The sequence below is a fragment of the Sebastes fasciatus genome, chromosome 7, assembly GCF_043250625.1.
Source record: "Sebastes fasciatus isolate fSebFas1 chromosome 7, fSebFas1.pri, whole genome shotgun sequence".
In the NCBI taxonomy this organism is placed as follows: Eukaryota; Metazoa; Chordata; class Actinopteri; order Perciformes; family Sebastidae; genus Sebastes; species Sebastes fasciatus.
In genome coordinates, this window is record NC_133801.1 from 24,700,765 (window position 1) to 24,966,977 (window position 266,213).

A 266,213-nucleotide genomic window follows, 5' to 3' on the forward strand; every position below is an offset into this window, starting at 1 on the left:
GTGAGGAAGAGAAAGGCGAAACCAATCGACTGAAGAGGTCAGTGGACACTGAACGGGACAGAAGGAGAGGACCATACTGATACGGTATAGTTCTATGGGTTAAAGTGCAATGTCTAAAATAAAATAAAATAACATAAAATAATTATATATATATAAAACAAAAATGAACAAATTAATGATAATAAAACATAAAATTGGAAAAATCTAAATAAACTAAAATATTGTGCAGCCAAATGTATACACATATATGTGCATACATGTTCAATAAAATAACAAATAAGATTGACAAAAATAAATAGATATGAAATTGAAATAAAACAGAGGAAAGGGAATTTGTTGCACAAATAATTTAGTGAGGCTTATTATAAAAGTGTATTAAAAATTAATACATATTAAATTAATTAATAATATTAAATTATAAAAACAAAATATATAATGATGAAATGGAATTACAGTATAGCCTAATTTGGCAGTCGTGTTATTAGTTCAATAAATAATGTAATAATATCTCATTGTTATTTTCAGTGTGTGTGTATGTGTGTGTGTGTGTGTGTGTGTGTGTGTGTGTGTGTGTGTGTGTGTGAGAGAGAGAGAGAGAGAGAGAGAGAGAGAGAGAGAAGAGAGAGAGAGAGAGAGAGAGAGAGAGAGAGAGAGAGAGAGAGAGAGAGAGAGAGAGAGAGTTTACCTAATGCAGTCTATTATCTATAAGATATTGATTTGGGTGGAGGCTATTTGATCAGCAAAAAAAGAGCAGTGGCTTTTATTGCAGCTGTCTCCATCTACAGAATGAGAAGCATCATCACATGAAATATCCCCTGAATATGTTGTCTGCTGGTTAATACATTGTTGTTCCATTTAGGGTTATTGGTCCTGTTATATGTTATATCATATATTTCCTATGAAGAAGACCTCTGGTGTCAGGGAGCAGTGAGTGTGTGTCACGCTGTGCGCAGACAGAGACAGAGGACAGAGGACAGAGTCAGTGAGAGGGATGGAGATGGAGCAGAGCAGGATGCTGCCCGGTGGAGGAGCTGAGAGGAGCTACAACACACTTTCTCCCTCCTTGAGCGCATCAGCGAGCTCTGATCCATAGAGGTGGAAAGCGGAGAGAGATCTTCACAGACAGACAAACATCACAGGAATGTAACAATTGCGAGTGGAGAAGAGAGGAGAGGAGAGCTGACAAAAAAAAAGGAGAGAGGGGGATTTTAAGGAAAAACCGGAGGCATCAAAGTCTACATTATTAAGGAGGATTTGAGGAGTCTGCGTTTTATAGCCTATAATCCAACATCAGAGGCGGAATGTGAATCCAAATAACTTATGTTAATTAGAGATTTTAACGAATGTGATGCGATTTTGAGCGGCTCTGAAGCACAAGGAGAGAGGAATTTCAACATTGGCCACTTGAATTTAAACATCTGGGTTTTTTTCTTGCCCCTCAGAACTGATGTGCAGCATCTCTACGGTCATTTGCGTCTGAAAAAAGGAGTTGGCTATCAGAGGTTGTATCGGTGCGTTTCAGCTTGAACCACACACACACACACACACTGGAGGAGTTACCGTTTTATTCCGGACCGAGAGGTGGATGGTTTTTGCGCGTCTGTTCCGCAATGATTGTCGCCTAATTTCCCAGGTCCGACTTTGTGGAAACGGAGATTATATTGTTTAATCTCAATGTTTATCATCACATATACCACGGCTGTCTGCGGTGCAACTGGATCGCAAGAAGAAAATCCCGAGGAGTGACAACTGACATTCGAGAGCTCCGGATCAACTTCGAAACTCGAAAAGCGCACAAGTTCGAAGTCTGGAATATAAGAATAGATGATTCTCAGAGGACACAGGACGAAATACACCTAGGCCTACAAAATGTTCCAAAGGGGTGAGTAAATACTCAACTTTTCTTGCTATTACGCATCCTTTTGAGGCTGAATTAGGCTGTGCGTAATGTGATATATAGTGCCTTTACTGTTATGAAACAGATGTTTAAATATGACACATTCCGGATGCAGACGATGCGCCACTCGAAGCGCAGCTTTAATTTGCAACAACGCGCACTGAAAGATTGCTGGGCAATGAAATATTAATTTTTTTTCTAGGGGAAACATGCAGGAGGACTATATGCGCTATTAATACAGCCGATGCCGCACTGCAGTTTATGAGTTGTACCAGGGTCACAAGGCTATCTCTCTCTCTGCTGAAGGCATTATTATTCCACTGTGTGTGTCAGTACATCTGGATGTGATGGATCAAACCGCAGTTCATGGGGTTATTCTCCTCCTGGCTTCACACTATATGAACACTGGAGACCTTTAGCACCTCATATAATAAAAGGGAAGGGCTCCTCCAACTTTTAATATCAAAGATCCCACAGATGGATATAAACAACAGACTCCTATTTGATGTCCCAAGGAGCAGTTTCTTTCTGTCTAGGCTTTAATTCATTGGCCATACAGCTGCATAACTGTCAATGCCTGGCATAGAGTAAAAAAATCTCTTTTGAGAATAGATTACAGTAATACATGCTCCCATTGTGCTATTATCCAGGGAGTGAAATAAGGGTGAAATTAAACTGTTCCTGGTTTTTGCTGGAGCCCTTGGAGCTCCCCGAGGGACCCCCAGAGGTCCCTAGACCCCACTTACAGAACCACTGCGTTGGACCGAGCCTTGCCTTTCACTTTTTCATGAGTGAGAACAAGCCTGCTCTTCTGTTGGGTTCATTTTATGGAGTTTATATGGAGCAAAAGTAGCTTAACAGCTACTCAAAACCCTCACACGGAGACATGCGTGGCGACAACAATTGCCGCTTGTGTTTATGTTTGTATTTATTCAGTCTGTCTTGTGAAAAAAACATCTGTTTAGTTTGTGTGTGTGTGTGTGTGTGTGTGTGTGTGTGTGTGTGTGTGTGTTTCTGCTGTGTGCCTCAGGGGCAAGAGGAAAAACAACATGTTTTTCTTGCTGCCATCAGATCGATTATTGCTGTTCCAACAGTGGAGATGAAACACGCCATGGTTGATGAGTACTTATGGCTATAACAGCTTTGAGGGAAGGCCTATTGTCTAAATCTGCATCCTGACAGCTTCTCATAACTGATCTTTTTATCATTTATAAGAACGTCTGGATTTTTAAGGGGTGAGTCACGGTTGCGTTCCAGAAAGAGGCTCTTTACTGTTTAATGTATGAGCAAACATGTCTCGGTCTGTTTTGTGTCAAACTAATGGACGTGCTGGTAAATGCTATTACTGTTGATAATGTATCATTATCATCAACAGATCCTCAAGGAGATGATTTCCCACAGCACACATTCATTTTCCATTTATGTTGATGGTTACAAACCAGACGTTGGTGGTGAGGATTTTGTACTCCAACCATGCTCCGTGGTCCCTGCTCCCTCCGAGGGTTTCTGCATGTGAATCAACCGTCTTACCGCCCGCTCAGTGACGGACGGAAAATCACTTAATTCAAGACAAACAACTTCAAAGATTAGATTAGATTAGATATTAGAGATTTCACCACCAGTCTGCCAAAAGTGCTCAGTATGCCAGCATGTCTGAGTCTACAATAGTGAGGCAGAGAGATGCGTCAGCGTTGGCAGGAACAGCGCAGAGGTTCTCTGGTGAATTTGAATTTTTTTGCACCTAAAATAACACATTCCAGGGAGCCTGGCTGATGCATTTACTGTGACAGATCCACCATTCACAAATGCATAGGAAAGTTTCTTAGCTGACACATCACACTGGCAGCACCTCCCAGATTGACTTCACATTGTGGCCTGCTGTGCCTAATTACCATGTTAATGGAGTGGCCTTGTAGATGTTATGATGGCCTTTTGGTTCTCGCTTTTGTCTGGCAGTCTTCCGGCTGCTGATCTCTTCATCTGTGGGCCGTGAGATTGTACAGGTTGATCAATGCTGCGACAAGGTGCGATCATGTCCACAAATATGTCTAGACATGTGCGTTAGTTTCAGTGTGTGTTCAACCGCAGGTGTGACAACACGGTCCTCATATCTTTGTTTGAACAGTCAGAACGGTGTTTGTGATTCTGATTGTGTGTCTTTTCAGTGGCTTATGGAACAACGACACGTGTGAGAGCGAGTGTGTCTCTGGGTACATGTGTACATTGATGTATCCATGCAAGCATACATGTCATTCCATCTCCGTATTGGCTTTTCCGTCTATCTCACTCTCTCGCTTCCACAATCTCTCTTTTCCTCAAAACCAGCCAGCCATAGAGTGGGCACAAGGGATGATCTGTCAGAACAGCTCTGAGATGGAAAGGACGAGATGTCCACTGAATATACCATGCTCCGTGTGACGTGCTGTAATTCCCGCTACGTGTTATTCAGGATTATTGGAGGAGGCTCAGCCGAGGCTTTTTTTCTGCTTTGTGCCACCTTTTGGATTGTAGTGTTAGGTGCATGACACATGATCCATGCAGACAAGCATAGGCAGGTATGGAAGTCACATATCCTTGCTGGAAAAGAACACTTCTGTCAATGTGCAACCCCCTCAAACACAAAGACGAATACACATCCTTGTACTTCTGTCATCATGAGGATGCTATGCTACAAATGTGTTGCTGACCTGGATGTCATAGAATCTCTCAATCCCATGGGCAGCCACTGTTTTGTATTCATTGCAGAAGAGCATGGAAATCAATTTGAAACATGCTTGAGAATATCAAACACAACATTAATTCACCCATATGTTTTAATCCTTTACATCATTGTTGCATGGCGATGCTATTGCAGGCTAGAGACTATTTTGAAAACCCTTTTTTTGGTGCTTTTAAGTACATGTCAAAGTGCACAAGATTTCAGACCTTTCAAAGCAACCTTTTAAATGCAAAACAAAACTGTCCCTCATTGCATCTACGTTCACCATACAGAGACAACCTATAACAAACATGTAGCCAATTGCATGTAAATTTTTATGGATTCCTTTTCTCAAGCAGTCGGTAAGTGAAAAGGTCTGAAATGTGAAGCCAATGCAGAAGTGCCTTAAACTTGCATTCTTTCTAACAGCCAGCAGGGGGCAACTTCTCTGGTTGAAAAAAGAAGTCTGATTGTATAGAAGTCTATGAGAAAATGACCCTACTTCTCACTTGATTAATTACCTCAGTAAACATTGTAAACATGAGTTTATGGTCTCAATCGCTAGTTTCAAGTCTTCTTCAATACAGCATGATGTTCATTTAGTAAATTATGGTCCCCATTTAGAGTCAAATAGACCATAAAGCAGGGGATGTTTTAGGCTACCTTGTGATTGACAGGTCGCTACCACGGCATTGTCCGGTCTGGGAGTTGTCCGCATTTTTCTTTCAACTTTAACCTTTTCACAGTGTGTTTTTAATTCATGAAAGTTAATTGTAAAATTTTAGTCGTCTAAAATGTCTTATTCAGCGTTTGGTTGTACTTATCTCCACCCTCTCGTGTCACTTCTGGATGCAAAGAACCAAGATGGCGACGGACAAAATGCCAAACTCGAGGCTTCAACACGGCAGCCCTCAAACCAATGGGTGACGTTACGCTGACTCCACTTCTTATACAGTCTATGGCAGGCCTATTCAATTGGCGGCCCGTGGGCTGAATCCGGCCCTTCTAAAAAAGTAATTGATTAGGCCTGGTCTATGGTCTCAAGTTAGTTTAGAGTCTCTAAGTAGAGCGTCATACTGTAGTTGCATGAACTAAAACAGACCTGGCAGCAATAGGAAATCACTCACTACCTATGTCATACTCTGTAAAACTGGTATGCTCTGGCTGTAATGTAATACATACATAATTTGTACTTAAATCATGCAAAACCACCGATAAGCAGCTTTAAGTGTCAGCACTACAGGCCTTACCTCAACCCTTATACCCTTATACTTTAAGCTAATCCATCAGCATCCACAAATGCAAGTTCTTAACCTAAAGCAGGACTCTGAAGGGCTCACAAAAGCAGAGGAGTGTATGTGCACGCTTGCACACACACACACACACACACACACACACACACACATGCGTACACAATTATGGTAAGGTTTGCATTTTGGAAGTGTCAGACTTGCAAGATAAGACTAATTGGGAAATGCATTTGCATTGACTTCATTTAACGTGATGAGCATTTTTTAATGGAATTTGGCTCAGAGAGAACAAAGGCGGCTGTAAGAACAAGCTTTATGTTTTGTGCACGCTGGCGAACACACCAGCAATCGTATGAATGCTAATTAATTGAAATTTTCAACATTCTGTCATAAACATGTCATCTAAAACAAAAAGAAAAAGCACCACAGTCGTCTCCTTAATCTCCCATCTCCAGTGATTGACAATATGCGGAGATAATTACTTGTAGCGATAATGAAATCTTGTAACATTTAGTAATCATATTTTGTAAATCAACCGCAATTACGAGCGCTGACGTTAACGTAGCGCGTTGCTCGTGTTGTTTTCAGTTCGCAGACAGGGTTGGGGGATTTGCCATTAATGAGCTCAGCACAATGAATGCAGCACAAGGGAAACACCTGTGTGGCCTTTGCTCTTCAGCTCTCCAGTTCTGCTCACTTGTTTCTCACGGTGGCGTCAGAGCAGCTCTTCAGCCAACACAGCTCCGATTCTGAATCCCACAAAGGGGTCAAGGGGCCTCCTCTCTTCTGTCAGGGAGATGATTCCAACCAAAGGATGATATGACTCATAGACATCAAGTGCTATGTTGATGATTATAAAGCAAAAATATTGAAGTCATAAAAGAAAATGGACTCTCTTTGTTACCAAAGCACAAACAGAGGCTTTTCCGCAGCGCCCCTGAAGCTAACCCCATGCATGTTATTTGATATGATTGAGCAATAAATGCCCATCTGGCACTGGAATATGTTGCAAACTTTGAGCCGTCGTCGAGGCCCAGAGAGAGTTCTATTTAAAGAGAGTAGATTCCCCGCTCATATAATCATCATCCTAATCCTCTCACAGTGTCAGCCCTCTGCTATCGCTCCTTGTCAACTCCGCATTGTTGTACTTTTCAGCCAAGGCTTGTGTTTCCGAAAGTGCGGCTGAGAGGCAGCGTGGACTGATGACTGGGGGTTTAAGGGGAGAGGAGGTTTGAAGGGAAGTGGAGAGGATAATGTAGAGAGGAGCGAAAATATAAACCTCAAACTGATCCCCCTAAATCTATCTAAGCCGCCCTGAAAAATAGAAAGCAAATCTGAGAGGAGGACAACACTTCTGCTCCTGTCTGCTTAAGAAGAGACCCTTCTTCTGTGTTTAAAATGCTAGAATCAAGACATCACATAGACATAGGAATATGAGAGTATAAACTCTGATGTAGTAGGATAAGGCAACCAAAAACTTGAACAAATTGACCCGCTGGTAAGTCTGTAGATCCAGCCCAGAAAACGCAGCGTCAAGAGGAACATTACCAATTATTGGAAAGCTGAGTCACATTTATTAAACCGCCACACAGTGCACCTCTGGCTCTGTCAGTGCTTTCCAAACATCTTATTTAGCCAAAGGAGGTTGTTCGAATCCAAAAGCCATTTATTTAGTGGCCAATACTCAGGAGTCTCCATAGAAGCCTCCGGCACAGCTTCCCCACGTGACACCGAACAGAAGATGACAAATAATTAACAAATGTGTGTGTGTTGGGAGAAGAAGACAGCACTGACTGGTGTGCATGTCACTTTTGTTTTTGCCATGAACTGTTTTTTTTTCTTTTTCCGGGAGCCATTTTCACACTTCCCTGTCAACCATTTCACACTGAATTACGGCGCGAGGGCTCTGAGTTCACAAGTTTATGCAGTCCTCCTATATGCAGCTGAGGACTCTCTTTATTTATGCAGTCTGAAGAGACATCTGAGTGATTAAATCCACGGGACACTTGGAAGGAGGGGACTCGTGGAGTGGAATTTACCGCACGTGCATGGGAAAAAAAAATCTGTCCATCTGCGTTTGCCCTTTACAAAAAAAAAATCACCTGATTCTTGTGCAAACGCCATCTCCCCATGCCTTTGTTGTGGAAATGAGATGCAAGGATGGTCATTAGCGGATGATAATGAGGTGAAAGAGACAAACAACCTAAGCCCCGTTGGTTTTTCTAATATTAATAATTAATTTCTGATTAAGTGGCTAATTGGAGTTTAAAGGTCAATGTCAATGAGAAAGCCATAGATCTTAGGAGACGGGGGGTGGGGGAGGTGGAGGAGGGAGACAGTGGAGGAGACTGTTGACAGTAATCCCAGGTGCTCTCCTGTTACTTTGACAGCTCTTCCCCTATTCCTGAGCCATCCTCCCCAGGGCGACACCGCCTTTGTGTGCTGAGGACAGCAATTCAGCTACGCCAGCACCTGGGCATCTGCCCTTTTGGCATTGAACGTTAGCAAGTCCTCAAGATGGAGTGGCATATCGTCGCAAGATAGAGCAGAGGTTACGGAAAAAAGGGTGAAGGGAGCGTCTGTCATGTGCATTTACTGTATGTTCCTTATTATCAAGTAAAGAAAGGGACGGATTTGTAGTTTGGTTTGTGTTACCCTTTTTCTACCAAAATTAGCCTACATGTGGGGTTTTTTAAACACAGGAAAACCTGCTAAAAATAGGCAATAGACTTCATTCCCATTATAAGTATGCTGGTGCCATTGCACTGGCCTTTCTGCTTTTTTTTTCTTTTTCTGGTGTGTTACACTCAATGTCACACAACAGCAGCGTAACATAATTGTGATTGGCCCTGGTGCAAATTTTTTTCTTGGGCTCTCGCCCCAAACACAAGCACATGCTTGTGCGCACACACACACATGACCACTCCAGACAATTGCAAAACAGACGATTGCTATGCCACCATGGAGAGGCTCACCAAACAGCAACTCCCAGAGTGCAAACCAGCCTTATATCAGCACCACGGACAGCAGCCGGAGCGCCAAATTTATCAACGCTAATTTAACAGCCTGCTCTGGACTCAGCAGCCAAACGTTATCACAGACACAGTTTTCAGGAGTTGCGCATTTTCCAACATATGAGACGTAACAATTCCAGTGCTATAGATTTAAATCCCTGATCCCACTCTATAATAACAAAAAGAAAGCTTAAGAACCATGTCCTTTTTTATTGGAATGTCCTGACCTGACGACGCAGCACAACGTGGCACGCCGTTTTGACACCCAGCTGTTTCTATTTATTCCTGTCGCTCGCCTTGAAATCGCCTCACTGGACCAGGAGCGGCTGATTGGTGAAGTTGAAATGAGGAGTTATCGATACAATACCTTCTCATTTCACTACAAAAATCGTAATAAGGTGGCAGTTGACTGTAGGGAGATCGCCAGAGAGCTGAACGTTTCCTACTGCTGTTGTCTATATTGTATTTCATTTCCAGTAAATATCACAATATTAAACGTGCATTCTCTGTTTAGAAAGAACAAACAAAGGAAGTTAAGTGGTTACGTCTCCAGTCTGATCTCGAGCTCACAGCTGATAGGTAGCCTACGTGGTTTGTTTACATGACGTAACCGAAGTGCATATAACAGATTCAGTGTGGACACGGTGTAGGAAGGTGATATTTGGGCCCCTGACAGCTTCTGAACCACGCTGCGCCGCACCAGTTTCACAGTCAATATTTAAACCACTGTTCAACGCGCGTCACATAGCATCGCACCGGAGAAGGGGTGAAAATTAGTGTGTCTACCCGGATGTCATGTTTCCATCACTGCCAATCGGAGTTGGAGCCGATAAATACCCGTCACTACTGTGTCATTTGTCCCGGGAATGAATGCCGATTGTAACCTTTCCCACCAAAGACAAAAGCCAGATGTTATTGGGTGTTAGTGGGTTATTTGTCCAGTGGGAATGGGGCTTATGTGAGCTCAAAAGCACGGACATGACTTGGGGTATGTACACACACTGCCAGACTCCTGTGTGACATTAAGTCTGAACTGATCTGACTCCTGGCATTGATTCATCTTGTTTATTATGCCTCAGATTAATCTCACACTCCATCCATGTCACAGTCAGAACTCATTTATTTCAAGATGTTTGACGTGAAAACAATGGCTAATTCAGTCTCTGGGAGTACGCAGGGTTTTAAAGATGCTTCCAAATTAGAGTTTCTGCTTTGGCTGCTGAGTGAAATTAAAACACTCACAGCAGGGAATGTGATGAGGAAAAAGGAGGAACAATCTGTCTTTCAATTCCATTTTTTTCCGAGGCTTTCCTGTCTTCGCTCCACTCACCTTCTGCTCCACAGCTCCGCCAGAGCCGGCCACCTCGTCCGAGGCTTTAATGAGACAGGCTAGTGTCACAGTCACATCTGAGCTCATTGCTTGTAATATCTGCCGCGTCTGTGTTCTGGCAAATGTTTTCTGTGCTCACACGTCTGTCACGGCGCTCAGACTGACTTTTAGGAACAGTCAGGGCTCAGGTAATTGCTGCAGCCTGTTAGGATTAATTTTGTCCTGTGATGGTAATGCACGCCGTGGCCTGTGATACCGCAAATGCAGAGCCACTTAAAAAACTCAGTCCCGCTCACTGCAGGGTGATTAGACTAATTGTGGGGTGCCATTGCAATCTCGTTGGGGTCTGCCGAAACAAAGTGTGAGCTTTCCTTGCTTTTATCTAACTTTTAGAAGCTGTACACTCAACTATTCCTTGAAAGCAGCATGATTTAATTGTATTAAATATTCCAAGAGCGAATCGATACAGACTGGCACCAGATGTTGTCTCGTATAATGGCTGGAGGAGGACAAGAGGATTTGCTCCGGAATCCAAAAGATAGGATGGATGAATGTTATTTAAAAGGCAGGGCTGAGACACAGATGGAGTCGTAGTAATTACAAGAATATAGGCCAAGGTCTTTTCCACAATCACACATCTTTTTTTTTACACGCAAATCCCTTACAATTGTCTTATGGTCTTAAATTCAGTCATTTACAGAAGCAGAACCATATTTTGACCTTATTAAGGCGCATACAATGGGGATAAGCAAGGATTGGAGTTAGCGGTTTCAATTTACTCTCTGTTTTTTCAAAATTTCAAATTCTGTGTTCGCAAGCTTACCTTCATCAAATCGAAATGTATTTCTGGTGCAGAGAGGACCTCTCTCACACTCTCTCTCCTTGGGTATTTCATGCTGTGAATGAGAGTGAAGTCCTTGACATTTGTCTGTTTAACAAGCGTTGCTCTTCAGCGCTGGCCCTCACTCACAGAAACCATTCAAGCCATTAAGACCTTGCATCATAAACACTGGGCATCAGACACACAATAGAGGTGCAAGGTGCTGTTTTGTGTGCCAGAGATAAGCCAATTATTCCAGTAGTTGGTAAGAGAGTACGGAGTACCGTGCTGGACGCGATTGACACGCTGAGGTGGATTGTGACACATGATGCGTATGTTAAAATCATATGTTGGTATTGTGCTGCATTTCATCCTTGGCCTTCTTAAAGGGATAGTTCAGGTGTTTTGAAGTGGGATTGTATGAGGTAATTATCCATAGTCAGTGTATTATCTACAGTTATCTACAGTAGATGACGGCCCCCAGTTTGGAGAAGCAGACAGAACCAAAGGAATGTACTGCTGTGGACGGGGCCGGCAGCAAAACATATTTTTAGCCACCTAAAAAAATCAATATCAGTGTACGCTATATTTAGAATATTTTCGCCAGTTTACCTTGCCGTGAGACAGCTATACAGTATGATTCCAACTGAGAACTGGAGTTATCAACTATGCTCTCGCCAAAGCAACCAGACTCCATTGAAAAAAAACATTTATTTTACATCGCAGAACATGATAGTTGCTGGTCTACCGCTGTCTCGATTGGTTGGTTTGTTTGTGTTATTGTGTGACTTAAGTTTGTTCAGATTCATCAAAGTCACAAACAAACTAACCGATCGAGGCAGCGGTAGAAGAGCAACTCTGCGAGGTAAAATTACTTTTTTTTTTCAATGGAGTTTGGTTGCTTTGGCGAGAGTTCCCCGTCAGAAAGGGCTGTCTGATGGCAAGGTAAACCTGCGAAAATATTCTAAATATAGCATACAATTTAATTGATATTGATTTCTTTAGTTGAGCCTTTCTTTTAGGTGGATAAGATACATTTTGCTGCCGGCCCCGTCCACAGCAGTACATCGCTTTGCTTCCGTGTGGTAACTCCTGTCTGTTTCTCCAAACTCGGGGCGTGCCAACCGTCATCTACTGTAGGTAATAGACTGACTATGGATAAGTACCTCATACAACACCACTTCAAAACACCTGAACTATCCCTTTAACTGTTGCGATGCTTTTTTTCTTTTCTTTTTTTCTTTTGGAAAGAGGTGTGGCTGGGGAGACCCTGCTTTAGGACGGAGGTGTAGAGACAGTAGTGAGGAGTCGTGAAGCCGGTAGCTGGTCATTTTACATTCCAATCACCTCGATCTTGCAGTGTGCATCCTAATGAAGCCCTTTTCCTCTGCACATTGCTCAGGCTAAAATCCAGGTGGCTTTCGGTTTAAGATGAAACCGCTTGGAAAGCAAACTACTCTCGGAGCGTTTTGTCATCTTGTTCCTGCTTTCATTTTGGAACAACAAAGGGACAGATGTCACGACGGTGCGGTCTAAAGGCGGAATAAGTAAGGTTTTGTATGAAAAAACCAGCAGATATGGATTTTTTTCCCTTGGCAGCGCAGGGATAGTTGTTTTTTTGTTGTCGTTGGTATTTTAATGGTGAGCAAAAAAGGGGAAAGCTCAGAGCTGTTTTTATTCCGAAGAGAGGTTTCCACCCATCTGCTGTGGTTGGCGAGGGACCTTGAAGAGAAAGCTGCATCCTGCTCGCCTGCAGTAAAAAAAAAAGAAAAGAATCAAGAAAAAAAAACCTGCCAGGCTAATAGATAGTCACTACCATGTATGCTGTGTCTCGTAGCTGCTGCGCCCAGTCAAGGCCTCAATCACACACTGCTCAATTCCCACGGGAGGCACACAGAGATGTCCCAGTCTGACAGTGAACACGGCCACGGCTCTGCCCCAACAACCCCAGTATAAGATCACTGTCTGAGCCATGTGTGCACCCCTGACAGCTCCAAATCTCGCAAACACTACAAGTCTCTTTATTCCCCAGATGGCCGGGGACAGCCTACAGTTTGCCCTCAGCAATCGCGCTAATATGTCCCCGGCCCCGACGCAGAGACCTGCCTGACGTTAAAGCGCTGTTTGGAAAATGGAAACGTAATCTAGAGGGTAAATATAGCAGATGTCATCCACCGCCAGCTCTCCAGCAAAAACAATAAACACAACACGCTGGTGGAATAGACTTGTTATATCGCTGAGCTGGGGTTACATAAGATTTATGAACTGCCATGGCGGTAACAATTCTAGGTAGGGGGTGGGGATTGATAGCGTTTGGTACTAAAACTCCTCTGGCTGGGACATTAACTCAGCAGATTTGTCCCTGTCTTCACAAGCACGGCCTTGTCAATTATTTAAAAGAGCAAAACAACAGCCCAGAAAAAGACAGCACTCGGTGTGGTGGAGCTCATTTACACATCTCTATTCCCAGAAGTGTGCTCATGCGTTTAGGCCATAATAAGAGCTGGTCTTTCATCCCCGTGTGCTAATTCACACCATTGCCAACGTGAGTCCCCCTCATCCCTCAAAGACGAGGGCATCAAGGGAAAACAAAAAGGCACTGAGGGAGAAGGTAACAAAAAAAAAGTATTATTAAAGACTTGTTTAGTTGCTCACTTCATAGGAGCAGAGGGGGGCAGAAGATTTCATTATTGTAACAGAGAGATGCAGGGCCGAAGAGAGAGGGAGAGAGAGGCATTAGGCTCTGTCAGGCCTCTAATGGAAGAAGCAGGTTTTTTGTGTCACGGCTGCTCTCCCCTTTGATGGATGGGGAGGTTAACAGTCGCTGGGAGTTAGGTAGCCGAGTGCACAACATCCTCCGGAGCCCCTTTTCAAACCGAGCCCTCCTGTAGCTGCTGATCAGTCAGTCAACCAATCTGAGTCTAACTTTTAACCCAGCTATTGTGATAACAAAAAAAAACCTGGGCATGTTGTCCCAATAGTATGTTTTATATGTGGCTATATTTGGCAGACTGCATTGTTGTTTACTCTGCTTACATCCCATCCACATATTTGTTCGGCACTCTCTGGGGAATGTGAGGCATTCTCTTTGAGAGACCACAATGTATGAGAAAGAGGCATAAGGAAGATGTCTGCATGCATGCCAAACTGGATCTGTATTGAAACAGATTGCGTTGCGGAGGGAGAGCCTGCGTGACGTGCTGGTCAAAGGGAAGTTAATAGATTCAATGACATTGTCAACAATGAAAAAAAATCAAAAAGCAAGTACAAAGAGTTGTTGAAATGGAAAGGGGGGGATTAAAGGAGAGCGTGAAACAGGAGGAGGGATGATGGGAAAGGGAGATAAAGTGTGCTGTAATGATGTCTGAGGGATATATATGTGTGTGCCTGAGATGGTGTCATCAACATGAAAGTCCCATTGACCCCTAAGACTGATGCCCATTTCCATGGACCAGTGCAGATGAGGCTTTTTCAAGGAACAAGAACAGTTATTATGAGCATGTATGTATGTACAAGCTCACTCTCACACACACGTTAAACATGCAAATATGCCTGTTAGCCGTGGCACAGAGATAAAGGTGTGTGACAACATGGTGAGACGGAGGATTGATGGAAACACAGCTGCAGGAAAAAGCTTTTCCAGTCTGACATTTTCTCTTGAAGTGACCTTTTTTTTGTAGCTATATTATAAGTTATGTTCTCCAACTTAGAACTGACGGATAGTTTGAGAGTAAAATAATAGCGTGTTAACTGCCTCAGGAGACCCCATCTAATCTTTGTCTGTCTTACAAGCACTGCACACGCAGCAGCCACAGTACAGCCTTAACATCTAGACTGAGAATCTTAAAGAGGACCTATTATGCTTTTGTGCTTTTCCCCTTTCCTTTAGTGTGTTATATAGTTTTTTGTGCATGTAAAATGTCTGCAAAGTTACCCAAAGTCCAGGCCAAAGAGAGTTACTCTACCCCACAGAAACACTGCTCCTGAACTCCCTGAAACACCTTGCTTGAAGTCCCGTCTTTCTTTTTCACAACGTTGTGATGTCACCAAGTAACACATTTTGCTTAGCAGCTAGTTTGGCACACCCTCAAAAAACGCTAGTTAGAACAGAGCTGCAGTGGAGTCCGAAGAGTTTGGTTCAGTTGACCAATCGCAACAGAGTGGGCCAGCTGACCAATCAGAGCAGACTGGGCTGTTTGAGAGGGGGGGGCCAGGAGCTGAAACAGAGCGTTTCAGACAGAGGGTGAAAAAGAGGTGCTGCAGCTCAGCCGTTATGACAAAAATAAAGCATTTTTGAACATTAAAGCATTAAAACATGTTTTAGTAGAGGCCCAAAATACAAATGTGAACCTGAAAATGAGCACAATAGGTCCTCTTTAAAACGGTTAACTGTAACGTCTGAGAAAACAAATGCTAACCAAGCCATTTAATAGTTTCATCTAGTGGCTGAAAGGATGATTATGTTTACAATTTCCAACATGATTTCTTTGCAAACAATATAATGTGGTGCTTGAAGCACTTGTGTTGCAGCAAGATTGTTTTACAAGTATGAGAAGAAATATCTGTTTTTTTTTTGGTGGGTAAAAGATAATGATTCCTCCGGGAAAAAAAGGAAAAAGTTTGGAAGAAAGAGAGAAAAAATGCAGAAGGAAATACAAAAATGATCAGTTAATATGGAAGAGCTGAAATGAAACCAGTGCCCCCCTCCCCTTGCTTAGATTTCAGAGAGCTGTGTTTATTTCCAAATTTCACACCTTGTTTATGATGTAAACATCGTCCTCGTCTCAAAGTCCCTCCACGCAGTACAAGCTACATGATGTGGCAGTGAGAAGAAGGCGCGCCCACAGCCCAATCTGTCAGTGCCCCTCGCAGCAGGCCCCCGCCGCGCACACACTGCTCTGGTTTGCAACTGTCTGTTAGAATGCATACATTTAGTCAGTTTCATCTCTGCACGGAGCACCTCGGCTTATGAAACCATGCGATGATGGCGCTATTATCCTGCTGATCGGAATAGCTCATGGCGCTGTGTGGGAGCAGCTGGGGCGATCTGGCTGCAGGTGTACACACGCACGTACGCACGCACGCACGCACGCACTCACACGCACACACTCACACACACACACACACACACACAGTCTCTCTCTCTCTGTTGGAGATTCACACCATTGTTGTTACATCGCTGTATGTATGAGTCCTCTTCAGCTCTGCCTCCCACCTAGCAGGTGCAAGCACTTCTATAGAACTAAAAGGTTTCAGCTTTCTCTCTCTCCATACACTACTCATCTACTCACCATGGCCCACATAGTCCTCCCGAAGAATGTGTTATTGTGATCACGTATGTGTGAAACAAAACAGTTTGTACTATAAAGTTCTGCTCTGTTTCTGCTGACACCAAACTGTTGTGTTAAGTAAAGAACAACTTTTTTCATGTGTTGACTCACATTTTCTACTGTGGTTTGCTGGTTGTTGTTGAGCTGCACTTTAAAGAGGCATTGTGTAAGATCTGGCCAGAGTTTATGATCTAAATTGCTAGTTCCAAGTCTTCTTCAATACAGTATGATGTTTGGGTCCCATTTAGAGTCAAATAGACCACATATAGCAGGGTATGCTTTAGGGCGTGGCTACCTTATGATTGACAGGTCGCTACCACGGCGTTGTCCGGTCTGGGAGTTGTTTTTGTTTTCATCTTAGAACTTTAACCCTTTCACACTGTGTTTCCAGTTCATGAAAGTTAATATTAACATTTTGGTTGTCTGTAAATGTCTTATTCAGCGTTCAGTTGTACTTAGCTCCACCCTCTCATGTCACGTCTGGTTGCAAAAAAACAAGATGGCAATGGCCAAAATGCTGAACTTGAGGCTTCAAAACGGCAGTCCACAAACCAATGGGTGACGTCACGGTGTAGACGTCCACTTCTTATATACGGCCTATGGTATGGACCCATTAGTAGAGGTGAAATGCTTCCCCCTATTTCTTTGGAGCATGTGGTCAGATCTTACACATTGCGCCTTTAACATGTTCAGAGTTTTGATCTGCAATGTTTGTTGCACATCTTGACAACACAACACAGAGGTCAACTTTTATGTGGAAAATGTGCTGACTGAGGTAAGATGGCGAGTCGTATTAAGACGTTCCCTTCAGCGTCTTGCCGTGTCACTGCAGTTTGTGTCAAACCAGACAATATGCATGTTTGCAGAAAACCTCTGTCAGAATGGATCCCTGATTGTCGTGTGATCTAGCCTGGGAGGTGTAGCGGCGTTCGGTACCTCTGTCTTCACAAATACTTCAGTGACAAAATAAAACAAGTTGAAGTCGACACGGCAGAAAAATGAGAGACACGGCAGATGTCAAAATATATAAATAGGCCTTTATGAAAGACAGCTTCGGAAACCAAACAAAACTAGCAAAGTAGGTCTGTGTGTTAGTGATTATGTAGAGTAAGAGTTACAGTATATAGAGCTGGAGTTTAAGTCTTGAATTTATGAATATTGTAGTAGACGGCATTTTTATTTAATTTAAAACAAGGATTTTTTTTTTTTTTTTCACTCCGTCTCTGATGTAAATGCTTACAAATTTTAAAAAGATGTAAGACCAAGTCTTGCTGATTAGAAATATAACCACACACGTCTTAATTTGTCAGATGTCAAAGCTCACATCCCAGAACATCTCGTTCAACAATGAATCTTATATATATCTTATATTAATGAATCTTTTCTCTTGATTATAACAATGTATGCAGCTTTTGGTATTACTTACTGATGGACTTCTTCCATCCCTATTTGTGCAAATTAGTCTCCTGTCTGGAGAAGCAACAAGTATGCAACATCTGCCTGGGTTGGTGCTGATTCACAGCCAGGTCTGCTGCTCCCACGGTCTACAGTCAAGCTGATTAATGAATCTTTTCTCTTGATTATAACAATGTATGCAGCTTTTGGTATTACTTACTGATGGACTTCTTCCATCCCTATTTGTGCAAATTAGTCTCCTGTCTGGAGAAGCAACAAGTATGCAACATCTGCCTGGGTTGGTGCTGATTCACAGCCAGGTCTGCTGCTCCCACGGTCTACAGTCAAGCTGAGCCCTGTTCTCTCCATCTTCTTTGGCTAGTGATTAATAAGACACATCTTAAGAAGTGTGTGTGTGTGTTACAACACTTGTGTTTGGACTTACACTGGGCAAAAGAAAGCAGCATCCCCTGAAGAGTATGTCTGAACATAAAGGCCGTGACCTCTCAGCACCAGTCCTGTGACCCCTCAGCTCAGCATGCTCAACCCCCTGCAGCCCAGTAAACACTCACAGAGCTCCAGCTTATCTCCAGTCACAACAATAAATAAGACATTGTTGAAAAGAGATGGAAGTATGGACAAAATATGTGCCACGGTGGTTTTTTTTTTTAGTTGGCAGGGACGATACATGTAAGCATTGTTACATTTAGATAAAATGAAACCGATGCACTGCATATAAGACTTCTAGCCGTAGATAATTTGCAGTCCTTGTCCCTGGTTAGGCTAAAACACATAATATACTCTAAAGGCTAAAACTAGGGCTGTTAATTGATTCAAATATTGAATCACAATTAATTGCAAATTAATCAGACATTATTTATCTGTTCAAAATGTAAAGTATTTAATACTCTTATCAACACAGGAGTGAGAAAATATGCTTGCTTTATGCAAATGTATGTATATATTTATTATTGGAAATCAATTAACAACACAAAACAATGACAAATACTGTTTAGAAACCCTCACAGGTACTGCATTTAGCATAAAATCAATCAAGCCCAACAGGCAACAAAGGATGCAGTAAGTGGGCATGTCTGTAAAGGGGAGACTCGTGGGTACCCATAGAACCCATTTTTTAATTCACATATCTTGAGGTCAGAGGTCAAGGGACCCCTTTGAAAATGGCCATGTCAGTTTTTCCACGCCAAAATTTAGTGCAAGTTTGGAGTGTTATTTAGCCTCCTTTGTGACAAGCTAGTATGACATGGTTGAATGGATTGGTAGTTTTCTAGTTTCATATGATGCCAGTATCTTCACCCTAGCTTTGAAACGGAGCCCGCTACATGAAAAAAATCGCAAGTTGCGTTAATGCGTTAGAGATATTAGTGACATTAATAAGCGTTTTTATCACACTCAAACTTTGACAGCCGCATTTTATTTCTGATGGCAGGGAGTTCCAAATCTCTGGGCCTTTAACTGGAAAAGAGTTTTTTCCGGTTTACAGTCTCCACTTAATTCTGCCCTCATAGTGGCTCCTTTGCTGTTATATTTTGAAATAATTTTGCACACTAGTTCTGGGGCAAGGCCATTTACACACAAAAAAACAATTTTATCAGTGAGGAATTTAGAAAGTTTAGTAGGTTATACTTTTTTTTAGAATTTTACAATGATGCCCTTTCATTGGCTTTTAATCCAATATTTTCAAAGCTTGTTTGTGTAATGACATTATCGGTTTCACAGCTGATTGGGTGGTCTGTCTTACAGAGACTGCAGGATAACTGGCACCGTTTCATTTTGAATGCAGATACATAAGGACAGAATAAACAGAGGTCACAGAAAAATCAGATCCCAAGCAGCACATTCAGCAGACAGACGGGGCATTTCTACACACCTCCAACCTTTTCTGAAGATATCATGGTCCCTTTTGATGCAGGACTATACACCATAGATTTCAACATGACGCATATAGAACATTATCCACACATAAAATAATCCGACACAAGAAAAACAGGATGACAGACATGCAAAGTGGTGCTATTTGAAACACAACAGCGTCAACACAAGCGATTAGATCTCACCGCAGCACTTCCTCTCTTTCAAAGCCCTTTTGGCAGGGACAACTGTGTGTGCGGCCTCAAAATGAATAATTAATGTAAATTGGAATTGTTAGCAAGAGTGGCAAAATCACAAGGGCTCAGACTAATTGGCAAATGTTTTGTGTTTTTTTTCTCTCTCTCTCGCTACCTTGTTGCCAGTGGTAAGAAATTAAGAACAGTGGAACATAATGAGATGTGGTTCGGGCCAGGGTCTGGAGAAGTAAAACAAGCAAATGAACTGAGTCATTTGAGACCAAATAAATTGGAAATTTAACGCCACCACGGTAAAAGTAAAGTATTGTCGAAGAAACCGAACAGGTGCTTCGTCAAATTGAAAAATCGAACCACGGTAATTGTGCATTTCGTTTGGTACTTGAAATGTGTCCTCAGGTACAGGCAGAGCGTACTCTGCCACCCACATTCAGATTACATGTTTACAACGTGAAATTGATAGTCAATTTGCGAGAATTTATGATTTCCCTCATTCTTAAGCATAGCTGCACACACAACAAAGACATCATGGTGAGGTAGACTGTTGCTAGAGAATGGAGTGAGCCAAGGTCATAAATAACAAGTAGCACAGCGATTCTCCATGCTAAAAGAACTCTCTATAGACTGTCGTATAGTGTAACCCTATAGCATGTCATTCAGACCTGTCTCCACACTGGGAGATTTTGCACGGAGAGTGTTGTTGGAGCCTTTTCCTCCCTGTCATTTCCTTGGCTTCCTTGCTTGCTGCAGAGTTTTTTTTTCTCCTCTATTCATCCTGAATTATTAAAAAGTGTTGTGATTCCCAGTATGATTGTGAATCTGGGGCTGCAGCTCTCAACTGCGCAGTCACATTTGCTTGTTTTTCTCGCTCCTCTACAGCGCTCTCCCTGTCTTTTCTCATGCTTTCTTGCTCGGTTCACAAGTCGGAGCATGATGCTGCAGTCCTCACGCCCAAAATCTCACCTTGAAGAGGGGGGTGGGGGGAGTTTTTAGATGATGAATACTCAAAAAAGTCGTGTCTGCCCTCGTCTACAGAGCCAGTATTATTCGTCTGAATCTGTATTCAGGTCAGGGTGCTTTTCACAGGGGAGGGAAAGAGGGAGGGAGGGATATTTTTCTTTCCCATCATGCACCAGCAGCAGGACCCAAATTGGCACAGAGGGTTGGGCAGTTTCTCCAGGGATAAGCATCCTGTCTCTTGCCTGACTCCCTCTAAGGGAAACCTGCCAGGGACATCCATTCACCGCAGCACACACGCCCGTTGTCTTCTTGAACAAAACCAAAGACCCCAGAGGCCGAAGCATTCGTCCCCCCGCAGCTGACCTGCCACCCGGGCCAACGACCCCACCTCCTCTGTTTTTTCGCGCTCCTTCAGATTCCCATGGCTGCCAAGCCTGACGTGCCAATGACTCTCTGGCACTGCAGAAACCACAGTGGCTGCTGCCCTGAGAAAAGGTTACAAAAACAGCTGCTGGCAGATGAAAAATTCATGCAGTGTTACCATATATTTGAGATTCCCCCCCGCCTCATCCTTTCCCTCTCACTCTCTTTCCTTCTCTCTTTCTGGATGATGCACAGATGACAGACCAGTCAGTACAGCACACATGGGTCTGGGGGATCTTTTGTCTCTGATCTGTGGGAGAATATTAATGTGGTGTGTGCTGTCTGAGATGAATCAGTAAAAAGAGGGATCTTTATCTGAGTCCACAAGCACTGGGTTGTAGGGGTTTTAATGTGGCACTGGCTGGATGTACACTCTAATAGGCCAGTGCAGAAAACATGAGAGGGATCCTCAGAGAGCACGATGGAGCAAGATATGGAGTGAGGGAGGGAGAGGAGAGCTACGGATGGCTAAAGAAGCTCTTTCTATAGCTGAGCTACTGTGGTTGCCTCACTTGCTGAGTTACTTCCAGTGCACGTCTTCACAAATCTGTAGTGCCTCCAAACTATTTTTTCTTTTTTTTTCTTTACAGGCCCATAGCAGACTTGCAGTGTACTGGATGTTCAATACTTAAAGATAGGGTCGACGATGTTGGAAATCCAGCATAATTTGAAAGTAGCACACCTCAAGAGCTCCGTCTAAACCCACCCCCCTATATTCTCCAGTAAACTTGCGGCGGCGACGCGCTTTGAGTTCAGGCTGGTGCACGACAAGGGTAGAGTACAGCAGGGAGGCATCTGATTGGTTCTTTCCAAGCGGACTGCGAGGCAGTGATTGGTAGACGTTTTTACAGGATTACAGCAGCTACAGATGACGGCTCTTTCCCGGTCCTTTTTCAGAGCTCATAAGTAATGGATCGCTGTCGGAGTGTAAAGACCATTTCAAACAATATAACAAATAGTGTATACTGGATAATATCGTCAACCCTACCTTTAATGTGCTAAAAAACTACCTGGGCAGAACTTTGAGTGGAAACACATGAGCTAAAAAAAGCACTGTAATACATTGTGATTAGAGCTTTCAAAGTTAACGCGATACCGTGTTAACGCAAATTTGTTTTAAAGCCATTAATTTCTTAAACACATTAACGCAACTTTCAATTTTTAGGTTGTAGCGGGCTAAGTTTTAGAGCTAGAGTGAAGATACTATCATATGAAACTAGAAAACCTAAGGAATCTATTGGTACCAACCATGTCATACTAGCTTGTCGGGAAGAGGCTAAATACCTCTGCAAACTTAGGCTAAATTTTGGTGAGGAAAAACTTGCATGGATATTTCCAAAGGGGTCTCTTGACCTCTGACCTCAAGATATGTGAATGAAAATGGGTTCTGTGGGTACCCACGAGTCTCCCCTTTACAGACATGCCGTCTTTATGATAATCCATGCAGTTTGGGGCAAGTCATAGTCAAGTCAGCACACTGACACACTGACAGCTGTTGTTGCCTGTTGGGCTTGAGTTTGCCTTGTTGTGATTTGAGCAAATTTGTATTGCTAAATGCAATACCGTTGATGGTTTCTGGACAATATTTGTCATTGATTGTGTTGATAATTGATTTCCAATAATAACTATATACATATGTTTGCATAAAGCAAGCATATATGCCCACTCCCATGTTGATAAGACAAATCTCCCTTTGAACATGGAAAATCATGCGATTAATCGCGATTCAATATTTTAAGCGATTGACAGCCCTTAGTTGTGATACAACCATAAAAAAAATATCAAAGTAATATGTTTTTGTATGAGTACTAGATTGCAAAGTTTCGTTACACACCAAAATGATACCTTAAGTATGAAATGTGTTCAGACAGATGCTTGAACTTCAATCATACAGGGCTTTAAACATGAGCCTTGTTGCTCTGTCCTTGGAAATATATTTCTTTTAAAGTACAGAAAGTTCAGCGTGACAACTTGATTCCCTGAATATATTTTATTTTGCCAAGGTGCTTTGGAGAACCGTCTCTTTCCCCAAGGCACACAAGGCACAGAATGAACCAGACTCAATGCTTATGTATACTGTGGCCAGGTGACCTCAATCGGACCTGTGGTTTCACCTGTGTGTGTGTGGAGGCGGTGCATAGAGATAGATATGATATATCTATCTATCTATATATAGATAGTTGTATGCATGACACCGAACAATGAAAATGTCCTTCTTTTTTCTGTTCATATTCATATTCAATACGCACCCACTCATCTAAATAGTCAAAGCAAAGATCAAGGACAAAGCTATATAATACTGTCTCAAAGAGATCAACATGTCTTGCAAAAATGCTACCCTAAGGGCAATGAGTCTGTTTGAGTTTCACGTTGCAGTATTTAATATGCTTCTAGCTTTGTGTTCCTTGAAGAAGGAGACAGGTCCCCTAAATTGTGCATTGGCACAATGAAATGTACTGATAGAATCACATTGCCATCCTGAACTTTAATTAGTTGCAATGAAATCTGTTAGAAGATAGACATTAGGTAGCAAACAAGCACAATAACTTGAAAAAGAAGAAGGAGCACTTAAAGGTGCTAAATGCGAGATTGGAAGCATTTCTATTGCCTCCTCACGACTCTCAACACGGCAACAGCGGTTAGCAGCGTTATCAGTGAAAATAATGGTAACAGTGCTAACAGAGCTAACAGTGTTTACCTGAGGGGGAACCGGACGGTGGGTGCTATGCTTCAACGACGACGCCATTGGTTTGGACGGTGTTATCAGCGGTAACCGCCATATGAGAGTTAGCCAGTGGGGCACGCTCACATGCATGTACATGCACTAAAAGCACATGCGGCTATGGCAACCAAGCACGGAGAAGCTCTGATTATAACACACACAGAGGGAGAGCGACTTCATTCTCTGCTCAGGTAGACATTACTCCTCTATATCTTTACATAGCAAACAGTTGTTTGCTGCTATATTTATGCTCTGGATATCTTATTCAATGAGCTGACGTTTTGGCAGCAACATGCATTCCATAGCTTCAGAGTGTTTTAGCTTCCGGGTGCCCTACATATGCCATAAATACACAGCTTACATCTAAAGAAATGGTGCCATTTTATTCGCCACTAGCAATCTGAAATCACATTTGCTTTAAGTATTAACTTAAGTGTTCGGCAATGGGAGGTATTTTACAAAAAACACAAAGGGGATAAATTTAGCATTAAAGGCCACAGGGATTATTAATAGTAGTTTAATGAGGCAGGATGTGAGTGGGACCATGCAGCCCAGAGCAACTCAGAGCGGAGTCCTTTATTCCGATCAATGTATGGTAATAAGGGAGCAGCAAAGGTTGTTCAAGAGAAGGAGTGGAAAATGAATACAGGGTTACAGGTTGTTAGAGCAACTACAGTAAGCTTTTGAATGGGCATTGAACGACTCCGGCTCCTGCTCCTTGCAGTAAATATATCCACCTGTCCTATTACTCATGATGCAGTAGTAAGGGCTTGGCAACAGGATACAATAAAGGACAGCGTTTTGAGCTGTGTCCTGTCGTTAAACACTTCCATCTTGCTCTGGGGATAGCCTGTGGCTTCCCTACTCTGAATGATAATCAACAGGCATCTAAGACACGGCCGTGCATTTATTGTAGTCTTTCAAAGCAATGTTAGATAGCATCTATTCATGCTGGCTGCCAACAGCATGTTAATGTGAGTACAAGCTGTCTGCGTGCACCTAATCACGCCACGACAGGAGCGGAGAATACAGAGCTAGATCATCAGAGGGACCGGCTAAATCAGAGCTCTGCAATGATATCCAGAGGCCTCTCCTCCCCAGGGCATGCCTCCAGGGCTGGATGCGCCCACAGTGAGGCACTGGTAGTCTGTGATCAGCCGCAGTTCAGAGAAGACTGCTGTACAGAGCCTATCATGTGGAAGTTAGAGTAGAGGTCATTTTAGATGGGTGTGATATTGGTTTGGTTATCATTCAAGCTCCTCTTTACCTCATAGATCATCACTGTGGGGGTCCCTCTTCTCCACTTATCCCCTCCTCTCCCTTCCTCCCTCCTTGTTTGTCTCCCACGCCATCACCTACACTCCGCTTTGCCGAGTGGAGACAACACTTGTTTTGACAGCTATGATAACTGACTAAATGTCACATGTCTGGAAGAAAGGGATCTGCAGTGTAGCATTGGAATTCATTGCACTCGCTTTCTTTCTCCTCTCTGCTGTTGTGTGCGTGTTAGTGAATCAAACTAGGTGTTGATCCTTCACAGTGGGACGTGATGGCTATAGCTGAACGTGTGTTTGCCCGTGTCTGTTTCTCAGTCAGAGCGAATGTATGAGCAATCATGTGCGTGTTTGCAGTCGTGTGTGTACACGGAGCTCAACTACAAATGGCGTCTTGTTCAGAAAGATAAATGAGGTCTCAGAGCTTTGACGTCCGCCTGTGCCGTCACTTGTTTTCACTGTTTACTCACATGCAAATGTGAGCCTCCCTGTGAAAATAATGAAATAACGCGACAAAAAAGCACTCCATTGTGAGTGTCATAAACCCGGTCTTAATGTGAGGATAATAGCCATTTAAAATTCACACACTTTGATGTCTCATGAGAGACAAGTTTAATAGGAAAGGCCGACCGTAGAATACATTATTTCACCTATGTAGAGTTCCCGGCATATAAACATGTCCATCCTGTTATTAAAACCACCGTCGGAGCTGTCAGTCATCAGATATTCAGGAAGCAGCAAGAACATATCTGCTGGCGCTAATGTAGAGCACATATGCGGCATGTATGTGGGAAATTGCCTCTGCCTTTTCAAGTATTGAATCAATGTGCTCCGATATTCATCATGTACCTAAATATGTTGTAATAGAAGGCATCTTGGAATCAAAAGAGCCTCGGGCCTTTGATGTCTCTTTTTGTGCTGGCTCTCCAGGCATGTGAGAGAGATGTACTATTAACTGGCATTTAAAATACCTCCCTAATGTACAGTATACTTAATGGCATTTTGGTGGTCAGAGATGCAGGAAATAATCATTCAGTACAGCACTAATTGCAGCGCCAAGTTTTGTTTTGATTCACTGACAATGTGCTGATACTATTTGGTTATATTTTATGGCTATTAATCCAAGACCGCGTAATGATCTTGCATCAAGGGATGTTGTTGGAAATGAAAAACAAGTGGTCCTTGAAGAGTCTACCCCACTCAAACACACACACATATGCACTTGCTTTTGGTATTTGTGAGGATATTGTATTCATATTCATTACCTAGATTATTTTCGTTCATTACCTAGAGGCTTACTCATAAATTAAACATGAACAACTACATACCTAACCCTTAGAGGCCTCAGTATGCTTCAAACAAACTGTGGTACGACATATTGTCCAATACTGATACTAATGGACAATACTGATACTATAGTTTCTAACATCTATGCAGATGGTCAATTGCTGTGTGAAGTGGCCATGATTGTTTGATTGTCCAGCCCGGTCGCATGAAAAGGCGTAAGAATGTCATGTAATACGCAAGGCATTTAGCATGCAATAACAACGGTGTTCTTGCTTTTGATGTCTCATTTGTACGCCATGTAGTCTGTAGCCTACTGAGTCGAATGTAAACGCATCCAAAGAGCGTATATTGCCAACAAGTGAAAGTCAATTGTTCGTTCCATTGCAACATTAGCGCCCAGCAGCAAAGCTATGCTTCCAACATTTTGAACTGAAAGCGACGTACAAAAGTAAAACTAAATTATTTCTATTCTATTGTAATTTTCTAACGAAATAGCCTATGTTGAAGAATTAAATATTATAAGCGTTTTCAGTCCAAAATGGTGGCAGCGTTTTGTCTCTTTGCTTCTATATTATTTGATGCATCTGCATAAATAAGCCACGCTCAGAGCTAGCGACGAAGAATAAAACATGGCGGGTAGGAGGAGAGGTGGATGGGTCCAAAAAACACAGGACTTGCAACCAGGCAACCGGTGTTCAAGACCGGTGTTTTGTTTTTAAAGTTATGTTAGTGACGTTTTTAACATGTTTTCTGTACTTATGTTACATTTTTTCCGTACATATTTTACTTAGTTTACGTACTTATTTTAAGGCCAACCATGACGTTTTTCCTAAACCTAACTATGTAGTTTTGTTGGCTAAACCTAACTGCAGACATTATCGTTGATTTGTTGCGTGGCGTACAAATGACAAGCAAAAAGCCTATAATGAATCCTCATCACATGCAGAATGTCCTTGTAATGCCTTTATACTTATTCTGAATGGCTACATACGAAAGTAAGAGGACGAATAGCCTGTTGTCATCACTTCCTCCCTCTTATCTCTCTCAAAGAATTCTGTGTCTTTTTGCGTCTTTGTAGTCTTGACACGATGATTCATAGAAATGGGGAATACCTGCAAGGGAATGGTGTTGTTCTCAGTTGTACTTTCATAAAAGGGATGATAGTATTCATGTGATGAACGTAAAAAGAGCATCAGAGAGAAATTCACACCCTGCCTACTTTTAAACATCTGCATACCTGGCCACTCGTTGCATGAAGTTTAAAGGTTGTTGGATTCTGCTGTCGGAAAAGGTTTTTCATTTTGAAGCATGTAAGCATAATTCTCACGAGTATGAACCCTAAAATAAATGGTTAACCATGTGGGACCAGTTTTTTCCCCCAAATGGGACGTTAAAGGGACTATTTGTAACTTTTTAAGCGTATAAATGTAGCGGGTCGCCACACATGCGCGCTCGCATATGCGCGTTCGCGTGTGGCCGCTGCCTCTCCTCCTATACCTGCCTGCCTGCAGAAGAGTTAGTTTAGCTCTGAGAATATCTAGTGAATGTACAGTGGACGTTTGTGCAGAAATAAATGCTGCAGCTCCTCCAGACCAACAGGTTTCCCGTGTCTTGTGAAGTGACGGAGCTCCTCAGCTAGTAACGTTATCGTCTCGTTACCGACCGGGTGCCGGTGTCTCCTCTGCTCTCTCCGGCTGCGGGCGGAGAGAGCAGGGAGACACGCTGCAGAGCCCCGCTGCATCAGCCTGCGCTGAGGCAGGAAAAGCCAACACTAGGATCAGATCTAAATCATGTTCATGGAGAGACCTTCGTCTGGTCAGCTAACATTACTGCCAAGCAGCTGAAATATAGAGTGATATTGTGGTTTTAGCTGACATGTGTCGCCTCACTGTTTTGAGCGACGCTCGTTCAGGTATATTTAGAGCGAGCAAACGCGAGCCCGACGATGACTTTCGTTGATTTCACGGCCACAGGTGTCGCTGTTAAGAAGCATTTCTGAAAGTTACAAATAGTCCCTTTAACACACGTGAACACACAAAATGGAGGTGAGTCCCTTCAACGTGAGGGGCCTACCAGCTACGAATCTCCATAATGGCACACAGACAAACACACACACACACACACACACACACACACACACACACATCAGTTCAAATTGACAACTTTAAATGGTCTGACCCCTGAGGAGAGATTTTGAACCTACCTTTTCCCTAGTTAACACATTTTAACAGGTGTTGGGAAGTGCAAAAACACTTCTATTTTTGAATCTGGCAACGCCTTCTATTTTTGAAACGTGCCTTTTCACCAAACAGATAAAACGAGAGGTGTTGCAAAACAAGATGATGTGGAGAGTTTCTCTGGAGAGGGAAACCAAGCATAACCATCATCTTCATTGCAGCGCTGGGTAGGATATTAAAAACATTCAGCTCTGTCAAGATGAGTCGGGACTTTATCTCAGCTGCACTACACAGCTCTCTTCCACAGGGAGCAAACTTTCTGCTCTTTTCATGACTCACTGGGGGATCAAAGTTGAATCCGCTTTCCCGTGTCATCCGCTGACAAAAGTGGTTGATTACAGCTCTTTATTTTCCGCCTGAACTCAGAGTTTGACCCAGCTAGTCATGATGCCAATGCCAAAAGACCTTGTGACATGATTACTCAGCTGCTATCTCCATGTCTGACATGGCTGCAAAATGGAGAAGGCAGAAAATATGTGCTGCCAAAAACTGTGGATGGCCTTGCAGGATGCGAGAGACACTAATAACAAGTGGCCCCTTGTTGCAGCCTCCCCAGATGGACTGGTCAGTTGTCTCTGTCGTGGAATATGTGAGATCAAGTGCCCCTTCACAGCCAAAGATATGACACTGGTGGGCTACACACGAACCAAACGAAGCTGCTTGATGAATGAAGGACTGGCGCTGGCCTGTTACCATGACAACTACCATCAAGTGCAGTGGCATGTCTGCAAAGTGGAATAGTGACTTCATAGTTCAGTTTCTTCAAGATGTTGCCATTGACAGCATCGAGGACAGAAAGTTTTTGTTATTGACAGAGCAATAGATTGTTTCCAGACTGGGTTCAGGTCTTGCCAGTCGCCATAGCAGCAACCACCTGAAAATGTGACTGTAGATCACTGTCATGTAAAAATGTTTTTTGATTTACCTGAAATGATAGAGCAAAACATATAGTTTTCTTTATTTTGCCTTTATTTACTGGGTTATTCACAAGTACAGTTTTCATAGCGGTCTTCAAAGAGAAGGTGAGACCAGGGATAGTTGTAACTGTGTCAGTTTGACCAATCAGATAAGAGCTGATATTGTACACTCCCATTAGCTTTTTGAGGTCCCAGAAGAAGTGGCATGTCTCTGTGAGCATTATAGATTTTACGACCAAAAAACTAATTTTCAGGTAAGAGTGTCAAAAACTGTATCAACATAATTTTTTTGCCTAGCGTCCATTGTAATGTAGATACAATAGTTTGGCTTACATGACCTAAAGTAGCAGTTTCTCTAGTTAAATTTAATACTTTGCATTCATGCTAACTTCAAACCCACATGCTAAAACGGGTACAGTAGCTATTTAATGGTTGCTTGGGATGGGAAAGTTGTAACAGTTCATTAAAAAGTCAGCGTGGATCTTATTTCAACAAATTACCTCCCATTGTTACATCTATTCCGAGCAAGTGTTACAACTCACCCATTAGTGGGGTAGGTTTTAACAGCGGGACTCTTTGCATTTGGCATTAACTCACATAATGTGTGATTGTGTAGTAGACGTCCAAGTGAGTTTTATTTGTAATAGACACATATGGGTACTGTGTATCAAAGTTTGAGAGATCTAGCACGAACAACCACTGAGTTACTGAGGCTGAACAACAGCTGTTACTGTTATCCCTGGTCTCCCCTACTCATGCAAGTTATACTCATGTGTAACACATGTTATTCATGACAAACATTACAAATAAGTTTACTCAAATGGAACAACAGACTCAGAGAGGTTGCTCACTTGGGATATTTGATCTCTCTAGCACTGTCCCTGGAAACGTACCCTGCAAGATTGAATTCTCTCCCCTCAAAAGCCCAGTCACGCTTCCCACAAATTCAAAGATTTGTAAGGTCTTTGGTGTCCTCCGCATCTTTGGCAGACATTTCCCTCTTGTGAAGGGCAATACCTCAAGAGATTCTTGTAAAAGGCCGAGTGTGTCAACACCATCAAACCTCCTGTCTGCTAGGACAATGTCCCCTGATTGCATTTTTTCAGTAAATCCAGCAATATATTTGTCAACAACCCTTCCTCCATCTGCTTTAGTTATGAAGAAAACAATTCCTTGAGAAGTTTCACAGATCAACAACTTAACAGTGTTGAAGTGCTTGTAATCCCACCAGGTCATAGCCTGTGAAAAGCAAACTACATTGTCTGTTGATAAATACTTTAACAGCCACTCTAAATTCATAGCTTGTCCTGAAGCACAAGAGCATTGTCTCTCTTAATGCTGACTCTACAACAAGGAAGCTTAAAGGTTCTCTATAGGATATCCAGAGCATTAATATAGCAGCAAACAACTATTCGCTATGTAAAGATATAGTGGAGTAATGTCCATCTAAGCAGAGAATGAGGTCGCTCTCCCTCTGTTTGTGTTGTAATCCCAGTTTCTCCCTGCTTTGTTGACTTAGTTCATGTGAGCGTGCCCCACTGGGTAGCTCACAGCCGCTGCTCTGCACTGCTCTCACACTTCGGTTACAGCTAAAAACAATTGTGGAAGTGTAGCACCCACCCTCCAGTTCCCCCTCAGGTTAACACTGTTAGCTCGGTCAGCAGTGTTGCCGTTGTTTTCACTGTTAGCTCAGAGCATTTCTATTACCCTGAGGCAATAGAAATGCTCCCAATCTTGCATTTAAGATGTCAATTTACATGCCAAATATTCACACCATAGACTGTCTATAAGAAGTGGACTTAGTCACCGAGACGTCACCCGTTGGTTTGTGGACTGTCGTTTTGAAGCCTCGAGTTTGGCATTTTGGCCGACGCCATGTTTGTTTTTTTTGCAACTGGAAGTGAGAAGAAAGGGTGGAGCTAAGCACAACCGAACGCTGAATAAGACATTTTCAGGCAACCAAAAAGGCTATAATTAATTTTCATGAACTGAAAACACACTGTGAAAGGGTTAAAGTTGTAAGACGAAAACACGGACAACTCCCAGACCGGACAACACCGTGGTAGCGACCTGTCAATCACAAGGTAGCCCCAAGCATACCCTGCTTTATGGTCTATTTGAATGGGACCATAATTTACTAAATGAGCATCATGCTGTATTGAAGAAGACTTGAAACTAGCGATTGAGACCATAAACTCATGTTCACTGAGGTAATAAATCAAGGGAGAAGTAGGCTCATTTTCTCATAGACTTCTATACAATCAGACTTCTTTTTGCAACCAGAGGAGTCGCCCCCTGCTGGCTATTAGAAAGAATGCAAGTTTAAGGCACTTCAGCATTGGCTTCTCTTCTCAGACCCAGAGGTAGCCCACCGATTCACTCATATAATTCTTATATATTGACTATTGCAAGTCACAAATAAACAGTTACATTGTTGTATACTTTTTCCTGATAATATTATATTAATCAAGGGTGCTAAGAGAGATTTTGACTCACTCTTGGGATTGTTCAGGTGCCCCCATCCCACTGTGATCAAAATGCTTTCTCACCAGCTGACATTGCATTTCTCACTACACTGGACTAACTGGTTGACCCTGACGAGGCACTCACTCTGTAGGACGCAAGGGACCAGATGGCATATGTGGTGGCCAACTCCATGTCTGGCTATAATGGCACAGTAGGAGAACCAAGGAGGATACCAGGAAGGAGAAAAGAGTAGTTTCCAAAATGTAAGAATGTTCAGATGACCCTCAAGGAGAAGGGCGGTGGATATGAAACATCACAGATGTCTTAACAGACAGATAGGGATTTAAAAAAAAGTGAGTGAGAGCCAGCTGGGACTGAACAAACAACAAAAAATGTATCCTTGTTTCTGTCATTTCTCTCCTAATCTCAGGGTCATCGTAACGAGAGGATAAAAATAGATGCAATATAAGGTTACACAGGACATGGCTATGTATAACACAGCTAGAAAACCCAATTGGGAGGCGTATATTGATTTTAACTTAAAATCTATATAGTGGAAAGACTGCTTGAACAGCTTACTACTAATAACTACTGTTATCGTTACTTCTAATATTACTCAAGAAGAAGTACATTGAGTTGTGCTCAAAATAACTCACATAAGAGAGCAAAAGTAGCTCTTTTAAAGAAGTCTGTGAGTAAAATTAATTTAATTACATATAGTCATAATTAAGTATTCTTACCTTAGGCAACCGCGGAAAGCAGGTGGGATGGGAAATAGTGGGGGCAGAGTTTGTATGCATAAAGTTTAGGAGTTAGCATGGCTAGCAGGCTAACAGCAGCTTTCCACAAGTTGCACACTTTTGGTTTCTTATAAAAACTAGGGCTGTCAATCAATTAAAAGATTTATCACAATTAATCGCATGATTTTCCATGATTACTAGCAATTCACTGCAAATTAATTTTGTCAAGTATTTAATACTACATGGGAGTGTGCAAATATGCTTGCTTTATTCAAATGTATGTATATATGTATTAATGGGAATCAATTAACAACACAAAACAATGACAAATATTGTCCAGAATCCCTCACAGGTACTGCATTTAGCATTAAAAATACGCTCAAATCATAACATGACAAACTGCAGCCCAACAGGCAACAACAGCTGTCAGTGTGTCAGTGTGCTGACTTGACTATGACTTGCCCAAAACTGCATGTGATTATCATAAAGTGGGCATGTCTGTAAAGGGGAGACTCGTGGGTACCCATAGAACCCATTTTCATTCACATATCTTGAGGTCAGAGGTCAAGGGACCTCTTTGAAAATGGCCATTACAGTTTTTCCTCGCCAAAATTTTGCGTAAGTTTGTAGCGTTATTTAACCTGCTTCATAACAAACTATGCCATGGTTGGTACCGATGGATGCCTTAGGTTTTCTAGTTTCATATGCCAGTATCTTCAATCTGGCTTTAAAACTGAGCCAGGTACAGCCTGCAGAAGATTGATTGCGTTAATGTGTTAAAAAGATTAGTAGCGTTAAAAGGAATTTGCGTTATTATCGCGTTAACTTTGACAGCCCTAATAAAAACACTTTATCGTCATTATCTTCTATCATTGACCTTACGCCTACTGCAGCCAAGCAGCATCCCTCCTCCTCTGCAGCGTGTATTATTTTGCAGTGATGTTATCTATAGGATATAGACAATCAATATTTCTGGAATTAGAAGTCAGTCTATCCACTTAAAACAGGCACTGAAGAGCCGCTCAATTTTGCAGGTCAAAGTTCACCCCATCTTCACTGAAATAAATGTGAAACTAATTACAAAGTCTGACCATATCTTGATAGTGCTGTAACAGGATACCTGTAGACACTCTACGCTTCTTGCCTTCCTAAAGGTGGTTTTATTTTGGGAGTCAATAAATATTTATAATTAGTTGCTTGCTACCCCTGCATTGCGGACTGTGTGGCAGCACAATTTGTTATTGATACTGAATGAGAAAGTAATGAGGAGGAGCTGAAACACAAAGTCACAAAGTGCTGTCGTTCTCTTGTCTAATCAGGCATGCTTGTGCTCTAATACACATCAAACACTGCCTCTCACCTTTCCTTTTCATTCCATGTATCCTCTCCTCCCATCTCGACTCGCCCTTTCCTTTGCAACTTGACAGCACAAAAACAAAGCGAGAGAGAGAGAGACGACTTAGCAAGACCTGAACTTGTTTACCTCTCTGTCCTCTTGGACTCTCTACAGAGGCCATAAAGTTTCTGCTGATGTATGGTTACATCCAGGCCATTCAGTCTAGAAATATTGCCACTGCACATGAAAGAAGTGTGGGCGATAAGAGACCCACAACAGCTTGTGTGAAAAGGCCATGCCAGCGGGTGTGATACATTACCGCTCCATATCCTTTCCCCTCCTGGAGCTTGTGTGTGTGTGTGTCTGCGAATATGTGTTAGTCTGTGCATATAGGTGGTGTGGCGATGTGAGTTGTAGAGTTGAGGCAGAGGACTGGACAATGCTGTACAGAAGTGAAATAAACCTGTGATAGCAGATTCAGTCTACTGTGGGGAAAGCATGGCCTCTTGTGACTCTGGGCTGACTAATAGGGTTTGAAGTATAAACAGGGTGAGGTTGTGAGCCGTTATGAGTGGTGGGATGTCAGGGCACAGATTGTCGAGAGGAAAGAAAAGCAATCATGACTGACATTAATAAGAAACGGCAGCAGTGCAGCAACAACAAAATAAACCTCGACCTGCAGCAAACATGTAAGTGTATGATATCAGCAGGAGTATGGGGAAAAATAAATCCAAAATAGACTAGAAAAGTGCACTCAGTAGAGTGCAGATCTCCGCCTGGTGTGTCTGCAAAGACAACTGCTTTAATATTTGATTGAATGAATACAAAACACAATTGCAACAAATATTAGACTGATGGGTCCAGAAGTATGCGAGATTAGCCGTGGACAGACACAGAGATGCACACACACTACCAAATACATAATCTCCTGGCGGAGATAAAAATTGTTTGTCAAACCAAACTATAGTAAGAAATCACATGACTCCTGAAGTAAATGGTTTGCAGATGTAACAAAAGCATGGAAGCACTAGCAGTAAAACGAGCTGAAGCTGTTTTTATATTTATGTATTTCTAAAGATTAATTTTATTTATTACCACCAGCAGAATGTAATTTGCGTCCATTACATAAAGTGTTCCTTATAGCATACTCGTTGCTTTATCTAAACTCTTTTCTGACCTCTCCACACGCTCTGTTCAAGTGACTCAGCAACCACGCATTCTAACATATAATTCACAAGCCATTTCAGAATCAGACGAGATGACACATGGGCTCGGACTGCTGAAAGGGTTTGTGATGGCATGACCTTTGCACAGTTATTTCCCTGCAATCACAGGTAATCAGCAAGGTGGAGTACACAGAAAAGCTTACTGCCATTGCTGTACTTGACCTAGAGCACAGCATGACATCTTTAAATATACTCTCTTTTTTCTCCATCCTTTAGAAATGTTACAGCCTGAAAAACTCTCTGTACTGTGCTGACCCCCGTGTTCATCTGAACAAAGCCCCTTAACAGCATATAGTCAAAAGGAATGCTTCAATTATTTTATCATCTCAGATTATTGCTATATGTTTCCAAAGCATCCTTGCATGCACCACCAAAGCAAGTTTCAAAATGGCCCCTGCTCATTACTGGGGCCACATAACAATCAGTATCTGCCAAAAAAATATAAAATGTATGACTAATTTCCAATGGAAACTAATGGAACTAACATGAGGAAAGGAAAGAAATCAGTCTTTGCTTTGGAAAATATAATGTGAAGTATACATGTTTGTGGTTAAAGGTACAGTATGTAGGATTTGGTGGCATCAAGTGGTGCGGTTGCAGATTGCAACCAACTGAGTACCCCTCCGCTCACTCCCACCTTTCCAATACTGTGGTAACATTGTTTGCCTCACTCAGAGGCCATCTTTAACATAAAAACAGTACTTTAGGAGCAACGTCAGAGGGTGGCTGTCGGTACCACGGTTTTGCACTCTGCGGCAGTGTTCATTTTGACAGCTATTTTAGTCTTAAACAAAAATGGTTATTAGTTTTAGTCATATTTACAAATTTTTATCCTTCATAGTTTTAGTATAGTTTTAGTCAATGACAACTCAAAATGTTTTAGTCCAGTTTTAGTCACCGAAAAGTCATTCCATTTTAGTCAAAATGTTTTCTCTCTTAATGTTGACGATGGTGCCATCTTGTCATCGTCTTGTCTTAGTCATGGGAAAAAAAGGTTGTTGACGAACATATTTCGTCATAGTTTTCGTTAAGGAAATAAACACTGCTCTGCAGCTTACGTTACTGCAGTTTCACAAGCATGTCGTAGAACTACGGTGGCCTTCCGGTAACGTAAAAATGTGAAAGGCTCTCTCTAGAGCCAGTGCCTTTTTTCCGTTCTGGGCTACTTCAGAAACATGGCGAAGGAACATGGTGGATTCCGTGAAGAGGACTCGCTGCCAATCTAGATATGAAGGGGTCATACTAAGCTAACCAAAACACGATTCTTATTTTCAGGTGAATACAAACTAATGAAAACATGGTTGTGAATATGATATTACATTTCTGATTATAGATCCCCCGAAATGTTACACACTGTTCCTTTAATTGACCCCAAAAAAAATAATTACCACTCTTATTATCCTACGTCCCTTTTTTCAGTGGTGATCTGGTAAAAGTGTCGTTTATCTGTATAAAAGCCACAATTAATACACAATAAAGTGTTATGACAGTAACAGACGTGATGTGACAGTCACACTCCAAACAGAACAAAAGGCAACAGATGGAGGTAAATACTGCAGCAGTTGTGTAAGTCATTAATAACACTTGATTAATGACATGAGAGTTTAAATTGTTGTAGTGCAGCCAGTGGTTTGGCTAAGACATACAAGCTACCGGCTACACACAGATGCACACGCACGCACAAATCAACACAAACTTTCTGTGTATTGCAATCCCAGACTTTGAATGAGTTTACAGGATCATTTTCCTTCTATCTCATCATGATAGATATGGCATTCAGTAACGCCTCAAGCTCTGCAATACTTTGATTACAATCTCAGATAGATAGCCTTTTATCCCCCGGTTGCTCCTATTTTTCAGTGATACACCCTTTTTCCGTATTTGTCATTGTTCTCTTCCAGCCACGTATCCCTCGCGACACTAAGTGGAAGAAAAATGAACCCCTTTCTTTGCCCCTCGCACTCGCGCTCCTCGGCAGCCACTTATTTGCGTTTTCTTTTTGGGAGGGGGGAAATGGAAAAGGAAACCAATTAATTTCAGGGCGAGAAATACAGGCTCTCCCAGTTCTTGATCTGTGTCCAAGTGATTGAGTGAGTCTGCTCCTCAGCTGAGCTGACCTCAAGACACAGTCTCTCCCGTCTGTTGCTTCATAACCATGCTCTTTACTCTCCAAATGGCTTCTCCATTGTAGGCAAACGCTAGCTTGGGATAAGAGAACTGTGTCTGTCTTTGTGAGATAAAGGCCTAATGAAGTAAACATTCCCCACACTAGAAGCAGAAGCACAAAAGTGTAAAAAAAAAAAAAAAAAAAAGCATATATGCGTCGGTGCCAGTTAGTTCTTAGTTTAGAATATTAAGCCTGTTTTCCTCTTGAAGGGGTTATAATGTAGGGATGCTTCAAAATTATTCTCTCTTAATGTTCTTTGTGAGTATTATATAACTGAAAAACAGACAAATCCAAGCTTGTAGCTTGAATTTTAAGCAAAAGAAATGTTGCCGTCAGTGAATCACGATGTCCAGAGGGAATGCCTGGATTTTAAACCCCATTGTGCACGTTGTTAAACCCACACAGGTTCGTTAAAATAGGAGTGCTATGGTACAGACTGCCTTTAGGGGTTGAGAGTGTGGGATGGGGCTCAGCTCTTTGTAATAGTGAGATCTGTGGTGTGTGTAGACTGTGGATGGCTGCCTGCCCTGCAACAGGCATCCCTGTCTGTTCCTTAAACATGGAGTCATGGGTTGCACACTTTTTCTTTTCTTTTTTCTCTCTTTCTCTGTCTCTTCCCCCCTTCTCCTTACATTGCCATGCTATTAATAGAGAACTCAGCCCCCGAGAGGATGCAAACTGGGGAGCGGCGGATAGGAAGAGCGACAGCATGTAAGGGTGGAATTGATGGAGATGGAGGGACCAGAGCAAAGAGAGAAATGAGGGAGGGGGTTGATGAAGTGAGGATGGAGAAAGAGGGCAGAGAGCTGGAACGAGGAGGCATGTAGGAATAGCTGAGCGGCACAGAAGACATGGAGCTGAAAAAACAATGTTGTAAAGAGGACGTAGATAAAGTGAAGTTAAGCAGTGACATGAAAAAACAGCAGCAAGGGAAGAAGAGTGAGAGAGAAGACTATTTTCTGAGGCGTGCTGGCAGGCAAGAAGGCAAACACATTGAATTCAGGTGGGAGCTGAGGTATGTCAAGACAGACTAGCTAGAGTCTCCATGTCATCCTGAAACTCCAGCCAAGCTAAAAGACAAGTTATGTTTCCATTATAAACTGTGTCAAAAGGAAATCGGTGAACATTTTGCTAAATAATAAGTGAATTAGCGCATCCCTGTGAACTACCCCATGAGCAAATATATCCAATAGGATGTGACAAGATTACATAATTAATCCCGACAACTGCTCTCTTTTTTATTTTCTTAAGCAGGTAACAAAAAGTGGCAACCTGACAACTAGACAAAGCAGAAATAGGTAGAGAAACATCAAGGTGTATTTGAGAAATCGGTTTCTATCAGCCTGAAAGGGATAGTTTGGGTGTTTTGAAGTAGTGTTGTATGAGGTAATTATCCACAGTAGGTGTATTACTTGCAGTAGATGACAGTTGGCATGCCCTTAGCTTGGAGAAACAGACAGGAGTTACCGACACCGAAGCAAAGCAATCACCGGCACCAGCATTAGAACAAAGCAATACAGTGCTGTGGACAGAGATGGCAGAAAAACATACTTTAGCCACCTAAAAGAAAGTCGCACCTAAAAAAATGTATATCTGTTTAAATGCACGTTATATTAGAATATCCATTCTGATGGGGAACTGAACTGAAAGTGAAACTTATCTATGCTCTCTCCAAAGCCAGAATCCTCAGATGACAAAAACGGCACAAATATGTTTCACTTCAGTTCAGTTCGCTGTCAGAAAATATTCTAAGTATAGCATACTTTTGAACTTATATACATGTTTTAGGTTAGCCTTTCTTTTAGGTGGCTAAAATAAGTTTTGCCGCCGGCCCCGTCCACAGCATTGCATTGCTTTACTCCGGTGCCGGTGCTCTTGTCTGTTTCTCGATGCTGGGGGCGTGCCGACCGTCATCGTCTGTATAGGTAATACACTGACTATGGATAAGTACCTCATAGAACCCCACTTCAAAACACCTGAACTATCCCTTTAACTGCATCTTCTGTTTATCAATATGCTAACTTTTCCACCACAGTCAGTTTTACGCAATTTCTTTTAGTGTATTTCTGGCATTTTTTTAATGCTAGGTTTGAACATGTGCAAAACAATTGTTGCTGTCATTATTGTCTTGTCAAGCTTTTCCATTTTCAGTTGTGATTATACAGCTATCAGTGCTGGAGGTCCAATTTTCCAAAGGAACAGATTCAAGCACATCAGCAGGCTCATTTCTAAACTCCTCTATTGCTCAATTTCATGGCATTCGAACACTTGGGTCTGCAGGTAATTGAAAATAGCCTGTTGTTTGACAAGCTATAAAACCATTCACAGTCATTACCCAGCCAATGAAAAGCATGTTTTCCCAATTAGGCTGCTGATAATAAAGTCACCTGGCTGGAAGCTCAGATTCCACTGCGGCGAGGAGGAAGGCAGGCAGGCCACATGCGAAGGCAGTGATTGTAGTGTGACCTTAGAGACCTCGCCTCCCTCCGGGGCCACGGCTCCCACTGAGCCTTAATTACAACCACACGCGGCCCTCAAACGCACAGCCATATCTGATTTGAGATTAAACCACTTTGACACACTTAATTGAAATGAGAATTTTCGGTGAAAATGAGCCTGGCTTAGGCCCGACTCCTAGGAAATGTAAACGGTGAGAAAATCACAATGGATGTGTGGATTTGAAGGATGATTGTAGCCCTGATAGGTTGCTTACTCTGGCTGCCGCAGTAGCTTAACCAATTACCTGCTAAATGCAGGATGGATCATAGCAGGATAACCTGCAGAGCCACAGATAGAGCCTGTAGGTATACACGAGAGGGAGGTTGCTGTCCCATTTTCTCTGTTAGAAAACGCCGGCTACGTGTGGGCGCATCTGAGGCCAGTTAGCACTGTTGTTGTTCTCATCAGACTGGGTCACCACGGGGACAGCGCTCGACTTATTGCACCTCCCTGAGCCTTTTTTCCACCTTGTTGAGCCTTTTTCTCTCGCAGTTGTCCCCCATGCAAGCCTTTCCGATGGATGGCTTCCTCCATCTTATCCCTCAACAGTGAGACGTGACTCCGCTGTGTCACCGGCGGATCAGCTGAAGAGATCCCGCGCTGAATAAAACAAGACAGAGAACATCAGCATGTGACAGGGTACAAATTACTTTACTGCCGGAGATCTTTGCTCCGCTACAGGTTGCAGTGTTAGAAACATGCATTGCACCTTGAGGTTATTGCGAGCTGTAATTCACCCCGGCACTTGATTTCCCTTGATAATAGCTGCAGCTCATGTCGGGTGGTTGGAATTTGTTATTTGCCCTTAAATAGAGATATAGAAGAGATAATATATTCCTGCTCTACAAAGTGTTTCTCTCATCTGCTGTCATGCTTTCACTCCTTGTCTTTTAAATGACCTTGAAGGGCTTTGGCCCCTTTGGATCCACATGGAAGCCCTTCTGGAGAGGGCTTATTTCACATGTCAAACATTAAATATGAAACGTTCTGTATTTAGAGACTGTAAAGGCCATTTCTCACAATAAAGAAATCAAGGCACTCTCACAAACCCAAGGCCACTGCAGCACCTGGGGAGATAGTTACATACTATGTTTAAGCCATGTATAAGACATCCCATAATTCAGCATTATTTGAAGCAACTCGGCGATGCCCTGCTGGCCGTGCCTACATGACGAATCAGATTAGGAACAATAGCTTCAACGTGGGGTCTCAAAGACCTCTCCTGGCCTCCGACAACCTGTGTTCTCTCAGTCTTTGTGTCTTTAGCTTGGTTGTCCTTCAGACTGAAAACACAAAGCTACATTGTTTTAAATTTTTTGAATTATGAAGTTTTCATATTTTGCTATTTGAAAAACCTTTCTTTTAAATGGAGATTTTTAATGTGATTTCAAAAGAATATTTTTGTATCGTAAAAATATACGTTTTCATAAAAGTCAAGTCCGTTCTTTAAAGTACGACGATGAGAAAAAAACATTGGGCAACTCCGGGGTCTGAAAATTGAAGCCAATGTGGAAGTGCCTTAAACTTGCATTCTTTCTAATAGCCAGCAGGGGGCGACTCCTCTGGTTGCAAAAAAAAATTTGATTGTATAGAAGTCTATGAGAAAATGTCCCTACTTCTCACTTGATTTATTACCTCAGTAAAAATTAGTGGACAGGCGATTGAGACCATAAACTCATGTTTATGGTCTCAATCGCTAGTTTCAAGTCTTCTTCAATACAGCATGATGTTCATTTGGTAAATTATGGTCCCATTTAGAGTCAAATAGACGCTGAAGCGGGGTATGTTTTAGGGCGTGGCTACCTTGTGATTGACAGGTTGGTTCGGTCTGGGTGTTGTCTGTGTTTCCATCTGAACTTTAACCCTTTCACAGTGTGTTTTCAGTTTGTGAAAGGTAATTGTAACTTTTTCTTTTCAACTAAAAACGTCTTATTCAACAAGATGGCAACAGTAAAATGCAGAACTCGAGGCCTCAAAACGGCAGTCCACAAACCAATGGGTGATGTCACAGTGACTACGCCCACTTCGTCTATGGCAAAAACCAAACCCCAAAAAAAAACTTAAACAGGGAAAAGAAACCTCAGGAAGAGCAACAGAGGAGGGATCTGTCTCCCATGACAGACAGAAGTGCAATAGATTGCGTGTGTACAGAGCAACAACATAATTACATTACAATTTAGACACTCCATATGACAAACTGATACATCAGATTGTAAACATATATGAAAAGATGATCCAGGAGGATGTCAAGTAGCTTCCTGATGTCGCCAATCAGATAGCGCCTGAACAACACAATCTCCTATACACTGTAACCTAGAGGGCGGACAGGATACGCAAACACACTAGAAGCAATCTCAAGCACGTCATTCACACAAAAAGGAGACAAACAAACATACAAAGAGAGACAATGTTGTCCTTGTTATATTCATGCCGATGAAGCATATTGATACGTCCAGGGTCACTGCTTGTCAATGGTTTGTTGTTCCCACATCTCACCACATTTCTTTTCAAATCTGGTCCCCAAAGGATATTTCCCTGCATGTTTTCTAGACCCTCTCTTATATGGAAAATGAAACTGATTACACATTTTACCCAAGTAGAAATGCAATTTCAATGTGATCCCAGACCTCTGACATTTGAAGCAGTATTAAAAATCTTGACTGGACTTTATTTGAGAGCAGCAGGAACCTGCTAATTTTGTAGGAGGTCTCCTCTTACAAAACTCTGTGGCGCGACCTTCAACCCCCAATCCCCTTTCTCGTTGCGTTATGGCAGTGGTTCTCAAACTGTGGGGCGTGACCCCCAAGGTGGGTGCAGAGTCATGACAGGTGGGGCGTGTGTGACCGCAGTAAAATGTGATGCGCAGTGAATGTTTTGATGTACATCCATGGTAGCAATGGTGTTCATTCAGACAGACAGTCTGTAGGTTTACTAAATTGACAGATATTTGACAGGGACAAAATTAAAAGCAGACGATGCTTCGGAGACAAACAACACAACGTGCTCAAAACGTGTAATCAAAAGAAAATATGATGAAGTAGGGCTGGGTCGAGTGGTTCGAAGCTTCATTCATAACGTTGACATTCAAATTATTATTAAAATTACAGAAATATGAATTTAGCCTACTTTCCACCTTCTCTTCCCTCCTGGCAATCTGTCAGTCTCTGTAATTGCCTCAGTCCTCAGTCCAAAAGTCAAAATTTATTGAAAAAACAAAGATCATGTTACTTCCAAAATTCAATTCATGTTGAATTTTGCATGTGAAAATATTTCTTCCTCCAAAGCGGGGAATGACAGAAACAGTTTGAGAACCACAGTAATGGTGCCCTAACTATCTGTTAGGATTAAGAATGGAGGAGATTAAAGACATTCAAACCACTGACTACTTTTAGCCTTGCAGGCTAAACTGTTTTTCATTGCTGATTTCTCAGTTGTTTCACTGTCTTCCAATGATCACTGATTCAAAATGCAGAGTGAGTTAGGAGGAGGATGAACTTCCAGAACTTTCAAAAAAATTAGAATATGTGCTGGCAAGTGAGTTTCGAAAGGACTGTCTGCACCTGGCAAATTAATCCTCGACTCTGTGAAATTGATCGCTGACCTCACCTTAGATACATTATGGTTACTTTGTGCTGCTGTGCAGGTAAATACTGAATAAAAGCGGAGCAAATTGTGACAGGAAACATTTCCTAGTAAGGCAGAGTCTACGGTAGAAGAAGAATGGGTTTACAATTCAGAGACTGCATCAGTGGGTGCGTTTTGGCTCGAGCTTCCAATCCGTCTTCTCTGTGTATCTGAAAAAGGAATGAAATACTAAAATAAAATGGCCTTTCTAATTTGAAAAAAAATATGATGCAGTGGATGCTGATTCAAGAAGTGAGGGAGCACAGATAGAGCAAGAGAGCAAGAGATGATCCCTATTGAAGCTAGATTTTCAATTCATGAAACACAAACACGACAAAAAAAAAAGCCAGCAAAGCGAATGAAATAGTCGCTGCTCAAGCTAACGCACGCACAGTAATTAATCTCCTTTTGGGATACAAATGGTTGGCCTGCTCCTGCGTTAACCTTCGTCAGGTTTGACACTGTGCTAATCTCTTCTCCTCTTTGACATTCACGCTGCCGCCGCCGCTGAATATGAGACACCCGGCTCGGAGTCTCGGGCAGAGATTGAAGAGGAGGACCCATCCTTGGCCCTGTACTCCTTCACCCCAGTACCATCGCCTCTTTACTGACAGAGTAATTGAACGGCTGAGACGGTCTCATCTGTAGGGGGAAAGCAGGTAGAGAGGAGTTGTTGGCAGACCTCAGCGCGTTGACCTAAATGCTAGGTAGCAGCATATTAAGCAGTCCGGGAGCTGAGAGCTGTGCATGTTTGAAAGGTTTGTTCGGTAACACTTTCTATGGTGCCCATGTCTATAATGCATCATACACATACTTATCATCTGTTTATAGCACTGTGTAATTATAGTTATAAGCATTATAAGCTTTGTAACAATAATCATAACACATTATAAAGCATTTTATAATGACTTATACGATCAAGTATCATAAGACTTCATAATTGCTGGTCACTCACTGACTCTTTTGGTTGCAAGGATCATAGTGTATTGTAATTGGTAATACATTATAATCTTTCTTCTGTATGATTATAAGTTACTCTAAGTGGTCATTGTTTGCTTTAAGTAAAGTATAAATGAACTTGACAGAGTTTTGTGTGTTGTTCTTGCATAGATTTAATGATTTTTCCCCCCTTTACTTAAAGCAAACAATGACTACTTAGAGTAACTTATACTCACAGTATAATGCATTATAGCAGTGATTATAATGCATTATAAAAATATTATAATATATTACAACTATGGGAATTATAATACATTTTGATCCTCGCAACAATAACAGAAAATGTCTTATAATCACATTATAATGCATTATAACAGTGATAATAAAAAAAATATATAATAATATATTATTATTAATATATTATTATATATAATATATAAAACATTATAATGTATTACAACTTTGATAGTTATAATACATATGATCCTTGCTACAAAATCATGTCACTGAGTGACCAGCAATTATGAAATATTATGATACTTGACCTTATAAGTCATTATAAAATGCTTTAATGTGTTATGATTATTGTTATAAAGCATTGTGAATATGTATGCATGCTAATAACTATGATTTTACAGTGCTATAAGCAGATTATAATGTGTTTTAAGTATGTTTATAATGCATTATAGACATGGGCATCATAGAGAGTGTAACCATTTGTTCCGACAGAGAGCAAATTTTCACCTCCTGCAAATCACAAAATCGGACTGCTGCCCTGTCTGTGTTCATTCACCCCAAACAGCCAACATACTGACTGTGCAGACATTAGCTGGCTGTCTCTGTAGTGATAGCTCAAAATGTACCAGCTTCTCCAGTTATTTTCCTCAAGGAAATTTAATTCACACCTCACAGTATTAATTTGCATATTTATTAATTTGCTTTTTTAGATGGAATTGCACCACCTCTAAAATATGCTTCACATTCAGTCTGAAAACATCTAACCAAAAAGAACCGACATACACAACTAGATGTAAATTGTTTTTACCATTCAGGAACCCTTCGAGTGTTGAGATCAACACCAAAAGGCATGTCTTACAGAATTTTATATACTGTATCTATTTTTTCATCTTTAGCTTGGTAGCCTTTACCTTGCCTTTGCACGTAGGGAAAGGAAATAGTAAACATCCCCTTGGAAAGTAGTGTTCAGCAGATGTCAGGATGCTTGTGGAGTGTAGGGCGCTGGATTGAGAGCGAAAAGATTAACTGTGTGTGTGTGTGTGTGTGTGTGTGAGGGGGGGTATCTTCTCTTTATACCTGCTCTTAGGAAAGATCTATCCAATCGCCACCCCCGTGGGACATTCAACACGGCAAAAGTGCTTCTGGACTCACTTCCGCAAAATCCATTTCCCTTTAAAGAAGAGAGTGGTATGGCCTATGCATGTCAATAGGACAGTGTGTGTTTGGATAGAGGAGGGAAAGGGGGAGAGAGCTATAGGCACGTCATTGGATTACGGAGGGAGGCAAAGGTAGAGAGAGAGGGGTAACGGGGGGTGAGAGAAAAACCCTTTCATCTCTTTCTGACGTCTTCAAAGACAATGAACCTCACCCAGTGCACTCTGCGTTGACATTAAACACGCCGCACGCGCACGCACGCTAAGCCAAACATCTAAGAGCACACGCATGGCGCAGACACACATGTATCTCCTCTCACATGTGGAGGATGAATGTCAACGAGGACACTATTGATAACCTAAAAAGAATTCGCTCCTCATCCCCCATGGTGCATACGGTCGTGCACGCGTGCAGTGAAGTGTATTCAGAAGCACCGGATTTCAAACGTACGTGTCGGAGTCTCTCTTCCTGTCTCCGTCACTCCGTTGCCGACTTCACTGACGGGAGAGTACACATCAAAAAGAGGAAATGTGTTGAAGCAAACGCAGGATGTGGGCGGGAGGCAACTCAGAATCACGCTTGAGGATGATTTGACAGACAGAAAAGAGAATTCTATCATTGTTATAGTGTCATTTTCATTGTTTTCATTTGCTCTGAAACAACACCATATTAGGTCCTTGGCTTTTGTTGACACAGACAGTTGTTGAAGCTCATGCAGTCTTGGAGCACACTAATTAGACATAGCCTCGCATCTCAAAGTCACTCCCAGTCTGCTAGACGAACTGTGGTGGGTTTTGGCAAAACAATGACTTAGTAAACTGAGTTTAAAGCAGCAATTACTGATTTATTGATAAGTGCAGCTTTTTTTCGCCGATCCAACACCTTGCGAAGGCGTCAGGGGCGATGATTAAAACATGGATCAAAAAGCCTGTAGGTATAGTTTTGACAGCGCCAGATTTCCCAGCGATCCACAGCCACAGTTTCAGCTAATTGTCATGTGTTCTCATCATGAAGTGACAGAAACTCCGTCTGGCTCTGTGAGACAAAATCTGCAGCAAACAGACCAATTAGAGCCTGATGGACCCCAACATATGGAAAGAAATACATCACCATAAACGTATATCACAGATCTAATGTGGTGCTGCTACATCTGTTTAGTCATCTGCATTAGAGCAGCAATGGGTAGAGTTAGAGCAAATATGATTACAAAAAGTTATTTTAATAAAACTGTCACTTTATCCTGACAATAGTGCATGAGACAGACGGGAGGAAAACAACCAATCAGAGCCGAGCTGGAGCCTTGCCGTCTCTGAGCAGCTGTCAATCACTCGCAAACTCTGATCAAACGGTCAAACTAGGCAGCGCTGATCAAATATGAATCAATATTCTGTTACTAATGTTTTCTGAAACATCTTGTAATGTACCGTTTAGCTGTGAAATGAGAAAGTTTGTGACCCAGCAGCCATATTGAGATCAGTTGAGGAAATACCAAGCACCGCCCACCAGCCGGAGCACACTTTCTCATTTTACAGCTAAACAGTACACTACAAGATTTTTATGAAAACATTTTATGCGAGAAATAGGCATTACAGTAACAAAATATTAATTCATATTTGATCAGTGCTGCCTTGTTTGACCGTTTGATCGAAGTTTGCGAGTGATTGACAGCTGACTCCGTTAAATGAACAGCCAATAGGAACGCTCTTTCTCTGAAATTACCTATGATTGGCCAAAGTTTCCTTTTTTAAAGCCTGAAACCAGAGCCATGAGGAGGTGCAGGAGTCTAGTTTTCTCTCAGAACACTTGAATTACAATGTGCTGAAAGGTTATTATGTAATTTTTGCTCAATGATGCCAATAATATTCTGCGTACTGCAGGTTTAATAATGCATATTTATCAGTGTGTCGTGAATGTTAGAGCTCACTGGGTTTCTCAACATTCAAGTGGACTTGTTCACAGACTCGTTCCAGTGGCTGCATATGTGTATGTAACATTCTATTCTATAGTTTATCTGTGCTGGAGGCTCCTTGCTTGTTATTGTGAGCAAAACGTAGCTATGTATTTCTCTCTCTCTCTTTTTCTTTGTCTCTCTCTCTCCACTGCTGTGAGTCTGCAGATTAAAATGCTGCAGGGCGCAGGGTGTCCATATGTTTGACTGTGTGTATATATCTTCTGAGGGCGGCATTTTACTGCATTTGACAGACAGAGAGGACGCGGCGGTGTGATGGACAGGGAGAAGGTGAGCGGGTGACAGAACAGTTTGGATCATACTGTAAAAAGAGCAAACGCAGCATTTGTCGAAGTAAAACCACAATTTGCTTGCAAGGTGTTTTTTTTTTTTCTGCAGTAATGATAAAGCAGATAATTACGCTGCAGGCAGTTAACTGAGTGTGAAGGAACTTCTATATTTGTACTCATAATCATTAGCAAACACAAACAAACAAAAAGTAGTGTTTCCACTAGTATGCAAATTTATACCCATAGAAATGTTACGTTCACTACCCCACTGTGTCTAAATCAATGTGATTGATTTTGAAAATCCTCTCCATAAATGGCACACTTCTTGTATATGATTCGACCTAAGTTCCTCTATATTGTGATATAAATGCAAAATTAGTAGAAGTATTTAGTCAGAAAACTATATTTGATTGCATACAGTAAATTTGACTTACAGTTAGTTAATCTCTTGTCTCTTAGGTACTTATCCATAGTCAGTCTATTACCTTCAGTAGATGACAGTTTGGAGAAAAACAGACAAGAGTACCAGGGGGCCGACAGCAAAATGTATTTTAGCCACCTAAAAGAAAGACCCACCTCAAAAAATGTATATCAGTTTAAGTGTACGCTATATTCAGAATATTTTCTCCGGTCTACCTTGCCGTGAGGCAGCTATACAGTCTATGTTTCCGATGGGGAACTGAAGCCGTTATATATGCTCTCACCAAAGCAACCAGACTCCATTGAAAAAAAGCCCCAGTAATTTTACCTTGCAGAACATGGGAGTTGCTGGTCTACCGCTGCCTCGATCGGTTAGTTTGTTAGTCGTGCAATCGGTCACCTGCTGTAGGTAAAACACTGACTATGGATAAGTACCTCATACAAGCCGACTTCAAAACACCCAAAGTATCCCTTTAACCTAGACAAACAGAAGACATACATAACAACATACAATTTACATAAATCCATTTGTAAAGGGAATAGTAAAACCTTTTTTCCTAGTTTGAACATACTAGCTAAAGTTAAAATGACCTTTGACCTGACATTATCATTTATAATTTTCTTCTCTCTGATCATACATTTTGACATAATCATAGAGCAAGAGTAACAAGGCAGGTTTTCCAGTAGAGCTGTTTAGAAAAATACTACACAGTACACCGCAACTCCCTTGCGTTGGTTAAAAAGGACCATCCCACCTGTTCTAATAAGATACTCTGGTGAGTCCAGAATTTATCACCTGTGATAAAGCACAGTGCCCTGTAATAAACAGAGTCAAGAGGCTTTAAAGTAGGGGGACAGACATGACATATATTATCAGCATAATCAAGCACAGATATTACAAAAAATCCACTTTTGACCTTCAATTTTCCAGTCAGGTGTTCCACATGGTACTTAAAAGTGAGTGAGTTATACAGAGGTGTTCATTATTTGTGGTGCAGAGTTAAAGCCAACATTTGCATTTGAGGCATTCATGAGTGTGTTGACTTTTTCTAATGAGTTGTGTAAGAGCTTCCCCAGCTGCACCGAGGTGTCCTAGGGCTGTTGGCCACACACCAGCTCTCAGCCCTGTCAGTTGGCTGTGTGACTGGTGTGCGTGAGTCGGGGGTAACAAGGTGACAGCGATGGTACCTGGGTGAGCAATGAGCAGCGAGGCGCACGCAGGCCATCTGTAGCGAAGCCTGTGTTACCGCTCAGAGGTCAAACGCAGAGAGGGATGTAAACCACAGGGCTGCTTTTATTCTTTTGGCCTAAATGACCTGCACCATCTCCTCTCATATAACTCCCCATCCAGGGTAGGATCATGTGATCCTGTATCTTATTGGCATCTCTGGATCCACAGAGGCTAACTAGATTTAACCTCTCAAAACAGACTCAGAGAGAGTCTCGGCTTACATAAAAGGGCCCGCGGCTTATTTAGACATGAGGTAGTGTTTCCCAAAGTTCTGAAGACAGAAAATATAGATAGAAAACGTCACTTGAAATGGACTTAAATTCATTCGTAACAAACAATATTTCGTCCACAGTCCATGATGTTGATACACAGACAGGCTCAAGACATGATGTTGATAAATGACCGTGATAACCAAGAGCCATTCATTCTCCAATTTCACTGCCATTGTAATCAATGCTGAGCAAGTTTTCTCCTGCTCTATTCCAGTTTAATAATCTCAGATATCTGTAATTGCGGATGGTAATGAACAGTGATGCTTGGGATCAGAGGGTTCGTCTGATACGTGGCTGAATCAGTGGTAAATAAAAGAGCTGCTGCTGACGTTTCAGGGAACTGAGAGAGAGAGAGAGAGAGAGAGAGAGAGAGAGAGAGAGAGTGAGAGAGAGAGAGAGAGAGAGATGGTGATTCTCTATTCTACAGGAATGCCAGGAGGTTAGCGGGACGGGGCAGGTGTTGAAGATAGAGTGCCGCCATCAAAGCAGAGATCTGTGTCTGCTTGTTGTCACAAGCAGGCTACCAAAACCTTTCATCTGTCCATGCCCATGCGTGATCTCCCACATGTGCCCTGCCATGGCTATAAATCTATTTGCTGTGCAACTCATCCGTACCAGCCATGTCAGACAAGAGGGACTTCAAAAGCTAGAAAACGCAGATGCAGTTTTATCTGCATCCAACAACCCACCGCTGGTTCCACGTTTGTCCCCGTGACCCCCAAGCTGAACAATGACGGCGCACCAGCATCTTACAGCCGATGTGTTTGTTCTTTAAATCAGAACAGAGCAAAAACAAATAATGTAGCATAACAATAGATGTAATGATAGCTCCGGGTCAACTGCTGTGGCCCACACACTTTTAGCTTTGCATCAGCCGGCGGCACAACAAAAGCCTCGTCGGGATCTAATGGGAAATTCAGGTTTGATTGCAAATTTCAAACCTGAGTCTGCGTGGCTGAGTGTGTGACACATATTTCCCATTACCACTTTGAATCCTGTAATTACTTTCTGGGCCTTCTGAGAGGCTGGCACAGGAGTGTGTGCACACACCAGGCAGCCCCTCTCAAGTACACTTTCTCTCTCGTATGCCCTCTTTGGCAATATGCAACATTGTTCATATCCCGTGGAGAAGTACAGTATCTTAGTGCGACACGATTGTTAAGCTAGAGCAGCCGGGACCCTGTCTGGTGAAGCTCACGGAGGTCTGGAGAAAATCTCATGACAAAATGTGAGAGCATGACACCTCAGGTACTGTAATCCTTAGACAGATATTCGACTGTGAGTTTGAAATGTTAGCCTCGGGAAACGGCACCTCTAGTTGGGCACAAACAAGTTCCCTGCAGGGTAACATCATTGGTTATGATTTAAGCATTCCACTATGTCTTCTCTGTTTCTACTTTTGCTTGAAAGACCAGGGACAAGTTTACATGACTGTAGCCTACAATTTTCCCTGCTGCTACGTTCAAATCCATTCATTATGGACTTAACCCAGTGTGTACCATAGACTGTATATATAGTTGGACGACGTGGCTCCACTTCCTCCCACTATACAAAAGTGAAGCCAAAATATCTCGGATACGGGACCTGCCATCTTGAGATTTTTGATGTAATTTGGAGCCAGAATCTGCACTGTAGTGATCGGGGGGCTGGAGCCTCATTATCGAGGTCCCGCCCACACACCCGCCCGAGGATATCACAAGTTGAGCACCGTCGTAGCGTATTAGTTTGACCCACCAAGCTTTTATGTTAGCACCACGGTAGCTGTTTGGCTAGAAAGACACAACAACTAACCATATTATCTACATTTATGATCGAATTGACTATTACACAGACTCGTGACGGTTATGGAAAGTTAAAGTTTCATCTCCTCTCTTGTACAATCCCGACAATTCACTTCATTCAGAGCAGCTGTCAATCACAGCTGTGAATCATGATGTCTGACTCCCTTCTTATAGCATCAAAATAACTAATTAAAACCAAATTTATTCGAAAAATGAACGCTTGAAAATACATCAGCGTGATAGGAACTACCTAAAATGGCAGAAACCATCTTTGGGAATAATTGATTTGACATTTAGTTTGGCCCATGTCCCATCCTTTAACATGGAGGAGGCGGGCTTAATGAGCAATACTGCAATCGGGATGTTTTGGCTTCACTTTTGGGGAGCTGTCATGTCATCCATCTTTATATACAGTCTATGGTCTGCACCATATGTTCTTGCATGTGCAGTGCTCCTTTGAAAGCAACATCTTCCACCCTCTTCATTACTCTCCTGCTGATAAATCAGCATTAGCAACTCTAATAAGCACAGGTAAGCCCTGCCCACCAGTGGTCCATTTCCAACAGGTCAAAGCCAAGAAGCTCCGCTACCCCGCCTTCGACTCCATATGGCCGAAATTTGAAATCCAGTTTGTCCTGGAGGGGGGTAAACGGAGCGGAACTGACCCCAGAATGGACTCATCATAGGTGTGATGGCAACAGATGAGGGAGTTTAGTCCACATGGCCTCCCTTTGCTCATTAAACCAGTCTGCACCTGTGTTCCTGCTGCACAGCACATCTGCCAGCCATAGCCCCGCTCCTCCTTTACTTTCCCCTCTGCAGCCCTCTCATGGGGCGATGCACCGTAATTCATGAATATAGACGCGAATGCATCTCACTTTTAATCCTCTCGATCAAACCTTAAGTGCACCCGCTCCTCATCAGCATCTGTTCATGTGCTGATTATATGATATACAATATTGTGTATAGTATCATACCTGCTAAAGGTTAGACACTGAATAAAACGTCAAATGTGCAGGCCTCCTTATCACACCCAGACTCTTGTATTAGATTTTTTTTTATTTTTTATTTTCTATGATCTACACAGTGATGCGTATACAGCGGCATACATGTTCACAAATAGAAAGCAATATGGTGCGGTAACTACACAGCAATGTTACAAGTGTTGCTATAAAGAGAGGGACATTTACTTCACAGTTAATGCTATAATAATCATAATCATGTTTTTTGATACTATAATTTTGCCTGGGTTGCTGTAATACTGTGTCTTTATGTCTGCTCAGGTGTGTAATCTCACGTAGGTAAACCTATCTGACCTATCACAGCCACTTGTTTGGAGCATGCTGTGATTAACTGGTCTATGCTTCCCAGACACAGCTGCAGCTGCAGGCGGGAGCATTTTCATTTCACGAGCAGCCTGCGAGTTGTAACCGCATTTTCTATTTTAGGGATGAATCCTCTTTATTTTGGTGGCATGCTGTGAAGGAAGGAGCACTTTATGTATAGTAGTGTTGAAAAAATCTCATGAATGGAAATGTAAAGACTTCTGGACATTTATTATTGGAGTACGTTTGGGAAATGTTGATGACACTATTTTGTCACTAATAATCACTATCTCTTTGAGGCCGATATCATTCTAGCAGTGATCATTCAACCTTACTTTAATGTATCCCATTTCTGTCCCACATGTACGGAAGCCCTGAAAGGCAAGTGAGAAAAAAAAATTTGGCGATTCATTTTCTAAGTCTGATATAAATTGTTTTCTTTCCTGAGCGTATGGCTTTAAAACAGGTGAAAAACATGTTTTGCCAGGATAATCTTTCTAAGTTCCATTTTTTCACCTGTGAAACAGGTAAAGATGGACGACATGACAGCTGTGAAACAGCTGAAACAGGTGAAAAAAAGTTTTGCCAGATGAAAAAAAAAGTTTTGCTAGGTTCATTTTCCTAAGTTACTTTTTTTTCAGCTGTGAAAACAGGTGGATTTTTTTTTTCAGGCTCATCTTTCAAATTTTTTTCATCTAAACCAGGTGGATTTCTTTATAGAATCATTTTTCTAAGTCACTAAGTGAAAATAATTTCCACCTGTTTTCACAGATGGAAAAAAAAGATAGAAAGATAGAAAGATTATCTTGGCAAAACTCTTTTTTTCACCTGGCAAAACTTTTTTTCACCTCTTCTCAAACACATGAGAAAAAACAATTTAGATCAGACTTAGAAAATGGAGGACCAGAATTTTATTTTTCTCATTTGCCTTTGAGGGCTTCCTTACACATACCATATCTCTCATGGAGTAATTTCAATACAGGGTACAATGTTGAATAAAACAGCACTATACTGAGCACAATGCTTTTTTCTATGTTCTCATGTAAGCTTTGATCAGTGAGAATATATATAAAAGTATAATATTCAATATTTTTCAATCAGTCATTATAGTTTCGAAGCCGTTTGGTGTGGCCCAATTTGCTCCCATCCACTCATCTTCATGTCTCTCTGAACTCGGCCCTTCTACTCCAGGAAGACAGCCAAGCCGAGCTCCAGAGCTTAAATTAAATGCATGTCCAATATGTTTTTCAAAGAATGGCGCAGCAGTAGCCCAATAAGCTATTCATATTAACTTCTGCTTCTCGTGCATCAAAGAGAGTGCTGTCTACAGCAGCCATGTCCTCGTGGACCACTAAAGAAATGTGTTTTTTTTAGCATTGATCCTGCTGCTTTATGTTATCCGTGGAACTGTTGCACCAACTGTAATGAGACCAACATAGACTCATCACCGCCAGTACACTTCACGCATCCTGTATTTGTTTATTTTCTATTGTTCATTTCACAGTTTGCACTCATCACAACAGCCAATAGTGGTGTGTTTCCCACCTGGTGCACAGACAGAGCCTGTCTTACGTCTGTATTTGTGGTGAGCTCAGTGGCGTTTGTCATACATCATCTTCTCTGTGTTTGGCTGCGCGGGACACAGCTTCGCAGAACCGAACATGATCTCCAGACAACTGCGACAGAAGGCAAACAGCAATCCACGGTTGAATTGCCACAATCATGTCAAGAGGAGCTAATTTTCCTTTTCTCCTCTTTTTCCATGGGGCTTTTGTTGTTGATGTCAGAACTGTGCGAGGAAAGCCAGACAGACATGTTTATTTTACATTTAAGGCGGCAAGCCTCATCAAGGGCACCAAACAATCATGGCCTGCATTCTTCTTTCTTTTCTTTCACGGTAGGCAGAGGAAGGGAGATACTAATGAGATGAGAAGAACGCTACATGAAGACGCCGGGCGTATTTTGGCCTATTAAAAATGTGCATTTTCTTACCATCATTAGGGGGAAAAACTGTGTGTGAGTATGTACGTGTGATGTGGTGGTGGTAGTCATGGTGATGTGCGGAGGTATCTGTAAGGGTATGGATGTACGTGTGTTTGAGAGGCAGATACAGCTATAGAGGGCGGGCGAATGACTATGAGAAAAGAGGCAGCCATTTCATAGTAGTGGATTATGGCACAAGCTGTTGTTGTGACACCATTGGCCTCTGTTGAACAATGAAAAATAATGTCAAAACATGCGGCGACAAGCTGGACAATGGCCTTATCTGTTCACATTTGGGGAGCTGTGAACAGATATGAAATGGGGGACTGAGACCGCTCCAAGGAGGAAACATGACTCTACTGTGAACATTAGAATGAAATTACTCTAAATGTGACAGCATGGATTATGGTAGTAAAGTGTGCTGCAATATGTCAATATATGTCAAGTCAATATTTATGCACCGGAGCGTTATTCTGTCTGCTTGCTCCGGCTGACATTTTCTAATAGCTCTGAAATGTGTGCTTAGGCAACCGAGGGATGGAAAGGAAAATGAGGGAGAGAGGGAGAGGAAAGCGCTAGAACAATCCGAGAGGACATGGCGTACATAGCTGCCTCTCAGATTCCATTAAGGCTGATGGCGCCCCCATAAAGCTGCTCTGTGCTTTTCCCTGCTTATGCTCTATTCCTTATTCAACACACAAAAGTGACGTTTGAACCTGACACATTCAGGCCACGGCTGGTTTAGGCTTTCATACTCTCGTATTTCTGTCGTACGCATAACACTGACTCACTGAAATACAGACTGAAGCATTGCGATTCTTGTTCAGCACTATGAAAGGACAGGGCCTCAAATCCTCTGTGGAGCTGTCCATGGTGCCGACAGAAACAATGCAGCTCTTGCTTGACTCTAAAGCAGGGGTCTCAAACTCGCGGCCCGCGGGCCAATTGCGGCCCGCAAGGCGATATTTTGTGGCCCCCACCTTGATATGAAAGTTTAATGTTAGTGCGGCCCGCACATTTTTTTTTTTTTTTTTTTTTTATAAAGTTTTTTTTTGGGGGCATTTTTTCATTTTTATTGACAGGACAGTGGATAGAGTCTTGGAAAGGGGGGAGAGAGAGTGGATGCGGAAAGGGCCACAGGCCGGATTCGAACCCGGGCCGCCGCGGTCAGGACCAAGTCTCGTTACATGGGCGCCCGCTCTACCAACTGAGCTAACCAGGCGCCCTCGGCCCACGAGTTTTATGTGAATGGCAGTTTGCCGTGGAAGGTCCCTTTGTTGCGCGAGCCCGAGCTGAACGAACCTACCCATCACAGTGGGGTATCTGGCTCCCGGGGACGGGCAATCGGCCGGGCTTGATGCAAGCAGAGAAACATTTCACAACAACTGTGGCGGCGCCCGTGTAACATCGCATAAGCTTGATTAAAGCTTGATTTATACTTCTGCGTTGAATCGACGCCGTAGCCTGACGTGCACCTCTCCAGAAATGTAACTACACGTCGCGGCGACGCAGACCGCAACAGCTGTGATTGGTCCAGTCTCTCAGCGATGCTGAGCGGCCAGGACCAAGTTCTACTTCTCTCTGCCTCCATCTTTTCAATGTTTGTTCACACAAATCCACTCAGATATATTTTCTCTTTTCGGCGTTGCAGTAATGTAAAAGTTCTGTGGTTCAACAGTTATTAGCTCCAACTCCCTCAGTTTCTGTTTGTAGTACAAGAAGAAGAAGAAGAAGAAGGAAACTCATAGAGACGCCGCCGCCAACTAGCGGTTTGGTGGTGTAATTGCAGAGCAACACAAACACAGCAGGCACAACTTTATTGCGGAGTGACACCAAGTGGAATGAATATATATCTTGTCACACAGCCCCAATCATGTCTTTTTCAAAGCCTGCAGTGAAGAGAAAGGTTGGTGACGAGCACAGACAATTTCAGGAAAAGTGGGAGACGCAATAGAGGCCATGTTCAGAAGAACCGTTCATGTTCTTCAATGTTCCATTCATGTTCAGGACAGTTCATGTTCAGAAGAACCCATTCAAGTTAAAGAACTGTTAATAATGACGTTTGAGAAGATTGTTTTTTTTTAACAAAGCTTTTTTTGTGGAATACCTGATGCGGCCCAGCCTCACCCGGACTCTGCCTCCAGCGGCCCCCAGGTAAATTGAGTTTGAGACCACTGCTCTAAAGCTTTGCTTACCCCCTACAGCCATCCGTGTGCCATGTGTCCATACACTCTGCCTGGTCCAAGATGGCTGCTTATGCAGTGGCTGGATGTGATAATAAGAGGGATGGCAGGCCCCCCCGGACTCTCACGTTCTTTCCTCCTGTCTCTCTCAGTACCTGTCACTGTTAGCAAAGGCTGTTCCTGCCTGACAGCAGAGTTTGCATAACGCACACAGCAACACGTAACATAATGACATTAAGTCAATTGGCCAACAAGGTTATTTTACCTAAGCAAGCACACATTTTGGATTGATTCTTAGACAGGACAAGCAAGGCAAATGTGATCATACAGACAGGCATGAATGAACATGAGAGAGCAAATCAATGTTAGTTTTTCAGCTGGTCTGGAGAACAGGAGAGAAGAACTCAAATCAAGTTTATTTGCATACCCAAGACAGTCAGTGAAATAGTCACGAAATTTAATCTATTTGATTCGGGTACATAGACACAAATTTCCTTTTTTTTCGTGACGCTCAGCATGACTTTCAACAATGTATTTTTATGGCGTTTTACTACGAATATCCAGCAACATGTGACGCACATGTCAATTTCCACTCAAGTCTTTTCAAAATAAAACTACTCACTTAGGTTTAGGAAAAGATCAACTTGGTTAAGCATAGGCAACAAAACTACTTAGTTAGGTTTAGGTTAGATTGCAGTTTGAGTTTAAATAACACCGGAAGTGGCCTTACCTAAGTATGGAAGTTACTTGACAAAACTATTTAGTTAGCTTAAGAAAAAAATCGTGGTTTGGGTTAAAATAACTCCGGAGGTGTTGTAACTTAAGTATGGAAGGTACTTGACAAATTAATTAACTCTGACTTGTGGTTTCACACAGGACGCGAACACCAGGCTCCTGGGCAATAGTCCTGTGTTCTTTGACCCACACATTCACCCCGAACTCCCTCCTATGCGGCATTCGCCACTCTTTATACTTCCCAGTTTACAATTATGTGGATGACATACAAATTAATTTTGTGCTGACCATCACGAAAAAAAATTTAAATTTGTGTCTATGTACACAAATCAATACATTAAGTTTCGTGACTATTTCACAAACTGCTATGCGACTGGGCTGGCATACCATAGTCCAGTATCACATACAGTGTTTCAGTGGGCTTTACTGCATCAGCAGTTGTTTTTGGCACAAAGAAAGCATGCAAGCATGTATGTGTTTGTGGGTGTTTGCTTGCTTGTGTGCAGTATTCCTGTGTGTTTTGATTACGGCTGCAACTAACAGTGCTTTTCACAACTGATTAATCTGTCTAATTATTTTTGGATTAATTATTTAGTCTAGAAAATGCACAAACACTATTTAGTGAAGTTATGAAAAATACAAACACAATTTGCAATGCTTGTTTGGCAGATCAACCCTGCAAAACCTAAAGGGATTCAATTAACAATGATATCAAGTAGGAAATCAGCACATTTGAAAAAAAACTGTAACCAGCAAATCTTGATAAAAGACTTAAAGGGATAGTTTGAGTGTTTTGAAGTGGGTTTGTATGAGGTACTTATCCATAGTCAGTGTATTACCTACAGTAGATGGCGGTCGGATCATCCCCAGTTTGGAGAAACAGACATGAGTACCGGCACCGGAGCAAAGCAATGTACTGCTGTGGATGGGGCCGACAGCAAAACATATTTTAGTCACCTAATAGATTGGTTTCACTTTCAGTTCAGTTGCCTGTCGGAAAGTGCTGTCTGATGGCAAGATAATGTGATGAAAATATTCTAAATATAGCGTAGACTTAAACGGATATTGATTTTTTTAGGTGATCTTTAAGGAGGCTGAAATACATTTTGCTGCCGGCCCCGTCCACATCAGTACATTGTTCTGCTCCCGTGCCGATACGCCTGTCTCTTTCTCCAAGCTGAGTGCATGCTGACCGTCATCTTATCTAAGTAATACACTAACTATGGATAAATACCCCACTTCAAAAATGCCCAAACTATCCCTTTAAGCAGTTAATTGTTGCAGATTTAACCGATCATTTCTTTGTCGATCAACCAAACGATGAAGGTTAACTGTTTCAGCACGCGTAAGAATACCCCAAAACTGATCTAAAGCCAGACAAAAGTTTGCTGTCCCACAGGCACTGTAAATGCTGATATAGAATGTGAAATTTCGACAATGAGTGACGGCTAAAAAAAACAGCAGGCTCCTTTCTATAGGGGAGCAGGGCATTCAGCAGAAGAAGAAAAAAGAACAAGGACACAAGCAAGAAACAAAAGAATAAAAATACCCATTGCCCTTGAGGAGAATAGAAGAGATGAAAAAATGACAGATGGACAAGGAGTTTATTTTAAACCTATTAGGAAGGGACACGGCCATGCAGCAAGTAAATGTCAGAAAGGAGAGGAGCAGAGGAGATGAGCAGTGGTCCAATGGGATATGTACCACGGCATGGCTAGTAGGTCTTTAATGGGTACAGTCTTTTATCGCTGCTGCAGTGGGCTTCATTTGCTGTTTCACAGCCCTGCAGGTCTGCTTTATTTCAATGGCTGTTATCTACACCAGGGGCAGGCAGGACCAGCCAGTGTCAAAGCAAATCTTACATGTTTATGCCACAGGACATAAAGCAGCTTTTGTTTGTTTGAAGCCATAACAATGCTGACAAATGACATTGTTTATCAAGTACGCAAAGAGAATAACTTAACTGTTGTTTTTGGTGAATATATCTGATATCTTTTAAAGAGGACCTATCAGGCTCATTTTCAGGTGCATACTTTTTCATTTTGGGTTTTTACTAGAACATGTTTACATGCTTTAAGGCCGTTACACGGGCAGCATTTTTTTCGTGCAATTAATTTACATGTCAGTATATTTTTGGACTTTCACACAGAATGCAAATATTACGTGGTGAAAAAGCAACGTAATTTTTTTTCAGAGCAAGGTCGATTTTCACACCGCGAATAAAGGCATTAACCAATCGTATTGTGCGAAACGGGTTGACAAGCGCCTATATTTCATAAACAACAACACGGAGGCTCCATAGTCCCAACCAGGAAGGCAAACTTTATCACTCCTTTTAACCTCGACAAAAGTAGCGCAGTTCAGATCCACTCCCTCCATTCTGACCTTTCACAATAAAATCCCTAGACATATAATATTCGCAGGTGATTATTTCGCATTTTCGTGTTGTTTATGTGTCATGCTATGCAATATTCAAAAAACGCTTTATTTTTTCTCAAACCAGCTGTGCTGCAGCCCTGTTTGCTCTGATTGGTCAGCTGTTGTGATTGGTCAACCGAACCAAATTCTTCGTACTCCGCTCTGGCTCCGCTCTGGCTCCGCTCTGGCTCCGCTTTGGCTCCGCTCTAACTAGCTTTGTTTGAGGGCGTGCCAAACTAGCCGCAAGACAGGTATTACACAAATGTGTTACTTGGTGACATCACCATGTTACGGAGGAAAAGGCGGGACTTCAAGCAAGGCGTTTCAGGCAGTTCAGGAGCAGTGATTCTTTCTTTGGCGTGGACTTTGGGCTTTGTAACTTTGCAGACCTTTTACATGCACAAAAAAACTATATAACACTAAAGGAAAGGGAAAAAGCACAAAATCACAATAGGTCCTCTTTAAAACCTTTGGGCTGCATTAAATGGGCAGTTTTGATAGGTTGTCTGCAGTACCTGTAATGCCTGTCACCATAAACACCATCACTGTCTCACAGCAGAATGAGTGAGCCTCGATGACTGATGCCCATTATGCAGCAGAGTGCAGCCTTGCGCTCCCTGGGGTAGCGGAAGAGTGGACAGAGAAGGACAAAAACATGTATCAAGTCCCAGGGGGTTGATTCTCAGTCTATGGTCATGGACCGTAGAGTGGGGTGGGCAGTGCTGCTGACATTTATAGCGCAGTGTGGATGAGGCAATAGGAGTGAGAGACGCAGCGGAAGGCCGGTTGCCGGGTGATGATGGACTGACCCTGGTGCAAAGCGTCTCTTCTTCTCCTCCCTGCCCCTTTGCCACCCGCTGTAGCCAGGATTGATGAGCACGGGCCAGCGAGGAGACACTGGGCTAGATTACAAACATAGCGCTTTGTCTTGTGTGCAGCAGTTCTTCAAAGTATAGCGCTGCTCCCTTTAATTGGTTGCAATCCCTCCGAAAATAATCTCCGTGCACGGCCAGCACGTGTTCTGTGTTGTTCTGAGGGGGGGAAGGGCTGAAAGAAGGGGGGAAGGAGGAACTTTGGGTAGGAAAAGAGGCAGAAGTAGCAGCATCTGAAAAACTAACAGCTGCAAGAGTTGCTGGAGTGTCTTAATTTTCTTTATCATAACCTCACTGCTGTGTGTGTTTTCCAAAAGCAGAATGAAACATTCAGACTTTGCATGGCCTAGATTCAACGTTTTTTTCTTTTTTTTCCCCAAGTCAGGGCAGAAAACATGAAAGGTTGCGAAAAACTGTTAAACGCAGCTTGTTTAGTAGCACCAGGATTGATAGGACTATTTTTGTTGTTGTTGGAGAAGGAAAAAGGATTGACCACAAACTATTTGAATTACCGCAGAGATTGAACTTGCTCTCTCATCAGACGAGGATGAACGGGAAAGAAAAGATTAGAGGAGAGGTGCTGCCGGCGTAGATTTTAATAATTCCCCCCTTAGAGTAGCAGGTGCGAGTCATACACAGGTGCTCACTTTTATTAGATCCAAGAGTTGTATCCTAGCAACCTGGGCTGTGGGAATAGGCTGGACCCGCCCATGCCCCAGGGGCTGCTGGGATTGAGATTCTGATTAAGGCTTTAGGCCAGTCGGAGAGGGGATTGCAAAGTCATCAGCGCTGCTCTTCAGAGTTGTGGGAACCTGGCGGCTCTCGAGCCTTGAGGGTCCAAAAACTCAGCGACCATTCAAGTAAAAACCTTGATGACTCAGCAGGCTACATCCTCATAGCCTTGTGCGCTCTGAGGAGGATTCACAAAGCTAGAACAGAGAATTTAGAGCATGTTTAAGCATATTCTTACACAGCAGGGGGAGTCTATGAACTTGTGTTTGTTCAAAAGCCTTTGAGCGCGGGACTTTGTTTGTATTTTTGTGTATTTCCACATGTGAGGATATATATGCATGCGAGCGTGTACCCTCCTGTGAGCGCTGCGCATTTATTAGTTTTAATGTGATTCCTGAATCACAGAAGAAGGCTGCTAATGAAGCTCAATGGGTGTTTGGGCCGCAGCTAGTCTTCTCCTGCTGTTTACTGGCTATATCTCCACCCATTTTCCACTAACTCCTCCCTCGCTTTCTCGCTACGTTTGGGAGAAGCACCAGTGATGAGGGGACGATCAGGGGGCAGCCAGGAGAGGAGGGATTGGAGTGACAATAAAAGGAATTAGGTTGGCGTGAAAAAGAAGGAAGCCAAGTTTGAGGAAACAAAAGAGGCTAAATGGGCAGGGAGGAGAGACGGAGTCAAGATGCGAGATATGTGATGAAACAGATGTCAGACGGAGTCAGCGTTAGTGAAAGGGGCTGCATGATGAGGAGTGTGAGATAGTGACGGAGAGAAGGAGCAAAAGAAGGGAGGGAGTAAAGGAGGGAGGTAGATAATATGCTGACCCACTTTGCAGACACCAAGCTGAGATCCTAACCATTGCGGCAATAAATAACACACGGCAGGCCGGCAGAGCCTAACAGCTGCTTGGTGGCAGTCCATCCCTTCACGCCCCCCCCCCGACCCCCCCTCTTCGTCCCCTGCCACCGACTGGCCTGCAGCCTCCACCCTCCACCCATAACCTCATAACTCTACCCATCACATCCACAGCTCATATATTCATACACCCCTAGAGCACTGGGTGTTTTTCTTTGTGTATTTGCATGTGTACAATCAAAACACGCCTTGGGGCATGTGTGTGGGTGTGGGTTAAGCAGACAGTGGGGTATCTGGGATTGTTCTTTGCAGATCGATGTGGACGTTTACACGGAAGCACGGGTGCTGTGGCATAAATCCTCCTGTTTGGAGCAGATAACATAAATAAGATAAAAGATAAAGAAAAAATGGAATCAAAAGAGATGGGTGAGAGATGGAGAACAAAGCCACACACATACACAGGAGTCAAGGCCTTCCTGTTAAAGTGATTATGTCCATCGCTTATACTTACACGGTATTTTTTAATAAATAAATGCTGCTTGACGATACAAAGATTAATGCAGTGTATTAATGCAGTGTACTGTGAAAAAGGGCTGTGTTGTGTTGCTTGTCAAAACAATGTTGGCTGCAGCTCAGCATTTTCGCAGCGGTTTAAAGTCTGTGGAACAACTCAATTCTTTCAACATTGTTGCTTTCAGGAACCATTGATTTGCACTGTTTTGTGCAGCAGAGTCATGTCCCTCATGAACACAAAGGCACATTCATCAACATATATGACAAAAGAACACAAGACTGAGGCAGGCTATTTGCTTGCATTTAATGGCAACTGCAGTATATACTGCGAATGTATGTTGACACCCAAATGGGATTCCTGGACGTCTCATTCCAAAACCGTGGGCGTTAATGTGCAGCTATAATTGCCTTCACTATTCAATGAAGGCTTTACACAAGACTGTGGAACCTGTCTGCAGTAATTTGCTCCCATTAAGTCACAAGAGCATATTAGTGAGGCTGGCCACTGATGTAGGGAGAAAAGGCAGATTTCATTAACAAAGACCACGCAATGGTATGGGTTTGGAATAGTTTATTACATTATCAAGACAGAGGGGCAAGACAAAAGAGGGAACGATGATGTAGGAGGGATGGGTTAAGAAAGAGGATGGGGGATGAAGGAATGGGGGTTTAGGGATGAAGGGGTGAGGGGATGAGGGTTGAGGGATTAGGGCAGGGGTCTGCAACCTGCGGCTCCAGAGCCACATGTGGCTCTTCAGCTCCTCTCCAGAGGCTCCCTGGATTTTTAAAAATGGAAATGAACAACTGTTTTTTTGTTTACATTTTCATTTTTATTTATCATTGTTGTAGGTCTATGGTACGACGGAGTATTAGGGCCACATTGAGGAAAAAAAAAAATCTGAGATTTCGAAAATAAAGCCATAATATTACGAGAATGAAGTCCTAGGTTTACTAGAAAAAAAGTTGTAATATTATGAGAATAAAGTCATAATATTAGTAGAGTTTAGTACATAAAGTAGTATTTTAACGGGGTATTTTCTTTTTTCTTGCAAAGTTTTCACTTTATTCTCGTAATATTACGACTTTTTTTCTCGGGTAGTTTTAACTTTATTCTCGTAAACTATGACTTTTTTTTGTCGTTAAATTATGACTTTATTCTCGTTATATAACAACTTTTTCTTCTCGTAAAGTTATGACTTTATTCTTGTAAATTACAATTTTTTTTCGTTAAATTATGACTTTATTATCGTAATATTACGACTTTTTCTTCTCGTACAGTTATGACTTTATTCTTGTAAATTACAATTTTTTTCTCATAATATTATGACTTTATTCTGGAAATCTCGGATTTTTTTCCCTCAATGTGGCCCTAATACTCCGTAGTACATTTACACTTTGGCCCTCACTGCATTAGACTTATAAACTATATACTTTGACTATAAACTGTGTTACCTTCATCACAATGCTCAAATGTTTTGCAGCTCCAGACAGATTTTTGTTTTGTTTTTTTGCCTAAAATGGCTCTTTTGATTGTAAAGGTTGCTGACCCCTGGATTAGGGGATGAGGGTAGAGGGATGAAAGGGTGAAGGGATGAGGGATGAAGCTTGAGGCATGAAGGGATGGGGGATGAGGGATGAAGGGATGAGGGTTCAGGGATGAAGGGGAAGAGGGGTCGTTGAAGAATGGATGGAGGAGAGCGATGATGGACTGGTGTCAGCTGGATGCAGAGGGAACCGGGGGAGTGGAGACTCTGAGTGGGGAAGCCGTCTCTTCGTGAGCTGATTTTTTACAGAGTCCTCAATGGTTCCTGTAATCAAATGAGAGAGAAAGAAGGGTGAGAAAAAAGAAAAAAGGGGTTTTGGGGGGAGAGATGTGAAACTGCATCAAGAGGAAGTGAACCAATCAGGTGAATAGAAATGGGATTTGTATGAGGTGTGGTCTTTGTTCCCGAACTTAGTTATAAAACGTCATAAGGTTCGCAGTCAGCATTCAAGTTTATTCCAAAGCTGCTGGATGGGGGTTGAGGTCAGGGCGCAGTTCTTCTGTACCAAACTGGAAAAAACACATTACTATACAGACCTGAAACAGTGGGCCTTCCTGGAACTATTGCTACAAAGTTGAAAGCACACTATTTATCACTATATGCTGTAGCATTAAAGGGGTTACATCATTGAAAACTCACTCTTTCAGTGCTTGTGCAGATGGATTTGGTTCTGGAGAGCCTACCAACCCACAAACTGTGAAATAAAACAACCCAGTCAGTCTTTTGTGGGATGTCTAGCTCAGAAAACATGTGATTCAACAAGCCATTCAGATTTGGCTCCCCTTCCGATGTCACATGCAGGCTCATTAGAATATACCGTCCCCCCCATTTCAGTATCTCCACCCACAGCTTGAGAACTACCTTTGCAAAGGTGCACCATATTTTTCTCGCAAACCAATCAGAGCAGACTGGACTTCTTCAGGAAGGGGTCTTAAAGAAACAGGCGCTAAAACAGAGCATTTCAGGCAGAGGGGGAATACAGACAGACAGTATGAGAAAAATAATGTGTTTTTTGAACATTAAAGCATGTAAATATGTTCTCATAGAAACCCAACACACACAAACCTGAACATGAGCAGGGCATGTCCTCTTTAAGATTCCCTTCATTGGAAAAGGACAGAAAAGGATGTGACAGAGCTGTCTACAGCCATCCCACAGTATATAGGGAGGTTTTGTGTTTGCAGCTGCTCCTGTACTGAATTTGTCATCAAACACAAAGGCGAGCATGGTGTACTTTAGAGACCTGTTCAAAGCCAAAGCTGCAGTGACTAGTGTGTCTGGGTGTGTGTGTGTGCTGGATGGGCGTGTGAAGCCACTTGTCCTTGGAAGGGGGTTTAGCCCTGGTACTGGCAATCAATCAATAAGCAGTGTTGTGTGAAGGGGTTACGGAGACATGGCCCTCTCTCCTTCTCTCCCTCCATCACCAAAAGAAGGCTGCCCTTTCTCTAGAGCACACAGAGGTGATTCTACCAACATGAGAACAACCACCACTCTTCTTTGTACAGGGAATCTGTAGCACAAAAGCAGTGGACTTATGACCATTTTCATGATATCTGATGTAGAATCAACAAAACTAACCTCATTCCCTTATTTCTGTGCAACATTTTATAGTAGATTCCAAAATGAAAGTCCCATGAAAGTGCAGAAAGTGTGTGAATTATTCCTCATTCTCTAAAGTAAAACAATAATAATTGCTTGTTGGCTGAATGTTGGGCACTTGAGAGCCATATTTTGTAAAATACTCCAATTGGATTTACAGGCACATAAAATATCTTTTATTGATTGCCCACCCATGAATGTTTCGTGATCCGTTCAAAAACGGTGCCATAGAAACCCCTCTAAAGGACAATGTTCACACAATGTGCACAATCTAAATGACTAACAGGATTTCCTGCCAAGACACTCCATCCATTTACTCTATGAGGTAATTACTAACCTTTGTGATTACAATAACACAATGCGTGGAAATACAGTAGGCAATTTGAGGCATTGTAATGCCGAACAGAAGGGCTGATGAACACAATCCCTGTGTTATTAGAAACCGGCTATTGTTAGATTAGGAAAAAAAAGAGAAATGAACAAGAAAAGATGAAGAAGCTGCATGGGGTTCTGGAGAAAGAGGAGAAAATTGGAGTGATGTTTCTGTGAAAATATCAAGCCTCTAACAGAACTGCTGACCCACACGCAGCAGCATCGTCAAAAGCAAAGCCACTCCGTGATGTTTAAATGGACTGAATAGGTCACGTATATGCGGAGTGTTAAATTAATTCTGTGCGTTTCATTTGCAAAAACTTTGTCGTAAGTCTGCTCGCATAGCTATAATTGATAGGCTAAAATAGAGCTTAGGTTTGGACTCTTTTCAGCTGCCATATTTGCTGTGATAATATCTAATCACATTAAATATCTTCAGATCTTCACTTCTTTTGTGTGTGTGTGTGTGTGTGTGTGTGTGTGTGTGTGTGTGTGTGTGTGTGTGTGTGTGTGTGTGTGTGTGTGTGTGTGTGTGTGTGTGCGCGCAGGGCCGGCTTAAGGCATAGACCATAGAGGCGGTCGCCTAGGGCGTCACCTTCTGGGGGGCGCTGGTAGTTATAATAACAAATAATAAATGCCGAGGGCACCCTTCGTCATTTTCTGCATTGAGGTAACACATGAACAAATCAATAAAGAAAGCAAAAAATACACTTTTCACCTCTGTAACTCTTTCTTCATTTTCTTTCATCTGCTCGGCTGCACTTATTTGTTAATAAAAATGTAAGTTGTAGTGAAACTGACTAAACACTTTTAAGCCAGCAATATCAGCTCAATACCAGCTTTATATTTATATTATAATTAGGGCTGTCAATTGATTAAAATATTTAATCATGATTAATCGCATGACTGTCCATAGTTAATTGCGATTAATCGTAAATTAATCACACCTTTTTTTATCTGTTCAAAATGTACCTTAAAGGGAGATTTGTCAAGTATTTAATACTCTTACCATCATGAGAGTGGGCAAATATGCTTGCTTTATGCACATTTATGTATATATCTATCATTGGGAATCAATTAACAACAGAAAAAACTGACAGATATTGTCCAGAAACCCTCACAGGTACTGCATTTAGCATAAAAAATATGCTCAAATCATAACATGGCAAACTGCAGCCCAACAGGCAACAACAGCTGTCAGTGTGTCAGTGTGCTGACTTGACTATGACTTGCCCCAAACTGCATGTGATTATCATAAAGTGGACATGTCTGTAAAGGGGAGACTCGTGGGTACCCATAGAACCCGTTTTCTTTCACACTTATCCTGAGGTCAGAGGTCAAGGGACCTCTTTGAAAATGGATAATAACAGTTTTTTCTCGACAAAATTTATCATAAATTTGTGGCATTATTTAGCCTCCTTCGCAACAAGCTAGTATGATATGGTTGATACCAATGAATTCCTTAGGTATAGTTTCATACGATACCTGTATCGTCACTCTAGTTTTAAAACTGAGCCCACTGCAACCTCCTTCATGAAAATAAAAATCTAGATTTTTGTCTTAAAACCATTGTGATGTCTGATGTGTGCTGTGGTTAACGGGGCTAGGATTAGGGTTCTTGGGGTTGAACCCTAATCCTAACCCTAGCGGCAGCCGGGGGGGTTCCAAATACGAATTTTGCCTAAGGCACCAAAAGGGCTAGAGCCACCCCTGTGTGTGTGAGAGAGAGAGACAAACAGGCATTGCAGCTTCAGTGCTCTCAGCTGTACTCTTTGGCTATCCTCTAAGTGTAAATGAAAAATAAAAAAACCTTCAAGATCGCACTGTCTATTATTTGGGTTCCCAGCAGGGAGGATAAAAAACAGAGAGCGGCATGTCTTACTCCTCTCAGCAGTGTTGAGAGGAGACAACATAAATCATATAGTGTGTCTACATCTCCGTGATGGATGGCCAGCAAAACGTATACAGCAGTCTACGTTTTGATCGGTACCTTCGCACTGAATCGACGAAGTTATATATAGACATGATTCTCTCCCAGTTCCCCTCCGCTCTTACTCATTGACGGAGATACAGGTATTTTTTGTGACATGCTGTTCTGATGGGCTGGCTCAGGGCTGGAGATAAAGTGGATACAGATAACATGGCTGACTGTGCTGGAGGAGGTGAAACAAAGTGATGTCAGCCAACCTAAAGTCGTCAGAAAGGCCACGGATCAGCAGAGTGATAAACGATGCCGTGCCACCTGCGTAACGCACCACAGTTTTTGGGAGGGCTGTCTTTTGATTTATGTCCTGATGTTTTCCTCAAATGGCGTGTTGTTTCCTTCATCGCCATCATAAAAGGTGTTTAATGAGGACGGTGTGCATGCAGCGACTGCTGACAGAGCATAAGGCCCTCTGGGGTGTGAAAAGTGCAGCGGAAGAGAAGTGACTTGGACAGGTTCATTATTTAGTCCAGTAATGCAAAAATCAATTCATCAGATCAATTTTGACTGGGATTTCATGATCGTTTTACTACATGAGAATATTCATTGAACTTTTATCAATGGCTGTGAGGAGTCTCGCCCAAGGGAACGTTGATATAAGCATGGGAAATCTTCCTTTCCTTTTCCACTGCATGAATGTAGGTGTTTGTTCTTCATATAGACTTGAAATATAACTTCAGTCTACCTAAATTACTATCTGTGGTATGTTACTTACACATTTAAAGTATATTAAACCAGCATTTATAGCATATTAAATGTATTAATAGCTGTCCAAAAGATAATGCATAATATCATTTAAGTATACACAAAGTACTCGAAAAAAATCCACTATCAGTGCGAAAACATCTACTTACGGTGTACTGTATACACGTAATCACAACTTAATGGTGTACCAACAGTTAAGTGTGCACAAGTGTAGGAAGTAGAGCTGTCACAATATCAGATTTTCACTACATGATTATCATGGCCAAAATAATTCACGATAACGTCATTATCGCGATATGTATAGAAAATGTGGGAAAAAAATCAGTCAAATTCATCTTTACCTTTGTTTATTGTGCGTTTTGTCTCTGTTTGGCCATATGAATTACACTCAAAATACAAGTGTAGGGAGGCGGAGAGAGAGTCTGTAACCATAACTGTTAACATAAAACGATTTAAGAGAATTATTTACAAGATATTATCATATTTGTATTATTAACATGATATCAATATTTAATTTTTAAATATAATGGTTATCGTCAATACTGGTATATCACGACACCCCTATAGTAGTACGTAAGTGCATAACTGTAGTCAATATATTAACAATATATAACTATAACTATACTATTACTATAACTGTATAACTATATACGACTTAAAGGTGCAGTGTGTAGGATCTGGCGGCTTCTAGTGGTGAGGTTGCAGATTGAAACCAGCTGAAACTTCTCCCGTGTGCCAAGCGTGTAGGTGAACTACGGTGGCTGATACCAAAACGTTAATGGCCCTATCTAGAACCAGTGTTTGGTTTGTCCGTTCTGGGCTACTGTAGAAATATGGCGTCCGGATCTGTAAAGAGGACCCGCTCCCTAAGTAGATATAAACGGCTCATTCTAAGATAACAAAAACACAACAATTCTGATTTTCAGGTGATTATACACTAATGAAAACATACTTATTAATATTATATTCAATTTCTGCTAATAAATCCCCGTAATTGTTACACCCTGTTCCTTTAACATAATTGACTGCAGTACAATTTTAGTTAACTGAAAAGTACATTAATCATGAAACAATACAACTAAGTTCAATTTTGTGTACTTTTTCTCAATGTATAGTTGTTTAGGTATTTTTTCTTTCAGTCATTTTTGGCTTTTATTTGTGCATGCCATGGTGTAATGTATTTGCATGCCACCACCAGCTGGTTGAGATACTGCAGACACTAACTGCTCTACACTAAAGGATGGCTGCTGAGATGAGTTCTAGTATTTTCTCATTTCATTTGCTGTACAGCGGTGCTGAATGATGCTAAACAGAGAGAAAGGGGAGAGCCTATTACATAATAACCAAAATATAGCATTTCTGATTGTGATAATGTATCTAATAGTTTCACAATTAATGAGCCTTGCCCCACCTGGAGAGGAGGGAAACATTTCTGTTATGAGATGCCGCTCTCCGACAGCTGCTTAAAGTCATTCTGGGAAATCACCGACTGTTGAAGTTGATGAGGCAAGTTGAAACAAAGTGGGCACGCAAAAATTGAAAATTACCACATTTCATCACAAATTGAACATCACAAATTGATGATGTCTAACAGTGTAAGAGCATCTGAGGATGGATTTTACCTTTTACTGCGAGACTGTGTGGTAATGAAAGGGAGAGAGGGATGGGGTAAAGAGACATGAGGAGAGATGGAGACAAAGCATGTCCTTGTCAATCTCATTGTCACCACCAATCTCATTGTCACCAATAGCATCAAACAAAACGGCCTCCTCTTACTTTGTTTCTACCAGCCTCCACTGATTAAAAACACAGCTGCACTTTGTCATGAATAAATGATCTCCACTTTTTTCTCCACCAACCACTGACCACGGCCAGCCTAAATAATTGAGCCAGATACTCAAATAAACCTTTAATGCCCTAAAACAACACGAGGAGAAGGTTGTATAGCTCTGCACCACTAAATAGTAAAAACAGTAGGCCTATACAGAGAGCTGCTGCTGTGCCAGAGAGAATGATCCAGAGAGGGAACTAGTGCTCTTTAGTTGCTGAGGCCAGTACACACACGCCCAGTGCCTCAGGGGCTGCTGGATCAAGTTTGGTTTTTCCTCCTCATACTGGAGGCTATTCACCCTCTCACTGACTTTAGAGGTTACTTGTGCTGCATCAGTGTGGGTGGAGGTGTTTGGAATAAAAATCACAGCTTTTGCTGTGAAAAAGAAAAAGGCTTTAATCAAGATTTCCTGTTTTAATATTACTACATTTTGATGTGATGTTAATTATGAGCTTTAAAAGACTGGCATCTGCTGACTGAAGTTTATACATGTTTTATGCATTTATACATTAATGTTTCATGCACACATATAAAGAAAACTTAAATAACCGAAATACTAATTTTGCATTACGGTATTTTCTGTGGTGAATGTCCCACCTTCTGTCAGAAATGTAACCAGCTGTCTTTGAAAGGGATCAGCTGGGTTACATCTTCTGATTTGGTTAAAAGCAAGTATATGGCTAGACCGTCTGTGGTCAGTCTGTGAAGTCAGTTTTATGGCAAAAGTTTTATACAAATAGTCAGTGGTTATGTCTATAATGTTAAATCTAGTGGTACATGTCCACCAGGTCCGACGAGGACACTAGGGAATGCGCTGCTCCACTCAACTGGTCGTTCATGCGCTGACGTACCCGATCGTTGAATGACCGGTCCCTGGTTTTCTGTTTGCCGTTTCAAACGGGAAACAACATGGCGGCCTGCTCGCAAACTTTCTGTTATTCTGTCTAAACAATCCACCAAAATCTACTTCTGAAAACATTTTAAGCGAGAAAGAGGCTATGCCACTGCTGAGTCTCGTTTCATTTTAGAACTGATCGCATAGTTTGACAGCTTGGTCCAAGTTTCGTGAGCTGGATGCATCACGCTGGACGGGCTCATTTGCATAAAGGACTGTTCCGCGCCTTTTCATTTTGAAAGAGCATCGGACAATGAGGAAACTCCAACACTCAGCTGATCAATCGTGTAACTTCATCACTCAGTCACTTAGTGACATAATTTTGCGTTTTTAGGGCTGGCCCTCTGCACTCCAGCCAAAAAAAGAAGAGGGACATGTTTTTGCATGTTTTAGCCTGTATATAATATAATATAATATCCTATATGTTACATTACTGCCAAGTATGTTTCAAACAGTGGGCAACTCCGGGGTCTGAAAAGTGAAGCCAGTGCAGAAGTGCCTTCAACTTGCATTAGTTCTAATAACCAGCAGGGGGCGACTCCTCTGCTTGCAAAAAGAATCCTGTAGAGAAGTCTATGAGAAAATGAGCATACTTCTGAAATTATTTCTCAGTAAACATTGTAAACATGAGTTTATTGTTAGTTTCAAGTCTTCTTGAATACAGCATGATGTTCATTTAGTGAATTATGGTCCCATTTAGAGTCAAGTAGATGATAAAGTAGGGTCTTTAGTGCTTGTCTACTTTGTAATTGACTACGACGGCGTTGTCCGGTCTGGGAGTTGTCCACCTATTTGTCTTACAACTTTAACCCTTTCACAGTGTGTTTTCAGTTCATGAAAGTTAATTATGACCTTTTTAGTCGCCTAAAAATGTCTTACTCAGCGTTCGGTTGTACTCAACTCCACACTCTCATGTCACTATTGGTTGCAAAAAAAGAAGTTGGCAACGGCTAAAATGCTGAAAACGGCATTCCCCGAACTAATGGGTGATATTATGGTGACTACGTCCACTTCTTATATTCAGTCTATGGTTTCAAAGCATACAACAGAAAGAATAATATGGAAACCAAACACTGCCTCTGGATCAGGGAAATACCTATAGAATATATAGAACAAGATAGAATAGAAAATAGAAAAAAAAACTATAAGAAAATGTTATTCCTGTAGTAGTAAATGATTGAAACCATGCAGGGACACTGGTATGTTTCTTTAACGGAAATTCATTTTCCCTCTCTACATGTTGGTACTCCCACAAATTTACAGAAATGTACAGTATCAGTGCGATCTCTCTTGCTGTCTACACAGCAGCTTAAAGGATAATACAGGTTTCTCAGTACCGTCATTATCACCAACGAATGTAAATCCATTTACAGTACCTCAACCAGAAGCCTCCGTCTGCTCACTTAAATATTTTCCTTTTACCCACCTACATCACAGACTCCTATTGTTGTGAAAAATCCATTAAAAGCCGCTCACAGAGACGTACTGCTGCCTGGACTAATGCAATCCGTCATGCCGGAAACACATGGAAGGTATATTTAAGTTAAAAAATCACTGCAGTCGTATTGAAACTAGTTATATTCTGCCAGAGTTGAACTGCGATACACGTGCTTTTCAATATGATACAATACATCAGTCCAAGCTGCAGTGTGTCTGCGAGCTGGTTCTAATTCATTTTCAACAACAACGGGAGCCTGTGACTGGCAGGGCTGCAGTCGAAGAGAAAGTAGCAGCTTCTGATCAGGGAAAGTGCAGTACTTTGGGGAGTTAAAGGGGACATGTCATGACAAACTTGCTTATTCAGTGCTTGTGCACATACATTTGGGTATCTGCAGTGCTTACCAACCCACAAACTGTGAAATAAGACAACCCAGTCAGCTTTTTGTGGGCTGCATGCACAAAACATGTGATTAAAAAAAAAATGTTGAACATCAAAGCAGGTAAACATGTTCTAGTAGAAACCCCAAATACAAGTATGAACCTGAAAATGAGCACAATATGTCCCCTTTAACAATAAACACAGGACAAAACAACATGATTATTATCCCCATATCAAATGAGAGTCTTTCCTTTCTGTGCACATACTGTAACCGTTTCACAAAGCTGGTCTGCAGTCAGACAGTTGACACTTTAAAAGGTCCCGTCTTTTCATGACTTTACGCAAGCATCGGTGGACTCTGCGGTCACCGGGTTGTGAAGATCTTGAAAGTGCAAAGCTCTCTTCTGGGACCTATATTGGAAAAAGCCTGTGGTATCTGCAATGCTCCTCTCCTTTTGTAATGGACTTGAGGGAGAGTAGCGTCAGGCAGGCGTACGAGGCAAAGGGTGGCTGAGTTTCAGACTCCTGGTCGACCACTTAATGGCCTTTCACCCTTTGAGACCTCCCAGAGATTTTTATGGCGGATTTTTGCTTGCACAACGTGCAAAGGTTAATGCAGCTGGTGGTGGACTGAGAGTGGACTGAGAATGCATGATATGGCATGATACATAGTTATGGAATGGGGATAGGGGATGGAAAGCAGTGCCATCGGCGAGAGAGAGAGAGAGCAGAGTGAAAAAAAGTTAAAAGTCGTATCTATAGTTATTAATGCTTTCCATTGTTTCGGCTGCATGATAGTGTTAATGTGAGCCTAAATGCATTAGGCAGATACCAAAAATTGATTAATGTCTTAGGTAACCAAGACATGGAGAGAATAATTTGAAGGAAATGTGTGGTTGGGAGGTAAAAACAATGAATTTAGTCAGAATCAGCATGTGCTATGAGGTGGCCAAGCAGCTGGAGAGCTGGACTTGTCCCCAAAAGAAGGTTAACGTCCCCTGACGAGCAGATAAAAGACTATAAGGGGGATCAAGTGCTTTCTTCCCTGCTCTAACGATCACTGTTAACGATCCTTTGAGAAAAGCGGTGAACCCACATTCGCCTCAAAGTGGCGTAGTGACTAATAGCAGAGGTTTGCAGTCGCACCGTGCAGGTCCCAGGTGGAATTATGTGTAGCTCTGTGACTAGTTGGGCAGGCCGCAGTAGACAGAGGGCAAGCATGCTCAGTCAACTTTCTCTGGGTAAATAAACGTTAAAGGAGGTATATAGTGAGAGCAGCAGAGAAATGGAGCGCATCAAGGCCTACAGCTCTAAATAATACGTTAAATCACCTTCTAAGGAGGCAGTGTTCAGAATTTGACCTTAGAGTTACACATAATGTCAAGCATTAAATGTATCCGTACATTTCTTATATTATAAGGGCTGTATTCATCATTTTGCAAAAGAATGATGCTTTTGACCATATTTTGACCCTAAGAAGAATGATATAAAAGGTTTTATACTTTTTTTCACATATGCAGTAGCAACACGTTCTCATTCCGACTTATTACATATCTGTCGCTTCGTCACACCCCTTTGCATCACTTTATTTTCGGCATTAAAACCACTATAGTTACCCGTGGTGTCACTTTAAGATTAGGCAACAAAACAACTATGGTTAGGTTTAGGAAAGAAACACACAGTTGGGCTAAAAACTACTACGTTTGTACAGTGAAAATAACACTGAATGTTTTGAACACGGGACATGAACAAACAGTAATTGTAACATGATGCACGGGACACAAACAGCTGACTCCTGGATGAGAGTGTTGTGTTTGTTGGACCCATCCTCCTCCTCACCATCCTGCCCGGTGTGTGTCTTTTCTCTCTTAAAGCTACATCACCACATTACCGGCACTCTTTCTCAGAGCATTTACTCTTGCTGTGGATGGGTTTATATTATAGTTAATGGAACGCCCAGTGCGTTTCATAACGGCGTTAAACGGTACCTTGTGCGGCGGTAACACACGCCAATGGCCATGACAAAGCGTCGGTATTTAACGCCCTGGGAATGAGAACCTGTTGGAAGTAGTACCCTCCCTAGACCCGTAAACAGACTTTGATGTGTACAATTGGTGGAGTTACCCTTTAAGCCCACTATGTGTAGAATTTGAAAATTTGCAATTTCGGCAGCACTATGGTAGATACCAATGCACGCCACTTGACTCACCTTTCTTTATGTAAATAAAGAGCCCCAAGGGGAATTGTGACTCTTCTGAACATGATTCTTGGAACATGAAATTATATTTAATTGAAAAGAAATAGCATAAAACATATTTTATCCCCTTTACTGTAGTATCTAAGTGTTACACAGCTCCATTTCAGAAGTGGGGACTCTCGAGATTTGTTATCAGTCTCTGTGGAATCATGATCTGAACGTGTTTTCCTGAACAACTCATCGTGCAATTTTTAAACCTTTGATAGAAAAATCTCTTATTTATAGCTCAGGTAATGAAGACTGATATCTGCGCATGGCGCTCCCAGTGTTCAATTGACACTTGAGAAATGAAATGTTGAAGTTGTGTCATCTTGAGACACGGTATATGAGAATGGGCCCGAGTGGACCACCAGTGTATCTAAATGTAAATATTTCTATATCATCTCCATGTGTTCATGCATTTATGTATGTAGTCAAGGTCACTCGCAGGCCCGGCTAAAGCTGTGTGACTGAGCAGGAGGAATTCTGACAGTGGTATTTTGTAGCTTTAACTAATTCCGGCTCCACTGTCATGCTTAAATACCTTTTCCATGTACCTTCCCTTCATTCTGGACACACTTCAGAGGGAAAAACAGAGAGCCATGGATGGAATACATTCAAATTCACTTTTCAGTTCACTAATCTGAAGTGTTACCCTCATATCATGCAGAGTTTTTTTTCCTCCTCTTTGACTGTACAAGTGTAAAAATAATGAGTGTTTGCTGAGCTGAATTTTAATGTGCCCTCTCGTATGTCCTCACCATTTTGAGTTTTCGCCTTTCCATACTGCTTTTTTCTTAATAGAATCTATTTTTGAGTCATCGTTGTAAAGTGAAGAAAAACAGTCATATCAATTGTAACCTTCTTCACTTCTCATAATGTGTATTTTCTTCAAATTGTGGCTGACAGTTTGTCCACGCTATAATCCGCTGCTATAATCAACAAATACAAACACACTGCAGATGCCCTGTAGGCCCATTTATTTTCCTCCTCTCTGTTTGTATAAAACTCCTGTGCATGCATATGCGTGGTTGAAAAAATGTCAAGGTCGTGCCGTTAGCCTTGCATCGGTTTAATTTGTTCAAGAAAGAGTCTTTCTTTCCTGGAAACTCTACACATCTCAAGCTGGCTTTGTTTACGCTGAGTGATAAGGACTCTTTCCATCTTGGTCACCATATGAGCTCATTCAGGCGAAACGGCGTGCTGCGGGGATGCTGCCACAGCTTGTCCAGTGGATAAGTCACATACTGTAACCTCGTGTCCTCCCTTTTCTTGTCATCTCTATGGAGTGAGTATACTATAAACAACTGAATGCTGCCGCCCCGCCGCCCTCCCCGCAGCGCTTTGCAACACTTTCGGTCCTGTTTTGCGACAAAGCCGGAGCAAATTCAAGGGCTCCCAACAGCGGGCCAGGATAGTTACAGTTGGATATAAAGCATGTGGCAGTGGAAAAATGTCTCCCTTAGCTGTGAGCAGAATCCTCTCGCTCTCATCAAGGACTGTCCCTCTCCAATTACCCAGCATTCAGAGCTACTCAGCGCCGCTTATACTCTGACCATCCTGCTCTTTCTGTCTTGCTGCTATTTTTTTTTTCCCCGCAGCTTGCCCACCCCCAACACTCCCTGCTTCATGACTCAGAGGTAGTTGGCAGGGTGACCGTCCATCTTTATCACCTCCCCATCAAACACGTCCCCCCCCCCCATCCCTCCCTGCAGGCCCTGGCTCTTTGTAGCTCGGTGCCAAGCGGCGTGCCTGTTGTAGCTGTCCTGATAGCTGAGTGGCCTTGCTGGAGCTGGACCTGCAGCCTCCCACCCCATGGGCCGCCGCTGGCCCTGATGCACCACCGTAGCTCTGGATGAATGCGGGTCTTGGTACGGATTCCCTCTCTGATCTTTCCCACTGTAGTTGGGAGCAGACACACATAAGTACGTATTTATTCTTAAGCGCCTATCCTCAGACAAACTTTTCGAAACACAGCACGGCTCCCGTTCATCAAACACACATGGGTGCACTTTACAGATTCCTGTGGCAAAAACTCTTGGTAAAACTTTATAATAACCATAATTTATAAATGGCAAATTGATAGTGAACTCAATTAATAGTTATTTTACTGTAAACAAACAATGAAATGATAATTAATAATGTTTACTAAGTATTAGTAATGCTATAATTTATGTTTTTTTAACATTACTTTGTGAAATATTAAATAATTAGTTTATAAATTATATATTGTATCATAGCTGATAAGAGACAATAACAATTACATTCTGATTGCATTAGTAAAGTATTTATTATCAGTTTATTGTTGCACACACTATAACATTTTATATAATATATGAATAATTTGTTAATAATTACCAAATGATTTGTAAATCTTTAAGAAAAACATCTATAAACAATAAATTCCATAGATAGTTGGGCCAGACACCAATTAGTAACCATTAACAAAGTATTAATTAAAAAATACCACAACATTTGTTCTGATTGGTCAAAAGTCTTGAAATTTGGTACTGCCATACTTTGGGCAAGTAACTAACAGTACAACTTCGGAATTTTTTAGATTACGCTTTCATTAATAGTCAAAAGTTTGAAAAATTAATGAAAAAATATTCAAAGTAATTTGAAAAATGAGGAAAAACTCTAGCATTGTGTTTACTAAATCCTTCCAGTTTGACAGTGCATATGGATGCATATCTTTGATATTCAACTTGTTATGACTTCATAGATACCAAATACTTGATTGTGCTCCTTGTAGTTTCTGAGATACAGACATTTTCTTATCATACTATATCTAGTATTTGGGCACATGGGACTACTGTTTTTGCCTAAAATATAATCTCTCTAGTCTAGAGTCTATTGCAAAAACAGTCGTCCCATAGATACAGTATAGTATGAGAAAAAAACTTTTCAGAAAAAATGTATGTTCTAAACATTTATGCTTAGAATTAAAAATGTCAGTTGCGGGCACAAATGGGTTAACAAATATATAAATTATAGCATCACACATAATTAGTAAACATGATTAATTATCATTTAATTGTTTGTTAACAGTAAAATAACTATTAACTGAGTTTAATTAACTATCAATTTACCATTTATAAATGATGGTTATCATAAAGTCAGGCGATGTTTGTAAATTTTGTGAGAGCAAGTTAGATTTCTTGTGGAAGTTTTTCTTTCTGTTGCTCTCTGACCTCTGCTTGTCCTGGCATTGCCTTTGCCCATATGCAGAGAAAAGCAGCCAAAACACTGCGCCAGGGAGATGCTGAATTAATGATGCAAGAAACTCTGGCCGGAGCTACAAGCCCACCACGATGGACACCGCCACGGACAGATTGTTACATGTAGATCCAGTCACCGTATCCATGCGGCTCAACAATCGCTGTCATATTTCATACCTCGGCAGCGAAGCCGTATGGCTTATCTGGCAACGCAGGCCTTTTCATTGCATCGAATTAATTCCTCCATTTGCCTTTTGTTTTGCAGCGTGCTCACATATTCATTTATTCACAATGGAATGTGCATCATGGTAAGCGGATGCCTCGTCATTGTCATTCACCCGGAGACGGAGCACGTACTTAACAAGCAAAAGCTCGTTAGATTAATTTTATTTTCCTTTTTTTAGAGCACTCTGCTTCTCCCCATCCAATTGTGAAATATGAACACAAAATGACTCTGTGATGCACCATATCATGGCTTTTGAGCTGACACCGTGTCACCAATAATAATGGCATTACACTAAAGATTAGGGAGTTGAGCCATTTGTTGCCATTGCAAAGCTCTTGTGTTGATGTTTTTTCAGTCTTGCTGTAGCTATTGTGGAAGTGGTTGTGTGGGTGTTTCCAGTTCCTTTTTTCCATTCTTATACCCATTAATCCATCCATCTTCTACCCAGTAATCTTTTTAAGGGTTGTGTTGCCAGTACGGAGCGGTCCAAATGTTCTTTTCCCCCAAAACTTCTACGCTTCTTATTGTGTTTTTTTTTAGCTGATGTCCTCATTTTATCAAGCAGTAGAGAAACCTCATCACTGCTATTTCATTCTTTTGGGCTCACCCAAATCTCATAGATGACCAGTGCCAACCAACAGCGGAAAATTAAGAACCTTGATCTGTAGCCCACACTTACTTTCCCCACTATATCCCAGCATGACACCTGCAATAAGTGCAGCTGACATCCACCATTAATCCCATGATCCTTCTTACTGTCACACATGAGTAAGACTTTGAAGACATGTTATCCCCTCTCATGTGGATGGAGAAACCAGAAATCCTCACACTTTTAAGAGCCAATGTTCATCCTCGCTCATCACACTCAGCTGCAAAATGGGTCAGTACACATTGATGATAAAAGTCCAGTTGAAGGTGGAGCCTGAAATTCTGGAGAAAGTTTGTTGAAATTTGAACTCAGCACCCAAATAAATACTCTCCCTCCCATCAGTGCTTCTTCAGAATGTGCCAGATTTACAGTCCCTCTCGCTACCACTGCCTTTCTCTTAATACATCCATGACCTTTCCCCTGGCCTGGCTGGAATTTGTGATACATTTTTATTGACATTTTTATTTGATTTTATTGATAAAATATGCTTTGGAAATTAACAAAACTGACATAATGTAAAACAAAACATAAATTGAAAAAACAAATGATAATAATAAAATAAAAAAAACAGATACAAAATTTAAATCAATTTATTTTGAAAACAAAGAAAATAGAAAAGAAAAAAAAACTGGATTAGTGTTGTGAGCCTTGGTCTGAGCAACTTTGTTTCTGATTTACAGAGCCAGGGCTTTATATGAACACCAAATTTTGTTTCCAGCGCACACACACAGATGGACAGCTAGCAGAATGTGAGGAGATATTCACTGAATTTGACAAAAAGTCTATTGGAGTATAATCGCAGACTCCATCTTTAAGTCAGAAGGATGGCATCATCTGCATACAGTCATCCCAGCTCTATCCAAATGTCATTCAACAGGCAACATATTCACACGCCCAACTCGCCATTGGAGACTGACGCACGGGGTACCCCCCTTTTGGACATGTCAGGACCAGCGCGTCAATATGCGCACGTTACATGCGTTCTTTCAAAATAAACTTCTGTTTTCACAGGAAGTTAGGTTTAGGCAATACAACCACTTAATTAAGGTCAGGAAACAGTTGAGGTTGACGTTAACTTCACTGACTAACGTGACTACCGAGTGACTAACGGCTTACATGACAAGTGACTCAGGGGACTAACGATACTAACGAGACATGTGACTAACAACTGACCTTACAACATAAGTCAATGGTTACTTTTAGTTTCATACGGGCCACCAACAGCGGTCTCCTAGGTGAAAGTCCTGTGTTTGTTTGACCCATCCACCATCCATCCCGCCCGCCCTTAGTGAAGGCTCACGCTCTTAATACTAGCCTACGTCATGTCACTTGCTCTGACCATCGAATAACGCCGTGGGTGTGTTTACATTGAAATTAGCTGAAAACCCTGTGCATCACATACAGTCACTAAAGAGTGTCCCCTTGAGTCGGTATCCGATGCCGAGGGGCACTTACCAAGCGGCGGTATTTGACGAGTTGGGAGTGAGAATGGGTTGGAAGAGGACACTCTGTAGGATGCACTTTGAGATCTTGTCCAAAAGTATCACAAACTGTAGTAAGCTCAGCTCTCATCTTAAGTCTACAGCAACCAAATGATGATGCAGGCACCTCCCAGAGCATATGTACACACGTGTCTTCAACCTTTTATAAATCTACAATCACATGCCGTCAGATAGCAAGCAAATACTCATGACTCCCTTATCATCTTAAAGAGGCTTACAGTAAAAGCTGGTCCACAGTGTATGGATTGTAGTGGAAGCAGCTCTAGCTCTGTCCTTTTATCTCATCCAGGAGGATCCCAAGGTGTTTCGAAGTGTGGCAATATATATAATCCACTTCAGCAGTCTGTCCTGGGTCTCCACCCAGTCAGTCTTCCCCCAGTCAGACATGCCCTCCAAAAAGAGGCACCTGTGAGGGTTTCTAATCAGATGCCTGAACCACCTCAATTGCCATTTTTGATGCTAAGGAGCAGCGTTTTCTACCCTGAGCCCCTCACCCTCTCCCTGTGGATCAATCTTATCCTCTCAGTCACTAACCAGAGCTTGTGGCAGCAGGTAAGGTGCAGAATATAGATCACCTGGCAAATTGAGAGCTTTGCCTTCAGGCCTTTTTTACTGCAAACTTTGTCTGGCGCTATATCTGCTGCAGCACTGATGTTTGATCAAAATGCTCCATTTTACTTTCACTACTATGAACGAAACACCAAGATACCCTCTTAATCCCCATTATACTGTATACAAATGGAGACCATCACCTCTGTCTGCAGGCCAAGGGCACAACTCCCAAAATCTAAATGTCATTTGCAGAGGTTGTTTTCCCATCTTCAAAGCATAAGCTTTTCTGTCTATTTTCTCACCCTTTAATTGGTAGAACTGTGTGCCGCTGCTGCTGATCTTGATTGCCAGCTCATCTAACTATTCTCAACACAGTTATGCTCCCTAATATAGTGGAGCTTCTAAGATTTATCCACAGAGGAAAGAGAGGAGCTGAGGTGGATACTGATGTATCCTGTAATTGAAATTAACAATCTCATACGCATGGGCCCTCAGAATCGCAGCCTAATTGCCTCCCTCATTAAAAAACATGTGTTGCGTCTTTGTGATCTGCACCAGGTTTTATAATAAACTGGATTATTGCTGCCGCCACATACAGCGCAGCACATCATTCTTTTTTTTTTTTAAGTCAGGTCATTTGGCGACTACATGGCGAAAGTGAAATAGCGCTGCTCGGTAGCGTGCTATATGTTTTAAATGAATAAGCTTCATTAGAAAGGTCTCGCTCCTCTGAACTTCAATTCCACTCGGTGTCCAATCCCCCTCCGTTATAGCGCCTTGATCGTTAGGAAATTTAATTACAGCTCCTGAAAAAAAAGTTGAATCAGATGGATTATCCACAGTGGCTATGAAGCTTTGTTTCAGAGGGGGGGGGGGCTTTCAGGAAATTTCCAGAACACCGTTAAGGCTTGCTAGCCTCCATTTAGAGACAGGGTTTAGACAAAAACGCACCATTAAACAAGTCCATTTAATGTGCTGCTGGAATATGGCCTTCAATTCCATTCTGAATTAAAGTACCACATGTAAGCATGGCAACCAAGCCCTCACACGAAAGAGATATATTTTCATGGTTATGAGCATTGTGTCCGTTTAAAGGGCTGCAATATGAGCCCACAAATGCACTGAAACACATTTTTCGGTTTATATTCCATAAATAGAAATCTTAAATAAATGTCAGCTATGTTGACTCTTGACTGGACGCGAAGTTCTTTTCGTCTAAAAGGTGAAAAGGTAAAATTCTCTGCTCGTATGATGCAAACAAAGTGTCAAAAGAGAGCATTATTATCTCTTTGTTACAGGTCATTTCAGGAGTTCTTTCTCTTTGTTATACAAGCACCACGCGGCGCGCACACAAATGTAGACACATGCGCCCACACGCTCAGGAAGCGAAAGATAAATGTCGTTAATAATGCATCTTTCCACTGAAGTGTCGGAACAGGTGTCAAGAAGAAATGGGTCATCGGTGTTTGCAGGTTCAAATGTGTTGATGGATTATCTCACTTTCAAGTGTGCTTTTCTCAATCACAGTCTGACAGCTCGGTTTGAAACGCTGCTCAATATTTGATGAAGCCACCGTAGATCTCGGTAAGCACCCATTGTACTGAGCCGCACAATGTGTGTGAGATTCCCCTCTGTCATTGTAAATATCAGAGTTGAACTGTTGTGTTTTCATACCTTATACCAATTGCCAGACCTATTACAGCCCTATTCTGCTTTTTCCCTTTTGTTTAGTGTGTTTATGTGCATATAAACTGGTACAAAACCCAAAGTCCACGCCAAAGAGCGTTCAAACTCACAGGCGGAGCCCTCTACAGGACTGTAATACTCTCCTCCAGTTACACGCACACATTCGCCCACTGGGACCTCCTGTGTGTGAGTTAGAACGAAGGTTACGATATTGTAACCCTAGGTCTATAAGCACAGGCGAAGCCCTGTACCAAGGAGGCCCTGCTGCTCTGGCGCTGCTCACTGAAGAGGGCTTGGGATACCAGGCAGCGCTGGACACCGCCTTATATACTGTGGGATGTACGTATTCGGTAGGCACATCCTCATTGGCTGGCTACGTTTATGCAAATCTCAGTGGGCAAACACCTGTGTGTGATTTGAGGAGAGTATTACCCATAGAGTCCGGTAGAGGACTCCGTCTGTGCTTATAGAACTAGATAGAACCAATCACAACAGAGTGGGCCAGCTGACCAATCAGAGCAGTCTGGGCTTTTTGAAAGGTGGGTGCAGGAGCTCAAACAGAGTGTTTCAGACAGAGGGTGAAAATAGGTGTTGCAGCACAGCCGGTATGAAAAAATGAAGCGTTTTTTTTAACATTAAAGCATGTAAACATGTTCTAGTAGAAACCTCAAATACAAGTATGCACCTGAAAATAAGCATAACAGGTCCTCTTTAAAACCTTTGATTTGAAAATTGCTTCGAAAATGTTCGACTTAGGTCAGGTTCACTTAGATTTATCAGTTTGGAAATCCTCTCCCTGTGTTGACTCATCAGCAGGCTTGGCTATCCAAATGGCACAAATCAAGGAAAGCCATTTTAAGAGCTGGGAGGAAGACATTTCAAATCCTGCAGAATGACAAATCTGGCCTATGACGATGAGGCTGAGCTCGAGGCATATAATCCACTTGTTCCCCCAAGTATTCTGTAGAGATGCTTTTTTCATACCTACTCCACAGTTATGTTGAGACTTGACACGGCTGACAGCGACATTTACAAGCTCCATGTTGAAGAACAGAGCGGGTTGTCACTTATTAAAAAAGTTCCAAAAGGTTCATGTGTCTGAGGATTCAAAGGGTTATTTGTCACATACTCAAGATTCTTTTGATATCTTCAACTTTGATCACATCTTATCTGATGTCATAGTCATTCAGTGTATTTTCAATAGTCTGTAGACAGAGTTTATGGCACAGCATAGATCAATAATTTTAATTGCAGATGCACTATAATTAAATCAATTATGTTCTTTACTGTTCCCAGTATGCATTTGACAATAAAGCAGGATTGCTCTGATGAGATTATAATTGCTATAACATAAAATAATTCGGTGTTAATGTTGCTGATAGTCTCTAGCTGTATTATTGGTGTTATTGGCTTAATTTAACACAGTTATTTAATTACCGCTCCAGTTTAGTAAGTCTTGTTGCCCTCCAGCTGCTCTAAAACATAGAGGGGCTTCAAAAGGGAGTGTACTGATAGTCTGTGATATTGTCCTGTCTGATCTTGAAAGGAGAGGTGTGTCTGTGTTCCTGTATCAAAAAGACACCTCTGTTGTGAACCTGTCTCCCACAAATTATATTCTCATGCAGCTAATTCGCAGTGGAAAATGATGTTCAGCAGCAAAACTGTCAGCACAGGAAGCAGTGTGAAGTGTGAAGGTGTGTGAGGTGGATGAGTGTTACAGCTGCATGATTCAGGCCCAGATTTGTGTAACTTTCATTTCACTTTTTTTTTAACCAGTGGTGGAAGAAGTGCTTAGAAAAAGTACAAAAGCATTAGCGAAGGGCTGAACAATATATTGTATCAGCATGAGTAATAGTCACATGCAATGTCAAGTGAGGTAAATTAACTCAAACACGTCATGCTACAATTTCTTTGCTGCTTGATACAAACGGTTCTCATTTTCTGTGACTAATCTACCAGAGAAGTCTGTCTGATATAACATAATTTACTCCGATTTAAGAGTTTCTTGGATACACAGAGTTCGCTGCTAGTGAGTGACATGCAGGCTCTGCATGCCACCAATCACCGTCATTCTTGATCAATTCATCAAACAACCAAAGCAGGCCCCACTATAGTTGTCGACCGCAACCTGAAAATGAGCGAGGGACAGGAGAGAAACACAGAAAAGGAAGGTTTGGCTGCAAAAAGAGCCAGTTGCTGCATGCATATTACAGATTGGATTGCAATTCTCTGTTTATGGGTCTTCCAAACAAAACAATCCGTAGATTACAACTCATCCAGAACTCAGCTGCACAAGCTCTAACCAGGACAAAAAGATCAGACAATATAACTGCAGTCCTCTGAAACCTTCAATGGTTACCTGTTGCTTTCAGAATAAAATTCAAAATCCTCCTCCTGGTTTACAAAGCACTTTCTGGTCTGACTCCACAGTACATCTCAGACATGTTGTCAGTTTATAACCCCAGCAGATCTCTATGGTCACGAGGTGGAAATCTCCTGCATGTGCTAAGCTGTATGCTGGGATCATTCTTTAATGTGTAAGGCACATTGACTTTAATAGATCGGCCCCATTGTCAACGATATCTGATCCAGGTATCGGTACATCCCTAGCCCAACGAATGGTTCAGTCTGCCTGTTGATGTTTAAGACCTTGATTTTCACTCAAGCATTTTCTTAAATTAACTCACCGTGTTTTTACAGTATGCTTGTTTGTATGTGTGTGGACATATGTATGACGTCTCTGTTTATTTGCACATTTTTGCTGCTTTTCTGTTATGTTTTTGTTTTATGTAAAGTATGATATGGTGCTATACAAATACATGCATTATATATTGCAGAAGAAAAAAAATCACAATGCCAGTTTTTTCCAATTTTGTGCTGCCCTAGCTCAGTATGCAGAATGGCCCATTTCAGAATCATGTTTATTATATTACTGGATGAAAGTGATGCATTCGGTGAAAGCATCACTTTAGTGTTGCAGCTGCCAAAGGTGTGACTGGTTTCAACTGACTACTAAAATGGAAATTCTCAAGTGAAGTACAAGTACCTTAAAATTGTACTTAAGTGCAGTAGTTGAATAAATACTGTATACTTGGTCACATTCCATCACCATACTGTAGTTGCCATGACCCCAATGCTACAATGACTTTTAGTTGCATAAACGTAATCATGTTTCTTCAAATGCGAACTGTGAACATATTGACATGCAGATATGTTGATTAAAGAACGTAATCTGGATGATAATACATTTTCCCCAAAACCTCCATGTTGAGCTCATGTGAAATAGTATGATGTATGACTGCAATTCTTAGGAGAAAAATTGTCCTTTGAGTGAGCCTGTCAGTCAGACAAGAGCATAAATAGCAAAGAGTATCAAGGTCTTTGATAGTTTGACAGGGTGGGGCGCCACTGCTACAGTAGCTGCACTCTGCAGCATCTCTCTTAAATTACCTTTTGTCTGCAGACACACAGTTTGTCTTTTTCACTCTTCTTTTATTCTTTTTACCGGCAAATTTCAACATCACCATCCGTCTCTTTTACATACGCCTTCTTTTTATAATCCCATCATGCAGCGCAAGAACATATTTACCTTTCTTCATAGGCTCAGGTTAGTGTCGTGGTATACCCCCCCCACCCCGCTCTACTTTCCACTCCTCCTCTCTACATCTGTTCCTCTCTGCATCCCACCATTGGGATTCCGCTCACACTGGCCTGCCTAATTAGAGTGAGGCAGAGAGAAAGAAAAACAAAGGCCTCTCCTTTTTTTTTTGCTTCCCTCCACATGTCCTCTCTCTCCTTCCAAAGCCTCTGTTTTTTTCTCTCCCCTCCCGCTCACTCCTCCGTCGGCTGGATCACAGGGAGATGCTGCTAATTGATTTGTTAAAAGCCACTCGCTTTCTCATTTGCCTGGGTCCAGACCTTTGAATCCGCCCACTCCACCGACTTCGAGTTGACTGATTCCTGTGGCAACATGACATGAAATAGCAGTTTCTCGGATGAAAAAGCCATCGAGCCAATGAGCCAATTAGATTAGCCAAACAGCGCCAGGGACGGGACTAACGGCGATGTTAAACAATGCGCCGTAGATGGCATGTCTTCTCAATATCACCTGACAGTATAGTTTGTTTTTACTTGGCTGCGCTCTACTCTTAAAACTCCGGCAAAACCAGTGGCTATGCATTAGTGTCGACTTAAATGCCGTTAAGTTTAAAGGCAATGTCAGACTGAAGATGGAAACTTAGTTTAAGTTTCTCATGGTATTTTAAAGTCCCCCTCCAGCCAGTGTTACTTCCTGTTCTTTGGTTAACGTTCTTTCTCAAACAGAGAATGGGGATGTGGCTAAAAGTCAGATGTAATTCATTACCACGGCAACCAGATTGCATCGTTTTTCAAACCAGTTTAAATGAATTTACTGTCTATCATACCACAAATGAGACAAGAATTAACGTAACACACCGACTCTCTCGAACTCGCTGTCTTCTCTACCGTCTCCTCCTGGCGGCCACAGCGCACCGAAATGCAGTTTCACTCAAACAAATATGTAATATCATAGAAATGCTCAAATACACTGGAGGGGCTTTAAGGACTTTTCTGTGTCAAGGTGAAACAACCCAAAGTTTTATTTTCAAACGACAGGAAGTGTGAATGATGCAGCTACTCCTCCATCTTCGTTCCCAGCAACACCTGCAGTGTGAGTGTGTGCGTATAGTAGTCGGGATTGTGAGCTGATTGTAAGCTGAATAATTTATTTGTTTGGAGTAGCCACACACTAGATGCTACATTTCCCATCGCAGCACACCGGTCTGTTTATTTATTTAAAGTTATACTACATATCAGGACGCTCCATATTTGAGTTGTCAACACTGAATCAATCAGAATAAAATATGCAGCACCTATTGACTTCCCAACAAATTATCAGTATAGGGTTCAAAGTATGGGAAAGAAAAACATGTTTATGTAATGCTGCGCGCCGCCAGAAGGTTTTGTTGAGAAACCAATTCCCTCATATCCGCATTACTCTGTTCCATCTATCTATCTTTGTATCTGTCTGTACTGTCTGGGCTCTCTCCCTCTGCTGTGGAGGATGATCAATATTTCAGTGAAGTGTCATTTCAGTTCTAGGCCTGTTTATTCCCCCCGTCTACATCAAGGATTTGAGATGAGCTGTGCTTCCGTCCTTGCAGAAGCATTGTGCATACATGCACAGCAGTGGACATATATGTACGGACACCAGCTACTCTATCATGCGACCCATTTTACTACCTCAGCTAACACAGCTGGGCCAACAAACCGCTCTCCACAACTCTCGGAAATTACCCAGCTGCCCCGTGCCTGGTCCAGCTGCCCCAGTGAGCCATGCTCATTTATAATGGAGCCTATGTGACAGGCTCCAGCACACTCCACCGTCCACGCACACACACAAATTCCGCTCTACAGGAAAGCATGAATTCCTGCGTATACGTGTCCGTTTTGCTGGTGACTTTCCAGCAGTGAGGCTGCGTCTCAGCTGGGCTGGTTCTCCCCGAAAGCCTGCCCCCTGCTGCCACATACCCGTCCTGATCAGTCACTGTTAATATGAAAATTCAATCACCAGCCCATCGCGCATGGCTTAGCCCCCCCACTATCTCCAAACAGGGGCGAACCAAAGAAAAGAGGAGAAGTTGGCAATAGATAGGATTTACACACCCTTGAGCAAAATACTTAACCCCAAATTGCTTCCGAAGAATGTGCCATCAGTGTGCGAATGAGTATTTAGATTAGATCCTAATGGGCAGGTTGGCACCTTGCATGGTAGCCTCTGCCATCAGTGTATGAATGTGTGTGTGAATGGTTGAATGCTAGTGTAAAGCCTTTGAATGGTCGGAAGACTAGAAAAACACTATATACTGTTAATGTCTCATAGATGTTACCTCATATGGGTCAGAAGGGACCTGCTACACCCATTAGTAGGTTTTATACCCGATTCACATGGGCGATCACCAAAAGTAGGAAGACAACAGCGACCTCTAGTCACTGTAGTAATTATAACAGGAGCAAAAGCAAAAGTCGGGCATTTTTAAGGCCCAGACACACAACCTGACATCAAAGAACTAGTGACGACGAAGACCACCAGTTGCGTTGCCTCACATGGCTTTTGTATTGGCCAAAAAGTTGCACTTGAACCCATCGCAAAGATTACAGCTGACAGCCAACTACCCTGCATGAGATTAAATAACTCTTCCTACCAACAGGCCGCGGTAGTCTGTATTTGTCATTCAAAAAGGGAAACTGGAAGACCGAGGACTGCGAATATACAAGCCGTTGTTATGATACGTTCATGACATAAAGCGGCATCTGCTGACCCTTTTCACACCACTCTCACTCACCACATTGAAACAACTCGGACAGGGCAGACTAATGCCGGCGGTGCAGGACACACTGCAAAAACTAAGCCGACGGACGGTCACTAACGGCCCCGAACTGTCGGACGACTGACCGCCGGCTTGGTGTGTCAGGGTCTATAGAAAGCGTGAAACTCCATATGGAGTGGAGGTCAGTGGCAATGGATGGGACACAAAACACAGTATGGGTTTGCATCCCGTGTGAAACCAACAATGCATAGTTGTCTTTGTGTTCACAACCTTAAGTTTCACACAAACATAGTTTTTTAAAAACACAATCTTTTCCCTAAACGTATCCAAGTGGTTTTGTTGCCTAATCCTAAACAAGCTGTTTGTTTATGTCTGTGTTCAAAACGTAACGTTTCATTCAGTTTTACAACGTGTTAGAATGTGTTGCTTTTAAGTTCCGCTTTCACATTTACAACGTAGTAGATGAAACAGGCCCCTACTGACACACATCTATGAGGCTTGTAACGAGTGATAACACCCATCCAAATCTGACTCTATGCATCCAAACAAGCTGCCAACCATACTTAGCAAGTGCTGCAGATGGGAGAATAGTGTTTTGTTAAAGAAAACAGATTCACTGATGTTTTTATGCTTGCCTTGTTTTGGTTGTACAGGGGCTTCCGCCTAATGATCTGCGTCAGATTAGACAGATAAATCATTAAACACAGTTGCTTGTTGCCATGCTCAAATTGACCTCCTTAGCCATGCAATGGAGTGTGAACCATCTTTTTAGATCGTTCACTTCCTCCGTTATATCCTCAAAGCTGCCTCCTTTACTATCATAATTTCTCCTGCTCCTGATCCCTCTCCACCCCTCACGTACCCTTCCTCCCTCTCCCAATAATTGATATTGTTTCACTTCATTAGAGCCATTTTGGACTGGTAGAAAATTTCACATTAATTTTCTCAGTGTGTTTCATCATTGTTAATTTCAACCTTTACTGTCACCCATAAAAACCCACTTCATTCCCGTCTCGTGATTTGCTTTTTCTCGTCTTTTTGGGATCCAAATTCTGACTCTAAACTTCTTTTGGCTTGTAGCTGAGCTGCGATATTAATAAAAAAATATAATTTAATCACTGTGGGCTCATTGTTGATGGTGGGATGGGACAGACACTGTACTTTTCTGGTTTAGACGCCTTCTGTCATAACAATTACCACCAGTTCTCGAGACATTTTTGTTGTTGTTTCTGCAGGACAAAGTTGGCAGGAATAGAGGCAAATTCATTTTTAGCCAATGACTGTACAAAAGCCCCAGAATGCTTTGCTGATGCTTGATTGGGATTTTCCATGTAAGTCTTTTCTCTGTGTTGGAGGAGTGGGCTGGCTCTCCTCACGCAAGATAAATGAGCCACTTTAAAAAGACTCCGCTTTTAAATTTCACTCTGTTGTTGCTGGTTAGAATATTAACCAGGTTTCAACATTCCCAGCCGTGCTGTGGGTACACCATGATGGTTTATACTAGGCCATCGGAATTGGAAGCCAAACACTTTGGAGGGCGCAAGTCATTAAAATGCTGGAAGGACTCGGGGGCTAAATTGAGGCACAAAAACCAGACCAGGAGAAGTAAATAGTCATCAATAAAAAGATTTCTAACAGCAGATGGGCCTCCTGGAGAGGAGGAGAAATAGCATGGTGAGAGGAGGACGGGTTGGCTGCCTGTTGTCACTCAGCTTCTATACTGAAAGGAATCATTTTCTTTACTGATGCATGTCAGTTTCCATAAACATCTAAGCAGCAAAAGGTCAGCGCTGTAGGACCAACAAGGCATTTAGTCCAGTGGTTAAAAGGCTCTGAGATAGCAGGTGAAGCTCAAGTCGTGGTCTCACTGACAGTAAGTGTTCTTACGATGCTGGCAAGAATTGATGATGGCAGATTATATCACTTGCCTGTGAAACCAATTCAATAAGAAAGTTCAATCGGATTCAAGAAAGGTGCAGCTATACGTTCCATATTTACGGCAATAATAGCTTTGTCTTAAAGGGGACATATAATGCTAATTTTCAGTTTCATACTTGTATTTTGGGTTTCTACTACAACACATTTACATGCTTTAATGTTCAAAAAACAAATTATTTTTCCCATACTTTCTGTCTGTATTTATCTGTATTCACCCTCTGTCCGAAGCACTCTGTTTTAGCACCTGTCTCTTTAAGGCCCCCTCCCACAAAAAAGCCCAGTCTGCTTTGATTGGTTTGCGAGAAAAATATGGACTACGTTCCAAATCGCATACTTTTTCTTTTTACTACAGTACATACTGCAGCTGCCCTTACGAAGTACATACTGTTTCATGCACTATGCATACAATTGGGACATACTACTTCATCATAACATTGCACCTTGAACTGTGCCCCTCTTGCTCATATATCCACTGTGCAGAGGATTGTGGGTCAGAATAGCCAGAAAAGCATGCTGGCTTGTGTACTGCAAAACGCGACCGGGTGTAGTAGGACATCCTGGTATTTTTATCACACTGCATTTGACATACTGTGTATTGGGACATATAAATCTTTTTCTTGCATACTAAATACTAGGGTAGTAAGGGTATTGGAACGCAGAGATGGTGCACCTTGGCAAAGGTAGTTCTCAAGCTGTGGGCAGTATATCCTAATGAGCCTGCATGTGACATAGGAAGGGGAGCCAAATCAGAATGGCTTGTTGAATCATATGTTTACTGATCTTGGCAGCCCACAAAAAACTGACTGGGTTGTCTTATTTCAGTTGGGGGTTTGGTAGGCACTCCAGATATCCAAATGTATGTGCACAAGCACTGAAAACGTTTTTCATGATATGACATATGTCCCCTTTAAGGCAAAGAGAAATTGATACACTGACTCATTATTTTTAACCATTATGTTCTAGGAGACCCGTTTCAGTAGCTCAAAATATACTTACACGTTTTATCACTTTGATGCTTCCTAACTAAATTCATGAGAATTGCTTTTAAACATGATTTTGAACTGATGACATGATTCAAAAGTTCGCCACAGACAATTCTGCATTACTTCTGTTCGGGGTCTCAAAGACACAGCTGTAAAACACAGTTAAATACAATGGATTTTCATACACTGTCTTATCTGTGATTGGTGTTAAACGTACTTTTTACAATACACAGCACTATCCTTCCCGAATCCCAAATTACTAGATGTCTATTTGGATTTATAACAGTTTGTTAACAAGATGTCTAACAGGGAGCTAGACCTCTCTGGGGTCTAACTAAAACCTCAAGTAACAGCACTATATACTGCAGGATGGCATACATACTGTACATTTCTTTGATGAATTATGTCCTTGTTTGGTGCAATAAAAATTATTTACCAATTGTGGCAAAAGGAAGGGTTCACAGTTCTTACATATTGGGTTTTATGAAGTCAGAAGAAAAGGAAAATGGTTGATTTTGTAATTATTATTTTAGACGTGAGACCCAAAACGATGAGGAAGTAATGATAATATACTATTTAGTCACATAAATAGCATTATATTTAACATAAATGATTTCAATTGATTGTATTCCAGTATGATTTACTACCAGGTTTAAATTGGCATGTACAGTATTTGGTTTAAGGTATTTAACATATTGTTATCTCACATGTAAATTACATGGACCTGCGCCGTCAGCATGTTAACTGGAGGGTTGAGAACAACCTGATGAACGTGTCCCTCTTTAAACAGGAAATCCAATTCTAATCAGAAGAAATATTGACTCCAGCAAAAACACATGAAGTGAATTAGCTGGCTGACGGAGCGAAGTCAAGTACATCTGCCAGACAATAATTATTGGATTAACGCAATGGATTTCAATGTGTCCTAAAGTGAAATCACTAGAAGGGTTAATTGAAGCCACTTTGAAATGCAAAGGCTTAACAGCACTCTAGGATGATATCCCCATTTAACTTTGCACAAAATCAACATATTAACGCAGAGAGCATTATCATCAGGATGCACGATGCATCATAATGGAAAACGTTTCCAGTTAAAAGCTGCCGTGTCGTTGCTAAAATCCACATACGAGCAGAGCTGTGCTTTGTATAGGCTAGAAACTACCGCAATATGAAATTTCAAACTTGTGGTTTGTTTCTTTGATGGTGAACACAATGTAAAAAGCAAGCCTCAGATCGTTTATGCTCTGTGGCTGCCCACAATATTGTGACTGTGCCCTGGGGCCACTCAACTCCATCAAACAGGAGAAACAAACAGAATCAGCTGCAAACAGAGCGTCTGCTCCTGCGGTGTAGTCGAGAACGTCCTCGGCTGTCGGAGCTGAAGATTTTGTGTGCATGTATGTGTCTGTGTGAAGTGAAAAGTGACGAATGACAGTTGATGCTCATTAGTTTTTCTTGACAGTAACATTGGAAGGTTACACCTATAACGTCTTTCTGACAGAAAATAACATTCCTGCTTTCGTGGGGTGACTGGCTTTGAGGGAAAAAGAGACAGCGCTCAGTCAAAGTTTATTCTATGACAGCTGACAGACAGTGTGAGATAGCCTCAGTGTTTGTGTGTGTTGGGTTAGATGAGTAAAGAAGGATCAAAGTGCTTTGCGGCTTCCACTGGCAGAGAGGAGCGCACTTTCCCAGCATGCTCGGTGTTCTCAGAGTCTTCTCGGCTCTCCATCGAAGCGTCCGACACACATACATGCATTGACCGTGGCCCCAAAAATATCGGCGCCGACTGTGCTGCGCCAGGCTGTTTTGTTGCTGTGCAGACAGACAAACAGGCTGAGCTCCTCTACCGGGCCCATGCATCTACCAGACCGGAGCGGACCAGTCAAGCCCAGCCGGCCAATGCAGCTTGTCGGGTGCTTGTTCGCGCCAGCTCAGAATCTGGCTGTGCTACATCTGGCAATGACTCAGCTTCAGAGCCACCTCGCCTTCACAGGCAAAATCCTAAAAGATTGATGAGCGGCCGGAGCGTGGAACGCTCTCGCAGGTGCAGGGAGCTGCTAATGGATTCCTCCAGACACATCTTGACTGGACTGGCGTCTCATCCTGACTCAACTCTGATATCGTTCAGTCTTTTAATTTTTCCACCTAGTCCACTCAGGCTGTTGTGCAATGTGATGACCTAGCTTGTCAGCATGTGTGTCATAACGATTATTCTAACTTCGATCAACAGTTTCCCCAGTGTCCTCTTTAGGGATCTGAACAGACTTGAACTTTGATTAACCCCAGTGGCCAGGACACACTGGACGCATGAGCAATCACTACCTCGCTGAACTGCTGTGTCTCTCACGTTTGGCCATTTCATTTCATTATGTCATTCATATTTATTTTAGACAGAAAAAGGTTAAGAAGCATGTGCTCATTCGTAAATAATAGTAATAATCCACAATTAAGTATGGAGCCGTGCAAGTCACTGCATTTTCCCCAACACTGTCCTGCAAATATTAGTTAATACTAGATGGCTTTTATTTTGAAACGGCAACTGGAAGTGTTGAGTTAAATATTAACTTGTTTTTCATGTCTGTGACAACTGTGAAACTGTAGTAATGTTGCTGGTATGATGTCAATATACTGTCAAACGATCGGTTCCACTGTCTGTTGTTGCTGTGAAGTGTGCGTCGCACGCAGAAAATATAGGCGAGACCTCAAATCTCTAAAAGAGGCGCAGCCTAGCCGCGCCTGAGCCGTGCTTCCCAACATATGAGAGGTAACAATTCCAGTGCTATAGATTTAAATCCCTGATCCCACTCCATAATAACAAAAAGAAACCAGTACTCACCCATTAGAAGTTTATCCTACAGGTCTTGTGCTCTGCAAAGTCATTAACAACACTGCTTAAGAACCATGTCCTTTTTTATTGGAAAGTCCTGGCCGTGAGCAATGCAGCATGACGTGGCACGCTGTTTTGAGTTGAACTTTTGACAGACGCCAAGCTGTTTCCATTTATTCCCGTCGCTCGCCTTGAAATTTCCTCAATGGACCAGGAGAGGCTGATTGGTGAAGTTGAAATGAGGAGTTATCTATATGATACCTCCTCAATTCACTAGAAAAACCTAAATAAGGTGACAGCTGGCTGGAGATAGATCATCAGAGAGCTTAAAGTTTCCTACTGCTGTTGGCTGTTATGTTTGTCATTTCCAGTAAATATCACAATATTAAACGTGTTTTCTGTTTAAAAAGAACAAACAAAGGAAGATAAGTGATCGTGATCTCAAGCGCACAGCTGATAAGAAGCCTACATGGTTTGTTTACATGACGTAACAGAAGTGCATATAACGGATTCAGTGTGGACACGGTGTAGAAAGGGGATTTTTGGGCCCCTGACAGCTTCTGGGCCCTGGTACACCATACCGATGGCACCGTCTATATTTATGCCACTGGTCCAGGCTGTAATTCAACAACAGAGGGTGAGTGCAGAGGCTGTGTGAGGTGTCAGTCAGTTTGAATAGATACATTAAATAAAATGTGTTCGCTTAATTGTTGACACACGGAATAAATAAAGCTGAATTGACCATTTGTTGGCCACATATAGGCTTTTATTGACGTTTGATTTAAAGTGCATTTGTTGACAAATGCATGTTTTCAAGCTAAATATCCAATCAATGGTCACTCTTACTTGAATGGATAATTGAATCAGCATGCACAACTTTCCATAATTTGGTAACAGGAAGAAATTATACAATGTCCTCATTTGACACCTGTTTTTGCATGGTACAGTATGTGAAACTAATAGCACCACAGAGGGGCCCATTTTCATGCTTTCTGACGACAGCGTAATTGCTCTACGACTAAAATATCTATCAAAAGCAAGGCCACCCTGGAATAATGCAAAAAGCATGCTGCATTACACACTGTTCCTGACTCGCAGAGGAATGGATGATGTGGGTCAATTTTTACCAGACTTGATTGAGTAGAGAGCCAACCATCCATGCGGAGCAGAGTGCAGCATGTACGCAGAGCTTACTTTAATGAATTTCAATCTACCACCCTGTTCCCTCCAACCCCCCCCCGCCCACCTTTAAAAATGTACCCAAAATGGCTAAAGGAAGTGTTACGGTGAAAAATCACAAGGCTGCCAGCTACGGCAGTGATTTTGATGAATTTCCTCATCAAAGGCTCGTCACGGCATATGGCAGATCTCCATTTTGCATCTGACCTTCTCCTGTTAAATACCTTGTTTGATAGCGGCGAGGTAAGCAGATAACGGCCTTCGGTTGCGCCGCTGGGGCAAGAAAGCTCTTATAAACTGCCGTTCTTATCAAACTGTCTCGGCAGTGCACAACAAGGCGCAAAGAAAAGTGGCAAAACAAAACCCATAAACTAAAAAGAAAACTCTCTCTTTTCTCAAAGCTGTCTCCTGACTGGTGTACTGGTCAGCGCCGAATACTTTTTAATTTAAGATGTAATCTTTTTCCATTAGAATAAATCGTACCCTGAAGGCACACAGCTATCATTTTCAAGTAAAATCTGGGAAATGAACCCCCACCTATAAATGAAAACCCATTTGGGAACATTTCACCGGCAGTTTTGCTCTCCTTTCTAGCTGTTAGATGGGTTCAGATTTCAGAGGTTTAAACTCCAGTTGCTACATTTTCCATTACAATATCTCCTCCCTTTATCATGCAGATGAAGGGTAATGGATGTGGCAGATATTGATGCAGAAAAGTGCACAAGCGTTGCCCTGCCTCGCTGAAGGATTCGAGGGACAAATAACTGTTGAGTTCTGGCATGTGCAAAAAGCTCTTTCCCCTCAACACTTAACGAAACGTGGCACTGGTAATTATTTGATATGAGATCAGGCGCCCTCAATAATTCCCCTCCTTCATGAAGGAACCCCAGGCTGCACATAAGTATTGGGAACCGTGGCTGGACTGGACAGGCTGGGTGTGCATGGGTGGCTTTGGAGAAGTGGTGTTTACTAGAGTGGGCTTTGAGAAGAGGGATTAGTCCTCTTCCACTTAAGCAGTGGGCAGTGGGCTCTGGCTCTGCTGCTGAAGCAGCCAGCACTCCACTCAGCCAGATAAAGCAGGCAGAAATGGCTCAGCTCACAGCGTATGCTACACACACAGTTAGATATACTCTTACAAACACACATACATAGGCAGAAAAGTGCATGTGCACATAGATATACATATTTTAAATACTTGATTCGTACTCAAAAAGCACTTTTTTAAACAGCCGATTACAGTTTGCAGTGTAATTCAGCGTTCCCGTACACAGGGAATAATGACAACGCAAACACAGAAACTCATGAGCGTGAATTAAATGGCTTACGTGTGGGTGGGATTAGAGGCAACAAGGGGAGTCGTAAATGAAGTGAGAACAAACGGATGAGGAGAGATGAAGAAAAGAGGAGTGGAGGCGCCAGACGTGCAGAGGAGGCAGAAACGGGTTCCCACAGAGTAATGTGAGAGCAGAAGAGGTTGTGTGAGAGGTATGATGCAAGGGATTGGATCTTTCAAACGGTAATCGCTTAGCTACCCAAAGGGGACAACTCCCGCTCTCCCTCTCTCTCTCTCTCTCTCTCTCTCTCTCTCCCTCTCTGCTCACTCCCCTGTCAGGACGGGGAGGAACAGGCGGTGGATTGAAATGTAAAAGAGGTAGAGGATCAGAGACAGGTGGAAAATGAGAGGAGCAAAGGGCAGAGTGGGGGAAGAGATGAGGCCAAAAATGGTGCCGGGTAGAGGTATTTGTGCACGCGTGTGGTTGTGTGCTTGCTGGCTGTACGTGCATGTGTGCATTCTTGTTTATGAGCAGGTCTCAAGAGACTAGTGTGCAGATTATTGTTAGAGAGGTCCTATCCTATTGAATCACTCCACGGGCCCCCTTCAGGAATTGACAGTCAGCCGAGTATCTCCCGGGGAATGAGGGGAAAGTAGAATGAGTGAAGAGTAGAATGATATTCATCAGTAATATAAACAGCTGGAGGTGACGCTGGGACCAGGAAGCATGCGGTGCTCTGACTCCCCTGACGGTCGGCTCAAGGGAGCTCCACTTTGTTGCCAACGTGTGAATCCTGTGCCCTTACAGAAGAGCACTGAGCAGAGCAAGAGATTATGGATTTGAGTGGATTTAGATCAGCTGCTCAGGGGTTAAGATAAGTAGGCAGTTAGATCACAAAAATGAGATTAAAAAGTGAGACCACTGCTAGTGGAGCCATAGATTGTTGTAGCTATGGATGGTTAAGCCTGAGAGCTAATTTAAAAAAACTAAAACAGAAGACTTAAAATTAGAATACATAAACTAATTAAAATAAATGAAATATTAAATAAATAAATAAATAGATAAATAGATAAATAGATAGATAGATAGATAGATAGATAGATAGATAGATAGATAGATAGATAGATAGATAGATAGATAGATAGATAGATAGATAGATAGATAGATAGATAGATAGATAGATAAATAAATAAATAAATAAATAATTACTTTTTCCTCCCCTAAACTCAACCACAAATTGCCAGCTAGCTCTATCTGGCCCCATTTAAAAGAAAAAACAGGCTAAAGCCCCAACAATCAGCGCTCATTACATCCTTTCATGGCTCTATTGTGAGGCAAACGGTGCATGCGGACGCACTCCATCTCGTGCGCCTGATGCATGTGTCATGTGAAGGCATATGTTTTTGAAAACCAACAATATGAATTATTCAGTGACCTAATTACAGCCATGACTCATTAACGTACATGTGGAGTATACATGATGATATTCAAAGGAAGAATGTGAATCATGGATTGCCCGCTGTGAATATACATCAATCAGGAATGCCTTGTTCAATAAATGGACGGTAATTGGGCCCAAAGAAAGTTGGTTATTTGCATTTATTAAATTTACAAAAAAAGAGGTTCTCGTGGGCCCCAACTGGAAATTATACTTTTTCCATGTTTTGACCTATTTAAAAGAAATTGAACACATATTTTTCATCACTGCTTGCCATTTTTTGAAACCTATGGAAGTTCCCTACCATCCAGGCAAGCCACAACATGTAGTTCATTAGGTCTTGCATCACAGTAAATATACACATACATATACAAAATATGTTGTTTGCTTGTGCAGTAATTGCAACAGGACAATGTTATTTGTTGGTGCCTTCCAACATTGTTTCAAATCACTGCTGTGGTTTAGGCACTAAAAGGACTTTCCTAGGGTAAGTAGAAAGATGTGGTTTTGGTTAAACAGTCATAGAAAATCCAATGTTGGGAAACGAGAAGCAAGTAGCGGACTCCCATGTCTTTGTCCAACATTTTGTTGACCCATCCATCCCATGGATGTACAGAGAACTGGATACAGCATTGGCGGCGGGGCCCTGTTTCTTCCTATGAAAGTAGCTCAGTGGTTACCTTGTACGGCAGCTGGATTCTTGCGATGTCACGAGATCACACGAGAATTGTGGGACCACTTATCACACGAAAATCCATCTTGTCAGGCTTCAAGTAATGCGATTATCTCCGGCAAGCCAGGGCACGGACCAATCAGCGTCCTGTGAGGAGCTACTGGCAACTATGGGAGTGGTTTAGGTGTGTGTGATGCGAGACGGAGAGGGGACTGTTCATTCTTCTTCGGGTTGGCATAGATGCTGAAGTAGCATCAGTTATATCAGAACTGGAGAGTATTTCTTCAATGAAGGCGATGTTTTCGCTCTTCTCCCAACTGGCTTCGGCACCAGTTTGATTGACAGATGGTTCATCCAAATATTTTTTGTAAGTGCTTGCCCTTTTCCAAACACTTTCCTTGACGGCTTCTCAGATGGCTCTGTGAAACAAACCATCTGCCGGGTCAGGTTAGCTCAGTGGCGCATGAAGCCAAAAAAGTTCAGGGTATAAAATTACCCGGATCTTCGGCATCCATGGGGCCCATAGAGCAAGCGCACTAGTGTTTCAAGTGTTCATACTGGGAAGTTGATTTACCTCAATCACCGCTGATTTAAAGACGTCTGTTTCCCAATGTAAGTCTATGAGAAAAAATCTTTTTTGGGCCCAATGGCGTCACGTGACGGACCACAAAGTTGTAACCACAATGGAAAAATGGCTTCAAAGCCCGGCACTCTTCCTGATCCAACCACCCCAACTTCCTCTTTCTGTTGACATTTTGGCTCTAAAACGTGTCACACTATCTCCTCCTTTGCTCCCAAAAGACAGGAGTCTAGAGATAATTAATACGGCTGTTACAGGACTTTGTCACTTGAACTTAGGACGTTTTTGTGTGTTTACTTAAACGACTGATGCTGTCATCTTAGGAAGACAGTTTCCAAAGTTATATCTGCACTTTCTAGCAGTTGAAAGCAGGAAGAAAAACTCTCAATTCTCTGATGTCAGCATGTGCTGCCGAACAACAATCCTTTTAGGTGTGAGAAACGGCCAAATTCACAGCATCCTTTTCACAATGTCGCAATGGGTTTGCTTGCTTTTTGTCTTCTAGATTAGATTGCCTGAAAACAGCACTCATCAATCGTTTTCGTTGGATGACTGAATGCACGTTTTCTTAAATGCAGCGTTGAAAATGGTCCCCGCTACAACTTGAACACAAATAAATAAAGAAGTCGAGCTGTTTGCTGTGACGGATCTCGAGCCGAAGATGCGATAGATCTCAAGTATCGAGTCCGCGGGCTGATTTTAATAGCCGAAATAAACTGAACTTCTGCCTTGAAGGTAAAAAAAATCAGTCAAGAGCCGTATGGTTTGGAAATTGTTCACGGTAATGTAAAGCCTCTTCTGTGCATCACTTTAAAGTTTTAGTACAAGCAGTTACCCTTAATGGGCCATGCTCTCTTCTTCTCTTTATCACCCTATAGCTACCATCTTACACACAGCAGATAGAGGCTTCTCCTTCAGGCTCATCATTACCACCAAACATGGGGATTGGCTCATTTAATCAGATCTCTCTCCACTACACATGTTCCCACCCAACATTACCAGGACCACCACCCCTCTCCTCCTCCTCCTGTCTGTCTTTTCTTGCCTGGCTTGCAGTCTCTGAACAAGGGAGCTCTATTTTCAGAGGAATGCCTGAGAGGCGGCATCAGAAATAATGACAGGAACATTTAATAATGCAGAGAAGAGGATGGCTAAATGCTTTGTAGCGGCTTCAGGGAGATAAACCCAATCATAGATCTGCTGTAGTAAATACACACATAATAAAGAGATTTGTAGATTGTGTTCAAAGGGCTGAGTGTCTCCCCACGATTATTTTGCACTCTTTCATGGAATGAGTGTGGGAGGGAGTGAAGATCTAGTGATTTATAATGAGGGAAAAGAAACTGTCTGAATGGAGGTTTATTTCCTGCAGAGAGAGAGACAGAGTGCAGATGTCATTTCCTGCAGAGAGAGAGAGAGTGTTTTGTGGATGTCGGGCATGTATCATGTGTATACTTGCTCACATTTATTGATCAATAGCCTTGGACTTCTTGACCCCTTTTAGCACTGTCAGTCAGGCGGCTTATTCTCACCCAAACGCCCCCTCGGTGCTGATTGAATGTCAGCGTTGAGGTCGTGCAGCTCTGCGGTTCTACTTGACTTGCCAGGGCAGCACATCTTGGAAGTATTTTATATTTTTTTAATTTCCTTTCTGTGTCATGCACACTAATTCCAGCACCACTGGGTGAGGAAGAACTTCAGCAGAGCTGTACAAGACTGCAGCTTTCACGCTAAATAAAATGGAACGGAGGAAATTGGAAGCTGCTTGATATTGCACATGTGACTTTGCATTTTCCTGTGCATTTTCGCAGGCCATCTGATGTGTTCTTCTATTTCTGAAAGGTCCGTCTTCACTTGTTGGATGCTACCTGAGAAGCTAAGGCATACTTGCCAACCCTCCCGATTTTCCTGGTTTCCTCCCGGGGTCACATTCTCCCGCATTTCTCCCGATTTATGACAAATGTTCAAACCTTTTTTTTCCCTTTTCGTTATCACAACCTGTGTCTGCCACTGTAAAGCGTGTATAAGCCTCAGTGTTTCCACCCAGACAACAACTCAACACAACTCGGGCCGCACATCACAACGCGCAGCGCCCGAAGTTGGGCTATACTCGATGCAGCGAAAGCCGTCATGGTGTGGAAATAATGGGTTTCAGAGCGCAGTGGTGCTGTTGTCGGGTTGTGTCTGAAAGTGTCAAATTAGAGACAGATGAAAGTGGACAGTACTAAGAGGAATAAATACTCAAGCAGGGGCAAAAATTATGACAGAGATTCACACAAGGCAAATTATTCTGTATTCTTTGCTGAGAAGTATTTAAGATTAAAAAATCCGTTGTTGCAGTGTAGCTACTTATTATTTTGCTATCTTCATTCTTTAAAAGTCACCAGAATGCAGGAAGAAAAGTCTCCGAACCTCAAATTGAAACCGAAATCCTCCCTATTTTTGAGGTCTCAAGGCTAGCATTTATAAGCTAAGGTCGAACCATGTTGCTTCTGTTCCATGTTGTAGTTGCCTTTTGCATTCTGTTGTGCGCTAAACTGATTTATGCCGCCTGTCAGCAAATAAAACTGCCACTGTTTCATCAAGTGGCTTCCAGTCTGGTTTATTTTATTGGACTTAATGGGCCTGCTTGGAAGCCCACAATCTTCCACTGCTCGTGAGTGAAAGCCTATATGTTGAAAAGTAGTTTTATTGCTTAGTTGCCATGAGCCTTCATTTCCAGGACAGCTCATTTATATATATCATTAAAGCCGTTTCATTCATCATCTTTGAGAGACTGTCGAATAGAAGAAATCAACCAAGCTGCCAAGCCGTTAGCAACGTCACATCCGTTGGAATTTCCAGGAAAAAACAGCCCTCATTCTTCACATTAAAAAGCAGTCTACAGGCTAATAAAGGAAACCTAGAATGCCGCAAAAGGTCTCATTTTTTAGGTTACGTTACAACCTGTTCACACAATAAAAAACGATTAAAAAACGTTTATACAAGGGCTGTCAAAGTGTTAACGCAAATTTGTTTTAACACCACTAATTTCTTTAAAGCATTAACGTAATTGATATTTCGGCGGTTATAGCGGGCTCAGTTTTAAAGCTAGAGTGAAGATACTGGCATCATATGAAACTAGAAAAAACCTAAGGAATCCATGTCATACTAACTTGGGCTAAAAAGGCTAAACAATGCTTCAAACTTGCGCTACTTTTTGGAGAGGAAAAACTGGCATGGCCATTTTCAAAGGGGTTCCTTGACCTCTGACCTCAAGATATGTGAATGAAAATGGGTTCTATGGGTACCCACGAGTCTCCCCTTACAGACTACAGCCCACTTTATGATAATCACATGCAGTTTGGGGCAAGTCATAGTCAAGTCAGCACACTGACACACTGACAGCTGTTGTTGCCTGTTGGGCTGCAGTTTGTTATGATTTGAGCATATTTTCTTAAGTATATTTTTTATGCTAAATGCAGTACCTCTGATGGTTTTTGGACAATATGTGTCATTGTTTTGAGTTGTTAATTGATTTCCAATAATAAATATATACATATGTTTGCATAAAGCAAGCATATTTGCCCATTCCCATGTTGATACGAGTATTAAATACTTGAAAAATCTCCCTTTAAGGTACATTTTGAACAAATAAAAAATGTGTGATTAATTATTGACAATCATGCGATTAATCATAATTAAATATTTCAATCGATTGACATCCCTAGTTTTTATATATGTAAAAACTTACATACAGTCCCTTTAACAGTGCAAATCATTTGTGAATCAATGCAGAATTAACAGATTATCTCTCAGACTAGGTTCAGACTGGAGGGAACATTTTAGATTTAAAGCTTAACAGGATTAATAAAAACAAAAACCTTTTAGAGTCATTTAGCCACTTGTGTCACCGGCTAGATTCCAGGGGCAATTGAATGCATCGTGTCCTCCCTATGATGAAACTTTGCAAGAGAATGGTGCAATTACTTCCACAACTGAGGCAACTTTTGGCGCTCCGTTAACTGTAACTGGCAACTGCACACAATCTCAGTCAATACATCCTTTGGGAGTCAAAAAAAGTGCTCAACATGTGGATGTAAGCACACTAGAAAACCAGAATCAAACAAAAAGATCCTAACAATCTTATCAAAACAATCTAGCCCAGATTACAGTGAGAACTAACTTGTCAGCTCCTCCTTAGCCTGTCTCTGTGGCCTGCTTGCAACATGTTCTACAACGGCTACAATCCCGCTAATGGTCGCTGAGTAATTAGAGGTAGATAAATAAAGCAGGTGACTGATGAAAAGAACAGCCAGGGGTTACTGGAATAATAGTCAATTAGTGATCATTGGAACATTAAGTCCTTATGTGTGGCGCATGTGCTTTTGTGTGTGTGTGACCCAGTATTGACGGAGAGGCCAAAGAGCAGCCCCTATGGAGCCCATTTGTGGTTTGCTCAGCTCTGAGTGAAAGCTTCAGCAGGTCTTATCATCTGTCTCTCTCTTTTTCTCTCTGATTCAGCCTTGATTCACACCTCCTACTCCATCAAAACCACTAATGAACTTGACTCACCCATGAACTTCATAATAAAGCCCTTTATCCCTTTTCCTACATTTTTTAAAGCCTGAAAACAGAGCCATGAGGAGGTGCAGAAGTCTCTCAGAACACTGGAATTACGATATGCTGAAAGGTTATTATGAAATTTTGGCCCAATGATGCCAAAAACATTCTGCCTACTGCCACTTTAATGCTGAATATTGCTCTCTGTGTGCACTTTCTCAGCTATAGTGCCCCATAGGCATGTATTAAATCAGTTTTGGCTGCCCCTGCACGATGTCTGGTTCCAGGCTTTTTAGCTTCACTTCCTGAGGGATCCCTCCGATAGCTGAGGCCTTTCAGGTTTAATTCTGTTTGGATGAGCAATGTCATTAAAGCGTCTCTGTGGCCGCGTCAGCCCGATCGGTGAAAGGGACTGCAACGGAGCCGATCGGAGCGTTTGATAAAAGGGTGATTAACTAAGCCACTCTTTATTTTAATATCTGCACAAACACAAACAGCTACTGCATACACTTCTAGCTTAGCCCCCAGCTCCATGTCACACTGGCCGGTTTTAATGGAAAAACACGAGACAACAGATAGGAGATAGTCCCCTGAACTTTCACCAAGGACAAGATTGTAAAATGTTTTATATTCAGAGGAAATGGTGGCCGTACTGCCTATGAGACAGTAATTTATTTTTACTCTGACAGCATCCACTACCAGACCTTGGAGGCACACGTACTGTACATGCTTTGGGTGCCCTTGCTGCAGTAATGTTGGGCACTATCAGTGCCAGGGACAACCAAGCAACTGTTCCAGTCAGACTTCCCACCCAAAGAGACGCCAACGTGTGCTGGCTGGCTGCGCCGAGTAAAGGCTGACGTAAAGAAAACGATTTTTCAAATGCAAAGCCTTTGGTGTTGTAATCCCCTTTATCAGTGAGATGTTTGTTTTCATGGATGGCTGCAGCCGAGGTCACAATCACACAGAGAAACAAAGAGCAAGTGGATGACTGGAGAGAGTTCGTTGTGCTGTGTGATGTCGGCATTTAAATATTGGGATTTACCTTGATAAAGACGACCGAAGGAGGGGATTAACCGTAGGAACACAAACGGAACAATTGAAAATGCAAACAGAACGTGAAATGCAATTAATCTATTAGCTGGACTTTCCCAGAGGAGTAGTGATAGAGCCGAGCTCTTACGGATGTGTCAACAGACGGAGACAGCAGAAACAGGGAGGAGATACAGTACATTTGTGTAGGAGACAGCCTTGGATGCAAACGCTATAAACAAGCCATGCAGGCTTCTGAATTGACTCTTTATGTATTTTATCCTTGTTTTGCAGATAGAATCAAACAAGATAAGAACTGTAAGTGTTTTAAAAAGAGACAAAAACACAATCAGAAGGTTGTTTGAATTTACACAAGATGAGAACAGCCTGCAGACTCCGACGCAGGTGGAGGAAGATGGCACTGAAGGACGTGTTCTGTTTGCTCTGATAAAAGTAACTACACTGGTATACAGTTTCGTGTACTTTATCACGGTGAGGAAGAGTTACTGAAGGCCGCTTCTTTGTAGCTACCCCTCACAATTCTTTGCTTATAAGAGAAATTACAGTAAGTTTTGCCATAAGAATCACAGTTTACATTTGTTTTTTTCTTTACTTGTAACTTGAATGTAATCTATTTCTTTCCCGTTTGCTCTCTCTGCCCTCTCTGTCTCCTTTTGGACTATAGCGGGTGAATCTTTTGTGTGCAAAGGCCACGTCTGTTTCAAACACAAAATGTGCAGAACTAATTAGAAAATGTCCCTGAGCACCTCGTATCTGAATGGATCTCTTGTTCCCTATTGATCTTTATTTAGCAACAAATAACCCTCTGGCTGGGAAGAGGTGATGGTAAGAACTGTGGAAAACGGCACATTCGTCACCGTTGGCTGATTCAAAGCAACGGTTGATTTCATTCTGCGCAGGTAAAGCAACAGAAGGTGTTGAATGGCAACAAATGATTGCGAGGCTTTTAAAGCAATGAATCAAAAATAGAAAATGACCGTCCGTCGCCTCATCTGAATCCAGTCACGCACACTACCAGGCTGGGGCGGGTTTATTTTAGTACCATGAGCAAAATGTTGGCCTTGTAGCTATAGTCTAAGAAGTGAAATATAAGAAACAGCGAAGTTGAACATTTCCACAATGTTAGCTTTGAGTAATCGTCTTTCAAACATGTTCAAGGATCCTATAAATAGCCTGTCACGATGCTGTAGCATAACCACATTACCCAAAGGTAAATTAATGGGTACTCAGCGATATACCAGGTGACTGTGAGTCGATGTAAGCTGAACGCAGCGAGCCCATAGCTCTTGACTCAGCCAGCCTATTGACCAGTGAGAAGAATATAAGTGCGATTAGAAATCTCTCCATTACCTAACCCTGCTCTTTGAGCAAGGGGTGGCGGGGCGAACTCTGTTAAATCTTCCAAAAGGGCTGAAGAAAAAGACCCTGTCAAAGCCTCTGATACAGGCTGAGCTTGCACCTAGAGGGAAGTGGGGGAATGATGAATGTTTTAGAAGCTGGCGCTCCAAGAACTGGGATTTTACAGGCCATCAGCACTGGGTTGAATTGGACCAGACAGTCGCCAGGGAGACACTAATCTCAGGAGGAGGAAATCTAGGCTGCACACAGACCAAAGAGTTGTAAGGCTCTGCCTGCTCCACAGTTGCTCCGACATCCTCAAGAGGTTTTTCAAAGCAGAGAGTTGAGGCAGTTATTAATTATGGCTTTTTCTTCTTCTGGAAGAAGAACTGAGGAAAAATGTGTTCATATAATATGTGATGGTGGAGAGGTCTGAAGGTACCTTGGTCTGAATTAGGCAGTTTTGTTCTCAGTTTCAAGGTAAAGTCTAATTATTGAATAACTGGCGGTATGAACTTCCCAGAGTATAACTCACAGAACAGCCAGAAGAGAAACATTTTTCAGGTATTCAGATAAAGTCGGAGTCATTTCCTGTGTCACCGAATCTCAGCTTGTGCTATTGCCAACAGGGCAAGCGCATGATTAAGCAATAGCTCACGACAGGCCGTGGTATGTTGTGATTATATCACAGCTAAGGGGCGTTGTTCGGCCCGACACAAAGCTGACAAAATATCATGGTCTGAAGTGAGGTATTGCTTTAATAATACAATGATTATGATTTTATTAATGAATAATGTTCACAAGAAAATAGACCCTCCTGCCTGCACATTGATGCGGTTGCTATAGGGCGCTGGTTGCTATGGAACGTACACTAGCAGCTAGCGTATTTATTTTTCCATCACAGGCTAGCATTCTATTGATTTAATTATTTGGGTCTTTATTTTAATTATTGTATGTTGCCATTTATTGTGCAACCACTGAAAAACTGTCCAGCGTCAGTAGGATGACTTTGATAACTGTTTGTGCTAGGATTTTTGTTAGGTAGAGGTGTGTTGCTTTGCGTGGCGAGGATGTTGCTCCATTTTCTCCGGTCCCAGAGTTACGGTTGCCAATCCATTTACGGCCATAATCTCTCTCGTGTCAAGACCCGTATCAGATAGTTTCTGAATTGTGGTGCTGCGGAGGCAGTGGTTGGTGTATTTCTGCTGCGTTCCTGCTTGCTTGCATATTCTGGGCAACAATGTCGAGCCTCCTCTTTATGGGGCTCTGCATGCCGTTTAGCAGGTGGATTTCTTTCTGGAGATGGGCACCACTCAATCCACTCCTCCATAGAAGTTAACCTTAAATGTTTGCATTTTGTAGCAGGTTTTGGCAGCTAACTTTGTTACTTTGTATCAGTAACCTGTACCGTTTTACCCATGGATGTATAAAGAGAACTAGATACAACGTTGGAGGCGGGTTCCCGCTCATTCCTATGAGAGTTGCTCAGTGGTGCATGAAGCCAAAATGGCTCGACTGCCGAGTGATAAAGTAGCCGGATCTTTTGGCGATCTTCCACATCCATTGGGCCCATAGAGCAGGCGCAGTTGCATTTCCTTTAACTCCGCCTCCCAGCCCTTGCTCCAGCCCCCAAAAAGGGCCATTCAAGTGCTGGGAAGTTGATTTACCTAAAAAAAAATGATCTGCTGAGTTACAGACGTCTCTTTTCCAATGTAAGTCTATGGGGAAAAGCCCTTTTGGGCCCAATGGCAACACATGACGGACACAGAAGTTGTAGTACCACCGTTTGGCCACTAAGAAAATTTGCTTCACAGCCCAGCGATCTTCCTGGGGGTTTGGTTTTACCCCTGTGACCCGGTCGCTAAGCAACCATGACAACACATTAGTCTAACATTTTTTTCTGAGACACGGAGTGATACTAAAAGTGCAAAGGAATTAGAGCAGTGGCATGTGGGTGTCATATCAAGGCTATGAACCAATAAGATTGCTTGATTTAAGCTACCTGTTTTATGATATGTTTTATTTGATTATTTTTGTTATACATGTAAATAAGAGTAAAGCCTCAATGCAGAAAACACATGACTATAAAATAAAGTAAATAGGACATATTATTCTATATAGAAAGCCCATCAGTGCTGTTTAAATGAATGACTCATTTCAAACTAACCTGCTTTGCTAAAAATCAAGCCGACTCCTGAGAAATAATTAATCATATGCTGCTTCTGTAACCTATGCAAACGTGTGAGGAATATAACTCTGATTCAAGGAAAACTGTGTCGTGAGGAGAGGAAAGAAAAGAAAAAAGAAATGACCTTGAGCAAGTCCTTGGTCTTCGATGTATTTTCTTTCCTTTGGTGAAATCGCTCCACTGCACATCCCTCTTAAATATTTCAATGGGGACAAGATTACGGTTGCCACATGTTCACTGAGTTCATGCACTACTCACTATATCCATCCATGCCATCCTTTTTTAATAATTTCGCAAGGTGTGGCTAAGCTGAAACATCCTTGCTCCTATAGGCTTGTTTTTTTTTCCTGAGTCAGGGAGCAAAAATACATTAAATTGTCTTTACACTCTATTCCCTCACTCAGTTTTCCCATGTTCCCTTGTCTTGTCACATTTTGCCTCTCCATCTATCCGTCTCTCCCCTCCCTTTTACAGTCTTCATTCACTGACTCCATCAAGCACAACAAAAAAACATGTCTTAGCTCTCAAAAAATGGTCCATGCGCTAAAACTGAGACTAGTCCTCTTGGGTGATGAAATATTTACACAACATTTCTGTACCTATTTAATTGTACGTCAACAAAGACTCAAAATGGTCTGCGGTGTTAAGACGCAAGGCTTCAGTCTAGCTGGGGTCAGTGATGTTTCATAAAACCCAGCAGACTGGAAAGGGACGGGTTAAGCATGAGAATGTTGAGTGCGTCAGTTGCAACAACGCCATAAGTAATTCATAGGTTGTGTTCTAAAGTTGCCCTTCAGATGCCCTTTTCCCTGGAATCCCATCCTTTACTGTCGTTGCTCACGTACAATAATAACATCACAGCGGGACATTTGCATGTGGTGCATTGATTGGTGAGCAGGGATGCCTGTAGGGATGACATTCATCTATTGCAGTATATGTAGACTCAGTCAGGGGCTACAGTATGTAATGTCAAAGTCTTTCCACATATGTGTGTGTGTGTGTGTATTTGTGTGTGTTTGCTGCTCCAAGGAAAACGACACTGCCCAGCTGTGTGCTGCATGTGTTACCCCGGGTGATTCATCGATCAGCAAAGTCTGCCTCAACGGTGACTGTCTAGACTTGGCGGGGTGGTGAGGAATACAGAGATAGAACGGATTAGAGAAATAAGAAATGATATTGAGGAAAAGGTGTGATGGATGTGCAAAAAGGGGCAACACAGCAAAAGTGTGAGGCTTAAGGTGAGGAGTGCAAATGCACTGTAAAGTCTACATGCATTACTCATCAGACTGACGCTGCACCCGATTAGACTGTTATCAGTCACTATAAGCAACATAGATGTGGGTCATTAGGGGCCTACTACGCCTATACGTTGTAAAGTGAAAGTGAAAACTTTAGAGCAACACGTTCTAACACGTTGTAAAACTGAATGAAACGTCACATTTTGAACACAAACAAAAAAGCTTCTTTAGGTTTAGGCAACAAAAACACTTATTTAGGTTTAGGCAACACAACTACAACTTCTTTAGGTTTAGGCAACTAAAACAGTTAGATTTAGGCAATAAAACTACAACTTCCTTACGTTTAGGGAAAAAAACAGGTTAAGTAAAACTACAACTTCTTTAGGTTTAGGAAAAAAAACCAATTAGATTTAGGCAATAAAACTACAACTTCTTTACGTTTAGGCAATACAACTACAACTTATTTAGATTTAGGCAATAAAACTACAACTTCTTTTGGTTTAGGCAATAAATCTACAACTTATTTAGGTTTAGGCAATAAAACTACAACTTCATAAGGTTTAAGCAATAAAAAAAAAAACACTTAGTTAAGGTAAGGGAAAAACATTGTGTTTTGGGTTAAACTAACTACGAACACAAAGACAACTACACATCGTTGGTTTCACACGGGATACAAACTTTTGTCTCCTGGATGAAAACCCTGTGTTTTGAGCTTGACATCCGCTTCTACTCCTGTCATAATTACTACAGTCGTTAGAGGTTGCTGTCTTGTTGTTTTACCTTCTTTCGGTGATCAACCATGTGAATAGAGGATACAACCTACTAATGGATGTAGTAAGCCCCTATTGACCCACGTCTATGGTGCTTTTAGCGACTGATAACGTCTATTTAATAGCCTGACATGGTCACCTCAATTCCTCACCTGCTCTTACTCTGTGGCCCTTTCTCTCACACATCCTCCTGCTGTACTGGGAGAATCGTAAGTGCTGGTGAGCCATGAAGCATGTTATCGCCACATATGATCACAGAGTGGTCTGATCTGCTGGATACAAGGTAGGGAAAGGGAAAGAAAAGGCTGGAAAGCAGAGGAGAGGTTTTAGAATCATATGGAGGTATTGTATTATTTGCCCATCAGAAACTGCTGGCTGCGTGCTTTAGAAATCTGACCTTGGACCTGTATCACACCGCTCTTGCCCTGACAGCAGTCCTGCTGGCTCGGAGAGTAAGAGACTTGTTTAAGACCCTTGGAAGCCCACCGGAGAACGAGGTGGGGATGGGGCCAGCCTGCAGACATGAAATCATCACCTGCACACATCATTCTGAACCATAGGTCACCCACTACCCATTCCCATTTCCCTCCTATATTAGATTTCCATTTGATTTGATGGGATCTTTTTTGAGAAGAGAGAGTGAGAGAGCAACTCTCCAGACACCAATTTAAAGAGGCAAAGCAAAGTAATCAATTCACAATCTGGAGAGTGCAAACTGAATTACTGGGATGGTGAGCCTGGTGGTGGTATAGGGATCAGCAATGAGAGCCGGTTTCACACCTATCCATATCAAAGGCTTTCAGGGCAGGAGAAGGAGCTGTGAGCTCCTGAATACTACAGCAAGGGATCAGTGATGATTAAAGCTAACCTGGGCATAGCAAGACAGGCGGCCATACAAGAGAACTGTGTGGAACTTGCGCTTATACGTTCCTGATTGATTTTCCAAGCTTCGGGCTTTAGGATGCCCACCTGCTTCTTGGTTCTTTTAAAGGCGAAGTGAAATGAGATTTTGATGTCTATCATTCTTATTTTGACCGGTATGAAAGATGAAGGCTATAGTCTTTTCACTGATTTTAGGGCTGCGCCCTCTTAGTCAATTAGTCAACTAATTGGTTGTTTGGTCTCAGTCGACTAAGATTTCTTTATTCCATTAGTCGTTTTTTTATGCTTTTTTACATGCTGAATGACTTATTTCCAAGAATTTTATGAGCACATCTCTGGTAAACACAAGATTTAAAGTGGTCCTTTTGTGTGATACTTTGTGAAGAAACTCAGTTTTTCAGATCAATTAAATCAACTAATCGATTAGTTGACAAAATCACATGAGTGTTAGTCGAGGAAGTAGAATTTCTTTGGTCGAGGAAAGCCCTACTGTATTTGTTTCTATGTTAAAGAGGATGCATTGTCTTCAGGACCCCAAGCACTGCTGGCTGCTGGACCATAAAAACTATGTGCAGGACATTATAGGGCAAACTGGCCAAAAGCATAATGACATGACAGAGCTTTATAGAGTGCTCCAGGGATGACATATTTTTGTAGGCCAACCAGGAAGTTAGCATCGCCCTGGTTCCCTCGACAAAAAGTCAATGGGATTTTTCCATTGGGTTTTGTTCAGCAAGATAATCTTCATAAATGAACACTACCTTTATGATTTTAGAAGTGTGAATGCAATCGGCAGAAGTAAAAAGCTAAAGGCTTTAAATGAACTTTACATGAGCGCGAGTACACAACGAGGCTGTAACGACAGACGAGTCTGCGTGATGATGTTTAGTAGTCTCATTTAGCCACTTGTTAGCAACTGCCTTTTTTTAAGACACATGACGGCTTCAAAATTCACGAGTGGGGTATTTATTGATGTATTTTATGTCGTAGAACAAAACATTAAATTATCTTAAGCTTGTGTTAACCACAGACCTTATTCCAGGCATCTAACTAAAAACCCATTGACTTCCAGACGAGGGAACCGGAAGTGCTAAAAGGTTAACTCATTTCCGGGTATTAGCACTCATTCCTGTAGCACTCTATATCGATTAGGAAGGCAGCACCGCCCTCTACTGAACGATAAAAGTATGTACAGGATATTATTACTGTTTCATGATGAAACAAATTATTTTCTTTGCAACGTTAACGCCATTCCATGAAAACTCAAAAGCTTCGCAATTCAGCAACATGAATGTCTTGAGAATACGTCAACCAGAATTGAGGTGGATCTAGTTAAACTGCTGGAAGTAGTTAAAAAAAAAACATGGGCCTTGTTTGGCCGACTTCCTGTTAGGTTTAGAGCATGGCCCTAAGAGACCTTTTTTTAAGTCGACATGTGATACATAAGCCTACCAAATTTCGTACATCTAGGTAAAACGTACCGCAAGAGCTGTTTCGTAGAAATTTTGTAGGGGACGACATCGAGCCCCCTTGCCACACCCAAGCACAAGAAACATATTGCATTTTAGCACTTTTAATGTATATGCCAAGTTTTGTTGGCAGAGCAGAAAAATGCATTGCAACAGCCATGAACTGCCAGAAATTAGTGAAGTTTGCGAGCATTCACTGGGCTGTAAATCAGTTTTTTCACTGTTTGAACCTCAATTGTTAGGTGTAGGTTTAGCTCTAAGCATGCAAATGAGAAATAAATGTCTTATTTGATATTCCAGAATTGCTACTTGGACACGAGTGTATTAATCACCATTATATCATGTGCGCCTTTTGCAGTTGGTGTGCCTCATGAATCCGACAGACATGATCATCTGTACAAAATTATTTCACACACAGCAGGCACATATACTGTATGTGTGCATATTAATGGAGCGTCATGCCTGAACCTCAAAGCTCTTAATAGCCCTCCCTCCTTTGCTCTCTCTCGCTCTCCTTCCACTAGTGGCAGACTACCCGTTGCGTTATGTAAATCATCTATGATTTGACACCGCCAGCCATAAATCTTCATTAGTAGATAGAATAAGAGAAAGAAGCTATTTTCTGATTCTTAGGAGCTGTTTTATCATGTGGAGAGATAGGAGTGAAGTCACGGAGCAAGCACTAATCTGTACCTTGCAACTGACTAAAGAGTATTATTGATGGCTTTTACCCTGATTTGAATAAAAGTGCAACCCCTACCCTGCATTAATTTCTCCCTTTTAGACGCTCAGAGCTCATTAGCTAGCAGGGTAGGGTAGGAAAACTTATTTCTCATTATGTAGCTCACTGGGCTTCAGAACAGCTGTATTTGCTTAGCTCTTAATAAGATAACAAGCATTGTCAAAAGGTCCACTTATTGATTTTATTACAGCGTATTCAAGCACTCAGGATAAAATGCCGCGAAAATAGATCACATCTATATTTTATTTATCTGCAACGAGAGTGAAATGCACTCTCTCACTGAATGTGACATCCATCACTGCATATTTTAAAAGTCATAGCACATTCTGTAAAAAAAATGAGCTCGCCGTGCATTAAAAGTCTCTGGCAGATCAGATGCTTAAAAATAGGCGCACTGAATCATCCCGTTGACACTGTTGTCCCACCGAGCTCGATGGAGCCCGGACCGGGTGTAGACATTTGAAAATGCCAGCCTATCTGCCTCTCCATCTTCCAGAGTCCTTATTCTTTGCGCGCCAGAGGAAGTCCATTAACCACTGATACGGCGCGCGGACGTGTAGCCTATTGCAGAAATTATTTCAAGGCACCCGTGATTCGAGAACTGACGACGTATTATGTCAGCACATTCCCTTCATACTGAATATCAGTCGGTACTATTCTTCTAAGTTTCAGTCTATCTCTCTCGTGAAACATTTAAAAGTGGAGACACTGCAGAAATAGCACCGTGCCGAATGATGTTTATCGCGAGCAAGCGTTTCAGCGTATAATCCATAGGGCCATTTTTGAGAGTATTGTGTGTGTGTGTGTGTGTGTGTGTGTGTGTGTGAGATGTTTCCATCCTCGGAGTATCAGATTCATCTCATCTCTCTTCATTACCATTACACATCCATCCACAGCGAACTGAACCCCTGGCTGTGGCACTTCACACAGTAATACTCCGCAGTCCCCCATCTGCCCTGGCAACTTCCCTGTGCCACTCAGGCCCAATCTACCCATATTACTTCCCCTCAGGCTCCATCTAAGTGTGACTGATAGGGCCAACACAGGGAAACAAACAGCAGGCCCGGCTTCCAATAGGATTAGGGGCTGTGAAGCATCAGCACAGTCTCTCTCGCTCTCCCCTCCCCTCAACAATGGACCGGCTCAGCCCGTCTGCACGCATGTAGGAGTGACTTTAGAGAAAGCCGGCGAAAGAGACTTGAATAAATGTGGGCTAGATTGAAAATCTCAAAGCCAAAGCCGATCTTATTAGCTGGTCGACAATGCTAGTGGGTCAGCGGCAGACACGGGGGGATTCTGTAACAAATGTACTAAAACTGTTAAGGTGGAGAGAGAGGAGCGCAGATGTCAGACCGTGTGCTGGAAGCCTGTCTCGCTCCTTCTATTATTCACACCCACCCGGTGACGCCATGTTATAGTGGAAGAGCACGCTGTTACAAAATGAGATCGGGGTTAGATTTCACGAGGCTCCTGAGTGCTCTTACTGTACAGCCCAGCGCTGCTCGGTTACGGGTCATTAGGAGCGCCTGCTCCTGCCCTGCGCCACGCCAGCCCATTAGCTGGCCGCCTGGTGCAGGCTGCTGGGTGGGCATGGTTAAACTCTGGTGGAGAGATTCCTGGCTTATGCAACGTACTGTATTCTGTAGAAATACAGTAATGAGCAAGGGTTATTTTAAAATGGGCAGCAGATATAAAGATATGATGAAGATATGCTATTGCATCTCCGTCACTTTTGTGATAGTTTAGTTCAACCATATGATTGGCGTTATAATGTAAATGTGATACTATATTGATCCTTATAGTGGAAGTTAAAAATAGATCAGTGCCTCTGGGGATGGTAGAAAGAGCAGAGTGTATGGAAGTGCAGTATCAGTGCCTGTAACCTCACCCAGAGGCAGTAGCAGCGGTGGCAGATTATTGACTTGGATAGGATTAAGTCCTGCCCCCCTTAGTTAGTTACAAGCTCGACAAAAGGAAACATGAAGATGCCACTTCCGTTTAGCCGGTTGGTGCCGTGTGTATTAGAGAGTTTCTGGATGCCAGGCAGTATAGCGTCAAGAAGCCAGTAGCAAGGACAACAGCGTGCGATGGAATGATATATTCACGATAATACATTTTGCTCAGGTAACTTCCCTTTGGAATGCTAGACATTGTGTATATCAAAATAAATAACAACAGAAGTTACTCCGGGTCGGCACGTAGCCTTACAGAGATAATATAAACATTAGGAAGGAAATCAGACAAAATCATGCAGGTCCACCAGAAACTCCCTCAGCTCAGACTCCAGCGGGGGCTCCGCCTTCCACCGGCAGTTGGAGATCCAGCAGGAGGTGGAGAGCTCTGTGCCCTGCATCAGCAGCTCCTCCTCCGGCCAGGAGCAATGCTTTGCCTCGCTGCTCCACCGGTCCCTGCCAGTCCCTCCCAGTCCCCGCTGGGAGCCACGCTGCTGGAGGCCCAGGCCGTATTCCTGGGCCTGCTAGAGCGAAGGGAGGCACGAGAGAACCAGAACCAGGACTGCGCAGGGAAGGCTGTCAGACTGGTGCTCGAAAACACTACCGCTTTTGTCCACAGGGACCGCCAAAATCAGCACAAAATGAAAGTTTCTCGTAGTAAATGTGACTATAGAATGTAATGTGTCCGTGAAGATTGTGACACCAATGTCATGTGACTTATATAATAATGTTACCTTTGAACAGAGGTAGCTTATCTAAGTGTAATAGGAAAGGGGAAAGTTGACCGAGGTTCTGCTGGGTTCCAAGCTTGCTCAACCGTTATTGGAGCACAGAGCAAAATGGGCTGGAACTTATGTCCATTTGATTAAACCAGCATTTAATGCATGCACGTGCTTCGTTGAACTGAAGTCTATATAAATGCCTCACAGTGACTGTACAGACAGCACTACAACACCGACTACAGACACAACACTCTGCAGCCATGCACAGTTACGGACAGAAGCCACACAACACATTTCTAAATGTGTCATACAGTAGAACACAAAACGATACTTTAGGCTCACAAAAAATTAATACAATAAACAATTATATGTGCTATAAAAATGTAAAAAGTTTTAGCCAGCACAAAAACACTTTCACTAGACCGCCATCACTATGAAAGGAATGGCACCACTGACAAGAATGCACATACTGCAGAACTGCAGGGCCGAGCCAAACTGCACTATCCGCCCACATGGTTTGTTATCATTACCAATGGATAAATAGAAAACATATGGGACATGAGCTGGCACGCATATTATATGACTCAATGCACACATTAGGATGATGGACTGAGAGACTTAAGGTTTACATATCCCAAAGTGTAGACTACAGCATTTATACCCATGAAAGTTTCCATCTACATTTTTAGGTAAATGTAACCCAATCATTATTAAGGTTAAGGATATCCACGTTCTATTTTAATATGTTTTGCTCCCATTGAAACAATACTTTTAAAACTTTATATTAAATAAGATTAATCACATATCCAACATTTTAATCTTTTGCTAAAATTTTATGGAAGTAGTAAGTATGGTGGTGTTTTTTCAGCTGTTAAAAAGGGCCTAGAGCACCCCAAACAGAACATTAGGGTTCATTATCACTGGCTTATATATTATTATGATGTAATTCTTTCAATGTTAAATTAGCCACCCACAGAGAGAGAGAGAAAAAATTGAAATTGATGGTTTCAAAATTACTCATACAGTAACATTTAGGAAACATTTCCATAAATGCCAAAATATAAAAACCAGTCCCATCAGCTGTGTGCAAGTCACATTTATGCAGCTCTTCACTGCTCTCAAAAATGGTGCCAACGGTGAGTGGCTCATTTGCACAGACAACAGGGAACTTATCCTCCCAGTGACACATAACAGAAAATGTAATAAGTGAGAAACAGAACGCCTCATATTTGAGATTCCTGAGTGTATTTTCTGGTGAAAATAGTGTCTAATTGCTGCGATCACAAAGGTATTGTTTACAGGTGTACCAGTTGGAGCTGCAGGAGCGGAGGAGCATCGCTAGTAGAAGGAATATTCGAGCGCACTATGGCGCTTTTTCATAAATGCCGTATAAACAAATCAGTTATCCTAACTCCAGAAAACTAACCCATGTGTGCAAATCTATGAATTTACCTAGAATACAATTTTTGACGAGAGGGAAAAAGCCTACTTAACAAACTGTGCACAGACAAAAATCGCATTCTATCAACTGCATCCAGATGAGGTCTAGACTCTCCGTGGGTGCAACCTTCAGTGAGTGTGGCTTTCAGGGCCCCATCTCTCCTGCATCACTGAGCTCATGCATGATTGAGAGTAGTTTACTTCATGATGCTGGGGTTTCTATTTCCATTACTGGGAGAAAACAAACCCAAAAAAGTGAAACTTTGTCTACTGTGACAACAAAAAAAGAAATCTGCGAGGACTTTATCCAATATACACCAATCAATTAATTGCACTTGAAAACCTCTTTGTTTAATATATATGGTGCTTCGTATTGAATACATTTATGAGCCACGATTTCAGTGCACTTTGCATTGGTTTTAACATTCATATTTGATGGTTGTTTCTTACATGAAACTATACCCTTTGGTTGGTTCAATGATCTTTTTACCTCATACAAAACAGACGATTCAAATATGCTCTATATTACTTTTTAATGAATTGTTTTTCCATCCCAGTGACTTGCACAAGCACCTTTTGGGGCCGAAAGGATTCTGAGCTGATGATGATGAACTATCCATTAGGAGGTCAGCGAGCAGGAAATGAGCCTTAATATAAACCTGATTCAAACGCAGCTTTGCAGTTAATGCACCGGTCCGACTGTTTAATGGCTTTTATTGACACCGTCATTATCATCAATTATTTATTTATTCATCGAGGCTAATGATGGTTTGGAATCGGAGTTGAAATGTAATCTGGATTACGGATTATCTACTAATATCATAATCACTAATGGAACTGGAAACTTTTAAATTAAAGGAACAGTGTGTAATATTTCGTGTGTTTTCATTATCTTAGAATTAGCCCTTCATATCTACATAGGGAGCGGGTCCTCTTCACGGAGTCTGCCGTGTAGCCCAGAATGGACAAAACAAACACTGGCTCTGAAGAGAGCCTTTCACATTTTATATTACCTGAAGGCCACCCTAGTTCTCCAACGTTGTCCTTGTGAAACTGCGGTAACGTGAGCCACAGAATACAAAATCGTGATATTGCCAGCCGCCGTCTGACTTCTAAAGTGCCGTCTTGCTCCTAAAGTAGCATTATTATGGTAAGGAAGGCCTCTGAGCGAGGTGAACGGCGTTACCATGGTTTTGCACTCGGCGGCTCACGTTACCGTAGTCTTGGAAAGGGAGGAGTGAGCGGAAGGGTACTCAGTTGGTTGCAATCTGCAACCGCACCACTAGGTGCCACCAAATCCTACGCACTGTACCTTTAACTTTGAATTTTGTGTTTTTGGCGCACGAAGTCACTACAATACTATAATTATATTATATATTATATACTATGATTTATTCAGATCCACAAATACTAGTTTAAAAAGCAATTTTATGGATAAAATTATGAATTAACACCATGAACTCTTGTTTCACATTTTAACACAAACTTGTTTTATCTCTAACAGAAATACTCACATACGGAGTCCTCTCAATAGCTAGACTATAATGAATGGGACAGACACTGCAATAAAATATAAAGAGGGCAACACTTGTTTACAATTTGTGATAATCTACGAGCCATTAGAGGCAATTATGACCAGCCTTTAACATGTATTACATCTCATCATCAGCAAATTATATTAGGCCTACTTCATCAGGGTGGATGAATGTATGGACAAATGGGTGTTTGTCTGAATGGAATTGCTGTCTATAAAGTCCACATTTTGTCTCAATCAGAAACAGGAACTCCAATCTGACCTTGGAGATGGAAGATTTTCTTTTTTCCTCACATCACACATCAAGAACATACGGTATTGTTTTTAAGAGCCACTCTCCAACCGACCTGCATCATGCTATTACATTCTAAGGCCTCGGCTCCATCCGGACTCTTGACCTAACCATACAACCTGAAATTGGCTGTAGCGCTTCAGCGTCTCCAATCACAACGAGCAGTTTGAGGATTATCCTTTAGTTATTGTCCTGTGCAACAACAATGAGGCCGGGTATTAAGTGGGTTCATGAGATTCCTGAATCTCATATATCTTTTGATTAAAGTATAGTGTTAAGACGCTGAGACTTCGGCTTCACTCTGTCTAACAAGAAGGATGCTGAGGGTGTAGGGCTCAGATAATACTGGTCAGACACTAAATTATTATTTGTCCCTGTCTTTGCATTTTAATTTCATGTATTTCGACAAGGAAAGTGATTAAATTTGACATTGCACATGCGCCAAAGGTTATGAGAAAATTCTTTCTGATTTGACGAAACTAGGAGAAGAAAAAAAAAAATCCAATAAAGCTTAGCCGTTGCCCCAGAAAGAGAAGATGTTAAACCGAGGCTGGTTTTTCATTTAGGCTCTACCTCTTTCTCTCCCTCCCTTTCCCTGTTCCCTCATTACCCTGCGGCTCAGAAAGGAGGGGATTTGGGTTGAGCCAGCAGAGTAGTGAGGATGGCCTGAATGAGACCTATAGCGAGGGGTTGTTTCAGGCTGAGCCGGAACAGGAAGATCTAAAATGGAGGGGAATATTATTGTATTCATAATTCATTTCAAGCGAGCCTCAAATTCAGCATTACTGTATAGTTTGTTTGCTCCACGCTCATAAAGATGCTGCTGTGTGTGTGTGCGTGATGTGCATCTGAATGTGTGGTCTCAGGTGTGCACACACGGCTGTGGATGCTTGCAAATGTCCCGTCCCTTGCGGGCGATGCAAGGGTTGTTTCCAGATGGCTGCCAGTGAAACTCGGTCTTAATCGTGGTCCACACCTGTCCTCTCAGGGGTAATGACAGCATCCCACTACTCTCTACCATTTGATGTCTCCTTCCACTATCCTCGACACCTCTGTCCTCTGTCACTCCCCATGTTTTTCCTCTCCCCCTCCCAGTGGTGCAGCCAGGTGAGTTTTTTCAGCTCTACCCCCAATCCCAAACATCCTCATGGACTCCTGCACAACTTATCTTATTAGCTCTGACATTGAACTGCATTTGTTTACAGAGTCCCTGTCTATACCGTCCTAATTATGTGAATGAAAATGTCACACATTGTTGTTTTTCATAGGCGCTGCTGGTGAAAATACACCCTTCCAAGAGGCGTTAGTGCAGACACAAGGTGTGAAATGAGCACAGATTCTCCATGCAATCCCAAAGAACATCACTAATAGGCTTTTATGATGAGTCAAAAGTTTAATTGCATACACACATATATTATAGAGTGAGTTAAATAATGTAAATAGATAAATAGAAAAACAGCAAAGAGTCTTTTTAGCCTTCAATCGCTCCACACAACTTTTCCTGAGTGTATCATTAAGAGCCACTCCTTTTATCTCTAATAATAACTCTTTACTCTTACTATTCTCTTTGACTTAGAACATTATTTCCCACGGAGCATTTCACATTTTCCTTGTCACATACCTAATAAGAGAGCAATAAGCTTGATTTCTGCAGCAGTGGAACAACCAAAAAGCCGTTTCGGCGACTGATCATGCCTCATGAACCACTGAAAAGCTTTTAGCTCGGCCACTGAGTGCTAATTAATCCTAAAACTAAATCTAGACATTTTTGGTGTTGTTTTCCCCCCCAACTGATCAGCTGATAAAATGACATCTCTAACAAAGCACAGCATATGGCAGTGGTTTATAAAACACAGAGGTCCCTGTGTATTGGGTAAAAGTACTAAAGCAAAGTCCCCTAATGGCAACTTCGACTTCACACATGAGCTACTGCCCATTTTAGACAGACTCTTCTCATTACCATAAAGGCAGAGACAAAGCAAACGTGAAAAAGTTACGTGAGGGAAATGGGGAAACAGATAAATGGATGATTTAAAATGCAGAGCAGGGCCAAGAAAATAGAGGAGAGTTTAACAAAAACATAGAATGACTAAATGGTAAATTGCAGAGTAAAGCAATTGTATTATTCATTTATGTTATGGACTGATTTGAGGCGAAGCAAGTAATTATGAGAGTTAAAAGCTTTTCATTTCTAAAAAAATCCATTTGCATCATTCAAATCACTTATTCACTCAATTATACCGTCAATTCATAAAAATTGCATCTTAGTGACATTGGTAAATTTTGGATTGCATAAATCTCACCTGGAAAGCTTTGTTGTCATAAGGCGGGCCCACACTAAAAGACTTTTCAAATCTTAACAGATGTTGAAAATGTGAGTGACCCCACAAATAATGCCATGGTATGTTAAATTGAACAGTTTTGTTCCTACTGTATATAGTGTGTGCTGAGCAACGATTTGGGAAAAACAGCCAGCACACACTAACAGACTCCATTCATGAACAACAAGTCCAGGAGTTCCGACTACAAGAAAACGGAAATCTTGTGACATCTCTTGAACAAAACTTTGGATAGATGAAGTCATGGAGACATGTTAAATAAACACTTGCGTTGTTGCGTCCGATCGTAAATATTGAACATGTTTAATATTTACAATTTGAGATCGGTGCGGCAGGGATGGACTTCCGAGCTGATTGGGGGATGTAAAAAACACTCTTAACATACCTCACACCGTAGGAATGTCTGGAAAGATAATCTTTAGAACCATCAAAAAATCGGGGCTTTGCTGACGATCATTGGAAGGGGGGAATCGGGCCAAAAATCAGCTTTATTCTCTTGTAGTATGTACCCGACATAATGCCGGGTAGTCAAGAAATTATAAATTTTACTCCAGGTTAAAGTATTACCTTTTAGTGCAACATATCCTCATACAATAGTTCGTATGATATCTTACGAAAAGTTCTTCCTCCTTTTTCATGCGTTTTGTGTCCATTTCCGCCCCAATCTTTTCAAAATAAGCTTCCGTCTTCACAGGAAATAACTTGGTTAGGTTTAGGCAACAAAACTACTTTGACCCATCCATCCACCTGGACCTTCTCCCTACGCGGCGTTTGTCCCTTTTTATACTTCCTGATTCACAATTACGTTACATACAAATTGATTTCATGTGATATATATACAAATTACAGTGCATTACTTTTCGTAGTGAGAACAGCCTCTTTAGTGTGTATCATTGGAGTCTCCGTGGGGCACAAACACACAGATGTTTCAGATGCCAGTTTGCTGAATATAGTCCAAATATGGTTGGTATTTGGACTTGCTTGAAGGACGTCGTTTGAGCTGCAATCTGCCCGCATGACTGCACAGCCATTTATAAAATGGTGTTTTCATGGTACATGTAAATCATGATTCTACAAACAAGATGCTGCCGTCTGACAAGACAGCATGTTCAAAAAAAAACATTGAATTACTACAGCATGAAATCAATTTAAAAGGCTGTCTCCTGCGACCACGTGCGTTTGTCCATGGTCATTTCTCTCCCCCATTTATATTTAATAATCCGGTTTCCATTATAATCAAAGGCAATCCTTTCTTCGCACATGTAACCGTATAATGTGAAAGCGGACGTGAGCAGAGCGCCAATTACTCCTGGACCTACACATAGAGGGATCCGAACGTATGTTAAATCAATTTTGACACGTCTTTGAGCTGCGGTGGGCATCAAGGTGGTTTATACCGTGACAATAATGAATGATTCCTTTCTAAATGGGATCTAAATGAGCTGGTGCGCTTGGCTGATCTGCTCGAGGAGAAAAGAGCAGGTTGGCAGCTAATAGGTACCGTATAGCTCCTGATGTCTGGGGACTGCCTGTTAAAGTTTTTGGCTCCAGTGGTCCTCTGGGGCGTTGCATGAATTACTGAGTCTGACCTTTATGTTCACTATAAGAGACATCTAACCAATGAATCAAGAGCATTACATGCTTATCTGTGCATCCCTGAGTGACTCTCTTCTGTGTTGCTGTAGCATCGCCTACAGGTCAGAAAGAAAATAAATTGTTGGGAGCAATATTTACCCCCTTTTGCTTAAGATTGAATCTGGCCAAAACAATGTGACTTGCCTTCATCTTGTGTGAACAAGCTGTGTTTTAATAGGGTTAATAAGCCAAGAGTGAAATGCCATCTGTATAGCAGCCATTAGTAAGGCTGTCAGCTCCGGTCCAGCAGGCCTAAACCAGCTATATAGTTTAAATGTCATCTGTTGGCTGTACACACGGCCCGAGACAGACTGAACGCAACCTCTGCCAGTCCAGTGAGGGGTTGGTATAATATGGCCTCTGACACAGCAATCAATAGGCCCTGTCTGTGGAGGGAATACTGTGTTCCTCCCAGAGCCCAGGCGGGACGGGCAGAGCCGTAACCAGAACCCGGTGCCAGGCAGGGTGGATTACAGTCGGCAGGTTGGGAAAGGAGACTGAGTCACAGCTTACTGAAACAGCATGGCCTGATATGGCCTGTCTCGCATTTACTCTCTCACAGACCACACACCCGTAATGCTGACACATGTATGCAGGGCTTTTCAGACATAATCTGCCTTGCCTTCTGCAGCACTAGTCACATCTTTGCTTGATTCCTCCCTTACCCCTGCACCCATATGGATACAAACAAACATACAGCTGTGCACAAACATATGCTCATGCTGTTGTCTTAAAGCAGCAGTGGGTAAAGATGGAGCAAATGTGATTAAAGATTTCACAGACTGGAGGAAAACAACCAATCAGAGCCGAGCCGTCTCTGAGCAGCTGTCAATCACTTGCAAACTCTGATCAAACGGTCAAACTAGGCGGCGCTGATCAAATATGAATCCCTATTCTGTTACTGTAATGCCTATGTAGCCTGTCTACCCTCTATGTATGTAGATAAACTTAGTGGTCACTTCACTCCAACAGGAGCAAAAACAAAATAAAGCAGGGTGGTACCTCTTGTGTAGTTATGTGGTCCTCCAGAGATGTTACCAGTCCATAGGCATGTGTCCATGAGCAGGAGGGTAGCACGTGGGCATAATCATGGAGTTTGGTGGTTATCCAGTGTTGCCAGAGGAACTCTGAGCATTATTGTCAATCCCGTGAGTCACGTGAGTTGTTAGTCAGTGGTCAACATCAACTAAGACCGTTTCCTAACCTAAACTAAGTGGTTGTGCTGCCTAAACCTAACTTCCTGTGAAAACGGAATCTTATTTTGAAGGGACACTATGCATGTAATGAGCATATCTTCACACGCCGTCCCCGGTCCGTCCAAAAATAACGCAAGAGATGTACCCCGTGCGTTGGTCTCCGATGCCGAGAGGCTCTGACCAAGCAGCGGTATTTGACGAGTTTGGAGTGAGAATGTGTTGTTTCTCCGGTGTTACCACTCATCGGCGTCTCTCCAGCTGGGACCCGTCCATCCCGACCGTCCCTACTATCCATCTCAGCAGCCACTGACTGGGAGCCAAGAGGGATGAGCTGCCTGTCAGCAGAGGGACTTGGTACAGGGATTCATAACCTCTTCAATGCCTTCTCAATTTCCCCCCTCACTGTCTCGTTCCAGACAGGCCCTCTAAAGTTTTTGTCAGAGCTCCATGGCCGCAGTCAGACTCAAAAAGGCTGTCCAAGTCTCTTGGCTCAGACGCAGAGAGACAAGACAGACGGACAGAGACAGCACATCTTGATAGATAGCTCCAGAGAGACACAGAGAAAGCATATAGGGACTCTCTGACAGCATAGATATATATACACACACATTGAAGATCCAAGGTGGGGGTGACTGAGAGAAGGATGTTGTAGAGGTGCAGCGAGGAGCAGCTGCGACAGAGGATGAGAGGCAGGACGGAGATGGATAGCGACAAGGCTAGTAAACAGACAGAGGCAGATGAACAGATGATGATAGATGATAGACAGGGAGATACAAGAGAGAGAGAGAGCCTGCCCTGTCCTATAGCCTGTCTCTGCCCTGTCTGAGGGGGTTAATATAAGCTGCACACCAGCACTTTAATAATACACCAGCCATGGAGTTAAAATGGATAAACATATAAAATATTCATCAACCTGTCATGGAAGAAGGCAATGGTGTGTGTGTGTGTGTGTGTGTGTGTGTGTGTTTGCGTGTGTGTGTGTGTGTGTGTGTGTGTGTGTGTGTGTGTGTGTGTGTGTGTGTGTGTGTGTGTGTGTGTGAGTGCAACCCTGCATAGTGACCTGCAATGCGCGTCCTTTGGTGTTAAACATTACAGAAACTACAGTGTAGATATCACAGCGTTAGCTTTATAAAAACGAGCTCTGCACTTATATCCCAGATTGATAAAGTCTGCTTTTGAGGCCGCTGATAAATAGCAAATGTAACATAACACTGACTAAAACTAGAGCTGTCAATGGTGAGGCATGGGGCCTCGGCACAGCCCGTCAAAAACAATTCACAGCAACAAAGGGAAATCTCAATCAAGGCGCTCTTTTCTTTATGGCGAACACAAACCACATCCATGCGTCGTCATCAGCCCTGACAGAACGCAGTCATTAATAAAGATACAAATGCGAAAAGACACACGCAGGGTGCAAACACACACACACACACATGCAGGCGCCCTTAATATATCTTAAGTGAAAATAGAGCTCAGTCTGGCGGCTTCGAAAGCTTCAGTGCTCTCACAGTTCAATTAGTGGAGCCAAATCCATCTCTTGTCCAACTCCCAGCGGGCCTGTCAATCTCACTGCCAGGACCTGTCACTGTCCTGCTTTTAGCCTGACAGCCCAGGACACACATTATGCACATACACACATCAAACATGTAAGTCAGACACACACACATATACACGTGCACCAAGGCTCTCACAAGTCAATCCCCTCCCTCCCACACGCACAGAAAATCGACCTACGTGAACTTAACTCATCTGCACTTTTCTAAACCGCCATGAGTGGATTAGAGTCTATTGTGATTCAGTAATAAAGATCTTGCCATTTAAGTAAGCAAATTCGATTATGGGAATGGCAGGTGAGATGTAGGGGTGAGTGAGGGTCAGGGCTGGAGGGTTGAGAAGAAGCGAGGACTGGGATGAAACGGGACAGAGCACGAGGGGATGAACAGACTGTTGCATTGGGATTGATTATATGTCAGGGGGTATGGTCGCAAGAAACCTAGGCAGTGAGACTCGTTCACACTACGAGCGACACAGCAACAGTCCAGCAAGTCATTTTCAATGGAGTTACAAAATGACCAGCATTTGTCGCTGCGGGATGCGCGTGACATGTTATAAATAAAGTTTCCAATGACGCAGTGAAGCTTCAAACAATCATATGTTTCGTTGTGGTAACATGAGCCGCAGAGTGCAAAACCGTGGTACATCCAGTCGCCGTCTGACTTCTGTTGTTATTATAGTAAGGATGGCCTCTGAGCAAGGTGAAAGGTTTTGGAAGTCTTGGAAAGGGAGGATCTAGAAGAGGGGTACTCCATTGGCTGCAATCTGCTACCACACAAGTAGATGCCACCAAATCCTACAAACTGTACCTGTAATGGAGGGATATGAGAGTGGTATCAATATTCTTATTTTGGTCTGCTTCAAAAAAAGCATGCAAATACTGTTCTGAAAAATGCCAAAAAAAAAATGCGTGAGTGTTTTCCCCACTTATTTTTGAATTCATTGCACCTTTGCTTCTGGCTGGTAACATCACAAAGGACTTAGAATTATTTAATAAAAGCAATAAGTACAACCCTTTCCTGTCTTCGTGTTACGACTGTCAAACCCTCACACATGCTGCTCATGGTGCCGTTTCATTACTCGTACGACCCTGTGTTAACTCTATTTGCAGGACATGTCATAGGTGAAAGAGATGGGATGGGATGAGAAGTGAATTTTCTGAACCGTCTTCCTCATATCACCCTCTTTCATCAGCCCCAGTAAAGACACAAAGGTAGAATATCTGCGGGTGAAACCGGAGAGTTCAGGGGACACATTTGTGGGAGAATAAACTGGATGCTGTTATTATCCCGTTAATCAAAGCAACAGCTCTCGTGCCCATCACACATGCGGGAATTGTCTCTGGTGACACAAAGTAGGTGGAACAGACTCGGAATGAGCAGCTCCCAACAGTGGATGACAAAACTGTAACTGACCCCTTGTCTCTCATCTATTTTAGGACGCACCAGTTGAGCCCCGCAAGCTGTAATTTAGCCAGAGTAATGCATCTGCAATTTCATGCTGGCTTTGCTCTATTTTGAGGACAATGGAGGCAGCATGTAAAAAATTAAATAGATGGACTCCTGTGTCATCGTGGAGCCGTATGGGATCGTGTAGTTCGAAGCTATTCAAGAGGATTGCATTTAACAATGCCGCACAAGCCGTCTGCTGTTTTTACAGAGAAAAGAGATGCCAGAAAATCAATCAAGGGAAGCATGACTACAAATACATATTTACGTTGAGCGACAATCTCCCTGCATAAATGCCACTTAATGTCCCCAGGAGCAGAAGGCACACATTATTTATTTCTAAATTACCTTTCCAATCTTGCAGACAACAAAATTGTTCTATATTTGCGCACCAGTGTCATCTTTTTGGTTGTTGTGATGCATATTTTAGACACTTTTGCTCTTGCAGACAAGTTGCCCCTGATATTTTAAAATAAGCAATTAATGAAGAAGTTGGCCAGCGTGAAAGTGGTCAGTTCTTCATATTAGTGCACTTCCATGGTTGATGTAGGGCAGCTCTGCAGTCTGTTTTCTAAAGGGCTCTCGTCTCCAGGGATTCACTAAACACAGGCATCAGACGGAGGAGAGGCTCAGTGAAATATCTGAAAAATACTCATTAAAGATAGACCGAGAAAAAAACACCCATTCATCAGCAGGCACACAGCTTCTACTCTGCAGTCCAACAGAGCAACATTTTGTGCATTTTTCCTGACTAAGGCAGCACAAAACATGTTAGCATCACATCCGAAAAACCTTTTCCTGCTTTATAATTTCCTCTCCTACTCCATTCTCCTCTACTCCTTATCCATTCTGCAGCTCCTCCGTCTGCCAGCAACAATTGCACGGCCACCGTGCCTCCCGGTGAGAAGTTTAAAAAGCTTTTTTGTCTGCCTTGGGGGCTACCTGGTGTTATTTTGCCTCCTGATTTTTTTTTGCGCCACCGTGCAACAAACAAAAAGATCAAATATCAATCAGCCAAAATGGGAAAAAAAAGAACTTGCTTCCATGATAATACAAAGAACCTATGCAGTGCACGGCTCTCTAATAAAAGAAGTTGATTACAAGGGCAGACACAAGACACACACACACACATAACAAACCACAAAAAAGACAGAAGAGAACTTGGAGGGATACAGGGCACCATCAATACCAAGGATGTTCACAATTATCCATACACTCCCGTTTGTAATATAGTAATTATGGCTGTCAAAGTTAATGCAATAATAACGCATTAACGCAAATTTGTTTTAACGCGACTAATTTCTTTAACGCATTAACGCAACGCGAAGGAGACTAAATAACGCTTTAAACTTATGCTAAATTTTGTCAAGGAAAAACTGGCATGGCCATATTCAAAGGGGACCCTTGACCTTTGACCTCATGATATGTGAAAGACATGCCCACTTTATGATAATCACATGCAGTTTGGGGCAAGTCATAGTCAAGTCAGCACACTGACACACTGACAGCTGTTGTTGCCTGTTGGGCTTGAGTTTGCCATGTTATGATTTTAGCATATTTTTTATGCTAAATTCAGTACCTGTGAAGGTTTCTAGACAATATTTGTCAATGTTTCATGTTGTTAATTGATTTCCAGTAATACATAATGTACATGCATATATTTGCATAAAGCAAACATATTTGTCCACTCCCATGTTGATAAGAGTATTAAATACTTGACAAATCTCCATTTAAGGTACATTTTGAACTGATAAGAAATGTGCAATTAATTTGCGAGTAATCGTGATTAAACATCTTAATCAATTGACAGCCCTAATAGTAGTATAACACTGTTTGATATGAAAGCAAATGAAAAGCAGATTGACGCTTTCTAAAATGGCATTGTTCCCATGTTAATTGTGCATGTTAAAATTGTACAAAAAATCAAATGACACCTCATGAATGAGAGAGTCAATGTTATTACCACTCGCACAATGAGGAGAAATCATGAATTACTTCATACGGTCGAGTGATTCTGTAAAGAACAAGAACTGTAATCAAAAGTGGTATGGTAGTGAAAAGAGTTACCAAAAAGAACCATGCCACTAAATGATTGATTCCTAGTTCCTAGTACCTACCATCTTTTCCAAGTATTTCTGAACCACCGCATATGTTTTGCAATCCCTCATAATACTGTTGCATTGTCTTGTCGGTAGGAGTGGCTCTGTACGAGGCTTTCTGGGCCAATGTTACTGCCTTGTGTACTGCAAAGAGAAGCCAGCTAGTCACAATAACAGGCCCACGCATAGCTTTAACCATAACTGTAGCCATAGCTACACGTGGTGTTTCAGTGCCCAACTCACAGCCAGACACAGCCCACCATAGCAAAGTGCTTACTCACGCTGTGATCACAGCCAGTGGCATTGGCTGTGGTCATAAACTGAATCCAAAATACTATCGGGAAGACACAACAAAAAATACTGCAAGGGAATGCAAAAGTATTGTGAGGACACACAAAAGTAGTTCAGCAAAAAAATCCCATTATCCTGATGTATCATCCTGAACACAACTCCAGTCTCCATTTATCTGTCCTCTGGAAGGCCAGAGTTAAACACATGCATTAATAACACAACAGTGATGCTATACAACGTGTATGTTGTTGTAGTATTAGCAATGCAGAGAAATATATTAAAGCTAGGGTTGGTAATGTTGAGAAACTATCAAGAGTACGCTAATCTGAGTAATCTGAACTCATGGGATGGCCTTTAAATAGCACCATTATTTTAAGGCCAGTCCACATGTCATGATAACATATTTTAGGCTTATTGTGTGTCGTTGCACGCCACAGCGTAGCCGTGAAACGGTCGTGGTAATGATTAGGCAACAAAATTACAGTAAAAGTCGCAGTTAGGTTTAGGCAACAAAACCAGTTAGATTTAGAAAAAACATCATGGTTGGGCTTGAAATAAGTATGTAAACTAAGTCAAATGTGTACTTAAACAATGTAATATAAGTACGGAAAACATGTCACAGACGTCAAAACACATCAAAACATGTAACTTCAAAATAACTCAACAACACTTAGAGACACAAACACCGGTCTCTAACACCATTCTCTTGGTTGAAAGTCCTGTGTTTGTTGGAGCCATTCATCCCCATATGCAGTCTCTCTCTTTAAAGCTTTTCACTAGCCCCCCAAATTATCATAATGAACGTAAACAACGAACATGGCTATTATTAGTATTCAACTGTCAAGCTAGCAGCCCGTGGAAGACTCCGGTGATGCGTAATAAGTGCACGGTCAGAGTGTGCACAGGCAGGCAGGCCACCCAATTTCATTCGGGTCAAATGAAATGATTGGACGATTATTCCAGTCCTGCGACAGCCACAGATACTGGATTTTTTTTCTCTTTTTTTTGTGAGAGCATTTTATTTATTGATTGCTGTCGGGATGTAATAAGAATTTCAACAAATATGATAAAAAAAGTTTTTGAAGAACATTACCAACCCTGGCTTTAAAAGTATAAACTTAAAAGCCCTCAATAAATCTATTTTCTCAATCAGGTTCTTACGATGAACAATGGAGTCCTACAGTATATAAACATATTTTCTGCCTGCTTCTCTTTTTATCTTTTTAATGGTGCTTTTCTCACTTGATTGAAGAGAGCAGAAAACGGCGATGCACTAATCAGGATTCAGCAATATTTGAATCTCACTCTGATGACTGTTGTGGAGGTGTTTGTTTACTGTATGTTGCTAGCACTGTCAATCAAATCACATCAAACCAGATTAGGTGAGTTTTTGAGTACTAAATTCTCACCAAAGATGTTTTTCTTCCTAAACTTTAGCTTTGATTATCGTTTATTCAATCAGGGGTATTTAATTATGTACAGAAATACATAAGATTTGAAACCAAGTGGTCAGGGGCTTTTAAGTTTCAGCACTGAATAGTACTGAAGTACATCAGTCATGAAGTATATCCACATAAATAAGAGATTTTCCATATTCAGACCTTTATTTGTGGTGGCCAGTGTATATGTATTGTACTGTATTTGCAGTCAAACTGTTATAGATGCGTTCTAGTTTTTCAAGGTGACATGAATGCCTGCATTACTACCTCTCACTCTTCATGACCTTGGCTCAAGCATAATTGGACCAGCCGGGCCTGTCCATCCAGTCTATATTGGCGCCAGCCAGCCTCACTTTCACTCCCTTTCCTCTCCTCACACACACATACTCCTTCCCATTATCTCCCCGAGCCATCTCAACCTTGTATATGCACAAACAGTGAACCATTTCGGCAAACAACACCGAGCTGCATTTCAGCACACCATTTACAAATATTAGCATTAATGCAAAATGCATTAGGAATAGATAAATGGAGATGAAGGTGGGTGAGTGTTATTTCTCATTCCCTGAACTCTTGCCAGTTAAACTATCTCCACGGTGTGTCAGGTTGAGTGGAAAGGACGAGCGCCGAGAATTTTTATGAGGTGGAGTAATTAGGAAATTGGAATCTGGGCTTGTATGGACTAGTATGCAGACTGAATAAACTGTGTGAGTGTTGTGCTGGTTCTGAAGTGGGCCATGTCACAGAAAAGTAATTGTGATGAGCCGAGTTAGACGGGATGAAAGGGGTGACTGTGCCACCGTGGAGGATGACTTCAAGTTATGCAAGAAGATGCGTCACTGTGGGACACTTCCTCTCATGGGGGTTCCTCTAAACCTGATCCTGTCTTGGAGGCATATCAGAGCAGTGCAGGTCTCTGTCTCACAACCTTAGTATCACCTGCAAAGTCCCAAATCCTCCTTCTACTGAAAAACTAATCTAGCTAAATATCTTTCTTTGCCTTTGGAGCACCGGGATTACATGTTTAATCCATAATTATCTTCTACTTAAATCAGTCACAACCTCATTATGGGACAAAAATGCCCTGTTTGCTGGAAACCACTTTTCCTGAGGAGCCTTATTCAGGTCCCACACACACACAGAGAAAGGCTCGGTGATATCTCGGATTCAATTTGGAGATGTGCACCTAGCCACTGCACAAATCTCTGAGACGGAAAAAAACTAGTCACAAGTGGAATAAGCGTGAAAACCCACAGGTGGCTCCAGCATAAACCTTAATGCTGTCTTTTACGGTCCACTCAGGGCCTGTCCCAGGAAGCAAGGATGTTTTCAGAGAAAGGAAATGCATTCAGCACGTCTATTAGGCCTCAAGGAAACCCAAAATGCATTTTGGTGAACGGAAACATAACTCTGTTGTACTTTGTTTTTGATGCGACGTCCTGTGCTGGTGCCCAATTTCCTGACGGAGCATCAAAAGTGATTCATCCACCGTCCCTGAATCATCCATCACGCAAGTGTTTGATCAATAGTTTTATCATCAGCACAGTTTCCCGAAGGAGTGTTATGACCGGAGGGGGGAGGGTTGGTTGGTACACAGGGGGAATGTAATGCAACAAGTGTAGGATGCAGAGTAAATGCTGATTATGTTTGCACACGGTGCACAGTGATGGATGCTTCATACCTTTTAGTCTCGTTACCTTGAACCTTCTTGTTAACCCCTTACCATTCCGAACTCTTTTATTAGAGGGGTAGGGGACAGGAGATGTTCAAGGGTAGATAAAAAGTCTACAGACGATGCCACATAGAAGTGGTGTACATCATCTGAAAGCTGGGAAGCTGAAGATTATTTTGTTGTTTAAGTAATTTAGTCATTACTAAGAAAAACTGATGAACAAATGAATTAATCAAATAAAATTAAATAAATTGTGAATGTGTACTAGGGCTTAGAACATTATGATAGAAGTATATGATGGCCATTCCCATGCTGTATTATGTCCCATAAATTGTTGCAGCAATTTTTAGGTTGATACCATTTGTTACACAGATTTGGTGCTGAATTTAACCTTTTTTTACCACTCAAGAATTGATAAAAATGATCAATAATCCCTCCAAAATACCACATTAAGACATCAAAGACCTTGAGGAACACCATAGAAAAAGTCATGCTGTGATTTGGTATCAAAAACCTTTGACATTTGGAGAATTCTGCAAGAATTGCATTTTTCAGTGATTAGATGACGAGCACTTCTGTTCTGGAAAATACTCAGAAACTACCCTACCCAATTTATTTAATTCCAAGACTGTTAAGGGACCCCAGTATGCAGAAATATTCAAACACATCATTTTAAGAATAGGCAAAAATAACACATTTGTACTGCATTAAAAAAACTGCATGTTTTTGCCCCAAACTTTATGTGATTATTATAATGTGGGCATGTCTGTAAAGGGGAGACTCGTGGGTACCCATAGAACCCATTTTCATTCACATATCTTGAGGTCAGAGGTCAAGGGACCCCTGTGAAAATGGCTATGCCAGTTTTTCCTCACCATAATTTAGTGTAAGTTTGGAGCATTATTTAGCCTCCTTTGCTATTCGTTTCATATGATATCAGCCTCAACCTCTGAAAGACAGAATAGTGGCCAGGCCAGCCGGCGGGCTGTCAGAGTGTTAAGGGTATTTAAACTCCCTAAATCTCAGAAAAGTGTTTCTATAATAATTTAGGAGAATTACAGGATATTCTTGTTAATAGGAGTCTTCAGATCGTTGAAATGCATTGAAGTACAGAGGATAAAATGCATGAAAGAGAAGTGTTTCAAAGGCCTAATTTCATGGAGGTGCATTTGAAATGCATGCTCCAAAATTCCAACTCCTGTGCACAATGATATTATTATGTCAGATCCGTAGACTAGAGCAAAAATGAACGTTAATGCCATGTTGATGCCTTTTGAAAGGAGGAATATGAATACTCTCAAAAATGTTATGGCATTTGCGATATGATCTGCTGTAATTTGCGGTAGAACAGAGTGTGCAATCGGAAAGCAATGGAAGACCTTCCGAAATTCCATGAAATTGACAGCACTATTTTATATAATAGTTGTCGCAAACCTGGAGTATGAGAGTGAATAAAAAATTGTACTTTCCACACACCTTTCTACCTTACCACTATTTTCTGTCTTTTTTTCTCCTTTTTTCCCCACTCTGAAACTTGTCAAAGTGTTAGCCCATGTGAGTGGTGGGGACTGAGCAGTGAGAACAGTGTTATCAAGAAGCAATCTTGGTTCGATGGAGGGCCGACCTATAGGCCGCAGATAAATGGGTGGGTGGCAAATCGTTGAAGCAGACAAACACTTGCACCTGTATACAATGTGCAGAGTCAAATGTCTTTTACCTCTTGGGTAATTATACGGCTACACAAACACTTCAACGATAAAATTAAAGTCTGGTTTGATGGCCAGTATCGGTGTCTGGCTGCTTTTCAACACAGGTTGCAATATCACCTCAAACCATTTGCTTTCTTCTCTCTATGTGTCATTTATGGGGTGACTTTGGGTCAAACGTTCTACAGTTGCAGTGGGCAATTTTGGAATAATATCCCCCTCTAAATTTCAATCCAATGTCAGTGAGAATGGCACTTAATATTCCCAAACAGTTCATTACATTTCTGTCAATCTTCATTCTTTACCCACTCTGAGCCTGCATGGCTATCAAGGTCACTGTGTCCGGCCCATTCTGTGCTATATGTTGCTGGCGTTGCACAAGAGTCCAATGATCGCAGCCGGCCATGAGAGTCATGTGACCAACAAAAGTGGCACCAGGACCTGCGGTGGCTGACACTGGTGACACTTAATGTTGAAACCCCTCGGCATTTATATATTCTTGTTACAAAGATAATCGACCCACTCTTACTGGATATGTAGGGCATACAGTATTTCCCAGCAGTGGTGTCATTATGCATATACAATATGCAAAGCACAAAACATTTTGCTGAAATAGGAAGTCAGTATTCCATATTCTCCCCAGAGTAAGATGATCTTATAGTGCTTTAGTACACACTATACATACCTGTGGATAATGCTGGATTAGTGGAGTACTGCCCTGGGGCCCCAGACCACCAGGGTCAACTGGGGCCCATTAATGTTGGCCCCAGGGGTCCCTAATAGTTTAATCTGACTAAAGACAAATCATAGACTGTGTATAAGAAGTGGAAATAGTCACTGTGATGTTACCTATTGGTTTGTGGACTGTCGTTTTGAAGCCTCGAGTTCAGCATTTTGGCCGTCGCCATCTTGGTTTCTTGCAACCAGGAGTGACACGAGAGGGTGGAGCTAAGTACACCCGAACGCAGAATAAGACATTTTTAGGCGACCAAAATGTTATAATTAACTTTCATGAGCTGAAAACACACTATGAAAGGGTTAAAGTTCTAAGACGAAAACACGAACAGCTCCAAGACAGGACAACACCGCAGTAGCGACATGTCAATCACAAGGTAGCCACGCCCTAAAGCAAACCCTGCTTAATGGTCTATTTGACTCTAAACGGGACCATCATTTATTAAATAAACATCATGCTGTATTGAAGACTTGAAACTAGCAAAAGAGACCATAAACTCATGTTTACAATTTTTACTGAGGTAATAAATCAAGGGAGAAGTAGGCTCATTTTCTCATAGACTTCTATACAATCAGACTTCTTTTTGCAACCAGAGGAGTCGCCCCCTACTGGCTGTTAGAAAGAATGCAAGTTTAAGGCACTTCCGCATTGGCTTCACTTTTCAGACCCGGAAGTAGCCCACTGGGACAAATACACACCTTAGCAAACTACAGTACCTCCTAACAACTCTGTATGAAGTAGCTACACAAAAAATACTTGCAGACTGAGATAAAGTACCTCCTTGTTTACATCGATGTGAGTGTGTCAGACAGCTTTTGACACATTTTGGGTGAAACATCACCATTCATCAACTTCACAAAGGTCACCAAAGCCACATCCATCTGGCTCCACAGGGATTGTAGTAGCTGGTGAGGAAGAAGTAGCCCTCAGATATGTTATATGCTGCTTCCTTTAGTGAGGTGAAGGTGTTCTGTAGGTACGGCATCCTGCAGTGCAATAGCTCTCTGTTTCAGTTTCTCTTTCAAGCTCTTTACAGGCTCTTTTAGGCTTCTCTGCGTGCGATGCCGCCAGGCAGAGTCAACACTGTGAAATGTGATGGGAAAGCTATTGTGAAGCCATGCAAGTTATATTAATCATCAGGGTGACACATTATGGAAAGAAACAATTGCACTTTGAAGAGTTTTAACCATAGTTTCTCAGAAAGTAGTTTAAAAAGAAGGAGGAAAATGTACCGCCGTACTCATGTCACTGCTTAAATCAAACACCGAGACGGAGAACATAATGCCGGGTTAATAGCAGTCTTGTGTGGGTTTTATGGCAGCTGCTTTTTATATTGCTGCTGACCTCCGGTCTCCTCTGCGTAGCAATGCAATCACAAATGAGTGCAGTCCTTATTCTCCCTTTGGAGATTGAATTGGACAGAATTTGAATGATTGAATTTGAGGTTTTATTTGCTAAATGTTCAATACTTTCATCAAATGTGCAGGCTAAAGCTTCTGCAAGCTACATTTTAATGTCAATATCATCTTCAGAGGTTTTATGTCTGTGGCATACATGGATTAGAATAGTTGAAATGGAAAATCAAGAGGGACTAGAGTTGGTTGTAGCTGTCAGTATAAATACATCCATCTTGTCCACCTACAGTATTGGTCTGCAAACTGGTGCTTGAACCCAAATATGGAAGATTATATATATTGGTTATGTATTATTTTATAACGTGTGCAAATTGTGGAGCTGAAAATGTAGCTTAATTTCAGTTAAACCTTATGCTGAGCAGCAAAACATTGTTAAGACCCACAGAACATTATTTTAAAGAGAGACACTACAGGTGAATTGGGTCAAAATTATAACTGATAGATATCACCATGAAACTTCACAAGTTTATTACTTACATTAAGGCAATTATTATTTGTATCACAAGTTTTCTGAAACTTTTGTTGAATATAGGAGAAATATACAGACGCATATATACAAAATGTAGTAAAATAAATACCTAAATGTGTATTTTGGATGTTTTCTTTCCACTATTCTGAAAGAAGACATGTTATGGAAGCAAAACCCCAAATCGCAAAATCGACCAGTGCATGAAATCCCAAATATGTCAGGCTAAGTTTTGGGGAAATGTGTGTAAAATGAGATGCAACTAACAATTATTTTTATTGTTGAATTAATCTGTTGATTATTTTCTTGATTAATCGATTAGTTGTTTGATCTATAAAATATCAGAAAATGGCGAAAAATGTCGATCAGTGTTTCCCAAAGCCCAAGATGACATCCTCAAATGTCTTGTCATGTCCACAACTCAAAGATATTCAATTTACTGTCATAGAGGAGAAAAGAAATCAGAAAATGTTCATATCTACAGAAGAAGCTGGAATCAAGTTTACAGTAAAGAAGAAGTTAAATAGGAAAACAATATGTTAGGGCGTTAAAGTAAAGCACACTGTTTGCTCGGTGGCATTTTGTTATTTGTTTTCTTACTGCAGTAATACTGATTTTATCGATATTTAAAGTAATCATGATAATGAAGCAAAATCCCGGTATTTCTGATATTATATACTCTGTTTGGCCACACAAGTCCGTGCATCTGTGTGCTTGTGTGTTTTTCTGTGTGTGTGTGTGTGTGTGTGTGAGTGTGTGCTGTGCTCCAGGAGGCCGGCTTCCAGCTGTCAGGGAGTGCAGCCTGCAGTCAGTCAGGGGGAACAGGTCCGTGTAAGCTGCCAGTCAGGCCCAGCACTGCAGCGGCTGTCCCTACAGTAACGATGATGGGGGAGCACATCCTCCTCTACGGGAGCTCATTAGGGGGAAATAATTGGAGTTTGTTAAGAAGCAACAGTCGCTGGCTGGGGAGGCAGGTGTTTGTCCACATTTGGGAAGACACTGTCCCCATCCTCTGCAGGGTTTTCACCTGGCAGCTACCAAAGGAAGGTAGGTAAATAGATAGATAGATAGATAGATAGATAGATAGATAGATAGATAGATAGATAGATAGATAGATAGATAGATAGATAGATAGATAGATAGATAGATAGATAGGCAGGCAGGCAGGCAGGCAGGCAGGCAGGCAGGCAGGCAGGCAGGCAGGCAGGCAGGCAGGCAGGCAGGCAGGCAGACAGACAGACAGACAGACAGACAGACAGACAGACAGACAGACAGACAGACAGACAGACAGACAGACAGACAGACACAGACAGACAGATAGATAGATAGATATTCATTCAGCCACCTCATTCAGCCCTCCAATCCCTCATCGTCTATCAGCAGCAACTGAAAGCCTCTCCTGATCCCCTACTTTTACCCAACACTGATAATCACTATAATTATTACTGCTCTCACAAATAACTGAGAGTTGGGAATCGTTTAATGGCGCAATCTAAAATTAAACACAACACATGTAAACACAGGCATGGAAGGAGAAACATGCAATTACTTGTAATTATAGAGCGGGGATTCTACCATGGCAAAGTCAATCAACCTCCAGCGCTGAGGAGGAAATTGCAGATCGCAAGAGACCAAAATAAGATTTTCTCACTGTAGCAATGCCAAAGAAAGTTAGAGTTGTATATGCCGTAGAGTTTTCATTTAAAATTCCCCGGGTCATTATTAAATATTCATCTGCGAGTTGACAAATCTGTCCATAAAGAAAACGAAAATGGTGCTTTTTTGATTCTGTAAATCGACACAAAATTCCAGTCCCATGAAGATTCTGTTAAACTGGCATGGAGGACCCTAATCCGCCTTAATGTCTGGGAGTGGAGATGCATGTCGTGTGGTGATTATGCCGCCTGCTCCCGTGTTTCACATGTTCCTCTGAGAGCAGCAGGGGGTTAGATCCTCTGTATGCCTGACTCAACTGTTGGAAGCGCAGCTCCAATATTTACCTTGACTCACCAGAAAGGGATTAGGCAGAATCACTTACATGTAAGTCACATCTGTGACAGTTGATTTAACGGAGCCAGGAATCAGAGGATGTTTCACATACATCAGTATAGGCTCCAGTATAGATTTAGGCTACATACAGTCTGTCGTATGTTGTTGGTCAGGGTTGTTGTATTGAAACTGAAAGGCATGACCTGCAGACACAACTTAGCTCAGGGCTGAAACTTCACCGTCTCTGCATGCGTTTTTCAGTTGAAAACGGTAAAGATCAGTGGTATATGTAAAGACAAAAAAATATCTATCAGAAAGTCTCTAACCAGGAAACTCAACATCATTTTAAGTATCATTACTATGAAAAGCACGAAAACCAATTTCAGCATAATTTGTTATTTCATCATAGATTTTTTTTAAATTGAATTTATCCCACACCCAACTTCTGAAACCAAACCCACGCCCTTGTGTTCCATTCATACACATTGATGCTAAATAGATTATCCATTCAGCACAAATTGAGCTCAATTGGTACATAAAACATACTGAGAAAATAGCAGTGAACTGCATGGGTGCATTTTATTTTCACTTATTCATTTTTAAGGTTTCCTGGCTTGTGACACACATATCACATATTCAGGTGTGCAACGTTAGATAAAGTTTTTCAATGTGTCAATATACTACACACCCATACAGCAATTGCAGCATTATGTAGAAAATGTAAATCCTGTTTGTGTTAGTCATATGTTTTGGAGCTCGGCTGTCTTTAGGCCATAGTTTTGAGAAAGTATCACTCATTAAGGTTGTGAAGTCTCTCGTTGATGCTATATCAGTGGGCAACCTTTGGGTCTGAAAAGTGAAGCCAATGCAAAAGTGCCTTAAACTTGCATTCTTTCTAACAGCCAGCAGGGGGCGACTCCTCTGGATGCAAGAAGAAGTCTGAGTGTATAGAAGTCTATGAGAAAGTGACCCTACTTCTCACTTGATTTATTACCTCAGTAAACATTGTAAACATGAGTTTATGGTGTCAATTGCTAGTTTAGAGTCTCCTTCAATACAGCATGATGTTCATTTAATAAATTATGGTCACATTTAAAGTCAAATAGACCATAAAGCAGGGGATGCTTTAGGCAAGGCTACCTTGTGATTGACAGGATGCTACCGCAGTGTTTTCACAGTGTGTTTTCACAGTGTGTTTTCACAGTGTGTTTTCACAGTGTGTTTTCAGTTCATGGAAGTTAATCGGAACCTTGATGGTCGACTATAAATGTCTTATTCAGCGTTCGTCACTTCTGGTTGCAAAAAAACAAGATGGCGACGGTCAAAATCATGAACTCGAGGTTTTGAAATGGCAATCCACAAACCATGATTGTGATTGACAGGTCGCTTCCACGGCGTTGTCCAGTCTGGGAGTTGTCCGTGTTTTTGTCTTAGAACTTTAACCCTTTCACAGTGTGTTTTCAGTTCATGAAAGTTAATTCTAACATTTTGGTCATTGACAAAATGTCTTACTCAGTGTTCGGTTGTACTTAGCTCCACCGTCTCGCGTCACTCCTGGTTGTAAGAAACCAAGATGGCGACGGCCAAAATGCCAAACTCGAGGCTTCAAAACGTCAGTCCACAAACCAATGGGTGACTTCACAATGATAGATCCACTTCTTATATACAGTCTATGGCTATATCTGAGTTTGGCAATGAATGCAGACTGCTTGTATTTGGAGGTGTCAGTAATGTCCATAGATTGGTAGTGAGGGGTTTACAGATTCAGGGATGCCTATGAAAAAGGTGAATGTTGTCATAGGGTCCTGCTCTGTGTCTGCAGTTATTTGCATCATCAAATTATTTTTAAAAGATCCTGTAACCCTAATTAGAGCTTTTGTTTGTGGCATTGTAAATATGACAAAATACTCGGACAGAGTTTAGTCTGGTACAAACATAAGTAAAAGTATTCAATTGTGTGTATGTGTGCATGTTTGTGCAATGATAGCGATTTTGAAGATGAGCTGGAAATGCCGTTGCCCAGAATGCTTGGCTGTAATGAAGCATGGCATGCAGAGCCACTGGCACTTTCTCAGCTTATACATCCTAATTCATAAAGAGAAATACAAATATAATGCTTTGCAGAATAAAAGTGAAGAAAAAAAAAATCAAGGGACGTTGCTTTTTACAGTCTCTCATCAGGCGTATATGGAAGCTGTTCCTCATGTTGATTGCTTCTGATAAGATTTAACATCCAACTTTTGGCGAATGATCTGAGCTATGTGACCGTAATTACTGCAGCAGTGTAGCTTTGAGAATGTGAGAGGCGCCGGGGTTGAAACAGAATATGGGCTTTGTGTCCATTCAATTCTGACCACATCATACTCTAAAAGGGAATGAGCCCAGCTGAAAGAGAACTGCTGTCCAGAGATAATGATAGCCTGTCACATTTAAGGGCAGCGTTTATGCAGATTCTTTTCTTTCTCTGAAATTGCTTCCAGAGCGAAACGTCACTCAATAACAGACTTAAACATGGCTAGACAGGCCCTCCCTCTGTGCTCTCTGATTGGTGACTCGTGGAACATTCATTGATAGAAAGAAACTGGTCAAAATCCATCAAAGATACCTGCGTCACCTCATGCATAGCATTGCAACAGATGGCACATTTAAGTTATAAGTTCATTACCTCAATGTTATACAGAGTGTTCCCTCCTCAAAGTGAGAACATCTCCTCTGGCTTCATTTCTTTTTTTAATGGCAGCCAAGTTTATCAGGAGTAATTGGCTGATCTCATTAAGCTTATTCGGCTTTTACCATCCACAACACGCCTGGGATTATTGAAAATGAAAATGTTCGCAATGTCTAAAATAAGAAAAAATAATCTGTGATGTTCACGTTCAGCTGTTGCGCTTTGCTTTTTTGAGGGGAATCAACTTTCTCTCAACCTATCTGCTTCCACTTCAATTACCGGTTTCCGAAAAGTCTTTCAACAACCCACAGAGAAAGGAAAAGTGGTGCATCCGGCTCAGCTATGTGAAGCAACATCAATAGCAACAGCAATGAGAGAGAGTTTTTTCTAGAGGAGGAAAAGTGAGCATCACAACCTGTAACTCTGTAACAAAAGCGACATGTTGCATTTTGGTCTTTTTAGGCTGCCGCTGTGAAACAAATTGGCATCGCTGCCTCTCATACGACAGATCTCTCCCCTGTAGGGGCGTCGAACATCAATGCAAATGGTGAGTCACGAAAGGATAATTTGCTGTTTGACTCTGTGAGGCTGACACCAAAATCTTTACCAACAACATAAATATTCTGCTGTCAGGCTCTGAAATCATTGATGCTCTCTGCATTTGCTGAGGGTTTAGATGGCTGAGAACATCTTATGTTGTCCACTTTTAGCCACTTATCTATTCGGATAACCAAAACAGCCTGTGTCAGTGGAATTGATTCGCTAATGTAGCTCTGAAATTTGGATTTTCTGGATTATAGGAGTCCATAATCTGTAATGATTTATTCTAAGTGATTTCAATTAATAATGAAGTTTTTGGAATTAAATGTATTTTAAAGTCTGTGCTAGTGTAGATCCTGCAACAAATGTACATCCATTCATGTAATCGAATGTATTCCTATTGATTTATTTTGTATAATTATCATTTTTATGAGGTTTCACAGTTTTATCAATAGATGTTTAACAGTAGTGGAAAGCAGCTAAGTACATTTACTGAAGTACTACTTAAATACAATTTTGAGGTATTTTATTTCCATTTAATGCCACTTTCTACTTCTACTCCACTACATTGTAGATATTGCACTTTTAATCCACTACATTTATTTGACTGATATAGTTACAAGTTACTTTGCACACTTTTGCTTATAGAATATGTATTTTAGCGATTAAACTACCACAAGCATGTCGGAGAACTACGGTGGCCTTCAGGTAACATAAAAACGCAAGAGGCTCTTTCTAGAGCCAGTGTTTGGTTTGTCCATTCTGGGCTACTGTAGATACTGTACATGGTGGACTCCTTGAAGATGACCCACTCCCTATGTAGATATGAAGGGTTCATTCTAAACTAACAAAAACACAACAGTTCTTAATTTCAGGTGATTATACACTACTGAAAACATAGTTATGAATATTATATTCATTTCTGCCAATAGATCCCCGAAATCCTACACACTGTTCCTTTAAGTAAATTAAGTAAAAGAATTATCAGCAACATGTAAATGTTTTAACAAGTTTTTCTTGTTTGTTGTTCTTATTCTTGTCATGGTAATCCTCCTGCTTATTAGTTCTTCAAAGAATATGGATACTTCTTCCAACACTGCATTTTCATCAGTTTAACTGTAAGCTGCAGACTTATAAAGGCATTACCTGCTTATAACTGCTTATGCAAACCCCAGTGGGACTAGTGGGAGGTTTGGAACAATTCCCAACGCCTTAACAGCCAGATTATTGATGTGACCAGCAGCTGTGGCCTGCGATCAAAGCTGAGCATAAAGAAAGTAGTTGAACTAAGCAGAAAACAGTCACCTGTCAGCAGAGATGAGCAGATAAGTATTCCCTACATTTGACACAGTTTCACCTATCATGAATACAGTAGCAAGTGGGAAATTGGTAAAAATGTCATCAATCAACGTCTCCTCTAGCGAATCGGCTTGTTAGTTTTGCCGGTGAAAGTGCTGCTGACATCCTGCAACAGATGACAACAGGAGAGTGAATGAAAATGGACAGTTGGAGGAAGGATGAAAAAATGTGGAGTGGTTATAAAAATGAGTACTAAAGAGGAGAGGTCCTTCAGGAGGAGGCTCATAAATGCTTAAAAATATGAGGTACAGGATATTTGGAACTAGGAGAGATCCGGACAGATCAGTCAAAATATAATGATGCTGCTCTGGGAGAAGTCACTTCTTAGTGTAGCGCTATGTTTTCACAGCAGAGCAAATGGAGCTATCCAATTCAACTAGAACTATTTCTGCAGAATAGTTCACTTGGGATCCGTTTTATGTCCACATAAGTGACTTACCAGCTCAGATAATGTGAGTGTTTGTGCTTTAGAGCTTTAGAGGTTTAGGACCAATCCAGCTACAGCTCAATGGAGATGGCTGGCATGTAGATACATCAGGCTGTAGGGCCCTGCTTTCACCCCAATGTGGAAATCAGAAGAAATTGTGCATGAAAAGTCATTATGTGGAGATAAAATGAGATGAGATGGAACGGGAATGCAAATAAAGCTTAATGTGACATCCAATGTGCACACATAAAGTTAGAATATCAAACATTCATTAAAGTCAACAAAGTTGCCTCTTTTCAAAGTTTCAAGCCTCACATGGAAATCACATTCCTTCTGGGTGCAAATTATTCATCGCAAAAAAAAAGCAAATGTCAGTGAAAGTTTAAAAGAAAAAGGACATTTCGAATGAGTTGTTGAACCATAAACTCACTGGATCCGATCAGTCAGTGCGATATTAAAAAAAAAATGAACCTGAACTCCTATAGCAGCCACATGAATAATCGAGTCTGCACAAATACTGCGGATAAACAGAAGAATGACTGTGAGTGTGAGGCGATGCAGACAGCAGGCGAGACGTAAGTGATGTTACAGAGTGAACGGCAGTCACTAAGACAGAGAGGTGGGACAGATGGCAGCGTAGTCATCGACTGGTTTCTCAGGCAGGAAAGCAGACACATCGGCAAGTCGCGACAGCACAAAACAGCAGTGGGCAGCTGCAAAATGAAGCATTTATAAGAGTAAACGAGACAGACTATTTATCCAGCTTGGCATTCACAGTTTCAGTGCAGTGCGGGCTTTGCTTGTTGGGCAAAGAGTTGGTATGAATCTGTTGACACCAACTAGTGAAGTTACTGCTGGAGCTGTTAGAAAGTTTCCTCTGACTCCTAAGATGTTCCAGGCACAGACGATGTCGTCCTAGGTTCAATCGTAATTGTAAAGACAGTGCGTTATTTCTAGCAGGACTTTGATAGCAGAATGTCTTTCTGCTAAACATCACATTATGGTGTGAGTCCCCCTAAATCAAAAAGCTAAAGCGTCTCTCTTACAGAGAACATTTTGCACCAATTTGTCTGAGAAATGCAGACCAAGAGAAAAAGATTTTTACTCCAACTGGAGCTTTAAAGGACTATAATGCAACAAGACTAGCAATGAAATGAGGGTTAATTTGTAGGTTTGAAAACATGAAAATGTGTTGTGCCATTTGTTAAGGCCAATACAAAAACGTATAAAAGTATTTATATGGATGAATAAGGGTTTTAGATTCTAGTACTTCTTTTTGTTTTGTGCCAGGTCCTATGCAACGTATCCTCATACAACAGTTCATGTGATATCTTACAAAACGTTATTCCTCATTTTTTTGTGCATTTTCCTATTAAGGTCCAGCAACACGCGTCAATTTCCGCTCATTACATACATACAGTCTTTTCAAAATAAACGTAATTATGAGAGTTAAAGCTTCTCATTTCTAAAAATCCATCTGCACCATTTAAATCACGTATTTAGTCAATTATACCCTCAATTCATCAAATTGCATCTTAGTGACATTGGTTATTTTGGGATTGCATAAATCTCACCTGGAAAGCTTTGTTGTTAGTCAAGAAATAATCAATTTTCCTCCAGGTAAAAGTAGCACCTTTTCGTGCAACATAACCTCATACAATGGTTCGTATGATATCTTACGAAAAGTTATTCCTCATTTCCCATGCGTTTCCTACGAATGTTCGGCAACAGGTGACACACGTGTCAATTTCTGCCCCAATCCTTTCAAAATAAACTTCTGTCTTCATAGGAAACAACTTGGTTAGGTTTAGGAAACAAAACCACTTAGTAAGGTTTAGGAAAAAGATCATGGTTTGGGTTAAAATAACTCATGAAGTGATGTAACTTAAGTACGAAAGTTACGTGACAAATAAATCATCGTTGACTTCTGGTTTCGCACGGGGTACAAACACCCATCTCCTGGGCGAAAGTCTAGTGATTTTTGACCCACCCATCCAACTTACCTTCTCCCTACATTACATTTGTTGCTATTTATACTTCCTGGTTCATGATTATGTGGATTACATAAAAAATAATTTTGTAGGATATTACAGCGCATTATTTGTCTTAGGTATAGCTACAAATGACGTATGAGAACAGCCTGACCTATGACATTTAAAACTGTGGGTTGCACTGGTGTCCTTCTGGATTATATTGTATAATGTGTTCAGGACTAACATAACATTACAATTTTATACAATCCAACACAAACTTCACAACCTTCTACAACCATTGCAAGGCTGTTGTATTAGCTTGCATTATGTTGTGCAGCTATAATGTCCTCTTCATGTATGTGCATAACTTTCCATTAATGAGGGAATGTAGCCTACACTTATGTAGATAAGTGGCATTGTGCAAATTAGGCTAATACAGTACTACTTGATAACACTGTATTATATATATTAGAACATAGAGGGAATAAGCAAAGATATAGAAAAAATGCCATAAACTGAGTTCCAAGAACAATAAGTACAGTAGGAAGAAACAGTTGACTTTATGCATGTGGATAGATTTGTCAAGAGACAAATGAATACCGGGTTCATATGAGAGACTGTTTTAAGCCATAAATCTTACTTGTTCTCCCAACAGCATCATAATGTTGCACACACAAAATTACTCACACACATCACACACTGCTATACCCTCTACATGCTCTCTTATACACACCGTCCATCACAGTGTCCTACACAATGCACCACTTTCTCTAACGCAAATAGCTACACATATACAACAGGAAGTCATGACATGTAATAATGCAGGACCCACTTTAAGGAACAGTTTGACATTTTAGGAGATAGTGTTTTCTTGCCAGGTGATGAAGGACGTTGCCGTTTTGAAGCCTCAAACTCAGCATTTTGGCCATCGGCATTTTGGTTTTTGGCCATCGCCATCTTGGTTTTCTGCAACCAGAAGTGACAAAACACTGAATAAGACATTTTTAAGTTTCTAAAAAGGTTCTAATTAACTTCCATGAACTGAAAATACACTGTGAAAGAGTTAACATTGTAAGAGGAAAACATTGACAAAACCGAGAGTGGACAATGCCGTGGTAGCGACATGTCAATCACAAGGTAGCCACGCCCTAAAGCATACCCTGCTTTATGGTCTATTAGACTCTAAATGGGACCATAATTTACTAAATGAACATCATGCTGTATTGAAGAAGACTTGAAACTAGGGATTGAGACCATAAACTCATGTTTACAATGTTTACTGAGGTAATAAATCAAGTCTATTTTCTCATAGACTTCTATACAATCAGACTTCTTTTTGCAACCAGAGGAGTCGCCCCCTGCTGGCTATTAGAAAGAAAGCAAGTTTAAGGCACTTCCGCATTGGCTCCACTTTTCAGAAGTTGATTGAAACAGATTTCATTTTTGGTTCCTGATTTTTAGACCTGTAATCATTTTAAACATCATAAAAATGCTTGATTTAAATACTTCTTGTAGCATTGTTAGCAGTGACTATACGGCTTTGTTTTTACTGTAAGGAAGCAACCCAAAAAAAACTGAGCATTTACAAGATAACATAAACCTTCAATCATACTAGTCAAATAGAATATATGGTCCAAACAGCCTCTCATAGCTTTTTATCTCATGTTGATTTGTTTTTCGCTGCACATCCAAAAATGCTGACCACCAACTGGCTCATCTTAAGTCTTATTGTTACTGCAAACATTTTGAATTGAAAGAAAATGTTGAGTTTTGTGAGCATTACACAAACACACAAACAGCATGCTATGTCAAGTTTGTGGTTCCAAATCTATAAAGTGGTCCATAACAGATTCTATTCACCAGCTACAGGGATCTGAGAAGAGGCCCATGTTTATCAGTCTCACGCACATCATTCCCGATGTCTGCCGGGCAGGTGGACTGTAAAAAATCAGAAATGCTCTAAACGCCACAACACATCAGCGGCATTCCTCTCATTCCACGGCCCCAGCTCGGTTATTTGCATAAAAGAAATATGTTTCGATATATTCTGTTTTGTCATTTCTAACTGGAGCAATCCAACGAATAAATTCCTGGAGAACCAAAGTACAGTACATGTCAGAAAGAGAGAGGCAGAGAGAAAGAGCGGAAGGACACCAAAAAAAAAATCTCCCGCACTTAATGGGAAATTATTCTTCTTGACTGAGAAGCATTTGCTGCCCAATTTTTTTCACCATCACTATTTCTCAAACTCCCCTGGTGTCATTAGTCTCTGGGTGAAAAGAAAAAAAAAGGTTCATTTTCTCTTTCCCACCAAGTACAGGGCGCAGTGCATTATCTCTCTGCAGATTTACACTTTCAAACACGTAGGCTGTCATTGGTGGAGGAGCAGCCTGGGGATAATAACACTGGAGCAGTGAATATAATGAAAGTAGTGCCTTTTGTTCCTCACTCACTCGATCACTCCCTCGCTCCCTCCCTCACTCACTCGCTCATTTGCTCACTGTGTGGCAGCTACGATCACAAAATTAGTATGCCAAGTTCATACATGCTGCATTAATTTGATTGATTTGGTGATGCAAAATATTGACCCACATCCAATTTCACATTGACATCGCAATTTGGGATTATTTCATCATCACACAATGGCACTTAGCATCACAATAACAGTACAAAAAATATAGTTTCAAATATCATTTCTTTGTTTAGATGCAAAAATATGTGCCAGAAACGAGTCTTTACTCTACTGGAAGGCAATGACGGAGAAAAAAAATGCTGGTGCCTTCAATTCTGCCATTGGTTTTTCATGTTTTAGCCCATTAACCATGTTTCATGTGTACTTCTACAGCGTGCAATGTTCCCTGTCAGAGCTACATCAGCATCTCATTGTTATTCAGTTGTAAGCAGAGACAGCTATGAACATTTGTTGGTGTATTCAAGGGAGATCTGGCATCTGATATTTGAGTCAGTTGGATGAAAAGCATCACATTCACAAGCTATGTTTTTGGAAAGTCAAACCTGGAGGACAAAAAAAAAACAAGCTAACATGGTTGTTGCTGGAAGGTTCATGTAAATTTCCTGCATAGAAAAGTTTGCAGCTCAAGTCTCACATTTTGTAGTTTCCTACTAGCACTTGAGTGTACAACCAGGAGGAGTTTCAAACCGTTTCTTGCTCACAACGTAATCACATGATGAATATGAAAGAAAAAAGACAATATTTAAGAGATGGTTTGGGTGTTTTGAAGTGGGGTTGTATAAGGTACTTATCCATGGTCAGTGTATTACCTACAGTAGATGGTGGTCGGCACGCCCTAGTTTGGAGGAGCAGACAGGAGTTACCGCACAGAAGCAAAGCAATGTACTTCTGTGGACGAGGCCGGCAGCAAAGCATATTTTAGACACCTAAAAGAAAGGCCCACCTAAAATCTATATATCAGTTAAAGTATATGCTACTGTATATTAAGAATATTTTCGCTGGTTTACCTTGCCGTGAGACAGCTATACAGTCTATGTTTTCGACGGGGAACTGAAGCCATTATTTGTGCTCTCGCTGAAGCCACCAGACTCCTTTGAAAAATACAGTAATTTTACCTTGCAGAACACGGGGGTTGCTGGTCTGCTGCTGCCTCAATCAGTTAGTTTGTTTGTGTTATTGTGTGACTTTGGCGAGTTCGGATTCACCAAAGTCACATAATAGCACAAACAAACTAACCGATCGAGGCAGCAGCAGACCAGCAACCCCCGTGTTCTGCGGAGTAAAATTAGAGGATTTTTCAATGGAGTCTGGTGACTTTGGTGAGAACATAGATGGGTACGACGGCTTCAATTCCCCATCAGAAAGGGCTGTCTGATGGCAAGGTAAAGTAGTGAAAATATTCTAAATATAGTGTACACTTAAACTGATATTGATTTTTATAGGTGGCTAAAATCCGTTATGCTGCCGGCCCCTTCCACAGCAGTACATTGTTTTGCTACTGTGTGGTAACTCCTGTCTGCTTCTCCAAGCTGGGGACGTGCCGACCGTCATCTACTGTATGTAATACACTGACTATGAATAAGTACCTCACACAACGCCACTTCAAAACACCCAAACTATCCATTTAAGCAAGTTTATAATCTGTTATATTTTTATACTGTACTGAAACCATTTGGTGACTGGACAGTGAGAAATACAACAAAAATACAAATTATAGTATGCACTAAATGGTCCAAATAAAACATGCAAAATGACTGATATGGTCCATAAAGTGCTGCAGTATACTCCACCTGTTAGTTAGACATGCAGCCTGGTTTATTATTGCACACTATTTCTCTGAGGAAGGTGCTCACTGTAACCCTCAAAGAAGCCAACATCTTAAAAAGCTTTACACATGAACCAACACACACACACACACACACACACACACACACACACACACACACACACACACACACACACACACACACACACACACACACACACACACACACACACACACACACACACACACACACTTTAAGCCACACTGACTCTTATGGCGGCGCCTCAACAGCATATAAAAATCTTGAGACGTTGGAAGGAGCACTGTAAGAGTTTTGAACTTGAGAACTTGAAATGAAATGAAAATGTGTCATATGCAGATGGCTTGAAGGCAGTTGCAAACTGAGAGACGCAGGAGGAGAGCTGTGTATATACTGTAAGTTATGTTTCCTTATTTTAACTGATCACATTCTCTCCTGTGGTTTATCATCTGATGTGTGTTTCTATATAGAGAAGGCAGACAGGAATAGAAGGATTCAGGTGTTCCCAGGTACCCAGCCAAATTGGGCTGATTTTGTCAAGTGTCGGCTGTGTTCTGGCACCAAATGACCAACTGTGAGTTGGGTCTGGCACATATTCATGTTCTGTATGGCTGCCAGATCTGCTCCAGTCAGTTAGCAAGCTCTGTGGGGGAAAATAACTATGTGAAAGTTTCTTTTCTTTGTTTTTATGGAATATTAATTTGCTTCAGACTTGTTTGAACAGCCTTTTTTGTTATAACAAGCATTTTGGGCTATCTGGGTTGTTGCCCTGACCCTTGGATCACACCCTAAAGAGCCTGGAAAACTATTTCCTCTATTAAGTTCTTACTATGAGCGTTTTGGTTATTTCACAAGCCAGAGACGACACGGAGCTACTGTTCGCTCTAAACAACAATGGCGGCTCCTGACGAGATTAGCGTAGATGCTGCAATAGCATCAGTTATATCAGAACTGAAGAGAATTTCTTCATTGAAAGAAGAGAAAAGAATGCCACTGAAGGTTTTTCTCAACGGAAAAGATGTTTTCGCTCTTCTCCCGACTGGCTTTGGCAAAAGTTTGATTGACAGATGGTTCATCCAATCACCTGTCAAATATTTTTTTGAAAGTGCCTGCCCTTTTCCAAACAGTTTCCAATGACAACTTCTCAGATGGTTCTGTGTAACAAACCAACACGCTCTCATCCCAACTCGTCACATATTGACACATTGCTTTTTCAGACCTATCGGCGTCACTTTTCGGTCGCGGTAAACACATGCTTAATGTGGTGAATTAATCAAAAACACTTGCTTTGGATTAGGCAACAAAACCACTATAGTTAGGTTTAGGATAAAACAACATGGGCTTAAAATGACTATGTTTTTACAGTGACTGGACGTTGTGGACATACTAACAAACAGCTGATTGTAAAGTGAAAGTGAAACGTAACACACAGGACACAAACAGCTGTCTGCTGGATGAAAGTCTTGTGTTTGTTGGACCCATCCACCTCCCCTCCATCCTGCCCTGTGTGTCTCTTTCGTTCTTTAAAACTACGTCACCACAGCACTTTCCCTGTGCGTTTACTGTTGTCGTAAAACTGTTGGTTTTACATTGTAGTTAATGGAACGCCCGGTGAGTCGCATACCGGCACTATCAAATGCAGACTGCCATGGCAAAGCGTCTATATTTGACGCCTTAGGAATAAGATAAGATAAGATGGACCTTTATTAATCCCCGGAGGGAAATTCAGGTGTCAAAGCAGCAACATCAGCAAACAGAGTGAATCACAGGAGAGGTAAAGGTATACAAAAATTCTAAAGACAATAATAGAGATATAAAAGATACAGAGTGAATGGGTGAACATAGTGTGTACAGTCCGTCAATAAATAAATAAATGTAGTATGTACAATAAATAAATAAATAAATAAATGTAATATGTACATATGTGCAGTCAGCAATAAAGTGGTATATAGGATGTATAGTGTAAAGTGAGTGTAAAGTGCGCCAGATAGTGCATGTTTAAAACGTACTGAACAAAACATCAGGTTATGTTGCCAGGTCACTGAGAATTAAATCTACAGACGAAGAAGAATACAGAAAGATTTTTTTTTTTTCAAACGGACTGTTGCTTAGTGACTATTTACTCATGAATACTTAATGCTATGGACAAATATGTTAGATGTTAAACCGAATTTTTAGATGAATTCCAGGCCCATTAGCTCCTCTCCGAGGTATAGTGCTATAGTGTTACAGGCTTTTCATGCACAGACGGAGATGATTTGCTGTGACGAAATACAGCTTTATGGCGACGGCATTGAGAGGTCAAGATTGACACTCCACAAACAAATAACCAGTAATAACAGTAGCTTCTCAGCACACTGAATTTACTGGTATTTGTCACAGACTGGCTAGCAGCAGACAAGAACCCAGTGTTAAATAGAGGTGTCTAATTAGGTGGCTGCTGAGCATCTGCAGCATAGAAAGCAGAGAATCATATGTGTCTGTGACAGAAAGATTCATTATTATTCATAGCAACGGTCTGCACAATAGTGTGGTAAGATTTCAAGTAATGGACAATTAGGATTAATACAGTGGGCATAAAGTATTAAATGTTGAATTTGATATCCATTAATATAATGTACATTAAGTTTCATCATAATTTAAACTGTAAGGATTATTGCACACTGTAATGGAGTACATCATTTTCAAAGAAAAAAGATTTTGCCATAAGCGGAGGAGCATTTGCATAAACTGCTCATTTAGTCACTGTTTCTTTACTGCCTTTGTACAATCACAAATGTGAGATAACTATTGTACTGTGGGTGTTAGAATCAGCCAGAAAGCACATTTAAATAGCAATAAAACTCCATTTCAAGCCTCAATTGTAAGGGAATCCCAGCCATATTCAACATAGAGGCTGAAATTAGCATTATGTTTGATATTCCTGTTAGATTATCACACCATGAAATTTTCACATTCCGTTACCTCAAATTATCCCTACCATTATATTATATAAATTCATGTTTCTCTAGATGAGATAACCACATACTGTATATTAATCAGCCCCGCCAGCGCTTTAGGCATAACTACTGTACAGACCCCCCAACTCTCTACCACTCTACGCACCCACCCACCCACACATCGCATTTGTTATGCAGCCAAATGTGGCTGTTTTCACTCAGGAAAATTCTCTGTAAAGAATTGTGGGCATCTCCACAAGAGAGGTGAAAAGAGGAACATCCAGAATCGGCTCCAAGAACATCAAGCACTGGCTGATTTGCTACATAACTTTGCATCATGCCATGTTATGGCCCTGAGAGGTTTTCGTGACTGAACTCTATCTCTCTATTCTCTGACAATCTTTTCTTGATGTTTTTGTTCACCATATTCAACATTTCATAGATAGTGATAGTGATAATGAAAATTGTCCTTTCTTTTTTTTAAATTGCATTTTAAGAAATGAAGGGCTGTCAGTTCATTAAAATATTGAATCGAGATTAATCGCATGATCGGTCATAGTTAATCGCAATTATCGCAAATGAATCACACATTTTTTTATGTTCAAAATGTACCTTAAAGGGAGATTTGTCAAATATTTAATACTCTTATCAACATGGAAGTGAGCAATATGCTTTCCTTATGCAAATATATGTATATACAATATGTATTATTGGAAATCAACAACACAAAAGAATGACAAATATTGTCCAGAAAGCTTCACAGGTACTGCATTTAGCATAAAGACATATGCTCAAATCATAACTCAAGCCCAACAGGCAACAACAGCTGTCAGTGTGCTGTCTTGACTATGACTTGCCCAAAACTGCATGTGATTATCATAAATTGGGCATGTCTGTAAAGAAGAGATTTGTGGGTAGCCATAGAACCCATTTCCACTCACATAACTTGAGGTCAGAGGTCAAGAGATCCCTTTGGCCATGGCACCATGTTTTCCTCGTCAAAATTTAGCATAAGTTTGGAGCCTTAGGGTTAGGCTTTCCTAGTTTCATATGATAACAGTATCTTCACTCTAGCTTTAAAACTGAGCGTGTTATAACCTAAAAATCGCAAGTTGCATTAATGTGTCAAAGAAATTAGTGGCGTTAAAATTAATTTGCGTTGACACTTTATTATCGCATTAACTTTGACAGCCCTAAAGAAATATAGTATAGTTACAAAACAAACAACAAAATAGAATAAAATGCAAATAAGATAAAATAAGAATAATAATCAACGAAACAGAGGATAAAATAAATAAATAAATAATTGATTATATAAATAATATCAATTCATAGGATATAGTTGACAGATAGCTGATAAATTCATGTCAGAGGATAGATTATACCAACTAGTAGAGAAACAATAACTGGGTGGCATATAGGCAGAATTATCTTAACTATCCATTGTGCAATTCTAAGATTATTATTATAACTATTTATTTTTTTTGCACAAAATAACGAGGTGGATGGTTGGGTCAACAAGGCCTGTTACAAATTGAGCGTAGCACAACCAAATCATTTATACAGGTGCTGGATTTAAAAAACAAAAAAAAGAATGCTGAAGCCAAAAATAGATCCAATAGCAGCAGATCCTTTGTCTGACACAGAAAACTATGGTTCATGTTCTGTTTTCATATGAACAGCAGATTGTTTTGTTATGACAATGACCACGAGTTTCTCCTATAACCTTAAAGGTTGGGGCTGGTGTTATTGTATATTTTTGTTATTGTCAACAAATCGTTTTTTATGGGATTTGTTAACAATAAGATGGATATAGAATATTGCTAGCCTTAGGTGACAGGTGAGAAAATAATACACAGTCATTCTTGAGGTATGGCAAATTTGTTTAATTTAATTGCTGCATTTAGGTTGTTTAATCCTCTATTTGATTGACGTAAAGACATTGTATTGTTTATGTTAATCATTCTGTCTTTTATTTGCTCTTTGCAAAGTAAATTTCATCCCTTTTTAAAAGGGCTGTGCACACATCAAGTTTGTTATTCTGTCAACACTGTGAGTTCAACGGAAAGAATCACTTTGGCAAACTTGGCCTGTTTGAGTTTGGGCTTTCGCCATTACGGCTTCCCATGGTTGACTGGGGCCCAGTTTAACCTCTGGAGCGGCCCTGCCCGTAATGCAGCCTGCGGGTAGAGCAGAATAGGTGGGTGAGAGAGGGTGACATGGTGAGGAGGTAACGTTTGTGATGGTGAGGGCAGAGAGGTGTGAAGATAATAGCCCCAATGGGGAGATATGCAAGGCAGGGGTGCTTTATGAGGCTTGGTCAGTCTAGTGTGAAGGAGTCCTGCATTGCACACAGAAACTGAAAGAGTAATCTTCAACTTATTCAGTTTTCTACCTCTGTTTGCTTTGGATCTCTCTCTTACTCTCGCTTCTTTTCTGTCTCACACTCTCTTTGTCTCTAATCTCAAATTCAAATTAGCTGTATTGGCATGATCATATAGTAATTAAGTATAGTATTGAAAATATAAGACGACAAATGGTTTGTACGCGTCCATACAGTATACAGGTACATTACTATATATATATATAAACATTCCTGTTTTAATTCCTTATCATATGTTTCATTTTCATTTTAGAATTTAATTAGAAGACAAACCCCTTGAGATGCACCATCGCATTTTCAAGAGTGTCCTCAGGCACAAAACATGGAAGTTAACAAGTTTCAATGACACAAAACAATCAACATAAGTGCTCTCCCTTCATCCCCTCCCAATCTACACCAACATAACATGAAAATAATGAATACTAATGATGAACATAATCATAAAATAACATTATGTCAAAGTACTGAGTCTATGTGTAAACTGACAATGAAGGTAAATACAATCAAAAACAAGAACAAGATTATCATATGTTTTTCTTGCCCTTGAGATGTTTTTTCTCTTTAATATGAGTTTAAATAACATTTACAACCCACAACTAATGTCATAGTATCTATAGCATATTAATGTGTGAATGATTTGTGTGTATAAGTCTGTGTCTACTCTCAAAAAGGCCTGATATTACGATATTGCCAACATTTTTTCCTGAAAGTAAATATTGATTTGGATTTTGGTCTGAGAGCATTTGAGTTTTATTTTGGTAAAGAACTTGGTTCTTATGTCTTCATACTGGCAGTTAGTGTTGCTCTTTTTCTGTCTCTTGTCATTGGCAGTACTGATGCAGTCTGTTTTCTTTGGGTTGCCAGGTTTCGTCCACCAGTCCCAATAGACACACTGTGGTCACTCAATCAGTGTTTGTCTTTCTCAGTTTCTGGTTGCTCGCGGCGCCTAGATAATGTGCCGCTTGTCTGTTCAGAGTTAAATAGCATAGAGTTCTTGTTGTATGTGTCCAGTGGTTGAGGTACGTTTCTTTTTCTTTGGCTATAATTTTACTGGTCCAGATTGTGAAAGAGCTGTCCTACTGTTAGAAGAGCTGAGGCTAATGCCCAGTTGGCTGATGGGACTTTTTTTTATCCTGTTGGCAACACAGAGCTTGGGTGGAAGTTTGGGCTTTAACCCTGATGTGGTGTTTGAGTCAAATTGATCCGTTCTATTTTTACTAAAAGGAAAACTACTGCTTTAAAATTGGTTCTTCATAGTGAAACTTCATGTCTTTGGCTTATTTTTGTAAAGAAAAACATCTGATGTTGAATGAGTCAATCTGACTTGAGAAGTTTGGATGAAAGTGTTTTATTGCCATCAGGCTGGTTGATTGTTTTCTCTTGGAAAGCTGTAGAAGAGAGGAATCGTTTTATAGTAGATGAAGGCAAAGCACTAGAAACAGCTGGCATACAGAGGACACAAAATAAATAAAAATCTGAATAGTTATATATGATTGTTTTAAAAAATAAACAAAATACAAACTAAGAAAACAAAATAATCTTCTGACCACATCTAGCATCTCTCAATGTATCCTCATACAACGGTTCGTATGATTTCTTTTTTGTGCGTTTTCCTACGAATGTCCAGCAACAAGGGAAACACGGGACAATTTCCACTACAGTCTTTTCAAAATAAAACTACTTAGGTTTAGGAAAAGATTGACTTGGTTAGGTTTAGGCAACAAAACTACTTAGTTAAGTTTAGGCAACAAAACTACTTAGTTGGGTTTAGGAAAAGATCGTGGTTTGGGTTAAAATAACACAGAAAGTGGCAACACTTATATGCGGAAGTTACCCGACAAAAACTACTTAGTTAGGTTTAGGAAAAGATCGACTTGGTTAAGTTTGGCAACAAAACTACTTAGTTAGGTTTAGGAAAAGATCGACCTGGTCAGGTTTAGGCAACAAAACTACTTAGTTAGGTCTAGGAAAAGATCATGATTTGGGATAAAATAACTCATGAAGTGGCGTAACTTAAGTACGGAAGTTATGTGACAAATAAATCAACGTTGACTTCTGGTTTCACACGAGGTACGAACAGCGGTCTCCTGGGCAAAAGTCTGGTGTTTTTTGACCATCCGACCCAACCGCCTCCCTGCGCTCTTTATACTTCCTGGTTCACAATTACTTGGATTATTATACAACCTTAATTCGTGAGATATACAAATTACAAAGCATTACTTTTTGTAGGTATAGCTACGAACAGTGTATCAGAAGAGTCTGCATCACTGATGGGTGTGGTCAGACGTGTGCCCTGTTGAACCTGTAACCACACCCAACAGTGATGTCACAGGGTCCTGGAGTCCACCTGTACATCACTGCAGCAAGGTGAAAAGTTAAACCACTGGAGGTCAGCAAAGACAAGATTTTCAGGACGCTTAATCTTTAAGGTGTCAGCTCAGCGTCCATTGTTTTCCTTTCTTCTCTTTCTACATCTCTCCTACACTTTTACTGTCCTCCATCTCTCCGTACCATCTCTCTCCTCCCTTCGTTTTTCTGCCTCTCTCTCATGTCTTTGAAATACCACACTCACAATTTCTTGTGTAAACAAACCCCTCACTGGCTCTCCCTCTCTCTCTCTCTCTCTCTCTCTCTCCGTCTGTCCTTGACTTTACTTCTCGTTATCCGTCTTCAAGGAGAGACGGGGGGTGGCTGGAGGGAATCATGTTTCATCATCCAGCCATATGAGCCGAGATGGAGCCTGACATCTCCTTTTGCAGCTGCTTGTCTGAATATCATTGTTGTTTACGACTCCATGCAATATTCAAGGGGAAGGCTTTCTTTTTGGTCATACAGTATGTCGAGAGGGTTCAAGGGACCAAGTCATTACATGCAACGAAAATTAGTCTCAGGCCGTCACTGTGGACATGTGGGGGGGCGGGGGGGGGGGGGATAAACCACTTATCTGTGGAACGTCTGCAGCAAGGCAGGCACTTGGCTTTATAAGGAGAGAGGGGATTGGGAGCACTCTCTACCGAGTGGTAGTTGCATGCAGACAAGCAGCTGAGAGGGAGGGGGAAAGCACTCACAAAGCTGAGTAGTTTGTGTGGGTTCGCCTCCGGAGGGTTCAGGTTTACAATGGAGAGGAGGAAAGCAAAATAGCAACTTCAAATGGCAGAGCTGTGGCAAAAGCAGCAGCACTCACGACATGATAAAAACACCTCCGAATGTCTTGTGAAAATATCAAGCGATTTGTCATGAACCTCGGATTTCCCCTTCACGGATGAAACACAGGCAAAGTTATAGGAGTAAGAAATTCATTACTTGGTTGTATGTGTTTAAGGTTTTGGCAATGGAACACTTTGAAGTGAATCTTTGGTTTGGTGTTGTGCTTTTTTCAGTGACTCACTAAATAAATCCCATAAGCCGCCATAGTATCTCTAACGGCCAGGCCGGGGTTTCTTTAATCACACCTAGACAGTGACTCCGTTTCATCCCGCGAAGCCTTCTGCTTTGTAGTTTTTGGGGAAACAACAACAGAATCAATTAAACAGCAAAGGGGGACATGGCATGAGGGAGGAGAGGAGTAAATGATGGCAGACAGAGGTCGTAAAAAGCAGCAGTAATTTGAATGAGCGAGAGACACATTATCCATTTATGGAAACGGAGCATTCAAGAACGATCGCTGTTTTTTTTTTGTTTGTTTTTTTACAATGGAGGCCGGTATATTTCTCAGGAGTGTGGACTCAATAAACAGGCGCAGGTATGGTGTGCATTTGCGAGATGGAGACAGAACAGTGACTTAAGGGCAACTCTAATACACTGCAGAGAATTGAGCGAATGAAATGATGATAAGTTATCATCCTCGGCTGGAGCTAGACTATATGAAACCGAAGACGGACCGAATGAAGACAGAGCAGTGGGAATAAAAAAAAAGTGGAAAGACCAAGATGGAATCCAATCGGGAGCAAAACAGATCTAAATTCAATTTGATGAGAATTGAACGTACAGTATATAGTCTTTTTGTCCCCCTCTCTCATCGTGAGAGAAAGTTACAGTAAATGCTGGGAGAAAGAGCGTTAGAGGCCTTCAAGGTGATACGCCCTGTAGAGGCCCAGTGCATTAATGAATTGACATTATGGCAGGATCAATGCTGAAGCTCTCAGGGTCTGAAAAACTACACTAAATGAAAAGGGATTACTCTCTTAAGATCAAGGTCTTCCACTTCCCTTCCTCCCCTCTGCTCATTTTTCTTCTGCTCTTTTGCATTCTTTCGTGTTTTCTTTCCTCGCTCCCCCGCTATTTCTGATGAAAACACACATATTCTAATTGTGTCCACAATCTGACATGGCTTCCCCCAAGGCCATTAGTTTAAATGCAAAGTTTGTCTGGAAATGTTATTTGTTGCACTGATTAGCTGAGAGAAGCTTACGTAAACATTATGTATTTATGTCTATGCACATTGATTTGTGAGAATTTGAGTCTCTGCTGAAGGCAATACTGTCTTTTGAATATCCAACACGTTCTCATCCCAACTCGTCTCACACCGTTGCTTTGTCACGCCCCTTGGCGTCACTTTATTTTCGACATCAAAACCACCATAGTTACCCTTGGCGTCACTTAAGGTTTAGGCAACAAAATCAATTAGTTAAGTTTAGGAAAGAAAATATATGGTTGATTTGTCCAGTGAAAATGACACTGATCATTGTGAACACAGGACACGAACAGCTGCCTCCTGGATGAAAGTCACCACACTCCCGGCACACTTTCTCAGAGCGTTTGCTGTTGCTGCGGATGGGTTTACTTTGTAGTTAATGGAATGCCCGGTGCATTTCATAACAGAGCTAAAGGGTGCCGTGTGTGGCGGTACCGGACGCCGACAGCCCTGACAAAGCCTCAGTCATAGTAATGTCCTAGGAATCAGAATTGGCTAGAATATCAAATATTTTTTACTTCCTTAGGTTTGAAATGTGGCTTTGAAAAGTTTGTAGCTTGATCCTTGGTGGACAGCAGCATCTGTAGTTTCACAGCAACTACAATGGATTCAAGTCAAGACAAACAATAAAAGTCAAAACATCTGTGGAAATCATTCCTGTATCATAATCCATGTTGCAATTGATGCATGCTGTATGTGCCAACCACTCACAGTTTCAACAACTTGCAATTTTTATGTTGTAGCGGGCTCAGTTTTAAAGCTAGAGTGAAGATACAGGCATCATATGAAACTAGAAAAACATAAGGAATCCATTAGTAGCAACCATGTACATTCAGATGTTCACTACATTAGTAGATGGATGTCACACTCATGCCTGTGTTGTGTGTTATGTCCTCCCGTGTGTGAGTCCTCTCTGGTCATCCTACTGTCTCTTGAACTAATGAGCCAGAACGCTTCGCTGTTCCCTCGCACACTTTATCTGCTTGATTTCACATTTCTCCTCGCCTCTTTGAAGCCATTAGTTGAGACTATTGAAGCTCTCTGTCTGTCTGTGTGTGTATGTGTATGTGTGCGTGTGCCTTTACGTACACGGAGCGCCAAACTCTCACCTGCTATGAATAATTGATCCGCTGAATCTAGGCCGCGTGAGGTTTGTATGCAAGAAGGCAGCTGCTGCAGAGCAGGAGGGTACCTTACAGTTTGTTTTAAGAGAAACATGTAAGGGGTACCAGGAGGTGGAGAACTGGTGAGCTGGAAAATGCCACCTTTCAGTGCAGGTATATAGGTCTTTACTGACCTGATGGTTCCAACGCAGAGCTATGCACCATCTAAATCATTAATCCACGAAAGCTTTTAGTTGCATGTACTAGAGGCAGGATGTGTTGTGTGCGTCTCCAAGGTTAGTGAATGTCATTTCTACACACCATCACAACATGATGCAATTTTAATCAGCGGTTTCAAGTAGTCTTTCAATCGCAACAATGTCTGATATTAAGAGGACAAGGTGGCGGAACGGAGGTTGTTGACATTGGGAAAACACGTCTCAGAGTTAACAAAACACAATTTGCTCTCTTTATTTCCTGTTGATAACCAAGCAGCAACATAATAACAATTCAGGAGCTGAAACAAATTGAATATTTGTCTGGCAAATAACATGAAATTAATGGTAATAAATGGACATTGTTAAAGCGTGGGTAGGCAGAACATTTTTGGCATCTTTGGGCAAAATTTCCATAACAACCTTTCATCATATTTTAATTCAAGTGTTCTGAGAGATAACTAGATTTCTACACCTCATCACGGCTCTGTTTTCAGGCTTTAGAAAATCTAGCCCATGGCTGGAGACTTTGGCAAATACAGGTCATTTCAGAGTGAGAGAGAGCGTTCCTATTGGCTGTTCTAGAGATACAGATGTGCGTGCATTTCCCTTCAGGTGGTGGAAACATGATTAAGCGTCAAAATATCCTTCAGGAAAAGTGACTATTCCAGCTTTGGCAAAAACTGCCTAGACTACAAAGCAACCCATTTGTCAGGAGCATTTCAGTGATGGAGAGAAAATGTTGCCATCTCCATCTCTCTAATAGTTTAACCTTCTGCGTGAGCTCACTGGGACGGCTACGGTTAGCAGAAGAATAAACTATTAGCAACATTTGCTCTCCATCTCTGAAACTAGGGTTACCAGATCCCAACAAACCAAATGTGGGACAAAGAGTATGTTTGTGTGGGACAATGTGGGACACGTTACCAAGGCTGAGAGGTAGTATACAATTTTGAAATAATGTCTATCTAACTTAAATAATAAACTATTCTGCCCCTTATCTTGTAACATCTCTATGCTTTGCCCGAATGCATCCATAGATCGTCACATCTCCTTTTGAGCCGCACGTTTCTTGTGAGACTCGCATGAACTGTGTCGCTTCATGTCGTCCTTCCACCGGCTTATAAATACTTAAAAGTAGTTTCACAGTTTCACAGTTTGTTGTAGCTGCATTTCTTTTTCTTTGTGGCAGTTATTTCCATCATATTCCGCCTAAAATCTGCATAGCTTGTGACTTTGCGGTGACTTTGGGCAATTTTCCCCATTGGGCATAGCGTAGCAAAGACGGTGAAATGTTAACCTGAACTTGACCCACGAGTGTGCAGTTTGATTGACAGCAAACACAGCCCTGTGATGTGAGCCTTCCCTGCTTTCTTCACAGCCAATTGGATAAAAGCCATATTTTAAAATAGCGTCTGTCCTGCAGTGGTTTGACTTTTGACAACTAGAGCCAATGAAAATATGGGACATCGTCTCAATATGTGGGACGTGGGACAAGAGATAAGAAATGCTGTGCAGTCCCTCGTAAAGTGGGACACCTGGTCACCCTATCTGAAACGCTTCGCTGATATTGTAGCTCGCTAGAGCCTCGAATCACAGTTTGTCATCTCAAAGGCTTTTACGGGCCCATATATGTTTGCGAAGAAAACAGGATGGTAATTCTCATAGAATTCCTGCGATATAACGCCATCAGGATCACAATGATGATCGGGATGATGTTTGAAATGATGACTATTACTTCTACTGGTTAATGTATGAAGGAAGGTGTTTGAAATGATTGACTACTCCTACCCTGGGGTACCTCTTGAATTACAATATGCTAGTTATTAAGTTGAGGTATTATGGAATTTTTCCGAAAAATAAAATGCCTCCCCCAGCTTTAGGTCGTGTTCACCCAGGCCATCCTCCTGTGGATTATAGTGTTTGAACTGACAGGTATCACTAAGATTAAACTGCAGAGCAGATTGAGACAAATTGATAGGTACATAAGCATGCTATTACACTGATTGCAATGTTACACATAATAGCTTATTATGTTTTTTTTCGTGTCACTGCATGAATTCCAAAGGGAGAAATAAATCTTTATATAACTTTTGGCTGCAGCCCTGTTTTGGCCATTCTGCTCTGCTTCTCTAAACACTGTGTTAATTTACTAACTCCGTGGGGAAATTTCACTATTTTGTTTGGCCTCTTCCACAGAAACATCAAAGCACAGAGTGAGTTAAAGAGCAGCAGCCCTGGAGCTAATGCTCAGATTCTTTGTAAGGTAACGAGGTCCACATAGTTCATGGAGTAGCTAGGGTACCATTGCTGCAGACATGTTTCCCAAAGTCCACATAGCTCCTCTTTAAAACAACCTTCATCTCACATCCCCCTCTCTGTCCGCTTTACTTCTCCATTAAAGGGGACACATCATGCTCATTTTCAGGTTCATATTTCTATTTTGGGTTTCTACTAGAACATGTTTACATGGTTTAATGTTCAAATAACACATTCTTTTTCTCATACTGTCTGTCTGAATATACCTGCCCTTACCAATGAGAAGTTTATTCAAGTGTGCTATTAGTATACTACTTTTAAACTTAAAAAAAGAGAGTATACTTTCAGTTAACTTTTTATGTACTTATCAGAGATATACTTAACAAAAGTACACATAAGTACACTTGGCTCATACTTATACAGAAAAGTCTAAGTATACTTGGCTTATAGGCCTACTTGTACTTAATCTTTTTATCGAGATACACTTAAGAAAAGTATAATTAAGTATTCTTGCCTTATAGGCCTACAGAAAGGTATCCTCGGCTTGTAGTTACTTTTTTGTAGAGGAACCTATTAAAGTGTATATTCACCCTCTGTCTGAAACGCTTCGTTTTAGCGCCTGTCTCTTTAAGACAGAAAAATATGGTGCACCTTTGCAAAGGTAGTTCTCAAACTGTGGGTGATATATTCTAATGAGGCTGCATGTGACATTGGAAGGGGAACCAAATCTGAATGGCTTGTTGAATCACATGTTTTCTGATCTAGACAGCCCACAAAAAAAACTGACTGGGTTGTCTTTTTTCCACAGTTTGTGGGATGGTAGGCACTCCAGATATCGAACTATATGTTCACAAGCAGTGACAAAGTGACTTTTTCATGATATGTCCCCTTTCAGTTAGTTGGAGTTATTACACTAAAAGATTTGTCCAAGATATGTCTTTGTCATTTGCTGTTCTGCTATCCGTCTGTCTGCTCGCTGTCACAGTATCACCACAACTCAATTGTCACTCTGACAGAGACGCGCAATGATTGGCTGTGTTGCACTCTGTCATTGACATACATGCGCATGATTGAACAAGACTGGACGAGCCAGACAGAATGACAACCATCCAGCCTGCTGCTGAAAGCTGTAAACTCTGCTCCAAACAGAGAATAACTGTCTCGTGTGAGAAACCCGAGGCGGTGTGTGTGCGTGTGTGATTAGTGTCCTTTGTGGAAGTCTTATGCTCAGTGTGTGGTAGCTTTAAATGGGCTTGGTTCAACTATTATAGAAAGGCAACTTAATTAACAGCATTGATTTATCTACATATTTAAGTTATTCAAAGACAAAATCAGAGTTTATCCAGAATAAGTCTACATTTTCTGCCCACTAAATCCAGAATTTCAGTGACACTTAAATATAAAGATAGCAATTTACAACAGCCTTATGTTATACCTTTGCATTTTTCTAAAGCCATTATTAATGCATGTCATTTCTGGAGGTAATCAGCAATTCGGCATGTATGTTTCACTATATGTACCGTAATGTTTGTAGTAGTTACACTTAATTTAAAGAGGACCTATTAAACTTATTTTCAGGTTCATGCTGTACTCCTGACCTCTGTCGCTCAAAGCAAATTGCTAATAGGCAAAATGTGATTCATGAGGACTACTCATTACTGTATGTAATCGCCCTTTCATTCAGAAATAAATCGAATTGCAACTTGCCACATGTTGTGATAATGAGACAGATTTACCATGCATTTTACTGCCACTTGTGAGATGACGCTGACACCAATGACTAATCTTGTATATTGTGAAATGGACTGTAAAGATATCCTTTGCATCATAAGAGCTCCTACATTATATCAAACAACTTCGACCATGAAGGATAATTATGAGCCACTCCACCGACGGGAATTTGCATTATAAATGCTCTCTGTCACTTGCTGAACCACATATGGATACACTTTAGATGATTTATATATTGGTAGGACCATTAGTTTACTTTGGCCGGTGCAGAGCGATACCGCCACGGGGAGTGCAATTTATTTGAATCATTTGGCTTTGTGCTGTCATGATGAATGAATGTAGTTGGTGGCTGATAGTGTTGCCCCCCCAACAGCGGTGATTTGGCTAGTGTGCCTGTGTATGTTTGTGCACTGAATGTATGTGCGTTTTGTCGCCGTATGGCATCTATCAACCTTCAACAGAATGCTGTGAAGGCGTGAAGAGACCAGCGGGTACAGATGCGCCTCTAAATGTAAGCAAATGGCATTAGCACCTAACTAGACATCCATTAAGTGTGCGAAAGTAAAATGTAGGTGCTAAACATCTGTGAATAGCTCCGCCTTCAGCCATCCGCCTCTCTGTCTGGCCTCTCTCTGCATTTCAAGTTCCATCCTTGAAATAAATGACACTCTCCGCAAATCTTCCCCTTTTATTCTGTACATGCTCCATATGGTGCCGCTTGTTTGGAGGAGTTATTTTTAGGGCCCTCTGATTCCTGAACCTGAGAAACACTGCTGTCACTCACATCGTCTCTGCCCTTTTTATGTTTGACTTCCCTCTGGTTTCGCTTGCTTGCTTTTATGTGTATGTGTGTGTGCGTGTGTCGAGTTCCACACAAACTTAGTATTCTCTCTCTATCTGCAGTTTTTCACCACATCTCTTTACTTTCGTCTTCTGTCACTTTGTTTGTTCTAAATTCATCGACAGGGGCGTCTCGTTGACCAGCCACAATACCAAACGGCCATGAAATAGCTCTTAGCAGACATAAATATCAATAATGTTGTGAGCACGCTGGTCCATTTAACCCTTACTTATAACTTGGCACTCTGTATGCCAACATGTTACTGGGCTGAGTGACTGGGCTCCAGTTCTCACCTGCTCTCTCTACTTTAACCGTCCTTCTGCCTCGGCAGGGATGCAGTCAGATACATGAAGCGGTTCAGCCCTTTGAAGCGAAGCCAACCCGACAGAAGAATGATCAAATCATAATTAATGAGAGTGAGAGCGTTGACACTTAACAGTTTCACAAGCACACACTGTGCCGGCACACACGGCCCGAATTAAAGGAATCACACATGGAAGAGAACAACCAAATGTAAATCAGTAGTGCGAGCCCTGCTGGTCTGAAGAGCAGCTTTGTGCATCATAATTTGGGACATTTGTTTTTACAATATCCTGAATGTCCAAAATATATATTTAATAATATTTAGTATATTTAGTATTTTTTAGGGCTGTCAAAGTTAAAGCGATAACGCGTTAATGCAAATTGTTACACCACAAATGTCTTTATTGCTTTAATGCAACTTGCGATTTGTAGGTTGTAGCGAGCTCCGTTTTAAAGCTAGAGTGAAGATACTGGTGTCATATGAAATTAGATTAAGATTAAGACTAAATAAACTAGCTTGTAGCAAAGGAGGCAACATTTTGGCAGGGAAACACCATCATGGGCATTTTCAAAGGGGTCCCTTGACCTCTGACCTCAAGATATGTGAATGAAAATGTGTTCTATGAGTACCCACGAGTCTCCCCTTTACAGACATGCCCACTTTATGATAATCACATAAAGTTTGGGGCAAGTCATAGTCAAGTCAGCACTGACACACTGACAGCTGTTGTTGCCTGTTGATTGTATGTATGATTTGAGCATATTTTTTATGCTAAATGCAGTACCTGTGAGGGTTTCTGGACAACATCTGTCATTGTTTTATGTTGTTAATTGATTTCCAATATTAATTATGTACATACATTTGCATAAAGCAAAGCATATTTGCCCACTCATGTTGATAAGAGTATTAAATACTTGAAAAATCTCCCTTTAAGGTACGTTTTGAACAGATAAAAAATGTGCGATGAATTTGCAATGAATCTTGATTAATCATGGACAATAATGCAATTAATTGTGATTAAATATTTGATTCAATTGACAGCCCTAGTATTTTTATGAAGTCATGTGATAAGGTGAACTGAGGTCAAAGCTGATTGATCTCTCTCATAAAATCTATATCAATCTCAGAAGAGAAGATGGGGAGAAAAAGAAGAATGAAAAAAAAAAAAAAAAAGCTTGAACTCATTATCAGGAAGATACCCTTAATATTTAGTGAATTCATTGTATATACTAATTACACTATCAGCTCCGTGACCTAATTTATTTGTTGTGTGCTAGCATGAGATAAGACACGAGGCCTGTTATGATGCTGCTCCAATACAGACAGAAACACAATCTCTCTGTTTGCTGATGCCTCTGCGCCATGAAGAATATCACCACGACGACGACGACGTGCTATACTTCTGAAATATTTCCATTCTGCTGCATTTCTCAGAGATCTCAGCATTGTCACTGTTCTCTCCCATTTCCCTTTCATTCACTAGAAGAATAGTCAGGCAACCTTATGAGGTAATATCGCCTGCAGTGGAGCCGGGGAATGGCAAATGAGACAAAATCTATAACGTTCTGCGGCAGGCTGTGAAGAAAAAAAAAAAAAAAAGAGCAAATATTCCCGGGCAGAAGTGTTGCTGGTCACAGCTGTCGGCAGGACTGTTCATGTGTGAGTTTGCTGTTCCGTCAGAAAAATAATGGCAGTAATCAGTGCGTTTAACAAGTCAACAGAGACTTTCTTTTAAATGGTAATGAGAAACAGCTTGGGTTTTGTGCCATTATTGCCGTTTCTTTATCCTTTAAGAAATAAATATTTGCATTTGTGCTTTTGTTCCAGCACTGTTAATTAAAATAAATATGCAATCACTGACCCATACTGGAAATGTCAGACGCTGATGTTCTATTCAGAGTATTCTTCAGCTTGCTGTGAAACCAAGGCTTAAATAAACTAATATAAATAGAGAATGATTTTTATGTAAAACTTATCATTTATTGATGCTGCTCCTTATTTTAGCATTTGGTATTGTTAATATTGACTGATTTTGTCCAAGTCGATCAAAAGATGCCTGAGATTAAAATATGATAACATATTAGGGATGTAAATCAAATGATGTGCTCTGAACCGATAGGGGCAGCATTCAAATAGTTGCAGTAATATTAATGCAGTTATTTTTACCACATCATCCAATATTGATGACTGGCAACTTGCATGACTTGACAGTAGATGGGAAAATGACAAGCTCAAGTTAGGGACCATTTCAACAGTGCATTTTTGTCAATTAAGAAATGTTCTCTTTTTTTCAGAGACACTTCAGAACAACATTACACTTGTCAGGCATTCCTCATTATATACACAACCTTCAATTTTTCAATAAAAGTCATGCAAAATTAGCAGTGTTAAAAGCTTATCTCGCTCTATTTGCACTATTCATCTCCACCCAGACCATTAAAGGTACAGTGTGTAGGATTTGGCGGCATCTAGTGGTGTGGTTGCAGATTGCAACCAAATGAATACCCCTACGCTCACTCCTCCCTTTCCAAGACTGCGGTAAAGTGAGCCGCCAAGTGCAAAACTGTGGTAACGCCGTTCGCCTCACTCAGAGGCCATGCTTACCACATCCCACATCTGTTCTGTGCTAGTGTTAAAACATGGCGGAGCGACATGGCGGACTCCGTGAAGAGGACCTGCTCTAAGTTAACGAAAACACAACTATTTTTAGTTTCAGGTGATTAAACACTAATGAAAACATAGTTATGAATATTATATTCCATTTCCGCTAATGGCTCCCCCGAAATGCTACACATGTGCCTTTAACAGTCCAGCCCGTTCTCATTCCCAGGGCGTCAAATAGCAAGGCTTTATCACGGCCGGTGGCGTTCAATACAGCCACACAAGGCATTCTTTGGCGGCGGTATGAAACGCACCGGGCATTCCATTAACTACAATGTGAACCCATCCATGGCAACAGTAAACGCTCCGAGAAAGTGCCGGGAGTGTGGTGTCGTATAGTTTAAAGCGCGAAAAGACACACTGAGGATGGATGGGTCAAACAAACACAAGGCTTTCATCCAGGAGATTCATCCGGTGTTTGCGTCCCTTGCGTTAAGTTTCACTTTCACACTACAATCAGCTGTGCGTTTGTGTCCCGTGTTCACAACCATCAGTTTCATTTTCACTGTACAAACATAGTAGTTTAAAGCCCAACCATGTAGTTCTTCCCTAAACTTAATTAAGTGGTTTTATTGCCTAATCCCAAAGTGACGCCAAGGGCAACTGTAGTGGTTTTGATGCCGAAAATAAGCGGTGATATGTGACGAGTTGGGGTGAGAATGTGTTGAACAGTCACACATCTCAGTTTAGACTCATACAGATATTTTGGCATAAAGAGATACAGACACAGATAGCAGTGTGTTACATCCCTATAACATAGTATAAGTATAGTATAATATTACAGATCCTTCATATTACAGATAGTGACTCCACAGGGCGATAGCGACACTGCACACACGTTCTCAGTCGAGTTTTAAGCCACGCTCCTCTTCGGAAGGATGAGCCTTTTCAATCAATAATCAAATATATTGCTTCACCATTAATAACCACCGTGTGCATGAACATGTAAACATGTTTTTGATTGTGGAGCGAGTCGAGACATTATTTAAAAGCAGCCAATAGCGCGAGCGAAAACACCAGGGTGCTTATCGAGGTCTTTGGAGAGACACAGGAAATTGAGTTTGTCCAGTCTAATTATGGGCAGAGTCACGCAGCTCTACAGACGTACCATTTCCCTCCCATTAGCAGAGATGTGTTATTCATGAGGGCAAATCTTGTGTGAACTATGCCTCACTGATATTCTACACAGTCACTTCTCAGTCTGCCAGGGGACCCGAGACCCATTGTGTTTTATTCATTTATTTATCTATTTCCGTTTCTGCGACCCCGAAGAAAAAAGGGGGCTCGGCGATGACGGGGTCACAGGGGTCAAACGTGCTTGTGAGGAGCTATCAATAGCACCTGTTATCAGTAAGGAAGCTGCGCGGGGAGAGACTTGGAGGTGAAAGACTTGTGACGACTCTGATAACACGCTGCCGCAGACTCCAACCGGAGATAGCTGCACCTTTTCCTTTCCAAAAACACATTATCTCTCTTTCAGAGCCTCCCCTTTATTCTGCCAAATTCCAATAGGCACTATTGGCATATATATGCTCCGTTGTGTCCAAAGCTATTTATATAATAAAATCTGGGCTGAATGGCTCATTGTGTGAGCGCACAATGCAGTTATGACAAACATTAATTTCTTACATTTTCATTTAAGGACAGCATTCCCACACAATACTTGTTTTTTCCTCTGTGCGGAAAACCAGTCTCCCTATCCAAAGCCGTGTAAACAAACGCCATTCAGCCTTTTATGCTTGTCACGCTGACATCATTCATTCATTTCTAAACCTGATGCATGTGTTAAAGCAGCAGTAGGTAGAACTGGAGCAAATTTGTTTAAAAGAAAGTTATTTTTACAAAGCGATCACTATATCCTGATAGTATGAGACAGGTAATCTGAAAAATTAATGTGCCTCTGTTTCTTTCGGTGCTCCTCATGGCTTCTGCAAAATTCCACAGACTGGAGGAAAACAACGAATCAGAGCCGAGCTGGAGCCTTGCCGTCTCTGAGCAGCTGTCAATCACTTTTGAACTCCGATCAAACAGTCAAACTAGGCAGCGCTGATCAAATATGAATCAATATTATGTGACTGTAATGCCTATTTCTCGCCTCAAATGTTTTCAGAAACATCTTGTAGTGTACTGTTTAGCTGGAAAATGAGAAAGTTTGTGACCATCCATGTTGAGATCAGTTGAGGAAATACCAAGCACCGCCCACCAGCTGGAGCAAACTTTACATCTTCACAGTGCACTACAAGATGTTTCTGAAAACATTTGAGTAGGTGTTGAATGGGCATTACAGTAACAGAATATTGATTCATATTTGATCAGCGCTGCCTAGTTTGACCGTTTGATCGGAGGTCGTGAGTGACTGACAGCTGCCTCCGCTGAATGAACAGCCAATAGGACCGCTCTCTCTCTCTGAAATGACCTGTGATTGGCCAAAGTCTAGTCTAGTCTAGATTTGTTAAAGCCTGAAACAGAGCCATGAGGAGGTGCAGAAGTCTAGTTTTCTCTCAGAACACTTGAATTACAATATGCTGAAAGGTTATTATGGATTTTTTGCCCAATGATGCCAAAAACATTCTGCCTACTGCTACTTTAATGCTTGGGAATGTTTGTCTTTGTATATCCACGTACATGCACTATATGTGTGAATGCCTGTGTGAATTTATATTTACATCTGTGTTTAAAGTAGTGTTTGGAGGTGTAAATACATTCGGTGATGAGATCCGGCAGGTGTTAAAGTCTCCAGTGGAAGTGTGAGTTATGCCAGCTTCAAAATAGAGCACACATGCCCTTAGTGGGGCTGAAAACAAGAAGAAAGTGCATGCTTCTCCCTCACTAAATCTGCAGGCAGAGAGGAGAGTGCATGAGATACTTTTAATAGCATCCACATCATAAATTCACATCTTCTAAAGCCTCATCAGGGAGGAAGTTTAAAGATTTTGTTCATGGGGAAGGAACAGAGGAAGATATTACATCCCTTATCCACCATGTTTTTATGGTTTTCTCTGCAAAGAGGGGTATTTGGCAGTAAAGCAGTAAAAACTGTCATTTAAAATGAACACATTAAGCAGGGTAACAAAACTATTACTTTGTCCTGAGAAGCTGAGGAGACCGAGAGAGGAGAGGAGGCCCATCCTTGTGTCCGACGTGATTATCAGATCACTGATTCAAATTGTCTCGCTATCTGGGCGGCATCTACGTCCCTGTGTATCACCCTTATCACTGTCTGTCTCTCAACTGCTCTGATCGTTCTCCTGTTAGAGATCTGCTACCAAACTCTATTGACACGCATGATGGAAAGTGTTAATTGGAATGAGAAGAAGATCGGTTTAATGAATAATGGAATCTCTTGGATGAATTCCTGCTGAGGCAGGTGATTAAAACAGGTATCATTTAATCTCAGAACAAATGTAAAAGCAAAAGAGAGATTAAATTTGTAGTATTTCATGTGTTCTTTATAGAAATGCTTCTTTTGCAAGAGTCAACATTCTAATAAAATGTGAAATACCCAGTGCTTGAAGTTGAAAACAATAAGCTTATACACATATTGGTGTGTGTGTGTATGGGCCAGTATCAGCAATCTCTTGCAACTTATTCCTGTTTATTTATTATTTCTTTAAGCATTTTATACTGTGTCAGTCATCAGTTGTGATTTTATTGCTATATTATTATACTTGGGCCAATAATATTCCAACTGGAACATTATAGGGTTATGGTGGTGTGTTTGTATATAGTGTTAATAGTTACAGTGCTTTTGTAGTATCGCTCTATAATATATTATAGGATACCTATAGGCTGGAATCAATAACAGCCAGCCAGACAGGCAGGTATGCATGCAGAGCTGAGGTGTATGAGCTCTTCATTCAGGTTTTAGGAGCAGTGTCCCAGTCAGGATGCTCCAACATATTATACAGAGACACATTCTGAATTGATACAGTTAATAAAAGATAGGCTACTAGGAGATATTAGGTTTTGGGCTCCTCCTCCAAGAAAATTTTAGAGTTTTTACCTTGAAACTAGACAATTTTACATAATTTTAGACCATTATTATTACTAATTAAATTATTATTTTATTATTCATCACATATCCCAGCCTTCTTCTGAACATATAGAGTAAAATGAAGAAGTGGCGGTACGGTGTAGCGGTGAGTACCGGCCCACGCTGAGCACTGGAAATACCAAATATTTGCAAAATACCTCCCAACCTACCTCCCAATGCCTCCCAAGTACCTGGTCTCTGCAGCTTAATGCAAATGTTCCTCAGACAGCGGCTGTAAAATATACTGTGTCTTGTCTTGCTTATTCGTCCGATACATAAACCTTTATTTCCCAAGAGCAATGCAAAACGTTTATGCCTATTTACTCAGTCAGGAGGTGCCATGCTTGATACATCTTCATGGAAGTGGTGAGTAGAGAGAAGGACGGAGATAAAAGCAGCTGCAGAGTGACAAAAGAGTGAAACATTGTTGTGACAAATCTGGTTATAACCAGTTATATACTAAAGGATCCATGTCATGATGCAGGTCATGACATTAAGATGAAAAGTCTAAATAAAGCCAAGGCTTATTGTAGCGCCGTCATGGCATGTTATGATCTCCAACATGAATATCCATACAAACACATATGAAAACACATATTCAGAATCAACCTTTCAACAGTGTTCAACTGTGAAAAATCACCTCATTTTGTGGGCACGTTTCAGGTTTAGCAGGATGCATGTATTCTCACTGTTGGCCCAGTGGCAGGGTTTAACAAACAGGATTAGATTCAGATCCGTGCCCGAGAGAGCGCACTCACTGTTCAGGTGACACACAGCTCCATGCTTCGGCTCTGCAACTAGACACAGAGAATTACTGTTAAAGGTCAGCGGAGTCGGACGCTGAATGTCACAGCTTAGCCACAGTTTGGCGAGAAAATACATTAGATAAATACGCCTGTCTCTTGGTGGAGAGTAATTCTGCAGCTCCTGAATTTCCAGCATAAAAAGACCCAGGATTACGGGGCGAGTTAAAAGGCAACAGAGCCATATCGATTAGAGGCAGTGAATCAGACCTCTGCTATGCTCTGAATAATAAATTGTGGAGAAGACAGCCAGGGGTTGTCAGATGGAACTGGCATGATGGGCTGTGAGTTGTGCTCATTTCGGATGCGGCTGTGGATAAGTCACATCTCCAGTCTCGAGGATCTGGGGAATCATGTCACCGATCAGGAAGCGCCTCAGAGTGGCTTACTACAAGTTTAAATAAGCATTCCTCGCCCCATTTAACAGCACAAAAAGACTGATCACGGCCTCCGCTCGCTGCAAAGTAGTGCCGATGGATACAGGGAAGGGGATTGGACTCTTAATAGCACATCTCCCCGGTAGCAGAATATTGAAAAGGGTAATTTCTGAAATAGCAGCATAGGTGTCGAATAAAACGAGACAGTCACACCGGGGATCCAATCAGCTTCGCAAAGACGTCTTGTGACTCACTGGAGCAGGTGTTATTGTGTGCTCTCTTCAATAGGCGCCTTATTGTGAGGGCCTAAACACACTCTGTGGATCCAGGCAGTAAACTGCAGCAGAGAGGGTCCATATGTAACGCGTGCTGTGGCACAGGTGGAACCAATCAGAGAGACAATATTGTGAAGCAGCACCACTCTGGTCCTGACTGAGATATCTCAACAGCTATTGGATCGATTGTCGGGAAATTTGGTTCATTTGTGGTCAAGAGGTTTGCATTTGTGGTTCAGAGTGAAAAGTTTTGATCTAATGTTTGCAAGAGAACTTGCTGCAGATATCAAAGGTCCCTAGAGCAGTGTTTCCCAAACTTTTTTTTTTAAACTAAGAGCGAATTTGCGTGTAAATGAACGTTCCTGACCGTTTTTACGGCCATTTCCACATCACATTATATTATGGTGTCTAGAAGGGAACCCTCATGTTGGGGAAACTTTCGCGCGATGGTTAAGGTCTGATATTGATCTTAAATATATAGTTAAGGTTAGGATAGGTCGTCGGGCAGCAAGTCTCACGAGAGTTTTTGCAAGTTTTTCCAGATCTCAGATCGGATTTCGCAATTTGCGGGTTACCTTGTAGACACAACCTTATAATCTTGAATAGGTAAACCAGCCATGTCGAGGAGATATACATTTGATACACAACTTTGTTTCAGGCATGTGTTATTGAAAACATATACACATGTTAAATACTTTAGAAATAAGACCAAATACATGCATTTAGGCGAGTTAAGAGTCTCTTATTTTTTTCCTCTCATCAGTAAAACAAACGTACGCTAGCCTTTCATATTAGATTCATTGTTATAAGTAGGCTACAATTATCAGAACAATACGAACAGTCAGGCTCCCTCATGTGGCTAAAATGTTAAATAAAAGACTATGGAAGAAATTCTGCAAATTTATTTGGTGACCCTGATAAAATATCCTGCAACACACCTGTGGGTCGGGTTGAGACCAAACCCATTTTTTGTACCAGGCTGTAAACGTGTTTATTTCTGCTGTAAAGTTGGGCATGTTAACATGGGGGTTTAAGGTTGACTCGTTTTGGAGCCAGCCTCAAGTGGCCATTAGAAGAACTGCAGTTTTTGGCACTTCTGTGTTGGCTTCATTTCTCAGCACCAGAGGTTCCCGCTTGGTACGGCCTCACGGAGCCACTATCGATATTTCTCCTTTTCAAGTTTTCTTCTAGACAAGACGGCACTAACTCTGAATTTCAAGTTAAAATGCTCTCACTCTGCATTTAATTAATTTTCTTTTTTTCTTTCCTTCTTGTCTTTGTGTGTGTGTTTGTGATTTATGTCTCCTCTCTTTCTCAACCTTCCTCTTTCTCTCTCTCTCAACCTGTGGACGTGTATGTGTGTGTATGTGTGTGTGTGTGCTCACTGCAGGCTGTGGGCTGGAGTTCCTGCTGGTTCTCTGTGGGCTCGAGTTTTCCTGGTCCTGCCCCCGCCACTGTATCTGCTACACTGCGCCCAGCACCGTCTCCTGCCAAGCCCATAACTTCCTGTCGGTCCCCGAGGGCATTCCTCCCGACAGCGAGCGCATCTTCTTACAGAACAATAAGATCCATCGCTTACTTGGGGGCCACTTCAGTACCAACACGGTCACCCTCTGGATCTACTCAAACAACATCACATACATCGAGCCGTCAACCTTCCACGGCTTCACGCTGCTCGAGGAGCTGGACCTGGGAGATAACCGCCACCTGCGCACCTTGGCTGAGGACACCTTTCACGGGCTGAGTCGGCTCAATGCGCTTCACCTGTACCGCTGTGGGCTCAGTTCAATCCCTAATAAGATCTTCCAAGGCCTCAGAAACCTGCAGTACCTCTACTTGCAGGTAGACTGTTGTTTTCTGGTTCTTTTCCTACCACCAAGACTCAATCAGGGCAGTCACTTTTCCACAAGAACAAATTAGAACTAACACATATTTATGCGAATTAATTTGAACACAACCCACGTAGCCTAATCCTAAACTATGTTGTAAAATTAATGTGTTGTTTATTCGCAGTGCCTCCGCCGCCTCACTTGACTGACAAGCTGGCAGTTGCATTTAACAACATCAGCAAACAGCCTTATCCACAATGTTTCCATCTGTGGTGTCAAATCCAAAATTCTTCCACACATTACTTCTCAGATGGTTTGGTGTCTGTCATGATTTTCCATTCTCCATTTTTTGAAAATAACACCTAGTTTACTGAAGTCACGCAATAGGTCCGATGGACGCTACCGCTGGAGTACAAGACACAGCCTATAGTGCTTATTCACAGAGAATTTTGAATGTGAACAGATGATCACAGATTCAGCTGGTTAGACTGTTATCAGGCCATTAAGTTGTTATAAGCCTCATAGATGTGGGTCAGAAGGGGCCTGCTACACCCACTAGTAGGTTTTATCATCAATTCACATGGTAGATCACTGAAAGAAGGAATTAAGGAAGACGACAGCGGCCTCTAGCGACAGTAGTATAAAAATAGCAGAAGTCAGGTGTTGTAGTACAGGCAGTGTAAAACTCAATGGGGTGGAGGTCGGGGGCGACGGATGGGATTTATGTTCACAACCTTGTGTTTGTTATGATGTAGGAGCTCTTAAGATGTAAAGAAATCTTTATAGTCCATTTCATAATAAAGAAGATGAGTCTTTGGTATTGGCGTCAACTCACAAGCTATAGTGGCAGTAAAATGCACAGTAAATCTGTCTCATTATCACAACATGTGGCAAATTCCTGTTTGATTTATTTCTGAATGAAAGGGCAATAACATATGTGTAACCACAGTCTTCATGAATCACATTTGTTGGCCATTTTGCCTATGAGCAATTGAGTAGAAGTCAAGCAACATTGCCGCTACGAGGTAACGAAACCCTCCATCACGATAGACTGTGCTAATCAACCGGCTGGGATGTGTGGGTTAACAGCAATTTAATCAAAAATGTTGGCTCTTCACGGTAACAGTAAAGGTAGTGTTTATTTTGTTTGTGATATTGAAACTTCAAAAGTTCTTTGTACCACTTGTACACAGCAAATTTGAGACAAAATTACAATTAATGAGAACAAAGGACTTTCTAATTAGTTTATTTACAGATGAAAATATTGTGGTTGGTTATAGCAACATTCAACTATTCATCAAAATGACCAAAAAGTAATTGACTAAAAACTAATTTAAATTTATTGTAACTACTACAACCATTACAGTACATATAGTGAAAACATCAGGCCATTAAATAGACGTTATCGGTCGCTATAAGCACCATAGATGTGGGTCAATAGGGGCCTACTACGCCCAATATTAGGTTTTATCATCTTTTTACATGGTAGATCACTGAAGGAAAGTATAAAAGAACACGACAGTGACCTCCAGTGACTTTAGTAGTTATGAAAGGAGCAGAAGCAGAAGTCAGGTGCTGTAGTACAGACACAAAACAGGTTTTTCACCTTGGAGGCAGGGGTTTGCATCCTGTGTGAAACCAACAAGGTGTATTTGAAAGTTTCACTTTCACTTTTCAAACATAGGTTTTTAAAGCCAAAACATGATCTTTTCTCCCCGAAACTTAACTAAGTGGTTTTGTTGCCTAAACCTAAAGAAGCCTTTTTGTTTGTGTTGAAAACATAACGTTTCATTCAGGACACATTCATTACAATGCAGTGGGTGTAGCATCTATGAGGCTCATACCAACTGAAAATCTCATTTAATGAGCTGATAACAGTCTGATCGGTTGCCAGATTGATACTATTTTGCATAGTATGCTGATTCATAACATGTATTCATGGCTTGTACACACAAGTCAGTGTTACAGTAATTCAGTACAATAATGTTGGAATGAAAATTTTGCATAATATGCAGTCTTGTGATTGTTTTCTCTCTGTATCTCCTCAGGAAAACCATCTGAAGTTCCTGCAGGATGACACATTCAAGGACCTCCACAATCTGAGCCACCTGTTCCTGCACGGAAATCGTCTGTGGAGCCTTAACCAGAACACCTTCAGAGGCCTTCGCGCCTTGGACCGACTCCTTCTGCACCAGAACCAGATTGAGTGGATCGACCGCCTGGCCTTCCACGACCTGAAACGTCTCACCACCCTCTACCTGTTCAACAACACCCTGATCGAGCTGTCTGGACAGTGCCTGGAGACACTGCCCGCATTGGAATACCTGCGCCTCAACGACAACCCCTGGTCGTGTGACTGCAAGGCCCTGTCACTATGGGAATGGCTGAAGCGTTTTCGAGGTTCCACGTCTTCTGTGGGTTGCCAGGCGCCGGATGATATGGTTGGGAAAGACCTCAAGGAGCTGCGCAGGGAGGACTTCCCCAACTGTTCACCAACTATACCGAATTCGGAGTCCAGAGCCCAGACTAATAATTTATCTGGCACGGTGAATCCGTCTATGAATCGCGGTGTAGTGGTGGGCTCTGGGGGGCAGACCCACCTAGTGCACCCTTCGAGGCCCGGCCGTTCTCGGAACTGCACGAAGCCTCGCAGCAGGGTGAGCAAGGGGAAGGGTGACAATGAGGTTCACCACTCAAAAGAGATCATGGCAGACAAGGAGGATTCCTCCCCAGATTTCTCAGACGGGGGCAAACATGACCACACGTCCCCAGACGGCACCGTCACACGGAGGAAGCACAAGTGCACCCCCCGGACCACTGTTCGCCCCCCTAGTGGGGTTCAGCAAGCCAACAATAGGGCGACCTTATCCCAGCCATCACTACATGTCTGTGCCCTCTTTGTGGCCTTGATAACGACAAATATTGACTTCATCCTCCGTTGACCTACGGAGGGTTTGGCAAAAGAAAAAGAAAAAAAACACAGCTCTCAGACCCTCTCTTGCTCCTGCACTACAAGGCCTGTGTGTCTTTTATGTATGTGTGTGTGAGTGTGATTATATGTGTAAATGTAGTGTAGGGAGCTTTACTGTTCAGACTGAAACGGGCATCAAAAGCATCAAACATCTACAACAGAAAAGACTCGCGGCACAAAAATCGAAGGGACTGAGCGACGGAGAATGATAAAAGACGAATGCAGACCAAGCTTGCACTGCCACTTATGCCAGTATGATTTCATCTTCATACGTCTTAGTATCTTATGTATTTTCTAACATCTGTTTTTTCACTCAACTGGAGCTCAGATAACCAAAATTGGTGAAAATAGAGAAAAGGGGGAAGAGATGACGCAGCAAACGGGGTAAAACCTGTGAGCTAGTTAGCTCTGAGACAGATAAGCTGGGTATTCGAGTGCTCCATCCAGCTTTAATTTTCAGTTGACAGTTTGTAAATTGTTATCAAGAAGCAAATAGTGAGTCGATGACCCCGTAAAGCCTCCGGCGTCAGTCCTATCTTGCTCTCATCCTGTCTGCCAAGTGTATTTTGTCCGAATAATTGGCTGTAAGTGTTTCTCGCACAATGAAGTAAAGTGTAAGCACGGCAATAAATTGTCGAACAGTATGAGACATAGGAATGTGCCATTATCACAATGGAAGAAGTTTTAAGGCTATAAACAGAGCAGCCATTAGCTCATACACTATGAAGCCAGAACAAATTATCTCTACATAACGCTGTTTTTTCAGGTACTGTTCCAGCTGTTCTGCCTATTTAAGAGTATTTCTCATTGGTATTACATCCCTACACACACACAACTCCGTTTCCATCTCCATTCACACCACTTCTCTCCTTCTGTGCAACTGAATATTAAGCTGTTAATTGTCTCGAGATGGCGAGGACCGCCGTGCGCTATTTTCATTCGCTTGGGAAACAACGGGAGATCAAGCTGTGAATATTGAAGAAGTCTGTCTATATCTTGTGTCAGATGTTGTTCATTTGATTTTTTCTAAGACACAAAATGGACCTCGAGACGGATCCCTGCTGCGCTGCGGGGGCCGACAGGAGCCTTAGAGGTGGAGGGTCAAAGGAGGGGGGTTTTCTCAGTTTCCCGGTGAGGTTGTTGCTGAACTCATCCCTCCTCGGCGAGGGCGTCCCTCATTGAGAACGTGAGGAACACATTTCTTTTCTTAATACAAGGAATACAAGACTCGGGAGAAAAAATGTGTGTGTACCTTCAAAGACTCAATAAAAGATTCAAACATTCTGAATGGAGCATGGCAAAACAGGGATCATGCGGAGAGAATTATGCCTCTTAATTAACTGACATGATTGTCCATGGATGTGGGGATCCAAAACCAAGACAATCGCTTCGGAAGTAACAATGCAGGCCGACAGACAATTACGGGACATCTCGCTGTGTACTTCTGGAGCTTTTGTGCCTCCCTTAAATCTACTGATAAGCTGGTGTTTGTATCAATGATGTGAACTATAACAACGGAGACAAGAGGACTTCTTGCAGTGCTGATATTAATCATTTACTGTATTACTATGAGAAAAACAATATCAGTGACATCGACGATGATGATAACAGGGTTTTCCGCTCCTCCCGTCAGGAGGAGTCTTTCGATTTTTTTGATTTTCTGGTGATTCGTTAATTTACGTATTTTCCATGTTATATTTTTAGAACCTTTTTATTTGTTAATGCACAATTCCTCACCTCCCAATTTCTTGTTCTACTGTATGCCTATTCATCTTCTTTTCTTTGCCATGATTCAATTGTTCGGTAAGTTATCATCAGAAAACAACAGTACAAAAATGTTTATAAAGATATTAAAATCTATATCTTCTTATGTCTACCGTTGCAGTCTGGGTCTGTTTATTGCTGCGTTGTTTGGAGAAAGTAAAAGGCACGCTCGATCCCCTCTTTCTTTCCCTTTTATTCATTTAAACCAGAAATTGATTATGTCAGCAAATATAGCTTTTTTCCGCACTGTTTCCCCCTCTATCTTTGCTCGAGCTTGCAATTTGTCTCCCCTGATCAGACCTGCTGGCTAAACTAAAGCTGCTTCCTACAAACAGATACTCTTCCTGCAAACATCTAGGATTTATGTACTATATACAATGTAAATATTAGTGAATAGAATAAAAAAAGCACATTTTATCACCACGCACAGAAGTTCCTGACAGGGAAGGGAGAAAAAGGAAAATTCAAAGTCGACACGCAGACCGTGGTGTGATATATTGCAGTTCAATAAATCATTTAAAAGCACCGAGGATATTAATGAAAGTGTCACATGGGATCTGTAGATATTCCAGGCTATTATTATTATTAATGGGCCTTTAGAATCTAAATTCTATTTCCTCTTCTTTAAATTCCCCTCACCGTGATAGAAATTGATCCACTAGTAAGTGTTCCATTTTACTTCTTTCTTCAAATTTTGTTAAATGATAAATGAGCACAGGAGTGGTTATATGCATGGATGAGAGTGCGCTGTAATTATATTCAAACTGATAGCAGGTCTGGCATCTGGTGTTTGATGCTCAACTACACACCAGCTTTAACCCCTTCCAAGCTCATTCTAACACCCACCTCGACTACTCTTAATCTGCATCTCCCAATGACTTCACATAACTCACTAAAATCATTAGTTTTGGTTGCAAGATTAAACATTTCATTCCTTGAAAATCCCAAAACTGTGAAAATGAAACAATTAAATTACGCGAATAAAGCATCCGATTTTATTCCACAAAATGTTGCTTTGGCCAGATCCCAAAGCCCACACAAGTTTTGCAAATTTTCTGGTTTTGATGATGATATACTCAGTTAAAGTACTTCTTACCATGTGAAAAACATGATCTTTTTGTTTTTATGACACCAATTATACAGTGTATATGTAAATCTTTTAAGATTGCGAGTCCATGTCATCAATAATGATGTAGTCCAATGTCAGCGAAGGGTGATTTTAGCTTTTCCATGTTCATGTTTGAGTGAGCTGAATGAGATGTTAAATGGTAAACAGGGGAAAAATGAGGCATCCCTGCATCCATTTATAACTATTTGCAAAATTTGATGGGGTGTGGATTCTCTAATAAGCTTGTTCACATGCACATGAACATCCATCACTGTAATTTAAGTGAAAAAAAAAGATAACATGCATATTTGCTGTGCTAAATGGAACATTTTACATTTTTACAGAAACTTTGCATTTACACTGACTGCATTTTAAATTAAAGGTAACTTTTAGTTATACATGGAAGCTGTAAATTGTTAAATTGTTTCAAAAGAGATTAATTTTAATAATAAATGATGTACTGACTCTTTTCAGGGTAAGCTGAACTGTCTAGTAAAATGGTAGTTAAACTGCTCAAATTGCACACTGAGATTCATTCTTCGCCTCCAGATTAGTATGTGATGATCAACTCAAGGTCAATTTACAAGCTTTTTCTGAGTTTTCGTTGTAGGACACATGATGACACCTGAGCCAGTTCCATTCACTGATGACGACCGTGACCTGTGTTTGAAAGAGCTCATCACTCAGCATTCAGTCGCTCATGTCCAGTGTCCTTGTCATGTTCCCTACAGCTACACATGTTGTCATACACCACTCCAGCTTTCCTCTCGGGGTGTGTGCTGTCTTTAGGGTGTACACCAGTGACCTAAACAAAATATTCAACATAATAATTCAACATTGAGGGAAACTGTTATTTGCCTTCTTGCAGAGAGTTAGATGAGAATATTGATGTCACTCTCCTGTATGAGACTACAGCCAGCAGATGGTTGGCTTAGTTTGGCATAAAGACTGTAAACTGTAGCCTGGCTCTGTAAAGCATAGGCGGCACCGAAGGCGGTCTTACGGGGCTTAAGCCCCAAATGTTTTCAGCAATCTTTTACTGTTCAGCACGCGTGGCGTTTTTTGTACCAAACCCAGAGCTGCGTAAGAACCAAAAGGTCGGAGTGAAGCGCTGCCGGAACAGAAATCAGAACCTCTCCCTCCCCAGGATAGGCCTATACTCTTATAAAGCAAGTCCTGTATATTTACGTCACATTGTCCCTGATATTGTAGTAGCCTAATGATACTGAAGTGTTTAAAGCTGGGGTTGGTAATCTTCAGATCATCCTTTATTTTTTGAAATTCTCATTACATCCCAACAGCAATCAATAAATCTAATGCTCTGACAAAAAAAACATTTTTTTATTTGTGGCTGTCGCAAGACTGTAAAAAGTCTACCTGCCTTCCTGCTTGTACTCATTGCGCATCACCAGAAGCTGCTAGCTTGACAGCTGTGAGTACTAACAATTGCCATGTTTATTGTTTACGTTCATAATGATGATTTTAGGGGAGTGGGTTTTCGGTTGGAGAATTTTAAAAATCTAGCATAGTCCTGCTAGTTTCTCAAGATTACCAACCCTAGCTTTAAGTTTCCACCTGCCACTGTTCTACTGCCTGGTCTGAGTCCAACTGGCAGACCACCTGCTTTGCCCTTCTGCCAGATCCCAAACAATATCACAAAGTACTCATTGACATTGCAATATTTATAAATCGAAGCGTGACTCCAGACTCTGGGCTGAGCCCCGGATCTTCACTGACCCTTGAACCGCCTCTGGTACAAAGGTAACAAAATCCACCCACCAGCACCTCTAAAGCTCACTAACTCACATGTTATATCTGGGTTTGTTTTATCCATACAAAGAAAAGTAAAAACAACAATTTGTGGTATTATGTGCCCGATTATTTCTTGGCCAGCGGGGGAGGTAGATTTGTTCCTACTATTGCAGTCTTTATGCCAAGCTAAGCTAAACATCCCCTGGCTGTAGCTTAACAGACAGACATGAGAGTGGCATCAAACATCTCATCTAAGTCCCTGCAAGAAAGCGAATAATCGTATTTTCTCAAATGTCCTTTATGGTGTTGAAAGCTTTGGGGTAAGTGCTGACTGTCAAACCAAAACCAGTCACAGCATCAACTGGGAAGTCAGTGCACAGCCGGGGAAAAACCAAGGAGGTCATTCACATCCGACACCAGTGGCAATTTCTGAACAGAGACAGCGGCTATCTACCCCTCATACATGACAACGTGTTATCGTGTGACGACTGAGCCGGTTCCATTCGCTGATGAAGACCATGAGATGTGTTTAGAAGCAATAAAAAAAGCTCATTCAACTGCTTTGGAAACACGGATACAACCATCTCCATATGCAAATGTAACCTTTTGAAAATATGCTCATATTTCAAAAACTAAACAATAATGAAACTTCAAGGTTGTCCTTGGGCTGTCATTATTTATCAAAGTTAACTCTATAAATGCTATAGACTCATTAGTAACAAAACACACAATTAGACATTTTACTGTGATATCAATTCATAATATAGCCAATTAGGTAATCACTGGTAAGCTCAGCAAGCTTTTCCAGAGCACATGGCATAACACCTGAGCTTTTGTCAACATGCTAATTACACACATTGTTGGACTAATGAAGCTGGACCAAATGCTGATAAAAAAAACCTGGAAATAAATGGCACTACTGTGATTATTTCCAGCCAGAGTTATCTTGTAGGTGGAGAGTTTCACACAGAATTGTTTGATTTTCCTCAACTTTGAGGTAAATTGGTATCTGACTCACGGATACTCTCCTCTGACTTGACCCAGTTATTGGGAGAGCACATCAAAGGCAGGGACGTAATTGTAATTGTCTTATTGCAGAGAGGAAATCTAGGATTGATCAGCGTACAGTGAGGACCTGGTTCAGCTGGCAGATCCACTGCGTAAAAAAAACAGGTAGGACACCATCTGCATCGTCAGAAGCCGGAGCCCAAACGCTGCTGCATAATTAAAAGATGGGATGGGGAGAAATAAGTCTCGAAATGCGGAATGTGGTATCATTAAGAAAATGAGAGAAGCAGAAGGGGAGGGAGCGGGAGGCTACAGTACATCGGTAATTGAGCGGTTAGAGGGAGGGGAATTGGCTGCGATTCATGGGGGAGGAAATGACACACAAAGGGAACACAGGCAGATATGTGATATTATACAGTAAGGAAACAGAGAAGAAAAGAAGTGAGGAAACAAAAGCACAGAAGCATAAATAAAAGAGGTGTTTGATTTACGTCACAACACTCCAGGAGTCTTTATGTATGCACCACAATGTCCTTATTATACATCCCCACAACACACTCCCGATATAGCATCGGCACGTGCGATTTTTCGCATCACTTATTCATGCAGGAGGGAGAGGCAGCTTGTTGATTCATCCTAAGGCGTGACACTATTGTGGAAGCGCTGCTCTCTGACAGAAATACCCCTCCCAAAAACATTCTGTGCCCATTTTCTTGGCTTTTAACAGACTCACTGTCACTTCTGTGTGGCTTTAATTAAAACCAAGCAATTAGAAAATTGAAAAGCAGATGAAGAAAGTGGGTGAGCTGGGAAGGGAGACGGCGCACTGGGGGGATATGATAATTAAGAGCAGGCACACCACAAAATGCCTCAACACATGCACCTCGCGCGGCTCTCCGTTCCCTCTCCTCCTCCGAGTCCCACTCTCCCCGCTCAATCACAAAGCTAATATCGTCTCTTTCTCCAGAAAGCCCTTTCTTATTCCAGCTCTTTTATTTTGTCTATTTATTTAGCTTAAAATCCCCCCAGAGCGGCGGTGTGCTCCAATTCTCCAAACCAGCCAGCCTGCATAAACCGAGAGGACTCGAGCAGCCCAAGGCCACATCACCACCTGCATGGATTAGAGGCTCGCTAATCCTCTCGTGTTTGACCTCAAGTCAGATGGAATATGCAGAAAAATTACTGAAAGTCAGCATGGCATGTTTCTCCATAACAATACATCTAGGTTACATTTTTTTTTTTTGGGTAGGTGGAGGAGGGAGGGGCTGGTTAGTGCAGTGTTACTTTTCATGAATCACATTTCCCTGTTGCTGATGTTACAGTGGAGAATGCTGACTGTGATGTGCTCTGCAGTGCTCGTGTTTTTTTTTAAAAAACTCAAATCTCCTGAACACAATTTGGGACTTTTTTTTTTGCCACAACAGTGTACTCACCATTGTTGAGATCTGCATGGAAACACAGGGACACAGCTACACAGAAGACCTACAGGGCAGGAGACAAATAGTCAGGCCATCAGAGCAGGTCGTTAGCAAGCCAACATTAACAGTTTATTTGGAGGGGAAACTGAAAGATACCTTGGATGTCTGCTGGAAGTGTTTCAGAGTGGAAGCATCTTTAAGAAGTCGGTTCTTCAGAAATAAGATGTTTAGAGTTGTTCTCCAATCCTGATGGAGACAAGACAGACAAAAATGTTTGGTGAATTGATAGATAGATAGATAGATAGATAGATAGATAGATAGATAGATAGATAGATAGATAGATAGATAGATAGATAGATAGATAGATAGATAGACAGACAGATAGATAGATAAGAAGTGGACGTAGTCACAGTGACGTCACCCATTGGTTTGTTGACTTCAATTGAAGCCTCAAGTTCGGTATTTTGGTCGTTGCCATCTTGGTATTTGGCTGTCGCCATCTTGGTTTTTTGCAACCAGAAGACCTGAGAGGGTGGAGCTAAGTACAACCGAATGCAGAATAAGATGTTTCTAGGCGACCAAAAATGTTACAATTAACTTTCATGAACTAAAAACACACTGTAAAAGGTTTAAAGTTCTAAGACGAAAACACGGACAACTCCCAGACCCGGACAATGCCGTGGTAGCAACCTGTCAATCACAAGGTAGCCACGTCCTAAACATCCCTTGCTTCATGGTCTATTTGACTCTAAATGGGACCATAATTTACTAAATGAACATCATGCTGTATTGAAGAAGACTTGAAACTAGCGATTGAGACCATAAAGTCATTTTTACAATGTTTACTGAGGTAATAAATCAAGTGAGAAGTAGGTTCATTTTCTCATAGACTTCTATACAAGCACACTTCTTTTTGCAACCAGAGAAGTCGCCCCCTGCTGGCTTTTACAAATAATGCAAGTTTAAGGCACTTCAGCATTGGCTTCACTTTTCAGACCCAGAGGTAGCCCACTGGACGTGAGAATTCTGCACATACTCAACTGCCCAACAATGCATTGCGTCTGGATGCCTTGAGACCGGCCGTCAGTCTTGTGAGACTTTGAGCCAGGCTAAAAGCTGTTAATATGTCACTCTAATAAGTTTTAATGCAAGAAAGTAACCATTTAGATTCCACATGTGTTCAGTTTATCCAAATAACACCTGTTTGAAAATTTGCTGCAAAGTTTTCAGATATGTGACGGGGTCACTGGTGGGGTGCCTTGAAACAGTCTGCTGGTAAAATCATACTTAATCAATTCTTAATTTAGTAGGCAGTATACATACTGATTGAGTACGCTAGTATGCGGTAAGTTAGTATGGAATTTCGAACACAGCCATAGTGTAGCCTATACTGGAGAAGAGTTGTGCGATATGTTGAATGATGAATTTTGATGGACTTGCATTGAAATTCACCTCCGAAATGTGCACCTCGCTGTGTGCATGCTCCAACAGTAAGAAATAGCCTACAGCTGTTTTCCCAACAGTTTATAGTTTTTTAAAAGTATATTGAATACTCCTTTGCAGCTAATTCATGATCAGTGTGGTAACAGATACCACACATAACACTTAAAAATAAGTTACACAAAATTCTGAGCTGTAGAAAGAGTGACCTGACCTGATAATTGACGAATCATTAATAAATAGTCCCTGAATAAATCGTGACTTTATATTAGATAATGATGAGTTATGGGAGAGCAGGAGATCATTAATGAATCATTATGTAATGATTAGTTTATGAATTGAATGTTATGCTTCAGAGACCTGAACTGGTCCAGAAAAAAACAGACCTAGAGTAAAAACAGCAAAGTGGAGCAAAGAGTCACGCGTCAAGGGTCCAGTAGACATTGGAGGTAAATGTCCGGAATAATCCTCATTGCACAAGAGCGCTGTGCACAACTACAGCAAGTACGGTAGGTCAACAAAGCTGGACAGGGAAGTGGCTCACAGACAGTTTGCGTTAGGATTATGCCATTCCCCATTGTTTTCCCTTCCAAATAACTTTGGCTGACCAGGAGATTTGTTTTGAAACCTGTTTGATTGTCTCATTTCCATCTTGTTCAGTCAGACTTCTTTTTAGCAATATCATGGGATTCTAAGATCTTAGCCATTCAACTTGGTAAGTACAGTGTTATTAACGATGGCCAAAACTATGAAAGTAAGACCCAGGCTGTAGGAAATCTTAATTCTCCTTTAAGACAGCAGCACTTCTCCGTTTCTTCCATCGAGCTCACATCCCCGTTGAAAAGGCTCTTTTGTCCTGATCAATGCCCACAATTAACACACACAATCAATTGAGGAGGCCTGAGGAACACAGACGCCGTCCTTTGAGTGTGAAGCAGCCGTGGAGCCCATCACTCCTGGAGGGGTCCACGCTCCAGTCAAGAGGCTAATGACACACACAGCACTTTCTCTCCCCCTCACAATTAATCACCCCTGTGGCGGATCTGACAGAAGGAAAACTCCTCGACACAGCAGCATTTTATTCTGTCCTCTTCAGGGCAGCTGCTGAGATGTGCCTTTGTGTGTTCTCCACTGATTGTATGCAGATATACAAATATTCTTAATTGTAACATAAAGAAAAAAATGTCATATACAATGATTGAATTTATATGGTATGTACATCTATCATAATACAGAATTTAATTAGCAGGTTATGCTATATCTAAGAGTGATTATGTTGGGGTTAAAGCAGCCCAGTCTGCAGGAGGCAAGTACTTAATATGTATTCCTTCATCCACTTTTTATAGAGTCACATTTGACAGTGACTTTGGCTACAACTTATACTTACAGTAATTTAATCCAAAAGCCTAAAGACCATTTACTGTCAAAACCTTTCATGAGATCAAAGTGGGTATCTGTCAGGCTTTAAAATGATGTGCAAATAATGTTGTAGGTCTGCGATAATCCTGCTCACAAGAGGCCAAAAACATCTTCAAAAGGATCCAGTGACCTCTATCAGGGGTAAATCAGACAAAAAAAACATGTGAAACCAAGTCAAGTTACTTACTTTACCTTAGTTGTTTTATGTAACATATGTACTCAGCTAATGCCAATTACATAACAAACATCCTTATTTAACGCAACAATCATACTTATTTAAAAAAACTACGTACACCTATGTTAGAAGTTTATTTTGAAAAGAGACTGTATGCATGTAACAAGTGGAAACCTGTGAACTGTGAACACGGAAGTTTATTTTGAAAAGACACAATGAATGTAACGAGCGATAACTGACACGCCATCCCTGACACATCCAAAACTGACGCCAGAGACCTAGAGCGTCATAGTTTGAAACGAAGGGCCACTGAACAAGCGGCGATATTTGCCGATTTGGCAGTGAGAATGTGTTGGTTTGGAACCACTCTCATGTTTGTCAGTTGCAGTTTTTTCAATTGTTAACACAATAAAATAACACATAAAGCACTATTATTGAACCTGACAGAGAGCAAAAAGCTCAGCTCAGGTCTCCAAAACTCTAAACACATTTTCAGCTTTGCACCCAATTTGCAATTCAACCTGGCACTTTTTGTAACACACACTCTTTCAAAACACTGCCATTCAAAATGACACATCCATGGACCAATTGGCCAATACCCATGCCACCTGGCTGAACACCTAATTGCTTGATTCATCATTCAGGATGTAAGCACTATAAAAAAGATCACAGGTGAGTACCTGTTTGCAACAACAATGGAAGCCAACGTCGCAACGAGAGACCTGTTTTCAAAAACTTACTGGCAATTGAAAAAAACTGTAATTCAAGTTTCCTTTTTTTGTCTCCACAAATCTGCTGTGTTATATACTATATTATATTTAGAGCATGTTCTGTTCTGATTTTCAATGCAAAATGCAACCTCTGGAATACATGGATGTATTGACAGAATTGTACAGTGTGGAGAGAAATAAATATTTTCATCAGTGTGTTGTACAACACACTCTGTCAAAGATCGTTTAGCTAGCTTTGCATAAAGATGGGAAAATGGGAAAGTAGCCTGAGCCTTACCAATGGTAACAAAATCCACCTCTAAAACTCACTAATTAACACAAAGAGTAAACTCTATAAAGGCACGGTCACACATGTGCAAATGCAGGTGAGTGACCATCGCGTGCTGAGGGCAGTATTCACTGAAGTTAAATTCCACACGAATGCAAAGATGCGAATTTGCTTCGCACCTCAAATGTTTTTTCTCCCCTTCGCTGGCATAGAATGGAAGTGAATGGGAGGCAAATGTTGATTTCACACAGGTGTGAGCACTTAAGCATTTTCACTCCAAAATGGCGACAGCGGCTGTTGTAAAAAAAACACCAGAGTTTCGTCTCTTTGCTTCTATACTCTTTGTTCTGTATTTCCCCTTTAATTGGTGCTAAATATATTTCTCCCAAAGAGAATTCCTGGAACTTTGTGGACCCATGAAAGACACTGATACAGAAATATCATAATCAATGATTTGCATCTGCACTAAGACAGATTTTGTTGCAAGACGTCATCATTTAAATCCATCCGAGGAATTCTGGGGAGTTACAGGGCATCGACAGACAGCTGCTCTCTATGAGCACTGAGCAAGAAAGGCAAAATTATAATTTTTTTCACAGTACATTTTGGGAGTCCATGTCCAGATATCTCCCAGTTTTTAATTTGAATAAAACTCTGTTCTGATCTTCTGACAAAGTGGCTCTCTGGCTCTCTGGCTCTCTTACCGCTGGGTACAAAGAGAATGAAATATGTTGGTGTTGTAGTGATTTTGTCACTCACCTTGAGGCTAGCCAGTGACAGACCCTCACCAACTCACTTAATCCTCTCTGCCTTTCTAAGTATGGAGAAATAACACAACTCCCCTGTGCTTCGGCGTAGCGCTGTTTGAAATGCAATGAAGGGCGTCAGTTGCAGCTGATGGGCCTGATCACTGGGCCAGCAGTGTCTAATTATCATGTCATATTCTGGACACATTTCAATACCATACTGGCAACACTCCCAAAGCCAATACTTTGAAGCTGTGTACTGATTATGCACAACAATAGAGCAGAGTTTAATAATCAAAGAGGGATTTGTTTCTTTATCTCATTGTCTTTAAAAACAACACTGCGATTCACACTGTTTCGAGGATTACAGCAGAATACAACATCAACACTAATGAAGACGACACGGATCACTAATCAAACACATCTCCTGTGTATCGGCTAAGCTTAATTTATTAAATATTACTGTAAGAGAGGAAGCGCAGAGTGTGATTCTCTCCGCCTGATTATAATGTTATCAGCTCATTAAAGGTGCAGTGTGTAGGATCTGGCGGCATCTAGCTGTGAGGTTGCAGATTGCAACCAAGTGAGACCTTATTGAACTTCTATGTGTGCAAAGCGTGTAGGAGATCTACGGTGGCGATGCAAAAACGTGAATGGCGCTATCTAGAACCATTGTTTGGTTGGTCCATTCTGGGTTACTGTAGAAACATTGCGGCCGGCTCCATGAAGAGGACCTATGTAGATATAAACGGCTCATTCTAAGGTCACGAAAACACAACGATTGTTATTTTCACCTGATTATACACTAAAGAAAACATACTTATCAATATTATGTTCTATTTCTGCTTATAGATACCCCAAAATTTTACACACTGTTCCTTTAAATGTGTGTTATCAGTCTTTATGAGCCTCATAGATGTGGGCCTGCTACACCTACTACATTGTAAAAGTGAAAGCGAAACTTAAAAGCAACACGTTCTAACACAATGTAAAAATTGAATGAAACATTACATTTTGAACACAAACTAAACAGGTTGTTTAGGTTTAGGCAACAAAACTACAACTCCTTTACACTAAGCTAAGTTTAGGGAAAAGGATCGTGTTTTGGCTTCGCCCCCGACCTTCATCCCATGTGGAGTTTCATGCTGTCTATAATACAGCACCGCTTTCGCTCCTGTCATAATTGCTACGGTCGCTAGAGGTAGCTGTTGTCTTCTTTTATTCCTTCTTTTGGTGATCACCCATGTGAATCGATGATAAAACCTGCTAGTGGCCCCTACTGAGCCACATCTATGAAGCTTATTACTGATAACGCCCATTTAATGACCTGATAACAGTCTAATGTCTGGTTCAGACTACATGATATCAGCCTGATTATAGCCCGACACGCCCATCGTAGGGTGTCAGCTCGGGAACAATAATGAGTGTTGTGCGCAACAATCAATCATTTTATCTCGTGTTGAGTGTAACAGTAGATGACAACTGACGCCGCATCTGGGTCAACCTCACGACTTCCCAACAGAAAGCTAGTATGTTTGATTTTTTTTTTTGCCTTCCATGATGTTTTCTGTCACAAAACTTTGACTTTGATGGGCCGGGCACAGAGCGATCTGCTGCGTAGACGCGCACGACTGTAAACAATAGCGAAGCGAAAGAAGAACGATGTTGGTGCTGTGAGGTGGAATTGTGAAATGGAGGAAAGATTTGTGGAGCTATGGCAACAACACCCTAGCCTTTTTGATTTTTCCTCGAGGTACTATCACAACAGAGTGAAAAAAGAAAAAAAGCTGGCGTGAAGTAGCAGAGGCACTTCAGCAACCCGGTGAGTAGGCTACTTCCATTAGCATCAAGCTTCCTTCCTGATGACATCACGCACGTCATGAAAGACGACCAGCGATGATTGGTCGGGGACCGAAGTGTCAACACATTCTCACTCACAAACCGCCGCTTGGTCAGTTCCCCTCGGCATCGGAGACCAACGCATGGGGTACCCCTCTTGCATTACTTTTGGATGGACCAGGGACGCCAAGAATTTATGACCCTTAATCGCCCAATCTGACATTGTGACCATCGTAACCGTCAAAAATATTGCGTAGTCAGAACCAGGCATAACCAGCTGACCTCTCTGTTTGACGAGGCTTTTCTGCTGCCGTTCCTGGGTTACACTGTCGTGAAAAGTTTTGCCACTCCAACAAAAGAGGACACCACAAGTCCCCCCCTCACATCCACATGCGTCTCCCACTCAGTGGGACGCTGCGGGGTGTCTGAGGTTGAGTTCATGCTCGTCTCACTCCCTCACTCCGTGCTCTTGCCCCGCGGCGCAGGCATCACTCAGATAAACACACACCCACACTGACACGCAGCGCCGCACATTACAATAATACTCGCACAACATGTGATGCTCATCGCCCTTTTCTCTGTGAGACACATGTAAACCAGCGTTCATGGGTGTATCAGTACGCCTGTACAGCTTCCAAGTAGGTTTGTACCACCCACGCAAGCACCAGACCCCAGCTGTGTTTACAGAAAACAAACCCCGCTGATGATCTCAGAGACTGTGGCCAAATGCCAGACTTCTGTGTGTGCTAATGCTATATCTGGATTTATACACACAATGTACAATTCTTCAAAGCTGACAAGTGGTGCGGTTCGTATGCAATAAATTAACGTAGCAGCAGTGTAACCAGAAAGTGTAAACCAACAGATATCTTACTGAGCTGAGACTTCAAATTCAAAGATTTGTATATCATTACGTGTATTTTGCCTAAATTGATTTTCTGACACATTGCATTGTTAGACAAGAGTGTCCATCTCTAGAAGTTTACCCAGAAACAGCGCTGGTCTGTGCGACAATTTGGCCTTAGTGTCCACAGTTGGACATGCAGGTCACGTACTGACTTTTTCCTCCACACAATCATTACAGAAGATACAGATGTATAATAATGAATGCTTTTCTTTACATTTTTGAGTCCAGAAAACTTTCCTTGGAATGAATGGGGCCCAAAGCAGGAAAACAAACATGTCCTCGGTGTAAGTCTCATTTTATTCTTGCATTCAAATTATTTGAATGTTGAACAGGCTAAAACGGTGCACAATACACGCAGATGCGAGTTGTGAAGTCAATAAAACTACTCCAGTAACATTTGTTACACAATAGTTTGTTAACATTAGCAGATGTTCATACCTGAACCAGCGAGACCCCTGAGGAGAGGTTTGTTTTACCGCTGATACATTTATCTCTCTATTGCCTCATGAAGAATTTCTTCATCCGGAATGCACATATTTTCAGTTAAAAGTATATTTTGATTTAAGAAGAAGAAGCTTTTTATTTGTCAATCAACACAAAGCAAATTCACACAAGGCAGTTGAAATGTATCTTTTTTCATATCCCTCCTAGATACCACACATGCATTTTCGGAGGGGTCACAGCGCAGGGTCAGCCGTAGTATGGTGCTCCTGGAGCAGTTTTTTTTTGGTGCCTTGCTCAAGGTCATCTCGACAGTGCCCCTGAGGCGAACTGGCACTTCTCCAGCTACCAGTCCGCACACCATATTTAGTCTGTGTGGGCACTTGAACTAGGCGACCCTCCGGTTCCCAAGCCAAGTCCCCACGGACTGAGCTACTGCCGCCAATGTAATTTCCAATAAAACAAACCACTTACAGGAGGCCTACTACTTTAGCGGTATTTCAACATGTTCTCCAAACTGCACAATATGTTCTTCGTTGCCTTCCAAAATGACACATGAACATTTATTGATCTGACCAGGATCAGTCAGTCCCTCTCCTTGTTTGCTGCTATATTAGTGCTATGGATATCATAGCCAATAGAGCACCTTTAATGTTAGTCAGATAAGGCACAAAAAAACGATTTAGTTAAGATTAGGTAACAATCATGATCAGGGCTAAAAGAAACCAATGTTGACTGTTGGGAAAACAGGATGAGAGAAAATCACTATTAAGTGACTTTTTCTGTGTTACTTTAATGACTGTTTTGCTCCAGGAAAAAAAAGCTATATATAGTTTAATATCAATAAAGGGATTTGATGAGAAAACAAAAGAAGCTGAATAAGCTTACGGGGCAGCTAATGTCAAAAGTTGAGTAAGCATGCAGTTAAAACCAAATGTTATATCAAAGTGAAATATCCCTTTGAGATGCTTGTCAGCTTATTTTCATTACTCTTGAAATGTGCCAGACTTGTGCAGGGAGGAAGATGGCAGGCTGCATAAAGACCAAAATATCCAAAAGGATTTTTTTGTTTTACAAAATACGCCCATCTCTACAAAAACAATAAAGAATATGAAAAACAAATACTTGTCTGTGATCCAGTGCAGTTGCTGTAACAAGTCATTTGCTGCTCTCTGACAGTACTTCAATAAAAGGCTGTTGTATCACATTCAGCGAGTAGAGGGGAAGGAAAATGACGGTAAAGGCAGGAAAGACGTCACTTTGTTCACACCATCCAGGCGCCGCTGCCTCTCACGTTGGGGGACAGATCTGCATTGATTTTGTGACAAGTGAATCAGGCTCTGCTTTAATTGGATGTGTGCATTTGCAGTCCTCCAAGCTAATTGCGCAAGGCCATGGCAAGCTCAAGACGTGCTGCTGGGACCGGACCAGCGTGACACTCGACAGTTTCGGCCTGGTTTTACAGCCAACAAAGGCTGCAGCTCTTAGCAGAATAATCGCTCCAGGTCGGTGGCAGAGGACCGACCCGGTTTTATCACTGATGTGTCTCTGGTGTGACAACATTGTAACGCCAATATCATCTTAGGAGGCAAGTGTTTTGGTCAATAGCTGATGGGTGAAAAACATCCTTGTTAGTGTAAGTAGTAAGCTGCAGGTGCTAGTGAGTCAACTGATGTTGCACTGAGTTTTCATCCCACTATATACACAGAATGTATATATAAACAGATACAGCTATGAATGAATAAATAACCTAACGTTAAAGTCCATGTTGACCTGCACCGCTGACTTCTCTCCTTGCTGCGGTGATGTTGAAGTGTACTCCAGGATGTGTCAGTACACCATGACATCACTGTTGGGTGTGGCTGCAATTTTTTTTTTAAACTTGGCAACACTAGCTGATTTATTGAAAGAGTCTGCTCTTTATTCAACCAACACCTTTAGCAACAGGGCCTTTGTCAGGTTAAAAGCACAGCCTATAAGATACGCGGCTGAATTAATTAATTATCCAACGAGAACTAGGAACAGAGGTCACCAGCCTCTAAAAGATGCTTCTCCTCTAATGGGAAAAACTCAAGACTGTATATAAGAAGTGGACGTAGTCCCCGTGACGTCACCCATTGATTTGTGTACTGCTGTTTTGAAGCCTTGAGTTCAGCATTTTGGCCGTCTCCATCTTGGGTTTTTGCAACCAGAAGTGACACGAGAGGGTGGAGTTAAGTACAACAGAACGCTGAATAAGACATTTTTAGGCAACCAAAAAGGTTATAATTCACTTTCATGAACTGAAAAGATACTGTGAAAGGTTTAAAGACGAAAACACCGACAACACCCAGACCGGACAACAGCGTGGTAGCGACCTGTCAATCACGAGGTAGCCACGCCCTAAAGCATACCCTGCTTTATGGTCTATTTGACTCTAAATGGGACCATAATTTACTAAATGAACATCATGCTGTATTGAAGAAGACGTGAAACTAGCAATTGAGACCATAAACTCATGTTTACAATGTTTACTGAGGTAATAAATCAAGTGAGAAGTAGGGTCATTTTCTCATAGACTTCTATACAATCAGACAATCAGACTTTTTTCTAATAGCCAGCCCCCTGCTGGCTATTAGAAAGAATGCAAGTTTAAGGCACTTCTGCATTGGCTTCACTTCTCAGACCCGGACCTAAAGGAATATTGAAAACTGCTACTAAAAAAAACAAACTTAAATTTTATTTGTATCATCACATACATTATGTAAATGAAATGTAACCTCTGCATTTTATCCATCTAAACAGGTGCAGTGAGCTGATGTGTAAAACACCCGGGAAGCAACTTGGGGTTCAGTGACTCGCTCAAGGACACTTTGTGAACTGCCAATCTTGTGATTAAATGACAACCCGCTCTAACCCCTGAGCCACAGCCACCTACAGTACAATAACTACAAAACTCACTTTTGTTTAATCACTTCAAAAAATAACTGAGAACTGTTTAAAGCTGAAACTTTCAACCATAAAAAACTCCAACACTTGTGACCCCGCCTATCAGCGATGGTGAGTGTTTCCAGCAGTGCCACAGACTTTCAACTAGTGAGAAGAAAAATGCTTTTAAGCCCGGTGTTAAGTTACTCTTTAAAGGTACCCTGTGGAGTTTTCTTCTTTCTCATTCACCCTCTTACTAAAACACATTTATTGTGTCGTTCAGACCTAACAAACAGGTTGAATGCCTTTTCTACTTGCAAAGCTGATTTTTAAAAATATATATTTTTAAAAAATGCATTGTTGACATCCATGTTTGCTAACTAGCAACCTGTGCAGGTGCTAGCATGAGACCCATTCATTAATTAAAACATCGCTCCATATGGTAGCTTAGTAGTTAAAAACTCCACAGGGCACCTTTAAGTCTCCACTGGATCATAACCTCTCCTCCTTGCGCAGTCCAACCCTTACCAACCTTGCCCAGCATGTTTCTCTTGGCTTTGGGAGAGCACAGCTGGCCTGGACAGATGTGCAACCAACATGTGAGGGAGTTCTGTTCAGCTCCCTAAAGTCCATTATCTGATGCAGTAAGTGATATTAGTACAGGAGAGGAATACCAACAGCCCTCTGGATTTCTAACACAGCTGGCATGCCATAGAAATCCTCCACCTCCATCTATCTTTTATGTAGATAGATACTGTAGATTCACTCGAAAAAAAACATATTTATGAAACTTACACAAGGATTTATTCAACCTTTTTAATCATTAATGCCATAGTCTGTGCTGACTCTACTGAACTGCATTGTGTTATGAAATGTTCTCTATTGTTTTGCATACTAATGCACACCTGGATGTATATATTTTTTTCTTGTAATGGCAGATAGGTCTATTTTACTGGCCTCCACTGTAATGTTTATGAGTCATTGAAAGGTTCTCTCAGAAACAAAAGTTTATAAACTAAAGTTTTGAATATGAAAGTGGGGGTAGGCAGTATATTTTTGGCATCATTGGGCAGAAATGTTCCATAATAACCTTTCAGCATATTGTAATTCAAGTGTTCTGAGAGATAACTAGACTTCTGCACCACCTCATGGCTTTGTTTTCAGTCTGTAAAACATCTAGCCTGTGACGGGAGACTTTGGCCAATCACAGGTCAGTTCAGAGAAAGAGTTTGCGAGTGATTGACAGCTGCTCAGAGTCGACAGGATACAGCTCGTCTCTGATTGGTTGTTTTCCTCCGGTCTGTGAAATCCTGCAGAAGCCATTAGGAGCACTGGAAGAAACCGGAGGACACAGAAGCACATGATTTTTTTTATAGATTACCTGTCCCGTGCACTACTGTCAGGGTGACCGTTTTATAAAAATAACTTTTTTTTAATCATATTTGCTCCAATCTTGCCTACTGCTGCTTTAACCATGATAAGGAAAAGTGATTTGGCATATGAATTTTTACCGGAGGCAGGTGGTTAACCTAACTAGAAGGAAAACATGTAAAAACAAAAAATAGTGGGTTAGGGAAGTCTTAGTGACAAGCGTGATGAATGGGAAGATAGATGAAAAGATAAACAGAGAACAAAGAAAATGAAAAATGGTCTGGACTTCCTTTCTCATTTTACTTTAAATGGCGAGGAATGGCCTGCCATCTTTAGTAATAACGGTTGCGGCGCGTGCTATAAAAATGTACCGAAAAGTGTCCTCTGCCATCTCCCTGTGGGTTTGAGCTGGAGAACCAGGCTCCGGCGTCACATCCCCACAGCACTGACAGCAAACGGTGAGGCAGCGCTGCGAGTGCCACTCCGTCACAGGGGACTGGTGGTACCGCTACTCATGCCGGCGCGCCGCTCTATCCTCGCGCTCTAAAAATAAGATGTTAAACCCTTTGGAAAAAAAAAAAATGCCTCCCATCTCACTTGGTTTGCTAAGTCGTTCTCAACAGGGAGACTCTAAGAGATTCCATCTATCCCATCAGCCTCGGTGCAACTCCATCCCACAAGCACTCGGGAGGCAACTGTCAGAATCTGAAAAAGCTATGTAACACATTGAAATTATTACCTTCACATCAGTCAGCGTGGAAGGTGGTGTGCACAAGATAACATCTATTCAAGGTCTTTTCATGAAGGAAGGTTTCTGATCAAAGAATGCCAAAGAACGCAGAGTTTCCTGTGAATACAGGTGGTGCGAGCTCTCTTTGGTGGGTAACAAAACATTTTCAGGTTGCTCTGTGATGGATTTTAAACTTTTATAACCCATACTTTAAGTATGTAAAGCCTACACAGGCTGTTGCCGTGGTTCAAAGTGACAAGAAGAACCCCCCGTCTGTCAACACTGAAAGAACTGAGCAGAAAATGGAAACCACCTCTGCTTCCTGTCCGTTCTTCTCGTGCGTCCTCTGTAGCCCCCATCACAGTCAATTAAATTCAAGCTTGTCAGATCAAACAGGCTTCCCCCTGCCTTTCCCGCTCTCTCACACACACATAACAACCCCCCGCAAGGACACAAGGAAGTGAGGCGATGCCTTTATAATTCACGGTGAGGAGGAAAAAAAAAAAAGCTGACATTTGCCGACAAGCGTCGGCTCTGCCCAGAGAAGCTGTGAGGCACGCGCACGCCGGCCAGTGCACTCAATTAGCGACATGCTCCGTGGAAGCCTTTCATCTGCTTTTATGTGCCGTGGACATGGCTCAGCATTTATTGTGCAACAGCCACAGAGGCGCATACACCCACCCAAGAACGCAAGAACACAATGCTCACATGGGCACACACAGTCCTGAGCTAGAAAGATGGAAATGTACTGATGCTTTCAATGTCGAACATCTATTTTATTGCAAAATTGCTTCACTGCTGCTTCACTGCTGCTGTTTGTTGTGTGGACATGTAATCTGTCCTCTTTCCAGGTCTCCATGGTACACCAAAGTCGCTCACCATTCTTCTCTGATTTATACTTTAACTCAAAAATGTATTTGCTCTATCTCTAAGGTCAGAATTTTAAACCTCTAAGAAATGGGAGGAATACTGAAGAGTAAATGAACAGTATGATAAAAATAATACATTCAAACCAGCCTGTATGCATATAAGTGCCTCAAAAAGTGGCACATATGTACTAATACATTTACAGTCTAATATCACTAATAGGGCTGTCAAAGTTAGTGCGATAATAAGGCGTTAACACAAATTTGTTTTAACGCCACTAATTTCTTTAATGAATTAATGCAACTTGTGATTTTCGTTCAATGGTACCTACCATATTATACTACATATTATGTTCATACTAGCTTATCAGGAAGAAGGTTAAATAACGCTCCAAACTTACGCTAAATTTTGACAAGGAAAAACTGGCATAGCCATTTTCAAAAGGGGTCCCTTGACCTCTGACCTCAAGATATGTGAATGTAAATGGGTTCTATGGGTACCCACGAGTCTCCCCTTTACAGACATGCCCACTTTATGATAATCACATGCAGTCTGGGTCACAGTCATAGTGAAGTCAGCACACTGACACACTGACAGCTGTTGTTGCCTGTTGGGCTGCAGTTTGCCATGTTATGATTTGAGCATATTTTGTTATGCTAAATGCAGTACCTGTGAGGGTTTCTGGACAATAGGTCATTGTTTTGTGTTGTTAATTCATTTCAAATGATAAATATAAACATAAATTTGCATAACGCAGCATATTTGCCCACTCCCATGTTGATTAGCGTATTAAATAAATTGAACAGATGAAAAATGTGTGATTCATTGCGACTAACAATGGAAAATCGTGATTAGATTAAAATTAATTTTAATCAATTTTAACAGCCCTAAGCAATAATAAGCTAATGCCTTGATTTACACAAGCCATATCTATTTTAATATTATTTATCCAAACCTTAGGTGTCCACTCCATACAGAATTAATCATTATAAGCATAATTTTTTTATGACTTTCCATTATTGAGACTGTCCATGAAATAGATTAACAGGCAATTTTTATAAAATCCAGAATAAACCACTGATGGATTTTGTTTCTATTAACTCACAATCTTGTTTGGCCTTGTGAATTCTCACAGAGGAGCTTTCTGTGGGACGGTCAGGGAAAGGTCCGCGTGATTAGAAACACTGTACACTTGCTTCACTACCCTCTTTTTACTCTCTACTGTAGTTTTACCACTTAATCACCTAACTGCCAGTTTAACACACACACACACACACACACACACACACACACACAGTCAATATTTAACAGACATAACTTTGATTTCAGTCTACTGAGAGGGATTTCTGTAACCCCCAGAGGAATATAAACCATAACAGTGATGAAATGAAAATCCTAAAAACATTTTAATTGATACATCTGTTATTCTGACAAGGCTGGCAGATGAGATTAGCGGACAGTGAGAAGTTTAATAAAAGCATGATTGCTTAAAATGATTCTGCCAAAAAAAAACGTATGATATCCGCTGTGATTCGGTTTGATCAAATTCTAACAGTGTTATTAGTCTGGCTTTCTTAAATTAGCAAATGAAATGTTGTTTAAGAGGTAAACAAGGAAACAACAGATTCAAAATTAGCTATGAGGTCCCCCGAATGACCAAGCAAAATTCATATTTCTTTTTAGGAAGCAAGAATTTGACTATTGCACATTGTTCAAGGATAGAAATTCAAAAGGGTAGTTGCAGAAGCAATCCATCCTCAAATGTGTATTTATTAAATTAATTATCAAGCAATCTCTTTGATCGCTTCATGGTTGTGTGCCTTTGCCAACCCGGCAAATTGCAGTCTGTCATCATTTCATCAATTTAGCCTATTAGACATTTGTGTGAAATTGTCATAATTAACATATGAATTATTGAGCTATGGACAAACCGTGACCACCAAAATCGAATCCCCCCCCAGACGTTCCCGAGATATCACATTCACGAGAATGTGACAGACGTGAGGTGCACCTTGACCTTTGACCTCCAAAATCAGATCAGTTCATCCTTGAGTCCAAGGGTCTTTCTCATACCATCCCCTACACTCTCTCCCTACGTACTTTCACTCCGTTTGCATGTTCACGTGGAGGGTGCACCATATTAAGTGCAATCCCAAATCAATTAGCAGGGAGTGGAAGTGGGTTATACAACTATCCAACAGCGAGCTTGCATCGATGCCGACTTACTGGCCACGTGCAACAGCGTTTTGTGTTCGTCATGGAACACGCTCCGTACAAATGTAAGTTCTGTGCAACTACTCGTACAAACGTAAACGGCTCAAATAAATTCATATTTAACAACTTAAGGTTACATTGTATTTAAGATAAAAATCTACCCTTGTCTAGTCTAGAAAATGGTAGATTTGATTGTAAAGTGTTGCATATGTACGGGGACTGTTGCAAAAACCAAGCTGCTCAGAGTTAAAAACAAAAGAAGTTGTTTGCAAAAAATGAAAAGAAATGCTACCACTGAAGCATGGTAGCAAGTTTTATTTTTTCATTTTTTAGTTTCTCTGTATATTGCATATTCTTTTTATCCTTAATACTGTGAACTTTTGCACATCTCCTCTTGACACAAAACCATGTTTACGAAACGTTACGACAGTTTCCATCCGAGAGAGGGAAGTTCGTCCCCGCTATATTTATACCCTACACCTCAAAGAAGGGTGCTTCAATCAGCTGTGAGTGTGACTACAAACTGAGTTCACTCCGTCACGGAGTGGGAGTGGGGACAGTCCGGTTTGAGAAAGGCCCCAAGTGGACGTTTGTGCCAAATTTGAAGAAACTCCCAGCAGGCGTACTGAGATATCACATTTATGAGAATGAACTGTTGACGACAGACAACCAGAAAATATGCCTCCGGTCATGGCTGATGCCGGCACGAAACATAATAAAAAATGAAAGATAGATCCCACAATTTACCAAAATTGACCAATGAATGAATCACATTAAAATAGTCCTAATAAACTACACAAACCTGATGCATACATGACCAAAACAGAAGCCTCCCCTGTCGCTGCATAACTTTAAAAACCTAGATGGTTCTGGGTTTTGGGGTCATCTTTATTTCCAACCACAGCCCATACGTCAACGCACACACAATGACACATAACTTTACAGCCACAATTAGCCCACTGATGACAGAGATCAGGTCAAACGTCCCTCTGCATCCTCACGCAGCACTAAGCATTTTGTCAGCACATGTCACAAAAACATACATTTAACATGACAGAGGCCTCCAACTTAAAGGTCAGAGGTTTCATCTCTGCCACTCAAAACTCCAAATGTGCCCTATTTAAGATGTATGGGGTCAGGAGGGAATAATATGCGCTAATTGTGATGCTAATTTTAATCAGACATTCGCCACTTACAACGATGTGACAGGACTAAAAACGAAAAAATATGATTCAAGGGGTGCTGTACACTATAAAGTAGTATTTTATTCCCAGTCATGAGCCGTAGCTTATGTTGCATTACTTTTTATTCCTCTCTCAGAAGGGACAACAACGTGTAAACAGTGAGTGAAGAGCTCTCCTGTATTCCCACCGTACTAAAGTGAGAGTCCTCAGTTCTCCTCATGGGCCTTTCAGGAAAACACTATGACAGTTCGTGCTGACTTCAGAGGCGCCCACCGCTCCTTTACCTATTTCATGGACTCTTGGAATCAGAAATTCAAGGATTAACTTTTTTTCACCCACAAAGCAAGTGGAAATTTTAATAAAAAAATAAACAAAAACACATATTCTCTGCTCAGTTTCCTGTGACAGAAAACAAAGCGTCTGTTATTGTACATGGGAACTGGTTTTAAGCCCACTGCTCACCAATTCAGTTGATTTATTTGCCCATGTTGTGTGGAGTGCTTAGTTTGTAGTTTGTGAATGTGCCTGCAATACATTTCTAAGCACACTGGCAAAAGTCTTTAGTTTTTGTGTAATTCCATCCGTGCAAAACTTTGGCTTAAACACTGGCAACATGGTTACTTAGGTTTGTTTGCGAAAGAAGTGGCATTAGTATGTGAAGCAGAAGCTGTGTTGGAATACTACAACTTGCAGACACTGACATGGTGGAGATATGCCAGTTTTTAGTCAAACTAACTGTACATTGTACATAAACATTAAGAGAACAATGTTCATCATAATGACAGACAATGTATGCAGCATGCAGAAGAAGAAATACATCTCTGCAGAGTAATGCATTTGCTCGTTGGCTAACTCAAGACACTACTAGTGTTTTTAAAGCTGCTATACTGGATGGATCAAATGAATTTTTGTAATGTGAATTAGTTGCTTGGAGTGATGAAGTTCCCTTCAGCTCTGCAAAGCATTTTAGTGTCTTTCAGCTCAATGTTTTGGTTTTCTGACCCATAAAATGTTTGGTTCACTCTCACCGTTCTCATCGGCATTGTTTTCAGATGCAACAGGCAGTTTTTTTCACCAAACATCTCAAAAAACCCATTGCACACTACCAGCCCAACACTTAGCAGTAGACAATGTTAGCAACTAGCTGTTGACATAACTGAGCAACTAGCAGCTAATGAGATGAGATAATGAGATATTTCCCAGGAGTTGGTATAGACCAAAAATGGAGCTAAAAGGAGAACGGATATTTGAGTCTAGGTGGTCAGAAACACAACTCCAAATGAATGATAATGTTGTTCCGTGTCTGCTGGATGTGTAAACAGCCAACTATTTGCAAACACGTAAGCCATATCAACCTAAAAGGTGATATGTCAGTGTTTACCATAGACTGTATAAGTGGACGTATAGTCATCATGACGTCACCTATTGGTTTTTGGACTGCCATTTTGAAGCCTCGAGTTCTGCATTTTGGCCGTCAACATCTTGTTTTTTGCAACCAGAAGTGACACGAGAGGGTGGTGCTAAATACAACAAAACGCTGAATAAGACATTTTTAAGCGACCAAAATGTTGAACGGAAAACACACTGTGAAAGGGTTAAAGATGTAAGACCAAAACACGGACAACGATGTGGTAGCGACCTGTCAGTCACAAGGTAGCAACGTCCGAAAGCATCCCCTGCTTTATGGTCTATTTGACTCTAAATGGGGACCATAATTTACTAAATGAACATCATGCTGTATTGAAGAAGACTTGAAACTAACGATTGAGATCATAAACTCATGTTTACAATGTTTACTGAGGTAACAAATCAAGTGAGAAGCAGGGTCATTTTTCTCATAGACTTCTATACAAGGACACTTCTTTTTGCATCCAGAGGAGTCGCCCCCTGCTGGCTGTTAGAAAGAATGCAAGTTTAAGGCACTTCTGCATTGGCTTCCCTTTCAGAAGCGGAGGTTGCCCACTGGCGTTTACACCTTGTTCGCGCTGCCCCCAAGTGGCCAAAATATCAATTAATGCAGGCCTACAAAAAAAAATGTATTCATTGAACAAAATAAATGAATAAAGTAAATAAATAAAGATACCCTCAGTGGTCTTGGGTTCTTTTAAGCTCTCGCAGTTTGGAGACACTGATCAGGCACCAGAATAAAAGAAGCATTTATTAAATCCACATAACGCACATGAACACTACACGTGTAATGTTGCATCCTCTTCCAAGCACACAAACAAAGCCACTGAAGAACGCCACAAAACAATCAATGGTCGCAATAATTAAGGGGCAGCTTTGGCAGAGCTTTTCCAATCCTGCGCATAAGTGATTTTGGTTAATGAGGGAGCGTTTACAGTAACAACACAGATGCAGTCAACCCCATCCAGGCACCCGGTGGCTGCCAATAAACACGGCCTGGCGCCCGTTTCCCCCATTGATCAGCAGGGCCGGTCGGGGTCATTGTGCGGGAGCGCCATCATAACTACAGGTCGCCTTTCATAAAGGCTTTGGAATCAAAGAGAGAGCAGAAGGTTTACAGAGCATTTTATGGGTGGCGAGTTAAGTCACAGTAGCTCTGATGACGATAATACCGTGGTGTTATGAGGAAGATTAAATTGCTCTAAAAATGTTTCTCTTTTGTGTCGATTCAAACTCAGGTTTCGTCTTGCCCTCATCATTCAGCACTGCTTGAGACAGTCAGAATTGCCTCTGCTCACTTGCTGTCTCGGCAGGGACATCTCTTTATGCAAACCTAATGGCCCATAATACATCTTAACCCAATCACTCCATTTCTACTTCAGACCATAGTCCTCTGAAAAGCCATTTCAAGTCATAATCCATTTTAGCCAAATCAATAACTCCTGGTAGAAGAGAGAACGTGGCCACTATACTCTCACTGAGTTGTCATTTAGACAGTTTGCTCCATCTGTCACCGTTGTCCGTTATCTGCCTCAGCTCTATTGTCTGCCACTTGATGTTATCTCATCGACAAGCACACGCACGAGAAGAAAATGCACAATTATGTCAGCAGCGCCGTGCTCCGTCGAATCGGCCTTCCAAGACAAAATCCCCCCTCAACATGCTGATTTTAATAACACACCACCTTGAACGCCGCTTGCTTTTTATTAACTCCAGTATGTTCACAGATCCGCTGCACACAAGATACTCTTTTCTTCAAATCAACATTCCTCGCAAAGCAATAAAAGATGTGATTTATTCACATCTACATGTGTTGACATTTGCTGTTACGACCGCATTACCACGGCAAATCGGAGATCTATTTGTTTTTCCCTCTCATTGAGCAGCGTGGCCTTAAAGCTGGAGGTTTTAGCTTCTCGTTTCATTTGTTCCAGATACTCCCGACTGACTGGCTGGCAGGCAGGCAGGCAGGCAGGCAGGGAAAACAGCTGAAAGATAATTGAAACTGTGTCATTAAACAATTTTTGATATTTGTGGGGAAAGGGGTTTATTTATCGTATTTACCGCAGTAGCGTTTCGGTGATGGATAATGTGGGTTTTGGCCGGTAGTGTGATGTACAGTATGAATTAATGGAGGTTGCGAGTGTCTCACAGAAATAATTGCCTTTGCCTGCAAATGCATGAAGCTTCGAGAAGAAATAGAGCTAATCTAATACTCGTTTTATAGGATACAGTATGTACACAGCCTCTGGTGGCGATGAGGACACTTCTTCATCTCCAACCATAAAAGCTTCCCTCATGTTGTTTAATATTTTGGCCAATATGTAATATATTTACTGTAATAAATCATAAAATGACCATGATATGTCATCACAGATTAAGGAAACAAGCTAAATTGAAATACTGACTTCTCCTTCTCCTCTCTCTTTGGAATTTAGATTTCGGTCCGGAACATCTGTTTTTGTTTTGGTCGGTGTGATCCCGTCCACTGCCCATTTTGACATGCTGTTGCCACAAATGAAACAAATTGGCACACAAACACATTGTTCTGCAGCCATGGAAGCAAGCAAACGAACTGAATCAACAGAGATAACCTTAACATTAGATTCTACCTGACCTGAAAAGCCTCGGCACATCTCTCTGTCGTCCGTGTGCAGCTTATCGAGGCAGCGAGTATTTGAGACACACAGCCGGTTATGTGATTCTGGCTACTGCTGGTGGCCAGAGGCTAACACGGTCGCGTCTAAAAGGTAACCCTCGAATTGTGAAAACGTGCGCTAAACTGCTATCAGTCACACCGGAGGAGCTGACGGGCCACGGTACCATATGTTTTGAATTTTGACTGCTGTTACCCCATTTTTAACGCTAGCTATCAGTGCTAGATATTGTTCCTTTAATTGCGATGTATTATGTGATGTTGTGATGTGGCATCTTGGCTCACTAGTAAATCATTTTTAAAGCAGATTTCATTCATAACTCTCAAAAATATATAGGACAATACAAGCCAAATTGCTAGCTCTGGGGTTGCTCCATGAGGTGACACAGCATCAAACCAGTTTAATGTGAAGTATCGCTGTGGCTGGAGCGACTTGATGCCCAATGATATCATTTGCGCCGCTTGACTGAACCTGCAAATAAAAGTCCCCACACCCCCACTAGCTCTCTTTAGCTGCATCTTCCAGAAGACACTGGCATGTGGTTAGTTGAAAAAATGGCCGCCTCTGCAGGCTCAGAAAGTCATCTTTAAGGATTACACAGACTGACAGATGTGTCGATATTTGTAAGGACATTTCCAATGGCATGTGGGTTTCCCATTTATCTTGAAAGAAGCAATATCAGCCCCAAAGATGAGTCTTCAGTGAAAGCTGTGTACCACTCAGAGATGCAACTGCTGATTTGTCAAATCAGTTTCGGAGTATTTTGACTGCAGGTAACAAGTTCCCTGGACTTTTGGACCTGACATTTTATTTATTGAGAAACCATTAACCCTCTGAGACCCACAATAGACCCATTCTTGCCTTTTTCAGGGGAGTACAGGGGGATTTAGGAGGAGACAGCAGGTCAACAGTATATGTCACATAGAAGTGGTGTAAAGCTGGGTGTAAAGCTCCTCATTTTGAGGAGCTGCTCAGCACGGTGTGTCAAGTTCCTCTAGTGGTAAATCAGAAATAAACATTAATTCATTCATTCATTCATTAAAATAAATTGTAAAAGTGTATAAAGATTTAGAACATTATGATGGTCATTCCCATGCTCACTTACGTCTCATAAGTTGTTGCAGCAATTATTGGGTTGATACCATTTGTTACACAGATTTGGTGCTAAATTTAACATTTTTTACCACTCGAGTATTGATAAATTGATCAATAATCCTTCCAAAATACCACATTAAGACACACAGACCTTGAGGAACACCGTAGAAAAAACATGCTGTGATATGATATCAAAAACTTTTGACATTTGGAGATTTCTGTAAGAGGGGCATTTTTTGGCGATTAGATGATAGACTTCTGTTTGGAAACTGCTAAAAAAAAAAACTTATTATCAATCTAGCTAGGAAAGCCATCCATCTTCTGAATGCCCAAAGTCTGTAGTTTGTGGCTGCAAAGTTTCATGAGGGTGTGATTATCCTAGAGGTCACTAGAGGTCATTTTTTACAGTGAGGTCAAAGTTTAAAAAGTGATCTCAATAAATGAAATGGCTACTATAGGGACTAACATCTTCACACATTAAACTTGGCCTCAATGAATCCACCATCAGTCTCAGCTTTACAGTGATACCCAATTTATGTAATAACTAGACTGTTTAGGGACCCCAGCATTCAGAAATCTTCAAACACATCATTTTTAGAATATGCAAAAATAACACATAAATACTGCATTCAAAAACAATTCAGCTCTGAAATATATCCTTTATCAAGCTCCTCATATTTTATTTTTTTGTCACTGTAAGGAGGGTATTAACTCAACTCCGCTGAAGCTGTACTCTGTGCTAGTATTGTGTTGAACTGCATGATGTGTTTAATATGTTGTCCACTTGAACAGTTGTCCATTTGAATATATGAAAGGTGAACAAAACATTAAAAGACCTCCATGAAAGACTATTCACTGCTTTTTTTTCTCTTCATCCCTGCATAATTGGCCGTTAAAGGGTCAGTTCACCAAATCGCACAAAACATATTTTCCCCACATACTCCTTGTGGTCTAGCTGCGCAGATAGTTTTCCTTTTATTTGCCGAGGTTTTATGGTATCCGCTGCTCAGACTAATACCTCACCTCAGAATAATAGGGGTGAATGGAATTCGGTTTGCGGCGCTCAAGAAATTGATAATGAAATTAGAAAAACTCAGCAGCTATGTACCTCTCCAAAACAATCCCTGGGTTCCTCCGGTTTATCTACAGACCTCGCTGTGAACTGTTTTAATTTAAACTATTTTCTCCTGAAAACATAGTCCCCATTAAACTGTTTACAGCAACGTCTGTAGACACACAAACAATAAAAGCCAGCTGTGTACTGTTTATCTCTACATTTTCCTTGAAGCAAGACTATGTAATGTTTGGGGAAAAAGAAGCACATTCTTCTTTTTACAAATACAAAGTTGGATTCATAAATAATAAACACACCCAGTAGCTTATGGTGGCTAATGTTCGCTGATGCTAGCAGGATATCATTGTGCAGCTGACATTCCTGAGTCAGTTTGCTGACTTTATGACCGCGATTTAGCAAGTCGCAGATAAACATTTCAGTGGTTTTATCACACTAATAAAGAAGATATCCGCATACTTACATCTATGCAGTGTACACTTTATTTGAGCTTTCGGTGTAATACACCGAATCCCAGCATCATTTATCACAAGAATACAACAAGACGTAAACACACAGTACCTCACCAGGAGCCATGTTTATTGCTTGTAGTCCCAAAAGGCTTTTTGAGCAAGAAAAGCACAGGTGTGAGTAATAACATTAACAATGGCTCCGTTCCATGAACTGTCTCAGTAAGCAGCTCCAATGAGCCAGCATGTATAGGTCTACCAGGACCCTGGAACTGGCACGCCTAAATTATTAATTCATTATTAGTTACACCTGTGCTTTTCCGGCTATGACTATGTCTAAATATCTGCCGTGAAAGAGATCTACTGTATTCCCGCCGCTCTGACGATGTCTTTAAAGAGTAAAGGAGAGTAACAGCAGGCTGAAAAGCAGTGCTTTGCTGCCCTTTCTGGTTGAAACTTTCAAGTCTGTTCGACTTCAAAGAGCATGGACTGTAGAAGTGGACATAGCCGACGTGACTTCCCTCATTGTTTTGTGGTCTGCCGTTTTGAAGCCTTGAGTGCGGCATTTTGGCCGTCGCCATGTTGTTTTTTTGCAACCAGTAGTGACACGAGAGGGCGACAAAGCCTGCATAGGGAAGAGGTCAGGGTGGATGGACGAGTCAAACAAACAAGGGACTTTCACCCAGGAGACTGCTGTTTGTGTCGCGTTATAGTTATTTTACATTACTTCTGTACGTAACGCCACCTACGTAAGTTATGTAACAACCATAATTATTTTACGTAACAAACGTAGTTACTTTTTAACCCAAACCACGATCTTTTCTTAAACCTAACCAAGTAGTTTTGTTGCATAACAGGTCCTGCACTGCAACGGCACACAGGTCGCTCATGTTGCTGGACATTCGTAGGGAGAACGCACGAAAAATGAAAAACACTTACTTTTCGTAAGATGTATGTATGAGGATACAAAGCAGTTCGTATTCCCTACTGCTCTGATTCACGCACCTGACTGGCTTCTTCCCCATGGCAACGGCAGGTGAGGCTTATGGGTATGATAGTATTTCATCCCGTTCTCATTAACCATGGCGTCAAAGATCGAGACTTTGTCACGGCCATCTGTGTCCGGTACCGCCGCACAAGGCACCCTTTAGCGCCTGTATGAAACGTACCGGGCGTTTCATTAACTTTATTGTAAACCCATCCGCGAAAGCACACCAGGAATGTGGTGATGTAATTTAAAGAGCAAAAACACTCACACCGGGCGGGCGGGGGCACAAGACCTTCATCCAGGAAACTGCGGTTCGTGTCCCATGCATAATGTTATCAATCAGCTGTTCATTCGTGTCCCGTGTTCACAACAATCATTGTCATTTTCACTGTACAAACGTAGTAGCTTTAAGCCCAACCATGTAGTTTCCTAAACCTAACTATAGTGGTTTTGATGCCGAAACCTAACGTGACGCCAAGGGGGCGTGACGCCAATGGGCTGACAAAGCGGCGGTATGTGATGAGTTGAGATGAGTAAGTGTTGAGTATTTACAGCCATGCCAAAGTGACAAACATGATTTCTCAGAGGCAAAATTAAAATAATTAAAACTGGTGGCCTTAACATACACCTGTAAACAATCTGTTACATTAAGCTGGAGAGTCCTGCTATTTCTACATTAAGAAACATTGAAGATATTATAACAAAATACTCTATCATCTCCCAATGTGAAAAGGTTACGATGTCCTTCTTTCGGTTTCTTTTTATCCCTAGCAGAAAATGTGTTTTCTTCTAAACTCTTGCACTATACTGTTTATTCATAACAGCATAAACAACCTCACAGAATCCCCCATGATTGAAGCAGCGCTCCCGGTGACACCAGATCCTGGGCTTATTTCTTTATCTGGATAACTCAGAGTATAGAACATGGCAGGGGACGACAGCCGGCCCTCTGTCTTTATACGCAGTGTAAACCTCAGTCTTAAGGGGTTGTTGTTGATTCCAGAACTGACAGGCATGAAAGAAGGGATTTAAGATGTTGACCCAAACATCTCTCCACCTGGCTTTGAAGCCTGCGAGTAAGGCCCGGTATCACGCTGTCCCACCACCTTGCTTTGTGCTGTAAAGCTTCCCGCGCAGCTCCCAGTCAAAGACATATCCTCGGGTTCAACTGTGACATATTTTCCTCCTGCTCGTCTACTCTCGTTACGATTCCCAGTGTGGTTCAATGGTGCAGCTGCTGATAGGATAAACAGGCCAAATACTGCCCAAAACACACAGACCATTAAATTCCCCCCCGTGGCTACCTCACCATGAAAACTTCAAACACCGGCCAGAAAACACACAGGTCACCGCTTGGCCAAAGCAGGACTTCAATTAGGCAAAAACAACGGGTGCTAGTTCAGGCTACTACTGGCTCGAGGAGACATTCCCACCCACGCAGCAGCGTTATCTCTCCCACTACAGACATGCATGCATCGCCCGGGGCTCCCCAGAAGACACACAGTTGGCACTGGGCGTTCTTGTTTAATTATAGCTCTTCAGAGTAATGCTGCACATTACCTTAATTTTCCCTCATTAATGATAGTCATAAAGCATCCCTCGGCTTCCTCCCGCTACCCTGCTCTCAGTTTGTTGATTTTATTAGTCAAACACGAGGCACGCAAGTGGAATGATAGCTGCGGGGCATCTGCTGAAGCAAAGCATGGAGTTGGCAGGGCAGAAGCTGAGGCACCTTGACAGCTAAGGTGTTTGTGGCAGAGTAGTTTGACAATGTGAGAGTCGGTTAGAGGAAGAAGACGCTATAATTTAAAAGTCCCACTCCAGAAAACGAAACAACCAAGAGTTCACTGACTCTATCAGCTCTGTAGTGGGTACCCATAGAACCCATTTTCATTCACATATCTTGAGGTCAGCGGTCAAGGGACCCCTTTGAAATTGGCCATGACAGTTTTTCCTCACCAAAATGTAAAGTTTGGAGCGTTATTTAGCCTCTTTCATAGCATAAAAGCATAAAAAAAATATATGCTCAAATCATAACATGGCAAACTCAAACCAAACAGACAACAACAGCTGCAGTGTGTCAGTGTGCTGACTTGACTATGACTTGCCCAAACTGCATGTGATTATCATAAAGTGGGCATGTCTGTAAAGGGAAGACTCGGGGGTACCCATAAAACCCATTTACATTCACATATCTTGAGGTCAGAGGTCAAGGGACCCCTTTGAAAATGGCTATGCCAGTTTTTTCTCGCCAAAATTTAGCGTAAGTTTGGAGCGTTATTTATCCCCCTATCGCAACAAGCTAGTATGACATGTTTGGTACCAATGGATTCCTTAGGTTTTCTAGTTTCATATGATGCCAGTATCTTCACTCTACTTTTAAAACTGAGCCCGTTAGTTGGCGTTATTACGTTAAATAAATTAGTGGCAAAACAAATTTGCATTAACGCGTTATCTTTGACAGCCCTATTAGTGATATAAGATTGTAAATATATTAGTACATGTGCCACTTTTTGAGGTTGTTATATGCATACAGGCTGGTTTGAATACATTTTGTATTGTTGTTTTCATCATACTGTGCATTTGCTCCTCAGTATTACTCCCATTTTATTGAGGTTTAAGCTAAATTGTTGCCCTTAAAACAGCAGTTGAGAGCAAATAACACATATTTGAGAAAGAAATTAGTGGCGTCAAAACAAATTTGCGTTAACGCGTTATTATCGCATTAACTTTTGACAGCCCTATTTCGAATAAATTTCTTTTACAGCTCTAATAATTATAGTCTGGAATACATGGTCCAAAGTTTCACCTCAGTAACAGTAAACACATACATTGTCTCAGTAATGAGCTCAACACAGCAACAACTCTGTGGAAATACAAAAACAGTGAAAGTGGTTCCAAGAGGATTTTTCATTTCATTTAACTTCAGCTTTCAATCATCAGCAGCTTTCTCTTTTTCCATTACATTCACACGACTGACTAAAGAGGTTCTCCAGATCGAGCCTCGTCTTCAAGGGGTCTGTAAAAAGATGTCAAAATATCATCTTCCAGCAGGAAGTGTGCAAAGCCGCCTGTGCCGGCACTCTGAGACAGCACAGTCGCTCTCCCTGACTTAACCTTTTTTCATCGTGTTCCAGAAACAGGAGAAAGCTTCCACTGACAGTAAGTAAATATAAGCCAATTGCTTTTCACTTTGGTAGGAGGAGGTGGGGGCAACTCAAAAGAGGTTTGTGTAAATGGAGTATGGTGTGCAGAATGCAAGGAGAAAAATGACTGTGTCACCGCGGTGCATCACCCAGAGCATCAAAAGGGCTGGACTACTGAGACGTAGTGCAGCGGGGCCTGAGGCTACGGCCTCCCCTCGAGGGGCGACTCTTCTCCCGGACTTGCCTGCTTGACATGGAGATATAATCTGTATCCCGGGGAGAAACAGAGGAGAAAGCAAATTTTGTTTTCCCAACAAGACCTTGGCACGGAGTCAAACAAACATGTTTGAATGCATGAGTTCCACTTCCACAGGAGATAATGTGCAGGCACTCACTGAAGATAACGTAGTATAACGATGTAAAAGGAAAAGGCTAAAACTGAATCTCCACACTGAGGAATACTATAAATTTAGAAACCTCGTGGAGTGTACAGGGGAGGGGAGAAAGAAGCACAGAGGATGGGGAGTCTGAACTAACTACGAGTTGTTGTGGTGTCCTGGAGGCACCTGCGCAAGAACACAAACAAGATGTAGTACAGGTCACGAGCCTTGAGGGAACTCCACCAGCATTTCTCAACAATTAAAGCCCCCAATGCATGAAAAAGTGAAGACGGGGGAGAGAGAAAAAACAAGAAGGGAGGGGAATAGAGGCACAGAAGCAGGGCCCAGTTAAATAACTAAAACGCCTGCCTGTCCAAATCCCTCACCACAGGGACTATTAAAAATGTCTGTGAAAGGAGAGCAAAGCAGAGTGGTGGACAGGCAGGGAGGAACTGGACGGGGTGATGATGCAGAAGAATCCAAGAACTGTTCAGTATCAGCATCACAATAAAAGACTATTTATAATGCTCTCTGAGTTCACTCAGGGAGAGAAGTGTTGCCAGAGGGGAAAAAACGGACATAGATTTGATATTTTTCCATATGGCGATGGGCTCTGACAGTCTCTCGCACCATGTCTCCTCGGCACGGTCTAATCACTTGTTATCTTGACACTTCACTGAACTCGGAGATGATACCACTCCTCAGTGTTCGCTGATGAGCGGCCCGTATTCAAAGCGATGGGTCATCCAATTAAAGAGAACCTAGACAAGGTCATCCGCACCTGTACATACAGAATGAAGACCCGCGGATCTGAAGGCATGGGGTGTCAGTTCCTTTGTGAGGTTTACAAAAGAGCAACATGGAACTTCAAAGTTATTTTGATATCGGAAACCATACCAGGAATAGTAATTTCAGTGACGTGCCGATCCTTTGATGTTTTTTTTTTCTTATTCTCCTTCAATGTAATGAGAATCTGAAAAATATTCCACCGGCACTGTTCAAAACGCCCCTGTGGTGCTGATTCTGTTCCTTTAAGAAAAACCTGACAGCTATAGAGACAAACCCCCACCATGGGCTTTCTTAAAGGGATAGTTTGGCTGCTTTGAGGTGGGGTTGTATGAGGTACTGGACTGGTCTGGAAAAAACCATGTTGCCTCTGTGTCCTCAGATGCTCCTAATGGCATCTGTAAGATTTCACAGACCGGATGAAAGCAACCGATCAGAGCCGAGCTGGAGTCTGCCGTCTCTGAGCAGCTGTCAATCACTCACAAACTCCGAAATAATAATTGTTGCATTTCCATTAGCTTAGAATGAGCTCTTCATATCTACATAAGGAGTGAGTCCTCCTTACTGAGCCGGCTGCTTCTACAGTAGCCCAGAAATGACAAACCAAACACTGTGTTAACTCTTCCTGCTTGGGCCGGAGTTGATAACGTTATACTCACGTTGGAGTTAACCTCCGTCACTCCACTAAGCCACCTGGAAAAAAAGACACGGGAAACCTCTGTTGGTCTCGAGGAGCTGCAGCATTTATTTACACAAACTGCCACTTCCACTTCATTCACTTGATATTCTCAAAGCTAAACTAACTCTGTCTTCTGCTCCACTAGCTCACTTATTCACTAACAGACATTCGCCACCACTCTCTCTCTCTCTCGCTTCACCACTCACTTCCCTAGTACACACACACGATCTGCTATTCTCCAAATGACCTAAGCTTACGACAGCTGGTTCTAGAGAGGGCCATTCACATTTTCACATCAGCCACCGTAGTTCTTCTACACACTTGGCACACGGGAGAAGTTTAAATTGGTTGCAATCTGCAACCTCACCACTAGATGTCACTAAATCCAATACACTGCACCTTTAAATGGTGAAAACAAAAATGGTTCCATCCTCGGAGATGTATAGCCTGACTCCAGACCTCTGAATTGCTGCCAGTGTTTCCTCATCTTTTTTTCAGTTATTCAAATAGTGCAGAATTGATCTAATAAAATAAAACAAAATCACATTTCAGTCTAACTATCAGGTTATAGAATGGAGACTGAATGAATGCTTGATGGTAAAGTCATGAGACTCAAAGGGAGAAGAAAAAGCTAGCTGTGCTCTCTATAAACATAAGACCTTTATTATAATGTGTCAGAGCTAAAACTGTTGTTACATCTAACCCCATTCTTTCCTACAGCGACGTTTGAGGTAAACTAGACTGAGAGCGTATTTCATAGCACCTACGAGCTCCTCTCACGCACACGGTCAAGATAAAGGTTACTGAATATTGAATTACAGGAGGACAGAATTTAAACAAATGAATAAATAAAGAGTTTGCATTTCAGTGGAGGGTTGATGGCACAAAGTCAGACAAAAGTAAGTACCTGGTTCTAAAATCGAATGATATAACACTTTGTCTGAGACAGCGTACCCCGGGGATCAAATCGGCCTCATTCTCCACCCTGAAATATCAAACCATCGCACCATGTCCACTTCTCAAGCCGTTACCTGAACTGTTAGTGTGGAGGGGAAATTTGCAGCGACTAAAAGTCTACAATCTTTGGAGATTGCTACCACGTTTACCATGAGAATTGTACGAAGCAACTTTCTCCTTCTCTGACATTTCAGTGAGAAGAGTCGCGAGGGAGAAACAAAACACAGGCCTGAAAATGATTCATTGAAATTGAATCTGAGTAAAGTGTGTTTTTCAGGGCTTTCTAGCTTTGACAATGACAAGGAGACACTGCAGAGAAAATAACAATACAAACTCGCTACATGACCTTATAATCTAGTGCTCGAGAAGACAAACAGAACTTTATCTATATACCCAAATCCAATTAAAGTGGGAACAGGATAGGCGCCCGAGACACGTTTGTATCTACAGATTCAATCTGCGCTGCTTTTCAGAAGCAACAAAGGATTATTACTTTATTTGATTGGGACAATTATTGTAACGATCAGCTTTCCACCTGCCAGACATTTTGACTGTCGGTGCAATTTTCCGCACCCCATCTGAAGACGAGAACACAGATCCAGAGGCAGAAACTCTCATTTTCTCTCTCACACCTGCACAGCTCTTGCAAAGCCAGTCAGGAAAAAAAAAAGGCATCCATGTGACCAGTGTTTGGTCAACAGGTCCCTAGACTAGACTGGCTGCATGCTCAACACACACACACCCAAACAAACAAGGTCTTGCACCTGTGCCTTCTTGAACACATAAGCTAATACCCCTGGCTCAGGAAAAGCAACGAGACCCATGAATCTTTAGAAAAACCCAAACTGCTTACTCCCATTCATTACAGCAATACCCCAGGCGTCCTCTTCCTGCCCATTTGTCTCCACGGTGTCAGGGCCACGGGCTTTCCTCCGCTCAGCCCAGCGCAGAGTCTACAACCTGCCGATCTCCACAGGTCCAAAGGAGAAGCACCAGTAATAAAGTTAAACAACCAGCAGATTGGGCAAGGACACAGCTAAGGCACTGCCGACTGCCTATGAGCACAATAATTTATGATGATTTGCACATATGCTCCTTTAAAAAAAGATCCTGCAGTACGTGAATACATTGTCAGTACTCAGGCACTCCATAAACACTAGACAGGTAATCATTTTGGCTGGATCCCTTGTTAATACTGCTTCCACATTTGGGTTACTGCAATATGAACACATTAAATTTCTGTAATGGCACCATTACACAGTTTCCATTAATTGAGTTTGCATAGGATTAACTGCTTTATTTTCAAAATGACTATGCACTTACAGCAGAGGAAAAGACAACCATCTAGTCCAGGAGTATATTGTATATGTATGTATGTACATATACCATAGACTGTATATGAGAAGTGGACATAGTCACAGTGACACCCATTGGTTTGTGGACTGCCGTTTTGAAGCCTTGAATTCTGCATTTTTTTACTTTTTAGGCAACCAAAATGTCATTATTAACCTCCATGAACTGAAAAAATACCCTGCTTTATGGTCTATTTTACCCGAAATGGAACCATAATTTACTAAATGAACATCTTGCTGCATTGCAGAAGACTTGAAACTACTGATTGAGTTAAAGGCACTTCTGCATTGGCTTCACTTCAGACCCTGAGGTTGCCCACTGGTTAAAATTAGATTTTAACACAAAGCAAGACTGGGCCATAACATTAAGCAATGATGAATAACCTGCTTCAGTTGATATTGGACTTAACTGATGCAAATACCCACGAATATACAACTGACTAATTAATCAAATTTTTTAGGTGATTATACATTAAAGAAAACATACTTATTAATATTGTATTCCATTTCTGCCATTACTGTTCCACACTGGTCCTTTAATAAATGAACACCATGTTGTATTAAAGACTTGAAACTAGCAATTGAGACTATAAACTTGTGTTTACAATGTTTACTGAGGTAATAAATCGGGTGAGAAGTAGGCTCATTTTCTCATAGACTTCTATACAATTAGACTTCTTTTTGCAACCAGAGGAGTCGCCCCCTGCTGGCTGTTAGAAAGAACGCAAGTTTAAGGCACTTCCGCATTGGCTTCACTTTTCAGTCCCGGAGGTTGCCACTGGCATGAACACATTAGTTTATGACATGTAATATGGGAGACAATATTGGCATATTCATAAAAAATATGCATGTGATATTAACCCATAGTTGTTATTGAGCAAGCCCCTGGTACACCCTCATACACTGCATATTAGCTCTTGGTCGTAATTCCTTAACCTCCTCCTGTTGATGAGTTTCAAATAAAACCAAAAGCTTTAAACCTTCAAAGCACCTTTTATGTGAAGTGTTGGATGCCAACATGAAGTACAGTTGATCAAACAGAGGTGTCTAATCTTGAAAAGATGGAAGCAGCTGCCAAGGCTCAAGATCAACGCGGACCAGGCACCATTGAGAATTACAACGTGCTTTAGGTGCTCAATCTTATGGGCGACTGCGTTTAGAATGAAATTGATGTCATTCTTTAAGGCCGACGTGTAAACTTACAAATGATATTTCCCCACGCTGAGACGGAAAATGTCAAACCCATTAACACCTCAGTAAAATAGATGAGCATACCGGCGTAGCAATCAAAGGCTCAACAGTGTGGCATCTGTTGATACCACAGCAGCAATGTGTATGGTTTACCAAGTCTAGTGTAACCTGTAGGGCAACAGGCACGGTCTCTTCAAAAAGGTATTTGAAAAATGATTTGAATACTCTGGCACAGCATAGGCAGTGGTGTTAAGGTTAAATTCCACATTTTATCGAACATCATATAAATGTCAGAACTGATGTTTAACCAAGCGTACAAGGACCATCCACAGAAAATGATGTGATATCCTTCTTAAACCAACCTTAATAGCACTTGAAATGCCAAAATCCATCCGGCTGTACAAATGAAATGTGATTGAATACATTTATTAAACATCATGTGTAGTCAATAAAGATTCAGTGTAATTAGTAACTGCAATTGAATCCCATTATATCTCATTTATTGTTGGACACCTATTGACCCCCCACCTATCTCTTAACGCTTAGTGCTTTTCTGTATGGACCATAAACTGTATTTGAGAAATGGACATAGTCACAGTGACGTCACCCATTGGGTTGTGGACTGCCGCTTTGAGGCCTCGAGTGCGGTATTTGGGCTTACGCCATCTTGTTTTTTTGCAACCAGAAGTGACACGAGAGGGTGGAGCCAGGTGCAACCAAATGCTGAATAACATCTTTTTAGGCAACCAAAAAGGTTATAATTAACTTTCATGAACAGAAAAACGCCCTGTTTTAAGTTCTAAGACAAAAACACGGACAACTCCCAGACCGGACAACGCCGTGGTAGTGACCTGTCAATCACAAGGTAGCCACGCCCTAAAGCATACCCTGCTTTATGGTCTATTTGACTCTAAATGGGACCATAATTTACTAAATGAACATCATGCTGTATTGCAGAAGACTTGAAACTAGTGATTGAGACCATATACTCATGTTTACAATGTTTACTGAGGTAATAAATCAAGTGAGACGTCATTTTCTCATTGACTTCTATACAATCAGACTTCTTTTTGCAACCAGAGGAGTCGCCCCCTGCTGGCTGTTAGAAAGAATGCAAGTTTAAGGCACTTCTGCATTGGCTTCACTTCTCAGACCCGTAGGTTGCCCACTGTTATGTACCTCGTTACCTCCAAGTTCCAAGTGCACACAAAGACCCAGAAACCAATCCTTACTTCTATGTTGGATTAAAGCTAATAGGCCCCAGATTTATATCAGGTCAAAGGAATATGCACCTTGAGAGCTTAATATAAACAAAAATAAGGTTAAAACTACATTTTGACACAGCAAGACTGTACCATAAGATAAAGTAATGATGAATAACCTGCTTCAGTTAACTGATGCAAATACCTACAACTGACCAAATGACCAAAACCCACTGATTCACAGTGAACCTGGGCTTTTTGGTGCCCATGTTGGTTCTTGTCTATCCAGCCTTGTAGCTGCAGTGGGTTTGGTATTCAAGTTCATACCTGTCTCGTGTATCCACGGAGGTCCTTGAATCGCTTTGTCAGATACTTCATCTGTGATCACCCTACTAAGGAGCAGTTGCCCCTGACAACACAGCTCCAAGGATGGATCCCCCTCCTCCTCCACAATGATGGGAAATCTGAAATTGCATAAAAACCTAGAGAATTAAGTTGAATAGACAAGAGCAAGACTGCAAATGCATACCCCAAATAAACAGATTTTTACAAGGACTCAGCACGACACTGACATCCATATTTAATTGTTGATGGATGACTCATCATTCGCAGGGTTGTCACATTTTTGAGTGATCATGAAGTGCTTTATGGCAAAGGAAACGATAAGATGTCAAAACTAGTTACCCATCAGCAAAAGGCTAAAAACAAGAAAGCAAACTAATTTAAAAGTGTCACACTGAGCCGGGAGAACACAATGAGCTGAGTTACACAATGACAAAAACAAGTTTAGCTTAGCACATTAATCAGAGTGACTTCAGAGAATCTTAAAAAGGAAAAGGGGCAACCCTGCTGGGATCTTCAGTCAAAGCACACAAGTGAAGATATTTCATTTGTTTACTGTCAAAAATGTAATAACAGAAAAATATAATGCAATTATCCCCTGGATACATATTAATTCTTGACATCTGACACAGGTTTTTGGTTATCTGACAACCAGAAATTAATAAGACTTTTGGTCCAAACATGAGTTTACATTTTCAGTATGCTGTAGATGGAGATGGGATGGAAATAAACAAACCATGACCCCAGCAGAGTGCCATCACACAGAATATATTCTGATTTTGACCATGTTGTGTGACAATGCCATTTAGCCATGCTAACAACTATTCCCGAGACGAGCGTAGTTCAGCCCAGTTAGTCGGCCAATCTTGTCTAGCAAGTGCAAAATCAATTATAAATGCATTACAATCTAATTTTTCACTAAACTAGAGCTGCGTAATCGGCTTAATCAGAATAACAAAACAGGTGTGAGGAATTGAATTATCAAAGCGACTTCGTTTGAGTTGAGGCTTGATCAATAGGTAGTCTTCCTGTTTCAAAGGGAAGGTTAGGGGATGTCAGAAAATAACTCGCTAGACCTGACTCCCAGGGGAAACCGATGTACCCTGGCAGAGGTACAACCTTTTTTTCTCAGCGGCGCCATGTAAACTGTTTCACTTCAGATGGCTAAAGAGCCACCGGGTCCTATGAGACCCTTTCTGCTGTTGCTGCATATTGACTGGGAGTTTGAGGCAGGCAACCTTTGACACTACCTACAATGACTGACTAGTGGTGTTATAAAACAAGGGTTCTCAAACTTTTTGGGGACAGGGACACCTTTCAAGGGAAAAACTTTTCCAAGAACTCCCTCATAATCGTAACACCGATTAAGATCACTACCATATGTACTCTTACATGCCACTGAAATACTGTTTGTATTCTAAAACTTTCAAACTTAAATACTTCAGACTGGTTTCATAGTGATAAACAGAAACATTTCAATTTGAATCAAGAGAAGAGGAGGTGAAGAGGAGAGGAAACGGGGATGAAGAGGAGGCGATAAGATAAAACCCGGAAAAAACAGGCCCCGGTTCTTCACATTAAAAGCAGTCTACAGGCTGATAGAAGAAACCCAGAAAGTCGCAGAAAGTGTCATTTAGGTTAGGTTACAACCGGTTCACACATTGGAAATAAAAAATGATTTGTGTAAAAAGTTACATTCTGTCCCTTTAATTATAATGAACTTTTTGCTGTGTGTCACAGCGTTGTATATCAGAGTTTCTCTTGACCTAAAGCTAAAGTTGGCAGGAGTAATGGACACAGTGTGCTCGTTATATATTGGTGCAAATTGTCCACATCTGCAGATATGTCTCTTTTAATGATACAGCACGGCAAATTATTTAGCGGACCCCCACTTTGAGAATCACTGTTCTAAAAGATCTATAGCTGTACTGCAACATCTCGCAGAGAAAGCACATTAATAGTTAAAATAACCAAACAGTGCCAGCAGGGAGATGTATATAGGGAGGCGATCACAGGCACAAACTCACATCAATAATATCTCCAAGCATGGCTGGCAAAATAAAATAAATAAGTAAAACTTACCTTTCCGTACCATTTAAAAGACAGGTCTAATCCATCTCGGCACACTACAGGCAACAGATGCAGCGCTCAGCAGAAACGAGATGTTATCACGAGAGAAATGGGGAGGTGCAGCCGCACTGATGTTCTGCTTTAATACAACATGAAAGTCTGGTTTGCAGGGGAGTCTGTTGCACATCTGAGCAAAACCAGAGGAGATAGAGGCCATTGTGCGCCAGGCCGCGGATAAATCCTCTACACAAAAAGTGCAACTCCTAAAAAAAAAAAAAAAAAGTCTACATGTTTTTGTTTGCTTTCAATTTGCACAGGTTAGGATCAGCAGCTGTGAGGGATAGTTGTGTCAGCTCCACAGATTTACGATTATGTACTTCAATTAATACAAATAAGACAATAATAAAACACTAACTTGATTACAAACATCTTTATTATCACAGTTATCACAAAGAAAACGAAAAATACAGAACACAAAACAGTTCCGGGCATTGAAAAAATAATAAGATACAATAATATTGTATCTACTTAAATAGACTGCAGTACATTTCCCACTTAGGTCTGCACTGTGCATGTGTATATGTGCTTATGTTTGCAAGTATGTGAGAGACGGAGCACAAAAAAAAAAGAGAGTGGGAGAGTAAACGGTCTTATCAGGGATGTGCAGGTCCAGCCTAGCTGTTTTTGAGTGCACGTCAGAAAAGTGAAAAGCGTGCTAGCTGCTGTACTCGTCCTGGGCTTAAAGCAGCCACCACCCACACATGACCACAGTCCAGGAACAACTGGCTGACTTAAAGACAGACACGCTGATGATTTTCTTTTGTGGCTTACTGACCCACTCTCTGTTCTGCTTCCCCAAATAACAAAAAGAAAGAAAAAAAAGTTGTGTCCGTTATTTTCACAAACAAAACAGAATCATGTCGCCTGTCATTATTTCACAAAGGACAGGTGAATAGTCATAAGTACTTTAAAGGTAACTCATTCACAGGAAGTAAAATAAACAAAAAGCGCTTTGTAAGCAAAACGTTGTCGTACATTAAGAGCGTTTTTTGAATACACAGAAAAAAGCAAACTTGCAAAATGAGCAAAAGAATACTTTGCAGAGATCAGAAGTTCCTACTGAACAGCCAGTTTCCTTATGTTCATGATCAACCTCTGGATGTAGTCCCTGTGGTTAACGGGCTTCACTTCCATCACTGTAGCCTTGATCCTGGATTCATCCTGTTAAACACACAATAAGAAAAATCATTCAATATGACATATAAACCAGACCGGCAAATTCTGACACACAGCTTTCAGTGTGTGGCCGCCAAACAAAGATTACGTAGTTAAATAATTTAGGAACTACACACTATTTTTTTTCCACTGTACACATAGATTCTTGTCGGCATATGATGTTAATACAGGTGATTTTTCCAACAAAATTCCTATTGTGTTTAAAACTAGCTTGTATAAATCTGCCTGGATTTAACATACTCAAGACTCCAAGGTGCATTACATATGTTAACACACACCATCCATCAGAGCCCGACCGATTTTATCGGCTGATATTAGCTTATCACAGATATATCGGTATCAGTGTACTGTATATGTTGTCAGATTTTCGCAGATATTTACAGAATATATTGCGGAAAAAGTCATTTAGAAATGTTGTCATCACAGTTTGTTCAGCAGAGCATGCTCCGACTTACAATACTGTGGCAAAACAATTTGTGAAATACATAGCTGGAAAGTTAATAAAACAAAATAGGGGTTGGCTTGGCCACTATTCTGTCTTTCAGAGGTTGTAGCGGGCTCAGTCTTAAATCTAGAGTGAAGATACTGGTATCATATGAAACTAGAAAAACCTAAAGGAATCATGTCATGTCATGTTAGTTTGTCAGGATGAACGCTAAATAATACTCCAAAGTTGCGCTAAATTTTGGCGAGGAAAAACAGGCATGGCCATTTTCAAAAGGTGTCCCTTGACCTCTGACCTCAAGATATGTGAATGAAAACTGAGATGAGCAGAGTGAAAACTGTATCTTATTAGATAAATCAGACTGTGACCAACTGCATACTAAAAAATCGAATAAATCACAATATATCTTATCGCAATACTCAGCATATCGCAAAATATTTAAAATCGCAATAAGATCGTATCGTGACTTAAGTATTGCAATAATCTATCATGGAGCCTCTGGTGATTCCCACCCCTAATAAACAATGACCCCATCATTTTCCCTTTTCAATATAATTAATATAATACTGTCCATGACAACCTTTGTGTCACTCATTCTCAGTCCCGCCATGTGTCTTGCTGACGCCCCGACTGCACACAGGTCGCACATTATGCCTGACTTCCATCAACATACCGACTGCGACACATAGGCGGATTACACACTCTGGATCATCGATACTACATGCCATTCAATATGGCTACAGCGGAAAAACGTATTTGGGAAGAGCGCACATGCGGCCGAAGTAAACAATCTACGACGCATGCCGAGAGTTCAAGAAATGGTCGCTCATTTTCTCTTTTTTGTTCCTCTTGTTTTCTGAGCAACTGACTTGATTATTTAATTCCCATTGAAGTTTACGGTTTCAGTGCACTGATGTCATTTTGGTCAATGAAGTTTAATGTTAAACATCTTTGTCACAAGTGTCTGATTTGTGTCAAATTTGAGGGATCATTGCAAAAACTGTGTGTGTGTGTGTGTGTGTGTGATAAACGTATCGGTATCGCCCCAAAAAAATCCAATAACTTTTGGGCTCTACTGTGTATCTATCCATCCTGGAAAACTACTATATATAGCCTTCCTCTCTTCCCCTATGATGAAGTGGGTTACTGTTTGGACTATGTGAATTGTGTTGGCATTCAGATGAATGTTTCAAAAATAATAAAAAAGGAGGCAGCTTTTAAAGCCGTAGCCACCTCCACAGCTGTCTAGACGGGGGAAGGTCATTTCTGCCAGGGCCATTATTCTCTGCATTTAAACAGAGGTTACACTCCTCTCGTCTCCATTAATCCTCTGCAGCTCAAGTGGGTGAAATGTAAATCATCTTCCTTTGGACCGGTGCCCGCATTCTTTCAAAATAGCCCGTTATAAATCTCTGCTTGTTTTGTATGATGCAAGAGAAATATGGACAAGTATACAAAAACATAAAATAATGTAAGACTTCATCACTATAGTTTGACATCAAGTAGAATGAACTGTCAAACTAAACCTCAATATAGATAAATGAATGTGATACTTAAAACTTTGGTAATGCATTGTACAAAACGAATGTGTCACTTGTGGATTACTATCTTGGTGTTGAGTTAGGAAATGGGTGCAATATGGGAAACGGGTTAAAACCCCCTTTACTGCGCAGTAGAAGGAATACATGTGGATCATCTTTGAGGATTATGGCAATATCTTCAGAACCAACCCGTTCTCACTCCCAACTCGTCACATACAGACATTTGGTCAAAGCCCCTTGGCGTCTGATACCGACGTACCAAAGCACCTTTTAGCGTCTGTATGAGACACACCGGGCTTTTAGCTAACTCCAATGTAAACCCATGTTTGTGTCCCGGGTGAAACCAAGTCAACGGTGACTATTTTTTTTTACTGTAGTTTTATAATGTTTACTTATGCAACGCCAGTTATGTAGCAAACATACTTATTTTAACCTTTTCCTAAGCCTAACCAAGTGCTTTTGTTGCCTAGACTGTTTGCATGTAACGAGCGGAAACTGTACGTTTCCTGTGAACACAGAAGTTTATTTTGAAAAGACACTATGCATGTAACGAGTGGAAACTACGTTTCCTGTGAAGACGCAAGTTTTTAAAAAAAAAAAGAGAATGTGTGCATGTAACGAGTGGAAACTGTACATTTCATTTGAACACTTTATTTTGAAAAGACACTATGCATGTAGCCCTGTAATAGTCTGGCGACCTGCACAGGGTGTGTACCCTGCCTTCACCCAATGTCAGCTGGGATTAGCTCCAGGCCCCCCCCCGCGACCCCAAATGGGATAAGCAGATAATGGACTATGCATGTAATGAGTGGAAACTGACATGCTGTCCCTGACACGTCCAAAACTGACGCTAGAAGCGAAGGGCCACTGACCAAACGTTGGTATTTGACGAGTTGGGAATGAGAATGTGTTGTCAGATCAGTTGTTAAAAGGTGCCCTGTGGAGTTTGTGACCTCCAGTAGCGCTATGGAGAAGTGTTTTTGAATTAGTATAATGCAATTACACTGATCAACAGTTAAACATGGATTTAGAATATGGGAGGAAAAAAAAAAACAGCTTTGCAAAGGTTTGTGAAAGTAAGAAAATGCATTCACACGCACGTTCGTCAGGCCTCAAGGATACACACAATGTGTTTTGGTGGGTTACACTGAATATAAACAGAAACTTTGTTTACAGGGGAAACTCCACAGGGCACCTTTAAGTGTTGTTAGCCGACCGTCTGGCTTTCTAAAAGGTCGCCGTGGATTTAACTTTCAGGAAATGAGATGCTTAGCTCTGTGACTGGAATGTAATCATCAATGCAGAAGTTTCAAATGTAATATCTGTAAAGGTGAAGCCCTAGTTAATACCTGCACACCCCCGTCTGGCCAGACACTTTTACACACTACGGTTAAATTACATTTTGGCAAAGGAAGAGGGAAATCCATCAGATTTTTTAATTGGAACATGATGCTAATCGATAATAGAATAACAGCAGGGTTTTCTTCCTCTGCTGAACAGGGCATTAGAACAGTGTTTATGAACATGCATCATACACACTGACAGTGATGTTAAAACTATGGTTGCGGTTGATGAGTGGGTGAATATGAGGTGTGTGAGTGAGAATCTGTATGCAGCCAACATCGCAAAGCCAAGTTGGGTGTTGATCCACACTTGGGCGACCTGTGCTGACTCCCCCTACAGCCATCACTGCTGGTGTGTATACACACACACACACACACGAGCACCACAGGAACAACACACACATAAATTTGTTCCACTGTGACCTTTTTCAAACAGCTTTAAACTTGCCAGGAACACTTACAGCAAACAGCAGCCAAGGAAACTAACCGTTTCATACTTGCAAAACAGAAAATGTTATCTTCTATACAGCCTTTAAACAAGAGCAGCGGGGAGGAAGAGTCAACTGCAAATTGGCACGGACGCTCGTACACCAGCATCCTAATGAGTAACTAAATCAGTCAAATCTTCACTTTAACCCTTTGAACTCTGCAATAGAAACTGTCCGCCACTGCCTACCATTGGTGTTTTTTGCTCATTGTGATGTCATTTCTTGGAGTATCTTCAAATGCTTCATATCCTCAAAATCTGTACAACCTAAACTAAAAGGTTATGTAAATCAATAAACCATAATAATTCATTAAAGTGTTGAAATTGTGTCATAAATTTAAAAAGAAACTAAAATCTGACATGTAAAATATACTAAAAATTTTTACTAAATAAACACAAAACTAGGGCTGTCAAAGTGAACGTGATGATAATGCGTTAAAGCAAATTTGTTTAAATGGCACTAATTTCTTTAACGCAATCAATCTTTCGGAGGTTGTAGCGGGCTCAGTTTTAAAGCTAGAGGTGACGATACTGGTATCATATGAAACTAGAAAACCTGTGTCATACTAGCTTATCGCCAAGGAGACTAAATAACACTCCAAACTATGTTAAATTTTCTTGTGAAAAGACCGTCACGGCCACTTTTAAAGGGGTCCCTTGACCTCTGACCTCTAGATATGTGATTGAAAATGGGTTCTATGGGTACCCACGAGTCTCCCCTTTACAGACATGCCCACTTTATGATAATCACATGCAGTTTGGGGCAAGTCATAGTCAAGTCAGCACACTGACAGCTGTTGTTGCCTGTTGGGCTGCAGTTTGCCATGTTATGATTTGAGCAATAAATACATACAGTACATACATTTGCATAAATCAAGCATATTTGTGCACTCCCAGGTTGATAAGAGTATTAATTACTTGACAAATCTGCCTTTAAGGTACATTTTGAACTGAAAGAGTGCGATTAATTTTGCAAATATAAATTTAATTTAAATATGGACAATCATGCGGTTAAATATTTTAATCGATTGACAGCCCTACACAAAACATATAGATTCAAAAGATTTCTAAATGTAGAAACGTGAACAAAATATGTCACACTCCATAAGTTATTTGAACTATGCGTATTGTTTAGTTTTTGAGATATGCTCATATTTATGAGCAGCAGCGATCTCCTGCGGCCTTTAAGAGGCAATACTCTGGCACCACTGCACGTTTCACCACATTTGTACTGCACATAACATAACATATTGATGTCATCACAAGCATACAACGTGATGACGCCAAAGACAGAAGCCGTAGCTTTCTGCTGCAAAAAGAATGAATGCCGTAGCTATTATGGTTTTTATTTTAGATCCGAGTTAAACAGGATCGTGCAAACAACGATCTCCGTTTTCAAAGGCTTAAATCTCTAACCTACATGTTACCTGGATATTTCATCATTGCATACAATGATACAGCAGCGGTTCTTACGCTGCAGCCCTGGAAAACTGGTCAAATGCAATTGATATTCGGTGGAATAGAAAACCAGTAGCAGTAAGGACAAGAAGTGTTGGGAACCACTTCATTACTCTCTATACTCACACCTTACCCTGCTCTGTTGCCCCCAGAATAACGTTACAGACCTCATCATGCGATCACTGATGGTCACATCTTGTGATCACTGATGGTCACATCTTGTAAGACAGGCAGGAAAATATTAGGCGACTGATTTGAAAGTGGGCCTGCAGTGGTAAAGACTAGACCGTAGCTGCAATGAAAAGCCTCGGATGTTCAATATCAGCTTTGTCATCAAGTGTCATCCTTTTGAGACACTTAAATCAGTTACAACGTCTAGACGCGGCCTGCAGGGACAATGAGACCTTAATAACAGCACAGCAGTTTGGATATTATAGCCGCAAGCAGACATTCCTAATGTCAGGCGAGTAAAAGATTTAAGACCGTCAAAGAGTCAAGTACTGAGTGGTAATATTCAAAAGATTGATTTTTGACAGTAACGCATGTATAGTAATAAAGTCACTTATCCACTGACATTTTGAGAGTTACAATGCAATCACCTACACGCAATATCAAAATAATAAATATCTGGAATGCCAAGTTTGCCATTGATTTGTGTGAAAATAATTACATTATGCATCACGCCCACATGAGCCGACAGCTCATCTCACTTGTTTTGATAAATACGCAGTTTTTATTTAATAAGCAAGAAAACTATCTTAAGTGGCACAACTTTGGCACCCCGTATTCATCCTTAAAAAAGGCTTTATGCTCATTTATATGAGAATGTTTATGCCAGAGTGACATTAATTAAACTTGAACGTAGTTTGGATCCTTAATGGGACACTCTGCTCCCTCAGCAGCGTCTTGGTTTTCTTATTAAGAGTGTCATGCTTATTTTAATCTTTTTCTGTGAGATGTTGAGCAACAAATGATAAGAGCATCATAATACTTTGATTTGATTTTGATTCTAAGGTCCTATAAATCCTGATAATTCTTAATAACAAGTGCAGAGTCATTATGTAAGGGTTAATGCTCGAAAAGGTGTCCATTATTACGCATTAATGGACAATGTGGAGTCCATTAATTCCTGATAATGGACACCTCGAAGTGCATTATCCCGCTTATACAGTGGTCATTTGCCAAAGAAAAAAAATGAAGACCATTAGATTATATTTTCATGAGTTTTTCAAAAATCCATTCCCTCCATGTCCCTGGTAACCCTGAGGGTTTGCTAATACCTGGCAAAATCAATAGCATCCCATAAGGTTCTTATGCAATGGAAACGTTTTAACAGCTCCAGTAAATAGGACGGACCTTAGCTACGACTTGGCCAACGGGAGATATTTCTAGTCTGCCCAGCTCATAGAACCGTTTGTCTCAGCTACGGGCCAGAACGCTAACGTTGTGCAAGATTCAAAGTCAATAAGACAAACTGTAAATATAAATTGACATCATGCTTAACAACAACAAGACTAGTTAGCTATCCAGCCATGTCATTGTCCTCAAATCCATATCAAGATTTTCAGGAACATAATGTTATACAGTATGTGTACTCGGTCAGCCACATTCTGAAGTAGGGAGCTGAATAGCCAATGGGAGATGATCGCTTTATGTGATACAAGTTATTTCAGAGGGGCAGCGTAAACGTACTTCATGCAGCTTGTGTGTTACAGTCGCCACCCTGTGGTGTTCAGAGGACGATGCACTGAAAGACTAACTTTACACTCCGTGTTGTAAATAAGATATTCAGATGTTTTTGTAGCCAGCGTATTCATTTAGAACGGTGAACAGTTTCACTGAAACTACTTAGCAGGTGTCCAGTATCAGGAGTTAATGGTCACCCAGCAGCCAATCAGAATCAAGAATTCACCCAGACCACGGTATAACTTGTGATACTAATCAAGTTGTTAGCTGCACTTTGCTGTATGTAATACCGGTATATTGTATAAGGCTCCAACTGACGATTATTTTCACTATTAATTACTCTAACGATCAGAATTTTTCCCCAATTAATAGATTATGCGTTTAGTCTACAAAATGTCAGAAAATAGGGACAAAAGCCCGTCACATTTTGACTGCTTCAAATTGCTTGTTTTGTCTGATCAACCGTCTTTGGACTGACTTGTTCAATGAGATAGAAGCATAGAAAAGCAGCAAAACATCACATTTTACAGCTGGAACAAGGCAATGTATGTTAATTTGATTAAAAATGACCAAAAAAAAAATTATTTAATTATTCTTTTGACCAACTAATTGGTCAAGTATTTTTTAGCTTTCATGTGAACATGTATGCATACGGCTAAAACTCTGATGTCTACCGTCACAAAATTAGCCAAGGTGACCTTTAAATGTGCTGGCAGTCTGTGTTTTAATGTCGTTATAAGAGATAATTTCATCCTACTCCTCATGTGACAGGTTCTTGATTGAATTACAAATGAGTATAATTTTCTCAACTGATAAACCTTGTTACTGAGTTTTCTGTTGAAGTGTAACTTTAGTATTTTTCAACCTGGACCCCTATTTTTCTCATGTTTTGTGTCTAAGTGACTAATGGGAAAAACACTTTTTGAGGTATAATGCTGTAATCGGCAGCCGCTAAATGAGCGCTCGAGGCAATTCCTCGCCGCCAATTTGCATCCACTAAAAGGGTTTGTTTTTGCCGCTGACAGACTCACACTGTTATTATTAAGTGTCTGACAACATTATGGAAAGGACCCTGCAGAGAAATAAAACATTTTTCTTTTAACGTTCGCTTGATCCGGTCTGTTTGTTATTGTGTCATGTGACTTGTTGCTGGAAGACAACGATGGAGTGAGAGTGGAGAGAGTACTGGGAAATATAAATAGACTTGCTTTTATATAGAGCTTTTTCTAATCTTCCGACCACTGTAAGCATTTTACGCTACATGTCAGCATTCACCTTTGCCCATCAGGATCTAATCTAAATACTCATTCACACACCGATGGTTAAGCCTTCGGGAGCAATTTGGGGTTAAGTGTCTTGCTCAAGGACACTTCGACATGTAACCGGAGGAGCCGGGGATCGAACCACAGACCTTCCCGATTGATGGACGACCTGCTCTACCCCCTTTGAGCGCCACGGGATACCGGTGTTGTCAGAGTTTGTGGGTGTTGGAGTACAGAAAGCGTAGCTTAGTGTTATCAAAATGATTTTCAATGGCCATGGCGGAATATTTAGCAGACTTCAACATTGTGGATGTGACGCAAGATTTCATAAAACGAGACTTCTCCAAGCGAGACACACGATAACAAACTGACCGGTTCAAGTGAAGGGTAAGAAAAAGGTTTCATTTCTCTGTAGGGTCCTTTCCATAATGTTGTCAGACACTTATAATAATAATCTGAGGCTGTCAGTGGCAAAAACAAGCACTTTTAGTGGACGTAAATTGACGGTGAGGAATTGCCTTCGAGTGACTACATTGGAGCCCCTTGAGCCGCTACCGGCTGCAGCGCTCTCGCTCAATACTGGACCAATTTAAAAAATTGTTGTCCCCATTAGTCACTTAGACACAAACACATGGGGAAATAGGGTTGAAAAATACCGACGTTACCCTCAAGTCTCGCTATGATGTAACAGGATGGATGGGTGTCATTAACTTGCTTTGTCCAAACATCAAGCAAATACGGAATTGCGCACATGACAACATGTGAGAGCGCGGCACAATGGCTGGCTTGTAGCATTGAGGAGGAGAAAAATAGACTGAAAGAGGGGTTGCAGGTGTCTCTGTTGAAGGAATACGAGTGTGGAGGCAGCAGCCAATACATGCTTGCAGCAGTGCCATTGGCAGTTAGGATGCTGAGCTGAATGTGACAGACACAGTGGCCTCTTCTGTGGGTTTTTGAAGGCGGATGCAGCCTCTGGCTCGGCTCCAGACTTCCTGCTCAGACTCCCAGCCCAATCAATTCTTTTATGCGCTTCCCTCGAAACAAGCCACTATCTGTGTGGCCTTCAGGAAATAGTGACCGCGGCTAATCTGTGCGTGCACCCTTCACAAAGCCACTGAAAATGAGCAGCATTCTAGGACAAACACTTGGAGGAGTTTTTTTTTTTTTTTTTAGAGATGGTTCTGTCAGTCAAAATGAAAGCAGGGTAGTTCTGATAATGAATGGGAAAACTATCAAGGAGGAAAAACATAAACAGCTAACACAAAGAACCTGTTTACGTGCTTTGCATTTTCTGCTTACAAAGGAATGCTGGTGGTTTCGGGGGGATTGAAGCTGCCATCGTTTTTATCACTCCCAGTCTTATAAACAGGTACATTTTCTATTTTGTTACAGCAAGACGGTACGATGGCAACAAACCCGTAGGCATTTTTATCACACTAATTACCATTCCTGCTTTTTTACTTACGTTGTATGTTTCTAGCTTCACTCTGCTGCGGAAGACAAACGTGTTGAAGTTGGCTTGTTGGAAGACCTCGTCAAAGGCGGCTTCGTTCTGAAATTGAGAGACGGTTGATTGGCTCAATTTCAAGAGGCGCACATGTTCTTTTAATCAAACGTTCATCACAGTTTCAAGTGCAAAATAAAGTAAGTGTCTGCTAACTGAATACTGGGAAAAACAACTCCTGTGATTTTTCTAAGTAATCGTGCCTGGAAGAGACGAAAGCACAGTAGGTGTCTTTAACACAGATTTGTCTATGCAGGAGTGTTTGGCAGTAGCAGAGCCGTGCCATTTCCTGAGGCTGGTATTATATTCAGGAAGGGGAGTCTCACCGAGTCCTTGAGCTGTCCCAGGTAAGCTGCGTTCTGGCCCAGGATGGCCTCTGCACTCTCCTGGAAGCAAGTCACCCACTGGTTGTCAGCGTAATCTGCAATGTTGGCCTGTCGGATTATATACAAAACAAAAGGCAAGAGTGAATAGGAAGAAAAGTTAGATGCACATACACAGATGTATAGATCAATGCTCTTGTTTAAATTGTTTTGTTTGTTAGATAGAGTCGTTGCTGGATGCTAAAATACGGTATGTTAACTCAACACATGTCTCTGCTCTTAAAAAAATCATTACATCCTCTAATTAGCCTATATCCTGCTGGCAAACCTGGCAACGCAAGCGGAGTCACGGTGCTCTTGTGATACATAGAGTGGAAGCAAATTCACAGCTTATGCTACAGCTTGTGAAGAATAACAATATGTCGGCTGGCGAGTGGTTACAAAACAAAAGCCGCTTAGTTCAGACGCCTGGCTGCAATTGCTGTGTTGCTGACTATGAGAGTTTTTTGTATTTAATGTTGGTATTTGTTCTTTCCAAATAACGTTTGTTTATGAACAAGCTGAGAGAAAAAGGGCCTGTATTTGTGTTCCTCTCTGCACTTTCTGTAAAAATGACTAACACGGTATGGAAAATTGCAGCAATTAACCCGACATAGCTCTGACGTAAACACTAAAGAATGTAAAATTAGCCATCATTACACTGTCACAGAAACAGCAGAGTTGAATTACTATTACTCACTATTATTATTCAAAATTGAATTACAAAGAGCAGATTGGGACAACGTTGAACCAGAAGGAGTGGGTCATAAGGGGAGAGAGGGGCTTGAGACCCGGGAGACAGAATAAGGACAGTAAGTTAGGAGGACCACAATGGAAATAAGCCTTCAGGCTTTATTGTGTTTTAATCCTCTGGGATTTTTTACATACGTGATTGATTGATTTGATTCTTTATTTTCGTGCCCAACCCTCTTGGGTTTATAAGACATCAAATATACAGTTGCAGTGGTCAAACATTTCATAACATTTCATTCAATTACAAAATCACAGGTTATTTTACAGCTCAGTCTAAAACTAAATATTCTGCCTTCTCTCCCAAGCTTGGCAAATAAAATCCGCTATAAAAAAAAAGGTTCCCTTCTTGAAGCACAATATGTAATGACTGCAATGCAGTGTTATGCGTTTTTCTAATCATCAAATTCAATCAACCAACAGACAGAGTGCAAGGAGAATGACTAGAAGGATGACATGCATAGGTAGAGGCATCTGCTCAAGACTAAGCAGGAAGAACAGGCATTTAAGATATGTGCATTGGCATGTATGCTTGTTGTGTGTAAGTGCATGTGTGGCACAGCTGAAAAAAAAGTCTTCATGAAGCCACCAGTGCGGAGTCACTTACCGAAAGGATAAGGCGGTACTTGAAGTTGGGGAACTCTTTGTCACACTTCTCGCAGCGGTACATTCCGTTGTTTTGGTCGACCACTTTCTTGTTACAGTCTTGGCTGGGACAGGCCTGGTAAAGACAGTTCTCCTTGCGCAGGTAGACTATGGTAGCTATGCAGGTGTAGTAGTCTGCCTAAAAAGGGAATATAAACAAATATTTATATTAACAAAAGTTCATTGCAGAATGTCACTGGAACGTGTTTCCTGCTAGATGTCTTCTCTCTTTATCGACCTTTGTGTTTTGTATGTTAAATATGTTGAGGAAACTAGGAACAAAACAGCATGGAATTAACATTAAGATGACATTTTAAGGAGCATAATGGTGTATGTGAACCGTCAGAAAGCATTTGGGTAGCAGATGCACAAGTTACAGTCCCAGACAGAATCCAAATGGCTCTGACACAAATGCAAACTAGCGAGGTAGCTGCTGCGTTTGTGGGGGAACAAGCAAACTTTTGAAACCGGCTGCACATAAACAGCCTTGAGGAAACACTTCAAGTCTGAATGGAAAACACCCAACACAGTGACATGAATTTCACAGTGGAAATAGAATTAGATGATAAACAAGAAGCAGCTCTGGATGTGCTGCAATGAAGGGGTGAAAAGTTCCAACATGTTTTGCAGATGAGTCACATCTCCTCCTCATGAAGGGCAGGCCCTAATGTACTCGACAGATAGTTGTTGCACCCTAACAGCTAATTGTTTTGGACAGTCCCCCCTCTTCCTACTAACCCTAGCATTGGCTTTGACAACAGAGAGGACACTAGGCCCCCGCACGCTTTGATAAAAGGCTAAAAGGTGCTTGTTCAGAGTCAGGGAGCAGAGCAAAAGGCCTGCCAGCTTGCTACTATAAGTTAGGGCTGCAGAATTAATCAAATATTAATTGCAATCCCGATTTTGGCTTCCCACAATTAAATGAAAATGATCGACTGCGATATTGACGTTTGAAATGCGTGCTCCGCAAGAGATGCACTGTCAATCAGCAGCCGATTGAAGCCGGCAGGTTTTCAGCAGTCTCATATATCAGAGTTTTTTGCTGGTAACACACACACACACACACATCTGCAGCCGCCACATGGTTTTACGTCAGCACACAGTAGCACAGTCAGCAACGTCACCCACATGAGCGTGAGTGAAGAAGACATAAAGATCGCAATCTGACACAACTGCAAGTCCAAAATAAGCTGTGGAGGAACAACCTTAAAACATTTGACAGAACTAACTTAATCAGACACTCATCTCATTCTCATGCATGCTGCTCAAAGTAATCACAGTGACCGGCTCGTCTGCCGACAGTACATGGGTATAACGCTCCGTTAACAGAGGTTCCATTGATTACATTATCGTGTGTTCAAGTTTGTTTATTTAAATGCAAAATGGTAATAAAATATTTTGTCGCTAAAATCGTGATTATCATTTTGGCCATAATAGTGCAGCCCTAAAAAAAGGTACAATTAACCAATCATTAATGCCACTAAGTAAATACTAATATGTTAACTGGAAACACTCAAGGCCACAGTCATCTGTAATTAGAGTTTCTCCAAAGGACTGAGAAAGCATCATTAAAATATTTCAGTGTCAAGAACAGCTTTTTCAAAATTGGTACGCAATCAAGATACCTCAATGCTGAGTGGTACCTTGAGCTTTAAAAAACCTCTAATAACGTTTCTAACATTTGCTAAAGAAATAAACAAGAAAAACAACTTATTCAAAAAGAGAACATCTCCTGAAAGCACAATGAAAGTCAATTATTTCCTCTCTTTTCTCCGAGCACTGTCCATTGTGTTAGTACGTGAAAGGCATTCGACCCCAATTAACTTCCAAAAAACAGGACAATTGATACTCCGTGTCATTTTGGATAAATAAAGAAGTGCTTTAATGTGGTAAATGACAGCAACAAAATAAGAGAAAATCATCCTGTTCCAACGCCAGCAGCCACTGGCTTTTTTTTATCATTGTTTTGATTTACCAACAAAAACAACCCAAACATCAACCTCTGCTGCTTTTTCAAAAAAAGGAGGTGCAATTAATCAAGTAAATACCTCTTCAATTAGTGTGTGTGACTGACCGGGGCTGCCAACGGTGGAAAGGTGACAGAAGAACTTGTTTTTAGCCTTTACAAATGCGGTGTCAAGCCAACAGGAGGAGGGGGTGACCACATGCTGTCAGAGAGGGCACGGGAGCAATGTGGAAACTTGAGATTGTGACACAAAGACTTTGTGACAGGCACAATTAATTGCAACAGACTTTGGTTAGGGGGGGAGTGGTGGTGTTGAGAGGCCTGACCCCCGTGCCCCCGTGTACGGGATGTCTCAGAGGGGTTGAGGACGGCCTTGGTTCAGCTTCTTTTGTCAGTACCGGGCCTCATCACACGCCATGCTAAGGAGGAGCAAAGGCCTCCATATAGCCCAGGGTCAAACCTTTCCTCCTGAACAGCAGGAAGCTAATGCCACGAGAAGCCCTTCTCCTGACAGGGGGCTAATGGTTACAGTCAGGATTGGGGGTTTGGAATTTAAGAGGAAAAAAAGAGATAGATGGGGCTGCTTAAGCTGCATTGGAAGGTCTCCAGGTGATAGAATAGCTGAAGTGGCTACACTAAAAGAGGCATAATGGGAAGCAATAAGCCATTCACTGTGACTGGGAATCCTGCAGTTGTGGCCATATCAGAAAGAATTATGAGGGCACCAGAAGTAGGACGGGGTCACTCACAGCCTCGGGCAGCAGACACGCACGCAGCTTAACCAATGCATAGAAATCCTTGAAATTACTCATTCACCAAAACGTATTTTTCACTTAATTGACACTTAAAGATAGAGCTGGGAGATAAATCGATTCTATCAATCAATTTGAATTAATGGTTTAGGACGATGTTTAGAGATGAAAATTGATTTTCTCTTTAACTTGAGTAAATACGGTACGGAACCGCCTCCACTTCCCCGAGCTGCTGTAGTTCATGGGAAACGCGATGCGAGGGTTTTCTTCAGCGTCTAACCTCGAGCAGAGCACCGTTTGCTGTAAAGTTTGTAGAACCTAAAAGCAGCATTACTAATTTATTCCAGCATCTGGCCGTTGTCCTGGGTACTGAAACGCAGCGGAGGAGATTGAAAGTCAGTCCAAATAAAGCCAGGTATTTTATTTTATGTTGGCATAGGCTACAGTCTATTTATTTATTACTTTGTTTATAGGACAACATATGAACAAATACCTTTTTATTGGCTTTCGCTGTAATTTATCTGATGTGATTATTGCTCATTTTGTCGCCGTTTTCATTTCAATAGAAAGGAAAATCTTTGACCTCCGATTTTTACCCTCATCTCTCATTAAACAATATTAGCAAAGTAAAGTACAATATAAGTAAATAATGAGGAAAGACAGTGTGTTGTTGTCGTCTCCCCTCCCAAAGTCGTGTTAATGCACAGGCTTAGCGGGGCTCAAGCCCGATGACCGCAACAGGATGCTCCGCGCGTAAAGACGCAACGGCAGCAGGGGTTTTTAGTCTGACACAGCCTGCCACGAGAGGAAAAAAACCTTTTCTAGCAGCTGTATATCTGACTGAGATCTGTTTCTCTTACTGACTGACTGACCGAGTGAAGGGTGAGAGGCGACGGACGCTTGTAAAGAGAAGGAGGTTCTCTCCCTCTCTCTCATATGCACGCATTATGTGTGAGAGAGAGAGCCCTAGTGTTTTGTAGGCCTAGTTTGTTTTTAAGAGAAAAAAAGATTGGATGTGGTGTGTGAAAGGAAAAAAAAATAAGACTGCTATTCTGGTTTAATCCATGTATTTTTGTATTTCCCTTTCTTTTCCAAGAAATTATGGGCTCTCAAGTCTTCTTTGAGCTTCCAAACAGAACAACAGAACAAATCTGTTCTTCTTGTGTCTCTTGGTGCCCTATCATAATCGCTCGCATCTATTAATTGTCCTGTAGTCTTAATGGGATATTTTCATCATACTGTGATGATTACTAATGTGCATAGCATGTTAAATTATGTTAAATTACACAAGTTAAGATCTCTGCACAGGTCACACTATGAGCTCTAGACAATTTATACACTTCTGTGAGCACCATTTCCCTCAACAGTAGAAATGAAAAAGGGAAAATTAAAGAACACATATTACTTTACTTATCTGTGGGCAGTAATTTCATTACAGAGGGCAAAGAATAGAGCCTATGTAATCAATACCAGAGATAAGAGTGACTTTCACCATGAACATACACACCAAGACTGTGAAAGGACACCCACAATACAGTGGTTATTAATGAGGAGATGATCGGGATCTGATTTTAAGCACACACATCTGGTGGTGCAGTGATTTTATGAAGATTTATCACGCTGACTCTCAGCTAAACGTACCTTTGCAAAGCATAGCTACAAGTGACAAGGTTACACTACAGCCAGACTATAGAGACATGCATTGTGTACTGTGGGTTTTTTAAATTTGCTGCTTGACTGTGAGCACTTTCATATTTATTGTTTGGGATTCAACACCAGTCTTTTCAGTTTGTCCTTGAATATCTTCAAAGAATCATCCTTGAATAACAATATGTACTGTATGGGGGTTACCAATGCTTCAGTGTTTGAGTGCATCAAGGCAAAGCTGAGCATGTGTATACCTTGTCTCCGTGTCCCAAGTGCTCCGTCTTAACGTCAGACAGAGTCTTCCAGTTGGTGAGTCCTCCCCCGCCGCCTTTCGACTCTGTCAGAGACTGTCCATCCATGGCATGACCCTCCTTGTCAAACCTATGTGAAAGAAAACCAATACCAGACACAGTCAACCAAGTGTAGCTGTAGGACTGCAACGAATGATTATACTCTTTATACATTAATGTGTCAAGTATTTAATTAATAGTCTAGTCCATAAAATGTTGGAAAATAGGAAAAATAAATAAATAAAAATCACATAATCACATGACATCAAAATATCACCAAGCTGGCACTTCACATATTGTTTATTTTATCTGACTGACAGTCCAAAACCAAGATTTTAGCGTCTGACGGCCTAGTTTTTGCGGTGTGTACCGCTTTTGTCTGCTCTATTCTGTCCGTGTCTGAGGCTTTTCGGACAATTCAGCACGTTTAATCAGCGGCGGAGCTCATCAGAGAGAGAAATCACTCTGATTGGCTGTTCAGCTTAAATGCATCAGTGCACGAGAAGAGAAACAGAAAAGAGGAAAGCAAGCCAACGAGTGGAGTCAAGAAGGCAAACACAGAAGGCTCTTCTCATTTTTACAATTCATCTCATCTGATCGTTCCAATACACGGGTATTTTCACAATGACATGGCCATCTGGAATGAAGCTAAGTGGTTAAGTGAGAGTGGTGTGAAAATGGTCGGCAAACACCGTTTTGTTTCATCTATGTATCATATCAACGGCTTGTATATCCGCCGTCCTCGGTCTACCAATTTCCCCTTTTGAATGACAAATACAGACTACCGCGACCTGCTGGTGTGGAGTCATTTCCTCTCACGTAGGTGCAGAACGTATGTGGTAACTGGCCGTCGGTTTGACTTTGGGGTGTGTTCAACTACAACTTTTTGGCCGAGACAAAGGCGGCGTGAGGTGACGCAACGGTCGGCCTTCATCGCCGCTAGTTCTTTAATGTTGGGTCGGTGTGTCTGGGCCTTAAGATCTAAACGACTGATTAGTTGACTAATCGACTAAGAGGGAGCAGCCCTACTAAATAGCTACCAATTCATTTTCTTTCAAGTGACTAATCCATTAATCAAGTTATGATTTCTACTCTGTATAGTGTAGTAAAAAAAAAAAAATCATATAGTACATCACCACATGTATCTAGATAAAAATACATTTAAGAAAGCTGTATTTCTACTTGAGATATTCATAGTGTTGGAATGCCGAGGCCTTCTATTGGACTGCAGCTTTATTCATTTTAATACATCCAAATCAAAGCACCAGACAATGCTCTGCTGTTCACATGGCTGTCAACAGACTGCAGGCTGTCCATTTAACAGTTAGCTTTAAAAGAAAAAAAAAATCTTGTTCCAGGCAGAGCATTCATTTGTGTTTGTCAAAGCAAGGATGGCTCAGCTGAGAGCAAGGCAGGCTGAGAGGGCTTGTGAAATGAATCAACAGCAGAGGGACAGATGAGCTGGCCAGGGTCAGGGCTGTTACGGTGCTATCAGAAACCCATTTTCGCCCAATGTTCCCGGTAATACAGGGAAGACAATAGGAAGGAGAAGAGCAAAGGCGGGGTAGAAGGAGAAGAAAGATGGGTGGAGGTAAAATGCATTTGTGGGGGGAAAAAAAAATAAGAGTTTAAAATGGTCACAGAGATCAATAGAGCTTACTAATCTGTTAGCCAAGAGGCAGAGCAGCGCACAATGGGGCGGCCGGGTTGTAAATACAGCGAGAGCGTGCTTTGCTCCTGGAGGCATGACTAATTGAAAATATCCCCATTAACAGTTCAGTCCGTGGCCAGAGCAACGCTCAGGCTGCCAATTTCCCACATTGACAAATGTGAGCAATTCTATATGGTGGCACCAGATTCCTCACAAGTGTACCTGCACTGCTTCGCTTTAATTGTTCCTGCATCCAGTTAGGAACTAGCAAAAAATATATTCTGACAAATCACATCGGAAAAAAATGGGGATACCGTTTTCTGTCATGGCTCAACGTCTGTCCTAAGACGGATACAGTATGGCCTACAGAGGAGAAAGCTATGTTGTAGTGGCAACATAGCTGAGATGATTAAAAATGCATTACACTTTAAAAAAGGTAAGACTGCAGAGTAGAAAAGGCTGCACAGTGTTACATGGCTGCTCTGGACATCTGATTCCACAGGTACCCAAAAGGACTGTACGCACTCAAGATACCAACATGACAGTAGGGATGTCACGAGAACCGATACTTCTGTACCAATTCAATGCCAAAATTCTGAAAACGTGACGGTACTCATTCACCGGCAAGGGTCGAGACTAACGACGTCCGTTGTCGATAGAAAAATGTGTTTGGGTTGCAGTAAACCCAAACACGTTCTCACCCCAACTCGTCATATACTGACGCTTTGTCAGACCCCTTGGCGTCACTCTTTTCTGTCAAAGTAAACAATTGCTTAATGTTGTCAAGTAAACAAAAACACGTGCTTAAGTTCAGGCGATTAAACCACTATAGTTAGGTTTAGGAAAAAACAACATTGTTGGGCTTGATCAAATATAACAAATGACACTGAACGTTGTTAACACGGGACATGAGCAATCAGCTGATTGTGACGTGATGCACGGGACACGAACGAGCGGTCTACTGGATGAAAGCCTTGTGTTTGTTGTCACAGAAATGGCCCAGTAGACAGCGTGATGGAGGAGACAAAAAGAGGACAAATTAGACCTTGCTGAAAATGTGCAACAGTCAACTGAAAGCAGGCAGATCCCAGCTTAGAGCAGCGTGGCGACAGCGTAAGACAAACTATCTGCAGGAACACCGAGATAGATGACTGGAGGGTTGGCAGAGAAGCATGTGCATGCCGTAGACATGTCAAATGTCAGTGTGTCAATGAACGAGGACAGGATAGGAGTAGAGATGTGTCAGAGGAAGAGGCATGAAGGGGGACGATGGGAAAGTCTCAATAAGCAGTGTTCTCAGCTCTGGGCTAAGGCTCTAACGCCTGGACTGCGAGCGGCAAACACGCCACAAACACGATTACTCCATGTTGTGTGTGACATGGTGTTAGCCACTTCATCTGAAGAGGAAGTTTCCTTTAGTGTTTTCTTTCTCCTTATAATGGACAGATCACACAGGCTACATGTGTAACAAAAAAACATTTTGTGTAAGAGAACACAGTAGAGTACAAAGAGCAAGAATACAGCAATCTAGGTTTACATGTCATTCCTACACCCTAGGACAGTTCTGCACGCACCAGTAGACTCTCCCCAGTGTGTCACAATAGTTGAATTTTAATGAGTTTGTCCTATACAGAGCTCCACAGTGCAAGTATATCATGGAAAAACAGAACAGAAAGTTATTGCTATGCTGCAGTATTTTTCTGGTAAAACTGGATTTAAATAGTGCACTAAGCCAAACTGAACATCCTCCTGACCTGTTCCTCTGCTGTGTTTTATGAATAAAGGATATCATATTGGACAAGTTATTAATCTCACTAAGGCTAAGACAGTTTGATAACCCCTCTGTAAATTCTTAAATATAAAATGTGGCTTCCATTACAGTATTTTAAGTTGCAAATGCACTGAATTTATAATCTATGCCTTGCTGATATATGTACAGTAGCCAAATAATCTGTCTATAGAAAGTCAAAAGTAGGGCTGCAACTATTAATTATTTCTAATATCAATTCATTTGACCATTATTTTCTCGATCAATTAATAATCTTTTGTCTATAAAATGTCCGAAAATAATGAAAATGTCCATTATAATTTCCCAGAACCCGGCCTAAAGTATTCAAAGTGCTTATTTTGTTAAACCCAATCTCAGAACCCACTGGGTGTCGGGTCTGATGACAGATAACCCTCTTGGGGGCAAAGGGCTATATTTCTGGGGTTCCGTTGTAGCCAGCGGATAGCCGGGTCAAGACGTCCTTTTCCAATTAGCAACTTGAGATGCAAGACTGGAGTTGAGAGACGACGTGTACAACCGGATTGTTTCACAAGTAGCCAGTTTACAAGCTAATTTTAAACCAATAACAAGCTGAATCATTGTCAGACGATAGCCGATGGGTTCTGAGATTGCATTTCAGCCAATGCGTTCTGCCTCTTTCGCTCTCCGCATCGACTGTTACCCGCATTCATCGAAAGCCTGCTCGAATGTGATTGGTCAATACTACTCTGACCACAAATGGAAACCAGAAAGCTTCCATTGCCTACAGATTCTACATGTGAATGCATAATCTGTTATAGAGATTATGTCCAAAAACAACAGTCTAAAACCTAAAGATATTCAGTTTACTATCCTACATTACAAAGAAAAGCAACAAATCCTCCCATCTGAGAAGCCGCAACCGGAAAATAGTTTGGCATTTTTGCTGTATCGACTAAACACTTAATTCAACAAAACATAATGTAACTTAGTGCTATTTAAATGTCAGCTCTGTATGCCACTGAGCAGATCCAGAAACTCATCTGGGGGTTGGCCCTGGTTCAAGGCTACTTTGAGTAGTGACTGAAATGAGCGAGAGAATACCACCAAGAGAAGGATTCCTCACTTTGTCACAGACTTGCAGGGTCTTTCCTTCACAGAGAAAATGTTGGCACCCCCCAAAGAGGTTTTTTAGCAAGCAACAAAGGAAAGTCTTCTTGGCCAAAGTTGCAAGAATTCAGTAAAATAACAGCATTCCTCTCAGAATGTGCTTTAAGAAATGTAACAGCCACTTCATTAATGGCTAAAACTAGAAACCAGCACAAAAAGTAGCATTTGCATTTTGGAACAAAGCAGCAAACTTTAACTACTCAGTCCAGCACTCGGGACTAGAGAGGCGTGATGGGAAACGTGGGCCGTCCCTTTCAGCACTGGCAGAGTGTGCATCTCACCTGAGCAGATGGTGGTGGGGAGTCAGCGGTGTCTTTGCGGTAATTTGCTAACTAGTTTGTGAAATACATTGCTGGAAAGTTAAACAATGGCCCCATCATTTTTACCTTTTCAATATAACTCTAATATAATCCAGTCCCTTTCAACCGGCATGTCACTCATGCTTGTCACATCCGTTTGCTGTGTTAGCGAGGTAACTACCCAGCTATAGTTTGTCAGTTCAGTCGGTCAGGCGCGCCATGTGTCTTGCTCATGCTGACTGCGCGCAGGTCGCTTATGCCTGACTTCCATCAACATGCTGGCCGCGCCACAAGGGGAATGAACACTGTGGATCATATGTATGACATTTTTTAACTAATAAAAAGGCATCGGCCATAAAATTCAAGTATCAGCCGGGCTTTATAACGCAGACTCATTGCCTTTTCAAAAAACAAAGGGGGACCATGCTTTATCATTTTAGCTCCAACCCTAAGGAATTGCCTCCCCCTCACTGTCAGGTTTAGCTGAGTCTGTACCAAATTTATAAAACTTTTAAAAATCCACTTTTATAGGCTGGCATTTGTTGCTTGTAAATCCTTTGGTTTTATTTGTATTTGAATTCATTTTTTTTAATATTATATTTCTTTTATTGTTGAGTATCTGCTCTCATTTTATAAATTGTATAAGTTTTCTTGCTGTGTACTATTATGTATTTTATTATAAACTGTGAAGCACTTTGTAACTGCCGTTTTGAAAAGTGCTATATAAATAAAGTGTATTATTATTATTACTGTCAAGCGTATTCACCGCCCCCCAAAGGATCATTCTGAGCCAGAAAAAAACCTGCACTTGTTACCAAATGTGGTTTGAAACATTCAATTCAGCTAATAACTCAACACCAGTAAATCTGCCACTTTTATTTTTTTTTTAATTAATACCATATGGGGAAACGTTTGGGTAAAATAACAGTCAATTAAATACTAAGACATCATGTTTATAAGACTACTGTGTTAAAAGCTTGTTTGCTTCTGGGCTGAAATAATTACTGCCACAACTATATGCTGTGGCCTGTACATGTGGAAATACTGGAAACATGATAAGGAGGACAGAGAAAACGTCAGCTTGGACTTGTGTGACTAAATGGGTCCGTGGTGAATGTCTGAGGTTGACAGAATCAAGCACTGAGAATGAACACGACAAAGTGCAGTATGGAAAAAGGCAGCGTGACCATCTCTAAATGTGCTGTTGCCACCTAATGGACAACTGCATCTTCACAGTTAGATGGATATAAAAAAAAGTGTGAATGTGAAGATTTTTACACTGATAGAGGAAACTTAGTGTCGGTTTAATGTCAAGTTGGCAACCTGTGTCGATAAATCTCAAAAAGAGGGTGAGGGCATAGAGCACATGCACGCTAACAACGCACTGAGACCCCAGATTAACCCAAGATCAAGATAATTAGTGCATAGTGCCGAATTCTTATTAATGTGCTTACGTTGGAAAGTGCTGAGTGGCACCACTAATACTCTGCACGAGTTTAAGTCAATAGCCCACCAAGGATAGACTATTCATTTGAGGAAGTCCCAAAGGGCTGCACCAAAACACAATCAAATTAAGACGCTTGTGCACGAGTAAAACAATGATGCTTCAGCAGCCTTGGCTGTACAGTAAAGGTCTATCTTTTGTTCGGCTGTGGGAGAAAAATATTTGGGTTCTCCTCCCGTGCAAGATTAAAACAATTAATCATCAAAAGATTCATTCAGAGTTTAATTGATTTGCTCCCGTCTTCTGTTTTCCATAATTCACATCTCGGCTTACAGAATCATCATTAAGGGACACACTTGTGGACGGCTCCCATCCTGAGACCCGGACTTATCGGCAGCACAACAAAACACGCATTATGTATTCAACAGCTGGCAGTCCTCTAGTGAAAACACCCGCTAAACAACTTATTTGTCATCATCACCGGATATCATTACTGTAATGCAGCCTTAAAATAAAAGATAAACAACTATTCTCTCCATCCTGTTCACAGCAGGAGGCCGGCTGGGACACACAGCTCTCAGACTCAGATCCGCTGCTTAACGATCTCGTCTTCGCCCGCCATGGTTCTCACTTGGATGGAGAGTAATGAATCAGGCCTGGCCTCCTTTCATCTGTGACTTTTAAACCGTTCATTAGCGGATGCCGGCGAAACATGCAGGAACCCATTGTCCAAAGAGGACCCGCATGGGCCAACTGCTATTCTGCGGCGAACAAAGCAACAGAAGAATTTAAGGATCATTATCTCCGGCTGTCCAAGTGAGAAAGTGACTGGAGAACGTGGGGAGCATCCTTCTGTCATTAAACAGAAGAAGAGGTATTAAAAGCCTATGCTCCTGCAGGGAGGTGGAAGTGTGATTCAGGAATTAATGGCGTTGAGGTAAAAGAAAGCAGAAAGACCCAGGAGCGGTCCTGATAATAGAGCGCATTCTATCACGACACAAACATAAAATAATCCCATCACAAACAAACTTAGCGGCGGTTCACAGTAGTTGGCATTTGGAGAAATGAAATAAAATAATATATTCAGAGAAGCCAGAGGCTGCTGCTTAAACTATCAAGAAATTACTATGAGCCAAGACACCTGATTAAAAGAGGCCCATTTGAGCATATTTTGTGGTTTTGCCTCTTTTCTCACCTGCAAAGTAAGAGTCACATTTCACTGCTCTGATTATGCAGATCGGGTCCTCTGATCATGTATAAATACCCACAGCCCCATTTTGTCAAGGCGGGGAAAAAAAAAGAGACTGCACTCGACTCGTCACGAAATAAATTTGAACTGTTTACTGTTTTTTATTCCTCAGTGTAGAGCAGAGCAGACACTATCGGGGAGGTAAATAAATGAAACTCTTTGGATGGAATCGATTGGATCTCCGCTCACAAATACAGACATTTGCTTTCAAGTCAAGAGAGGAGGGGCAAGTCCCGCCTGTTTAAGTAGGATCCATAAGGAGAGATCAATCAGGGTGTCACGACGCTGCAGCGAGGTTAAGTATCAACCCCCTACCGCGGTCTATGACAGCATCTGTCAATCATGTGTCAGCCTGTACCCCTTCATACAGCCACCTAACAACGAGTCCCTATAAAGCTAGTCATCGCACACCGACTAGGTGATGTCTTTGTTTGGAAAATAGATAACAAAAATGTCTTTTACCCCTCTGATAAAATACACAATTACAGTGCATGATTATTTTTGGTCATGTTGTGCACCAGGGAGAGGTAATAAATTAGAAAAATGTGGAATCGAGGAACTGCAACGTGAGCCCAATAAAAAGATGAAAGCTTTGAGTCTTAAACGTTTTTCTATTCCACTGTAAGAAAAGCCAACAGAAAAATCTTCAAGGAATAGTCACATGCCTACAACTCTGTATTTGGCTGTAGTACTTCTAATAAAATCAACTACAGTGCTCTATACATAACTACATGTACGCAGATAACCGCTCTGATTTTAAAAGATAAAGATAACTTGGCTAATTTCCACATAATTCAAGTGAAAACAAACATGAAAGAAGATGTGTACACACTTACACAACCACACACACACATGCACCAAAGGCAAAAGAAATGCTAAAATCAACATAATCACACAGAAATTAGTCTGGATTTCATTTTGTCTGGAAAGGCGATTAGAGGAGTAAAAAAACGCATTTCCACAGATTAAGTATGATTTCCATTTATATGTAATGCTTCATTGAGGCAACCCCCCCCACATTGTGGCTAATGGGGGAAAACTAATCTTGATAATGAGAATCAGAGCATGCACTCTTTGCAACCATTTAAATCCTTTGGAGTTGTTCAATTTCAACAGTAAATACTCGCATGCGAGAAGTGATCTTAGAGCGGGGTGAAAGAAATTCATACCTACTATGAAAGCACTTTGTCATGAGTATACAATTGCCTACGACACATGAGCTATTTTCTGCACAGCATTATCATGAATCTGTGAAGGATCACTTACCAGCCTCTGAGCTTATGGGCCTCAGGGATGTCTGGGTTGATCAGCAGGGTGCTGGCGAACGATGCATTGAGGGACCGGCCTCCAAAGTCGGAAACCTTCGCCCCCTTGATGGCTAGAATGGGCTGTCCAGTGGATTCAAACTTTTCTGCCTAAACAAGAGATAGGACAAAGGACAACAACATTAAAACTCTGTAATTTCTTGGTTTACCTTGCCAAGGGCGTGAGGTTGTTTTTTTTAAAGTTCAAACTCAGCTTCTGTATTAAGTCTATAATAAACTGTAACCATAATACAGACACTCCGACACAAAAAAACACAATATTTGATCCCGTGGCCATTACAGCATTCTATTATATTAGGCTTTTAATCTAGAGGCCGGGCTTCAAAATTGTCATTTTTACTATTTTCCACCAGATTGAGCCATTTTCTCATATTTGCCTTATGGGGCAAACACATACTATTTTCCTGGTTTCCACTAGGTTTATTGCTGCTGTGTTATGGAGCACTGCAGTGTTTGATGCAATGCATCAAAATCAATGTTGTTGCTAATCACTGACATATCCCAGACTGTGGAAAATTCCCCCTAGCATTTAGTATACAGAAAATAATTCAATTTAAAATAATCAAAAGTGGCATTATATACACAATTATCATCACGACTGAAGTTAGTTTAAAAAGTTTTAACTCAGTGAAAGTGGAAAGTAATAATACATAATGTTATGGCAGTTTTGTCCTTAAAGGACATCAGAGCAACATTTTTAAAGAGATACACAAGAATCTACAGAATCTAGTGGTGCTTTGATGTGACACATAAAGACAACATGCTGATGATTAGGAGGTACAATGTTTACCATGTTCAACAACTCAGTTTAGCATATTACGGTTTGCTAATTAGCAGTGAGCACAACGCTACAGCGGAGGCTGATGGGAATGTCATTTTGTATTACAGGTAAAGAATTTGACAAACTGAAATTTTGACCTGACGGTGACGAAAGATGAAAAGTCGAGGGATCACCAAAGTGCTTACACTTTATCCAGTGGGGAACATTGATGTCTAACGGCAAGCCATCCCATAGTTATTGAAATATTTCACTGAACTAGAGGAAAAGTCTAGGGCTAGTCAAAGTTTGTAGGATCCATCATCTGGGGACCATGAATCTTAATGTATCCAATGGTAAAGATATTTTCAGTCTGAACCAAAGAGGTGGACCAACTAAAAGACAGACCTACATAGCAAGTCCTAGAGCCTTGCCGCTTATAACTATGAACAAGGGATTGACGATTTTTTTTTCTGACCGATAGCCGACACTCATTAAAAGATTATTAACCGTTAATTGACATGATTAGTGCCTTGCATGCAGCGGTGCTGTGGAGTGCCAAACAAGCCGTGCAGCTGCAAAGATAAGCCGATGCACAAACAAAAGGTTAAATCCATCATTAATCGTCAGCTGTAGTGTATGCGCAAAACAGACAACTGAATCCCCAGTTCACCGGTCCGGGCTAGTTACTGTAGCAGCTACGATGCTGCGTGCATTGTTGTGGACACATGCAGCCACTTTCCCCGTAAGTCTCCACCACATTAATTAGTTTAACTGCGAGGTTATCAGTTGTGTGTCTGCCTGGCTACTCTGGCAGCCTGGCGTAACATTAGCGAGTGTCTGACAGACCGTGTGTGTGTGTGTGTGTGTGTGTGTGTGACGATGGTGAGTATGAAGTTAACAGTAACGTTATAGCTGTGACTGTAGCAGTGCAGTGTGTGTACAGTTGATTTGTCGGTGAATAAATGCTACAACTCCCCAAGATCCAAGCCAAGCTTCTGTGTCTTGCCAGCCACCTGCTGATTAAGGTGAAGGGGGTTAGCCCCTCAGTTAGCTCAGGCTCACTTAAGGTGGACTGTTAAGGTGGACTAGCTATTCTCCTTTAAGTAACAAGCCGCTCCCCTCTGAGTTTTGTTCAGCTTTTTATCTAATTTTTAATATCTCTTTTAACCATTTAACAGATTAATCGGTCGAAATTCGTATTGTCGGTTAAACATCCCTACTATGAACACATTTCTTACTAGTTGAGTTGTGACAAAACTGACAAATCGCTATAAAAAATATCATGTTTACTTGTTTTTCAGTTTTGTAGGTTTTCAGTGCTCTTTACTACAATAACCTGAGGACAACCACTGAGAAAAAAAAAAGCTACATCAGAGAGAGGAGGTGGGCAGCAGTGCAGCCTTCAGAGACGGGGAAAAATATCTCCACCACTTGCTTTTTGGCATTGCCATTGTTCTTTATAAACTATACATCTTGTGTGCCTCAGCAAAGTCCATGTGGAAAAGGGGTTTATGTGTCGAACAAAAACTAACGGGGAACACTGTGCTTCTTGTCAGGAGGAAAGAAATGGTGGCGAACTCAGCGCAGTCCCTCTGAGCCACGGGTAAAAATCAACTGCAGGAGCACAGTTACTTCATCAACCCCGTGACAGGGAGTTCAGTCAACGGGTTTTCAACCACGTCCACCTCCATTAAACACTGCACACATTGTTAAACGTCTTTAGTTCTCGGCAAACGCGCTGAACAACCTTTCTAATTAAAACCCATTTCTGACATAGTCTCACCAAAAAACGGAACATTATGAGCTTCACAAAGGCTTTTTGGTATTGTACGTACTCATGTCATTGTGTTCACCCCTGCATGTGTGATCTGGCTTCGGTTAAGCTTCAGTCATTTATACTAAATGGTTGTTCTCGGATGGTGATTAGCATTTGGAAGTGTTCCTGAGGAGAAAGCTTAGCCATTACAATAAGCATGTCTGTGCATTATAAAGTTGGTATTGATTTTCAACCACCCATTTAAAAAAGGTTCCAGACACAACTCCTGAACACCATTACACACGTTTTACCTCTCTCATCTAATGTCTATACTCACTTCCTCTCCCCACAGTGTGACGGACACCAGCTTCCCAGACTGGTCCATCAGATCAATGGTCCTCTTGGACACTTCTTTGCTGCTCTTAAGGGTGAGGCGGGTCACTTCGTTCACAGTTTTACACACTCCAATCACATCTGTAGGAGAAGACATGAATCAGTGCATTAGCAGCAGACACTGGATCTATTTTTTCTATTTCCTGACCTGCCTGATTCACAGTTAAGTTTGCATCATATAGACAATGACCACAATTTTCCAGAGAATTTCTCCCTATTGTTCCCAAATATACATATCATAAATATTGATTGTGGTGTTTACGCCCACAGGTCACTTCTAGGTCCCACGGTTTCCGGCACAAATTGGCTCATGGGAAATAAGCGATTCATTTGTTTCAAAATCAGGTTTGAGGTCGCTGGCCTGTGTGCCAGGCACTTGCATCCATAATGTAGGAGAATATCTATGAAAAAAGGCTTTAATTGTTTCTCCCAATGCACTCCGTCAAGCATACTTTGTTGACTAATGCAATCAAGCAGGACAGATTAGACGCAGAGCTATTCGTTTGTAAATGTGCAAGAGTAGCATCAACAACATTACTCATCATCTATAAACCCCCACTGAGTAAAAGGACTTTAAATACCATATATCAACCGTGATGAACAAAACTTAGCGTTTGATGCCGACTGGTGAGCGGGAGAGAAATTACTCAAATGGCAGTACAAGCCGCAGACTTCATTAAAACAATTACAAGCGGCAGACTCCTTATTATCACTTCATTTTACCTGTGACAGCAGGTTCTCATTTTCTCGTCGGCTCTGCCATAGGGCCCGAAGTCAATCTGCACTACAGGCTATTACTGTCATCAGTATTATTAATACCACTTTTATCTCTCTGCTCGTGTGCTGTAATTACCGCAACACTCACAGCATATCCGGCTCTACTTTTCTGCTGCTACGAACTCCATCCTCTGCTTAGGAAACCCTTATTATTGGGTGGGTGGCTTGGGAACACCTCAGTAGGAGTAGGGCTCTAAAGCTTCGGTTGGTTTGGTTGTGCTTTTTCGCAATATACCGGTGTTTAAGAGAATTATGATGTGTTTAGGCCTCATAGAGCCCAAGCCATCCATAAAGAAAAACAATTTGCCAAACATAAGCTACGCTAAGCTAAGCTAGTTTGTTGCACAGTAAATTCACCAATGGGCGCTCCCTTATGTTGCACGGTGTTTAACAACTCGGCTCTCCGTACATTAGTTCAGGGCACTAAATACATAAGACTACATCAAAACTAATGTCTCGTAAAATGGGCAAAATGTGGCCCCCATTCAAACAAAACACTAGACGGATCATCCCACAACAACAATGCAGCTTAGGAACAAAGTGAGCCTGCAGCTCTGCCCTGACGGGGTTTACACGGCCTGATTCGGAGTAATAGACCTGAGACAGTGTGTGGTAAGGTTTCCAAAGGTTTCTCAATAGCAAAGATCTGTCTCAAATACTGTTTTGGTCGAACTAGCTACTTGTAGGGCTGCATAATTAATCAAATATTAATCGCGATCACGATTTTGGCTTCCCACGATTAAATTAACATTACCGACTGCGATATGGACGCTTAAAATGCGTGCCCCACTCATAGAAAACTCTGCTGCATATCAAATCAAGCGCTTCCTACACAATGTGATCTCACAGAAATATGTGAAAATGACCACGGCCTCTTGATAGTGCATTACATAATTTTAACACATTCAGTGCCACCACTACGGCTGGTGTTTGTGTGTGTGTTTGAGAGAGAGAGACAACGAGAGGAGAAAAGAAGGTGGACTATTGCATGCAATGTTTCTGCAAGTTATTAATAACTTAGTCAGATGCTGCTTTGTCACTTTTTGACCAGCCCGACCCTGCGATATTTTCTAGCAAACTCACACGAACCCGCTGCTAGGAGATGCACTGTGAGTAAAGACCAGTCTTATTTTTGACGTAAAGATTTGTATATTAGCAGGAATGTAGCATAACATGGAAGTGAAAGCAGTGCTCCGTTTATTTAAATGTGAAAGTGCAATACAAATATTTTGTCCTTAAAAAAAATAATCAATAAATAATCGTGATCTCAATATTGATCAAAAATAATCGTGATCATTTTGGCCATAATTGTGCAGCCCGGCTGCTTGTATAAAATATTTGACACTTTAAGAAAGGACTTTGTTTAGGAGGTGGGGTCGGGTGGAAAGAATAAAAAGGGGCTCCAACTAAAAGGAAAAAATCCAATGTTTATATTCCTCCACCATATATTTAAACCTGTCAGGACTGTAGGCCAGATTTAATTACCATCTTACATAGGCTGCCTTTAAAATGTTTTATTCAGCTGTTCTTTGTGTTGCAACATTGTACTTGGAGGGTTTAAAGCTGACAGTTTCACTCATTTATTCAATCCACCGTCTCACTCTATAAATATCTAGAAACACCTTTAATTGCCAAAAGCCAAAAAGAGGCAACCTGAACAAAACTAATACTTCAAATGTCAGTAGGCATTTTCTAATGAAGACATCATGTTTGAGCAGAACACTGCTGCATTTCAGGGCTATGTATAGGGCTTTAGGTTTTTATTTTTGACAGTACGCCATGTCTTTCTATGTGTAGTTAGGGCTGCAGGCTGTTTTCGTCTCAGAATACAGGATGGAACATGAGATAAAGGTTAGAGTTGTCAGGGGATTTAACGACACAGGTTGGGTTGAGAAATACCCGTGTAGATCATTACTTGTGCTCCTTACCAACGATGGCATCTTTGTCTCTGTTCACCAGGTCACCGATGGAGATAAAGTCACACTGCAAGACTGGAACATCGGCGCAGTCTTCGCAGGGGATGATGCTGGACTCTCCATTGAGAGTCATCTCGTAGTCATTCTTCACCGATGTGTACTGCTTGTTGGCGATCTTCAGGGAGCACTTGGAGACGTAGTAGACCTGACCCCGTACAGATGGATGAGCCACGTGTTATTCAGAGATGTGGGGAGCATTACACCTGACTGAATGGTGCAAACAAGATACGACTTCAGACAGTCGGGGGGATCAACAAAGGCTGGCAGATGATCATAAGCCGCTTATTGTATGGGTACAGTGTAGCCAGATGACTCATTCACAGTCTCTGTAGTTTTAACTCACAAAAGTACTGGCAGCTGTGGATAGAACGGACTGCGGCCAAAATCTGTCTTTAACAGCACAGTGAAAGACAGTTTTGACAGATAATTAGAACATGCTGAGTCATTATCTGGAGGAACGTCTCACCTTGCCAACCTCGACAAGGCTGAAGAACTTGTCCACCTCTTGGTTGAAACCAGTCACTCGGATCTCTCCCTGTAATCAAATATGAAATGTGGTTAGTATATTAAAGTTTACGAGCGGACAGTACAGGATTCATGATCTTGTCGTTTATTTGAGGGCTGTCAATCTGTTAAAATATTTAATCGTAATTAATTGCAAATTTTGTATCTGTTCAAAATGTACCTTAAAGGGAGATTTGTTAAGTATTTAATGCTCTTATCAACATGGGAGTAGACAAATATGCTGCTTCATGCAAATGCATGTATATATTCATTATTGGAAATCAATTAACAACACAAAACAATGACAAATATTGTCCAGAAACCCTCACAGGTACTGCATTTAGCATACAAAATATGCTCAAATCCTAACACGGCAAACTGCAGCCCAACAGGCAACAACAGCTGTCAGTGTGTCAGTGTGCTGACTTGACTATGACTTGCCCCAAAACTGCATGTGATTATCATAAAGTGTGCATGTCTGTAAAGGGGAGACTCGTGGGTACCCATAGAACCCATTTTCATTCACATATCTTGAGGTCAGAGGTCAAGAAACCCCTTTGAAAATGGCCATGCCAGCTTTTCCTCGACAAAATTTTATATTAGCGCGTTATCCTGTTAACTTTGACAGCCCTAGTTTATTTACAAAGCGTAAAAAATTTAACAATAGAACCATAATAACAACTCACACTCTCATCCACCATCTCCATAGAGAAGAGTTTGCCATCGCCGCGACTGTTGCTCCATGTACGGATGCTGCTCTTGTTGGTTATACGGGCGCGGATGGTCCACCTGTCAGACAGAGATAAGTTTGAGGTTATTCATGTCAGTATTGTTAATTTAAGAGCACCTCGTGGACCGAGGATGTAACCCAACATACGCATGTATTTATTCATTAATTCATGCATTTACTCACCAACTCAACCTTTTAATAATCTATGCATGTTGCCTTACCGATTTTGCCTTTTTGAGGCCAAAACTGCTATTTGATAGTTTTAAAAATATAATAGTTTTTGTTCTTTGCATAATCAAACACTTTGATAAGGCTTCTTTTTTTTAAGAATCATGACCAAGATCTGTACTGAGCAGGATCATTTGCATTTTGCAGGACTTTTTAAAAGTTGAAAAATAAAGTTGCAGTGCTCACTAGTGGACAAACTATGTACACACTGACTTCAATCATAACGTTGGCATTTCTGTTCTGCAATCTGTTACTTATCAGCCAACATACTGTACACACCAATACTGATAGGTCTTCAATAAGGTCATACAGGCTGATATTATAGATCAATACATGGGTCTGGCTCTATACAGATGATGCAACAAAACAAATTCCACTGCTCCTTGCAATTATATAGTTGTCCATGATATTGTGCCGACCTTATGTTGTTATCAATGTCTAGCTTTAACATGCAACACTTCAAATAGTTCCGCTGGTGCTTAGTAGGTTTTTATTGCATTTATTTAAGGGCTGTCAATCGATTAAAATATTTAATATTTAAATATCTTGAGGTCAGAGGTCAAGGGACCCCTTTGAAAATGGCCATGACAGTATTTCCTCGCCAACATTTAAGTTTGGAGTGCCATTTAGCCTCTTTTGAGACAAGCTAGTAGGACATTGTAAGTTGGTACCAATGGATTCCTTATGTTTTCTAGTTTCATATACCAGTATCTTCACTGTAGCTTTAAAACTGAGCCCGCTACAACCTCCGAAAGATTGATTTGCGTTAAAGAAATTAGTGGCGTTAAAACAAATCTGCGTTAACGACTTATTATCGGGTTAACTTTGACAGCCCTAATTTATTATTTACACTGTTTTTTATTATAATAAATGTATGCAGTGATGTGTTGCTACGGTCTCAAACATAGCAAATATACTACATTTTGACATGACGTGACTGACTGGGGCATACACTCACTTGGACTGGTAGGGGTTGAGGCTGGCGATGGGCACAACTTTGGAGCCGCCCCCCGGAGTACTGGGCATAGCAGACGGGGCCTTTTTCCCAAAGTCTTTATTGAAAACTCTGTTCACTGTTGGAGGAATGAAGAGGGAAATAAATGATCCATGAAGAGCAGTGATGGAGAGAAGTCAAGAGAGAGGCACATACATTATTCATTGGAGACGAATTACAAAAAAATCCAATTTCTTTGGATTGCAACTGCTCGATCACAGTAATTATCTCACTTCAGGAGGGAAGTTTCATCAAAGAACAACCTAATGACTTAAAGTAAATTTACCACCGGTGGGGGCTCTCGAGTCGAGCGGGAGGAAAAGACTCCCAACAGGAAACAAAAATCTTGTCGAGCCAAGTTGGTGGAGAATGTGTGATCCAGCATTTTGGGCGAGAAGGATGATTCACATTTCACAGAATCAGGGCAGAGTGTGAAATGCTGTAACAAAGTGGAGCTGCTCTTCCCCAGGAGAGCTGTGCTGCCTGACTTTGAGATTTTCCGTTTGAACAAGCGCTGCACATTTGATTTGTGTGCGTCTCACGCGGAGGATTAGAGTTCAAAGTGTCCACTTAAGTCCTCCCACTTTGCCAACCGCTGCACTTCTGGTAATTAAGCCCCCAGATCAACCAGCGGCACACAGAGAAATGAACAATGACTGTGCTGATGAGGAGGGTGCTCGCCACAACTTCCATTCCCCACACGGCAGATTAGGGGGATGAATACCTGCTATGACACACACTAGAAGACAGCAAAAACCCCTCCGACAGCCGGATTGCACATCTCTCCTGCTCCAAGTTATTTGCGATGCTGTGATCCACCGCTTATTTTTGACATGAACAAATTTGAAAAATAAATCTGTTTGTTCATGGGGTTAAAATATACCCTCCAGGTAGTTGCTACGTGTTTGTTTGTGTATTCATACTGTGCATCCAAAAAAAGATAAGCACAATGACTGACAGGCAGAGACAGCCACCCATCAACACACGCTCTTGGTTGTTAAAGTTTATGATACCAAGCATTCACATGAAAAAAAGGGGGGCTCTGGAGAATTGGGAGTGTCAATAACACTTGTGAAAAGACTAGCCTGTGAAAACTCAAAATGAAAATGTTTCTCCACGGGGCTGTCAAAATTACTTGTGTCCTGTAAATCTGTGGGTCACCCAAATTATAGAGAGCAGCAGAGGAATGCTGCCATCTGGTGGTTGTTTATGAACCATTTGTGCAGTCTTTTCCACAAAATATAAATCCTGACATTTTCCCCCCCGTTTTCTTTCATGTTCAAGAGTTAAAATAAAAACTTGCTCACCTTCATTTTTATTTTGCTGCAGTAGCGGTGCGCGGTTTTCAGGGATTGGCGCCGACTGCGGGTCTTTTATCAGACCTGCGAGGAAGATTTGACATTAGTATTAGCCTGCAGTGACTCCATGACCCATTATGTATGACTGATGTATACATAAATATTAATCTCACTTCATAAACATATTCACTAACCACTCCTTCGAGACAAGCATTAATTAGTCAGTAGCAAATATTATTATGAAATGTGATTTGAAGGCTTACCCTCATTGTAAGGAGTAGGATTGCCTATTCTTCCAGCAACGTCTTCAGCTTGGTTGATGACTTCAATTTCCAAAATGATCACCACCCGCCTGTATTAAGACATCACCGTAAACCGCGGGAAATAGCATTGTATGCATTTAGTTTTGGAAGATAATTACTAAATATGCTCACTATTATCAACGCAACTATACAGACAGTGGGCAAAATCTTACGACGGCATATCAGAGCCATTGTAGGTAAAATGATGGTATTGCAAGAAAAAAAACGTTCCGGTAAAACATTGGAGTAGAAAACCGTGGTAATGAAAATACCGGGATACTGTATTTTTGTTTAGGAACCACATAGCTGCACTTTGCACGCCTCAACACACTTATTTGCCACTTTAATCTCAGAGGAAAATCCAAGTTTTTTACTCGTAAATTTATGACTTTACTTTCCGAAATTCTGAGTTTTTCCCCTGATTATTACCCCCCTCTCCCTGCTCCGTAATTATTTATTTAGTTTTACCTACAATGGTCCATCGTAAAATCTTGATATGAAGATAAGAAATGTACAAAAAAAACCTGCATACCGTTTATCCTTCAGTATATTTGTCACATGCTTCTTCAGAATGCAGACGCAGTTCGGGACCAGCATGTTGTCCTCGGCCATGTAGTTCAGCTGCGTTGAGAGCATGAAGGCTGCAAAAGGTGTGGAAAAGTGAGAAAAGAAAAATCAGACAGGCACTCCTGGTTCGTTCAACTAAGCGGTTCTTGAGAGTAACGGCTCCTAAGTCGAGTCAAACTTTATTTGTGTAGCACGTTTAAAAACAACCGCAGTTGACCAACGTGCTGAACAGACAGAAAACACAATGCACGACAATAAGAACAGAAGATAATAATAAGCACAATGTACACATAACAGTAAAACAATTGCAGCACAAAAGAAGATGAAGTCCAGGTGTCAAGCTCAACTCAGACTCCAAGGAGAAGAGGTCAGTCTTCAGCTGCAACTTGAAGTTTTCTGTAGTCTAAGCAGTTTTCATATGAATAGGTGAACGATTCCAGAGATTAGGCCACCGCAAAGGCTCGTTTGGCTTGTCTTTGTGCTTACTTCTTGGAGGAAAAAACAACCAGTCTTCAACCCCATCCTACATTCAGTGGCTAGTAAAAAAAAAAAAAAAAATGCCAACCACATTTTAATTAGATAATCTATATTAAGGAGATCTAAGAACCAGAACAATTTTTGAACCACTTTACTATTTGTTCATAAACAATCATAAAATGAAATCTTTAAATCAGTCACAACAATGTGGTAGAATAAATTATGCCACCATGTATTTAAAAAAAATAACAAAAACATACAAACTTACAGGACAGAGTGTGCTGTCCATCGCTCATCATCACCCGAAAGCGAGCAGGACCACTTCCTCCATCGAGCTTGCGAATGTTCTGAAAGGTTATATACAAGTGAAATGGTTCAATATATTCAAAAAAGGTTTGTCTTCTCAAATATAATGTCTGTCTACTCGTGTCATACTGCATCCTATAGCATTCATTTTGTTTAGTTTGATGTATGGTGCATTCAAAAAATTATTGCCTAAGTTAGTCCCTTGTCTGTCTTTTGTAAATAAAACCCCTAACTTATTATACAGTGAGCTGCATCATGTGTCCTGGAGTCTCTCCTGTTGTTAAACATGTGCATGGGCCTTAAAAGAGCTGCTAATTACTAATATTGTAGTATTTTTAATTAAAAGCTGGTGTCATGGTCTGAAATGTAGTTTCAGAAACGTTTCCACCCTGAAGATCCAACTTTGGTTTGTACAGTATAATGCTTCCTAAAGCTGATTTCAAACTGGTGTTGATCAAATGTAGGAGGAGACAAATCCAGATAAAGTGAAGTCAGTAGGTCAGCAGTGATGTAGTAGCTAAACAGTAACGTTATGAAAGACTGTGTGATCTTAGTTTGTGTTGTTACTCACCACACACTGAAGCACTGCGTCGTTGAAACCGCTGCCATTACCTAGAGCCTGAAAACACAAACATTCAATTAAGGAATATACTTAGATATATTTACTGTTGTTATTATATATATCTTTTCTTAATTGTTTTGTTATCACTATTATGCAGCCATATTATTTCTTTATATTAATCTTGTCTCTAGGTGGAGGCGTCAGATAAGCCCAGTGGGTTTTTTGCCTCTTCCTGCACTGTATATTATTCATTCATTCATTTTTTTGTTATGTTGTTTAGTCTTAAATTGTGCAAAAATAAATAAATAAAATAAATAAATAAAAAGGCCAACTGGCTAAGCTAGCTAAGTCATTAATTGTAAAATTAGATATATGACCATATATCGAAAACATTTCGAAAAACACCTTTTTTTCCAAATATAACTCGACATTATTATCTAATGTTGACCTTAGAGAGTTAAATGTCTTCTACGCTTGACAACAGTTTGTTTTCAGCTACAAACGTTAACGATGGTGCTACGGTTACATTAAGATAACTAACGTTACATTACAGTTAAGGTAAGTTAGCTCGGAGTGCAAACAAAGACTGCATTACAGACTGCACCAAACCATCTCTAACTTCAGTTGTTCGTGTTTTAGTCGTATTAGTTCTACTGAAAGTATGAACCTTACCTCAATAGCACCCTCTGAGAGCTTCGACATGTCTGCGAGGAGGTGATTTAGCTACACAAAATAAGAACTTTTACTCTAATGTTAGATAGACAGTCAGCTCTGTGTGCTTCTACCACTGTGACAGGACTTTGGTGAATTGTGTCGGTGGCGCCAACAGCTTGGAATAACGCGCCAACCAGTCGTCGTTACGTGCTGCTCCCGTTTCCGTTTCCGTTCACAGACCTGGGTTCAGTTTGCAGTCTGTCACCATAGCAACAAGCACTGTTAAAACTGACTGGAGACCAACTGCGTACATGTCAGCGCTAAATAATAACGTCATGACGTCAGGCGCGTACTGCGATGCATTCACAGCCAAGAGCAAAATGGGAGATTTCAGACTTCCACTGTAACTTGAGTGATCTCGCTGAGTTAGTTATGAAAAAAACCTTTTACTGTGGAAATATTATATTAGATATAGTGGGCAGTGAATTTATGTTAAAGATTAAAAAAATAATGGCTGTGTAAAAACAAATTTTACAAAAAATATATGAAGTGACTCCCATCTTTTTATTGCAGTCAAACAATATGACACCTATTTAATAAAACACTTGATTTGATATGATTTGAGCATATGTTGTATGCTAAATGCAGTAACTGTGAGGGTTTCTGGACAATATTTGTCATTGTTTTGTGTAGTTAATTGATTTCCAATAATACATATATACATACATTTGAAAAAAGCAAGCATATTTACCCACTCCCATGTTAACAAGAGTATTACATACTTGACAAATCTCCCTTTAAGGTACATTTTGAGCAGATTAGTGATTACTTTGCGATTAATCGTGATTAACTATGGACAATCGTGCGATTAATCACGATTAAATATTTTAATCGATTGACAGCCAGAATAAAATCTGATTATAATCACGTAGCATAATCCAAAGAGTGATTTAGAAGCGCCTTACAGTGACTCCTTGGCTGCAGAGACAGATCAACAAGAGTGTCAGACGAATGGCTGTCTAAAAACACATTTTACAAAAAAATATATGAAGTGACTCCAACTCCCATATTTTTTTTGCCGTCAAACAATATGACACCTGTGATGGAATTTTCCATCAATTCCTCTCTTATTGGTAGAAAGGTCAGAGTGTTTGTCAGAGTGTCCCTCTGTTGACATTATTGGGTTGGATTCCTGTCTAGAGGAGCCACCGTTATCTGTACAGCTGTGTCTGTAGTGGAGACCGTAGAGCCAGTCGCTAGGGCAACCAGGGTCAGAGATGCCAGAGGAACAAAGTAAGTCATAACATGATAAGGGGTAAGACACTGAGCACCAGGGAGGAAGGGCAGAGTTGTGAGGCCTTCACGCAGAGAGCATCTATTGTGGAGACCTGACAATTCTCCTTGATCAAGCTTCAATAAACCTT

The 266,213-nt window shown here is 41.4% G+C and overlaps 2 protein-coding genes across 2 annotated transcripts; one reads left to right on the plus strand and one right to left on the minus strand.

The window, feature by feature from the left end:
• Positions 1 to 808: 808 nt before the first annotated feature.
• On the plus strand, positions 809 to 184,060 carry rtn4rl1b (reticulon 4 receptor-like 1b). Its single transcript, XM_074639913.1, has 3 exons — positions 809 to 1,882; positions 178,775 to 179,226; positions 181,262 to 184,060. Exons 1-3 carry the CDS (start codon positions 1,870 to 1,872, stop codon positions 182,153 to 182,155), a joined length of 1,359 nt encoding a protein of 452 aa, XP_074496014.1. The 5' UTR covers positions 809 to 1,869; the 3' UTR covers positions 182,156 to 184,060.
• Positions 184,061 to 226,661: 42,601 nt separating this feature from the next.
• On the minus strand, positions 226,662 to 264,973 carry rpa1 (replication protein A1). Its single transcript, XM_074639892.1, has 17 exons — positions 264,808 to 264,973; positions 264,145 to 264,192; positions 263,536 to 263,614; positions 262,756 to 262,864; positions 262,185 to 262,273; positions 261,931 to 262,005; positions 260,588 to 260,702; positions 259,358 to 259,460; positions 258,634 to 258,702; positions 258,120 to 258,312; positions 255,359 to 255,495; positions 252,447 to 252,595; positions 243,585 to 243,711; positions 238,928 to 239,104; positions 237,535 to 237,642; positions 237,170 to 237,256; positions 226,662 to 227,467 (listed from the first exon to the last, which is right to left on the minus strand). Exons 1-17 carry the CDS (start codon positions 264,835 to 264,837, stop codon positions 227,363 to 227,365), a joined length of 1,800 nt encoding a protein of 599 aa, XP_074495993.1. The 5' UTR covers positions 264,838 to 264,973; the 3' UTR covers positions 226,662 to 227,362.
• Between the last annotated feature and the right edge of the window lie 1,240 nt (positions 264,974 to 266,213).

What these genes read in the sequence shown, in the direction of transcription:
- rtn4rl1b (XM_074639913.1), top strand. An exon ending in TGCAGTACCTCTACTTGCAG is followed by an intron (nt 179,227 to 181,261) that starts GTAGACTGTTGT and finishes GTATCTCCTCAG; the next exon opens with GAAAACCATCTGAAGTTCCT.
- rpa1 (XM_074639892.1), bottom strand. Translation starts at nt 264,837, where the DNA reads ATGTCGAAGCTCTCAGAGGGTGCTATTGAG. An exon ending in GCAGCAAAATAAAAATGAAG is followed by an intron (nt 260,703 to 261,930) that starts GTGAGCAAGTTT and finishes TTCCTCCAACAG; the next exon opens with TGAACAGAGTTTTCAATAAA. An exon ending in TGAAGCTAGAAACATACAAC is followed by an intron (nt 227,468 to 237,169) that starts GTAAGTAAAAAA and finishes TGTGTTTAACAG; the next exon opens with GATGAATCCAGGATCAAGGC.